Source organism: Nymphaea colorata, chromosome 8 (genome assembly GCF_008831285.2).
Source record: "Nymphaea colorata isolate Beijing-Zhang1983 chromosome 8, ASM883128v2, whole genome shotgun sequence".
In the NCBI taxonomy this organism is placed as follows: Eukaryota; Viridiplantae; Streptophyta; class Magnoliopsida; order Nymphaeales; family Nymphaeaceae; genus Nymphaea; species Nymphaea colorata.
In genome coordinates, this window is record NC_045145.1 from 15,196,786 (window position 1) to 15,451,098 (window position 254,313).

At 39.5% G+C, this 254,313-nt stretch overlaps 23 protein-coding genes and 1 long non-coding RNA gene across 40 annotated transcripts in view; 13 read left to right on the plus strand and 11 right to left on the minus strand.

Moving 5' to 3' along the window:
• Positions 1 to 635, plus strand: part of LOC116259738 (phragmoplastin DRP1C-like) — an 8,210-nt gene extending 7,575 nt beyond the window's left edge. Inside the window, exon 16 of the mRNA XM_031637659.2 lies at positions 252 to 635. Within this exon, the coding sequence (XP_031493519.1) occupies positions 252 to 377 (126 nt within the window). The 3' untranslated portion in view covers positions 378 to 635. The remainder of the gene's footprint in view (positions 1 to 251) is intronic.
• A 577-nt stretch (positions 636 to 1,212) lies between these two features.
• LOC116259196 (uncharacterized) lies at positions 1,213 to 3,112 on the plus strand. The gene is made up of 2 exons (XM_031636883.2): positions 1,213 to 1,699; positions 2,689 to 3,112. Exons 1-2 carry the CDS (start codon positions 1,385 to 1,387, stop codon positions 2,875 to 2,877), a joined length of 504 nt encoding a protein of 167 aa, XP_031492743.1. The 5' UTR covers positions 1,213 to 1,384; the 3' UTR covers positions 2,878 to 3,112.
• Positions 3,113 to 19,289: 16,177 nt separating this feature from the next.
• LOC116258784 (two-component response regulator ORR21) lies at positions 19,290 to 25,377 on the plus strand. Its single transcript, XM_031636172.2, has 6 exons — positions 19,290 to 20,370; positions 21,481 to 21,633; positions 21,735 to 22,136; positions 22,253 to 22,329; positions 22,970 to 24,160; positions 25,012 to 25,377. The coding sequence occupies exons 1-5, from the start codon at positions 20,199 to 20,201 to the stop codon at positions 24,158 to 24,160; spliced, it is 1,995 nt and encodes a 664-aa protein (XP_031492032.1). The 5' UTR covers positions 19,290 to 20,198; the 3' UTR covers positions 25,012 to 25,377.
• A 5,837-nt stretch (positions 25,378 to 31,214) lies between these two features.
• On the plus strand, positions 31,215 to 34,421 carry LOC116258411 (sec14 cytosolic factor-like). The gene is made up of 6 exons (XM_031635548.1): positions 31,215 to 31,528; positions 31,606 to 31,861; positions 32,276 to 32,312; positions 33,186 to 33,303; positions 33,629 to 33,739; positions 34,075 to 34,421. Exons 1-6 carry the CDS (start codon positions 31,454 to 31,456, stop codon positions 34,219 to 34,221), a joined length of 744 nt encoding a protein of 247 aa, XP_031491408.1. The 5' UTR covers positions 31,215 to 31,453; the 3' UTR covers positions 34,222 to 34,421.
• A 1,119-nt stretch (positions 34,422 to 35,540) lies between these two features.
• LOC116258360 (SEC14 cytosolic factor-like) lies at positions 35,541 to 40,289 on the plus strand. The gene is made up of 6 exons (XM_031635480.2): positions 35,541 to 35,896; positions 36,535 to 36,790; positions 37,846 to 37,882; positions 38,281 to 38,398; positions 39,530 to 39,640; positions 39,971 to 40,289. Exons 1-6 carry the CDS (start codon positions 35,825 to 35,827, stop codon positions 40,112 to 40,114), a joined length of 738 nt encoding a protein of 245 aa, XP_031491340.1. The 5' UTR covers positions 35,541 to 35,824; the 3' UTR covers positions 40,115 to 40,289.
• Positions 40,290 to 42,037: 1,748 nt separating this feature from the next.
• LOC116258491 (SEC14 cytosolic factor-like) lies at positions 42,038 to 45,589 on the plus strand. Its single transcript, XM_031635657.2, has 6 exons — positions 42,038 to 42,420; positions 43,427 to 43,682; positions 44,332 to 44,368; positions 44,695 to 44,812; positions 44,916 to 45,026; positions 45,287 to 45,589. The coding sequence occupies exons 1-6, from the start codon at positions 42,349 to 42,351 to the stop codon at positions 45,413 to 45,415; spliced, it is 723 nt and encodes a 240-aa protein (XP_031491517.1). The 5' UTR covers positions 42,038 to 42,348; the 3' UTR covers positions 45,416 to 45,589.
• Positions 45,590 to 47,136: 1,547 nt separating this feature from the next.
• On the plus strand, positions 47,137 to 59,365 carry LOC116258401 (probable RNA-dependent RNA polymerase 1). Of its 2 annotated transcripts, none has more exons than XM_031635530.2 (5): positions 47,137 to 47,400; positions 48,537 to 49,065; positions 54,919 to 56,804; positions 57,676 to 57,826; positions 58,225 to 59,365. In XM_031635530.2, exons 2-5 carry the CDS (start codon positions 48,538 to 48,540, stop codon positions 59,119 to 59,121), a joined length of 3,462 nt encoding a protein of 1,153 aa, XP_031491390.1. In that variant the 5' UTR covers positions 47,137 to 47,400; position 48,537; the 3' UTR covers positions 59,122 to 59,365. The 2 variants fall into 2 exon arrangements, with proteins under 2 accessions (XP_031491390.1, XP_031491392.1); XM_031635532.2 differs by having other exon boundaries at positions 58,264 to 59,365.
• A 1,471-nt stretch (positions 59,366 to 60,836) lies between these two features.
• Positions 60,837 to 67,669, plus strand: LOC116258796 (probable RNA-dependent RNA polymerase 1). Of its 4 annotated transcripts, none has more exons than XM_031636189.2 (5): positions 60,837 to 61,124; positions 61,801 to 62,344; positions 63,188 to 65,166; positions 65,970 to 66,120; positions 66,592 to 67,669. In XM_031636189.2, the coding sequence occupies exons 2-5, from the start codon at positions 61,820 to 61,822 to the stop codon at positions 67,423 to 67,425; spliced, it is 3,489 nt and encodes a 1,162-aa protein (XP_031492049.1). In that variant the 5' UTR covers positions 60,837 to 61,124; positions 61,801 to 61,819; the 3' UTR covers positions 67,426 to 67,669. The 4 variants fall into 4 exon arrangements, with proteins under 4 accessions (XP_031492049.1, XP_031492051.1, XP_031492052.1 ...); XM_031636191.2 differs by having other exon boundaries at positions 60,837 to 61,090; XM_031636192.2 differs by lacking the exon at positions 60,837 to 61,124 and adding an exon at positions 61,136 to 61,502.
• Positions 67,670 to 72,142: 4,473 nt separating this feature from the next.
• Positions 72,143 to 77,049, minus strand: LOC116258653 (alpha,alpha-trehalose-phosphate synthase [UDP-forming] 6-like). 4 transcript variants are annotated; one of them, XM_031635930.2, is made up of 5 exons: positions 76,912 to 77,013; positions 76,735 to 76,748; positions 73,546 to 75,916; positions 73,092 to 73,365; positions 72,143 to 72,921 (listed from the first exon to the last, which is right to left on the minus strand). In XM_031635930.2, exons 3-5 carry the CDS (start codon positions 75,531 to 75,533, stop codon positions 72,625 to 72,627), a joined length of 2,559 nt encoding a protein of 852 aa, XP_031491790.1. In that variant the 5' UTR covers positions 75,534 to 75,916; positions 76,735 to 76,748; positions 76,912 to 77,013; the 3' UTR covers positions 72,143 to 72,624. The 4 variants fall into 4 exon arrangements, with proteins under 4 accessions (XP_031491790.1, XP_031491788.1, XP_031491789.1 ...); XM_031635928.2 differs by lacking the exon at positions 76,735 to 76,748 and having other exon boundaries at positions 76,912 to 77,049; XM_031635929.2 differs by lacking the exon at positions 76,912 to 77,013 and having other exon boundaries at positions 76,735 to 76,881.
• Positions 77,050 to 88,496: 11,447 nt separating this feature from the next.
• Positions 88,497 to 97,427, minus strand: LOC116258902 (NADH dehydrogenase [ubiquinone] iron-sulfur protein 1, mitochondrial). Its single transcript, XM_031636350.2, has 5 exons — positions 96,855 to 97,427; positions 96,049 to 96,295; positions 93,326 to 93,620; positions 90,834 to 91,208; positions 88,497 to 89,694 (listed from the first exon to the last, which is right to left on the minus strand). Exons 1-5 carry the CDS (start codon positions 97,306 to 97,308, stop codon positions 88,780 to 88,782), a joined length of 2,286 nt encoding a protein of 761 aa, XP_031492210.1. The 5' UTR covers positions 97,309 to 97,427; the 3' UTR covers positions 88,497 to 88,779.
• Positions 97,428 to 99,206: 1,779 nt separating this feature from the next.
• Positions 99,207 to 102,254, minus strand: LOC116258539 (vacuolar iron transporter 1-like). The gene is made up of 4 exons (XM_031635718.2): positions 101,910 to 102,254; positions 100,437 to 100,522; positions 100,077 to 100,191; positions 99,207 to 99,702 (listed from the first exon to the last, which is right to left on the minus strand). Exons 1-4 carry the CDS (start codon positions 102,152 to 102,154, stop codon positions 99,405 to 99,407), a joined length of 744 nt encoding a protein of 247 aa, XP_031491578.1. The 5' UTR covers positions 102,155 to 102,254; the 3' UTR covers positions 99,207 to 99,404.
• A 1,523-nt stretch (positions 102,255 to 103,777) lies between these two features.
• Positions 103,778 to 108,768, minus strand: LOC116258575 (vacuolar iron transporter 1-like). Its single transcript, XM_031635771.2, has 4 exons — positions 108,397 to 108,768; positions 105,810 to 105,895; positions 105,601 to 105,715; positions 103,778 to 104,371 (listed from the first exon to the last, which is right to left on the minus strand). Exons 1-4 carry the CDS (start codon positions 108,654 to 108,656, stop codon positions 104,071 to 104,073), a joined length of 762 nt encoding a protein of 253 aa, XP_031491631.1. The 5' UTR covers positions 108,657 to 108,768; the 3' UTR covers positions 103,778 to 104,070.
• Positions 108,769 to 112,062: 3,294 nt separating this feature from the next.
• On the minus strand, positions 112,063 to 122,892 carry LOC116258574 (nicastrin). Its single transcript, XM_031635770.2, has 16 exons — positions 122,726 to 122,892; positions 121,288 to 121,404; positions 121,014 to 121,131; positions 119,728 to 119,810; positions 119,141 to 119,217; positions 118,934 to 119,011; positions 118,710 to 118,781; positions 118,529 to 118,602; positions 118,022 to 118,151; positions 117,832 to 117,903; positions 116,748 to 116,867; positions 116,577 to 116,648; positions 114,870 to 115,010; positions 114,004 to 114,088; positions 113,454 to 113,892; positions 112,063 to 112,708 (listed from the first exon to the last, which is right to left on the minus strand). Exons 1-16 carry the CDS (start codon positions 122,808 to 122,810, stop codon positions 112,447 to 112,449), a joined length of 2,025 nt encoding a protein of 674 aa, XP_031491630.1. The 5' UTR covers positions 122,811 to 122,892; the 3' UTR covers positions 112,063 to 112,446.
• Positions 122,893 to 126,208: 3,316 nt separating this feature from the next.
• LOC116258303 (mitogen-activated protein kinase kinase 9-like) lies at positions 126,209 to 127,525 on the minus strand. The gene has a single exon (XM_031635387.2). It carries the CDS (start codon positions 127,453 to 127,455, stop codon positions 126,466 to 126,468), a length of 990 nt encoding a protein of 329 aa, XP_031491247.1. The 5' UTR covers positions 127,456 to 127,525; the 3' UTR covers positions 126,209 to 126,465.
• A 6,523-nt stretch (positions 127,526 to 134,048) lies between these two features.
• Positions 134,049 to 153,970, minus strand: LOC116258996 (potassium channel KOR1-like). Of its 3 annotated transcripts, none has more exons than XM_031636571.2 (14): positions 153,435 to 153,969; positions 152,395 to 152,703; positions 146,064 to 146,288; positions 145,842 to 145,905; positions 143,979 to 144,318; positions 141,897 to 142,192; positions 140,104 to 140,184; positions 139,631 to 139,729; positions 138,915 to 139,136; positions 137,899 to 138,087; positions 137,013 to 137,088; positions 136,578 to 136,872; positions 135,486 to 135,607; positions 134,049 to 134,371 (listed from the first exon to the last, which is right to left on the minus strand). In XM_031636571.2, exons 2-14 carry the CDS (start codon positions 152,601 to 152,603, stop codon positions 134,112 to 134,114), a joined length of 2,478 nt encoding a protein of 825 aa, XP_031492431.1. In that variant the 5' UTR covers positions 152,604 to 152,703; positions 153,435 to 153,969; the 3' UTR covers positions 134,049 to 134,111. The 3 variants fall into 3 exon arrangements, with proteins under 3 accessions (XP_031492431.1, XP_031492430.1, XP_031492432.1); XM_031636570.2 differs by having other exon boundaries at positions 134,049 to 134,374; positions 153,435 to 153,966; XM_031636572.2 differs by lacking the exons at positions 134,049 to 134,371; positions 135,486 to 135,607; positions 136,578 to 136,872; positions 137,013 to 137,088 and adding an exon at positions 137,096 to 137,779 and having other exon boundaries at positions 153,435 to 153,970.
• Positions 153,971 to 170,462: 16,492 nt separating this feature from the next.
• LOC116259548 (protein RGF1 INDUCIBLE TRANSCRIPTION FACTOR 1) lies at positions 170,463 to 172,459 on the plus strand. The gene is made up of 5 exons (XM_050079354.1): positions 170,463 to 170,483; positions 170,880 to 170,921; positions 171,440 to 171,703; positions 171,890 to 172,030; positions 172,430 to 172,459. Exons 1-5 carry the CDS (start codon positions 170,481 to 170,483, stop codon positions 172,457 to 172,459), a joined length of 480 nt encoding a protein of 159 aa, XP_049935311.1. The 5' UTR covers positions 170,463 to 170,480.
• Positions 172,460 to 185,233: 12,774 nt separating this feature from the next.
• Positions 185,234 to 189,679, plus strand: LOC116259484 (probable methyltransferase At1g29790). 4 transcript variants are annotated; one of them, XM_031637333.2, is made up of 3 exons: positions 185,234 to 187,971; positions 188,062 to 188,114; positions 188,204 to 189,679. In XM_031637333.2, exons 1-3 carry the CDS (start codon positions 187,957 to 187,959, stop codon positions 189,381 to 189,383), a joined length of 1,248 nt encoding a protein of 415 aa, XP_031493193.1. In that variant the 5' UTR covers positions 185,234 to 187,956; the 3' UTR covers positions 189,384 to 189,679. The 4 variants fall into 4 exon arrangements, with proteins under 4 accessions (XP_031493193.1, XP_031493188.1, XP_031493190.1 ...); XM_031637328.2 differs by having other exon boundaries at positions 185,234 to 185,500; positions 185,603 to 187,971; positions 188,062 to 189,679; XM_031637330.2 differs by having other exon boundaries at positions 185,234 to 185,500; positions 187,136 to 187,971; positions 188,062 to 189,679.
• Positions 189,680 to 191,369: 1,690 nt separating this feature from the next.
• On the minus strand, positions 191,370 to 193,097 carry LOC116258530 (pentatricopeptide repeat-containing protein At2g20540-like). Its single transcript, XM_031635705.2, has one exon. It carries the CDS (start codon positions 193,095 to 193,097, stop codon positions 191,370 to 191,372), a length of 1,728 nt encoding a protein of 575 aa, XP_031491565.1.
• A 1,479-nt stretch (positions 193,098 to 194,576) lies between these two features.
• Positions 194,577 to 200,641, plus strand: LOC116259274 (RNA-binding protein Y14A). The gene is made up of 4 exons (XM_031637007.2): positions 194,577 to 194,908; positions 198,628 to 198,764; positions 200,024 to 200,169; positions 200,281 to 200,641. Exons 1-4 carry the CDS (start codon positions 194,641 to 194,643, stop codon positions 200,327 to 200,329), a joined length of 600 nt encoding a protein of 199 aa, XP_031492867.1. The 5' UTR covers positions 194,577 to 194,640; the 3' UTR covers positions 200,330 to 200,641.
• Positions 200,642 to 201,829: 1,188 nt separating this feature from the next.
• LOC126410315 (uncharacterized) lies at positions 201,830 to 202,502 on the minus strand. The gene is made up of 2 exons (XR_007574113.1): positions 202,219 to 202,502; positions 201,830 to 202,138 (listed from the first exon to the last, which is right to left on the minus strand). It is a non-coding gene; the product is annotated as an uncharacterized LOC126410315 (long non-coding RNA).
• A 653-nt stretch (positions 202,503 to 203,155) lies between these two features.
• LOC116258869 (G-type lectin S-receptor-like serine/threonine-protein kinase At5g24080) lies at positions 203,156 to 206,070 on the minus strand. The gene has a single exon (XM_031636304.2). The coding sequence runs from the start codon at positions 205,850 to 205,852 to the stop codon at positions 203,456 to 203,458; it is 2,397 nt and encodes a 798-aa protein (XP_031492164.1). The 5' UTR covers positions 205,853 to 206,070; the 3' UTR covers positions 203,156 to 203,455.
• Positions 206,071 to 209,018: 2,948 nt separating this feature from the next.
• On the minus strand, positions 209,019 to 235,104 carry LOC116258868 (THO complex subunit 2). 4 transcript variants are annotated; one of them, XM_031636301.2, is made up of 33 exons: positions 234,610 to 235,104; positions 234,385 to 234,510; positions 232,416 to 232,457; positions 231,310 to 231,369; positions 231,097 to 231,159; positions 229,860 to 229,940; positions 229,221 to 229,295; positions 229,084 to 229,131; positions 228,824 to 228,892; positions 228,577 to 228,710; positions 225,284 to 225,359; positions 224,684 to 224,877; positions 223,177 to 223,257; positions 222,153 to 222,366; positions 221,790 to 222,026; positions 221,589 to 221,669; positions 221,334 to 221,453; positions 221,178 to 221,237; positions 220,970 to 221,097; positions 220,387 to 220,483; positions 220,173 to 220,301; positions 218,061 to 218,164; positions 217,786 to 217,966; positions 217,392 to 217,564; positions 216,625 to 217,234; positions 216,313 to 216,417; positions 214,996 to 215,151; positions 214,352 to 214,432; positions 213,737 to 214,213; positions 211,135 to 212,307; positions 210,001 to 210,290; positions 209,713 to 209,791; positions 209,019 to 209,615 (listed from the first exon to the last, which is right to left on the minus strand). In XM_031636301.2, exons 1-32 carry the CDS (start codon positions 234,748 to 234,750, stop codon positions 209,722 to 209,724), a joined length of 5,676 nt encoding a protein of 1,891 aa, XP_031492161.1. In that variant the 5' UTR covers positions 234,751 to 235,104; the 3' UTR covers positions 209,019 to 209,615; positions 209,713 to 209,721. The 4 variants fall into 4 exon arrangements, with proteins under 4 accessions (XP_031492161.1, XP_031492162.1, XP_031492160.1 ...); XM_031636302.2 differs by having other exon boundaries at positions 209,019 to 209,791; positions 216,625 to 217,231; XM_031636300.2 differs by having other exon boundaries at positions 209,019 to 209,791.
• Positions 235,105 to 237,331: 2,227 nt separating this feature from the next.
• LOC116259676 (uncharacterized) lies at positions 237,332 to 241,838 on the plus strand. 2 transcript variants are annotated; one of them, XM_031637552.2, is made up of 5 exons: positions 237,332 to 237,598; positions 237,775 to 237,857; positions 241,134 to 241,189; positions 241,270 to 241,365; positions 241,585 to 241,838. In XM_031637552.2, exons 1-4 carry the CDS (start codon positions 237,427 to 237,429, stop codon positions 241,346 to 241,348), a joined length of 390 nt encoding a protein of 129 aa, XP_031493412.1. In that variant the 5' UTR covers positions 237,332 to 237,426; the 3' UTR covers positions 241,349 to 241,365; positions 241,585 to 241,838. The 2 variants fall into 2 exon arrangements, with proteins under 2 accessions (XP_031493412.1, XP_031493411.1); XM_031637551.2 differs by having other exon boundaries at positions 237,333 to 237,598; positions 241,581 to 241,838.
• Positions 241,839 to 247,908: 6,070 nt separating this feature from the next.
• On the plus strand, positions 247,909 to 249,530 carry LOC116258391 (U-box domain-containing protein 21-like). Its single transcript, XM_031635522.2, has one exon. The coding sequence runs from the start codon at positions 247,949 to 247,951 to the stop codon at positions 249,230 to 249,232; it is 1,284 nt and encodes a 427-aa protein (XP_031491382.2). The 5' UTR covers positions 247,909 to 247,948; the 3' UTR covers positions 249,233 to 249,530.
• The last annotated feature ends 4,783 nt before the right edge of the window (positions 249,531 to 254,313 follow it).

The window sequence follows — 254,313 nt, forward strand, 5'->3', positions numbered from 1 at the left end:
TGCCATAAGCATGGGAAGCTCCACTTCGTTCGAGTGCGAGTTTGAATACAAAGACGCGATGCCAGAAGCGGCACCACGTTTCCTGTTTAATGTCATTTTACATCATTCATTTTCTCGCCATCGTCACTCTAGGATTCGTCGCCAAGAAGTGTATGGGAGCCGTCTGGCGCTGACTTATCCGCGTGGGTGTGTATGCATTTTGCCATGAAAATTACGCGTAAATAGTTGACCGTGTTTGCTTGAATCTGCAGAAGCAGCAGCTAGGACAGATGTTGGATGAGGACCCAACACTGATGGAGAAGAGACAAGCGATCGCTAAGAGGCTTGAGCTATACAAGGCAGCTAGGGATGAGATTGATGCAGTGGCATGGAAATAGAGGAGTGATTGTGTGTTCAGTATACTAATCGTTACAGGGACGAGGCGATGCTCATATCAATTTGCACAGTTTCAGCACTCAGCAAGGTGCATAAGCGTAGAAAGAACTTTCGATGTTCAATGTTATTTTCCCTGCAGCCTTATTAATTTTTTGTTTTTCAATGTGTATTTTTTTTGGGGTTAGTTAATAAGCCAAGCTAATTTATTGGGCATCTGATAACGTTTTCTTCATTTTATCCATAGCAATGATTTTGCTTTAGGCTTGATTGCATCTTGCTGAGCTTTCCCGTGGCTAATGTCGAGGAAACATGCCATTTTGGCCTGAGGTTACTGGTGAGGCGATCGGGCAAGACGTGCATGCCCTACAAAAAAGTTTCCAAACCCACCCAAGTCTTTGTTTCCGTTGCTAGCGCAGTTGTTTCTACAAAGAACCTCGACCCATAGCCCGATATGGACCGTTCATTCTTTTCTTAAGCCTTCCAGACATCAGCAGTAAAGCGCTGGCGAAACCTCCCTAACCCTGAGGCCTGAGGAATGCACCGTCGCACCTTACTTCAGCTTGCAGGCCCATGAAAATCAAAATGCAACTGCTCACCGGACAGCCACCGGCTGACCCCACCATGAGAGCCCCTTTTGGGTCCAGGCGACTCACTTAGTTCTCACTAGGGTACACAGGATTCATGGAAGAAGTTGCGTGGGTGGCCCATAGTATGCTGTACGCTTGTTCTTGGAAACAGAATTAAGGCGGCACCAAGAGGCGAAGCAGTTGGGCTAACGAACACTGAACCTCCTTTCACTGGAAGGCCTTAGTTCTGAACCCCTTGCGAAGTGGAGGAAGCCTTTTGGTGGCCCGAAGTGATTCTCTTATCCAAGTGTTCGGATCATTTTATCCGAATGTGAAGCCGATGGGCCTTTCTGAGGCTGTCCCTTTCCTTACGGCTCCTTTTGGACATATCTCAAAAGCACCAACCACATCCTTCCGCCAAAGCACCTTATCTTTTCACCACCATGCTGAAGAGTGTGGAACTTGCAGCCGTTCCTGCGCTGCCTTCGCCTTGCTGGAAGCCTGACGCTGTAATACCAAGAGTGAGCATCTCCACGGTGCCAAGAGGAAGTCCCAAGGTGGGCATAAAAGTAGCCGGAATAATTTGTCACGCTAGACGCCGGGTCTTATACGAGGACAATGAAGAAAGTGGTGATGATCAATATGGACATAATGAACAAATTTCCATGCTTGAAACTTACACACAATCTGCTAGGAATGAAGTCCTCTTGGTTCAGGCACTGGTAGATGACCAAGAAGAGGAAATTCTGATATTCAAGGTACCTTATTATTCCCTTCTTACCTTTCCTCGTTTTATTTGAGAATTTGCACAAATTCCATTTTGATGTGCACGCTACCACGTTCCTCCAGAACTCAGTCAAGGAATATGATTTGTGGGTATAATAAGAAAGGAATAAGAGGTATCTACATCAAGATCAAAACTTATAAAAGTAGACGGTATTGGCCCAGTTTGATTCGAGGATAACCAAATATGAGAGACCGATCTGGGCTTGTGCCAAATATTGGTTACCCATTTGATGCTACGACAGCCCAAGTTTCTCTAGAAGAAGTTGTTGATAGCTTTTCTTAGGTTGTATACCACCCACAAGCACAGAACTGATGGTGCATTAGAGTCGCATGGCTCCGATATATTTTCTCAGCCCGATCTTGAACAATGGGTCAACTAGGGCGAAACTGGGCCTCGGAACCTAATCCGTGTATTAACCTTACTTTTCGAGACAGCAGGAAGCAAGCAACAGGTTTCAAGTGAACTGAGAGGGTTTGCAGAAAGTTTTTCAAATCTAAGTTGGAATTTGTATGCAAGGATTATCTTTGTCAGCTTTAGATAGGATAGAATCTTTCAAAGTACTTCTGGAGATTCTTGCTTTAGATGAAAATGAATCAATCCTCTCCCTCTCTCTTCCACACCAAATGATACCACATGATGGGTAGGGTAGTACAACTGGTCAAGCAAGGGTGGCATGTAAACCTGTCTCATTGATTCGATTATTGGAGTGTGTTGTTCTCATGGTATTGAGAAATATTGAGTTAGGGTTGCTAGTTTGAATGGGTCTTATGCCCCCCCCCCCTCTTTCTCTCTCCTCATGTTTAATGAAAATGAACTGGATAATCCAACACACCCAAATGCTTGTGCTTTGGTAGGGGAAGTACTATTATCCGTTCACATCCACCTAAATTCACTATTGGTTGGGAATTAATGATGGTGAGTTTGTTGATGTGTGGTTTGGATTGATTGTTGGCTTGTCAGGGATTCTCGTCTTCCCTGTCATACGGAACGTCACCAGACCCCTCGAAAAGCATTCTACCGGCAAGGGCTGTTATAAAGACCATCCAGAGGATCAAGGGACCCTTCGACCCATCGAAAGTGGAATACATTGAGAAAGACTTGACCTGGCCAGATTTCAAAGACCGTTTTCTCCACAACAACAAAAGCTAGCTCTCTTGTACTCTGTATTATGTTTGTCTACTTTCTTTTCTTTGCCGTCCAATTCTTCACCGCCCTGGCTTATAGTCACAGATTTTTCATTTCGTCCGCTCCCACTTTGAGAGCATAGTATAGCTGGTCGGACTGACAAGCTAGTGAAAGTTCAATCGTCAGATTTGATATCCATGGATATTATTCTTTTAAACTGCAAACAATGAATAGAGTATCTCACTTATTCCTCCATTCACCCATTCACCCACTCCCTCAATTTTATCTGCTCTATCTCTCTCTCTCTTTTTATGTCTAGAGGAATCATAAGTTTGGTGTTTACGATTCAAAAAAGTTCAAACTACTCGGGCTCCCACTAATGAATTTTATTGAGTATTCAAGCTCTGTGCTTCACGGAAATGCATCGAGAACACTTTTCATAAGATTCAGAATTGGTGCATTTTTTATGTTTTTTTTTTCCAGCTAAAGTCACCCTTTCCCTAAATTTCACGAGTTTTAGTGTTGGACCCTTTTTCTCCTTCTCGATAACAAAATAGGATGCAGAAGAAAAAGAACAAAAAGTTGGACTTTCGATCACGTTGTTAAGGATCAGACTGTTATTGATGGAATTGACATGTGTTAACTGGGACTGCAACTTGCAGCGTGAACCTGATCATATTGGGCTTGATACACAATTAACGTTCGCCTGATGTCTATCACTAGTGTCTTCACTATTCTTCCTGCAAATGAATAATCATTTGTATATTAATCACAAGTTTTATATAAACAAGGGTCCAAAGTTTAAGTGGGAGCAGACTCATCCGATGTCCTACCTTGAATTTAGTTCAGCAGAACTAGAATTTTCCATGTTGAACTCCAGTTTCAGTAGATTAAATTGGAATCGCGAAAACTTGATGTTTGTGCATACATTAACGGCCAAGCATGAAATTTCACATTCTGCATATAGAACTAGCGAAAATTTTGATCGGTGGACGTCAATGTTTGGCAGAACGACCGAGTGGATGAGTAGAATCTGGCTTAAAATGAAATAAGGTTCTCGTTTTGGTTTTGACTTCCGCAAATGAACCAAAAATCCAGATTTATTTTGGGTCCCCATCGGATTACATGACTCTTAGCGCCTTTATTAGTTTGCTTACAAGAAACTTCTTGACAAAGGAATAATTTTATCTCCTTTTAATAACAGTACTGCAGGAGTCTCGGACATCGATGTCTAAGAAAAGAGGGTTATTAAAGATTGGATTCCAGAGGAGATATTCAATGAGAAAAAATATAGGCACCACCAATCACAAAACGTTAGGCGGGATATTGTTTTAGATATCTAAAGAGATCTCAAAAATGAAACACAACATCTAGAGGAGATTGGGTGCAATAAAAATATCATTACTGAGTGATCAATCTTGATTACATACTAGACATGAAAAATCAGCACCAGTATCGATTTGAAAGATGGATAATATATGATTTCTTCTACAACTTGCAATTCCTATGGTTTAGTATAATATGTGATGAGGCTTTTGGTGGCTTGCGGGGGCTCCAAATTCCAACTAGGTTGATCAGAGTAGGCCTTCAAGTTGAATTGGAGTCGAGAGCAAAATGCCCACGAAAACTTTACAAGGTAATGAGATGGCACCGGAGCTCTACACCGCCCTAGTCGGGGAAAATTGTTCACTTCTAACGAACAATTGATTGATTTCGCTCTCAAAGGATGAGAAATTAAATGAGAAGAAGGCCTTTATGTCTCTATAAGCAATCATCTAACAGTGCGAAATTATCCACCAATGAACCCGAATCTACTACCGCCTCCGTGAAATTTGTATACATATATATATATATATATATATATATATATATATATATATATATATATATGGTTTTAATTTATTTTATTAAAAGAGAGGCTGCTATATGATAAATCGGCCAGTTCAAGCTGCTTTGAACGAATTGGTGTCAAACCAACTCAACTCAGTGGCATATATAGGATCATAAGGTCACAAATTTTTATCTCTAAATATTTTAAAAGTTTTTTTTCTTATTTTTTGATTATTTTATCTATTTTCCACTTGTTAAAATAAGTCTATTAATAGTTTTTCCAATTTCACAACCCGACCGATCCGATTCAAAACCCAATTTTGCAACAGTACCGCGACAGACAACCGCTTGTTTGGCTTTGTGTGTGTGTTTTCTAAGCATTTAGAAAGGTGGTAGTCTAAAAGTAGTATTTTTTTCCCTTTTATTGATTAGGTGTTACTCATAGGGTTTAGGGTTAATCGGAAAAGGGATCAGTTTTAGAAGGTTCTTGCCGGCCAGGAAAAGAGCAGGTCTGGTGTGGAGTCGTTCCTTGGAGACAGGGGGACAAGCCGAAAGTGAGTCAGGTCGGCCATGGACCCACGCCCACGCCCCTGCACCAAAGTAGGCAAAACCCACCGTACCCTATATGTAGAGCGGTTGGTATGAGACCTCCAGGTTTAATTAGGGTTTTAGTCATAGGCATGAGACTCCATTGCTTAACTTCATAGGCAGGCACGAGGCTTGACGTGACTCGGTATGGGGTCAAGTTGCAGAAGATGGATACTACGATACCAGTGGTAGAGCTAGGTGTGGGCATGTGCGGGCAGTTGTCACATGGACCCACTTAATCCGCCACGGGCCGCAAATTTCTGGCTTCGTCACTGTTCAATACCCAGTTTAATAAGGCACCTTTGCAAGGATTTACCTTTAGTTGGTATCACCTAATCATAGTCAAACCCACAAATAATGTGTCATTCATGCAGATGAAGTTAGGGGCCCGGTGTTTGATTCGACAGACATATTCAGAAAGATGATTTGAGATCTACACTCCATTCAAAGTTTTTGACAAAGAGAGGGGTTCAGAGATCGGACTATAGAGAGACCAGAACCTATCATAGTCTAAGACTTTTCAGACTCACGATCTTATAAGGGCCCCTGCAAGTTCCCACAATGCATTAACCACATGCAAGATCTGAGCAGAATAAATGCTTGTTGCTTTGATCCTGAAAAGCTATCAAGATCTGAATGCAGATGTGAATACATTTGCAAGTTGTCGAGTTTGACTAAACACTCCAAGGGCATTGCGTATCAAGAAAGAAAGAATGCAGTAGTGTTCTATGAATCTCTCCTAATCAAAGTGCAGTGAGAGTCTAATGAGGGAGCTAATTCTATTCTCAAGTCGATAAGAAAAGGAGCAAACAGCTGGTTTCTTCTTTGAACTTTTTAATAAAAAAGGAATATATAGTAAAATTAATTAAATAATGAATGTTTTCTCTTCTTCTTCTTTTTTCATTGTTTTCACTAGACAATGAAAAATCAAGTTAAGTGGGAAAAAAGTTCCTCTAAGCCACGTTGGATTTCTTGGACAACCTTTGCTTCAAGTTAAGTGGGAAAAAAGAAGGAAAAAAAAAAAAATCAAAGGGGAGAACCCCAACTTTTCTCACCAGACTTTAGGGTAAAAGTACACCTGAGAGCGCAGTCCGGCCGGCAGTCAGAAAACATCATGGGTTGGTTCATATATTTATATATATATATTCAACCCATTCCTTTGCTTTTATGGTCCAAAAGTAGAAAGTTTCCTTGAAAAACAGGAAACTAAGAGATGGGCATAGTTGTAACAATTTTTTCTTAACCGAGAAAATTTCGCCGGGAAAATACAACGCGCTGCAGAGTCACCGGCGGATTCTAATTTGTCACGGCCCTTCAACTTGATCGTTTTGTTTTGTCCTGCAAGCTCCAAAATTTCCTTTGGATCATTTCATATGTAACAGGAATGCAAAATCTTGAGTGGTACTCTTGCTTTTGACTCCATGCATGCACACAGACAAAGAGTGAGGGAGAGAGTAATAATTGAATGAAACTAATAATTGATTAATGAAAGTTGACGGTGGGACATGACCTACGAATGTGGTTCATGACCGGGAGATGATCTGAACTGGTAAAAGTTTTACCACTTTAGAAAAATATGTGCCCCTAACGCAGGTAAACATGAAGAGGGTTCCACCACTTTACCCAGCACCGCCCTAGCCGCTTGGGAACCCCTCTTGTCGGCCTACCAACACCTCCTTCCTTTAACTTGTAGTCCCAACAGTCAACAATTAGATGCTGCAAAAATTCATGCATCTTTGTCCTTATACCAAGGCAAAACCATATAAAATTCACACATCTTTTGTTTTATATGTCAAAGTAACTATACGATACGTCTTTTCATGTGGGTCATGTTGGTTTAAGTCATTAAACTAGAGCGTCAAAATCGAACAGAATTTTGCTCAATCGAAGGGTGCAATGAACCTTGCTTGCTTGTTAAGGACTTTCATCCCCTTATCCACCTTATTGGGTGCCTCCCTTTGCCCAAACTTCTCCTTGGTAATGGGTTCTCATACAGAACAGATCGTGCGAGATCCTTAAAGGCTGAACTAAAGGGGACTCGGCCAAGATCAAATTAAATAATTGAAGTCGCAGATCTTTTCAACTTAACATGATGGACATCTGATTCGAGTGGATACCCGAGCCCACTTCTAAGTTTCTTAATTTCGATGGTGACGATTTCTTCTGAGTTATTGAAGGTTGGTATTGCACTTCTTCTTCATCCGAATCCGAATACGAGGTCTGATTAGTCAGCATAATTAGCTAGGACTGGGTCATTAACTAGCTAAACGACTGTAAATATGTGAAAAATGTGTATGTGTGTGCGTGCACCTGCATTGAGGATGCTTGTCTTTGTAAAGAAGGAAGAGATAGAGATGGAAGTGAGGGCAAAGTGGCACAGGCTGGTTGTATACTTTCTACGAATGGAGATAAAAGTTTGGCCAACTCTTTATCTATCGAATGTGGGTTTGGAGATAAAAGAGGAAGTAACTTTGTTTTTTGGCTTTAGCCAATGAAGAAGAGGTCGTATAAAGTTCACCGGGTGGGTGGCCCAGTCCTCCGGAAGCATTTCTCAATTGGATGAGGCAAAAGGCGATGGTCCCCTTCTCTTTTGCTCCTTATACTTTGTTACTTTCCCCACTTCATGCATTGATAATGCGCAAACAGCTACCTCCTATGGCTGTAACACATCTGCCAATTTGGTATATCTTGTGAATCCGAATTGCCTCCGTTTCCGTTTGGCAACAATGACAGTATGTTGTTGTTTGAGTATCTACTCTAAAGAAGGATTGAATCATGTTCGTGAACTACTTTAAAAGAAAGTGTTCAAATTCGGAGATTATTATTAACTTTTTACAGAGTTTTACAGGCTACGTGAAACATCCCCAACACCCAACTAAGGGAATTTTGGACAACAAAATTTTAATAGCTAATGTTTTCAAAAATTTTACAAAAGTTTTGAAAAATACAACAAACGTCACGATAAAAAAAAATTTTAAAAAAGAAAAAAATCTTCTTCCTCCATCCCTCCAATTCTAACTCTGTCGCTTGTGCCTTGGATTCTCATATTCGTCCATTTCCAAATTTTGTTCTTTTTCTGTCGTTTAATTTTAATTTGCCTCCCGAACTGCAGGCCAAGACGAAAGGGGCCCGCTCCTTTTATAAGTCGTCGGCCGAAATGAATCGGATTAGATGGAGTTTGAATATTCTTAATTAAAAACCAGGGCAAAACACAATCTCCGGTAAAAACCAAGAACCCTCATATATGCTATACTTGGGATAATTTATTTTCCTTTGTTAAATACATATAAAAGAAAATTTTTATTCCTAACCTTTGGTGGCATAAGATAAGCACGCTTTAGGTCCAAATTTCTTTCATTTAGCGGCCTCTTTAAGGGTGCCCTTTCAAAAATTGAAATAATTTTTCGAAAGAATTCATAAAACTAATTCACCCGTGCTTAGGCATTCGCTTTAGGTGCTTAGAAAGTTTTCGCCATTACAAATATAAATGTGGTGAGTTCTTAGACCCTAAACCACGTTATCACCTCACCTGGATAATATTAACGCAAGCAAACATAGCTATATTTTGTTCTTAAAGCATAAGTAAGGTCATCACTTTTGCATAGCAAATGCCCTTTTTTAATGATCAGCTTATATTTCTATAACTGGTTTACATATTTTTCGTTCATCTCTTTTGTCGTTGTTTTGTTTATGCACCAGCTAGAGCCCAGACCTTACTGAAAAAACCTTGATCTGCTTCACGTGCCATGGAAGGTTCTTGCCGGCCATAAAAAAGGCTAAGCCCCACCTCACTTGCAGCCAAACAAACACGTCTATATCTAGGGTCGTCGACGGCTGAGGGTTTGCGCTTAGCCACTTTAAAACTTAAGAATCCCAATTAGACAATTTAAGACGTGAATCCAAATACTCGTGTAGAATCATAAACAATACGTTTGATAACAAGAATCCTGTGTTCTACGGAACACAATGTTCCATGAATCCCATCCACTTTTTTGAAACACGTTCATGAAGTTTGCAAAGAAATCAAAATTCCTGTTACCAAACGCCTTATTACTTGCTATCTTTTGGCATCTTCATTTTGACGAGCAATACATAATTATTATTTGGGTCCACAACCTTTTTTTTTTTTTAATATGATGAGGAACTTTTCAACATTGCACATCAATTTAAGGGAGCTGGAGCTGGAGCTGGAGCTGGCCCCTTCCAAAAGTAAGCTCTAGGTGGAGTCACCACCAACGCCGAGCTCAGCTCATGTGGAACCTTACATGAAAAAGGCACCCACACATCTGATCGCCTTTGCAGCATTATAAAGCCATCTTCTACTTAATTTGTAGGTCCCAACTGGGTCAAGCAATAAAGCATATGAGGCTCACTAGTAGTGGTGCAAACACGTACAACTCAGGCCAGATTTGGATACCCACGGCGTCTCCCTCAATCAATTTCATTGGGCCTCAGATTCGAAATTCGATTTAATTTTTAAAACTTGTTCCAGGGCATCTGATCTGGGTTTGTTTTCACATGCATCGGCTCACGATCTTTAATACATCCACAGATTTCGATGCAAAATCACGAGATACCCACATTGGGAACTAAGTTTGCATTCCCAATTATCTAAAACAAACCAAGCAATTCAGTTTAGATTTGAGGGAATGGCCCAAGTGTGAGATCCGCGTGTAACTTTGGGTCTAGATCTGGACCTTGTGCGCCAAAGGAGGCATCTAATGTCACATGCACCTTCAAACTGAAACGCGGCACTGCTGTGAACCTTTTCTGAGAAATAAGACGAGAAGGACACTGATTTCTTCAAGTTTCGATCAATAAAAATATTTTTGTTTTCTACTCTATGAGTTATGCCTAATATCCGTCCCTTCCTTCCCTGTCATTGAAGGTATATCTATAGCTAGAAGCTGTTGACGGCATTCCTTCCAGAGATACATATGTAGACATAGTGCTTGCTTTTCTCTACGTTTTGGTGTCTTAATTACAAATTATGTTCCTATAGCACCATCCATGACATAAAAAAACGGTACCAACATTTCCTCTACTTAGGAAATTCATAGATTTATGGTTCTCTCTCTCTCTCTCTCTCTCTCTCTCTCTCTCTCTCTCTCTCTCTCTCTCTGTGTGTGTGTATGCACGTGTGTGTGTGTGTGTGATGATGATGGTGATGATATGTGTGAGAGAAAGGTGGTATAATAATTGATACGAACTAATAATTGAATCCTCGTAGTCTTTTGCCAGCATCTGTGAAGACGATTGATCGGCAGATCATCCAAACTGGCGTGTGTGTGTGTGTGCGAGAGAGAGAGAGAGAGAGAGAGAGAGAGATGATGCAGGAGAATATTAGAATTATATGAGTTGTGTACTTGCAGTTGCAAGATAAAGCCAAGAAAATAAAACCAGGGTCCCGTGGCGGTCCACTGGGTTTTGTTTTATAGAAGCACAAATATTGAGCATGACTCTGTGAGGAATCTGCCGTAGGCCTACCAACTAGCTAAGCTTCAGGCCAACAGCCTCCCGAGAAGCAATCATGCATCTGCCGCAACCAGGACAGTAGGGCCTCCAAGTTAGGCTTCACACATAAATAGGCACCAACTCTGCCTTCAAACACTTTTTTCTCCCAACCACAATTTCTTTTGTATCTATATATACACTTTTAGTTTTTAACATTGTTTACTTTTTTACATTTTACGTTAGGGCTATGTTCTTCATCTCTAAAAGATTATGCATTTGCCAAAAACAGAGATGCTTCTCGAAATGTGCAAATGGAATTTTGTAACTTGCATGTTCACAAGTAATAGTTTTAACTATTGTGATTACCAAGATCGCCATCCTGCCCAAGTAACGGAAACGTTTGCTTTCGTTATGAATTGCAATCTAATGGAAGTCACGTACATTTCGTCTCTTTAGCACACTTGACTAAGTAATATACTAGTTTTATGCAGCCAATGCGCCATTAAATTAATGCATCCAAGTAATCGTATGAAATTTCTTCGAATGTCAGTGTGCAATGAATGTGTTCGATAATAAGGATATGTCCATGCATTGCCCCACATTGGTGTGGTTTATTGTGTCGTCTTGCCAAACGAAAGAGAAACCGTGGCTTGATCTTTATTAATAAATGGTGCAAGTGGGCTTCCAAGTGCTGCATTTCTTGAGAGATACGTACGCGGCTCTAAAGATGACATATTTTTTTACCTCTTTTTGCTTGAGTTGAGGACAAGGAGAAGGACCTGCAAGTGGGGCGACATGGGCCAGGCTTCGAGTCGTTGAAACCTCACAGGCTCACAGGTCCTTCCCACCCGTCGAAGTGCGTGCTTCCGGTAACAGATGTCTCTCATTGCCTTTTGAACCTGTGACATCCTGTTCATTTGTCCACATTGATAACTCGATCTTGCGTGATGACAGGGGCCTTTGTTTTTGCTTTCCGTGTTTGTTTTTGGTCTTTTCTAACGTTTTTTGGATATAATATCACACAAGAGACTAGTAACTTGATAAAAAGTCTCGAAGCAACTTATGATTTTGGAAGCATAAGAGTATGATTTTAAGGGTTTTACACGGCAAACAGTTTATTCTATATATATATAACATATATACTAAGTGAGTTGGCCTACTTGCATGTGCATAAGCGTGGGCATGCATGGATGTGTACGTGACTTTTGTTGTTATATGTGGAACCCAACATGCATAATAATGTACCCTGAAGGAGTGAAGGCCAAACGGTAGGTCTAGGCAAAGGCGTAATCGATATATAAACTTTGGCCACTATCATATACAATAACGAATCATATAGTCCAATCGACAACTTGCACAATCAGGTGCTCTTGTCATAGAATAAGGACAGGTGAAAGAGAGAGAAACTGTACCTGATGCCCTTGTTCAAGCTGTTCACTTTCCAGATAAAAGTGCCAAATGAACTGGATTTGATGTCTCTCTCTCTCTCTATCTCTCTCTTATATATATATATATATATATATATATAGATATATATATATATATATATATAGATATATATAAGAGAGAGAGAGAGAGAGAGAGAGAGAGAGAGATTTTACACTCTATTATATGTGAGGACTATTAACAACCAGACTCTTTTTTCTTCTCCCTTTCATTCATTGTTCATCAATGAGCATTCAGTATATAGAGAAATAAAGGAAGTTGCGTGCATTACTAGAGGTAGAGATGTTATTGAGCACGGGTGCAATCAAATTGCAAAGTGCGGAAAAAGTTATAGTTTCTTGGTTGAAGTTTGAAGAAAATTTTAAACGAACAAAACAGTTTTTACTTCATATCGTATACGAAAAACCTATGAGTATCAGAATTTCACAAATGTTTCAAACATGGTATTGAGAAGTTGTCATATTTATCTGCATAGCCTTAGTACTTTGTCATGTATTTCTATTTCTCAACGCTTTACGAAAATTTTCTTGAAAAGTATTGAAATAACATATGATTTATCACTAGGAAATTTTTCTTATAATGAGATTCAGAAAAAACAACTTCTATTTTGTCGGGGACTCAAATAGTAACCTATTATATTTTTAGTGATGATAAAATATGAAACAAACGCAACTTTCCTTCTTGCAAAGCTTAAGCTGCATAATTTGTTGAGCGCCGAAAATGTGAAAGCTTATGTGTGTGAAGCGACTCACATTTATGTGCCAATCTTGAAATCTACCGGTTCATAATTAAGCACATCATTAATTGTAGCTAATTTAAGTCACAAACTTACACGTCACCACTCATAAATTGAACAAGTTTTATATATAGGACGTCATGATTATGTGGGAGGAAGGGTTAGATATACTGTGGCAGATGATGCTGTGCATCAGAAGCTGACCCTGGCCGTCCAAATGAATGCAGATGGACGGCAGGGGATTAATAGACTGTATCTCCTTTCGTACCAAATATCACATCTTGAGGGCTTTAATTATGTGAACTATTCCTAGATTCTTTGCTCGTTTGGGCTTTCCATTCACCGAGATAGTCCGTGTATTTTCTCCGTAAAGACTAATCAGGACTCTTGCGTTTGCGAAATTAAAACAAGTGCACTCTTTGAGGGACGAGACGAAGCTCACAAGGTTCGTTAATCCAAAGCCTGTCAGTGTCGGCCGGTGATTTAATTTAATTAGTTTTCACGTGGCCAACCCTAAAAGGGAAAATTTTCCATCATGACTTTGAATCTGCCGCGAGATAAGAAAATTTTCCACTGGTTTCGGCCGAGTCAGAAATTTTTTTCCTCTAATTGTTCTCGATTCATTATTAAAAATAATGAATTGCTAAAAAAAATACACAAAAGGAAGTGCTAATATGATTCAAAGCGCCATTAAAGATATCATCACTAACACATGGAGAACTTTTGTATCAACATATGATAAATATGTTTTCTGCTCTTGATTGGTAAGTAGTGTGTACCGGTTGAGAGTCATCGCTTCTCATCTGCCAACTTGAATACCATATATATAAAATAGCAACATGACATGTCCTTTTCATTTATAGTCCTTTTTCTGCGTAAATTCCCTTCTTTTATATCGTAAATCATTTTCATTGAAATTTACGATAAAAATGATCGACGTCATCGATGAAGAATTTTAAAAGTTATGCATGATAGTAAATATTCAGAAATCAATATTCGAGGTTTCTCTTTCCTTTCGTTTCAAATTTTTAAATAAAGGGCAGGCAAGTGGCTAGGTTTGAAAGGAACCGTAGAGAGGAAACCAAACCCTAGAAAGATTTTCCACCGGATGCTCTCGCCCGTTTTTAATTTTCTTTCGATCTAAAATGCGGGTCAATAAATTCGGAGCCAGGACGGCTGGGCCCCACTCCCCACCCTTTAATACGCTCACGTCCCCGCGTAGTGAGTGAGAGACAGCCGGGAGCGGGCCCCACGCCTCACACGTGTGGCGTGATCCACGCAACGCTAACAGTAAAACTGCAGCGTGGGACCCGCACCCCGCCACGTCAGCCCTCCGCACGAACGGAACGATGTCGATCAGCAAGCAAGCAAGTCCGCATTGTTTGGCGGGACCCACCGGGAGGCTCAAACAGAACTGGCCGATTCGGGTGATGCGCGACTCGGGTGCGTTCGATGTCCGTATCGGGTCCTTGCGCGGTGGCTCGGCCGGTGGGTGGGCTCAGGCCGACCTGCATTTATTCGTGGGTAGAGTATCAAAAATGCTTTGACATTGATAATGTGCTTCTTTTGTTGTGCTTCCCTTGGCTAAGGGAACCTCCCGAACAGAAATTCCATACTGTTGCCTCCCTATCAACGATTGGTAAAAGCGATTTATCATGTGGACCAAAAGTTTGATCGCGATGGATCATAGCTCCTTGCCAACTTCCGCATCTACGTTATTTTTTCTTAATTTGGTAGCGTTTACAAGTAGCCCATAATCAATCAATATATTGTGTAGGAAAAAATAAATCTCTTGTATTGAATACCTTCATCACCATATTTACGCTTTCACCAACTCTCTCTCTCTCTCTCTCTTCCTCTTTCTCATCCACGTGTATGTACAGGGTTGTCGAATGAACATGAAATGATAAATTAAAAAAACTTATAATGTTGGTATAACAAGGCAGGCAGGCACATTGATTTTTGTGGGTGCTATTTCTCTTAATTGTAAAAAAGTAAAAAAACAAGCTTAATTTTATACAAAAAAAAAAAAAGCCAAATATATTGTCCTTGGGACAAGAAGAAACGAATAAACGAAATAGCGGAGGAAGGCGCGCCGCCCTAAACGGAGAGGTGCGTTCCGAACAAAGTGAATGCAGTTAATGAAGGGAGCGAGCCGTGGCCTGGGGCTGGCTGGGCCTCGGCGCGCATGACCTCGTCTCTTGTGATTCAATGCCAATAATGGCCCATTAAAGCCCGCTCACTCCTATCTCCACTTCTCATTGGAGCTTTTATTTCAGTTATATGCTTTTTTTAGTCTATACTCTATTATTATTTCAAAATCTTGCACTCGTTTCTTCTGAATAGATTTATAGATAATAGTACTTATAGTGCTTGCCAAAAGGTGGTAATAGGCAAAATGGATTTGAAAATGATAATTGATTGCCCCTATATACAGAAAGGGCCAACAAAGAAAAATCGAATGGAGCTCTCCTAGTTTTGGTGTGTCTTCATGTGTGTTAAACAATTTGTCAATGTCCTTACATAATATGAATTATGATGGTAGGATTGAACGTATTATTTTGTTATATGTTTCCAAGGGAATTGATGCGAAAATAGGAGCAGGGACTGGTAGGGTCAGTTCCCATTTCAAACCCACGGGGCGTCACCTACTTCTCTTGTGTTATCAAAAGGAGGCCACTGATGTATAAGTTGAAGTGCGGTGGAGGCGGCATTCCGACGTTTCGAAAGAAAGCCTTGTACCCTATGGGGATAAAGGATTGGTAGGAAGTTTCGGCTTTCTTCTAGATGGCATGATGAAAGACTCCTCCTAATCATCCAAAACGTGTTACACGTGGTTATTTGGATCATATTTTTTAGAAATAAAATTGAGTTAATGACTAATTAAATTTTGATGTTTTGTGGCTTTGTAACCTCTAATGCCCTTGATTTTATTTGTTGCAAAATCCCATATGTTAAATAAGTATCTTGGACATTTAATCCATTAAATGATTTTAAGTTGATAATCAAGGGGGCATAAAAAACACTATATATATATACATGCACACACACGCACACAAACAATGAGGAGCACATGATACATCGTCATTTATCAATGCCAGCATAAAGAGTAACAAGCTTCATCAGTTGAAGATTTAGCAGTGAAAGTACTCAGCTGTGACCATGAAAGAAGCCTAAGTTCAAACTGGGCACCCACCTCATCAATATAGTGATGATATATTACACATAAAAATATTTAACATTATATTCAGTAACAAATTATAAGAATAATGTATTCTTGAAACACATGTTATCGTCAAAGCCAAATCAGACAAGTTGTTTTTGCATAAAAATATATGAGGTATTTATTTGCATCATTAAGTAAAATCCATTTAGATAATGGACATGAGGATTAGTATCCTAATGAAACCGGTCCGCTTACTGGAATAAAAGAAAAAGAGGATCCAGAAGGGCCTGTTTCGGTGGGCTTCATTCATGGTGAAAAGTACACAGATTAAGTTCCCTCGAGTGCTCCGGCAATTAAAGAATAGTTGTCAACCCCGCCGGTATCACGTGAATTATGAGGCCATTTCTTCGTGTTCTTTGGAAATCGAAACAAAAAAAAGAAAAACATTATTTTAAAATTCTAAACAACTTGCCTGCAAATTATAACGTAGATCATGAACTAGATATGAACCATCCTCTCTAAAATTGATATAATCTAAAATCTAGAGTTATTTTGAGACTTAAGTAAGAAGCGGTACACCTATTAAAGCGTCATGCATCTATCATTCATGCTATGAAAATTGAACTAATAACCAGACTTTCATCCATCTATCAATCCAACCAACTATGCTATGTTCATTAACGTACTGTAATTGATAAAAAGATGATCAATTAAACTGGATTGAACTGAGATAAATTTGTCTCAAACGAAGCCAAATTCCAGCAAATGCAAACAAGACTTCTCGAATAATGCATGATGAATATTCTCTTTACTTTGGCGTGCGGATTTGGATCAGATATTCGAACATATCCGTTCGCGGGTCCACCATTCGGCCTGTTGGATTCAACCCAAACGCGATCGTCTCCGGGGAAATCACCATTTTTCCCACGAAAACGAACGCGCCACTTACGGAGACGAGGAAGTAATTTTCGTGAATGTGGAGGGGCATGAAGGGGGCGGTAATATGCTCGCCTTTCCCGGTAATGACAAAGCATATTCTTCTCGAGGTTTTCTGAGATATAATTTTTTTGTTTTTCCCTTACCTTTTAAGATTGGCGTGCGCCTTTTGAGAGTCGCCCCTTTCTTTTTAGTCCTTGCCTCATCCTTCTTCGCTTTCTTTATTTTTTTTTTTTCTGCCCTCCATTTTTTCCTTCCTTTTTAATTCAATAGCACGCGGATCAGAGACGGCGGTGGTTCGGGTCCGAACGTAAACGGTTTGGATATGAACAATTTGATTCAGTCTTAAATACAAAATTTTCGTGAAATGCAATCCAACTGAAGAGTATATCGAAATTCGTACTTTGACTATTTTATATTTTGCCTTGAAGATGTTTGCATCTTTTTTTTTTTTAATATCAAATTTGAAACAAAAATTAAAGGAAATTTTTTCTAACCAACATGAACAATTCAAGTATCTTTTATCTGTCTTCGATACTATCGAGTGACGAAATCATAACAATAATAATAATAAGGGTATCCATAGATTAAACGTTATAAGATTGAGTAATTGAAAGGGAGATTTAGTCAAGGGACGCAGATACTCAGGTATGGACTTGAGATATTGTTACATTCATCTTTGAGTTAACAATGTTTAAGTCCACGGTAGCTTAAAGATACAACATGAGCCTTGCGCATGCCCAGTAAAATAGCATGTGTCATGCTTTTTTTTAGATTGAAAAACTTCGCTGCACCTTAATATCGGGTCGGATATAAATAAATAAATTCCAGTACCATACCACCGTCGTCTTGGTAATAAAAAATTACAGGTCTCCACTGAATTGTTAATTGGACCTCTTTCCTCCATACCAAATTCGGATCCCGGGTTGGGGTCCAGTCGTATTTCAAAAAGGCTTTTCTTGATATCTTTTTTAAAGAACATGCCATGTCGAGTTTTGAATCTATATCAGATATAGATCACGTAAAAACTATGGGAATATAATAAAATAATTAAAACTAAGACGGCTTATTATTGGAATATAAAAACCTTGAGATCTATGATAAAAAAAACTCTATTATTAGAACACCTTTTAAAAGTTTTGATGGTTTTAATAATAAGATATTGTCACGTTGAGAAAGTTTTAATGACCTCTAATCATGGTTTAATATAAAGTCATTTTCATGTCCATGCCTCTGCGACACGGATAGTAACCTTTGGGTGCAACGAGCCTTGAACGAAGTCGGGGGACAATGTAGTTGACACCTTTGGGTGCAATGAGCCTTGAACGAAGTCGGGGGACAATGTAGTTGACACCTACTTTTTAGTATTTTCCATTTCTTCGGATGATTCAGGTCAGACAAATCGTTCAAAGTGTTGGTGACCTGATGAAATCCATCATTGTTGGTTTAATTTAGTAACAACTTTGGATCTATGCCATAAATCAATACTACTTTGAACCCTTTGTTTTTTTTTTTTTTTTTTTAAGTGGGTGTTAGTTTTGCTTTTGGTTTTTTTAGAACTATGAATGAAATACTCCTCCCACTCACCCGATTGAAACTTGAACTAATGTCTACACTGAAGGAAACAAATCGATGGGGTGCTATTGGTCAATGTCATGTGACAACTTCCACTAATGTTGCAAACAAGTGAGATTTGGTATGATAGTTTTTGTCATTTTTTTGTCGTTGTAGAATTGATTCCAACGAAATCACTAGTGTATTTAGCTGTCCCAATACATACCAAGCTATTTTTTATTTTTTTTTTCTCTACCTCCCATTGGCCAGGGTGGTGTTTGCGAGTTAAATTATAAAACATCATATCTGTCTACGTTTATTTTAATTGTTTTTTTTTTTTGGTGTGAAAATGTTCGGAACTGGAACCAACTTCAGGGTGATGAGCACAATCCATGTGCTCCAATGAATGAATTGGTAACTCATCATGTGATTTTTGCATTACTTAATGCAAGTTGTTGCTCTACAGCGTTCCCTAGTTTGGGAAACTAAGAAGGCTCCAAAACACAGGTCCTTTTTTGGTTATATTCAGAAAAGGAAGGGAGCTTACCTGAAAAGTTATGCTCCGAGAGAGTAGGAGAGACATTCCAGTCCCACCCAAAAAAGCGTTAGGACAAAAATGTCATTTCCGTGGATCGGAGTTACCTCATCACTCATTTAAAAAAAAAAGAAATTACTTATTTATTTAATTTTTCGAGTGTGAATTTTTATAGGGGGGAGAGACAGGCGGAGGCGTATACGCGTGGGTCGGGGGCCGCTGGATCCGTTGGGTGGTGGTGGTGGCGCAGTTCGAGAAGGGAAGCGAAGGCAGAAAGAAAAAGGGGGAAGATAGAGAGAGAAAGAGTGAGAGTGTGTGCGTCTGTGACGAATTCCGAGTCCGTAGGGTGGAAGAGAGAAACCCTAGTCCTTCCTTTCTTATCTCCCTCACTCCCCTACTCTTTATGCGCGGAGTTGATCGGAAGTAGTTAAAATTTCCGTCGCTCTAGCGGGGATCTAGCCGGATATCTGCAGGTTTTTTTTTTTTTTTCCCGGCTGAGAGAGGGTATAGGAAGGAGCTTATCGGGAAGAGTTGATTGTTGTCGGTCGTGCAGTTGCCGGAGGTCCAGCCGGAGAACTCTACGGAGTTCTAGGAAACCGGTTCTGCAGGGAGTCAAAGGGTCATAAGGCGGCTGTTCTTGGTTTATTCTTTTTCTGTGTCTCTCTGCTTCGATCGTTTCGATTGCGTCCCCCTGGATCGGCTCGGCGTTGACTCAGGGAGTCAGGAGACCAGATCTTGGAGGTTTCCGGCGGTGATGTAGCACACGCCGAGTTCTGAAGGGGTGCTTGGTTGGGGGTTCTTGTGGTACGGATTTGGGGGGGGGGGGGGTTTTAGCCGAGGGTTTTGCCTGAGTGGATGGAGCGATCGGGCTGGGGAATGGAGTTGAGATCGTGGGAGTGCGGTGCGCGGTGTCCGATGGAAGGGGTCTAAGGGGGGAAATTAGGGTTTGGAGGGTCGATTGCAGTGGTAGCGCGTTGATTTTTGGCATGGAAGTTAGGGTCTTGTCTAGCAGTGTTCGTTTTGACCGAAGATTTGATTAGTTCACTTCTTTTCTTCATTTGATCCAAGTTCTTCCTTTTAGCCTCTGGCCGTTAGCGACCATGCAGCGGCTGCAGCATTCGAATCCAAGCACGGCCAGCAATTATGGCTCGTGCCAGACTGAAGTAGGTGTGCCTGATCAGTTTCCGGCAGGCATGAGAGTTTTGGTCGTCGACGATGACACTACGTGCTTGAAGATACTCGAACAGATGCTCAAGAAATGCATGTATACGGGTGAGCGTTTTTCTTATAAATTTGTCCTTATATCTGTTTTTTCATTTTCCTTCTTTAACTAACTTTATCACAGTATCTCTGGTTTGTTATGAAGGTTAGATAGTGTTTTTTCTTCTTCTTTTTTTTTAAGCTTTTACTATGTTTCCTACTTGCCTTTACTTGCATTTAGTTTGTTGATGGCAGCAGAAGTTTTCTAGATCTTCCGATAAAAGCACAGTCAGATTTCTTATTTTCTCTTTATCATTGGAAATTTGGAAGGAGCACAATTTGGTGGTTTATAATAAGTACTTTATTATGCATAGATTTTCTTTTTTCCCGTAATTCAGGTCATTCTGTTTTCTTTCCACCTATGATTGCGAGCCTTCAATCTCTCCTGACGTGAAGAAAATGCTAATCGGATACTATATCGGTATTTCATGATGTTATTAGCAGTCCGCGTGCCCGATGTTTTTGGGCAGTCCAGATCTCTTGATATTTGAACCATGGGAACCACGGTGCTGACACGGACTTGATACTGCAAAGTAGTTTATACCTCATCGACAAGCGGCCATCTGCGTCATAGGAAAATTTGCTTGTGGGTGATCCATCGGTAAACCGTATTTTGTTCCGATAAACCCATCGCTTCCGTACAACTGGTAAAGTTTTTAAAACTCTGGTAGTTTCTGAGAATCTGAAAGTGTGCTTTCTAGTATGAGAGGTTAGGGTGGTATTACTCTTTATCCTGTAAGGAGGCTTTTTATTTCGCAATCTAACTTTCACTGGATGACAAAATTTGGATAGGCTTCCATTGCTAGCGTCTCTGAGCCTTATGCTTGTTGTAGAGACAAAGCAGAATTGAAGCCAGCGTATGACAGTAAAGTATGAACAAAATCTTCCGGATGTAAAAAATCTTTTGTCGAGTTTGAATTTGAGCTGGACGAACTATACTGTTCTTTTTGCTTCCATTTCCAGTCACAAACTTTTCTTTTCTTTCCTTTTTTTTTTTTTTAAATTTCTCTTTGGCAGCCAGCAAGTGGCTATCTAAATGTGGGGTTTTTCTGTATTATTGTTATTTTCTTTAAGAAAGGTCATCCTTAATGGTTATTAAAACATTGTTGTCATGCTTTGCAGTCACAACATGTAACCGAGCTACAGTCGCACTTTCTCTGCTGCGGGAAAAGAAAGGAGGATTTGATGTGGTCATAAGTGATGTTCATATGCCAGACATGGACGGTTTTAAACTGCTTGAACTTGTTGGGTTGGAAATGGATTTACCTGTAATCAGTAAGTACATCTGCCTTCCCTCTCTTTCTTTTCCTTTTCTCTTTTCGTGACTTTTCAGCTATCTGCTGTTATTGTTCCACTAACCTAGTTGATATACTTAGTGATGTCTGCTGATGGGAGGACCAGTGCTGTGATGAGAGGGGTGAAACATGGTGCCTGTGATTATTTAATAAAGCCTGTGCGCATAGAGGAACTGAAGAACATATGGCAGCATGTTATTAGAAAGAAGTGCATCGAAAACAAAGATCACGAGCAATCTGGTAGTTTTGATGAAACTGAGAAACATAAAAGAATATGCGATGATTCAGAATATGCATCATCTGTTAATGAAGGTTCAGATGCCAACTGGAAGGTTCACAAAAGGAGAAAGGAATCAAAAGAGGAAGAAGACGATGGTGAGCAAGAAAATGAGGATCCCTCTGCATCAAAGAAACCTCGGGTAGTTTGGTCAGTAGAGCTGCATCAACAATTTGTGAATGCAGTGAACCAGCTTGGCATTGAGAGTGAGTCTTGAATGCCATCTTCGTTTTCCTACTCATGTTTTCTGGGGATAATTGGTAATTCATTGACTAGCCTGTGAATTCAGTTATTTGACTTCATGTTGCTTGATTATATGCAGAAGCTGTTCCCAAGAGAATCCTAGAGTTGATGAATGTTCCAGGTCTAACAAGGGAGAATGTTGCAAGTCACTTACAGGTTTGTTTGTTGCCGTCCTTTATGTTATGTTCCTTGGAGTACTGGATGAGTATTCAAAGTTGTCTTGGAATTTGTTGAGGATTACCTGTGTCAGTTTTGGTCGAGTGAAGACATAGATCTGGTTGATAATTCAAGCTGTGGATGAACATACATATCTGCTGTGGATGAACATACATATCTCATCACATGAAAAGCATTTACCTAATATCTCTGCTGCAAAATGTTAGATAAAAACATATATCATCATATAGAAAACAGCTTATGTAATTTCTGCTAGAAAATGACAAGTCAGACTCTTTTGAGTGTAGAATTATGCTGTTATGCTCTTTTGGTATAGATTGCTATAAACTCGTTTGAGTGTGAAAGGTGACTATGCGGAAAATATGCTTAATTCTTGGCACAGCCTTTGGTTCTGCATAGTGGCCTCGCTTTATTAAGGTTTGAGGTGACTTTACTAAAAGTTCATGGATACCACGAATCTGTTTATGATTCTTGCTTTTTGAGTGCTCACTACCTTGGGCGTTCTGATTGAGGCAGTAAAGAACAGCAAGCGAATTAGTTATCTTTCAGATTGAATTTGCCTGCTAGAACTTAGTGAATGGTAGGTTTTATCTAATACAGCTGTGTTTTTTGTTTGCAGAAATTCAGGCTTTACTTGAAGAGGCTGAGTGGTGCTCAGAGTCAGGGTGCAATTTGTAGTTCTTTTGGTGGTCCTGTAGAACCAAATAGCAAGTTGGGCCCAATGGCAAATGTCAATATCCAAGCATTAGCTGCTTCTGGTCAAATTGCTCCTCAGACTTTTGCTGCTTTGCATGCAGAGATTCTGGGTCGTCACCCGGGAAGTTTTGTAATGCCACCAATTGACCAGTCTACACTTTTACAAGGCGCCCTGCATGGATCCAAGGGCAATCCGGTTGAAAGGGGTTCCACGTTTGCTCAGCCTTTAATGAAGCCCCAGTCTAACTTGCCAAAACCCTATGCACAAACAAACATTTCTGTTGATGATATCCCGTCTGGCTACTCAACATGGCAACAACCTCTTGGGACAGCTACCCCTTCCAATAACATAGGTGGATTAAATTCCCATGGAAGTAATGTGTTAGTGCAACTACATCAGCATCAACAACAACAGCAACCTCTTCAATTGGACTCTGCTCTTATGCTTAATGTGCAGCCATCATGCCTTGTGGTACCTAATTCTTCAAGTAATTTCTCCGGTCGAAATAACTCAGTTGCTGTTTCTTCATCCGGCCATCATAATCTGGGTAACCAAAGTTTCACTGGTAACTCAATTGTTGACTATAGCATGATTTCTTCTGCAAGCAACGGAACAGTTGGAATGGGGCAGGTATCAGATGGTGACTTAAAGGGTACTGGTTTGCTTAGTTGCTATCCATTGCCTACTACTATGTCAACTGCAGTGTCATCTTGCTCGGTCTTGGCTGAGAACAGCACTGGCTTGCAGAGCTGGCAGGTTCAGAACCCTGTTCCTGTGATGAATATCAGTTCAGCTAGTCAAGTATCTGGACTTCCACCAAATGCTTGTGAGGCCTCATATAGCATTAAAGGGGGTGAATTGTTCGACCAGGGAACGTCTAGAAGTATTGGATTTGCAAATAAGGGATCTAGCGTCCTGAGCAGATTTGGTGTTGACAGTGGATCTCCGCAGGCTTTTGCTGGCGAACTGAGCCAAGGCATAGTATGTCTAGGTGACGAAGATGATGTGGTGAAACAAGAGATTAATCTAGACTTTGTGGATGGTGTGAAAGTTGGCATGCCCGTTATGCAACATTTCTCCCCCAATGATCTCATGAGTGTTTTCTCCAAATAGGTAATATTTTATCTTAAATACAACATAGGAATCGTTAAGTACCTTTAATTTATTTTATTTTTTGTGTATACAGTGGACAGTGTACCTTGCTTTTATTTTATGACAGGTTGATTTGATTAATATATTCATATGCATGTAAATTTTTTTTGTGGTAGCTGTATATGTATCTATTTACGTGATCCATGAGTGGGCAGATTGTGAGATCAGTTCATTTCTTTTGCCTTCCTTGATATCTGGAAGTGATGTTTTTAAGTGATGTTTTTATTGCCTTTTGAGACAGGCATATTTTTATTTGAACTGATGTCTTTGCTCTAAAATACATTTCTTCTTTTTAATTTTTTTCTGTGTGAAGTGTTTGTACTTACAATAGTATTTTCTTGCATCCGTTCATTTGCCTTTGTCTCCAACAACGTGCTGCTTAAACATTTGCACTGGCCTCTGTGTATATGGCTGAATCCGAACCTGTGGTTACGTATGGCTTAATTCAAACCTTCGGGCTGAACCCGTTCATTGATTATCCATTAAATATATGCTTAAATTTCAAATCGATTTGAAAAATTGGTCCCCTTTTGGTTTTACTTTTGTTGATTATGATCTGGTGAATCTTATCGCCCTAAAACTATTTCTTTTGGAAACATTTGGAAAGTTATAATTATGCGCACAAGCATGCATGCACAATGTTCATGGCAGACTATTACACGGAGCTTGGTGTGGGCTGTTTCTCTAATGAGGTCTGTTTCTTTGCTGAAATGACGATAAATGTCTATCTAGTCTCTGGACCTCACTGGATGTAGTCGTCTCACCTATTTTTCTGGTGTAGAAATTGTTGGACTAAGTTGTTCGTTAAACAGATGAAGAAGAAGGTTTCTGGTTTTGGGACTTTGGTGGAGATGGGGGCATGCGGTACACATGGAAGAGGAGCAGTTCGATATTTATGGTCCAATCATCATTTTAGATCACAGAGTGACCGGTCAATTATACCTGCATAACGCATCAAGCATACTTGGCCGTTTGGCAAGAACGAATGAAATTTCTTTGTATTCATGCTTTAACTTTGTGATGATGTCTTCACGAGTCCTGATCTTTGTTTCTTTGGCTCCTTGAAGAATTGTAATCATGGAAAATAAAATTCACGCTTATTCCTTTTGAGTTTTCAATGAATTGGCCCTGTTTCTCTGTACATACAATATGTAATAAGATAAACATGAATTCTGAAAGTTGTGCATACCCTCTTATGCCTTAAAACGTCAAAGCTATTGAGTAGGGTTTCGGGAAAAGTGGGCAGGCGGGCTCACCGTATGGCTTTCTGGGGTTCCTTGACAGTTTCTTCGAACTGGGTAAATGGGCCTCGTTTGGCAGAACGTAGATGCCACTTGGGTTAATAAAAGTAGGCTTATCCATAGATATACTTCTTGTGGATCTGTTTGTATATGTAGATGCTCAAGTTTTTACATGCGTTCATGATTCTAGAACTTGGATCTTTCTATGTTATCCTTAAGGACAATCTAATTGTATTTTATTTTTAAGGGCAATCTAATTGTCCTTGAGATCGAACAAAATAGTATCACTATTCTATAAATTAGTCCAGTTTGTCTTGAAGTTGTTAGAGCCTTGAGAAAATTTTATCTGTTTTCCTGTTTTGTTTGGAAGACCAAGCGAAACCAATCATCGATCTAAAAAAGAGCCGAACTTAATTTTCCTTCGGCTTATTTATCAGCGGGTTCTTTTTGTTGCCTGCGTCCCATCATTTTCGTGGCTGTGTGCACTTACATGCATCTTCCGATTTTGCCATGGATGGCGTGTGAATCGCGTCTCTCTGTCTGGCTTTTATTTATTTCTTGGTACGCATGTCTCAGGGGGGGAAGGGTGTCTGCATTCTCTGGATTCTGTAACCTTGAAGGAAGCAGCTTTGTGCACGCCTCGCTTTCTTGGATAAGCAGCAGAAAGTGTGGCCATGAGATGCATTGTTATGAATGAGCACGATAGTATGTTGCTGGCTTATTATAATCCCCTTTCTGCCACGCTGTTTCATTTCCGACGAAATTGTTTATTCTTACCCAAGTACGCTTTAAGAAAAGGTTGGCGAGAGAAAGGTAAAAGGAGGAAAGAGAGGAAATAAATAAAAAAAGGGGGGGGGGGGGGATTGGAAATCGATTATCTCAAAAGTGTCCGGCGATGATGGTGCGACGTGACAAATTATAAATTAAATGAAAAAAAAAATCAATCGCGAGGTCAAACTGTTCGACGGCCACACAAATTGTAGGGTGCTTTTTGTTACCACCTTACATGAATGGGAAGGAAGTGTGGCGAACGTGACATCAAAGTGCTGCCAATGGTCTTTGGTGAGATGGTGAACTGAGGTGTTCCTCTCTGCCTACTTTCTCTGGGTTGTAAGGTGGGGTCGAGCACATTTCTGCCACATTATGTACCTTCCAGATACTGCCAGTAAAGACAGGCCTTAGGTACCAAACGTTTCGAGCCTTCGTCTTTTTCCAGCTACAAGGTTTTAAGACTAATTCCACTTGCTTTGTTCCGTGTAGGTAGCGTGGTTCAGCATCATCCTCCATTTGGTTAAGAGAATTAGAAAACGACACTTGAAGGCATGTAAAAGAGAAATGTAGCCTCGACTGCGGCCAGTATGGGCTCACAGAAATCATTGATTTTTTCAATACAACGGGACATAAAATGATGGTTTCACGGTTCATGGGTATGGGAAGTGAAATTTTCATGAATGGAAAACTGCAATTCTCTCGGCTGCAGTGAATTCCATATGCATGGGATTCCAGATTCCCCAAAAATTCGTATTTCACTTTTGGGTATTATATTTCCTTTAAATGCTACAGTCTGTAGAATCAAGATTGGCTGTGCTTAAGATGGAGAATCTTGCTCTTTTGCAATTTAGGTATACCACTAGCGGAATCCTTTGAAATTTGAAATGATCACTTGATGATATTGATTCTTGTACTGCCTTTGGATTCTGATTCCTCTTTGGGCAATCACAGTGTCACCTTATTTCCAGATATGCACAAATCTCCCACCAGCTGGTTCCCAAACTAAGGTGCGAAACTTCCACCACAACTACAATTTCGTTTCACACAGGCAGCACGGACGCCGTTCCTCGGCGTTCTGTGGGAGCCCACGTCCTGCATTTGCATTGGTCACGGTGAAGAAAGTTGCTTGCTACAGTGCAGAGACACCAGTTATGAAAGTTTCTGTAGGTTGCAGATCACGCCAATCTTTGGTCTCTCATTTCAGCTAGTTTGGTTGCCGAAGTGTTAAAATAAAGCCGAAAATTTTGAAAGGTCGTCGGTAGGACAAGGTGTACGAGTTCTACATACAATGGAATGAGGCAAATCTAGTAGCCTTGCCAATTTTCGTTCAACCTTGCCATTCGGATGAGCAGCATCTTCCTTTGCCTTCATCAACAGGAAGACTTGTGTACCGCGGAATCAAACACGCCCTAACCACTGGACTTTAGTCTGGAGTACACCTGGAGCAGGCACGATTGTTGGAGGTAACAGATGAGGGAACCACTCCCATCCATCTTTGGGCGACCCCATCAAAGCAAACTACGTGACCTGGCCTGCATCATCCCACCACTTTCTTGAAGAAACCTTTTTCCCATGGTCAACCCACTGAATCACTCTCTCTTTAAAATGATGGGTAGAGCAACCTATCTCTCTTTCTCACCAAATGATGAGTAGCGCAATCGGTCGGGTTAGATGTCTCTTCAAATGATGATGAGTAGTGCAATTGGTTTCTCTCTTTTTCTCACCAAATGATGGGTAAGGCAATCGGTCGAGCTGAATGGTGTGTAGTCCCATATCCTCATGTTGGCTTTGGTTGAGGATTGCCAGCTGATGGCTAATGTGGTAGAGTTTTCTCATGCATCTCTCTCTCTCTCTCTCTAATCTCTAATAGAAAGGGCAATACATGGTAATGCTGGTTTAATCTGGTAGTCACAGTGTAAATTCTAAGCTGAAAGCTCCAAAAGCCTAAAATCATCTACCGGATAAGCACAGTAGCTAGGACTCAGAGCTGCAGCAAGGTTTCAACATGCAACTATCCTCACAGGGTCCTTCACACTTGTGCTAATTCCTTGGGTTCCCATCTCTCTCTCTCTCTCTAGTTTTAGATATTTATTTGAAAATAAAAGTATGATGGTGTTCGTACATATTAAACTTTACGCCAAGTGAGGAAGATCGATACTAACCTATATCACCAAAGTGTAGAGTGTGGATGCTGATGCGAATGCAGATGTTGTAATGTTTCAAAAAAAAAATTAAGTGTGGGTGTGGCGAGGATATATATATATATATATGTGTGTGTACATAAACAATTTGTTACATAGTTATTTAACTGCTTAGTAGTCTTAATTATTTATATTTATATATAAGATTTTTATATTAAAGATTATTTAATTACATGCAGATTTAAGATAATCAGTTTTGACCCAGTTAGGATGATCGCACCTAATGTGCTGTATCAAAAAAGTACGAGCAAAAGCACCAGCGTCTAAGACAGCCATCTAAAAGCACCCATGTGAGATAGATACTTACACTGTATTTCACATTATGTTAGTCTTCCTATAACTGAACGCAACATTTAAGTAGGACTCAATCTAGGTAAACCAAGCGGAGGAACAGCAGGGGCCATTATCACCTGCTTTCCATTATATCTGCTTGTCTGGCTTGATAAGCATGCGTGGACCAATGCTGCAATTTTGACAACTCGTCGTGATATTTTGCACTGCCAATGTGTTGGATCCTCATTGATCTTGGAGAACATGACCACGCGATTCAGATTTTATATATTGAATCCGTTCGATTGCAAACACGAGCTGTTGTAATTCGAGATTCCAGACTTGTGAATAATCATCCCCTTCACCAAATGCCGGCTTCAAATGGTGGCACATTTGCGATGCCTGAAAATCAAGAGTCAAATCCTTTTGTTTCTTTTTCAATGGAGTCCGACGGTTGCCTAGCAGGGGTCTCCGGGGCCTCAGCGCTCATTAGCATCAATCATAGATTACAGTACTTTAAATTGAAGTGTAAGTTAAACAGGTTCGAAAAAAAGTGAGACTCAGGTAGATTTCTCATGTAATCAATCAAAATCCAGGTGTCCTGGACGTCAAATTCTCGCCATTAATGCCGGCCAACGGCCTTAAAGGTGGCCTCGGATGAGTACCAGTGCGGTGCTGCTGTTGGTTGGCTGTGAGGCCGCCACTCCATGAACCTTGCACCAGAGTCTTCTCCTCGGGCAGCTGCATACGGCGAACCCCATAAATTTTTTGCTCTCGCTATTAATCATCCTTGTATGATTATTCCCTTCTCGCCATCATCATCTGCCCGAAGATAGCATCAATCCAACCTCATCTTTATGAGGTGGGATCCATTGATGATTGAGATTTTGAACAACGTTGGTTGCATGTGTATGGTTGAAAAAATGAAGTAGACGAATCTGAAAATTTGGTTTCTAATTGAAAATATATCATCTAAATGCTGATTATTATGGTCATTTTTTCTTTTGCTTTCTGAAAGAGATTTTTTTAAAACAATGGGGTTTCTCTCTCTCTCTTTTGTTTTAATTTATTTATTTGACAACAGTTTAAAGTAATTTAAATTGATTAGAAAAAATGAAAATCTATAAGCCAATTACAATCCATGTCAACATATATATATTCAGGCCAACTTCTAGGTGATAAATTATGGTCCAAATTTGAAGGCGTGCTCAACTTTGGTAGACTGCCTGCAGTTTCTTTCATTGTATGCAAAAGCTACATTAAGAACATAATATTTAAAATGGGTCTATCGCCTTTGAGTTTGATGTCATGTCAATAGGTCCGGTGGAAAAGTAGATGGTTATTGTTGCCTGTAATGGTAACTATGAACCATCATCCATCATAAAAATTGAGTGGAGAGAAATTACCTGATCATTTCCCCCTTTTCTTGTTTTTAATTGAAATAATAATAAGGAAAATCAATTTTCCCACAGCGGACCTGATTTTACAACACAAATTAAAGTGGGATTTTTAGTGCTTGTGGTAGGTATCCTGTCAACCGGAATGCCCTTCACCAGCCGTTCCAGCAAACAAGGTCGGCTTCTTTTGCAAGAAATGTATAGGAAAAAATTATTGAGGAAACCATTCGTGTCAAGTGATGATAAAAAAAACATGGAGGTGGGAAATGTTGAGGAAACGTTTGGATGATTCATTGAGAAAATGATTTTTTAGAAAAAATTGGTTTTGTAAAAATGATTTTCTATAATGGGTTTTAAAAAAAATGGTTTTTATGTTTAGGTGGGCAAGCAAAAACTGGTTCTGGATAAATAACCTAATATTTATATATTATTTTATATTAAACATATATGTATTTTAATGACAATCAAGCCAGGGCTCGAGCTGCAGTTATAGACTCCGGCCTAGCATAAGTCCAATAATTTATATTTAATATTATATTATTATATATATATATAATTATATTTATAAATTATATTTATATTTAAAAAATAATTTTTAAATATTAATTGAATCAAGCCACAATTATAGGCTGCAGCTCTGCCCGATGCCAATACTTACATGCTACACAAACAAATCAAAAAAGGAGTTTCGAAAGTTTTGCCTTCACAACCCTTTTTTTTTTTCATGCATCTAAACAGGCTCTAAGTTTTGTCTTTGAGAAAAGCTCCTTTCTTATCAGTAAATGATTAGACCAATTTCTCAAAATGAGAAAACCAAGCTGTAAACGTGAGTTGAGAGATTAATAATTTAATTGCTCAAAAAGGAAGCCCAAAAACCCCTATTCCTACAACTTAAAGATACAAAATATTACACCCACAGTTTCATTACCTGTTTATAGGCACTTTAGATGGCCCTTGAGGCAAGGGCACTGTCACTATCGAGAAGAAAAAACGTACAGCAGAAAAAGGAAAAGAATAAATGTGTGGTTTTTAGTACTGCCGAAGAACGACGGTAGGATGTTTTACAGGTTGGTCCTTGGACGTGAAAATTTTTAAAGTCATTTATCCGGAAATTAATTCAGAAAAGCGACTTTGAAATCTAAGGTAGTCTCTTCTCATCTTAGTTAGACCATCAACAAAATCGATGGAAGAGAAGACGAATGTGCCTAAAGATTCAAATAGATGAAGATAGATTCGATAAAAGCTCAAAAGGGCAACCATGAATACGAAAAATAGCTGACAAAGTGGGAACTGCATATTAGATCAACTACAGGTTTAAGTTTCTGCTCGCTATAAATCTTTCTTTGGGCTCTGTTTCATTCAGAAAGTACTCAAATGGCTGAAGTGGCCCCAGAAAGCGCCATGGAGCAAATGAAAGCTGCAGTTGAGAAGTTGGGGTCTTCAACAGAGGTATCCATTTTCCTTGGAATCTTACAAACCGTTTGTTGGATCACATCGTTCTTACGGTGCATGCTTCCTGTACGCAGGGGGAGACAGAAGGCGACCTAACGAGGTTCCTGGTCGCTAGATCGATGGACCCAAAGAAAGCCGCTCGGATGTTCGTCCAGTGGAAGACATGGAGGGCGGAGATCGCTCCTCTTGGGTACATCCCCGAGGATGAGGTGCTCGACGAGCTGGGCTCCCAGAAAATCTTTCTACAAGGTCCCAGCAGGAGCGGTTTCGCGGTGTTCATCATTCTAGCACGGAAACATTTCGCTCCCAAAGATTTTCTGCAACTCAAGAGTAATAACTCAATCATGTTTCGACTCTCTGAAACTTTTCCATTCTGCAGCTTCAGCTTTTCCATGGCATCGTCGTTCTTGAAAGAAAGCTGACATTCAATTCATTTGCCGCAGAGAGCATCTGTAGTTCATTCTTGCTTTCGAGCTAAAATATACGCTAGCTATAATTAGTTGGTCCTAATTCCGTCACTCTGCCTAATTCATAAAACCAAAGATGATTCTCATATTCTTCCATGCATCGTTGCACGCTCTTCAGCGGCATGAATTTCAAGCGACAAAAACCCATTTGTTTTCTGCAAAAGTTTCCCAGGCACAATTTTCTGGCTTTCTTTTCCTGAGAAAATTAGGAGAACGAATCGGTTTCCCTTTTTGGCTGCTAATGTATTTTTCTTCTTGTTTACTAATAATTATGCAGGGTTCGTGGTTCACATTTTGGACAAAACGCTTATGAGGTACCGCATTCTCTGATAGTCAAAAGTCATTTTTTTTTGGGGGGTGTTAGTGTTATTATCCAAGCGACTGGCAAAAGTCTTCATTGTGAGCATGTAATTAAAATTCAAATGCAATACATATGGAGAAAAATGTTGATGAATACAGAAAATTTGTAAAGCTCCCGAAAACATTTGGGTAGCAGAGACATTTTGGTGGCATTTTAGCCATTTCCGAAATATAAATGGATACATTAATGATTTTTGGTTTTTTTTTTCCTTGCTACCTTCCATTCTTTTCATCCCTGCAGGGGCATCCAGGTCATTTCACATGCCATACATGAAAACTGAAATGACCAAAATGCCCTTGAATATATAATGGAACGATTTTCCATTTAAAGGCAACTGTAACTTAAGGCAAATGACATTTGAATAGGTGGTGTTAAAATGGCTGACAATTAGTATCGGGCATTTGTCTGTTGAAATAAAAGTTCCAGGTTCTACCTACCATACCACATCTTGTGTGATGACTTCAAACCTTTTGTTCTACTTGCTTAGGTGGAACTCTGATGATCATGTATCTCTTTCTTAAAAGTTTCACTTGTTTAAATGGAACTATAATGTTGAAACAAAAGTAACAAGATTGAGTAAAAACACCCAGCGTTAATGTTGTTTGACCATGAAACTTTCTTGGACTTTTGAGTCCCGGTTCTACTTTTACAGTAAAATATCACATATTCAAACACGGCTTAGAGGAGTTAAAATAATGGGCACTTATTAATTTTGACTCATTTGCAAATCAAATTAAAACACGAAAGAAAGTAGATTGGAAGTCTTGATTTTATGCTTATTCAAATACGTCTTCATTTTGTCCGTGATATTTGCTTCTCCACGTAGCTGTGAAGGTCATGCAGAGAAAGGAAAAGAGAAGATCGTAGCGATTCTCGATCTGCAGAAGATATCATTGGCGAACATCGACGTCCGAAGTTTAATAGCAGGGTTTCAGACTTTGCAGGTATGCTAGTTAGCTCTTTTAATTTTTCCCTTCTTTTTGGCCAATTCAGTACACGTTGCAGTTGGGTCGGAACGACGGCTTGGCGAAGTTCCGATCGAATCTCACTGGCGCGGCCTGGGGTTTAATCACTTAGTTCAAAAGCTTCTTAATTTGTCAACCTGAGTCATTTACTGATACAGATTACAGAGGTTGTTGAGTCGGCTTCACGAGCCAGCCGCCCGATGTTCACAAATGCATTTAATTGCCTTTCTTTCCATGCTTTAACTTATTTGTATATATATATATATATATGTTTAAAGACTGGAAGTCTATTTGGGTACTGTAGGATTATTATCCAGAGCGACTGGCAAAAGTCTTTATTGTGAGCATGCCTCTCATTTTTGTTGGTGCTTGGAAGATTGTTTCGGCTTTCTTGAGCAAGACAACTTTAGACAAGGTCTCTTTCTTTCCCTTCTCTCTCTCTCTCTACATACATACATAAATGCATACATATATATATACATACAAACATGCATATATGTGTGTATGTATAATTAGTTTAGACAATTTTGATATTTACTGTATATACAGTTTGAATAATGTACTCAACATGATTGAAAGCTTAAAGCTGACTATTTTTGAGATGTACATTATTGACGAGTATGGAATCGCAAATGTAAATATAGTTCCTAGGGCATGCATGTGGTATGAAACTCCAAGTGACTTGGCTCATCACTCCAATTCATCCACATGTAAGTCTTTGACATAAAATTAGACACTGATGATGTGCAGGTTCAAATTGTGAAGTCGGAAGAAGGGAGGGCGGCAATGTTGAAGGAGATAGGCGAGGAGACGCTTCCAGTGGAGTATGGAGGCAGTGCCAAATTGGTGCCTCTCCAAGATGTGAAGCTTAATTATTTGCCTGCAACAACCGGCTAGCTGAAAATGCAGACACCCATACACCAAAAATGATATGTAAAATAAATGGGCCGGCTTGGCCCTTTGGACCTACCAGCTCCACTCATGTTACCATGGCTACACTGCCTAAGAATCTTTGTGATAAGTTGTTATTATGCTCCAGGACTTTCTTTAATGATATTCCCTTACATGAGAAAAGAAAACGCTTATATATTATTGAACATGGATGTCTACAACGTCAAAAGCTCATGTTATAAGTCCAGGTTCCTACTAATTGAATATTCCACCAGAGAAGTGGCCTTTGTAACATGTGTATGTTCAACCCAAAACTTTTGACGTTTAATTAATTTGGTGTTTTGGTTAACAATCTAATAAAGTTCAGTTGATCCTTTATTACGTCAACGACCTAGACGTGTTGTTTTCATTGTCACGATTTAAGTTCTTAGAGCGTCTTCTTGGGAATTTCACCTTCACATTTAAGATGATCCCTCTGTCACACAGATTATACAAGTGAGGGACAAAATGTTCAGGGTTCTCAGGGGTAATAGCTGTCCTTGTCCCAAATTAATGGCAGCCAACTTCCACATGCATCGTGGACGATGTCACGAACATGGTTTCAAAACATTAATTTGAGTACTAATCTGGTGCTAGGCAATCAATTTCTTCCACCAGGTCCTGTAATTTTATTTAGCAGGTTTCATTTGTCACCTTAACTAGCATTGTCAGGGTGAGTGAGAGAGTAATATTGCATCTCTGCCTACCATCTTAAATGAAACCAGAAGCAATCCCACGGTGCAATGGTGATTGATGTGAACCCAGCCAATGTATGAAAATTAAACCAGCTATAATATACTATACTGTACCGCTCGAATTGAACTTCTTGATAACAATTTTTTCATCGCACGGTGACAGTCCAAAAGCTGGGCGGAGCATGTGCATCACTTTCTTCTACAAATATGAGAAAAACATCGGTGCCACCATTAACTATAGGACACTGTTTTGTGTTAGCAATTCGCCACATGTGTTCATCGCCCAGCAGGTCCGCGAGAATTGACAGTATAGAAAGGAATCAAAGAGAGCACACCCTCAACCTTGACGAAAAGCCAAGAAAGCGAAACGGCGGGGCCACCTTTGGCTGTATTTATCGACTCTGCTTCACCTGCGAACTAACTTGGCCTGCCTAATAACTTCGAATACCGAGCGAATTTCGATCAGCATGCCACTGTCTTAAAGGCTCCAGTCCTTATTTATCTGCCGACATCCACCGCATGGGGCGCCAGTAGAGTAGCCTAATTGGCACTATTAATGGGCCGATATACCTTCTATTTAAATGTTTTTTAATTCTTTTTTTTTTTTAAATTAAAAAAATAATAAAAAAACAAGCTGATATGGCCATCTACATGTATGTGGCTGTTTACATATGCTGTATAACGGGCATGCGTGGTGCCCATTCTGATATTGACAACGCGCGGTTCAGGACCGCTGCAGATTAATGACGTCACTTCGTCGAGGAATCGAATGAATTTTGTTCTTAACTATCTATCTGCTAATTGAAACAACCAAAGGATCTCTCTTCTCTATAGCTCAGAAATTTCAGAGATTCGCTTTCTCGACTGATATCCAGATGGAGAAGACGCAAGAAGTTGCTGTGGAACAGATGAGGGCAGCAATAGAAAAGTTGGGTTCTTCAGCAGAGGTATTGTTTTCTTCTTTTAATTTGGTTCCTTTGATAGTTGGCGCATACATATCATCTCCTATGTTCACAAGCTTTCAGGATCTCTAAGTCGACAAAGCTCGACATGATGGGCTTCAGGATATATATGGCTTAGGGAAATGCTGTCTAGGAAGTTAGGGGCCTGTCTCATGCTTTCCGAATTCCTACCATCTACTGCGAATTGGTAAAACAGAGCTAGAAGATTCAATTCGATTTTCAAGGCAGTACTTCATGAAGAACTTATATGAGTTACGAAGAGTCGAGAGATGTCGTTTCAGCATAGAATTAAACCGGAAACTGTTTCTTCCAAGCACATGTTGTTAAGGTTGAAAACTAGTTGTTCACTCTCATGAAATCGAGATTGATACAGTTTTGAGTTTTGAAAATAACGTAAAGGACAGCAGTAAAGCTCGCCGCAGAACTATAACTTCCTGCTGCACGGAAAACTGGTGGAAAACCAGGAAATAGAAAACATGGGGTTCATTTTTTGTAAGGACTATTCTCAAAAGATGCCAGGAAATTTTAAAGGAAAAAAACGATGCCCCTCTCTCTGTTCTCGCATTCTTCTAAATTTTTTCGAAATGATGAATTGGTCTTCTTGTTGTTTGCTTTCTTTACAGGGGGAGGCCGATGGCAAGCTCATGATGTTTCTGGTAGCTAGATCCATGGACACGGAGAAAGCAGCTGAGATGTACTTGCAGTGGAAGAGATGGAGGGCTGAGATTGCTCCTCGAGGATTCGTCCCGGACGACGAGGTCGTTGACGAGTTGAATGCCCGGAAAAGCTTTCTACAAGGTGTTAACAAGGCTGGTCATGCAACGGTGGTCATTCTGGGGAGAAATCATTTCGCGTCCAAGGATTTTCTGCAATTTAAGAGTAATAATTCATTGTCAACTATAGGGTCCAATAGCAGTAGTTCATGAAGAAGTATCTACATTTTCAAGAATTGCCAGCATGAATATGCCATTCAGGCGCGATTTTTTTGTGAAAGGAAATGCTACAGATTAGATTAAAACACAGTAAGGTGCGCAACTGAAAATAATTATTAGACAAAAGTAATTGAAATAGTATAGCTCCTTTCGTCAAATTTGTGGGGTGGAAAAAGATCTTTATATGTCATTTACATTAATAATTAGCATGTAGGTAACATTTAGAGAATACTGGGTAATACCAAGTTTCTAAGACTTCAATTCATGAAAATTATGCTCAATCATTATAAAACTGATCATTTTGTATTATCTGCAAAGAAAAACTTTAGAAAAAAAAATTAGGTAACATATTTGAAATTAAAATATTTGAGAAACTTCACCACCAAGATGGTTAATTGTAAACACGAGAGAGGGTTCTTGCTGATTTATGTCAAATCTGCTCCATTTATCACCACAGGTTTCTGCATTTATATACTCAATCACAAAATATTAAGACACAATCACACTTGAAAACATTCACGGACATACATATAATGTCGTCTTCTTCACATGCACCCTGCAGGGAGCTACATTCTTATATTTAAATTTCTTGAAGTTGCATGTACATCCATTTGCAAAGAAGGTTGTAGGAAGAGTGCAGGTGTTTGCAGTAGACTACTGCATTTTAGGGATTACAGCACCTTTTGCAATGGCTCATTGCATAGTGAAAAAACTCCTGCTCTGCGGTGACGGACGGAGGAAGATATTTTGTCTCAAATCGCTGTATTCTTGTGCATCTGTGTCTTTGACTTCCGTTATTCTTTTCAATCTTAAAGGTCGTGGCAGGGGATTGTTTCTCTAAGTACAAAGTTTTCTTCAACTTAGTTATCATATCAAAATAAAGAGATAGGTAAGGCACCTGTCTCACCCAGTAAAAAATGACCAGCTAACGCTTGCCTATGTACAGAAGATGTTTTAACATCGATCCCTATTCAGTCTTTAATTCCTTCTTTTGGGTTGCAGAATTTGTAGCTTACATGATGGACAAAGGACTTGCAAGGTACAAACTGCTCTTATAAGATGAGACTTGTGAATTGTATGGGGTACTTGTAAACAGGAACATAGAAACAGTATTCTATGAATCTGTTGTAGATATTGGAGCATGCATGCATGTTCATGGAACACTAAAATACAGTATTTCATGAATCCGCTTCAATTCATAGAACAGTTTGTTAGTATTTCTATTATCAAACACCTCCCGTGGCCGTAGCGTATATGATCGGTTCTGGTTGAGCATTCCGGCCAAACACGTCATGTTTTCCCCAAACATGTGTTCGGCCGGAATACATGACAACAAGAATCCTGGAGAAAGAAAGTTCCAATTTGTAATAGTTGGTCTTCCTGACTTTAAGTTTCCTAATTTTAGCCCTCCACTGTTTCCTGTCTCTTCCTACGTAGTTGTGATGGAATTGTTGAGGAAGGGAAAGAGAGGGTGGCATGTGTTCTTGACCTGCAGCAACTCTCAATGGCCAACCTTGACGTTAGAGGTGGAATTGAGGGATTTCAGATTCTGCAGGTATGCTTTCTCTTATTAGATAGTTAGCCTTGCTATTATAAATTAAGCACTACTTTTCCGTCAAAAAGAATCAAAAGATCGATCTGCTTTCAATCGTTTCTAAAACGACCACCCATCAAAAAGATGTATTCGTTAGCAGTCAACAACCAAAGTAACTGTAGATTCGGACTACGCTTCAGGAAATTCATTGATATCACCAAGCACGGGTCACAGGCAGTCAATTATATGTCCATTATATATATCCACGAAACCCACTAAATTAGGAAAGTGCATGCATTAATCATGCCTCTGCTCTTATTTATAACTTGCACAGAAGAATCGGGATTGAATCGATTAGACAGTAGAATCAACAAATTGATTTTGAAACGCGACCTGCCCCCGGGCCAGCCCTACCACAAATGTGCTCTTGATGGTGGTCTCGGGCTAGTGTCATCAGAACTAATGCCCTGAATCGGCAAATTTGAATCGAATCAATGGCTCCCCAATTCGAATATTATATGGCCCGATTCAAGAGTGGCACACTTCAACCATTAATTATTTTTATAATTGTTTAGGAATTTTTTATTGTTACTGAATTTTGTATAAAATTTTTCATTTATTTTTTAGAAAAAAACTTTTAATTATTTTGTTACCAATTCACAATGAATTTAGCTAAATCGATGTGTCCACCAATTCTTCTAATTAATTGCGTCACAAACTGATTTTAAAAAATTGTTCTTGACCGTGTCACAAACACAGAAAGAGATAAAGTTTTCTTTAGAAAATTTTCATAAATTTTAAAAAAGTTAAAAACAAAAAACGAAATGTGAAAATAAAAATTTGATAACTAAAAAAATACAAAATACAAAAAACATAAAACTGAACAAACGAAAAAAAAAAACATGAATAAAATGCATTTTTCGTGTTTTTTTTCCATTTCACTGTTTTTTAAAAAATACGTTTTTTTTTTTTCACTTTTTTGGTTGACATGTTTTTAATGTTTTTCGAATAAAATACGTTTCTTATGAAGCTGGTCGTAACCCATGATGATAGAAATACGTGACCACGGTGGCCTGAGTTGTTTAAAATTTAATATACTTATTTATTAATATTCATGAATGTGTGTGTGTGCATGCATGAACATTTATGCAGGAGTACTATCCAGGACGACTAACAAAGTTTTTTATTATCAACGTCCCCTTCATTTTCGCCGCTGCTTGGAAGATCATCTCGCGCTTCCTCGACAAGGCAACAGCAGAGAAGGTATCTTTCTCTCTCTCTCTAACGAAGAAGAGCGACTCCGAAACAGCAGTGGTGTGAGCCACTGCCCACCCCAACCGCTGAAATCATGCATTGTCGACTGAGCTCGACCTCTGTTCAGCTAGTTCCATGGTGCTCACACCAGACCTAAGTCAGTGCTCCTCAACCAAATTTTTTTTTGGCTCTGCAAGCACCATCTTCCTAAACGAGAGATCTGTTGCCAAGCATGAACTCTCAGATGGATAGTACCTTGAAATATAGCTATCATTTGCAACCTATCGATTCGTTTGATATTTTTTCACATAATTAGTGACTGTTGTGGCGCAAAAACAGGTTCAGATCGTGAAAACGGAACGGCAAAGAAAGGAAATGCTGAAAGAGATGGGAGAGGAACTGTTGCCGGCTGAGTACGGCGGCAGTGCCAAGCTGGTGCCCCTGCAAAACGTGAAGCTCAAAAATCGGCCTCCAACTAACTGAAAGAAGAGAGCGAGATGACGCTCGTTTCATCTAGCAAGCTTAATAACTGGCTGCCACTTCGGAGAATCATGCTTTACTCGATCCAGCAAAGTTCAGCTTGAATAAAGCAAGATGTTTACGTTCTCGATGCCTTGTTTCTGGCAGCCTGAATAAAATCAATATATTATTTCGTCTACATATATGACATCACGTGGCCCACTTTGGCTTTTGAGGTATTTTATTTGTTACTAAGATTTGTTTGGGTGGTGGGTACAAGACTTGTTGATCTAGACGGTAGATCTGGGTCTGGTTTGGATTCAGATCTTGATCTAACAATACACATTCAGTTTAGGGTCCTTAATCGGAGAGAGTCGTGAGCCCTCGACATCGCAGGCTTACTCAACAAAACAAAAAGAGTATTTCATAGTACAACAAGAATGCACAAGCCCACACCCTATTACTATAAACAAGAATGCACAAACCCACACCCTTTTACCTATGGTAACAGTATCGGGATGTATTGAAATTAAAGAATCAAAGTCTCTCTAGTTCCTTTCCCCTTGCTCCAGAGTCTACAGCTCATAAAATAAGGGATTGATCTGTAGGGGTGAACACGGTTCTTCGAGTTGAGCCTGAGTTCAATCAGCTCGAGCTCGGCTTGAGCTCGAGAATAGCTCGATGGATGCAGCTCGACTCGACAGTTACGTGTTGAGTTTGAGCTCGAGCTCGATTAAGACTCTACTAATTCGTTTGAATAGACTTGATATTCATCGTTACCTGTTGAGCTCGAGCTCGACAAACTCGTAAACTTGGTTGAATATATCAACTTGATTAAGGCTTGAAATAATTATGTGTTGAGCTCGAATTCAACTCAATTATTTGAACAAGTCAACTTATGAATTCGAACTCGACTCGTTGAGAAAATGACTCTTCTCGAACTCGCTCAAAAGCTAAACTTTAAAGAATCAAGCTTGGGTAGCTTGACTCATTGTTCACCCTTATTGTTTTGACCTTCTACGAGTCAATGATCCAATCAACTACATCAAAACCCTCGAATTAAGTTGACGAAAGTTGAAAGTTCAATGCCAAAATTGTAGGCTGTAGAAATTTTATGGGATTGAGGGTATTGATGTAGCGGAGCGGGCATCGATCATTAATTAGATATGGGGATTGGCAATTTGAACTCCATACGCGTATTAGTAGTCATTGTTGCAAGTGGAAGCATTAATAAGGTGGCCTTGGCGCACTCATGAGATCAGTACTGGCCGTAGGTGCGACTAGTTATTGGTTCAAGTCAGGGTGTTGTCCTTTCCTCTGAAATGGAGAAGCAGCAGTACACTAGTGTTATGCCAAAGCCAATATCATTGCTACCATTCTTGGGCAGCGGCCGACACCCTTTCTTACCGGGAATGGTAGATTGTTACTTGGTCTAGCGGTTCCATTTATCACCTGTGTGGTTAAGCCGAACAGTTTAATTTTTGGATCTGGATAGATCAAACTGAATTCGAATTTACATAACACAATTATAAATTTTTAATTTTTTCAATGTAATTTTTTTTATTTAAATTGATTGGGTTGGGGCCATGGCCTAGGTGGCTCTCTCCGCCCTCCGCCCCTGCCCGTATGCCTGGAATTCGCTTTGAAGCAGAATGTATTGATTCATATCCAAAGATTCAAACTACAGGTATTTTCAACTGCAATTAAGGAACCTTCTTATAATTGCAAAACATGTGGGTAGGTGGACACCACGCAGCTTTGGGTCCCTGTCTAGGTGCGGCACTGTTATAAATTCTCCAAGTTAATGGCAGAGGAGACTGCTGAAGAATAATAAATGAGATGATGTGTGTGCATATCCAGCACGGTTAAGATTATCGATTCACAGATTACATGCGCTGTAATTTTACAGATTTATATAGAATCCCACCTTAATTTCTTCTTCTTCTTCTTCCTCCTTCCCCTCTTCTTCGTACGACAGCCATCAATCGCCATCATTTCTGCTGTGCGTCGACATCTGGTTTCCCTGGAAAAAGTTGAACTCATCCATTACAGGAAGAAATATCTGTCGCGCTTAAAGATCTGAAAGCCATGCCCAACTAAAAGACACTCGTCGGCAGCTTCCCAGCTAGCTCGTTATTCTGCCTCTCCTCCTTTTGAGACTATTTTCCCACTGTAGGTAGTCCCTTCCCAATAGCTTCTTTACGTGAGCGGCTGGGGATTACATTGATCTCCCACGCTCTCTCCCAAAGAAGAACCAAATGGAAGAAGCACAACTGAAGGCTGTAAGGGAGATGAGAGCGGCAGTAGAGAGGCTAAATTCTTCAACCCAGGTAATTCTCCTTCGTTATATATCCTCCTTGGGGGCACACTTGCATTACAGTATCTTTACGGCTCACATGTTTCTACCTGGTTAAGGTGGAGGGGTGGATGCCTAAGGCTTCCTCTGTTCTCTTTTTCTTGAAGGGGCGTTTGAATAGGAATACTCTCAATCTCTATTCTAAATTAATTAGATTGAGTTAGATTTTTCATGAATTTGCCCCAATCAGATTTATTAAATTTAATGCCCTGTTGTTATTTAGTGTTCGGAAATGCCCACTAAGGTTTAGAGTTATGTCGACTTGCCCAAGAAATTGGTTTTTGAAAGAACTAACCCAATGACTGATTGCCTACCAGCCGCTTGTCCGACCGGCTACGCTAAACCCTCGGGTTTTACAGAACTAGGATATATTAAAAAACGGACACAAACAGAGAGAATAGGGCTGTTGAAATTATGGAGATCATAGACCAAGGACTTATCCTCTTTTTTGGTGGAGGCCTGGTAGCCTTGAGGTTGAGGGTTTCAACCTTTTTGTTGGGCATTGGATGAAATACTTCTCATACTCATCCTATCACATCACATGCACACAACACAAATTAATAATGGACGTCCATGGTCCCCATACATTTTGATGTTTGATTCAAATCCAAATTCAAGTAATTGAATTTGTTTTAAAATTTCATTGTCGATCGGTGATTAGTTGGATTCAGATTCGGTGTGTCTCACTGAATCCAATGCACGGTTATTTGAATTTTGGCAGATTTTCAGATCTGATTACATGCACAAGATCAATCGGATACAGTTTCATACATAGTTTTTGTATTCAAATTTATATCTTTGGATTAAACGGTGTGTAATTATTTGGGCATAGTAATAGCTAGATATCCGATCCATTGGCTTCCTTATGCATGAAGTGTTAATAATACAGATATATACCTTTTTCACAAGTACGTCAACAAACTTTTTAAGCATTCTCTTGGCTTCATTTATTGATAATTATTTTTTAATTTCCCTTTTAGGGTGAGGAAGAAGCCAACCTTGTGAGGTTTCTGGTAGCTAGATCCATGGATCCAGAGAAAGCAGCTAAGATGTTTGTACAATGGAGGAAATGGAGGGCTGAGATTGCTCCACTTGGGCACATCCTGGATGACGAGGTCGCTGATCAACTAAATGCTCGAAAAATTAATCTACAAGGCGTCACAAAGAGCGGTCACTCTATGATAGTCTTTCTAGCCAGACTGCATTTTCCCTCGAAAGACCGCCTGCAATATAAGAGTAAATTACTCATCACTAAACCTTTTTCCCGAATAGATCTCAAAAACTTTTGATATGTTGTCACAAGCATCAGTATTTTCTTTCACATAATGAGAAAACTACTAAGAACGGGACCATTTTTATTGGGTTTTGCTTTCTTCTCAATCCATTGAATGTGTTTGGTTTTCATAGTGGTAGTGAATATTTTACTTGTCAACGTCGCAACGCAACTCTATGTATGGTCTATTGTTAGTCCTTATTAGCCCGGTCGGCCAAATGTGCTTTTAAAAAAAGGGGGAGTTGAAAAAGATGAGAAACAATGAGGGAAAAGGAGGGTTGAGAAAAGTGTACCCTAGATCGAATCCTATTGACGCACGAATCCTTACCTATAACCTTTAGGCATGATGGTCAGGCTATGGCGTAGCCACATGGTGATCGGTGCGGCCAGTTGTTCACACGAGTTTCTTAAAAGTTTTTTTTATTTTTAAACATGAATCTTAAATATTTTTCTTTATACAAGTGCCCCTCCAGTTAATTTTTCTAACTCCGCCATTATGGTCAAGACGGGTGTTTCTGGTTTTCACATATAATGAACATTATATTTGCTCAACAAAACGTAAATCGTCCATCTTGCTTTTCTGATTTTCCATTTTATTCTTTTGAAGCGCAGAATTCGTCGCTCACGTCCTGGACAAAGCAGTTGCAAGGTACACTTGAACTGAAGAAGTAGATATCTTTCTAAAGTGTTGAGTAATCAATCATTCGACGTCCATTTGATTATAGAGATTCAATTTAAGATACACTAATCCAATTTTAATTACTGAATAAGCTGTAGACGGAGGAGGCATAAGAAAAGTGGGGCGAGGAGATTCTCCTTCTTCTAAATAAAAAAGAGAACTTATGTTTTCTTCTGCTTTTTTAACTTCCCGTTTAATTTCTACTTATTCTCATTTTCCAAATTGGTATTTGAGTCCCTTCGTGAAAAAAAAAAAAAAATTCTCTTTCTTTTTTAATTAAATGGATTCTTGTACAGTGCCAGTGAGCATGCAGAGAAAGGGAAAGAAAGGATAGTGTGCGTCGTTGATCTTCAGCAATTCTCGATAGCCAACATAGACGTTCTTTCGATCAGGGCAGCCTTCCAGATTTTGCAGGTCCTTAACTGATCTCCTTGCATTATTATCTTCTCAGTTTCTTTGTATTGTGTTATTTTATGATCTTCTCTGCGCCTTGCACTCATGCTTACAGTACTTGCAGGACTATTATCCAGAGCGACTAGCAAAGTTGTACATTATGAACATGCCCCGGATTTTGATTGGTATCTGGAGGATGCTCTCCAAGTTCCTGGACAAAGCAACCCTAGAGAAGGTCTCTCCATCTCCATCTCTTTCTCTTTCACACACACACACATACACCCCACAACTTGTTGCTAAAACTACCATAAATGTCTCCACACCATAAACAGTGGCTAATGCCAATTCAGTGATAGTTTTTTAGCAACATTTTTTATAAAATTTTAGCCATCCAACAATATGGGGCATGATTAAACTCTCCCCACATAATAAGTCACAGATTTCCATCTATGGTGACCAAGATAAGAAGATGACAGACGCTTATGGATGGCACAGATTGTGATGGTGAACAGCAAAGAAGAGAAGATGGACATGCTGAAGGAGATTGGAGAGGAGATCCTGCCGGTCGAATACGGGGGCAGTGCCAAGTTGGTGCCTTTGCAGGACGTGAAGCTCAAAGATTGAGAACCATACGTGCTTTTGATCGTGGATGAATATCAATATTTGGTCTTCGCTTGGATAATCATGTTAGTCATATATGTTAACTCTTATAAAATTGTCCATATGCGATCTTGACAGAATGATCATATACTAAATCAGGATCCATTCTATTTATTGGATCCAAGCATTCTTATCAAATCCCGCCAAGTGAATTCAGATATCGATTCGATGTTAGACTGTATGATCCATTCACCGGGAAACTTAACCATTAAGATACGTTCTCTTGAGGAAGGAAAGAATCTTTGATGAACTCATCTGCACGTCTATCATTGTACGATGCGAGGAAAAAACGAGTGATGACAATTTGACGTGGGTCCCCCTTTCCACTTCCTGAGAAACTTCATACGCATCGCGCCAAGGGCGGCTGCTTCCCTTTTTTTCTGGTCTTGCTTGCCTTGTGAATATTTACAAGTCCGTACCTATCCTTTTCAGAAGCAGTCCAATTATTTTACACCAAGTAGAAACCGCCGCATGACGACTTTAAGTATTGCGGGCAGCCGTGGCCCAAGGCCACCGCCCGTTAGGAACTTTCTTATATTTCATATCATGATAAATCTCATGTTACAAACAAGATTAATAAGAGATCTTTAATTTTAAGATGAAAAAACTACGCATTCATGGTGCAATGAATGTATCGTTTCATTTTTTTTAAAAAAAAAATCTAAAATAAGAATTCAAATTTTCTCAAATCGCCTGCACCCGAACTCGCATCATCAATCGACTGCAGTGGAACGCTTTTCCGTTGGATACGGATTCTAGGGGAAAAGGCAAAACATGAGAGAGAAAATGCCAAGAACCTGAAAAATCAAAAGGGGAGTGTGGGAAATTTTATAAAAGAAAAACACCCTACACTCGGTGAACTATACTCAGAAGAAGAGGAGGTTTGGAAAGAAATTGAAAAGCCCGCGTCGTTTCAGCAATAATCCTCGAAGTTAAGGACTTATACGGAAAATCTTGGATTTGAGTCCGTGGCCGACAAGAAAAGTGCCGCGCATGACGCCAACGACCGCAGTGGCGGTCCGTTGACTGAGTACGGACTCTTGATAATTTCCGTCCGTAAACCAGTCATGATCAAGCTCTTCTCAAAAAGATGAAAAGCCGATGGTGGTTTACACAAAATTACAGAACCGCAATTCCGGCTCCCACCGGCACCGCGAACAGTTTACCGGCGATCCCTTGGCCAGCAAGTAGAGAGAGACCTTCACACTTAGGGGAGAGGAGAAAACTACTCTCTCTCTCTCTCTCTTTTAAATAGAAAGGCAAAGCCAGTTTTCGAAAATTTTATTTATTTTTTCTTTCATTTGATTCTTCACTAATTTTCGTTCTTTTCCTCTTTCTTTTCTTACACATATTTTTCATTTCGTACAAACTTCTATGTTGCTTTCTTGTTTTGCTTCCGCCGTTTTAATTATATAGTTTTTACTGGGATAAATCATATGTTATAGTCCCTTATTCCCGTATGGAGAGCATTCATTATGAGTTAGAAATGATTAAAATACTTCTGCTACTTAAATGAAAGTAACTTGAAAATGTTTTACGCCATAAAATTACTAAAATATTCTTCTGTTAAAAACGCAATGCTGGTATTTTGATTATTATCAAAAGGTATTTTGAATATTATCAAAAGGTGGTGCCCAAATGAAATATTTTTCTTGTTCCGCGAGCAGGTCCCTCTATGTTCTCACTCACTCAAACACTCTCTATCTTTTGCACAGTTCGTAAGTTCAGCCTCTTCAGCCAGCAACCGGGAGAGACCTCCTCTTCTGAGTGATTTGATTGGCCACTGATCGACGTTAAAACCCTCCTCGCTTCGCAGAGCGGGTGACAACACCAGTGAGCAGTTCTCAAACTCTGGCGCTTGATGCGGGGTTCTAACTTCTAACTGTTGTTAGTGGTGTTCTTCTGCTTCGTCTTCGACTTCTTCGCCTTATAGTGCTACTCGTTTCGGAGTTAAGTTTGGTTCCCTTTGTTTAGTTGGTGAATCTTTGTAGATGCATACTGCGTATCTCGTAACTCCTTATCGAACTCTTGTTGACGTTCGTGAACTTGATGATCATGATTGGTGTCTTCTTTTTTTAGCCCTGTTTCGTTTTAGTGACATTTTACGACACTTTGCATTTGTTTTGGGAACTAAGTTATATGCTAATTTTCAGAAGTATATGAAAAATTGAAAAGTTTTCAGCAATCTAGCGGATTATTTTGCATATAATCTGCAAATCTTGATCATTGATTTCTTTCGCGGGTTTTGAACACGGATAACGCCATTTCCTGTTTACTGTGTAAAGCTGGAAGCAGAAGTTACCCGGTTTACCAGCAACGGATAAGTTTTAGTTTTGCTCTTAAACCTTCATGTCATCTTTTGCGTTGGTAGTGTTGGTTGACGAGATCCGTTCAATCCCCCGTCCGCTCTTGCTACATTTTATTCTCTTGCTTTCCCTTTTCTCAACTTGGCTCCAAGCATAAGAAGATGAATCTTGTCTAAAAAGTTGCTCCGACTAGGCGAACAGGAAAACTTTTCTCGTTCAAGGCATTATAGCTTTGATTTTTCTGTCGCGCCCAAGAACTTATACATTGCCGAGGAAAGTTACGCGTTTTCATTTTAACACATCAAGAACATTGAAAACTGACGTACAAGTGAACTACATGATCTTGGTTGAAAAAAGCAATTCATCTCCTCTTAAAATTAAAAGAAAAGGAAATTCACTGAACTGCCTAAAATTCATGGTAAGACAAGCCTTGCACTAGAATCTATAAAGGTCATACTTCTCCTGACCCTATCTAGTAGATTGAGATGGTTGGTGCAGAAGGAGGGACTGGGAAAAAGTTTATTTGGTCGGGTGGGAAACTCCCTTCTTTTCTTGAGGAGAATTATTTCTTTTTTTATATTATTTACTTTTTGTATTTCTTGCCTTTGTTTTATAACAATTTCTGTTCCTGCAAAGAACAGTGGGGAAACAACCTACCACTTGTCTCCATCTAATGACGAAACCTGATGGTCGAGAGACTACTGGATCTTTTCCCACTAACACATTCGATATTCATCATGGAGTTGTAATTCACTTGTTAGATTTCTCTGTCTTGACAGTATGGGAGGGCGGTCCGTTCAAGTTTCTGGTTTCCCTGCTGGTACTAACGCTGAGAAAGTTAAGGACTTCCTTGAATCACTTACAGGACATGGAACAGTTTACGCATGTAAAGTCAGAAATCCAAAGGATGTGCAGAAAAAATCGAGAGTTTTCGCAGTGGTTCAATTCACAACACCCAAATCTGCTGAACTTATTAGCTGTCTTGCGCAACCTCGTTCTCTATATTATGAGAAATCCTGGCTTAATGTTCGATATTTGGATAGAGATGTTATTCCGCAGCCAAGGACTCCATTGTTCGTTCTGGAGCAAGTGGTTTTGCACTTTGGATGCCTCGTTTCTAAGGAAACATATTATAGTCTGCATCTGATACCAAATGTCAATGTGCAATTTGGATTTGGTATGCGGAGAATATACTTCTTTCTGACATGTGGACGTGTGGAATATAAGCTTGATCTCTATTATGAGAATGTTTGGCAAATTCAGCTGCGGCATCAGAAAGGCATGGAGAAGAAGTACTTGCTGTTTCAGGTTTTGACACTCAATGACTTTTTAACTAATCTGTAGTCTATGCCTTTCCACTTGTTCGCGTCTCTTTCTTTGCAGCAAGTGTTTGGCTTCCTGTGCTCTTGTTTGTAGTATCTACATTCTTAGAACTGTTCTAAGTTGAACAAACTTGGGTTATGATCTTTAACTTTGTGATGCCTGCTTATAATATTTATCTAGCGGCCTTTATCCAAGCTATCCTTTTTCTTTATCGCATTGCCTTCCGTTTTGTGACTGGAAGGTTTGAAACATGAATCTTAGTTAGAAATAGTATATGAAATTTATTGCAAATAACTGCATTCATATTTGAAGTTACCATTGCTATAAAGGCGTTTATAGCAGCACTCTTTTAACTAGCCATATGCAATGAAATTGGTTGTTATCTGTCTTTAGGAATGTGTCCCCAAACTTGTAATCGTTTGCAGTTGAGGATAACTGCTTCTATATATATATATATATATATATATATATATATATATATATATATATTGTTATTGCACCTGTAGCTCAATTTCTGTGTACTTGGGCGTCTTGCTGTCAATTAGCGTACGAAGTTTTGCATTTAATACTGTAGAAACACGAACAAGAAGAGGAAGAGAAACAACGATCACGATGTAACGTGGAAAAACCCTCAACAAGAGGAAAAAAACCACGAATGAGGAGGAGCCGGTGCCCACTAGCCGCCAGACTCTCTCTCTCCTTTGTCTTTCATTTACTCAATAAGGATTAGGGTTACACAACTTAAATAATGCCCAACAAGGGCTACAAGTTGGATCGGATACGGATCCGGACCCGGTCCCGAGACCCATCTAACATACTTCAACACTCCCCCTCAAGTTGGGCATACATATCAAACATGCCCAACTTGGATACATTTCTCTCAAATGAGGTCGAAGATAAAGCCTTCGTCAGAACATCAGCCGTTTGGTCTTCAGATCTCATGTAAGGAAGTATAAGTTCTTTAGCATCAATTCTCTCTCGAATGAAATGTCGGTCAATCTCAACATGCTTTGTTCTGTCATGAAGCACAGGGTTGTTGGCCAAGTTAATTGCAGACTTGTTATCGCAATACATCTTCATTGGTTCTTCAACTTTTATACCAATATCAGTCAACAATACTTTCAGCCACAAAAGCTCAGAAACTCCCATAGCAACAGCTCTGTATTCTGCTTCAGCACTGGAACGCGAACAAACATCTTGCCTTTTACTTCTCCACACTATGAGATTCCCTCCCAAATAAATACAATAGCCAGAGGTGGACCTCCTAGTGTCAATACAGCCTGTCTGCATCTGAATAACCTTCAATTCCAAGAGTGTCTTGCTTGACATATAAGAGACCTTTGCCAGGATTCCTCTTCAAGTAGCACAAGATCCTGTCAACAGCCTTCAAGTGGGCATCCGTGGGAGCATGCATGAACTGGCTCATCACATTCACAGCAAAGGTAATATCAGGTCTAGTGAGAGTAAGGTAAATTAACTTCCCTACAAGACATTGATATCTTCTTTTTGCCTCTTCACAGAGTAGCTCCCCGTCTCTCAGACTTAGCTTATGGCCAGCATCTAGAGGAGTAGAAGCTGGTCTACACCCTAGTTTCCCAGTCTCCTTTAACAAGTCTAGAGTGTACTTCCGTTGATTTAGCACAAGGCTAGTCCCAGACCTAGCAATTTCTATGCCAAGGAAGTATTTCAACTTACCAAGGTCCTTAAGATCAAACTCGATCGCCAACAGTTTCTTTAACTTCATTATTTCATCTTCATCATCACCTGTGACAATCATATCATCAACATATACCAACAGAATAGTAACCTTTTGCTTATTTCTCTTCACAAAAAGTGTATGATCTCCATTCCCTTGATGGTATCCACATTGTCTCATGACAAGTCTGAGTCGTTCAAACCATGCTCGAGGAGATTGCTTGAGCCCATATAAAGCCTTCCTTAGCTTGCAACATTTTCCAGGTTCCTCATATCCTAGAGACATACACATATATACTTCCTCTTCAAGGTCTCCATTGAGAAAAGCGTTCTTGACATCAAGTTGGTACATCTTCCACTCCTTCATCACAGCTAAAGAGATAATGACTCTGACCGTCTTCATCTTCGCAACAGGAGCAAAGGTCTCCAAATAATCAATCCCATATTTCTGACTAAACCCCTTGGCCACAAGGCGAGCTTTGTATCTTTCAACACTCCCATCTGGTTTGTACTTGATGGTGTAGACCCACTTAGATCCAACCAAGTGAGCCGCCTCAGGAATCTTTACAACTTCCCATGTCATGTTTCTTCGCAAGGCTTCCATCTCTTCTTGCATAGCATAGGTCCACTTAGGATCACCCTGAGCCTCAGCAACATTCCTGGGAATCATAGTCAAAGAAAGAGAAGATACAAAGCATTTGTAGTCCTTGCTCAGTCTAGAATATGAAACAAAGTTACCAATAGGATGTTGAGTACATGACCTGACACCCTTTCGCAGGGCGATGGGAAGCTCTTCACTAGCAGCAACAGTCTGAATCTCTTCTTCAACAGGTTGCTTCTGCGCACGACTTGGGTCATCCAGGGAAGGACTAATTGGATTGGGAGTAGAATTCTCACCACCTGTCATCTCATCTGTACAAACTCTTCGCCTAGAGTAAACTTGCCCAAATAAACGATTGCACTTCTCTTCTGCCTCAGTGGAACACTCTCCATTTTTCTCCTGTTCATGCACCTCACTAGATGGACCATTTTTCTCTTGTTCATGCACCTCACTAGATGGACCAACGGAGTCACGCCTGTAGTCCAAAAAATCTGTAAACTGAATTTCCTGACTCGGAGAATACTCTTCCCGTGACATAGAGTACTCCCCCTGAAGAGGATTCTCATCAAAATAGGAAACATGTTCAAGGAAAGTGACATCTTTGGTAACATAGGCCCGACCAGTGGAAGGGTCTCGACACTTGTACCCTTTTTGAGTGGGAGAATACCCTAAAAAAATGCCCTTAATAGATCTTGGATCAAGCTTTTTAATGTGAGGACTATGGTTGTGAATAAAGCAAACACAACCAAAAACTCTGAGTGGAAGAGAGAAAGGTTCACGAGTCCCCGGTAACAGAGAGTGAGGCGTCTTCCCATTCAACACGCGACTAGGCAACCGGTTTATAAGATACGCACTGGTCAACACAGCATCCCCCAATACTTTTTTGGAACATGACGTTGAAAAAGAAGAGCCCGAGTCATATTCAATAACTGACGATTTTTTCGTTCAGCAACTCCATTTTGAGGAGGGGTATAACTACATGAAGTCTCATGAACAATTCCCTTTTTTCGAAAGAAGCTATCAACAGACTGGCACATATACTCTCGAGCATTGTCAGATCGAAATGTCTTAACAGATGCTCCATATTGAGTTTCCACATAGGCAATGAAAGTCTCTATGACAGTAGGAACTTCACTACGGTCTTTTAGCAAGTAGACAATAGTGTTACGAGAATAATCATCGATAAAGGTGATAAAATATTGAAAACCATGACAAGAAGGAATCCCTGCAGGCCCCCACACATCAGAATGAATCATGGCAAATACCTCATTAGACCGATGGCTAGACAATGGGTACGAAGCCCTAACATGTTTGGCCAGGTGACAGACATCACAAGACACCATAGTCATATCTAACCTGGAACATATATCAGGAAACAACTGTCTAAGAAGGCCAAAAGGCAAGTGTCCAAGGCGCTCATGCCACCGTAGAAGCAACTGAAGGGAGTCCTCTCTATTCTTCGTGGCTTGGCTGACTGCCGTCATGAGAGCCTGAGCAGCACACATAGGTAAACGATAGAGCCCGTCAGAAGCTAGGCCAATCCCAATCCTCTTCCCTGTCACCAAGTCCTGCATAACACAGCGATCAGCGGAAAATATAAGTTCGCAATTTAACTCCTTCGTGATCTTGCTAACCGACAAGAGATTCAAGGGAATATGAGGAACATGTAGAGCATTGTGGACTAAGAACTTGTTTAAAAGTGGGAGACTCCCTTTTCCAGCCACAGAGATAGATGAACCATCGGCAAGGGAAACACGATCCTTTCCTGATGAAAGCTTATACCCATGAAAGACCTTAGGATCGCCGGTCATGTGGTGAGTAGCGCCACTATCAATGATCCACTCTCCCATACGGCAATCCGCCATAACGTCTATAGATGAAGAAGCTGCCATAATCAGAGATAGTCCAACAGGAGGCAACAAGAGAGGCACCGATGACAACAGAGAGCACCAACGGGCAGTAATATCCGGATTCCCAATCAGCCCCAAGAGTGAACAGAACGTCGATTGGGGGAAACGATCGTCGGAGCGCCGGCAGACGTTGAGGCAATCCTCAAGTTACGCTCCTCTCCTCCTATATGTCCTCTACCAAGTCACGGACCAGCCACCTCTTCTTGCACGGTGGGCGCCAAACAAAAACAAGAAGATGGAATCAAAGATCAACCAAGCAATATATTGCAGGTAAGAGGCGGATGCACTTCACCGGATTTGCAAAAGACCCCTAGGAAGTGACATGAATAGGGGGAGGCAAGCTTAGGAAGCGCCTAAGCACGCATATCTTCTTTCTTCTTCGGGAAGCAAGACTACGGCACAAAAGGTAGTGGCGCAAGGGACAACGGTGACGGCGACGGTCAACAACACAAGAGCGACGGCGCAAGAGCGACGCCGCAAGAGTGGCTGCGATGGCGATGGCGCAAAGAGTGACACCGGCGGCGGCGGAAACAGCGACAGTGGTATTGGGTACACCGGCGGCGGTGGCTGCTGCAGCAACGGTGGCGGCAGCGGCGGTGGCGGCGGCGGCGGCAGTGGCAGCAGCGGCGGCGGCGGCGGCGGCGGTGGTGGCAGCGGCAGAGGCGGCGGTGACTGCAGTGGTGGCGATGGTAGCGGTGAGAGATATTAGGGTTGGAACTTCACAAACCCTAAAAATTTCCCAAACTCGTCGGCTCTGATACCATGTAGAAACACGAACAAGAAGAGGAAGAGAAACAACGATCACGATGTAACGTGGAAAAACCCTCAACAAGAGGAAAAAAACCACGAATGAGGAGGAGCCGGTGCCCACTAGCCGCCAGACTCTCTCTCTCCTTTGTCTTTCATTTACTCAATAAGGATTAGGGTTACACAACTTAAATAATGCCCAACAAGGGCTACAAGTTGGATCGGATACGGATCCGGACCCGGTCCCGAGACCCATCTAACATACTTCAACAAATACATAATTTTTTATGTACTCGTACATTAACATTCCCTTTATAGGGAGCTTCAGCGTAATGCATTTTCGCACGCTTATGATGATTGAAAATCCTCAGTTATGTTGACTGTGGCAGAGTCAGAAATTTTGGTTTTAGGGGCAATATTCCAAAAGTTTTTGGGGCTGGTTTGGGAAACTGCTCTTACCAATCCACATTTGGCTTCACTACTGATTATGTATATGTAGTAGCTGTACCTAATGTATAGAACTGGCTTGGTTTCTAAATCTTAATTAATTTAGCAAAACTTCTGTAAACACAGATCAAATTTGAGGCTTATTAACATTGCGAGATTTTCAAAAATCCCATAATTTTTATGAGAAAATCAAATAAAAAGAAAAAGTTGCGAGATTTTGAAAATCTCACCAAAACGAAAATCTTGCGATTTTATCTCGATGAAATTTTGTAGGTTTTTTACGATTTTTTAATTTTCTAAACATTGTTGTGATTTTATCGAGATTTTCTTGAGAAGAACAACTTTGCCCAAAAACATCTAACAAAACCTTAGCTGATATTTTTCTGTGACTAATGATAGGCATACTGTAGAATAACAATGCCCATTTGTGATCTGCAGCTGCAAGGTGCACCACGGATATTTCAGAAGCCTCCATGCAGCTTATCGGTAGTTTATGGAGATACGTTTTTTGACTATTTCAAAGATCTCCCGGATGATCAGTGGGTTAGGACAACTGATTTTACGCCACTGTGTTCCATAGGGCAGTCATCAACACTCTGCCTGGAACTTCTGAGTGGGTCCTCTTTACCAAATATCGGTGAAAATTTTGCTCACTACAAGTGTGTGGAAGATAAATTCACAATAAAGCACGGTTTCTCATACTCACATGATCTGCAATTGGTTCCTATTGTCAAACCTCCACCTTCGATAACGTTACCATTCAAGATACTGTTTAAGATAAATTCCTTGGTTCACCTTGGATATCTTGTGGGTCCAACTTTGACGGAGGAATTTTATAATTTGCTGAGTCCTTCTGTCACGCCTCTTCATCACACAGAACTGGCCCTGGAAAAACTCTCTCGGTTAACAGATTGCTGCTTTGAACCTGAAAAGTGGTTAAAAGGACAGTTGAAAAGATTTGATGCAGCTCGCCATGTCTCAAAATCTGCAGCCATTTCTCCAGAATCTGGTTTAGTTCATATTCACAGGGTTCAAGTTACCCCTTCAAGGGTATACTTCTGCGGACCAGAGGTTAATGTCTCTAATCGTGTGACACGCCAATACCCCAATGAGATGGATAATTTTCTGCGTGTATCATTTATTGATGAAGACTCGGAGAAGATAAGATCAACCGACTTGTCTCAACGAGCAACAGTCGTAGACGGTCAGAGTTCAACTTTGTCTCATAAAGCAGTGACTCCAGATGATCAAAATCTGACACCTATATACAAAAGAGTGTTGTCTACTTTGACAGATGGCATAGGGATTGGCGATAAGAGGTTTGAATTCCTTGCTTACTCATCCAGCCAGCTTAGAGAGAATTCTTTGTGGATGTTTGCATCACACCCTGAACTTAGTGCAGATGACATTAGACGGTGGATGGGTGATTTTAGTTCCATTAGAAATGTTGCAAAATATGCCGCCAGATTGGGGCAGTCATTCAGCTCATCAACTGAAACACTGAATGTTGATGCACATGAAACTGAAAATATTCCTGATGTAGTAAATGATAAGTATAACTTTTCTGATGGAATAGGAAAGATCTCTCCTTCATTTGCTAAAGAAGTGGCAAAAAAATGTGGCTGTAAAGTAACACCTTCTGCTTTCCAGATAAGATATGGGGGTTGCAAGGGTGTTGTTGCTATTGATCCTACATCAAATTGTGATCTGTCATTGAGAAAAAGCATGTGCAAGTACAAATCGGACAACACCCAGGTGGATGTTTTAGCTTGGAGCAAGTACCAGCCATGTTTCCTGAATCGCCAGATAATAAATCTCTTGTCAACATTGGGGGTTAAAGATAACGTTTTTGAAATGAAACAAAATGAAGTTGTTGTTCAGCTAGATAAAATTTTGACAGATGCAGAAATTGCGTTGAAAGCTCTCGAACTCATGCCTTCAAGTGAAAACACATATGTCCTTTCAGAGATGCTGCACTGTGGTTACCTGCAGGATTCAGAACCATTTCTTTCGATGATGCTGCAAACATTGCAGGCAACTAAATTGTTTGACCTTAGGAAGAAAACAAAGATATTCATTCCTGAGGGAAGAACTATGATGGGTTGCATGGATGAAACTAGAACGCTGGAATATGGCCAGATTTTTGTACAATATTCTGGAGTTGGGAAAGCAGAGAGGCGTCACTCTTCCATTGTTAAGGGATCAGTTGTAGTTGCCAAAAACCCTTGCCTGCACCCTGGTGACGTTCGTGTTTTGCAGGCTGTCGATGTTCCAGCTCTGCATCATATGGTTGACTGTGTTGTCTTCCCACAGAAGGGAAAAAGGTACGATGGTCTATATGCAGTACTGTGATATATTTCTTATACAAACTGAGCCATATAGTTCTCAAGCTGTCTAATGTATGAAGTTACAATTTTAAGTTTAAGAGGCATGCACAAATGCAAAGCTGGTTCAAAGATTTTCATTAGATAAGCGTTCTTTCCTTAGGAACATGGTAATGGAAGGTCCGTATGCTTCTCAAAGAAGATTCTCCAATGCATTCATTTCTAATATGACAAAAGTAACTGGGTCAGGTGGATTGTTGGGGTGTCTGATCCGAGGATTGTAAATGTCATGGATGCCTCTTGTTGTTGTACATGAAGTGTCATTTACTGCTTTGTTAGGGATCATCGCTTCAAAGTATTTTGTTTGGGGATGGATAGCAAGTCAACTGACTTTGACAACTAATAGATTCTCAAGGCCAATCCATGTAATTTTATTTGTTGATCATGGTAGATTCAACATTTAGGTCTAGTAGGAAACAAAGGCAATAGTTGAGGGGAGCAAAGAGATACGTTTCATTCAAAATATGGTGGGCATAAGATGTCAAACATGCATGTATAAGAAAACATGAAATTCATACTGATTTATACACAAGAAAACTTATTTTCTGCATAATCCCTGCTTCCTTGTATCATTCACCATAAATAACATCGTGAAAGATGTATATGTTGGAGGCAACCATGGTGCTACTTCATTTTGTTATTTTCCGTTTAACATGCATCCGGTGTCCACCGGTCTCTTCTTTTTATCTGAATAGAATTTACCATTTCTTTGAAAAAAGAACATTATGATCTTTAATCGAGAAGGCTTTTTTTTTTGTGGACGTCAGTGGTCGAACCATTCTGTTACTAACTTTGACATTATGATTTCAAGGCCGCATCCAAATGAATGTTCTGGGAGTGATTTGGATGGGGATTTGTATTTTGTGAGTTGGGATCCTGCCCTTATTCCACCACGGCAAATTGATCCCATGGATTATGATCCTGCACCACCAAAACTTCTTGATCATGATGTCTCAATTCAGGTATTTGTCTTGTAAACCAGCTGTGCTAATTGGTCACCGTTGTTCAATTGATATGGGCACGGTGAAACTGAAATTTCTTCTGATAGCGCACAAGTTACCAGCATTGAGAATTGTTATGTTTTTGTCACCTATTGAAGCCTTAATTGGTCTAGGTAAACATTAATTAGTAAAGAAATGTAGTAGTTTGCTTTAATAATTTTCAAGAATGCTGCAAGTAGGTAGCAACTGGGATCATGTTGGCCAACTTACCTCACGCTTGAGATAAACAAGTTACCTGTTCCAGTGTCTCAGAATTTGGTTTATTCAATGCTTGGTCGTCTTCCTGGAATAACATTTTTTTTTTCTCTGAAAAGGTTTTGCCATGTTTCTTTCCTTGTCTTGTTTTCTGAATTAGCTAGCCATTAATCTGGTCCCCTACGAAACACACTCACTGGCAGGATATCCAAGAGTACTTTGCGAACTATATGATCAATGATAGCATGGGCATGATTTCAAATGCCCACACTGTATTTGCTGATAAGGAACCTGAGAAGGCGGAGAGTAAGCCATGCATAGAACTTGCCAAGCTGTTCTCAGCTGCAGTCGACTTCCCCAAGACTGGCATTCCTGCTTTGTTGCCGCCCCATCTCCGAGTCCGAGAATACCCCGATTTCATGGAAAAACCTGATAAGCCCACATATGAGTCCAAAGGCATAATTGGGAAACTTTTCAGGGAGATAAAGGATAAGCCACAGGAAGTTCCTGTTTCATCATTCACGAAGAGGGTTGCCTGGCAAGCATATGATCATGACTTGGAGGTTGATGGATATGAGGCCTACCTGGATGATGCTTACTATTTCAAAAGCAAATACGATCACAAGATAGCCAGCCTCATGCACCATTATAGAATTAAAACAGAAGCTGAGTTACTCTGGGGCAGGGTGGTCTCCCTGTCTGGATCTTCCAAGAGGAGCAGAGATGCTGAAGGTGTGCCCTTGGCTGTGAAGACTCTTAGGAAGGAAGCAAGAGACTGGTTTTCTAAAAAGTCTGGCAAGCCTGGGAAGCATGGTGATGGTCATGAGGACCAGTCTTCTGCAAAAGCTTCTGCTTGGTATCACGTCACGTATCACCCGGATTACTGGGGAGCCTACAGTGAGGAGAATCAACCACATTTCATCAGCTTCCCCTGGTGTGTCTACGACAGGCTTATAGCCATAAAGAAAGATAAGATCAAAGCTGCTAATGCCAGGGGCAGGTCTGAGAAGGGCAAGGATGCCCAATTGAGGCACATCCTGAACTCACTGAGGTTCAAGTGAATGCCGCTGGGGACTCGTCTGGCTCATCAGTAGTTCTGCTGGGGGCTCGTTTGGCTGATCAATGGTTTAGTATATAGTCCATGGGTTGCTTCTCTGTGTTAGTGTTTTACATTTGTTGAAAAACAGACCTCATGATGTGTGGGTGTGGAGGAAAATGATGTGTTGATGTGTGGTTTGTAATTGCTTTTACTTTCTAATGTACAGTTTGCGATAGTTATCAGGAAGAATCTCGCTTCTTTCTTTACGTAGTCTCCGTATCCCAACAAAGTGATCATACATCAGCTTCTTTGGACTAGCCGGCAAGAAAATGCATGGACTCGAAGAGAGCAGTGATTGCGTCTTCCTCTTATCTAAGTTGAAACACTTTTTAATCTCTCTCTCTCTCTCTCTCTCTCTCTATGAGCTTTTCTGATCGTTCTTTTCTACAGTCAGATTGAGAAAGGAGTTGTTCATGTTTTATAAAATAGCAGCATAGTAACAAGAAACACATTTAAAAAAAAAAATGTTACTATGAATAGTAAACACTCTCTCTAGGCTTACAAACGAGACGATTTTCCTACCCCACCAAATCATCCCCGACGCCGACTCCCTCCGTACGTGACTGATTGGTTGCTGCCCACTGAAACTTTCAAAGGTGCCACCCGGCCATTCCTTTTCCTTGGGAGCGAAGTAACCGCCTGAGATTCTCGAGCCTTTTCTTTTTCTCTTTTTCACCTCAATAACTTTTTTTATTAATTATAATATATATATATATATATATATATATATATAATATTGGTGGGACGGGTGAGTTTCATCTATCAACTCTTAACAGATTTGAGACTGAAAAATGCGCCCAAGACTCCCGGTGCATTCTCCATCGTTATTATTCGCTATATCCATCTTTTGGTTACTATAATCATACTTAGCATAGTTTTCGGTAAACCTTTACGTGTTTAATTTATATATTTAAAAATATTCGGTTTCACCAACTTAATTTTTTTAGAATTTGCGTAGCTTTTATAAAGGAGAATGATCTTAAATAACGGATTTAATGTTGATTACTAGTTTCGAAAATGCAGTTTGGTATTAGTCAAAGCCAATTTTCTAAAACCCCTTTTTCCAAGGCTTGCCATCTGATTGCATTAGTATTTTTTAATGTTTATTTAGAAAAACTCAAAGGTCTTGATTATGACCTTTTGCAATTCAAAAGAACAATACAATTGAAATTAGATAATAACAACGAGATCCAAACCTCGAACCAAGAGGTCTTGCCACAATTGCACCATGCCCTTTAAGGTTTGTGTTAACACCTTTTACCAACATTTCACTTTATGTTTCAATTAAGGTCGTTAAAATTTAATTTATTCTCTCTTGAAAAATTGTATAAAAATAATTTTTTTTGTAAATTCATAAGAAATTACAATTCTGCTTATTAGATTCAATTTCTAAATTGAATATATCACTGACTTAACGGGGTTCAATCGTAAGGCTCATGTGAAATGATTTTTCCTAGTGAATGTTGTTCTGGAATCTTTTTCTGTAAAAGGTGTTCCTGTTTTTACGGCCGTCCATCTTTAAATAAAAAGAAAAATTGGGCAGTTAACTTTTAGTCTTCAAATAACTAACCCTATGTTTGGATGGTGAAGGGAAAGGGAGGAAAAAAAAAATGGATGAAAGGGGAAAAGGAGCCACTTTTTCTTCTTTTCTTTTCTTCAATATTAATTAGTCACCTTTCCTTCCATTCTTTTCCCTCCACCCCCGTCCCCAACGGAGAGAGTCGACAGAAGTTCAAGCTCTCTCTCTCTCTCTTTTCTGTGCATGGCAACATGTCATGGCCTTCTTAGCGGGCAACCATGAGGTCTTCTTTCTGAGCGGCTTGATCACAGACAGATTTTAGCTTATCCGATCGACGTAAAACCTCCCGTCTCTTTTCGCCTTCAGGGTAGAGAACGAGTGACCGCCAGTAAGCAGTTTCGAGATTCTGGTGGTAATTCTTCTTGTTCTTGTTCTTCTTCTTCAAGGTACGTGTTCGAGAGTTTACGAGAAGACGCCCGATCTGGCCCTGGTTTTCGAGAGAAAGATAAAAAATACTTCGGATTTTTTTTTCTTTTTTGGGGAGGAATGCCGTTTGGGTTTGGTTAGTTCTCCTTAGGCCGTATTTAGTGAAAGAATGAGTTCGACAAGTGAATGGATGGAACGAACTGCTCAATGTTTGCGAGGACGAGAGACGCCGATTGTTGTTAGAAGTAGGTGACAGTGAGAAAGACGAAAAGGCAACAGGATCGGTTAAACTTCCCTTCCTAGTTCAGTTACTTTTTTCAGCCTAGGTAAGAGGAGTAAGCAAGATTCTGTCTCTTGAAGGTAAACTCTTAATGAAGTTCTAAAGACGCATGGCGCAGGTTTTCTGCTCTTTCCCTCTCTCTCTTTTCGCTTTTTCTGGTGTCTCGTGGGAAGGTCGCTCGCGTCAAATCATTTCCCCTGTTTTTCACGCTTCTACTCAGCTTGAAGCTTATTAAAATTTCCATATCTTGTGCCTTGATTTCAAGATTTGAATGACAATGGCTTGCGATTCCTTCTCTTATCGGTTTCCAAAACGTCGACCAATGGCTACGGGGTCTTGATTATACTTACTGAGCGCATCATTTGATTGAATTAGCTAAACATGACCGGGATTAATGTCTGAGCTCTTTGGTGTAGATTTAAATGTCCTGATACCATGGGAGGACGGAGCATTCAGGTTTCTGGTTTTCCTGCCGGTGTTGATGCTGATACTGTTAAGAACTTTCTGGAATCGTATACAGGATCGGGGACCGTTTATGCATGCAAAGTCAGGGAACCAAAGCAAGGCCGGAGCAAAAGAGTTTTTGCGATGGTTCAGTTCACCACTAAGAGAGATGCTGAACTTATTACTTCTCTAGCACAGCCTCGTGCTTTGTACTATGGGTCATCCTATCTTACTGCTCGGAATTTGGAGAGAGATGTTGTTCCACAACCAAGAACCCCATTTTTTTCTCTGGAAAAAGTAGTGTTACACTTCGGATGCCTTATTTCAAAACAAACATATTACATTCTATATACGAAGTCAATTGTGAAGGTGGAGTTCGGCTTCGGTTTGCGGAGAATATACTTCTTTCTTGCTTGTGGAGACGTTGAATACAAGCTTGACCTCTATTATGAGAATGTGTGGCAAGTTCAGCTGCGACACCAGAGAGGGGTGAACAAAAGATATTTGCTTTTTCAGGTTTGATCCTTGATGACTGCTGTTACCGATCTGCGCTTTTTATGATTCTTCACTTTATTTTGTTGCTGTTCCTGTTCCTGTTCCTTTGCAGCAAAATTTCGGTTCCTCCGGCTTTACTTGCAATACTTACTTCTCCTTGCTCTTTTAGTTCCCATTCATGTGTAAGTTTGGCCTTGTCCTGCCTACTTACCCATCCTCAGATAGATGTGTTCCTTCTTTGATGTCTCAGCTTGTCAGCATGCATAACTGCCAGTTGTACGTCATACAGACGCGACTTGCATCTAATGTGCATTTTATCTGCAAAACCAATTTAGAGCAGTGAAAAAATGAATAATGTGGTAGCCGTTATATACCAGATTGATCATGTTTATATATGATCTATCCAATCAGTTCTTGCCTAGTTGCCTTGATAACTCTACTTTGTTCTGAGACATTTAGCACGCGTATACAGATTGATTCGATAATTGGAATTCCATAGTCATGATTTTATGCTTTATGTCATGTCATTGATGGTAACATATATATTCCTAATCTGCTCTAAATGGGTTTCATACTTTACATCATAATAATAAAGTTATCCCTGCATAATTGGAAAGCTTGTGAAAGTTATAGACTACATGAAACCTTTGGATGAGATGAAAGTCTGTAAGATAGCTTAAAGCAACACACACATTGCTCCAATTAGATCTCTCATAACTATGTTGTTACTTGTCAGGCATACTGCGACTACGAGATATGCTCAATAAACCAGTGCGAGAACGCTGGCGATTAACATTTTGAACCCTTTTTTATGATATTATCCATTAGAAAAAATCACAATCTAATCTGCATGCCTTATCGCAGCTGCAAGGTGCACCACGCATATTTGTTAAGCCTGTATGCATTACGTCAGCAATCTCTCGGATGCCAATTCTTGACTTTTTTAAGGATCTTCCAGATGATCAGTGGATTCGAACAACAGATTTTACGCCTTTGTGTTCTATAGGGCAATCGTCAGCAGTCTGCCTGGAAATCCCAGATGGGTCTTCTTTACCAGATATCCGTGAGTACTTTGCACACTATAAAGACGTAGAGGGTGAATTCACACTACAACAAGGCTTTTCTTATTCTTGTGGTTTAAGTTTGGTTCCCGTTGTCAAACCACCAAACAGAATCAGGTTACCGTTCAAGATACTGTTCAAGATAAATTATTTGGTTCACTTTGGATATCTTGTCGGTCCGACACTTACAGATGAGTTCTATCATTTGCTGAATCCATCAGTCACACCTCTTAACTACATTGAACTGGCCCTGGAGAAACTCTCTCAATTAACAGATTGCTCCTTTGAACCTGAGAAGTGGTTGAAAGCACAGTTCAGGAAATTTAGTAGAGCTCGATATCTTCCAAAGTCTGCAGTGATTTCACTCGAACCTGGTTTGGTTTACGTTCACAGAGTTCAAGTGACCCCTTCAAAAGTATATTTCTATGGACCAGAGATCAATGTCTCTAATCATGTGATTCGCCAATACCCTGATGAAATAGAAAATTTTCTACGTTTATCATTTATTGATGAAGATTTGGAAAAGATTCGTTCTTTTGACCTATCTCGGAGAACAACACTACCGGATGACCAAAAATCTACTTTTCTATTGGAAACGATGTTGTCTAGTTTGGAAATAACCTTAGGTATTGGTGATAACAAGAATGAATTTCCTGCTTTCTCATCAAGCCACGTTTCTCAGAGAACCACATTTCTAGATGACCAAAATCATACTCCCATATACAGAAGGGTGCTGTCTACTTTGGAAGAAGGCATAGTTATTGGTGATAAGAAATTTGAATTTCTTGCTTTCTCATCAAGCCAGCTAAGAGATAATTCTTTGTGGATGTTTGCATCACATCCTGAACTTACTGCAGCTGACATCAGACGAAAGATGGGTGATTTTAGTTCCATTAGAAATATCGCTAAATATGCAGCGAGGGTGGGGCAGTCATTGAGCTCGTCGACTGAAACTTTGAAAGTGCCTCCATCTGAAGTTGAAAATATTCCAGATGTAAAAAGTGGTCAATATGTTTTTTCTGATGGGATAGGAAAGATTTCTTCAGCATTTGCGCGCAAGGTGGCAGAAAAATGTAGTTGCAATCGAAGGATACCTTCTGCCTTCCAAATTAGATACGGGGGCTACAAAGGTGTTGTTGCTGTCGACCCCACATCAAATTTTAAGTTGTCCTTGAGAAAGAGCATGTGCAAGTACATGTCAAATGACACTCATCTGAATGTTTTAGCTTGGACTAAGTACCAGCCCTGTTTCTTGAATCGTCAAATAATAAACCTCTTGTCAACTCTGGGGGTTGAAGATCGCATCTTTGAAATTAAGCAAAAGGAAGCACTAGATCAGCTGGATAAAATTTTAATAGATGCAAAGGTTGCACTGGAGGCCATTGAGCTCATGGCTCCAAGTGAAAATATGAAGGTTCTTACGGAAATGCTACATTGTGGATACATGCCAAATTCTGAGCCATTTCTTTCGATGATGCTGGAAACATTTCGAGCAACCAAGTTACTAGAGCTTAGGAGAAAAGCAAGAGTATTTGTCCCTGAAGGAAGATCCATGATGGGTTGCATGGACGAAACTAGATCCTTAGACTATGGTCAGGTTTTTGTTCAGTATTCTGGTGCTGGAGATGCAGAGTGTCAATGCACTCGTGTTGTTGAGGGATTAGTTGTTGTTGCTAAAAATCCTTGCCTACACCCTGGTGATGTGCGTGTCTTGTGGGCTACCAATATTCCAGCCTTGCACCATATGGTTGACTGTATTGTCTTTCCTCAGAAAGGGAGAAGGTACAATAATCTATATGCACCCCTCCCACGCTACCGTCTCTTTATCATTGCTGTTATTATGCAAAGTAGACATGTTGCTCCTTATTTGTCTATTAGGAAGGTCACTTAATACATTGTTTGGAATGACTTATAAATTCTACAAAATGACAAATGGACGCCTAACGGAGTCTAAAACTGTTGTGCATGATTGAGGACCATGGCAATGAAAACATTGAAAACCCCGCTTGCTCTCAGGAGGGTGGGAGTTCATCCTGCAAAGTGGAATAGTCCAATCATTTATACGTTACAGACCACACAATGAATAGCTGTCTTACATACTATCGTTTTGCTCTTTTTTTGTTTTGTGTGACCGACAACTTCGTTGCAATAATTCCCTCGTGATTTCTTGTACCGTCAAATCAATGAAGTAACAATTTTAGTAAAAGCCAATCCGCAATGTCGCGAAAAGTGGTTAATCATCTACTTTAAATTGTCTTAAGATTGGTACCAAAGCTTAGTTCAAAATATATGACATCCTGAGATGTCGCGCATGCATAAATAAGAAAAGTGGAAGTTATAAAAACACAAAAGTAGCATATTAGCTAATAATATACATCAATTGTTGGTTTGAAATTTTGAATATACGGCTGCATAAGATGTGGCACAGTCATGAATAAGAAAAAGTGATGAAAACACAAAAAAGGTGTATTTTGACTAATATGCATTAAGCCTTGGTAGGCATCCTTCTTATTTGTTCATCATAATTAGCATATTATCTTTGTTCTTTCCATGTACTAATAACAACGTTGTTGTTGCAAGAGAAGGCCACACCCCAATGAATGTTCAGGGAGTGATTTGGATGGAGATGTTTACTTCGTTAGTTGGGATCCTGCACTTATTCCACCTAGGCAAATCCCCCCTATGGACTATGATCCTGCGCCGCCAGAAGATCTGGGTCGTGATGTCTTAATCAAGGTACTCTGTTATAATAAATTACACAAAAAGGTCCTTTGCTTTTATTGAGTTCATAGAAGAAGTATTTGTGATCCCTCTCTTATTAGGATGGTGTGAGTTGTGGGCATTGAAAAGAATTACATTCTATATCAACTTCTAAAGCAGTAGAAATTGGGAAAGCATACCTACAATTGAGATTAGCAAAAGAGATTAAATTCAAAAGTGATTGGATCTTGATCGCATAATGGAAAGTTGCGTCCTGGTCAATATGTGGCATCAAGATAAACTTTTCAAGGGAAAAGATGATTCTTGGGGAAAACTCGTGGCACATGTGATGTTATTCTTTTATTCTGATAATAAGTATGTCAACAAAATTACTATCAAATAAAGTTTTTGTTGTCTTTGCTTTGGAACTAGGTAACCATTTTAATCTGTTGCCTACTCTAATTTGCGTGCCACTAAGCATTCTTCTTGGCCTGGCCGTGATGACAGGACGTGCAAGAGTACTTTGCAAATTATATGATCAACGACAGCTTAGGTATAATTTCAAATGCCCACACAGTGTTTGCTGACAAGGAACCAATGAAGGCACAGAGTCTGCCATGCATAGAGCTTGCCAAGCTTTTCTCAGTTGCAGTTGATTTTCCCAAGACTGGTGTCCCAGCTGTTATCCCATCTCATCTCCGGGTCCAAGAATATCCGGACTTCATGGAAAAACCAGACAAGCCCACATATGAGTCCAGGGGAATAATTGGAAAACTTTTCAGGGCTGTCAAGGGTAGATCACAGGTTGCTTCAATTGCATCTTTTACAAAGAGTGTTGCCTGCAAAGCATATGATCGAGACTTGGAAGTAGATGGATATGAGGACTACTTGGATGATGCCTATTACTACAAAAGCGAATATGACCTCAAGTTGTGGAATCTCATGCAGCATTATGGGTTCAAAACAGAGGCTGAGATCATGTGTGGTAACGTGATGTTCCTCTCTGGATCTTTTAGAAGAAACAGAGATTCGGAAGCCATCCTACTGGCTGTGAGGTCTCTTAGGAAGGAAGCTAGAGCCTGGTTTGCAAAAGAGTCCAACAGGTCAGAGCAGTATGGTGATGACTATGAGGATGATCCTCTTGCAAAGGCGTCTGCTTGGTATCACGTCACGTATCACCCAGATTACTGGGGAGCCTACAGTGAGGAGAACCAACCACATTTCATCAGCTTTCCTTGGTGTGTCTATGATAAGCTCATAACCATCAAGAAAGAGAAGCTCAGGTCTCGAAAAACCAGGGCTGCTCAGTTGAAGCACCACGTGAACTCACTAATGCTGTAAAGAATCATCTGCCTAATTAGAAGCGCATCCATGCTTTGCTTCCTTCTTGTTGACTTGCGTTTCCCTGTCCATAATCCCTACATATAGGTCGTAGGATTAGGCCATAATTGGTTGTACACAGGTTGGTGTTTCTTCTGTATCTCTTCCTTTTGTGGTCTTTGTTTCACCATGTTTGTCTACGTTGTGCTGTCATGTTAAACAGGCAAGGGATTTTCAGTAATTTCAATGTTTATTTGGTGTGACATCCTGAACTTCTTCATGGTTGGTCTCATGAAAGACTATCTGGTGCAGTAGACTCGTGAAATCACCCAGTCGTCATCACTCGGTGTTCTTCCACATTGTATAAGGTAATAACAAGAAAATTTTAAGCACGACTCGCAAAATTTCTTTTTTCTTTTTTAATTAAAAAAAATCACCCCTGCTTTAAACGGTTAACAAAAGAAACTATTCCGGAAACTTAAGGCGTGTTTACATCATACTACCGAAAGCTGAATATATATTTGCAATATTTTTTTCCTTTCGTTGTAATTGCCCGTTCGCGGGCGTCATCAGTCTCCTCAATTACGTTACGCCACTTCGCAGGGCCAGAACCGGGCGCAGAGTGATGCGGCTCCCCTCTGAAATTCTCAAAGACTCGACCGAATTTATATATTAAACTAAATGCTCAATGCCTACCCCAAAGCCCAGATGCTCCCTTTGAAATATCGGTAAAAGATCAATCGGCCCTACCTAAAATTTCTGGATCCACTTCACTTCCGAGTTGACGATCTTTTTCTTCTAAAATCGAACTCAAATGCAGCTTCTGGCTCTCAATTCTGACACAACAGTGGGATTTGCATTGAAGAACTATTTCCTGTCCCAAGATTTAATATTGGAGAGCTTACTTGACTGTGTATGAAATATTTAGTCATCCTATGGTCCCTCTTCTGCTCAAACAAATCTTTTAGGCAGATAAATTTCGCCATCTTTGCTTTTGAACCAGGCTGTCGTTTCAGCGACAGTTGTTCACTCTAATTGGGCAGTCCCTAATCTTCCTCCTTGGGCTGCACTCGGTGGCGGGATGGACGATAATAGTTTTCATAGTATATGACCAATTACAGCTTGGGCATAATCTCCCACAGTGCAGACTTGCTTAGAGAAATGGCCAAGCTGTTCTTAGTTGCAGTTGGTTTTCCCAATACTTGTGTTCGGCAGTGGACCTACTTATAAGCTGCCCGTCAAAAATTGCATTGTGAAATCATCAAAGCCCGGAGTCCATACTTAGACCGAGCCGGTGATTGAAAGTGCTTCTCAGCCAAAAAAAATCCTGAGTCTGCTACTAAATGTTCTGATGCGGTCATCTGATGCAGTCATTTCACTGAAGCTCCGATGTGAGCCAGAGAGTTGACATGGACAGGCAGTAAACGTAGCTCCTGTTGAACCTTTGATGGCTGTGAGGTCTCCTAGAAATTAAGGAAGCAACCCCCTGGTCTGCTAAGAAGCCTAGCAGGTCCGACCAGCGTGGTGATGAATAGAGTCACTTAATTGGCTCACTCGGCCATTAAGTTGGTCTGAATGCTCATCACGCTAGTTATCAACAGGCCTGTCTGCCCATGCTTTCCTTCCTTTCTAATTCATGACTTGCTCCTGGTTGTACCCATATTCTATATGATAAGGCTAGGACTTATAAATTGCTTGTGAATAGGTTGGTGGGTTTCTGCAACCTTTTTCTATTTACTTCCTGTTAAATTTGATCTCTACTGCTAGTAATTTTCATTATTTAGCTGGCGAGCCCATCTTAAATTTCTAGCTGACAATCGTTTCAGGTTGGCGTTCCGCCTGGTAGAAATCTGTATTCTTTTTATTACTACATAACAAAAAAGAATGTCAAGAAAGCTTGATCAGTCGATCAATGGCTGAAGGTACTGCTGAATCGTGATCACCGTGCTTGTGGTTCAGATTCGGCTAAACTCGACAGGTTGCTTCTGCGCTTTCACCATTCACACGCCCTACCAATCCGAATAGATCCAGCTGATTACACGTTGGACTGCCAACAGTTCGATTGCTCCTCAGAAAGACTTAAAGGCTCAAAAATGGCGCACTATAAAACCAAAAGGAAACGGCAAAAAATTTGAAAAAAAATCAACCATTGATGACAAAATGGAAAGGAACCAAACAAAAAAAGAGGTATGAAGTGTGTGTTCGACCAGAAATGCAGAGCGTCATCCCCAAGTCCATCATAACGATTCAGGTTTTGTTTTTAGGGGGGACTGAACATTCCAGAAACTATATAGAAAAGTCAATGCTTCCATGGCGGATAATTGTGAGATGGTTAAATTCAAAAATTCATCACTAAAAAAATAATAAATCATCAATAAATTCATCATAAACTGTTTTTGCACCTTAAACCATTACTAATGTCAATGTACTCAACTATTATTTAGCTATAAATTTAATGTTTGGTAAGATTGAAATCTTGTATTATATATATATATATATATATATATATATATATATATATATATATATATTGAAAACGAAAACATCAACGTGCAAGTTTTACTTTTTAAAATTTTAGAGGATAAAGGGCCATGTCCACTCCCAGCCCACCACGTTCTATCCTTGTGCAGATGTGCTTATGTGTCACGGTTACACGTCTGTGCACTCATATATATACTTGCAAACTGACGCTGAGAAGAACGCAATTTAACAAAGCACATTTATATTGCAAAGCTAACATCATTGAAAAAGAAAAAAGAAATTTCTTTCGGATTTTCATACTTCCACTAAGGAATATGAACGTGTTTGGGATTTGGATCATTTAAATATATTAAGAGTTTTTTGATAGCCTTAAATTTGAAATCTTCTTTTGCCCTCTCTGATCTTAAATCCAATCTTTTCTTAATGCAAAGAAGTAAAATAAGGATCTTAAATATAATACTTTGATGAATCATGAACCTTTTGTCACATCAATAAAAACATACCACGCCATATTCACATCAGATCTGGATTTCAAATCCAGAGTAATCAAGCACCCCTTCAGAAACTTGGTCTTAACTCATCATCTTAACTTCTCATCACCACTACTTTCATATTCGCATGTGCATTACTTTCGTATTCGTATGTGCATTCTTATAAAAGTGGAATTCTTTTTCCGAAATGTCCCCGAGAAAAACACTCAGACGGAATATATTTTCGGACTTTCTTTCCATAAAGTTTTTGACGAAACCGGAATTTAACGAAGAGATTCTCATTGGCCAACATTTTTATTGAAAACGAGATCCGTCGCTATTGATCAGGCCAGAAAAGGAAAAAGAACGTCCTTATCTCCAAAAAGAAGATGGGGTCACGAAGCTTTTCCGCCAAATCAAATGTGTCGTGACTTATCCTTTTCGATGAGTACGACTGACATGAAAGCACAATAAAGATGAGCTCGAATGAATTTAAGAGAGGGAAAGAGAGAGAGAAAGTGCAGATGCAGAGAGAGAAAGAGATGAGAAGTCAGGATACAGTTTCACCGTGCATACTATAGCAACATTATGTGAAGCGTGACGTAGACTAACTTTCAAAATGCCCCAACTCTTCCTGTTGCGTCATCTCTATCCCCAAAGGGTAGAGCTAATTCAGTTAAGAGAATTGCCAACTAGAAAGATACAGGAAAACATGGGTAACTCTTGGAAATTAAACTCCAATCGAACAGAGGTCTCAAGTCAGGATGCTGCACATCGCTGCAGATAAAAGGATAGCGAGGAGGTGGCGAGCTTCTGTCCACGCCCGTAGAAGAACAGAACAAACCGGCCATCAACAAGAGAGTTGGACCCCTTTCACTAAGAGCGGCACCAAGCCATGTAGAAACAGAACCTGATTTCTGAAACAAATCCAACTTGAAAATAACTTGGACCAAAGTTACTGGAAGTTCCTGAGACACCGAACCCACGCGCTGACAAAACCAAACAAGTGAGATGTGACTTGTTGCACTTGGCATAGGCTCAGGCTCCTCTTGCAGACTTGCGCCTTAAAAAGAACTCAGAAGCAGCCCTAAGATGCTTGAAGAGCCACATGGAGTTGGGACAGGCAACTGACGATGTTGTGACCTGTGAGAAGTTCATAGAATTAACACCTGTAGGATGAGATAATGGGCAGATGGAGAACCCCCAAGAAAAAAAAAAATCAGAGATAGAATCCACTCTGACCCACCACCAACAGATTATTCCAAATACGGCGTCAGACAGACAAAGTTCAACGAATTGTAGCCGCTCTTCGCATCACCAAAACAGTTCAAGATTGAATTAACTCCGATAATCGAATGTTGAATTTACCATGAAGAACCCGGCAGATTCACCTTGGGAAAATACTCACCTCCTCACTGGATCAAAAATATTCCAGTCAAAAGCCAGTCAAGATCTCCCTGTACAACGCCAAACCACTGAAGGGATGGCTTCCAGGGGATCTGAACATTAAAGTCCAAGAGAAAAAAAAAATGCAACGTGCTGGAGAAGGTAGTAACGCAGAAGAACCATTAAAAACGATTAGCGAGACAGAAAGGGACTCGAAGATACAAAATACAAAGTAATGTGGCGAAAACGCCGTGTCAAACCCAATTACGACACAATCACTCACAAACAGATTAGTCTATAATGGAAATGGAAGCAATAGCATCCAAATGTACGACTCAGAAAACAGCAGTGACGCCATTCATGACAAATCACAAGAGTAGCGGCTCAAATTTCCCCTCGTATAAAGCTGTAATAAAGTCCATGTCAACATCCAATATAAGGGAAGTTCCACTGAAACAACTATGCTTGCAAGCTTTTCTATAATACTTTTGAGAAACTGATCAAGCTACAAAAAGGAGAAAATATGTATCCGACTATCAGTAAAGTACAAAGACACCAAAACCTTCCTAGGAAAAGTACATAATTTACATCACAATAGATGTGCCGTGAGTGACATCGAGATCCTGTTTACAGCATCCAAAATGTAACTGTAAAATATCAAGGCGCACCATGCAAACCAAAATTTTCCCCGCGCAACAGCAGAGTAACCTTTGAAGCCAATTGAAGCTCATCCACGATGGCTCATCTAAACCAAATGCTTGTCAATGAAGGTAAAAGCCTAACAAGATTCTTGTGCCAATCGTCTTTCAAAATCGAAACTCCCTGGACAAGCATCAAAGATGAGGGAGTTATCCCTTCCTGCTGGCTTGTGATTAAGGGTGTGTTATGAAGGGGAAATTCTGGGCCCTTGGTCTGAAACTGAAGCAAGGCTCTGAAGCATTCTCACAATCTCTGTAGTATCATCCAAGTAATACTTGGCCTTACTAGGCTTCCGTCCAACGGTACATGCAAACACTTCTGTTGAAGGAGACAACGTCGAACCAACCATGGCTTTAGAGATCACCTCAAACATATCTTCATCAGATCTGTCATCCCCAATACATAGAACAAAATCTGGCACCATGCCCCTTTGTAGCATTGTTGAGAGAAGGCGATCAGCCACAAGCCCCTTGCTAACACCCTGCACAATAACAAGAAAAAGATTAAGTAAAAACGTGTCTAGCCTTATTCCAAGTAAACTTAGCACCTGTTCTTGCGGAGATCCTCTCAGATACAAGGGACAGTTTCAGTTTCAGGAAGCAACAACTAATGTTCTGGACAAACTATGATATAGAGGAGAATTATGCTAACCTGTGGCTTAACCTCCACTAGGTTCTGCCCACGCTTGACAGAAACTGGCTCATTAGCAAGAACACCTTCAAGGTGATCCAGAAGTTCCTTAGCTTGGCATGATCCAAAATCTGGATCAGCATCCTCATAGTGCCAAACCACAGCACTTTCTTTGGTTTCTATAGTTGAACCATCAGTTGTCTCAGTGTACAACTTCATCACAGGTTCTGCAATCTGCTTCCAGTCAAAATCTGTAACAGGAACGCATGTTTCCCATTCTGATTCACGTTTCAACCTATGCACAAGTACAACAAATATATCAGTCCAGTTCACATTATATGCACAAAAGGTTCAGACGATGTACTAACCAATATTCAGATTGACATTACACGCTTAAAACAGAGATGCTGCAACCTAGGTAAAATGATGAAAAAAAACCTAATCAAAAGGAAGACAGCCATTAAAATCTAGGCACCTTAGAAAATATCCATGTTCTGCAGCAATTCCAAGCTTTTCACAGGGAGAAAACCATTCACCAAGAGTAGTCCTGTCCTTGGCACTGACAAGAAATACTAAATTGCTCAGGTCTCTACATAAGCTGTTTAGGATATCTATTGAATTAGGGCTGGGAGTCTTATTAATTGATGCCTGTGGCATCATGGTGCCATCATAATCAAGAAGAATTGCTCTGTTCTTCGTTCGCTTATAAGCAGATACTATGTGCTCTACTGAAAGCTTCCGGAAATTTGGATCAAGTGCAACAACCCTGAAACCCAACCCAAAACCAATACCCCAACACCTGCGGCGTGCATGTTCTCCACAATTTCTTTGCAAATCTTGGAGGAAACTGTGAGCCCAATAACCAACATCATGAGTGCTTACATATCTATAATGTTTCTCATGCCTCAACTGCTTCTCTGCTTCAGCCATAACAAGAGCAGAATCCATTGCATCAGCTACTGCATCTATGTTCCAGGGGTTCACTCGAATGGCACCACTTAACGAAGGAGAACATCCAATGAACTCAGAAACAACAAGCATGCTCTTTTTGGGGGTTGATGGACTTGACCTTAAGATCTTATCCAGCCTTTCATTACTTTGCCTACAGATGATATACTCGTAAGGAATGAGATTCATTCCATCCCTGACTGCTGTTACAAGACAACATTCAGCAACTACATAGTATGCAAGTCTCTCATAGAACTGAAGAGGTTTATCAATCAGCACCACAGGCTCATATCCAGGCCTTCCAAAGTTCTCGTTGATTCTCTTTGCCGTTGTGAAAGTCTCTGTCTGCACTTCCTTTACATCCTTCCCTCGGCCCCTAGCAGGATTAGCAATCTGTACCAAGACCACCTTGCCTCTGCACTCTGGATGCTGGATAAGCAACTGCTCCATTGCCAGAAGCTTGAGGCTTATGCCCTTAAATATATCCATGTCATCCACACCAAGTAACATGGTTCTGTGGCGGAACTGTTCCACAAGCTCAGACACTTTAGCTTCAGTCTCTGGAAGACTAAGCACCGATTGAAGCTGGCCCATGTGAATGCCCACTGGGAGAATCTTGATGCTCACAGTGCGTCCATAGTATTCAAGTCCAATATAGCCCCGCTTTGACTCATAAGAAAGGCCAAGCATTCTTCCACAACAAGAAAGGAAATGCCTAGCATAATCAAACGTGTGAAATCCAATCAAATCAGAATTTAGGAGGGCTCTGAGAATCTCTTCCCGAACAGGCAGAGTTCTATAAATTTCTGAAGATGGAAAAGGGCTGTGGAGAAAGAAACCAAGTTTTACACGGTTGAATCTCTTCCTTAGAAATGTGGGCAACACCATCAAATGATAATCATGCACCCAGACAAAATCATCCTCTGGATTTATGACTTCCAGAATTTTATCTGCAAATATCTTATTAACAGAGACATACGCCTGCCACAAAGAGCGATCAAATCGACCCCCAAGATCAGGTGAAAGAGGAAGCATGTAGTGAAACAGAGGCCAAAGTTGTTGCTTGCAGAAACCATGATAGAACCTGCTGAAAAGATCAGGTGAAATGAAAGCAGCAACACATTTAAAAGTCTCCAGCAGGTACTGAGAGACCTCATCTTGTTCACTGATAGGAATATCCTCCTTAAGACAACCAACATAAATGACCTCAGCATCCTCCCCCAGGCCATCTTTCAGCTGCAAAAGAAGGGAATCTTTATCCAAACTAAAATTCCATCCTTTGTTGTCCAGTGCTCTTCGTGCTCGTATGGGCAGCATATTTGCAACAATGATTATACGTTCCTGGACTATGGATGAAGGAGGATCAGAACTCACGCTATTGCATGCATCATCATCTATGTCAGACATAATTCCAGCAACTGTCATTACTCTGGGAATTCTTCTACCCACACGGCCAAATGATGGAGAATCCCCAGAAGCAAGTTCCAAAAGGTTTGAATATGATCTAGATACCATGTTCAACTGGATAATAGGAATGATCACCAATCACAATAAATTCCAATAGGATACTTCGATAAAAAATTGGATCTCCTCTAACAAATTGTAGAACAAATTATCCGCTGTGATCTTCAAGGCATCCACAACGTGATGGCACAAGCACACCCCAAAGTTAAATTATCACAAAAATCGACATACGTTCTCACATGTTGAAGAAGCACAAGTGCTCCATAAAGCTCAGACCCACTGTCAACTTGTAAACCTCGATGTGCAGCGTAGCAAGAAGGATTCTCAAATCTGGTTGCCTCCACTGACTTCCTCTTGGGATAAAGCAACTCAAATTCCATTAACTGGAACTCCAGGCTGAGTGAGGCACCACCGATTGGATTAATTTATGTACCCTAGAATTAAGTAGCATAGAAACATGGATAACATTAAATGATCTCCAGATATGATCTGAATCCTCAAGAATGAAAGTTTGAAAATTTAAAACACAAGTGAAAAGCGATATCTCTATGACTCTGTGTCTCGTGGTATTAGAAAACGACGAAATTTCGCAAAAAAAAAAAAAAAAAAACACCGGATTGAGAATATATATTCTCATAAAGGTTAGGAAAGCAATGATAGTCGATATGAACCAGTAAATCACCATCTTCAGAAATTAGGAAGACGGCAAAATCCCAACTCAGAGACGGCAACGCACGAAATATGTCCGCAGATCCACCAGAGGTAACTGGAAAAGCAAAAGGACTAACAGGTTCCCTACTGTACAGGCAAAACAAAGATCCTCAATACTCTGAATATTGTGAAGTACTCAACACAAACAAAACAAGACGATGACTCATAACGAACGTACGAACCGTTATCTCAAAGGTAGACGATCTGCTGGTCATAACGCAAAAGAAAGCTTTACATCTATGATGAGGGCGTTCCAGTTCCATCTCATTCAGAGATGAAAAAAAACTGAAGAAAAAACTAATGGGTCACGCAATCTCATTTATTAACTGAAACAGTAAAACACCTGAACCAGATTCCCCCACAGAAAGGCATACCAGGAGCCCATTAAGAACAAAATCCGAATCAAAAACTCAGGAGGAGTCGCAGCGACCAATCCCGACCAACGGAATCATTCGGCAGCCGAAAAAAACAGAGAAAGCAAAAATGGTTCCACTACCCTTCTTATATAAGAAGAAGGCACGAAAAGAGTGATCTGGCACACCTGATTCAAACCAGCTTCAGAGAGAAAGAGGGATGGATAATCCAACCCCCACAGACACCAAGCCGGAACCAACGAGAGAAGAAGAGGAAGGAAACAAGAAATGGAAATCACAAACTGAAAGCAATCTCACAACTGAAGATGAAAGAAAGAAGAAAAAGCCAACTAGAAACCATTTACCTTTCCAGACAACGATATCTCCGACTCCAGACGAAAATCAGGTCAACACCCAACTCTCTCTCCCTCAACTCGACACCGGAAAACCCTACTTTTTTCTTGACTCCTTTTACTTTCTTCACTTTCATATTTATACCTAGCCTTCATTAAAATAACAATTATCCAGATAATTTTTAAGTTATTTTTAATTCTTTTCCGCTGTTTTTAAAAAACTTTTTCCGAAGGCAACGTTTATGTTTATCCCCCACCCCACCCGACCGAGGGCCAGAGAAAAGCAAGCAGACGCGCCCCCAGCCGGAAGCGTCATGGCCGTCGGAAGAAGGCGGCAATGAATGCTGCGCCGTTTGTGGGCCCCCACTGCCACTGACTTCACCGAGCTCAGCTGGCCACCATATGCTTCCGATGACGTGTTTCCCTCCTACTGGCCGACCCGAAAAGCTCAATGCCCCGCGACCCGTTTCTACTATCCGTTCCGTACTCCACGCTCGGCCTCATCCGAATGCTTCCCCCATCTCAACCCTTTCTTCCTCCTTTAATTACAGGATTGCCTTGGCGTCGGCAATTGTGAAAAATATCGCTTCCATTCGTCAATCTCGTGCTGTTCTTGGAAATAAATATCGTTTAATTTGACCATGTTAAGCGAGATGCCTTTAAATACAGAATTAGCCACTTAACTTTTTAAATCGAAGGTTTTAATCCACCTGTTAAGTTAACGCGTCTGTTGGTCGGGGTGATAGGATCGCCGGAAAAGACCTAAAGTTTCAATTCCTTTGCCATATCGCGCTCTTTGAAATGGAAGCATTAAGTTTTCCAAAATCGTGCAAGAATATGGTAAGGCAGCCCAAGAAGAACGAACACTGTCTGCATATGATGAGTTTGTACTTTTTCTTTCACGTCTTAAATGGAAGATGGCGATGAGATATTGAATGGTTATCGAGTTGTGTAAATATCACAATAAAAGTCAAGGATTTGTACAAATATATATATATATATATATATATCCTGGTTTGAATTATACGAAATATAAAAAATACGAGATGGAAAACGTCTGAGAAGATTATAAAAATTGTGCCAACAAGTACATTGTATTCAACTCATTTTCGTCACCACAAACTCAAGTAATAATGAAATACAAAATGTTTCAACTGTATTGAGGAAGCAAAGTCAGGGCTGACCACTCGATTCGAATCTAAGGCCCACTGGCGACGACTCAATGGGCCTTTCGCCAGTTAATTTTTTCTTATGACGAGGAATCTTTCATTAAAGACAAGGACCACTTAATGGGCCAGATCGAGCGTACTGAAGAAGAGAAAGCCAAGACCCTTAGCTCACTCAGCCTTGTTGAAATGCATAGAATTTGTTCAAACCAGTTGCTTTCAATCAATGCTATTGGGACAGATGCTGTGTTAGAGTCCAAGACTACTTCCGAACCCACGTGATCACGCGGCCTGGGCACCCTTTAATTTGGGTGTTTCGCACCTTTTGCTGAGCGAAACTTGGGGTTCGAACGGGAGACAGGTTACTTATGGGCCACCTTTTAATTTCCTTTTTTTTTTTTTTGAAAAAATAACCATATTCAATTGAAACACTCTACCAACCCAGCTTGTCAACTCACAAAAGGGATCGGAAACTTATATCATTTGTTTTGAAGCTACTTATTTTTATGAACAAGCTGGAGTTAGGCATACCTCCCTACTATATTAATATGACAACTAAGATGGTACGTCGAGTTTTTATTCATAATCAACTTCAACTTGAAGGCATTGCCAGTTTATGCACAACGAAGAAAAAAAGACTGACACAGAAATTTAAGATAAAAAACAGGAGTTGGATGAAAAAAGAATTAGTAACTTAAATGGTGCTGCGTATCAAGTTCATAAACGTATGTTTTTTTTTTTTTTATAATTTTATTGCAAGATTTCACATTCAATCATATTCATTTGACGCAATGGATTTCCTTGAGTGACTTCATACGTGACAACAGTTTTTTTGGATTTATACAAGCGCGAAACGTTCATGGCGTGGCAGCAAGGATTCGCGACCAGGGTTCGGGCTCTTTCGGTTAAAAGGGAAAAGTGTGGGGGCACGTTGGTAAATTGCGCAGGAGGACGACCCCCGTAGAGACAGCTCAGCACAGGTAGATTTTTTTTGTTTTGAGCGATGACGTGTGAGGGTTATGCCACGCTGGACATCGAGTGGGGCCCCGAGGGTGCCATCGGTGGTTGGTGCCTTTCATCCTCCCGTCAGTCTGTGGGGCCCACCAAACCGGTGAAAAGCGGGAGGGTCGCGGATTTTGACACGTCACGCAAAAATCTCGCGACGCCGTAAGATGCGCCAACTAAGCTACTGAGATCGGGACGCGTGTCGAGCAAACCGAGCGGGACGAGTCAGTCAACTCGTGCCGAGGCGAGGGTGGAAAGATATCCTTTTCATTGGAAATGACTTTTTTACCCTCTGGGCGATGCCACGCTTTGTATTTCCTGTGCTCGTGTATATCTATGTCCCCCCTCAACAAATCAGATTGGAATTAGACGTATATCAGTTTTTTCAGATGTTTATTTATTTACATTTAAATTTAGTTAAAAAATTATATACAATACGATATTTATTGAAAACCACATTCAATCTGAATTTCAACCCAAATCTGAACTTGAATCCATATCCGAATTCAATCTATATTCTTATCGGATAACAAATTCTTTTTTTCTGGAGAATCTAAATAAGGTATATTGACATCCCCAGGTTTTAACATGACTAATACCTCCACTTTCACTGCCTACATTTGTTTTGTTTGTAGGAAGTTGATGCATATGAGAATCGAACTAGGGACTAGCTTTCTACCATCATCAAGATTTTGATAACTCAATCGATTAGGAGGGACATAATTACCAGCGTATTAAGAAGCATTATTGCATGCAACCAGAGAAGAGAAAGCCAACCGTGCTAAGATGGGCAAGAGGACTATCTTGTAATTAATTCATATGACAATGTCTTATTATGTCCACCTTGTTTAAGCATTGACAGAATTAAGAGAATTGAGTTTCCATTTCTTTGTCTCCCCAAATGCAAAAAAAGATAAAAGATGAGAAGATAAGAAAAGGACAGGAAGCATGCACCTTCACACTGAGGTGAAAACGAAGCATTTGAGAAAAAATAAAAATAAAAAAATTTGCATAGGGAATTGAAAGATGGGGGTGTGTGGTCAACTGCATTATATTAAACCCCACACCCCACCACACCATTCACTGCACCATGCAGAAGAAAAAAAAAAAAAAAAAAAACTTTTGATAATGTAATTGGCACTATTCATATTCGATGGAGATTAATTATATCACAGGCAGGCATGATAAACTAATAATAAAATATGAAAGTTGTGGATAAGGAGGACCATATGGGGGAGAGAAAGAGGAGCCCACAATGAGGGCTCACATGATCATTGTGAATCCAATAAAATATTATGTTGATTTTTAATGCCACAATGATGGTTCTTAAGCATTCCCATGTTTTTTATTTTTCTTTTAATGGCGGATTAGGGTTAGGTGAACCAAATTGCCAGATTATGCTAAGGAGAGGCGCCCCCTGTATTGATCTAAATACTAAAGCATGAAGGCTTGGCTATGCGTAAGATGGATTAGTTTGTTGGTATTTTAATGAAGTGGGATTTAGATTGGACATCCTGCTGAATTGCATCAAAAAGGTTGGAATCCGAGTAACAATTGGATTGTATACAAATTTAGATTGAATTCAGACTTAGATTCAAATTTAATTTTGAATAAATATCAGACCGGTATCCAAGAACCACATATCATAACTTTTTTTGGTATCTAATGCATATTTAAAAGTCAGATTTGAATTGGGATATGAAAATAAAAGTTGGTTTCGGTTTTTATTTGGATTGTGAATATGAAAAGCTGATTTGAGTTATTGTATGAGATTTTCTTTCATTCGCATCGCCAAATTGAATATTGTAGAAAGGGGATCAGATTCAAAGTCTAATTTCGATCGGTTGACGTATGGTATCCTTCTTTTTATCCGTTTATGAATGAGCTGATGATATTCTTACTCTACAATGTTGTTGTTGTTGCGTGTTGCAACTCTACCGTTGAATCAACATACGTTCAATGTTGAGTTTCTAAACTAAACGCAAAACACTTTAACACATGGCATGAAAGCAGGGCGATATACACGAAGCAAGTTTAATTAATGGGGAGGGATAAGATTAAATATGGAAAATCTCCTCCACCGATAACTTTTTAGAAGTGGTCCATTCTTAGACCATAGACCATGTTCAAATTGGTCTGTATCTTATTTTTTTTCTTTTTTTCTTTTTTCCTTTTTGTGTGTGCGCAATGTTGGTAGTTCTATAAAAAAAAAAAAAAAAAAAAAAAATTCAAACGAAAACTTTCTGCCATCGTGGTTAAATTATGTCCTTGGCATAAAACCTAGAAAAAAATGGTACCAAAAACTTTTTCTAAATAATTTTTTATGTTTTCCAAAAATTTAATTGGCATACCAGTGATTATGAGTTCACTTTGGCATTACTTTTCATAAAGTATTTCATTCTAGCGTTCAGTTGAAAGTGAAAGTACGATACTAGGTCTGCTTTTGGTACACCAAAATGATACACTGTTTTTAACCAGTCTTACCTTAATTTCCTCAAAATGAACGAAAGTAATCAGTTTTAACATATTTTTCATTAAATAAATTTAAATGGTTAAATGAATTAAAGAAACAAAACTTTTGTAGGTTCTGCCCAAGGTACACCTGTTCAGGCTCTTATATACACACAAACATACATTATATATATTTGTGTGTATGTGTCAGAACTGGAGAACAAAGTGCAGTAAGAGTCGTTCACAATTATAAGAAGGAGCCTCCCGAGGTGATTGAAGAGCATATGAAATTAAACTTTTTGTAAAGAAATGGGCGTGCCTAAATACCTGAGAAAACTGTAGTTTCTATATTACCACCACCGTAGTTGCCATATTTTTAATAGAATAAACAAAAAACTTCATATGCCACCATTGTTTAAAATTTTCAATTCACTTTGTAAATGCTTTCCAGTTAACTTCTTAGTACCTGCCCATATGTCATTGGCCCTGCTCCAACTTTGTTGATTCTCAATTTTGAATATTCTTGTTTTCTCTCTCTCTCTCTCTCTCTCTCTCTCTCTCTCTATATATATATATATATATATATATATATATATATATATATATATATATATATATATATATATAGGAACAGAGCCACTTTCACTCCTGCAGCAAGTTCCTGTTTTTTTCTTTAGGAGATTGGGGTAAACATGGTGGCTCATACGGGGGAGTCAAGACATGGGACTTTAAAGAGTCCCCAACTCTCTCCTCTTTCTCTTCCAAATTCAGGTTCGATCCAGATTGATCGGCTTCATGACTCGAATAATACCAGCATGTGTTATGAATTCCATAAATTATGTATCAATCTCCTTCTTTGTAATGGTTCCTATCAAGATGATGGCCAATTAGAGGGGCAAGAGCCAGTGGGGGCGCAGGGGCCAAGGTGCCCCACCACTACCCACCCACCCCCCTTTCCCCCTCCACCAAAAAAAAAAAAAAAAAATCATTTAACGTATATAATTTTTTGAAAAATTGTATTTTAGCCCTTGTTAAAATTTTGAAACTGTATTCCAGCCCTTCTCGTAAAAAATATCTGGTTCCATCCCTTGCCCATTATAAATTGATCTGGCAACATTAAAACCCTGTGAATTGTTTTATGGATTCTCTGATCAATTTTGGTAATGATTCACAAGCTGATAAAATCTCGAGTTAGTTTTTCTAGAATTGATTGACACATACATATACACATACGTACATACATGAAAGTCGAGGAGATAATGAACTCCAATTTGAAGGTATAGACTCATTCGTTTGCTTCTCATGTGAATTTGAAAAGTGATTTCTGTAGCAAAGTGACAGATGGCCAAATATAATAATTGTTGCATTACGGCCCAACCGTAGAACAGGTGGATTCTTAAGTTGGGTTAGGTGGATCTCCAACCAAGTGAAGCAGTTTGGGTATGAAAGCCTCTGCTTTCTTTTACCTTTGTTGACGTCCTAAGACTTATCCACATACAAGTGGATAAATCTCTTCTCTTCTCAGACAACCAACATCTGTTCTTTTTCATAAATTTTACCCTAAACTTTGTAGCAGAAGCATGGAACAGTAACAAACTGTTACTCTTAATGTATAATAAACGTGTAAAATATTTGTTGAAACTTGTAAAATGCTTTCCCTCGTGCTAAAAAGATGAGCCATTGACCTCCGCAGTGTAATGATTTAAAATGTGAAACAACTCTTCTTGCCAAGCAAAACGCCTCCCCTAGGAGAGACGACACCACCATTATGCACCTGACCACACCAAAAAATTATGGCTTTTTCGTGCATCTAATTAAGGCCGGACATGTGTTCATGCCGAATGTTATCAGGGCCAGGCTGACTATATATATATATATATATATATATATAAGAGAGAGAGAGAGAGCGAGAGAGAGAGCATTATTTGTGAAGCCAATAAAAAATAGACGATGACGTTATGCCGCCAATCGGAAAAAAGAAAGATCTTCACACTGTGAAGGGAACGAATTTATTGGTTCCATATTGTGGAGCAATGAAAATTAATTCAATGCTTATCTGAGGAATATGTACCTAAAGCTCCCAAAAGGCTATTGGCTTTTTGACATTATATGGGATTAGATTTTAGAACGGGTGATGTGTGTTATTGGCGTGAGAAGAGAAGATAGGATTATGCCCCTGCATTTTTATGCTGTGTGCTAAAAGAAAAGGAATATTACAATGTGATAATGTGAGATTATTATCATTCCCCACCCTGTTTCTTCCAGCACAACGCTTGTGTCGTCCCCTCCACCAAAATCTCACCCCAAGCAAAGGAATGAACAAATTCCTTTGAGAAATGTTGAAGGTTCCTCCCATGAATGGATGCTAATGTGTTTGATCTGATCTGGCTCCGATCCTATTAGATCAGATAAGATCCCCACATTTTTCAATAATTGAGAGACTGAGAGATCTACAAGTACCTTGAGAAAGTCGGGGTTTCTAATCAGTTTTTAAAACCTAGTTCGTCTGTTCGGGTGGCAAGCGCGAAACAACATTTTCTAATGAAAAATTTAAGGGGTGCCAAGTTATACATAAAAATTTTGGAAGTAAAAAATGGTTTTGTATAAATCCGGCTTTGATCGTTAAACGTCATTTTGAAGGCAAAACCAATCTCACAGTTCACCAGAGGCAGAGCATAATAGGAATTGCAACTAGTGTCTATCTTCTTCTGTTAATGTGCTTGTCCGTTTGGAACATTCTTATAATGAAAAATCCATCGTTATCTCTTCTATTTGTGCTGATTGTGACTCTCTCTTTTCTCTCTTGTACGTCTTCCCACTTTTAGGAATGCATATGGCATTTTGGGATATGAAGAAAAGCTAATCATCAAATTGGTGCTTCTTTTCTCTTCTCACATTTTCAACATTTATTTCATCAACTACATGTTGGTGTGCTGACAGTGACATTAAAGAAGTAACTTTTTCAAAAGGTTTCATCACTACCCAATAACTGCAAGTGCTCCATTCACGCCTCGACAGAGTGATGCATTTAAGATCTTCAACTTGAGAAGGTTAAGATTTCAATTCCGATTGTGGCTACCTAATCACAGCTTAAGCATCGAAAGAAATCGTCAATAATTTCAACTTGTTGGCGACTGATTGGTCATTGGGTAGTTAATTTTTTCTTTTTAAATGAAATTTTATAGCTTAATTGTAAAATTGTGGGATAGGCACTAGCCTTTTCCTCCCTTCATGCATTATCTTTTTCATCGACAGTTGTTTCCACTGCTTTTCACATGTAAAGTAATGCGTTACATCGAAGGAGGGTTTTATTTTTGGTACAACAACCTTTTGTAATTCTTTTGTAGAAAGTGAGATGGGCATTAGCCTTTTATCTTCACGCAATACTTTGCCGTTGGATGCTTCTTCTTGAAGCATTCTAACGTAAATTAGCTGCCCGAAGAGTTTGACCTAACTGGTTGGGCCAGCGGCTGTTATAAGGTCAGCTGCGGGTTCGAATCTTGCGGCATCGACCTTGATAGGCCTTAAGGTTGGTGCCACTAACCTTGGGATTATAGGCTGTTCCATGGGTGACAAAGTCTCTTGGCCGAATGCAGTTTTCTTGGGATCTAAACCCAAAAAAAAAATTGCAAATTAGCCGATTTTAGCCGATTTTTTACATGAACAAGATTTTATTTGTTATATGGTGTGGATGCTGTCTGTATATGTTGCAATTACTTCTATCCAAGAAATGTTGTATGCAAATAGTATGAAGGCCTAGTCATACTTAAGAAAAGCCTAACTCTATAAGGAAATTTATATGTGGAAGAGTGTTTGAGGGCATTGGCCTGATCCGAAGATTGTTGCAAGAGTGTTTTAGGGCATCGGATGTTCACTCCTTTCAAATATATGAAATATTGGTAGATATATGATATTGCACTACTGAGTGGAGATCATGTAAGAGTGGATATCTAAGTACTGCTGTATGTCACCAGTTAATGGAGATGAGGTCTGGTCTCCATGTAGGAATGTGCCACAAACTTTGGAAGGGTGCATCTTCCACTAAGATATTTGGTGGTAGAAAGGAATCCGGATCACTTATGATGCCCTATAAATCTTCGCATGAAATCTTATGAGGTGGAGTAATGGGGGCACCTGAATGTGCATACAGTTTGAAGCTTGGCTTGGCATGGCTTGCATATATATATGTGGAATGAAATTTCAAAAGCATGATTTTTTCATAAATTTCTATGACTTGCATGTCCTACCATGTTTTTCTGTAATAAATACATACACCTATTAAGATTGCATAGCGCTAACCTAAACATAACTTCTTAGTTTATGAATCGTAAGTCATTTAGTTTGTTCATCATTCCAAAAAAAAGGTATTTAGTTTATTGATTATGTTATGTATGAAGTACCCATATTCTATTGTACCAACTCTTGTTTTCTCTTGCCAAATGAACCCTTTCTGACGCAATACTACTTTAAAATCGATTGATATTTTAGCTCCCACGTTTTACCTATGACAATTTGGCTTAGGTTAAAATTTTGCTTAATTTCCTTGCAAATTTATTTCTTTAAAAATTTAGAAAAAACAACATAAGAAAAGGAGAGCTTAACTTTTTCTCTTACCATCCCCAAACGGCCGCTTCTAAAGAAAGTGTGCTAAATATTAAATTATCTGATGCTTTAAATGAAAGGAATGCGATGGCTTGTGCTGCAGGCGGTAAAGATTTTTTATGATTATTTTGTTTTATTGTTTTCTGGGGTGGGTCGGATGGACGATGTCGCTTTGTTCAAAGGTTTGCAGAGCGCCTGGTTTCATGAAACTGGTTGCTGGAATACGAAGAGCTGCCATTACCGCCATCGCTAGCTGCGTCACATGGTACACGAAAAGAAGGGATACTTCTCCACGAATGCAACGCTCACATTGATGATGACCAAAAGAAGAAAACTCTTCAGGCGAGGGCCAGAAGTAGGAGTCTGTGCCCGTGTTGACGATGGTGGTTTTGGCCTCACCTCACCTCCTCCAAACGCCTACCGGCCTTCGCGTCCCTACCGGCCACCTTGAAATCTGAGCTTCTTCCCCTCGGTTCCCCGTGACGGTGCCTCGACTTTTCTCCCGCAACCGGCTTGGATGGTGTGTAAACTCACGTCCTCAGAGTTGCTTGGGTTTGAGGTTGCTGGCCAGAAGCTGCTTCCTCCTCTTTCATGGTTTCTTGTTTTTTCCCTTTCCCTTCTTCTCGAGGGCGGCTATGTGTACAAAAAAATTATGTACAACCAAAATACTTTTATTAAAATGACAAAGAAAGACTTTTTAAAAAGATTTAAAAAATTTAAGGTACCCATTTTTTGTAAAACATTTTAAAAATACTCTCCAACCGCACCCCTTTTGGTGCATACTTTTATGCACTCAACTCGATCTCCCCTCTTTCCCCTTCTTCCCTTTTCTCTCATGCCGAAAAAAATTGCGAAGCTGAAGCACTGAAAGTAAAAGCAGCTAATCTTCCAAATTATTCCCGCCTTTGACACAGCAGGTTGTTGTAGCCTCAAAGGAAAATAGGACGAAGGAGATCCACCTCTTTTTAGGGCGGAGAACTCCACAAATACAGAAACGTCTACACCCTATAGAGGGCATTTGGTAACATGAATACTAACTAAGCATTACCAAGACTCCCATGCACGTCTACATCCTATAAAGGGCATTAGGTAACATGAACACTAATGAAACATTACCAAGAATCTGTCATGAAGATTAGGGGAAATTAGTGAAATACTGTGTTGTAGTGTTTCATAAATCCATTTCAGTATTTAGGACATATTCATAAAATAATGTGTTGTCAAATGCCTCCCAACAGCAGCACTATCACCACCTTTAATTTCAATTTGAAATTAAGAAAAAAGTAGAAACCTTTTACACTAGCATCGAATTTGAGATGTGCCAGACCTTAGACCAAGGTTTTGTTAAATAGGGACATGAGATCCCCGGACTTCAGAGCAGCAATGATGGCAAAATCAACGGATCTCACATCCACGGTGTGAGACTCCTTGCGCTGCATCTCAAATCCACACGGAAAGCTATATTGCGACTTGTAGTGCCATAGTCACATGACTTCACCTGATAATCTCTTTCATGCTAAGGGTTAGAGAGAGAGAGAGAGAGAGAGAGAGAATGAGAAGAAATATTCTTGATGTATATACCAAGGGCTTGAGAGATCGAGAGAGAGAGAGATAAAGCATGGCTGAAGGCTTGACAGAGTAAGAAACTCTCGGCCCATGGCAGCCAAGAGAGAGAAAGAGGGAGAGCAACTCACCAAACTTTTTGTGACAAACTCGACTCCCGTCATGAGGCAGCTGCCACTGGTGGGTAGCCATAGCAGAGACACACACAGAGAGAAAGAGAGAGAGAGAGATCCCAGCTTGTGAAGGCCTAGAGGTCCTCAAACATGCCCCTCGTTTTTGGGTCGGATCCGAGATCCCCAGGTCTAACCCGTCGGATGAGGTTCTCAAAACATGCCAATCGTTTCTGGGTCGGATCCGAGATCCTCAGGTCTAACCCGTCGGATGAGGTTCTCAAAACATGCCCCTCGTTTCTGGGTCGGATCCGAGATCCTCAGGTCTAACCCGTCGGATAGGGTTTCAAACATAGCCTTAGGTTAGGAACAGAAGCAGTCTGACCTCAGACGCAAGGGATCCCAGATCGGACCAAGCCTGAGGCTGTCTTGTAGATAAGCAGTACCAGCAAAATTGCCATAAGCATATATCACATACTAATACTGCGATCTTTTAATTCTAAGCAAAGAAGCAAACCATCTTGGGCAATACAAACTCATAACCTCCAAATACCTGTCTCGTCAAGATCCTCCTCCTCTTCAGGTACTTGCACAAATCTGCAGCCAGCAGCCCACCCTAGCCAGGTTCATCCTAGTGGCTTCATGGACCTTAAATTCCTAGCATTGCACGCAGAAGCATGACAATTTAGATACATGACAGTTCAGATAAGAAACACTTATTTTTAGGCACTTGCAATGCCAAAGCAATATAACACATGCATATTTAACATTGTTAATAATTAGCGAGCAGGTTAGCCATGGGCTCCACCAAAATCTCATGTCGAACATTACGCATGAAGTACTATAAATTCTTACAGCAAAAAATGGAAAAGTAAAAACAGGATGCACGCAGAGTGGTTGTTTCTCCAGATCCGCAAACCCTGAACTGGAACTGTCACCCACTCCAGCAGCTTGCTCTTATTCCAGCACGACAGCCAATGTTCTCAATACTGCTTCAAAAGCTGTGTGCTGCACTGCGCCATTATCTTTGACGCTCTGGTGATAGAATCCGTCATATAGAAGTTCTCCACAGCCTTATGGAATGGAGTCATGCTCAATTTCTGGGTGAATCCTGGCCTTAGCTTGTCTGGTGTTATTGGTGTAGTCGGCTCCCTCTCATCAACGTGGAACAGGTTAGGCGCTACTGTTTGCATACGAGCACGGAGGGCTGAAACACTGTCATATGGCAGCCTCAGACCTGCAACTTCAGACAGTGCCCTTATGATCTTCCAGTCATCCCTTGCATCCCCTACCGTTGGAACTGCTGGTGTAGTAAGTTGAGTACATCCTTCGGTGTTCTCATAGGTTCCTTCCTTCTCACTAAAGGCTGTGGCTGGAAGAATGACATTAGCCCGGTACACACTTCTGTCACCATGGTGACCCTGATACACAACAAATGCATCTCCAGGGATTTCATCCAAGTTTATGTCATCAGCACCAAGCAAATATACAAGCTTTGCAGACTTCATTCCCTTAGCTGAGTCGGGTCCAGGGACAAGGCCAAGATCAAGTGCAGCTGCCTGGGCAGCACTGAGAAGCAGGACATTGAATCCATTCCATTCAGGACGAATAACTTTCCCAAGATTGCAGACAGTTTCTAGGGAAGCAAATATAGCATCCTTGTCCTTGCGCTGGAAAACACCAGCACCCACAATTATTGCAGGTTTTTTAGCAGATAACAAGGTAGAGCAGAAAGGATGGCGACCCTCTGCAATTTGAAGGAGAGTTTCAGGGCTCGTGCCTAGGTGAGTATGATCATAGTTGAAGTCTGTAGCTGGGCCAATGTATGCAACCTTGGCCTGCACTGATGAAACAGCTTTTCTGATCCTTGCATTCACCATGGGAGCTTCAACTCTTGGCTGTCAATTTGAAATAGAAATGATAAGACAAGCATTGAAACTAACAATAAGCAACTCCTAACCAGTCCAATAGTTCCATCGATATGATTTTCATGGTAGGTTGTGGCAGTGAAAGCATGTGATAACTTATTTAACACTATTGCAGTGTTCAAAACAAGAGTACGCTTACACTTTTAGCTATCACACTGGATCTGGATCAAGATCAGATCCAGATCCTACCCATTTCTAAAAATCACTCTTAAAAATCTTTCCTAAATCCTAAACAGTGAACACCCAAGAATCTCCCATTTGTCCTCCCCCCTAAACCCTCCCTCTCCCCCTCCCCCATGATATAGTATGATCACCTAGCCATAGCAGTGCTCATATGCCCCTCCTCCACCTGTACTAGCTCTCTGCTCCAGCCTATGACGACCAGCAACTAACTCTGGCAACAGGCTTTAGCTGTCTGAGAGTAGGCAGCGACCTTCCATAATGCATTTTGCTTTTTTGTTTCGTTTTTGTTTTTCTTTACCTTCAACCATTACTTTGAGTTTCTTGTCCAATCAAACAAGGATTTGAATGACCTTTCCTGTTGTTTTCTGTACGTTTTAGGATTTGGGCAAGCAAGTTTTGCCTTTTTTTGTTTCAAAGCCTACTCTTCATTTTTTCATCGAGTTTTTGCTGTAACTTTTCCTTTATTCTTTTGCACTGTCACTCTTCTATTTTTCTGTACTTTACTTTGCTATGTCGTTTATCTTCTGTTTTACTGTTTACCTTTATCATTTCTTCATTTTCTGTATATTATCCATTTTGCACAACATTAGCCTGTTTATTGCATGATTTTATTTTTCAGTGTTCACCGCTCTGTTTTCGGTTAACTATTAAAAGAACATGTTTGCACCACGTGAATGTTCAGTATATTAAAACATTTTGCACATCATTAGCCTGTTTATTGCATGATTTTGTTTTTCAGTGTTCACAGATCTGTTTTCTGTTAACTATTAAAAGAATCATGTTTGGACCATATACCAATAGTAATAAGGCAATAGCAATAGAAGTGATAAAGTCTACCAGGGGAACTATTAGTCTATTAATGGTATTAAGTAGCACAGCTGCAAATATCAAAAGACAAAAAGGAGAAAAAGGTTGTAGTTCATTACCTGGGTACCAACCAAGAGGAAGACGTCTGCCTTCTCAAGGCCACTAATACTGGTATTCAAAAGGAATCCTGAGCGCAAATCAGCACAAGGATGTGTCCCATTTCCTTCACACCATACACTGTTGGAACCCATCCTATTCAATAGATCTTTTAGTGCCATCATTGATTCAGCATCAGACAGTTGACCAGCAATTCCCACAATTTCTTCAGGCTTGACTTGGTGGGCTACCTCTGCAACAACTGCAAGGGCATCTCGCCAATTCACAGGCTTAAATCGCCCATCAGGCCCACGAATCATGGGATCATTTAACCTTTGTCTCTTAAGACCATCATAACAAAATCGAGTTTTATCTGATAACCACTCCTCATTAATATCCTACAGATCAATCAAGGCGTTAAGAAAGTAAAGGATAAACCATGCATGCAGAAATAGGATTAATGAATTACTATACATGATTCCCGCCATTGATGTAAGATTCCCAATGGTAAAGGAACCGTTTGACAGACAGACAACTTCTTTTAACAAATTACATCAAAATTGTTGCCTTTACAAAATGAAACATGAGCACATAACCAACTTAGGATAACACATAACACTTGAGAAGCAAGACTCCGGGTATTTTCCTCAACAATTTCCATCTAAGGTGACATTGCATTATTGCAATGATGCCAAAGAATATTAAAACAAGATATTTCAAAGTTCACCACACTCCAAGGTGAAAGAAAACTCATGCTAAGTGGAAACTATTATTATCTTCAATAAAAGCTATTACCACCTGAAAAGCTCAGCATGTTCCTGTGTTTGAGTCAATTTTCCAAGATGGATCAAAAGTGCTCCCAACATAATTAAGAATGGGGGTCGATTAGCATGCTACAGGTGTTGTACCCATCCAGAGCACAGAACCTACAGTCTGTCCTGGGTTCCCAAAAAAAGAGAAAGCATAAGACTTAGCAAAGTTTCCTCACTATGGCACAATCTGAAAATTATTTTTTTGACCAATAAAAGTGTGGTATGAACAACGTAAACAGGTGACTAGTCAGGAAATTCTCTTTTACTGTATTGGAGCATTGAGATAATCAAGTAACTGGATGAATAAAAAGGTCTTGAGTCTCCAGACAGTGAATCAGACCTCCATGTTGAATGAATCATCCATAAGCAAATCAAGTACTTCCTATATCTCCACATTACTAGCAAATTTAGTAATAATGGACCAAGATATAGCCATATAGGAGACCAGTGCTGTACATAATGTTGTGCACCATGCAAGACATTACATTATGCAAGTAACATAGTGTACGCTATGATATCGTACACGCTTAAAACTGGTTTCATGGGTGTAATTATACTGGACTAGGTGAAACTATAGAGACCAGGTGTGACATAGAGATTTTCTATATTAACAGTGGTAGTGCACCAAGATATAGGACACACCACTGATGTACATAATGTGGAATATCACATGATACATTACATTGTGTACGTAACAACTGCCTAATAGCATATTTGTGGTCATCTAACAAACCTAACACCAGAACCAAAAGAAGGGACAAAATAAATGACAGGGTGCACCTCTTGAGTCAGCATGCCTAATACATCTAAAAGAAAAGAGAGGGGGCACACACAAACACACACACTCTTTTTCACTGCCTTTTATCTCTCTCTCACCTATCTTTCCTACTTTTTCCCTCAACCTCCCCCCCCAACCTTCTTTTGTCTCCTTTTCTCTCCGTAACCATCCTTACCAACTGTAAGATTGGTGGGATGCATCACACCCCTATGCCAAAAAAGCCAAAAACAAATAATAAGCGCATGAATCTCTTTGAGTCAGCAGGCCTGACACATTATAGAAGGGAGGGTGGCCTAGGAGGGACAAGTTAAGCAACACTGGACCATCACATACCTAGTTGCAGTTCCTGCCTATGTTCCATTAGAAAATGACATGGATAGGGAAAACATTACGGTTCCTTTATTAAGACATGTTAGCAACTCGAAAAGTAGAGACAAGGGTAAATAGATAAATACACATACACACACACACACACACACATATATATACCACATGAACACTGTCTCAAATACAAAACTCGAGTTACAGTTCTCATCATAATTAATTTATATTGTGATTGAGTTAATGGGATTGATGAAATTCAAAATAAAGAAAATTACTACTGAACAACAATCTAGGTGCATATAGGGCTTTTAAGTCCTTTTAACACAATATCATGTTGACACAGGACAGGGATGCCAGGAAGGATGATCACAAAGATCCAGCTTTTCATTAGTATGTTACCATATAGATAGCAGGCTAGCAACAGTAGGGAGCAGAAACAACAGTTGCAGTACCAATCAAGAAATGAGAACAGTATTGAAACCAAAAAGTTTCTACAATTATGTAAATTTAAGTTTTAAAAACAGTAAGAAACAACTGACTGGAAAGAAATGTATGAGCACAATATACAAGAAAAGTAGTAGAAAAGAGAGTCAAGTTGAACCTCATTCAATCGAGGAAGGATGCGCATAACTTCTGGGCCTCTACTATCAATCCTTATGTTTGAACCGACTGCATCTGTAACATCAATGCTCTCTGTACCCTTCAGTTCCCAGTTTCGAGCTTTAAAAGCAAAAGGTTTGGAGGTAAGGGCACCCACAGGGCAGATATCAATGACATTCCCAGAAAGTTCGCTGGTCATAAGCTTTTCCACATATGTTCCTATTTCTTCACCACTACCACGACCTAACATGCCAAGATCCTGAACTCCAGCAACTTCAGTTGCAAACCTTACACACCTGAGAAGGGTACATATTATTAATGGAATGGAGCTAAATGGTTATAAAAAGAGAGAGAATTATTCAGGGGAAAACGTAGAGGGATGTGGAAACTATTAGCTTCAAGATAAATCATAGAAAGAAACTACCAATCTCAACAAATCCAGTGACGTAAGAGAGTAGTTCCTGTCATAAATCTGCTTGCCTGATTTTTATAATTCTTCACAATACCCATCCTAAGTCAAGCTAATTATTTTCTGAACAACATGATAAGCATCAAATATTCAACTTCCATGAATGAAATAATAACTTAGATTTGTAACCAATAGTTTTTGTAACCTACATATAAAAAATAATTGGTGATGCTTGTACATTCTAAGGTTTGGATAAAATGGTGATATGACAATAATGTTGCTGTTGTTGTTGCTGCTTGTGAGTTGATAACAGCAACATGATCTTCCTCCTGGTCTTCTGCAGGTGTATCATTGTGTTCTAATGGTAGTTATCGACATGACACAAATAGCCTCAGACCAAAATCTCAGCAAGGTTCACCAATTTTTCATTACCGTTCAATATAGTCAACAAAAACATTTCTATAATGGGCAAAGATTTCACAAGACAAACAAGATCGGCGCTCCATATTCAAGCATGAGTACTTTCTTTAGAGCTCTTGAAGTTGGGCATGGAGAGAGTTCCCATTGACTGCTTTCGCGCTCTTGAATTACTAGATGAGAGAGCTCCCACAATGTACCCATTTGGTGACAACTGTCACCGTGTCACGGACCCTACATGATTTTGACAGAACAGTGTTGGGCATGGGAGAGGATCAGAGATCCATTCCTGCACAAGATATGCACAGGTTATACATGAAGGCCAGAACCCTAGTAGAAAGACCTTGTAGTATCTGCTGCTTGTCAAACTCCAAATGGTCCCAAAACAATTGAATAGTTTTACAGTTTATCATCCTCATTGTAATGACTTGGTCAAAACTTAACAAAGTGCCTTGTACAGAACATTCCAATGTGTAATGTAGCCAACTTCAGTTTGCACCTAAAAAGGTTATAAATGAGGACAACTAATGGTATCACAGATATGTCTATAAACCCTTGAAGCTTTCTGGAAATCTTTGATATAAAACTATACTTAAGTACTTCATACTTATGAGGTGTTATCCCCCCCCACCCCCCCCCCCCCCCCCACCCCATTTTTCTTAAGAAAGATGTACCATTGTGTGTTGAGCCCTAGCTTTGATAGCTGACATGGCTCTGACACCCAATATAATGACCTAGTTGGTCCAAACTGACCCAAATGCCTTGTATACCAGATCATGACCATCTGTTAATCAGCTTCAATTTGAACCTAACATATTACGAACAATGACAATCTATAGTAGAGCACCCAGCCTTATAAAGTATAAACCCCTAAAAATTTCTCAAAATCTTTGATATAAGACTATCCTCAAAAACTTTCGACAAGCACAATCTACCACTCTTAAAAATCAGGCATCCTGGACATGTTTGTTAGGCCCTATGTCCAAGTACTGAACCTAAGTTTTGAAACCAATTATAACGACCCAATCCAAAACTGACTCAAGTATCTGGTAGACAAGCACACAAGTCTACAAACTCCTGAAGATTTCTTAAAATCCTTGATACAGGAGTTACTCTTTAAGTCATTTGATACGTATGAGGTATCACACTCATCATGAAAAAGGTAAAATTGCATGAATTAGGTATCAAACAAATGAATATTGAACTTATGTGAATAAGATCTAAAAACATGACTAAACTAGCTTAGCAGAGTTCATGAAGTTGACATCTGCAGACTGTGGAGTTAGCCAAATTTAGAATACTAAAATGTATGCCATAGGATTAATCTAGTGTAATAGCATCCCCATCCAGCCCAGGTAATACATTTGAGCATGCCAATAGTATCTCGTAACAACCTAGTGCCACTTCAAGAAAATTTGGACTCCTAAACATGGAGCATACGGGTCAAATTGAAGTTATTATGCAAAAACGTAGACTGCCATGAAGAGGAAGCTATAAGAAAGAAAGCATCTCAACTTCGATGTCAACGATAGCAACTTAGAACAAATTTCAGTCAACTATAAAGTCAAAAAAGTATGCTTATGATGACTTGACAGTTGTAAGATATTAATAAAAGACGATTATCATTTCAGGCAAACTTCTATTGCTATTATTTAGTTGCCCTTGAGAATAAATAACTTGCAAATGCAACAAAATTGGAGTCAAACTTGAGGCAATAACTGAAGAAAAAAACAGCTTCCCCACATAAGAGCATTGCAACTGCTTGTTATCAACATTTGTACACAAGCATAAAAGATGAAAAAACGGTTGCCACACTAAACAGAGTACAACCCACCATCAAGAAATCAGAAACACGACAAAAAGAACGTCCAGTTTGCAGAAGTAAAGAGACCACATACCTTGTGCACTGGATACACCGAGTCATTACCGTCTTCACCAGAGGACCGAGATTCTTATCAACGACTGATCTCTTCATTTCTGTGAAACGGCCCCGATCGGATCCAAAGGCCATAGACTGATCCTGAAGATCACATTCCCCACCTTGATCGCAGATGGGACAATCCAAAGGATGGTTCATCAAGAGGAACTCCATAACCCCTTCCCTTGCCTTCTTCGCCACAGGAGTATTCGTCTTAATCTTCATCCCTGAATCCAACAAGAGAAAACAAAGTGACCCCACATGAGTACCAATTGTACCTGGCCCAATAGATATCTACGAGAAACAGAGAAAAAAAAAAGACATGCACCTCTTCAATCACTTGCTGTTATGCATGTAAAAATTCACCCTATAGAATCAACCACAACCACATCAAATTGACTAGTGCATATACGAGTAACCTCAAGAAACCCTAAAAGTCCCGGAACTTACTTCAGCAAATAACTCGTAGAAACATCCTTTTCTTTTTTTCTCATTCATCACTAGATTGCTATCCTTCAACGAACTACAGGCGACGGCAAATAAGACGATCGAAATCTTTGCTAAAAAATTCTATCCACCCGTCAGCGTTATCATACAATGAATAACCAATTGGGCACAACAAGGAATATGGATGGGGAAATGCGCTAAACAGCAAAATGTTTCTATAACTATCACTCTCGAAATTGTTATGGCTTCAACTACGGCGCATGGTGGAAAAGAAAAAAAAGAAAAAGAAAAAGAATTCCAAATTTTTCGCAGGATGGATCTCTGAAGAGTCGAACTCACCGGGTAGCGCAGGCATAGCACAAGAAGCGACCGGTTTCGGCGACTTCTCCACCTCGACCAAGCACATCCTGCAGTTCCCCGCGATCGAGAGACGGCTGTGGTAGCAGAACCGGGGGATGTCGACTCCGGCCACCTCGCACGCCTGCAAGACCGTCATCCCCTTGGGGATCTTCACGGGGTAACCATCGACGAACACCTCGATCGCGTCCTCCGGCTTCGCGAACTCAACCCTAGCGCCTCCGACCGGATTCCTCGGGGGAGGCGGCGGGGGAGCCGGCTCCTCGGCCGCTGTTGCCGCTGCCTCCGGCTTCTGAAGGGCCGGCCTCGAGTGGACGCGGCGAACCCCGGCGGCATTCTCTGTCAAAAGGGCCCTAGAAATGGGAGTCGGGAAGGACGAGAATCGGGAGAAGAGGAGGTTCCTGGAACGCTGGATCGCTCGAATGCCCACGCCCATCTCTCTACCGATCGGGATAATTCAACCCTTTTCCCGGTCAGTGCAAAAGAGTGCTCCAGTTTATATAGTAGGGGCGACTTGTTTACTTCTGGAAACCGGGAAAACGCCGGAATCTGACGTCCGGTGGCCATTCCAGAGAAGTAGGTTTCGGCGACCTAAAATTACCACATTGCACACGTACTTATCCAAAATGGACAGAGGAGCATCCCTCGCTTCAGGGACGTTTGAATCGGTGGAACCATCGAAACAGGAACGCCCCTGTTTCAGCCAGGAACTCAGGAAGCGCCTGAAACAAAGGACGTCGGAATGCAGGAACAAACCTGTCCGTGCGTTTGGTATTTGTTGGATCTGGCTAATGGAACAATAGATCTACTACCAATTCAAAAACTTTATTAATTGAGTTCGTTCAGTTGAAAGAGGCGATTGATGAACATGGGAATTCGTTGGAGATCTCCATATCTTCTAAGAATTAAGCAATTCAAATTTAAAGCTCATACACAATCATCACTGTCTTAAAGGTGGTTGGAGCAGCTCACTCACCATCAATGGTAGCTCTGGAACAATGTGAAATTGGCATCAGAGAAAGAGAGGTACAAGCAGAGATACAAGGAGTTCACAAGCAATATAATAAGTAGGGATCATATGAAAGCCTATTTCCCATAGAGGTCGAACTACTATGGATAGCAAATGTGAATTGTTGTTTGTTCTAATCGTCGCACAGAACACATTGTTCCAAGAAAAAACAATAGTAGACTTTGAGTTTGAGGCGTATTAATCCAATCCCAAATTAATTCTTCTGAAGTAAAATTTCGATCTAAAACTGATTACTTGCAAACAAAGGCTAAGAAGTTGTTTTGCATCGTCTACATAATGAAATGTGCTTAAGGTATACCAATTACCCAGTAGATCAGGTTCAGCTTGCGGAGCTCATTCTTGCGAGTTCGAACAATCTCTTTCATACAAGTCCCAACTCTGCATGCTTACTGAACAATCTCTTTCATAATTAGTGTTCCATACTTCACTCAAAATCTACTATCAGCTGATCATGAGGGCGATAAGATCGGCTCATTTGGATGTAAAAGTAGGTTTTGCAAGGAGAAGTGTTCACTGGTATTTAAGCTCAAAATATACTATCAGCTTATGGCCATAATGCCAGCTCATTTGGATCTGGAAGTGGGTTTTGCAAGGAGAAGGGTTCTCTGATTTCAAACCATTCAAGCAAGAAAAACATTTTCTATGTTCATGTATGTCCATACAAGAATAAAATCTCTCTTTCTATGAGTATGTTTTTTATAGCGATATTTTATTTTTGAAGGGACATTGAATTTCTTGTCTTCTATTGCCTTAAATATTTGCAACATTTTTTTGGTGTTGAAGATTGTTCAGTTTCACTTTCCTTTTAGAGTTTAGAATTTTTTCATTTGCCTTGTGCTTTGGGGAAAGGTTTGTAGTTTTGCTGGCCTTATTAATTTGTTTTCTTTTTCGGTGTGAGATTTTTTTTTTTTTTATGGTCAAGGGTTCAAAAAAGATATTGTTTTTTTGTGTTCTTACTTGAATTGAGCAAGGAAATGTTTGTCAGTGGTGATCAAAGAGGGACTCTCGTTGCCTTCATTGCGGGGGAAAACCTTATGCAATCTGCTGTAGATGAGAGAGTTAGGGACAATAGCAAACGAGGTATTTTCATTCCCTCATTTAAAAGTTGTTATAATTGAAGAGGTCAAGGGTACTGCATACATTCTACTAGAAGAGATGGTTGGATTGGTTATTTTGCATATAAGCAAAAAAGGGCTTCAATGCAATGCATGTGTTGGAAGACTTGGAACCCAACCCATATGTAACTGGTTTTGCTTCTGCGGATTTCGGGAGTTGGAGAACGAATTCAAGAATCTATAAGCTCCTTTGAGTGAATGGAGGTGGTCTTATTCTCGAATTCGAATTGTTGGTGATACACCAGAAGTGATGCTTCAAGCCTTCAACTGTAGCGCATAGTAAGAAGAAAAAAAAAAAGAATTCCAAACGGAAATACCGGAAGACTTCTCCATTAGAAGACTCCACAGATACAGGCCTTTCAATTTGATCAGTTGAGGGAGAGAGGGTCAGGCTGCGACGACCTTGGCCATGCCGTAGGCAGCAGCGGAAGCGATGGCTCCAATAATGGCCGTTTGGAGGGCACTCTTGATGGGCTGGCTCCCCGTGAGACGCCCCTTCACGTACCCGAACAAGAGCAACGCGACCAGGGTGACGGCCACCGACACCACCATGGCCCTCGACGACTCATGAATGAACATATACGGGCTGAGCGGCACCAATCCCCCCACCGCGTAAGCTATGGAAATCGTCAGCGCACTCTGTATTGCCCTCTTCGGCTCTGGCTTCTCGAGGCCCAGCTCAAACCTGCAGCACCAACACCACCATATGTTAAGAAGAAAATATAAAGGCCTTGTTGGATCAAGTCCCAACTCTACCATTTTTTCTCCTCCTAGTTTTCTAGACCCAGCAGTTCGACCTAACCTGTGTTTCAATCTATTAGAGACGGGCTGAACTTGATTCCTATTTTCTTGGCAGGAACCAGCAGCATGGTTCAGTGATCAGTCTTTAATTCGTGTTTTACTGGACGGAGCTTGGTTTTTATATTTTCTCAATGAAATCAGGATATAGTTTAACAACGCAAATGGAACGCATTTCTGGATCATTTATGAAACTTTTCGAGTCATGAACTTCTGGCTATGCCTTTCAGTAATAAAATGGTAGTAGTTCTTAGTTCTTACTTCATCATGAAATCAACCCAAGCTTGAGGTCTTTTCCGAAGGCCTGCCACCACCAAAGCGTACTCATGCGGTTCCAATCCATACTGCGCAAAGATCTCTCCGATCTCCGCAGCCTCTGCAACGAAACATGGAGATTTCATGATGTGTCATGTTCTAGTAAATTGGCTGCATTAAATCGGCTATAATGAAATCTAAATTTCCTAGGCCAAGGCCATGAAGCCAACCTAGGCTAAGAAAGAGTACCACAATTTCAAATTTAAGCAGTTGAAGAGCAAATGTGTGTCTGCCAAGCTTAAAATTGTGAACGCTCAGGAAAAAAAAAGATTCAGTAACTTAGATTTATAGAGAATGCCAACTTGCCTGTGTCTGGAAGTTTTATGACCTCGTCCTGCTCCCTTTCCAATTCACGGTTGTAATGATCTTCTTCACTTTTAGCCGCCAGAAATCTGCGAGAGATGAAACCATGGCTTTGTTTACTTAAGAATGTTAACTACTTGAATGGACTGCTTGAGTTACGGTAAGTCGCAGCTACGAACTAAATTATCTAAAACGTTTAAGAAGAGAATAATAGGGGAAAACTAAAACTCTCGACCCAATAATACATGCCATTTTCGTTCTAGCAAGAGACGCAGTCGATCATGCATCCTATCCATTCACAGAATTAGATGACCCAGATTCCTTTGAATCAACTTGCGACTCGAATCGGCAAGTTTGCCAAATATCTCTGTCTCGTCTGAAGCTTAGCCAAGCAGATAACAAATAATTTTCAGTCAGCAACAATCCTAATAACATTAATGTAAAAAACTAAACGCGTCAAACATTCAAAAACTTGGAACTAGGATCCGAACCCCTCTAATATGGATGATTAGGCTCCCTTGAGGATACCAGAGGCTAGGTACCAGATCCTTACGTGCTAGGGCCGTAAGTAATTATCTTGGTCCTTCATCTTTTTGAGATGGTGGTTGACGGAAGAAGAAGAAGACGAAGAAGAAATAGTGAGTAATTATTGCTAGATCAATAAAAGGCCCTATGTTTTTTTTTTTTTTCCTCCTCTCAACCAACCACCAAGAAAAGATTAATAGTGACAAACATTTCTTACAGGCCTACCACATACCTATCATTTTTTCTCTCTCTCTTCATATATAATATATATCATACAAATGAAAAAATATTTTTAAACTGTCGCTAAAACTACCATGCAAAGCACCGACATTGGTCTATGGTATGGTGATAGTTTATAGTGTTCTTAGAGACAACTTATGTTGTATCAACTTTTAAACATTTAGTCATTTAGCAATATATATATATATATATATATATATATATATATATATATATATATATATATATATATATGAAGAGAGAGAAAATAATCATTTAACTTCTATGGCCAATATTTCAGCAGCACAGCACAAAAAACACGTCAATGTGTGACTTTATTATTTCCTTTAGCCAATTAAGTTTTCGTGCGGCCAACGATGTCATCATGGCATAGCGCACGAACTATCCAATTGCAAGATAGACGGTCAAGAAAACATATTGCATTAACTGCGGATGACTTGAATAGTGTTTGATAGCGGCATGAACTCATGAAGGTTTGTCTTGTAAAGTCATTATGTGTTCCATATAAAAAAACAGGGGAGGGTGTCCGACCTGACCAATAATTGGCGGTAAAACAAACACCACATTAACTGCCATTCATAACATCAAATGAGCGGTCAGCCTGTGCCGCTCATCTTGAGATGGACGGCTTCCCCTAAATGAAATAACAGCAAGCACGAAATCCTGAAAAGAGGCAAGCGAAGATGAGATTCAAGTGTGAAAGAAAAGTACCCTCCGAGGCCCATGGAGATTGCTCCGGCGACGACCTCCGCGATCCCGGCGGTGAGAACAGTCGAAGAGGAGGAATTGGTGCCAGAGAGGCCCGCGGCGAGGGCGAACGGGACGGTAAGTCCGTCGGAGACGCCGATGATGGCGTCCCTGACCATCTCCCCTGCGGTGAAGTGCTTCTCCTTGTGCTGCTGCAACAACGACTCTCCGGCGCTGCCTCTTCCGTCACCTTGGCTCCCCGTTGCCATTGCCTCTCTCTCACGCCCTCTCTCGTTTACCGTTCAACGAAGTCTGTGAGGCGATCCGGCTAAGCCTTGACTAACTAGTCCACTATTTACACGGCGAGCGAGCCGGAAAATGAGAGAGAGTGATGGATCGGATGCATCTCCTACCAAATCTGATCTGAAAAACAGATCCAAATTTGCCGAGCTGAAATCCAAATTTGATGGTAGACCCGATAGATGAGCTAAGGACCGGAGGAACCAACGGGAATTCAAGAGCTCGTGTAAACTAGCACGGCAAAATGGATCCGATAAAGTGAACCAAAAGCTTACCCCTTACAGCTGAAATTAAACGTATAAAAGGAATGGATCCAATTAGATCTAAAACCAATAGCGGATCAGGTAACGGTTAAGAATATGGATAGGGACCCTGCGGTTCAGCAGCTTGTGCCAAGCACGTGGTCGCCACGTGCTACCATGAGTGCATGTGGGCTGGAGTGGACAGTCACCTATTCCAACACTTATAGATTTGTTTATTCATATATTAATAACTCACGCCCATTTAATTATTTAAACATAAGTTGACCCTTAAAAATTAGATTTTAATATACTACCTCTCGAACAAAAAGGTTTGGATCTAAAAAAATAATTCTAATGCCAAACTTTTGATCTAGAACTGCTCAGTATACATGGAAGGTCTGTCCAGAATCGGATCCGATGTACTTAAAAATAAGGGTGATACTTCTTATCGAATCAGGGCCATCTGTGTCCCTAGATCTAGAACTGACTTTGCTATTTTCATGATTAATTGAAGCTTATGCATGTCAAATTACATTCTTTGATATATAATATATTCATCCGCTTTTTTTTTTTTTTTTTAACAAACCACCCTATATCAAGTGGGGCACAAAATGATCACACCAAGCTAATGCTATAAGAAATTTTTAGAAGATCCACATGCTCTCTTAAAAAAGAAAACCCAACAAAACTTGGTTCTTTCAGTATGAATGTCGCTTGGTGTATGGTCCTCTAATATTCAGATTTGAGATCTCTATTTCCCCTTAAAGACTAAACAAAATCCAGATTTGATACTACTGTTACAACTGCTTCAAAGTTTGCGTTTGAACTGAGCTTGAGCTGCTGTTGCAGCCCATGGATCCTTGATAAAGGCGAAAAATGTGATTTTATCTCGAGACTTGAACTCGTTGGCACGCCTTCAAATGCTTATAATTATCGTTTTGCGCCCACACTTGATAAAATATCTGACAAGGGAAAGCAAAATAAAATTGAATTGTGGGCGGCCGGGCCTTGCTGTAGCTTGGCCTTTATCATGACTGGGGCCGACATGTTTTAGCATCTATGCTTCGTAAATCAAGCGCAACTCTGTGGATTTTTTTTTTTCAGCTAGTTTTCAAATAATCTGACAGTAGATATCTAAAATAGGATTTTATACATATTTTAACATTTATGGTCTTAGTTTTTTCAGGTTGGTGCTCCTGAAACGAATAAAAAAAGAGCAGCTGAATTCAGTAGCCACTGAATCATTATGAAGCAACTTCGAGATTGATGAAAGGAGAAGCTGAAGCTCTACAGACATCCATGGATCCGTCTCCTGCTTTATAACCAATGCAAAAATGACATACTACGAGATTGAACGAATAACATGAAATTCTGCATTAAAAACTACTCCAAATATTTATATCAATAACTAGAACTGAATACAAATAGGAAGGCCTGCTGATAAATAAGTTACAGATGTAAAAATTCTCCACGCCTTAAACTGCTAACTAGCGAACGATTGATAAACCAAATTATAAAATATTGATCTTCGTTGTTGGACTCTTTGATTTCAAAGGCTGTACTTGCAAAGCTTCATCTTTTCTTGGACAATCACCTGTTGATCGGTCTCCCTCTTACCGCATAAACGCATAAAGGAGTTGGCTTTAAGAGGATTGTACTGCCCTGGCCATGCCGAAGGCAGCAGCTGATGCTATGGCGCCAATCAATGTGGTCTCTAAGGCACTCCTGAAGGGCTTGTTCCCTGTGAATCGGCCCTTCACATAGCCAAAGAAGAGCAAGGCAAGGAGGGTGACTCCCACTGATGTTACGACGGCCTCTGATGCCTTGGGGATGAACATGTAAGGGATGAGAGGAACCAGACCGCCTGCTATGTACGATGCTGCAATTGTTACTGCACTCTGCAATGCTCTCTTCGGATCTGGTTTCTCAAGACCGAGTTCAAACCTGTTATTGCCAGTAAGAAGTTTTCGGTTATGCCCATTCCAAAATAAAAGACTTTTGCTAGTTTCACAGAAGACATAATACAAGAAAAATCCTGCCAAATAGATTACTTTATCACGTTGGTCTCAGCAATTTTCTGTTTTTCTTTTTCTTCTGAATTTTTCTTCCTCAAATTCACCTGTGACTTCGCATCAGGACTGCAAATGGGTTGATCCGAGGCAGCTGAACCCCTTTAACATATTTGTTCGATGCATTCATCCTTGTTTTATTGTGATTTATTATTGTAGTACCTCTAGGACCAGTTCATCCCTTTTGACGATTTGATCATAGTTAACAGTTTACAGTAGTTCAAAATACAGCAAAAGGTATAAGGCTTTTCCCCCTTGAAAAATACGTTTCTTTTATTCTATGGACATATTTCTTTCATAAATGAGTTGCTTTGCTATGGAAATGAAAGATCGTTGTTGAACTTGATGGAAAGGAAAGATTGTTGTTGAACTTGAAAGATGATATATGGATAAATAAAGGTTCATGGATCACGCATCCCATAAAAATATTCTTCTGGTCCTTGCCCTCTTGATATACAAGCGTCCAAATTACTGTCATCGGTAGCTTGAATTGACAGAGTAGGTGGTAGGCACATATCCGCATGCATTTATTTGATTAACTTGTTCTTTCAAATCCATCCATAAATTATAGTCAATTGACAAATGTCCGCCTGCCTTTCACTAGAATCTATCATCTTTGAAATTGGATCTGTCAATTAGAACTTTTTAAAACAAAACGAGACAGATATCCTTAGAAGAAAGGAACAAAATAAGTAAATAGATTGATGTTTGAACACATTTGAAGACGGCACAAACTTAAATATCCTAAGCACATGACTATGGCAAGCTGTTAACATGCTAAAGAAATGAAAGAAGGAGGATGGATTTGTCAACCACGTTCAGCGAGGCTTGATGCATAAATTGTCTGTAAGAAGAGGATGAAATTGGAGAAGCCCTTAAGTATTTATTACTAAATTTTTTGTCGTTTTCTTTCATAGTTTTGCTCTAACTTTCGCATGGAAGCAACTTTAAAAGGAAACGGTAATCACAAAATTTGCAACTTTTGTCCCAATCGTATATTGTTGTTTGCCAAATATAAAAATTCTGCAGAAATGATGCCTATTGCCACACTTAAGTGTTTCAGGAAAAGAAAAAAAAAAAAGTTAATCTGAACGCAAAGCTTACTTCATCATAAAGTCCAGCCACGCTTGAGGCTTTCGGCGAAGCGCGCTCACCACAGGATCATACTCCTCGGGTTCGAGCCCATACTCAGACAGGATTTCTGCAACTTCAGCAGCCTCTGCAAATAATTGAAAGAGCTTCAGACACACTCACATGAAGAAGGATAGCAAGTTGGGATCGTGGTTGTGGGGCGAATGAGCAGTTGCAGTTACCTGTTTCAGGAACATTGATGATCTCTTCTTGCTCTCGTTTCAGTTCGCGGTAGTAGTGATCCGCTTCGCTCTTTGCAGCAAGGAATCTGAAAGAAAGATGACGGGCAACCATTAAACTACTGAAACCAGAGGAGATTAATTATTGCTGTATGGTTTGTCAGAGACTATGTTTCCAAACACTCGATAAAGATGAACCTATATGAATTCGTAATGGCTGCTTGATTATTTCCTAAATCAAGAAGACTGATGATCCCCTAGTTTTCGGAGTTGTTTTTATCATCAGCCATCTCAAAAGTCGAAATGTCTTCCTTTTCAAGGAGTGTCTACATTCATGTTTGTAAAGCCATGAGAAAAAGGATACTGTCAACGGTCCCCTATGGCAGAGGTGGAGAGGGAAGCAACTTAAATAGAACTGTCCACTTTTTCTCTACCCTTTTCATTCTTGTCCCAAAAAGTGGCTGCCTCAGCAGTAGAATCCGTGGCTTCCCAGCTCGTAGCCTGTGTAGTTTAGCAAAGAGGGCATCTTTCCGTGCAGCAGCGGTCTGCTACCACAGCACCGCTGCATTTTATTGCATATAATAAAACTCTAGTATGCAACAACAGTATTTTATCACATAAATTCAGACGAGTACATTTTTTTCAAGGGTGTCCTTTCCAACCTAAATGAAGGACATCTGATCACATGAAAGGCCACCCATTTGCTGTCGCACAAGTATCTTGGCATCATTATCTTAATGGTTAATGACCAAACTTTTGTTTTCAGACTTTGACAGACTGGTTAACATAAATTACCATATAGACGACCACCGCTTTTTACAGGGAGACATCAGGATCTTCTGTAAGACCTTTTTCCCTTTGTATTTTTCCAGTGAAGGGATGATGCGCCCCTTGCTTGGTTGGTTATTTCAAATTGATTTTTTCACTTGTCATCACTGAGGAGAGATTCGTCTCCTTTATTTAACATTGCAGTCGACAAATCATTGCACAACCGAAAATGGGATGCACGCCGTTGCCTTGGCTTCTTGGAGATCTGTATCGATCGTACGTGCATTTGGATCTCATCTCTATAATACTTTTAAATAAGAGAAAAGTACTCGCTACTCATTCAATTATCATATCCTCTCTCCCCACCTTTATAATCTCTGGTTCACCTATGATTTAACAAATCACACGATCTGCCCACTTACAAACGTATAAGTGCCGGTGTTATCTTTAATGAACTATGAGAGTATTCGTTTTAACATGTGGTCATACTCCAGTAAAATAAAGGAAATTATGCGTGAGATCCAAGGAGTATTTTATTATGAGATGGCATTTCACCAGCCAATTCTGTTGAAAGTCAGATCCAGCACTGTGGCATGCAGGCAAGTGGGGCCGATTGTGGCCGTGGGTGATTTATCAACTCTTTGATTCTGATCGGACTTCTATGAATTTTATTATGTCAGATCCAAAGCCGATTACATCGGTCTTCACAGTGGCGCATGTTTTATGAAATCGATAGTTTTTTTGGGAGTCTCCGGGGTGAAGTGGGTTCCACAGTCCTAAGCAGGCCACATGGTGTTTTATGGAGGTCAGCCACTCACAGTCTTCCTTACGATGGCAGAGCTAAAAATTTAAGTAAATTTGTTGAATAAAGTCTAAGTATGTAAACTAGTAGTTGAAAAAGGCCACATGAGTGTAAATATATGTACTTTTACATAAAAATAGGGGGACATGTGGCTCCCTTGTCCTATTTGTTGCTCACACAGATTACATATTAGTGCCCTTCAGCCAAAAATTTTGGCTTTGCTATTCTTTAGCGAAGAGCATCCTGATCTGGTTTCGGGCTCGATAAAACGGTGCAGCCTTGGTTCGACCACCAGTTTATTCAAAAAGAGAAACCTAAAAAGTTCAGTAACTTGTTTAATGATAAATACTTTCCAAGGAGTATATCATGGAAAACGCCACGACCACCTGCCTTTTAAGACAACACCATGAAAAAAACTAGACAGGAAGGTTGAACAAGTTGTTCAGGCATAGTTTTATAAAATCAACAAGAAGACAAGCATGTTTGTTAGTTTCATGCCATATGGTACTAAACTTTAAAATGTAAACGTGGCTAAGACCTGATCAAACACGTGCCTAGGAAGCTCAACTCAAGGTTGGTGCAGAAAAAGGTCCACGGTTCAACACTTCGAACTAAACCAATTCTTACTTCAAGGAGAAAGCCATGTTAAAAAAGTTCTACCAGAGAGTTTATATTGTTCTTCTACCAGTGATGGTGATGGTGAGCTTCAATCACCACCAAGGGTTCAAGCTTAACTAAAAGAACACCATGAATAAACTCAGACCATATAATCACAACACTAATCTAAGAAAACAAAAGCTCAAGCAAAGAAATGACAAAGTCAAGTTAATCTAATCTTAAGAAAACTAGAGAAAAGCGGGTGTATCCATGCGTGCACGCAAGTGTGTCTGTGAACCCAAACGGTTCTGCGTGAGGAACGGACCCCGACATGCATGTCCGGAAGCATGAAATGGATCACAAAGAGTAGAAGAGGCCGGGGGTGGCCGCGATGATGGTATAAGAAGTTGGGTTTAGGTTTACCCTCCGAGACCCATGGAAATGGCGCCGGCGGCCACTTCGGCGAGCCCGGCGGTTAGAACGATGGAGGACGGGGCGTTGGCTCCAGAGAGTCCGGCGGCGAGGGCGAACGGAACGGTTAGACCATCGGAAACGCCGATTATGATGTCCCTCACGATCTCCCCCGACGTGAAGTGCTTCTCCGTGTGGGCCGGCTCGATCAGCTTCTCCATCACACCATTGCTGCTACCGTTCTCCAAGTCGGGCGCAGACCTCACCGCCATTACTCCTCAAGAACGAAAGGATTCAAGAAAAAGAAAGAGCGATGAGAAAGAGGGTAGGACTTGACCACCTTGTGAGTCCAAGAGTGACAAAGGAATGGCAATATAAAGAGAGAAAAGGAAACGGTGGTCGCCAATAGACAATTAAAAAAAGGAGAAACGGCCAAGGGGAAGACGCAGCCCCTTCGGCCTTCACCTTTTGTCATCCTTGTTCATTATTAGTCATAAAGTCCCGCTACCTTCTGGGACGGAACGTGGCCTTCACACTCCCCAAAAGCTCACTTAATATCGTATTATCGATAAACAATGAATCAATAATGATCGAGGAAAAGGCATCAAAGATTTCACCTCTGTAATTTAAGAAATTAAACGAAAATCGTACCGTTATAGCTGTTGAAATTATTCTCTATGAAGTTTTCTTTGGGTTTTGGAGCAAGATCATCACGTTGGCATCACCATAAGTTTGAAAAAAAAAAAAAAAAACTAAATTCACGACTTTCACGCGGCTTTCACACTGCCCAGAATCTTTTTATAAGCCACCGAGGGCAGGTGATAAGAGATGAATCGCGTAAACTATAAGGTGTTTAGTTGAAGATGATCAAATTTAAAATCAGCCATTTTTTGGACTCCACAATCGTCGGTCAGTCTGCACCCTGAAGATTCTTGATTGAAAAATTAGAGCTTCCTAATTAAGAAATTTATAATAATAATAATAATAGTGATAATTAAATCTTGATTATGCAGTAGGTGGGTGTCCCCATGAAGGCCCCCACAAGAAGAAGAAGAAGAGCGTCGTTTCTTTGTGTTTGAACATCTATTGTTCAATTATTGTTGTGGGGGACGCAGAAGAAAAAGGGAGGCGAGGACGGATAGAGGGCGCGTGGTGGGCGTGTGGCCGTCAGCCTACTCTGGCCGCTTCCGGCTGACGAACGTGGAAAGTGGGCGTCGGTGGGCTCCCACTCTTGTTGTTCTGTCCCCATCAATTGTACAGAAAAGCACAACAGGACACGCAGATTGGCAGAGGCAAGAGCACTTGGCTGATCTGTTTTTCTTTCTTTCCTTTCCTCCATGGCCAAACTTGGACGACTCTTGCACCTAGCTGTTGAAGTTATTTCTGGTGGAGAATGCGCCTGCCGAAATCTAATCGAATAAGATTTATGTAATAGTACTTGAAAACAGAAAAATCAAGTCTGTTTCAAAATTTTCAACCGAGATGTGATCTCTTGAGCCCGAAACTTTCAAATTTATTCCTAAACATTTACATCTGCAAATTGATGGCAAGAACAGGCAATCTCATTTTTCTCAAGTTTCATGAGGTCTTATCTGAAACATTCAATAGATCTTATCCACGAATATGATTGTGAGTTTTTACGTTTTCCTAAGCATACTGATTACCTCCACATGGTCGAAATTTGGAACAAAAAGATTGAGAGCTTAGTTTGTATTATTGTAAAATTTAATTTAGGTTCTTTCATGTAACAAAGGTGTAAGTTTCCTGGCAGATAACAAAAACGAAGTAAACCCACAATGGGACTTTGGGCTTCTTATCAATGCAGAGCCACCATGATTCAATGAATATGCTTTCTTGTCTGCTCTGTTCATGTTAGAGAGTTTCACAAAGCAAAGATTTGTCAAGCTGCCGTCGGAAAAAAGGTCTGGTTCCTTGATCTGTAGGTAAAAACGAACTGAACCCAAGACTCAGTCTCTCATTTTCCCACTGAAGAGACGCCATGGATCGATGAGCAGGCTATCTCATCTCGTGACTTTTGCTCGAAAGCTTCACCGCAACCAGAGGTTTGTCAAGGTGCAGTTCAGAAAAGGGTCTGTTCCTTGATTTATAGAAAAGAACGAACTGAGCAAGAAGCTCAGATTTTAGTCTCTTTTCCTTAGAGAGAGACGTCATAAGTTGCTGAAGGCCATTGCTGGACAAAATTTCCACCGGCAAGGCTGCAACTGAGAAGGCCAGGCCTTTTTTTTTTTTGCCCTTTTCAGAAAAGCCAAATTAAATGTGGGCTATTTGAAAGTACTGTTGGCGCAGTAAGGTACTAGATCATATAGGTAGGTAATTTGCTCGGAGCCCGTCTCATTATTGAAGATTATGTGATTCAAATCTGTACACGCATGTTATCGCAATAAACTATTGTTTTTTTAATTACTACTTATCAGAAGGCACGGGTCACTGAAACCTACTCCTGTCTTTCTCTCATTATCATCAAATATTTAACGCTGTCTTTGTCTCTCCTTCGGCCCCAGCCACGAGACTGACCCACCTCTCTCTGTGTCTCTCTTTCATATTAATGTTAGAAGGACCAAGCTTAATCAATGTTAGTTTCAATGAGCAACAGTGTAGCTGGTTGGTGAGAGTCGTATCATTAGTTCAGTTCTTGTATCTGCTATTCCTTTAGACTCTAAAGGTAGCACACATTACTTTTGAGGTAAAAAAGAGAATAATTGTAAGTTCACTCAAGTCCTGACATAGTTTGAGAGGGTAAAAGAGAGTGTAATTGTAAGTTCACTCAAATCTTGTATCTGCTATTCCTTTAGCAGACATTACTTTTGAAGTAAAAGAGAGAATAATTGTAAGTTCACTCAAGTTCTGACATAGTTTGTAAAAGAGTATAATTGTAAGTTTACTCAATTCCTGTATCTGCTATTCCTTTAGCAGACATTACTTTTGAGGTAAAAGAGAGCATAATTGTAAGTTCACTCAAGTCCTAACATAGTTTCAGATGAGAAAGGAGAAAGACGGGTGGCTTCTGCCTCTAGGGGATTACCCGTGGCTAAAAAAAATCAGTCCTAACATAGTTCACTCGTCTGGAACAACAATTTTTTTTTATGGGGGGGGGGGGAGAGAGAGAGAGAGAGAGAGAGAGAGAGAGAGAGGAATCCAACACGATACCTCCAGTTTGCATAACATCAGCATCTTGCCTATGTGCCCATGTAGCTCCGGTTTGCATCACATCAGCATCTTGCCCTGACTGGAAGGCCCAACTATTCAAAACTTGACCGATACGACGACAACTCTACCAATATCAAGTCATATCTACCAATGCGTCCCGGCCGGGCAGATCCATTATTTTTAAAAATAATTTATATTTTTATCATTTTTTTTAAAGCAGGCGTATCTTTTAGGGTTCCAACGGGAAAGGAAGTTTGATCTTTACAACACTGACTCCAGTTGGAAAAGTCTTTAAAACACTAGCACTTCGGCAGTACGCCAGGGAAAGGAAAGGGTCACGAAGTTTTACGCACGCACCTCTGAGTGTAAATTTTTTTGTTAAAGGAATGGAAAGCAACTCCACTGAACTTGTCATTTCATCTTAATGATCAGGGATCGCGAAGGCAACTTTATACAATTCAGATTTATCATCAACGTTATTTATTTTCAGCTATCCTCTGCTAAAAAAAGGGATAAAGATAACGTTTTGAATTTCTCAATAAGAACTAATACCAAATTGTGCCCAATTCAAAATATACAGTAGCAAATTTTTGCCTTTTCCAAGATCCCCGTCTTCAAACGAGAATCTATGAATCATTTCCGAGACAAACATATGGTACTTTTCCCATTTCTGCCAGCCCAAGCCAATCTCTGGCTCCCAGACTGCAATTCTCGGTTGCCACACTCAAGTGAAACAGAAGAGAAGGTAAAGCCTGAAAACACTGTATAAGGAGCTTGTAAATTCTGCAATCATCTGAGCGAGGCTTGTTTGTGCGTCCATGGATGACAGTGCCATGATCCCTCCGTTCTCGATTGGAAGCCTGATTTCAAGGACTAGAACTGACACAACCTTCTCTAGTCACGCTTGAGGGATTTTCTCAAAGCTGCTTTGGCTGCAAGTATAGCCACATATGAACTGATGGTCAATGCAATTCCAACCCAGAGGATCAGTTGATCATATGTCTGGCTCTGAACTTTGTAGGCACGCAGGCCTATGCTGTTCCAAAAGCTCTCCGTCCATACAGGATCTACTTCTCCCAAAGGATCCTCTGCATTTGTTGCAACCAATCTCCATCCATTTTCAAATTTCAATCTAGTTGAGTATGCAGGGACATACCTGAACTTAGTGTACAAGATCAACAAAGCATCAGAAACGCTGGAATAGTGCTCTAAGTAGTAAGAGGAAAAGCAAAAAGAAAGTCATATTTTCTATGATAACTGAAACATGCATACTCAAATGTGCCTAGTGAAATTTATGGCAATTTGCATATTTCCTGTCAAGGCAACCAAACAATGAAATCTATATGATTGTTCCCATAAGAATCGAAAGTTACCTTCTTTGGTTGCATGATACAAGTTTTCCATAAAATTATTAAACCAATGGCCAGAAAGTTTTCATAATCATTTTAACCTCGAAAGCCATATTCTTCACCAAACAACATGGTTCAAGTGTTTACTCCTAGGAAATGAACAATAAAAAGATGTGTTTATGAGTATATGGTGCCAGTTTCGGAAAAAAAAAAGTTGGAAATTTCATATAATTTCAGCAGGCATTATATGTATCTATATACATTTCTTCGTGTATATATATATATATATACACACACACACACGCGCGCGCGCGCACGCATACACATATAAACTTCTTCCAGATCTGCATTTTGAAGAAGCAGGAGAAACCAAATTCATGTTACAGATAAATTTTTACCATGCCTGAAAGCATATATACCTGTACACAATCATTCTCTTCTCATAACTATCGATTTTTTACCATGCTTGAAAGCATGTGTACATGTGAACCAACATTTAGTTTCCATAACACATGGATGTGTTCTTGTACAGGAATAAAAAAAGTAGCTAACCTTGTGGTGGATATGACACAAACACCCTTCCCTGTTTCTGCACCAACACACACTTCAGTTGGACTTGTACAACCTTGTGAGCATGATGAATTACTGCTAGCCTTGCGAATAGAATTCCGTTCAGCCAGAAAGTTCCAAATAAATCGAGATGTATCACCAACATTCTCTAAAGATGGCACAGCAACAGGAGAACCAAGCATAACACCAACATAGTGATTTGGGCAAGCCCCATTTGAAATTATGAAATTCCTTGCAAGCTTACAGGAGAATCCTGGCTCACAGGTCAGTAGGCAAGCAACTAATTCCTCAACCAATGATGCATTGATATTTATTGAAGAAAGAATCGAGCTGCTAAAACCTGATCCACTGCTAGCCAGGATATACAATGCACGTGCAACCACAGCAGCAGCTGACACTATTGAGGTGGTGTTAATATTAGCTGCACAAAGAACCAAAAAATAGGTTTTCAGTAGCCAAAACAATCAGATACTGGAAGCATAAAGCTTGCAAATCCAGCCATCCATGTATTTGGAAAGGCAAAAAGGCATACAAGAATCGTCTGGGTGGCTATAGTAGAACTTATTGGAGAAGACACTGTCAAACTCTTCAAGAACAACCCCAGCAGTTGAAGGATTCTGCAATTTTAAGAACGGATACTTGTAAACAACAAATAAAGATGACTGGAAAAGCTTGAAACAGATCAATGCAAAGCAAGAAACAGCCGGTTGAGAACTAAGTTGTTATAACATTAATTAAAAAGAAAATGGTTTTCTAACGAGCATCAAACTGCATAGACTTTCTAAATGAAAAGTGAACCAATATTGCCAAAATCCTGTTTGACAAGGACGTGTAGACAAAAACATCTTGTGGCAGTGTTTAACTTGTAAATCTAATTTCTTTTCAAGGTCCAACACAAAGAAATAACTTCGCCTGGTCATTCATGACTCAGTCAGATCCTCTTCTATTAAATTTTTTGACCAGGTTGAGGGCCAAGTCGCCAAGTGAGGCAAATGAACTTGGGAGTTTTAAAACACTAAGTTGAACAGATGGTGATGCCATTGCGGAAGTGAAAAACATTTTTCAGTTTAGGACAATATTTTGGCAAACATGAAGTTTCACAGTTTCAAGTTGACATGGTTTGAGGCCCCTACTTGAAAGTTGTTCTCAAATGAGGCATATATCAGAGAAATCAGAAATTTGAGGTCCATAATTGGAATTATGTATAGGTGAATCCTCAAATTAATAAAACAGTAAAATAAGCTCCACAAGTTCAGTCCATGTCATCCTCAAGCCTTGAATTTTCTCCTTATACGCTCATTTGCAAGAGAAAATAGTCAGAAAACATGTGCACAAACCCATTCAGAAAATGCCAGTCATGCATAGGCACTGGTTAAAACTGAGCATCATTAAACTTACCTTTCTAAAAAAGGGCATTAAAGATGATGGAGGAATGCCAGGATTTGAAGAGCTTGCATTTTGAATCACTATTTCGTCTGGTTTAAGTGAGGCAGCAGCTTTCTCCAATGCACTCAAGATCTCCTTAGAACCAGATGATTCCTGCAGTAAGATGACAAAGGAAAAACTATTGCATTTATGACATAAAAGGACACTAGCAGCTAGGCATTTTTGTCTAAAGAAAGACAGGCTTTATGGATTCCGGTGTTTCCTGCATGAAAATTTGCAGAAGTACATTATATTTCATCTAACATCATAGTATCACTCACTAGATAGATGACGGCCAAACAATTTGCTATGCAATAGTTGAAAACTGAAAAGCACTCACAAAAAGAGCTCCCTGTGAAAAAAAAAAATGCTGTCGAGTAGGTTGACTCTTTAAGCTGACAACATAAAGTGCACATTTTTAAATTTTTGACACATTCAAAATGGCAAAAGTTGGAACTTGGAAACAAAGAAGAAGATAAGCATGTAAATGACATAGGTAAACTGGTTGTGCTGATAATTAAGATTTATAAAAGCAGCCTAAAAGAAATTATGGCTGCATGAAGAATTAGCAAGATATGTTGTCCAAAGCATCAAGAACAAGGGTGTCAAAAAGAAACTGAGATGGCTGTTCAAAGCATACGGAAATTACCAAATCCATTAGGTAGCGTAGGTACTTAATGGTTGATGTCCATGAAGGGGTCTAAATTTGAATGACCACTAACAGGAAAAAATTGCTTTACATTTGACACTGGTACAGGTACGCTGCTGTTGATGGTTCAAAAGCAACACAATGATAGACAAAAATGGAGAGCAGCCTCCTCCAGTAATGGCAGAGCCAAGGCTAGGGAGACTGGAATCAAAGACGCCATATCAACACACTTAATAACTTTGTTCACATAGGTTTGACCAACTATATGCCTCCACAAGCTGCTTACCACTAAATCCGCAGAAGTGTGTAACCATGAACCAACAAGAAAAGCTATCATTGCTGGGTCAAATAACATAGCTGGACCAATCAGGAAGCACTACCCCTACTGGTGGATCCCAGACCCCAAATCTATTGGGCACAACCCCAAGGTTAAGGGGAAGAAAGAAGAGAACATCTTTTCCCAAACAAAGGCATGAGCATAATGACCTCAATTGTAAGAAGCCCACCACTGAACCAGCTAAATTCAACCTTAAATGCTTAGACCAGGCTGGACCTCACCAACAAATTTCTAAATACAACCAAAACAAACCTAGATTGTGCCTAAACCATATGAGCAAACAAATCAGGCACAGCTCAACTAGTATTCAGCATAAACAAATTAATATAATGCATGTTCTGGAACATTACCAACCAATCAAGGGATAAGAGAAATCTCCTAACACACTAAGAACCTGCCTTAACAAAATAAATTGGACAAATTCCAACCCTAACCTGGCTAATCCAATTGAAGCATGAGGCAACTTAATCTCAACTTGCTCAAAGGACTGTAATCAAACTGCAGTAACTGCAGTAACTGCTGTATGTCTGACCTGAACAGATGTAGAATGGACTACCCTAACCATAACTAGGTACCCCTTGACCAAAAGAAAAAGTAAAAGTAAAAACTATAATGTCGTCATGCAAATCTGTGAACAAAACAACAGGGTTAGCATCTCATTCTAATTAGTAGCTAAAGCAAAGGAGAGTCATACCTCTTCAACATGACTAAAGAAAGTTGCCTTCCCTTCACTAAAACCTTTTCCAACGGATCCAACATCCAGGACCTAATCCAATATAGGTGTAGAGAACATAATCACATGTCACATAAGGGATAGTCTGTTCAGAAATCCAAATGAAGGATGTTGATGTAAAAAGAAACGTACCTTTTCAATTAGTGAACTTTTCAAGCCGACAACACTTTCAGATCCTAAATCTAATTCATGTAAAAACCTTCTACTGCCAAGGTATCCCCAGGCTTCACCTGTAAAAAATATAAAAACCAGCTGCATAAAGATAGGACGGATTAGTAGAAGATCAGAAACTAGTCTATAGAAGAAAAATCTTTCCAGATCAAACAATAAACTGCTGTGACATATATTAACTGCAATTTAGCAGCTTAATGAAAATTATTTTGCCATACAATTATGACAAAACCTGTTTTGGCTACAATGTTAACTTAATTTCCCTACATTTTTGGGCTAAAGGTGATAACAAGGTAAGAAACAGACAGATTTTTAGTCTATCAGCTTTTATCCTATCTTCTTCTGCTATAGACAAAGTGTCACAATGAACCAACATATAACTTTTCATAAATTTTACCTATCCCATTTTCCTGATGCTTCCTGTTCCTTTATCTCTTTGTGCATGTGCACGAGAGAGAGGGAGAGAGAAAGATCATTATCTTTCCTTCATATGATCTGCTAGGAAGATAATGGTCGAAGGAATGAGAAGGAGAAAATGGATGAGAAGAGACAACAGCCTAGGAACACTGAAGGCAGAGGAGTCAATATGAAAAGAATCTACATTTGACAATCTTTACAGGAATATACTTGACCCTGGTATTATATGCATAGAGCTGCTGTACAATGTGCATTTGAGAAATTGTTATGTGGCACGCACAGGGATAGCTACAAGTTAAAACTAAAAACTATACTATGACTTAGCACCTCTCCTCATCCCATCATCCCTACAGTTTCCAATTAAATTGGATAAGCTCATACACAAGAGTAACATCAATCTCAGGGTCGTCATGATACTGAAAGAAAACCATTATAGCATATAAGCACATAACCATCCCTTGGTTGCATGGATAGACAACATACTATATGCCTACATAATTTTGGCTATGCTTATGATTATGATGAAACTCATGGCAAACTCGAAAATTCTAGTGGCAGAACCACCATTGACATCAGACAAATGAAATGAAATAAAGTAATTCCTTGTAACAATTTATATCTGACGCACCTGTTTTCCAAACTCATTTACATTGTCCACATGAGAGAGAGCATCAATTGCTGCCAATAAAGCAATCATTCCCTGAATAACATAGTCAAATCAAGTTAACAAACCATTAGTAAATTGACCTAACATCCTGAAAGACCAACAAGACAAAAAAATTGCAAGGTGACAAAATTTAGTATCTAGTAGTACTCACAGATAAATGGGAATCAGCTCCAAACGTTCTGTCACGAAAGAATGATGCAGAATCTTGGGATGCCATTGCAAGTATAATAGGTTTTTCCATTTGAGATGAGACATTAATAGGTGGTAGTGAGGACCAAACACTGTCCTTCACAAGAAAAGAAAAAAATGCAACTCAATTTCACAAAGACGAGCTCAACTTGTAACAGCTAAGATAATTTTGCACAAAAAACTGCAGCACCATCACAAGCTTTTCTTAATGATGAAGGCAAGTAAATAAGCAAATTGCAAGAGTAACCATTACAGAACACAATCCAAGGCAGCGTTATAAAAAGATTACTACCCTAGCCTTAGCCATGAAATAAACAATAAACTACTTTAACAAAATCATATAAGATATAATGTCTCAAGATGTACAGATCCACTTTATCTATTGAAGAGAATAAATATGAAGATGACTATTCACAGAGACATAGAAAAACAAGATAAAGCAAGAGATGACACACCGTGAAGATTTTACCTGTATCCCCCTAATGGAAGACAGGACTGATCTTTAAGACAAGTTTCTGAATTATGATTCCCAACTTTGGTTGTCTAAATCAAGAACAATGAAACTAGAAATTAGAAGAGGTACAGAACTGTAAACATGAGTGTGTAAGTGCAACAATTCAAAGCCTGCAACATTAGCAACAGAAGCGCACCTGCATTACAACATCAAACTCTGCAACATCTACATGGAATTTGTCATTATGTACCTCAGCGCTTTCTACAATCTGAGGAGCGATGCTCAACCAACACCAGTATATATAGGTCATGACAAAAAAAAATGCACGTAACATCAGGTAAGCTTTTGAGACAGTCCTCTTCTCTACCAGTATAAATATAGGAATTTGACTTTATACACATAATTTAACTCAAAAAGTACCTCTTCAAGTTTTAAGGTGCTATTTTGGGAGAGAAGGAACACAGGAAAATCATAGCGGTTCCACATTACACCAGATCCCTGGGATGAATATATACAAGTGATAATGCAAATTAAGTTTAATTAACATGTAAAAGATAGCGAACGCTACTAAGCTATAGGAGATGCATCATGAATTCAACAGACCACAAGGAATCATACGACACTTACAGCTGGGTTCCAATTATATTTGGTATTCCTGTATGGAGCAAACTCAGCCTGTGGAAATTTTCCTACTGGTGAGAACCCTGTGATGTCAAAGAAATTTCCACAGATCATAAACTTTTAATTGTGCGCATAGGTTTATGAACTCAATGTTTCCATAGTAAAAGTAATGAACCGTAGTAGGCAGGAATAAGCGAAAGACTGATGGTTCTTCACATCAATGTTGAATTAAGAAAGCAAAAAGGCGGGGATTCAAAGTTCACATGCAGCCCCCTAGTTTTAGTTTAATGAAAAACCATCATCCCAAATATGGTACTCGACCTCTATAACCCAACCAACTAGGAAGATTAAATTCCTACAGAATTGCACACAGACCTTTTAAATTTTAACTTAAGATACCATACAATAACTATCTCATGATCTGACATTAAGCATTCTTAAGTTTGTAAGATCAGATTTACATAGTTTCAGTATGCACACAACATAGATAATTTAAAACCGTGAAATTCACATAACTCCAACGAAATTATTTCAATCAAATGGAGAAGCAACTCAATAATTTTAATTCTAATTATATTAAGAAGACAACTAACCAAATATTTCATTCGAATATCCAATATTAGACTTAATCAGCACGCCGGCTATCTTTCGTGCTGACTCCTTATCGGAATGTAACCTAAACACAAAAAGATAAATAAGAGTCCACTATAAATGTTTCATCTTCCTCAAAGACAATAATTGATGTAAACAACAACGGTAAAAATGAATGGAGAGTAAGAGACAGAGAAAGAAACAGAAACAAAACCACGACAAAAAAAATCAACAAGGTAAGAGATACAAGGGGATGAGCGTGTTATTGATTTATGCATGTGCTCTCTGCAAAAAAAAAGGAAAAAGGACATGCAGATAAATGAAACGTTTTCACAAATATAGTACCATGTATGATGGCATCAATCATGTTGAAAGTACCATGTATGATGACATCAATCATGTGAACATGATGTTTAAACAAGATCCTGGACTTGATGAATGTTACCTAAGGTCTTAATTTTTGCCCCTACACCTTGCCCACTATGCCTACATAACATACTGTCTTCAATTATATTTGTAACAACTAACTTCCTTTCCTTGAGTAAAAGAACAAAGTTAATCAACTACCCAAAAATAATAATAATAATTACGCCAAAAGATAAAAGATGACATGCATCTCCGTGTCAAAACAAGCAAACAAGCACCCTATGAGACAAAAATAGTTCAAAGATGGCTGCAGTGACAAAAACTAACATTTTTATCAATATAATGGCATGTGCATGCATGGTTATGTACATATATATAAGGCATAATGCGAGACCTTGATGGATAGGAAGGTGTTCTGCAAGGTTATTTCACTTCCTCCAGCCAAAACAAACGAGTGTACAGAATGCCTGCTGTGCTGATGTAGGACATCTATGTCACCAACATCACAAATTAATTTCCTTGCCTTATTTCAGTGAAAGAGATAGACTTTAATTTACAGGAGACAGTTTATATATAAGTGCTTGCATCTTTTCAACTAGGGGTACAGAAATTGACCTAAAAGGATGAGATTTCTGGGTCACAGCTCCTATATGTTTCCAGCTGATGGTTTAGCATTAAGCATGATAACCAGATTAGTTTAATCTCCCGAAAATAATAATTAATAAATCAGTGAAGAAATTTACACGACATTGCACAGTAAACCCATGAAAAAGAAATGGGTTAAGCTAGCAAGCTTGGAAAAGATGCATTTGAAGACATGGCATAAAGCATAATACGGAAGAACCATGAGCACCAGGTACATCAGGAACATGCTTTCTCAACATGAAAAAAATGGTTTACAATCACCAGTAAAAAGCAGTACTTGTTAAAAAAGTCTTCCATTTTGTCTGGTGGAACCAAAACGGCAGAAGGTGAAACGAGCTTAAACATGTCATTTGTGAACCTCACGATGGGTGCAACAACCTTCACACGACCAGGATCTGTACAAGCAGAAGCATTCTTACTTATAAAAGGCATCAACGGCCCTCTGTCCTTATGAAAGATTATCGTGCTCACATTCCCTTTTAGCCTAAGTGACTTGAAAAATATAGCAGAAGAAAAAATGAAAAATATCATGAGAGTTGTTGAAGACTTACTTGCACAACCAATTTCACCAGAAATGTTTAGAAGTCGAACACAAGGATAGCCATCAACAACCATGTACATCTTGTTCTGAAGATCAGGCACTGATTCTAGGAAACTCTCTTCTACTCCTATAGATGGTCCAAAACAAAATCATCAGCTACCCCAACACGTAGAGTATACATACCCCAATACACATATATCTTATATATAGCCTGTGCCTTAAATGTGATTTTCCCATAAATGTGTGTGTGTAAGAAAACCGGTAGCTATCAGACTCTCATATGCCGACTTGTTGGAAATTACCCAGGTTGTTGATTTTAAGATTGGGTGGTAGAGATTAAGTTGAAAAAAAATGAAAACCCAATTGCATTTACAAGAGACTTAAATACCCCTCAAAAGAGGAAACAAATTGAAATTAGTTTTCTTCATTGAGACCTCTTGTCTCCTTTGAGGAGTTTCGGTCTCTTGAAAATACTATTAGGTTTTCAGTTTCTTCAACTTAAGCTCACCATGTGGATTCCTTAAAATCAACAGGCCAAATAGTTCCCATAAAGCCCGGGTGTGAGGGTCTGGCAGCTACCGGTTTTCCTTTATACATATTCTGTATTTCCAGTTAATTTTTCAATACCACCTGCATGTACCTACATCAAATCACGTGGACTGAATAGCACCATAACTTGATGATGCAGTTTTACTACGAACAGTTTTAATTAACTTCTTACAGAGAAGGCATTCAAGGATGCTGCTCATTTCCAGGTCCTTTTTGTTTTATAGTTTTCTTAATTTGACCATGCTGATAACTCGTAATACTCGAAACTACCATACCGCTTATATGGAATCAAGCTGCTACGACGCACCGATATACATGAATACGTAAACTAGAAATATTGAATTCAAACAAGAACGTGTTTGGAAGAAAAAACCTCCCTAAGCATCTAAAATTTGGGATTCTTTTGCCTAACTGGGGAAGTTTCGTCGCTGAACTACTTGAACAAGGTTGACTACAAAGAGATGCAAGCAACACGTATTTTATCAAGTTCCATTCTCTGCGGCAAAAATCAGACACTGCCCTCAATGAAAGTGGAATAAGAAGAATACTCTTACCGTCCCCCTAAGCATCTTGAATTTGGGCACGTAAATTCTTGCATTTAACACCATCCAAAACGAGTTCCAAAAGGAACTCAAAACCAGTGAAACTACATAAGTGACCAAAAGAAATGGGCAGAAGGAAGGAAAAAATGCAGAATCCAGCGCCACGAACAGATTAAGCGAAAGAAACTCGAGGGCATTCTACTGCGAACAATCATTCCCGCAGGCATCATAACAGCACGAAACCACATCAAAGAATACGATCGGGAGCACATCCATCAAAACAGCAACCATCCAGACTAAAACTAAGCAAAAGGAGAAACATAAAAAGTGAGGCGGCAGCAAGAAGAGGGAAAGTACCGGCCGATGAACGATGGACGGAGAAGAGGAGAAGGATGAGGAGGACGAGGGAGAGTAGACGATGGTAATGGAGCTTGAGAGCCATGCTGTGTGGGCGTAAGCCTCTCCCTCTCCCTCCGATTGTCCCCCCACGCGTCTGCGCTATCGGATTCAAGAAGACGAAGACGCGACCCAGATTGGGGCCGAAGTCTCCTCTTTTGTACCGAACAGTCTCCCGAGCGAATCAACTCGCTTCCACTGCCTATTCGGAACGTATCGCTCTCGTCGCGGATTCGTTCGATACGTTACCGGCGTTTGAGACCCGGGAACTAGGAAATATTCACTTAAAGACCACCCTTTCTTATGGGAAGCACAAAAAGGGCATAAAGATTCCGAATTTTATTATAATGGTCTAGCTTTTGTTAAAATCAAAAAAGGGGTCCAAATTAAAAGGTCGCCAGATTTTTGCGGTGCTTGTTGAAATTATTTTTGTCTTGATATAGTAAAGAAATTTTAAACTTGTTTAGCAATTGGATCTTTTTTACATTATTCAGACCTTATATCTGGCTTCTTTTATAAAAAAATAAATAAATAATTTTTTTTATGAATATTTCTAAGGAAAACTAGATCTATTTATCAAATGTTGACTACTCTAGCTTTCAGGAATGGGGATCGTATACTTAAACAATCAGTAGATATTCAATTCCGCAACTTAAAACAAGTTTTGGTCGAGCTAAGTAAGCTGCACAATGAGTACAGGATACGATAAAGCATATAGGTAAAAATATATATGTTATATATATAATAATATACAAAATTCTCAAAATTAAAGAAACGTGAGAGGTAAATAAGGACAAAACTTCAAAATTAAAGTAAAAATTAGGTTTGAAAATATAAATTTTAAAGTTTTAAAATACGGCCATACCAACGGACCCAATGTTTAAATGTCATTTTACTTTTCTAACATTTGTTGTTGTTTTGTTCTGGTACAAAGTAATGTTATCAATCTTCATGCCTTCAAGTTTTCGATGTACTTAATTTTCTTATACTTTTCTCATAATTCTAGCTGTGCTAGTAATAGATTCTCAGGATATGACATTAGTTATGTCAATACATCGTATTTGGACCGAATATTCAACTGAACAATTCCAAAAAAAAGTGTGAGAAAGAAACTTTAATATTGGATTAAGAAATTAGACTGGATTCGGATTTCATTCCATCGTACTCAGAACGGATTTAGTTTTTAAATAAGTATTAGACATTAAATGCTCTTACATTTTAAAAATCGATTAGGTTCAAAGTTTGAATTCAGATTCTAATATAAATCTAAAAAACGTATTTGGATCGAATCTGGATTGTGAAATCAGATTTAAGATTCAGATTTGAATATGAATTTTTCATTCATATTTGAATCCAAATTTTGATTCTGAATACATGAATATCTGAAAAAAATTGATACGATTAAGAGTATACCGGATTTGAATATGAAAGAAAGAACTGTAGAACAATTTTGCTGAACTCTCATTTGTTTACACACTTTCTTGTCAAAATATGTCATTCTCGAGACTTTTTTTTTGCTGAACTCTCATTTGTTTCACACACTTTCTTATCAAAACATGTCATTCTTGACACGTAACGTTGGACTGATCATCTACATGAGTAGCTCATGAGGAAGGCAATTCGATCTTTGATGGCTACCATCAAGATTATGGAGCTTGGCAATCTAAAATTCTATTTCGACCCGACATCTAATGTATTTTACATGCTCCAGATTGGACTCACTTGCAGCCCTCGCCTTAAGGGGTCGTATGGCACGGTAAGAGGCAGATTCATGGAACAATAAAACTAGTGAGCAGTGTGACAAAACGGTTTCCTTCTTTTCCCGCCCGGAAGAAGTGTAAATGGGTCGGATCCAGCGTTAGATTTCCTAAGTTTTAGCAATACAAAAATGCAATCGATGCTCCATGTATTTAGCTGATCCCAGTCCAATTATTGGCACCACTGACTGTTACCCTAATATATCTATTCTTTTGAAGATCTTGGCCAATAGCGGCCAAGATTAGCCACACCCTGCGCCAAATCAACATCTTACAGTGAAAAGATATTCCTCACATAATTGAGGGCATGTTAGATTGAAACTTTTGGTAGGCAAGGTGCCTCTTACACATGGTTGAGTAGTTCTACATTGTTATCACTATTGTGAATACGTTAGCACATTTCGTATTCAAAATTTGTTTCGGGGTTCTTGTGGTACAGACATTTGCCATGTAAATTTGATAATTAAAAACTAGGAAGTTCTCAAATCCAGGAAATTAATATCTAGATTTTCCCAGTTTTCAGCGAACTTTTTTTTCTAATGGCATTAATGGAGCAGCTTTTGTTTAAAGTTTAAACACAGAATATGGCCAACATGCTTTCTGCAAAGTTTGCATGACGAGGAATTGCATGTTATTGCGTGACACTTATTGAGTGTGCAGGCGAACCTTCTCCATCTTTCTTTCTTTCTTTCTCCCGAAATTGTCGGACAACGATGAATATTCACAGAATTAATTGTGCTCCCGAATTCTCTCACGAAGAACAGTGATGCTAACGAGTTTGAAAATCAAGGAAATCTGGATTTTGTACGTCTCCCAAACGTGAACCAACGTAATTTGCTGACTGAGAAGCTTCCTGGAAAAAGATGGATCCCATTAGTGCGATCCATGCACTCGAAGCAGCTTCGAGGAGTCCAAAAGCCACCCACGTGTTGTTTGTCGCTTTGGATGCGATGTAGTTGGACAAGAAACCAAACATCAATATTCGTATCAGCGCCATCCCCTTCGTTCTTGCACGATTGAATTCCTGAGGGAGGAATTCGATGTACCCAAAAAAGCAACTCAATTTCAACGTCTACACGTGCACGTTTCACTTTCTGGTGCCTTATTCTGGCCGCCCACTCCCCAAGGAAGATCTACCTTTTAGCTAATGAGCATCTCGTGATTTTCAGCTTGAGCCAATTTAAAGCAGGGGATCTGATTCTTGCAAATCTGTGACTCTGATCTCAAATATTCTTCTAAGAATTAGCAAAAGAAAGATTTGAATATCCGGGAGAATGAGATTCGGATTTGTTGTCGATTCCGATCTGCAGAAAATACTCTGCACCCCAATCGGACGGAATTCTTCTATAAATCTTCTTTATGGACAAAGCATGTTGCCCTCCAGATTTCGTCTGATCCCTCATGGCTGCATATAATATTCTTCTATAAACCGACGAACTCTCGATCCCCTTCATTAATAGATTCGGATCCTGATCTAGCTAAATAGGCTATTGTATCGGATCCGTTGTAGCCACGCTGGGCCCGCAATTGGCCGGGCTACAGCGGCTCGCAGCTTCCTCGCCATATCACGAAAGGATATGGCCTGAGCGTCACCAACAAACAAGGCGGCCGCCGGCCAGCAGTCGCCGACAGCCGGTCGCCCTCATCGCTTCAAAAACATTCAGAAAAATAAAAGAAGGCGAAGTCGTTAAGCGAAATGTTTCTCATTTGCTTAAAGAGATGTGGTAATACTGGAATTTACAAAAAGACAAAATTCTCCGCGATTTTTACCATCAGCGTCTTGCTGTGGGAAAAAAAAAAAAAAAAAAGCTCCGTTTCACCGGCGAGGGGAAGCCGTCGGGAACTCGTGGATCCGTCGCTCTATGTACATGATTAGGAGATCCCGGTTCCCGTCCAACAAAAAGGCGGGGGAGCGCTGGCTCGGCACGTGAGACGGGAGGCTGATCAGGAGACGGAGAGCTTCTCGAGAGCGGAGGAAAGGAAGGAGGAGGAGCTCTTCTTCTTGGTGACAAAGGGGTGGCCGAGCAGCTGCGACACCGTCCACCGCCTCGCGGAGTCCTTCTGCAGGCAGCACTCGATGAAGCTTCTGAACTCGCGGGAGGCGGAGGGCGGGAGGGACGGCGGGTCGCCGAAGCAGATGGCACACATGAGCGTGGGCCAGTCGGGGCGCTGGCCGGGCTCTAGGAAGGGGAAGTGGCCGAGGTAGAGCTCCAGGAGGGTGAGGCCGAGGCTCCAGACATCGCCGGCGTATCCGTCGTAGTTCCCCCCGTAGCTGTCCGGGTCGAACCGCTCGGGGCTCATGTAAGCGCAGGTGCCGACGTAGGAGTCGCAGGGGTCGAGCGTGCGAGACATGATCTTGCTCACCCCGAAGTCGGCGATCTTGACCTCGTTCTTGCGATTGATCAAGAGATTGGAGGGCTTGATGTCTCGGTGCACGATCCGTTGGCCGTGGAGGTAGCTGAGGCCCTCGAGCACCTGACGGGTGATTCCGGCGATCGATCTTTCGGAGAAGGTTCTCTTCGATTGGAGGAGCCCCTCGAGCGCGCCGCCGTCCATGTACTCCAGGACGAGGCTCACGTCCCCCGCGGGGTTCTCGAAGATGCCGTGGCATTTCACGACGTACGGCGAGTCGGTCTTCTTCAGGATCTCCATCTCGCGGATCGTCTGCCGCCGGGTCGGCGTGTCGCAGTCGCCGTGCACGACCTTCAGCGCGTACACCGCGCCGGTCCGGCGGTGGCGCGCCTTGTAGACGGTGCCGCCGTTGCCGCGGCCGAGCACCTGCTGCGTCTCGAGGTCGGAGAGGCGCTCTACCTCCCGCTCGCGCGCCATGAAGTAAGCCGGTGGGAGCGGCAGAGGGAAGCGCGGCCGGCGATCGGCGAGCTCGGGCAACGGAAGCTTCAGGTTGAGTGGGCGACGTTCTCTAACCACAGCCATCCCAATCTCCCCTTTTCTCTCTGTGGTGGGCGTTCTGGGTGGCAGTCAGTAGACGCCCGGGGCGACTGAGGGGGGTTTTAAAAGGGGAAGCGGCCAGCGACGGCTGGGAAGCAGCGCGGATGGAGCACGAGAGCACCCCCACTATCCCCAATGATTCAGTGGGAAGTGAAAGTTCCATTGTACCCTTGCTTTTCTCCATTGTTATGGGAGCACCCCTCAGGCCCCAGTGCTTTTTAATGATGGATCAATTTTCGAATTGGATCCGATGTCTGTAAATCAACTTTTCTCTTCTTTTTTCAGCCTTTTCTTCTTTTCTTTGTTATTCTTTTTATAATCTTGTTAGTCTTACCATATTATGCCATTACAAACCTAACCACCATAAGTTTTGAACTCTTGACCTTCCTGAGCTTGAATGTAATCTGGCATCCTAACCAGGTGAAGGGAGCCCATGGCTGTAGTTGGCACTGGGCTACTTGTTTGATGCCCAAGAAATGTCCCTCTCCTGACAGTCTGGCCGGTACGGGGATAAGTATCTGCATTGAATTTTGCCTTGTTGGGTAAGGGATTCATTCATAGATTAGCAGTTATTGTTCCTTTTAAATTTGATATATGAATGGTAACGTCATAGCTGCTCCAGCAAGTTGTTGGTTTTTTTTGTTTTCTTGTTTTGATAAATCCATCAGGAAGTTGCCTCACTACCGGTGTCCATGGAGAACGAGGAGAGCCAACAATACATACATACATATATATATATATATATATATATATATATATGAACCACAGTTGGATCGCATATTTTATAGCACCATGCTTTTAATAACAGTTTTGATTTCTCAATTCCTTAATTATTCGTGCAAACCAATTCTTTGGATGAGTAGGTGCAGAAGGAGGTTAACCGCCCAAATGAAGATGTTTTCGAGAGGGAGTATAATTTGCCAGATACTCGATCTTGTTAAAGAGCAATATTCATCGTAAATTTCTCTTTGGAATGATTAGAGAGAGGAAGAGATTATGAAATGAGGCACAGGCCTTCAGTCCACATCATTTGTCTCCTTCTCATAATTTATATAGAGAAGAGAATACTCTGTCCGTTTTTGTTTCTGCCTTTGGAGTCCGGAACAAGTTGGATAAGCACAAGGGCCGCCCACCGAGTTTCAAGCTTGTAGATGAGGATATCTCTTCTCTTCACCTCCCAAATTCAGGTTCCCCCATCTGCAAGGCAACGTAGCGATCGAGACGCTGCTGAGTGAGCTTGTTTTAATGCACCAAGACATTTTGTCCCTTTTGGAAGGTCAATCTTAATTGAAGGGATGCCTTGGGATCCATTTTTTCTATGCAATTCTCTTTTCCAATCAACAAAGATCAGGGGTTCTACCCCAACCATATTGTTATCATCGAAAAAAAGTTGCACATGGCTTTAGGGATGTCAACGGATCATATTTGAATTGGATATATCTTTAATTGTATCTCTTTTTTTTTATATTTACATATTCAAATTTAAAATCTGAATTTTCAATTTGAATCTGATCCGAATCTAATTTTTAAATTCTTTTTCTGAATCCAAATCAGAATTTTGAACTGGATCTAGCTGATTTTCAAAATGTAAACTCATTTGATATAGGATATTCATTTAAAACTGGGTCCAATCTAAATCCAAATCTGACAAGATAATTTGCACATATCTGAATCTGAACCTGATCAGATGTCGTTTCTTACATTTAAATTCGATTTAATTTCTTAAACAAGATATTAATCCTTATATATATATATATATATATTCAATCGAATCAGATTGAAATTGGATATATGAACATCCCTTGTCCCTCTTGCCAGCAATGCAATATATTGTTGATCCAACCTCGAACCTGTTTACTGGGATAATATGGATCTGCCATGAACCGGATTCAGACTAGGTACGTAGTTTCAGAACCAAACCTGAAATCGAGTCCGATAATTGATTGTGAACCGATTCGGGTTTTTATCCCAAATTAATTAAGTTGGATAAGTACCCGCCGCCTGCAGCTCCGGACCCAAGCGCCGGGGCTGTGGCAGGGTGGAAAATACGGCAGAAATTAGGTGCAATTATTGAAGAGGGGCTGCTTGGGGGGAGTGACGTCTCCTGTGACGCGGGGCGGAGCGCATGGGGCTGACGCCGGCGGCTTGTCGCTTGTCGCTTATCGTGTGATGCATCATATCAACCCCTTAGTTGGGCTGCCTTCCGTTTTTAGTCTCTTGTACCGAAACTTCTTTTTCCCATTTTATTAGTTATTACTATGCTCTACTTTTATTTTTAATTTCAGAAAAAGAAATCGTTTTTTTAATAATTTTTATAACAAGAGTTACACTTTTCACAAAAAAACTGTCGACTAAAACTTTGCCTTTTTAAGTTTAAGTAATTCGATCCGACCTTCATTATATTTAGACGATCCAAATGGAACTGTCTGTTAAATCTAATACTCATTTACAAGTAAAAAAAAAACTGGCAAATATCACAAACCATATCCAACTAAGATTGGTACAAAGAGCCCCCACCCCCCCCCCCCCCAAAAAAAAAAAAGTACGGTCGATTGTAAATAAAGTAAAAATAATGGTAGTAAATTGAATAACATGAATTTTCAACTTTTTTTCCCGTCTTATCTCATCTTGAAAGGCTGGCCTTCACACGAAAAAGGTGAAGATGGGGAAAGGCCGACGGAAGGAGCGTTTTGGTGGTGGAAGATCTCATTCTCATCCGTCCAAATCCCCGTCGCCTTCCGACGGCCTTCCTAAACGCCACCCGGATTGGAATTGCCTCCCTGAATGGGGCTCATCCTCTCCATACAGGTGGCGCCATGTCGGGTCGGAGGCCGCCGGCCGATCCGTGGGTCGTCGGTTTCTGAACGGCCCGAACAGACCACTTGGTGACTCGGATTTCTTGTTGTTGTGGTGATTTAAATGTGTAAATATTTGGAGACAAGTTTTTTGTAGTGTAATAACAGAACCATTTAGGTCTATGATTTATTAGATGCGACGATTATTTATTTATCTATTATTGTTGTTGTAAGTTTCCTAATGCAAGGAGCGTTTGGTTGAAAAAATTGATGCAGGTCAATTAGGGCTACGCACGAGCCAGCTCGAGCTCACCTCGGGTCAAAAAACTCGAGTTCTTTATTATAAACTCGAGCTCGATTGGACTACACAAAATCGAGCTCAAACTCGACTTGTTTAACCACTCGTTTAGGCGTGAACTTGTGTGAGTATTAACTCGTGCAAGCGTTAACTCATGTAACTTGTATACCTTGTAAAAATTTGTTTTTACCTTACAAGTTAAAACAGATGAACTCCTTTTAACAATATTATATGGAGTATTGGTTTGCGAATCGAGTAAATACAAACGAGTCAAGTTCTTAAAATTTGAAACTCAATGATCATTTCTCAAGTATCTTTGGAAGTTCGAACTCATTGTGCCCGAAACACCAGAAACCACAACGTTTATCAATCTGGACAGTTTCTCCAAAATTAAATACTAGAAAAATGACCACCTAACAACGAGGCTTCTTCCCTTTGTAACAATCAATTGTTTTCTTGAGGCGTTTGATTCACTTGACACCAGTGGAAATTTAGAATTATTATTGTGAAGTTGAATTATCGAAGACCCGGTCAATTCCGACGGGCTCTTTTTCCTTTTCTTTTCTTTGTTTTTTACCTTTAACATTTAGATAGAGAGGGGCATGTTTATCCATTTGAAACCCCTTGTATGACATGACATCTCGGTGTCATCAACTGATAACTTTATACGTGTGAATGGAATCATTTTCATTCAATAATTTATGTTACCTACAGCACGTGCAGAACATGAAATGGGAACTGGTTTCAAGCCATCTATGGTTATCAATTAGAAGGGATGGGCCTGTTAATGACGTTTAAAATTTTCTGGGTTTTTTTTTTATTTAATTTTTGCCAGGAACAGTCTGAGATCCTCGGATCTTGTGATCCTAAAGGCTGGAAAGCTTCCCAATTCATCAGGGCTAAAGATCAATCTGTTGGGAGAAAATACTGAATCTGGCAAACAAATAACAGTTGGATCGGGAAAATACAGATTGGATTTTTCAAAATCGTAGGGATCTAATGGATCATGAAGTGGAACAGCTAAAAAAAAGATTTTTGGCGTGGAATCTGAATAAGCTGCTAGAATGAAGAAGATGGTGGCAATGAACCAGAGGAGTAAATCCTTAATCAATTTCTTTTTTTTTTTAAAAAAAAATCTCTCTCCAAAAATCATAACCAAATTATATGATTAAAAACATGTGAAAAAGCTGAAAGTTCATGTGAAGATTTGTCTCTTCGACGATAAGATGTCGATCTTCCTTTTTCCTACCACCAAGTGTTTGAGAAGTGACAATGGTTTAAGGGACCCATTATATGATGGAAAAAGCACGATAGAATCCTAGCCTTAGCCTTAAATTTTAGTTGTTTCTTCTAAAACTACTTTTAATGCGAAAATCGGATTTCTAGTTTTTTGAAACTCATTCTAATGTGAGGACAACATTTTTTCACCACATAGGGTTGCTGGATATCTTAAAATTTTCCAACAGCAGCATCTGACTATGTAAAGAGCGTAGAACAATTCAATAGTCGGAACACCTTTGGATCCGACCTTTTATCCAGAATTAAGTGGTAACACCTGATAGATTTCACCCCGTTTGATTGACAGTTCATCCCTTCTTTTCTTCCCCGTCTTTTCGGTATTTGAGCGTTAAAAGTCTTTTCTTCCATGCGTGAGATGCCTTTTATGTAAAGACGCAAAGCGTAAACGAACATCCGATTCTACCTCTAAAAGAAAACCTGAGATTTGAGGCCTGATGTAAAAGGGTCTACCGACCTGAGTTTCTCAATGAGCTCAAATCCCCCAACGTCGGCAGCTGAGCCATAAAGTTAGATATAACTGCAAAAAAGGCAATCCCCACGTGAAATCAATGGCCAAAGTGATAGCGCCAGAACACGTCCCCGTGATTTTTTGCACGGCGACAAAGCCAGAGAGCAGTTCACCTTTTGTGTGGTTCAGAAGATCATGTGCACCTTTTTCACGATTTAGCGCAAGTGGGGCGTTCAGATCTAAGAACCATTATTTGATTTCACATAATAGAAGTGGAAAAGGAACAAAAAATGCAGCTGCCGACTGCCCTGCCCCACACTGAGTTGTGTCCTCTGATTTCTTTCTCCAAACGGAACACCAACTTTAGCGCCTTATCCAGCCCTTTTGAGCAAGTTGGTGGATGATCCAAACCTCCATAATAGCTGGGCATGGCTACATTTTAAAAAATTAGGAAAAAAGAAAAGAAAAGATGCTTTTTTGTGTTTCCAAAAGCCCACTTTTTTATAACCTCAGTTGCAAAACACGCGTTTCTGAATTTCTTTTTTCACATGTACCTCATACCCAATAATTTCCAAAAGGGCTAATGTGAAAAATATGTCTTCCCACATTATTCATGCTCTGCTTTTTATAAGTAACTATAATGGAGACCAACTCACCCGAGAGTAACTCACGCGAGAGTAAGGGTGGACGTCATGTCGGGTCGGGTACCAGTACTCGATCTGATTCAGGCCCAAAAAAAAGGGCACTGGGTCGGCTGGATTAATTATCAAGCCGGCGCAAGTGGGTCTGATTAAACACGATTCAGTTCAATAATTTTTTTAATATATATCTTATAAATTTTTGTAAATAATTATAATATTTTATTACAATTAATTATGTTTATATATTATTTTATATTTAAAAATATATTTTTTAATTTAATCATGTCGAGCTCGAACTCAAGTTTTAAGTGTCAAAATGAGTTAAAGCCCGTGTTTAGAGTGACAGGCCAGCTCTAGCTCGACTGGTTGGGCCAACCCGAAAAGAAAAAAAAAAGAGAAAGAAGGAGCTGATGCTTAACCCGTGCTTATTCATACAATTTTGCTAAGAAAATTTCAATAGTGACTCCAAAATATCTCTTATTTTAAAAAACATCAAATTTTAGCATGATATTCCCAAAGGACAACCATAGTTACTATTCAATAAAGATAGGGAATGTGAAAATATAACACCTTAAAATAGTATGATTGTGATATCATCTTTTGAAAATATGATAAAAAGATTTTTTGTCATCGATACGTGTATTGTAATGTCACCTCAATGGCCGATATGTTTTCTGTGATATCATCCTATAAAAACATGTCATGACATTCCGAAAGGCCGACATGCTTTTAATCATACTATCTTAAAAGATTATGACAAACTCTTGCAAGGTTGGAACGTTGTGACTGTTACCAGGGTGGAGGTTCCTGGGGTTCAAGGGATCTTCTTCATCTTGGAGATTTACACTATTGGAAAGGCAATAGTCAGCACGACAGGTAACGCCAGGGCCTTCCACCCAAACAGTAGTTTTCTTTAGTATAAGGGAAAGGAAAAATCTCGCTAGATAGGAGCTTCCTTTCTATCCGATTCATCCTGATTATTAATTCTTTAAATATCATGCTCGAGAAATTCTGCTCGTGATCTTCATTCGTCTGAAAAATAGTAATAATGTACACATACACATACTAATCGACAAGCCCAGCAAATACAGATTGCTTATCCCTCCCTCCCACCCCCCGAAAAAAAGTACAAGCCTGTGCTGCCGTGATGCTTGTGATACTTACGTTTCCCGCAGACCCTCATCACCATTACTAACTAAATATAACCTCTGACCATCGGAAATCATTTCCAGATCGAGAATTCTACCTGCGTCCTCTGATAAGAGACGTGAAGATGAAAAATTGAACTTCTCTTCAGATGATTTGATCAGTTCATCAAGCGTATCTGGAATCCACATCACGATTCCTTCCCTTCTCTTCTCCTCTGGATCCCATGGATGGAAGGGCAGTACAGTGCATTTCTTCCGTTGACGCTTCTCTACTACTGAAAAGCAGTGCAAGTGTCAGAAAACAGGGCACCAAGTAGAATTTTCTGTTGACGTGGATGACCATGAAATGGAAGTAAACAGAACTTAAGAAAACCAAGGAGATTATTCAATAGAACCTACAAAGGAAAAAAGTCTCAGCCCTAAGGCTCCATCTTCGAAGAACTATAAAGAAAGAAACCATTCAGACTGACTAATGATAGCCTCCGGCAATTTTAGGTAATTGAAGAGCGATTTCATAATTTGTCGGTTTGAAAAAGATTAATTTGGCTGAAGCGAAAAGTCACAAGCAGTCCATCCACAAGACTTAAGGTACAAGCCATTAATATCCTTGGTTATGCATATACTACCAATCCCAACGTCAACAGGCTATTAGTAACAGGTGAAGAATTGGTCATAACTACAGACAAAGTGACAACTACAGGGACAAACAGCTTTGTCCCAAGAACGAAAGTGAGGAAAAAGGAAAAAAGTTAATTGCAATAGAATACCGATGACCAATCACACTTTTGCAAGTAGACATCCCTTGGAATGTAACGTAGTGTAAATGAAGAGGTGGATCCATGTTTGGCAAGAAGGGGTTCTTATACTAGATTCATCAGCATAGGATAATTTATTCCATCATTCCAGCAACAGCGAGAGAAAATATTAGACCTAAACACTGAAGGACTTCTTTGACAAATCAAATAATTCCATATTTGAGCAAAATTAGGCTTTCTTTATTTGATCTTGCAAGGATTTCGGAACTGGCCTTGTGCAGTTTGTACATTGTACTTTTAGAATAAATGGACTTTAGGCCAGTTGTCCATGACGTTCAACCTCAAAAAAGATCACAGAATCAACTGCCATACACACAACTTATTGATCATGGAGTTATGCAATGATCAGCCAGCTTAAGAAAAGCACAGTCTGTGTAAGCGGAGGAACTGACCAGTTTAAACCCACCTCTAGAAAGATTATATTGAAGGAATGCAACTATTATCCTTACCCTAGGGGCAAGAGGAAGGCCACATGTGGTTTAAGGCACCTGGCCAACAATGGTCTCTCTCGATCCAGGTTGTGGTTTCCGCATGTCAAATGAAAAAACAACGCACTTATTGCAAAATTTACCTTGTATTTCTTCATAGAAGTCATGGAATTTCAATGACTGTGATGCCATAGCAGATTCAAGTAAATCCACCATTGGTCTACTTCCCGATCTACGGCCTTCATCAAGAGGAGTTTTACCCCATCTGGCAAAATACATTCATAAGCAGACAAAACAACCCTCAAAAGCAATAAAATATACGAAATGACAACTCTCTCTCTCTCTGAAATGGTTACCAAAAGTAAGCAAGCAATACCTGCCCTTTAGGACAGAAAGAGATTTGATGGTCAACCTTCTCATAAATTTGCACAAAAAATAATGAATATGTTTGTATTGCCTTCTAGATCAAATGGGAATACATGTGAATATTGCACAATCATTTGTTATCGATAAAACACAAATATTAAAGCAAATCCGTCTCATTATTCAGATGTTAGATCATATAATGAAACCACTAAAGAATGCAAATTCAAAAACCCACAAACCTTCGAACGAAGAATAAAAGGCAGGGTAAAAATATAATTCCAGAATACAATGTCACATGTATATAGGACAATGTCCCGTAGCGTACGCTGGTATCGCAAGAGGGGCACGGGGCTCACTTCCCGACACGTCTTAAGGGGGGAGGGGAGGCAGAGAGAAGGGGAGCGAGGTAGAGGGGAAAAAGGGGGAGGAGCTTACCTTGGCACCGCCCCTTTCTTTTTTCGGCTTTTTAACTTTTTTACTTAGTCCACTAAGTTTCTTCATATTATAAAAAGTGATAATCATATTATAAAAACATAATTATTTAAAACTTACAAAGTAATACAACAATTTGTTATAAGTTCAACAAAGTTTTACTTTTTATATATATATATATATATATAAACTTTCCCCTTCCCCCTACCTATGTTTTTTTTAATAATGTGGTGTCTTTACCGTATTTTTATATCCATACCCAAACCCATACCAGTACCCATGATTGAGTTTATATTTGAAAACGGTCTTCCAGTATTTGAAAAAATGAAGATGCAAAATATTTTCTGAGTGGCAGAGTAAATCAATAAAAAAGTGAATCTAGACTTTTCAGCCTTACTCCAGACTCAGATGTGAAGCTTAAGTAAGTCACATGGTACCTGTCCTTTAGAAACACATTCGCTCCAGCATCCAATAGAATTTTCACCAATAAATACATCCCCTGCGCTGCAGCAATGTGAAGTGGTGTTCTATTATCATAATCTTTGGAATTTGGGTCGACACCATGTGCTAAAAGGCGCCTCACGAAATCCGAATTCCCTTTAGCAACAGCTTTACAAAGACAGCTTCCTGCATCATCAATGTCTAAACATGCACCATGCTGAATGAGCAAAGATGCAACATGATCATGTCCATTCTTGATAGCTTCAAGCAGTGGTGAGTTTCCAAATTTATCTGAAAAAAGTATCCAACAATTAATATAGTAAATACTCTTGGCAGCATCTATGCCCATAGACGAGACATGCCTATGTAAAATTCCTAAACGAAAAATAGGAAACTAAAAAAAATGACATGAATTAAAAAAATAGAAATACCCTTTAAGTTAATGTCAACTCCTTCATTAATGAGGAAAGCAGTGATGTCAGTATAGCCTTTTGATGCCGATAAATGCTGTAAAACAGAAGAGCAGGTGAGGACTCAAGATACTAATCTCCGTGATATTGACAACCAATATAACAATGAAAGATGGATGAGACATCAGAAAACAGAAACACACAGTATAAAACAACAGTTCTTTGACCGTTGCCCAAGCTTTTATAACTAAGATTATGTCTTACAGACCTATGATCAGGAGGGCTATTCACGGTTTTCTGAAATGTTCTCATGGATAATAATAAATTTGAACTGGATTACAATATATTTAGCAATAAATTCTGAAGAATTATGAAAATAATAGCATAAAAAGACTCGATACTGTTCGAAATAGGATTTGGATCCACCCAGGATGGGAAAAGGGATCCGATTTGTTTTCTTCCAGATTCAAAATGTGAACTCCTCCTAAATATCGAAGTTTGAACAGGAAGAAGGCGCGGCTTCGAAAACCACTCCTCCCCTTTTTCTAACGATGGTAATTGTGAAACCCTATAAATAGGGGTAGATGTACACTGAAACAGAAGCCGTGAGAGTTAGCTACGTTTTCGATAAAGTAATATGAGAAAAGAGTATGCATGGTCTCCCTTTTGCAAGTAGGTTTGTGATAGTATACGCTTCTCTGGTCTTGTGAGAAACATCACCCTGTCATATCGATCCTTGCGCGACAATCTTAGGCAAATTTCTTCTACATTCAGGCATAATTCTTGACCTGAATTATATAAAAATTTTCTTTCAGATACATTACTTACAATTTAAGAGTTAATATCTACACATGCAAAAAAGAAAGCTGATTAAATGATGATATAGTCAAAGTTAAGGTTCAAGTACCAGAGCAGATCGTCCATCATAGTCAGTCTTTTTCGGGTCTGCTCCAGCTCGAACAAAACCCTTCAGGTGATACAGGTCTCCATGATGAGCAGCACTATTTACTCGAAGAGCAAGTTCAGCTTCTTTCTTCCCAATGTGAAATGTGATATCAGACTCCAGTTGCTTGATACGATTATTTGACTCTTTAACCTGTTAGAATGTAAACAAAGTCTTTTGGCCTATTTCACATTTCACACATAAATATCACGGAAAAGAAGAAAAAAAAAATCCAGCATGTCCAAAGTAAACAAGGAAAACATGTAAGAAACAAAGAAGAGAAACAACATGAATTAACAGAACATATGGCCTGAATCTCGAAAACAGATATTTCTTTGCACGGGGGTGAGAGGATAAACACTTGTAAAATCTCTTAAGACATATAAAAGTTAGGTAACAGGATTAGCAGCACTGCTCACACAATTAGTCACCTAAAATTCAACTGATCCAATATTTCTGCTGCATATATGAATTTATTACATGTCTATGCTTGCATTTCTGGTGCATATTGAGTAATACCTCTGCTATGAAGCAGTATATGTTCAATCGAATCAGATTATAAAATTTTCCACATCCGATATTACTTAAACACAAGTCATTATATTGAAAAAATTGTACTAGTAAGTACATGTGCACAGTGCACAGGGAAAAACATAGGCAAATTAAAAGAAGCTGGCAAGTTTGTGGAGGACATACACTTAGAAAATAGAGTTGCATAATCAATGACAATAGATAAAGAAAAAGAATCACCAAACAACTCAATGGTTCTGAAATCTAGTTAAAGCCTTAAACTGGAAGATATATCAAATGTGCAGGTATCAAACCCAAAAAGGTAACTCAGTTCATTTCCTCATGTATGTGTGAACCTTCAGAATATTTCTGAATGCATGTCAAGCTGTTGCTCAGACAAAGTAGTTATAGTTTGTTGTCAGGCTATTTCGTGATCATTTTTCTACAGTGTAGCAGCAAAAGATATCTACCTCAAGGAGGTTACTCAGGATTGTCCGCCCATCTATGAAATAAATTTGCAGGACATTGGTGAAAGACTGTTTGTCAAGCCGCAAAAGTCTACATAATTCACAAACACGGACAGTATGAGGCTGAGGGATATTGCAGAGGATGGCAGTTTCACCAAATGATGAATTAGGTTCAAGCAGTGAAACTGTTTCCTCTGACCCATCTTCTCCGATGCCCACTTCTTCCTGTAAAAAAAGATGTGATTACATTAACAAAATAAGAAAACTATGCATCTAACTTAAATTTATATATATTGTATGTAAAGGGACTTCCGGGAACAAAAAAATAACTATTGCGAGACCAATGCAGCTTGCCTGAAGCAATACAAGACCATCTGAACTAACTACATGATACAGAACTCTGGCTACATTTCGAGAAGAAAAAGAGGAAAACTGTACACATGTAAATTTGATGCATGCATACAAGGACACCAATGAACTTGCCTAATAACTTCTAAATGCTGTCTGTGTTTCTCCATCAGCTTTGTTGCACACTATCCACAATGGATGAATTAAAACAAAAAGTTCAGGTTGCAAAATACTTGCATGTCCTAGAACCAGCCTAGATCCAAGACAACATTTCAAACATATAGAGGAGAATCTGACCACAGGATTTCAGTTTCTAAGGGCATTATATGCATCAGGAAAAAGAAATGAAAATGAAAATTTGAAATTTTTACCAGCATCCCATGACAAACAAAATAAATCTGGTCAACAGCATTTCCTTGTTCCAAAATCACTTCCCCAGGCAGAAAGAATTCTTCATGCAGGTTTATTACCTGAAAGGATAGAAAAACCAATATAAGAAAACTCTAAAGAGATCCCCAATAATTTGATAATTGGTATACCATAGGACATGTAAGACATGTACTTTGATACGGTAGTGTTGGTGAAAGCATGTCAGAAGCTTTCAAGAGAGAAAGAGGTTTAAGTTAATGCCTCACCAAGGCATTTTAACATTTTAAACCCCATCCTAAAAGAAGATAAAAGTAGAACATTATAGGATTAGTTTTCAGTTTTCAGTAGCTTATATGTACCACATATGACATACTTACATGTGTTCATGCATGTATAGGGCAGATACATAGGCAATAATCACAAAAAATAGACTAACGTACTTGATTGAAACATATGAAACACAAATGCTACTTACCATTTGATTAATAAACTCAGAACTGCATCCTCTAAAGAGTGGAATATGTTCAATTAGTGGCTTGTACAGTGTTTGTGAGATCTGCAAAAAGAATATAAAATAAGCACAACCTTAAGAGCGACAAACAAAACAAGATCTAAAAGCAATCGACAGGAAGCCAGTAAATAAAAATACTAATTCAACACTTAAAAATTCCAGAAAATAATTGTAAGTTGATAGCTGTGAGACTGTTTATTCGACAACAATTTAGATTTGACAGACAAGGTGTTCCTTGTAACGAGACTGTTTATTCGACAACAATTTAGATTTGACAGACAAGGTGTTCCTTGTAACTACTTTGTACAGTTGTGTCATTATAGTATGTTGCTTGTGTTGAATTTAGTGAATGTTTTTCTTTTCGGCTCACACTTCTTAAAGTGCTTCAAACATGAACTATGTTGATGTAACTTTTTGTACAGGTCAGCATACAGTGTTAAAATCTACTTGAAATGAGGTAAATTCACCGAGCCACAACTCAAGACTTGGAAAAGCCCAATAAAGGGTTGAATAAATGCACCAAGGCCAAGATCACAATATTCAAGTGTGAGAAAAATATACATTTAAATCAAGGAATTACAATAGAGAAAACATAAAAAATGAGGAGTGGGAATGTCCCACTATATATACAAGAGAGGAGAAAATCCCTGTTGGAGGTTTCTCCAACAGCTCAAGATAGAGCAGCTGGAGAACCTCAGCATCCATACTGAACAGAAACAAAAAGATAAAATAAAAAGAAAAAAAATAAAGAAAAATAGAACAAAAAAATACATACACAACCTGTATACTTTATATGGTTTATGGTATACATGCATAACATGCAAATACACATGCATGTACATATACCTAAAGATATATAAAGTGTGCAAATTACTCACTACCAATTTAACATACAGGTCCATAAGACACCTATAGGAATGGACAGGATGGCTTATACCTTATATACACTCTGGTGAAAAGGTTATATTATTGTAACATTAACCTTGAAAAAACATTTACCTGCTTTTTGGCAAGAAAGAATGCAATATTTTCAAATTATCACCAACATTTATGGTTATAAAGACAAACGTGATATACAAGGATAGAAAACAAGAAAAGCATATGAATTCAAGATCCATGCAACTTCATCAAATACTCAATCCAGGACAGGCTTCTTCAGCTGCAGCTGTTATAGATTCAAATGGAAAATTGTTCTTTTCTTTTATAGGCCAAGGAGAAAAACTTGCCACCACTGACTGTATATTGGCAGGCCTCTGGTTGGTAAAAGCTTTTGAAATCCACCCTCCAATCAAGGACTACCCAACTCTAGCATTGTAGCAACTAGCAACATTTAGCATAGGTTTCAACAACCTCTCTTAATGAGATTGTGGGAAAACCAGCAGAGATTTACTGCATGATGTTGATTGACAAGCTCTTTTATTGAGACATTGGAAGTAAGTCGGCCAATTAATTATAGAACATTAGCCCTTGACCGAGCTCCAGCAAAAATAACGATAGGCATAACTCAACGGATAAAAACTTAAAACAACAAAAACTGAGTGTAGGTGTGCATGTCATACAGCCAACAGCAAAATCCAGCTGCTGCCACATTCTCAAATCAAACTTTAAAACTGAAGTTATAAAACATGGTCTTATTGTCTTAATGCAAAATTATCAGATTATGAGTCAAAAGGCAAAAACAAGCAGTCTATGAAAAGATACTTATTTTGACAATAGAATTTTCTGTCTGCAAGTTACGGTCGTTTAACTTCAAGTACCTTAGCGCGGATAGACACTGGAATATCCTGAAGAATAGCAGCCTCAGTGTAACTACTCTCATACTGCAAACGCAGGTGTCCTTTGATCTGGTCCCGAATCTCTTTTCCAAGTCTATTTCTATTCATGTATTTAATCAAGTCTGTCATTTTGTCCCTAAACTTTTCAGTCTTCGATCCTTTCACAATTAAGGCAGTCATGTTACCAATTAGATAAGCACCAAGAATCATATCAAAAGAAACAAATATCATGACGAATATCATTTCTCTGGTATTGACTGCATGTATATCTCCATACCCTACATCACAAGTGACAGGAACATGTTAGAGATGCATTTTTTTAATAATTGATCATATTTGGCAACAGAAAAATGAAAGCCATATATGACTAGGACAAGCTCTGTAAAGAAGTTTAGATCCACTATAGCAGGCTCAACACATTCAAACATCCATACTAATATCTGTGGATGTCTATACTATTAACGAATGAAATAATGACCCATCCAAGTATTTGAAAGCTGTGTTTTAAAAACTCACCAAGTCAACAAGAGGTTGACTCAGCTTCACCCGGCCCTCTACCGGGTCAACCCAAGAGGTAGACAAGTTTCTGTTGAAGATCGGCAAGACTTGGCCATGACTTACCCTGACCGGCCGTGACTGAGCTTCAGTCAGCCTGACACAGCCAAAACTCGTTTGACTCGGTACAGACGTACAGTCTAGTGATAAACTTTGTATTTTGTAATCAGCATGTACGATGTATTTATTTAAATTTTTTAGGACATTGGACTCTTTACTTTCGGATTTTTAGTTTTACATAACATTAATATACATGTTGAGTTTGTTAACCATTGGATAGTTGTAAATGTTGAATATATTGATCTTATTGTTTGATTTTTATTAACTTGTTTTTCATTGATATACTGATTGTTGCTACACGGATGAAATGTGCGATTATAGAGAAGGAGCAATAGCTTAATCATCTAATTACTTGTTATCAAATGAGAAAATATTACTTAGTTATTACTTGATGTTAGGAGGGCTTACTTCTGAGTGATACCTGTATTAAGTCATTCTGTAACATTTTTTTGTTTAAATGATAAATTACATATTGTTTTTCTTTCAAAAATAATAATTAACAAAACCAGTCCCGAGTCACTAGTCGACCCGCCAAGTCATGAGTCAGGAACGGACAAGTTGAGTCTCGAGTCACCAGGTTTTAAAACATTGCTGGAAAGACATAATTAGGAATGTCCCATGATAAAGTACTTTAAAACATGGCTTCAAATTTTATACTACTACGTCAAGCAATAACAGTGAATTACTGAAAACCAATTTCCTTTCTCACTAGGTAAGATGGTATACAGAAACCTGATACTCTTTGAACAAGGAAGTGAAGTTATTGATCCAATTTGGCATCCTATGCAACATTATCATGTATACTAGGCCTTTTCCTGCTTCATACGTGATACAGTATTGCGAATATAGCATTCGGTAGTAAATATGGGTCCACTAAATTTTTGACCTAAATCCGTCTAATTCATCTTATGATCTGGTCACCTTCTTGTTATCATGTAGAATCAGCACTGAGTGTGCATCTTTTTCACATTTACGTTTTAGTTCATGAGTCAAGACTATGCACACTTCATATGAATTTTAGCATATTTCTGAATTTTCAGTTTTTCAACGTTATTATGCACTTTATATGTGTTAATGCTCATTCAAGCACGTGCAAATTCATGTTCACAAGCGTTAGAAATTTTCATGTGATATCTTCATACTAATCTTCAAAGTTTCAAACCAAACACCTGATATTGTACCCGACCTTTATCAAAGGCATTTGTTTGAAAAAGTCATCAGAATAAGTGGTACCAAGAAATGGTTGGCAATACCGGTGCAACATGGAACTTTTGGATGCAGCAACACATAGGCAAATTAATATTTGGCTTTCATGTAATGGACAATGAATTGTTAGAAAACTCATCAAAATAGCAACTACTTCGAACTGAGCAGAAGCACTATAAGAATAAAATAAAACGACAGATTCTCAGCTACTATATCTAGAAGTAGAGGCAAGAGAACAATTACCAACTGTTGCCATGGTGACTATGGCAAAATAAAGTGATGTCACGTAGCGTCTTACTATAGATATTTCTCGAAAATTGTTATAGCTATAATCGCCCAACTGTAAACTCCCTATCCATGTATAACCCTCTTGTGATTCTGGCAGAGTTGTGGCAAGATAATAAAAGATGCAAGCAGCTGTATGTGTGCAATAAAGCTCAACAGCGATAAGTTTCACAATCCTTGTGAACAAATAGTTGATCTGAATGTTCTTCTCTAGCCTTTGGAAGAAATCTGCCACTTTACGAGCTCGACTTAGCCGAAGCCATAAGAGATATCTCACTTCTTCTTTTCTCCCACAGATCTGGATAAAAGACAAAAAGCACAATTATCAGTATTTACAATTTAACCGCAAAAATCTTCGAAAAGGCACGGTAGAAGAAATTAAGAATGTTTCAGATGAAGCAAGAATCTGTGTGGTCATTGGAGGATGACAGACACTAGATAGTCCGAAAATTTTTTATCTAAAGGAGCACGACCTACTTATTCACAGCCACATTTATGAACTCATCTTTATTGCTCACAAGGCTTTCACAGCTTTTGCTGCATACGGTTGCTGCTGTGCAAGTAACTCTGTCTAAATATGTCGGCAGTCAAAAAATCACTTAGTTGTCAAGACTTATCATCCAAGAATCCTGTAATCAAAATGGGAAGTTGGAAACAAGTCGATGAAGACCCCTTGAATAAAATCGACGGCAAATGGATTCGATTGCATGGCCAAGAGTGAACATGTCAAATTTACATTAAATTTAATATATTTTATTTTTAACTAATTTTATACATTTGTTCCCTTTATTTTTTCTAAATGCCTTTCTAATATTTTTGGCCTGTGGCCTGTGAATTGACTGATTCACTGAATCTTCAGCGTCGCCAATTCGGTTCACAAACCGGTTCCTATAATACTGCTAAAAAGACCGATCAGGACTAGATGGGGCCAGTCGGCCTGACTTGGTCCACGTTAATTTACTAAGATAAATAAATACATATATTTATATGGAAATAATTACAGAAACATACGTATATCTATATCAAGTCCGCACATATGCATTTATAGTCAGGGATTAGTCAGCTGCCCGCCAATGTGACTAACTGACTAGTCTGACCAACTTGCCACCGGTTTAAAACTAACTAGTCGGGATTTTGACAACTAACCCCAAGAGATCAATAGTGCACAAAACCTTCATCTGAGAAGCAAGCACAAATTTGTGTCATTACATTTCCTTTTCAGAGGTTTCCGAATATGCAGCACACATCCTTTTTGTGGTTCTACTAATAGCGCATAGCGACATGTACAGGTTCCATCAGAGAAGTAACAAGGCGAAATAACAAAACCATAAGCAAGCTAAAGATGAAAAAAACTGCATCAAATTTAGAGATCAAAACATGCTGGGCCTTTTCCTAATCCCCATCTTTAGATTGGTTTTCTATATCCAAATCATATGGAATTAAGTACTAATGCTAGAGAACGCAATGGAAAAAACAGCATATAGCACAGAAGTTCGCAATAGTCCAAAAGGCGTAGCCCGTATGAGCATGTTCATTCTAGTGGCGACTACCAAGTTCAACGAATCAAATTCAATGACACACAGCAGAAACGCAAGTTGCAGTATGCTATGCCACAAAAAATAAAGCATAACTGAAGTACTCGAAAACAGGAAAAATATCACAGAGGATCAACAGCACAAGTTCCTCTTCACAGTCTAATTTCCCCTTAATAAATAGCAGGCATGCCATAAAGAAACATCCCAAGGGTAACATCGGTCGTCAAGTCACAGTTCAGAAGATATATTTAAAAGAACAAAACAAACAGTCGGCTGGCAAGATTACCCTATAGATATAGTCCCATGGTAAGCAACTAAGAATGTCCACAATGAATCCGGATTTAAGGTACCTGATTTGTACAATTCAAACAGAAAAAACAAGAAATCAGCACTATTCTCGCAACCAATTCTCGCAATTCACTACGTAGTGGGAATGCTAGTTTAGAATAAAAGAAAAGTTGACCATTAATGAACGTAGCAAAAAGGTAAAGGGAAATAAAATACTAACCTTAGAGCTATACTATGGCGATTATACACCATCTTATAAGTGTGGTCGTCTCTGTAAGCCACGAAAAATTGCATGACGATGTCGACGAGGAACGCTAACTGCCCAGCAATATCGAGCAAAAACAAGTTCTTGGGCAGCCCCCTGAAGAACCCAAACTCCAGAGGCGTAAAGAATGACGAGTAGATAGCCCACACGAGTATGAACTTCATCCATAGTCCATACAACCTGCTCATTCAAAAACCAAACCATAATAAGACAACCGATTCCCGAATTCACGGTCGTTGGCACAGTGCGCCGTGGGGCAAAATAGGAGGGAAAGAAAACTACGTTGGGCGTGCACCACATGCTTCACTAAATTCATGGAACTGCACTAGTTAAATTGCCATGTTTATGGTCGCTTACAAGGCTTATGAGTACTTGCCCACCTTGGCTAACTTCAACAAGAAAGCGCGAGTCTTAAAAATTTTAGAGGATTTGAACATGCAGTTGGACTACTGTTCTCCCCGTATAAAAACCAAAGCCATGGGCATGCGAATCCCATTAGATACTGTAGGACCCTTCAAAATGCTGTGTTTTTTGTAAAATAACTTCCTCCGAAGCTGAATTCCGAATTTGGAACACTAAGAAAAGGACATATCATTCTTAGGGTTCCAAAAATGGTGCGCAGTACATGCTATTTTCATTTTGTGTTTGCTCGAAGAGAAGTGAAGGTGTTCATTCTGCCATTTGGTGAAACACGAACACCAAATCACGTCCTTACGGGAAAGCGCCGTGCTGAACGCCGTGCTCCCAGAGCTACAGCGAGCTTCCAGTGCATTCAAACTCTTCTAGACTCACTTGAGCGGTGGACTTGATGAGACTGTACTGTGTGTTCGGGCCTAAACGCAAAGTCGGCGCCCCAACACGCAGCTGTATGTTTAGTTTCACAGCAGATCATGTTGTCAGCACAAGCAGTCAGTTCTACTCTCAGCCCCGCCGGATTACCCACTTTCCGTACGAAGGCCTTTATCAGTGTTCTCATCAACTATTCTACTTACTCTTTTGTATCATAGGGGCATTTCTTAAACTTTTTGGGGCACAAGACACATGCTCAATATCCCGAACGAATAACCAGCATCATTCCAATTTGTGATCTTCAACGTAGTGGACAAAAGATACGAGCGTACTATCCTATTCCTATCCGTCTCTTTTCTTACTTCATACACCATATCTGAGCCTAGTCACTCTGAGAATCCCATTGTCTTCAAATTCCTTGCTTTAAGTTTGCACCCGTGTAAAACATATTCTTGCTTATTATTCGACCTAATCAGATCATATGGACTGCATCCTAAGGCCCATCTAGTAAAGACCACTAGTCGGATCAGTGATCAATAAAATTCAGTTCATACCTACAATTTCAAATAATTGAAACCAGATGTCTTTCCGTAAATAAGCATCTGGATATACTCCTTGGTAAAGAAATAAAACCTCGAGGGTCATTATTATTGGAGGAGGTCGGACCACTCTGTGTTCCATACAACATGCACTCCAATGTCTTGGCCATGCACTAATTGAGTAAAACCAACCACAGCCAACACCAGCCCCAAAGCGACCAGTCTTAGAAACCAAGCCAGAAAAGAAATTCACCGGACGTTTGCATCGTCAACGGATTCTCAAATTTTCTCCACATCACGGGACTACAAATTGCACTTAAAACGTCCTTCGAAGCTGCACGAATCTCGTGACCTCGCAATTATTTGCGGTTACTTGTGATTTTCACTTTAACAATATTGCTCACTCTTGACCTTTCTACTTGCAACTAAACTCTACTCGATCAACCATAGCGTTACTTTCTATAGCTTCCCCGTCAAATCCATGCCACACCATGCGGCTTCTCCCACCCGTGATGAGAACCTCTTTTCTCGTTTTTGTTATCTGAATTTTCTAACTGTAGGTCATCACGATGCCACGTGACAGCTTACAAAATGAAGTGGCAGATAAAAAAGGGTACAGTCTCATTTCTTCACGGCATTCCAAATCAGGCTCTTGCGATGGTTGGAGTTAAAAAATAAGATGACAAAAGAGAACCGTATGACGGCTGTGCAGTCATCGCCTATATTTGTTTCGTATTGTCAACGGGTTTGAAAGTATTTTGTGGTAAACTAAAAACCCGCTGAAATTTTAACAAATTGTTGACGGCTGTAAAGCTCACAATCAATGTTTCAGGCGATCACGTTCCTTCGTTGATTCTTTTTTCTTTTCCTCTTAAGCATCACCATGAACGGAACACGGAACATCGTGTCATCTCGCCGTACCAGAGCCGATGTTCCCATCAGCCGTCCGTCCTTTTTTCAGCAGCTCCAGCTATCGCCTTCCCGAGTGAACCGAAACTGAGGACACACGTCGAGTAGACGTCGCTTTCCATTTTAGAAGACAAGATCACCTCACCTTCTTATGTAACGCAACTAATTATAAAGCATCTAGAAAAATAATATTTACAATTATCGGTTTGTCTTTATCATCGTAAGTTCATAGGCTTAACCGCCAGCATTGCCTTGGATGACTTTCCAGTAAATTGACATATAAAAATAGGAGAACAATAATGAAGTTCAAGCGTACAATTAAGGGCTATATATATATATATATATATATATATATATATATATATATATATATATATATATATATATATATATATATATATGGTTAATCTGCATTCTATCCAAGAAAGATAAGCATTCGTTTATAGTAGCCTGTATCGAATCGTATTGACGATAAAAAGTTAATTTGAATAAAAATTAACTATTATGTTATTCAAAATATCAGTCAATGCAGGAGTGGAACGACTGAAAGAGGCTTCTTATTGGCCGCTTGACCATTACAGTGAGAGGCCGATGCCATGTATATCCATCAAATAACGCTGACTGATTTGCTTATAAACTCAAATTTGTCAAGAGATGCCCATTGGAATTACCACATTCCTTTTAATTTTTTTTAACAACAAGGTACCTAACTGCTGCAATCAATATTGCTTGGCAAGAACCAACCTTACATAATTTTATTTCTTAAATTTGATACAAATCTAATAACGCACAAGTACTTACAAAGATTTTTGAAAAAAAGGAATACAATTCCCATGAATATTTAGATCCAAAAAGTGATTTTTTTCACCAGGAAAACATAGTTCAAATGCCTACTCCTGACTAATGGACCCCAAAACATTTGTTTGTGTGTGTGTGTGTGTGTGTGTGCAACTATTTAGAAGTTCAATTGCCGTACATTCAATTGGCCCCCTCTTACCTGTTTATCTATGGCATGTTATAGAACATATCCACAGGTCATGCCATGATGTTATGAACTACGTAATCCTATCCGATAAAGGCAGCCCAGACCCTTAGGACAATGCATTTTCCTAAGAAGAACGCCCAGGTTTTAACTGGAGTGCAAGACCGAATTTAAGTCATTATAGAGAAAGCGACAGCGATCATAGCCAAAAAGAAAACAAAGGGCCAGCCACAACTTCAGATTTTATGGACTTCCGACCAGCTGTTGATCAGATCTCTTTCGACAGCTAGCATTGATTCTTAACCCAGCTTCACTTCGTTAACTTTATTATCTGGGAGGTCAATCAGACAGTAAATAGCTTGCTCTTGACCAACCAAGGACATGAGACAGAAAAAGTATATAATCACGCAGTAAGCCGTTTCTCGGTCGCTTGAAAGCGACGAATAGGACAGCTCACAGACACAAAGTTAATCTTGGTTTATAGATTGCAAAACTTTCCTTCCAATCAATTATTTCAAGTCAATCCATCGGTAAACAGATCATGTGCATGACCAAGTGATATGCCAAATCACCTGATTAAAATGCTTTAGTGTCCCTGTAATGTAAAAATGGTGATTTACTATCTCTATTGCTGACAACAGCCCGATACACCTGTCCAGGGATCTGACTTCATGGCCATGAAGAAAGTTCACAAAAATGCATCTGTACAGGTGGAGAACAACGTTCACCATCAAGAGCATATTATTGACCTTTATTTTGAACCCAACCACTTCTTTTGAGAATCGTTAAACAGCAGATTACTAGAACTTCTCTCAGTCTATTTTGGCAATCCGCAACCTTGGTGACTAACCATCATATACATCAGAAAGACAAAGTGGTATTTGAGAAATGTCTGACTGTGAAGAACGGGAACGACAATAATAGCAGATTCTTAATGGTGCTTCTGCATGAGAAAAAGAGAAGCAACTAGAAGGAACCGTGCAAGTGCAACAAACACGAATGAGGAAAACAGAAAGTAGATCAGAGATGCAAAAGAAGAAGTTTCTGCGAGAAATTGAATGATTAGTGAGACCTCAAAGCAGGAAGGAGGTTGGTCAATTAATCTAATAAAGCCAGCGTTATGTGATTGGGAATGAGGTTTGATGATGGTAATAACGATGATAGCAGCTAAGCCGTTGACCAGATGTTATGCCTCCATACAACGAAGTTTGAAAAGGAATGAAGCAAATGTCAGACCTTGCTAGCTCATTTAATGACCACATTATAACGGTGTCAAAAACATGTTAGATATGTAAGTGATGATATGAGCTGACATCTCAGGGAACCGTGACATAGTCCATTAGTCTTATCTTTCCCATCCTTTACTTCTTTGTCTCCTTCCCCTTAATGCCTAAGTTCTTATGCCTCTATTCAAAAGGCCAGCGGAATCCGCTCCATCATCGTCATTATAATAAAAAACGTAGAAGGTTGACTATGTAGCAGTGTTACGTCCAGGCTGCCGAAATGAGCCGCATAATTTCCACACCAACCATCGTGAAACGTACATGGATGATAACACAAAAGGGACTCACCTGTGGTCCGGCACCTAAATCTGAACAACGTGTAGCCTTCAGCATACGCGCTGAGAATATGCAACTCACCAGAGTGAAAGGGAAAGGGAGTAAGGGATGCGCTTACGTGTGCATAGAATATTTTAATAAAAAGTATTCCTTTAGAGCGTTTGAAATGTAAAACTATTTGGATGGCACCGTAACAATGACGTGCTTTGGGCTCAGGACGCCAAGTGGTGGGCCAAAAAGGGCGTCCCAGTGAGTCCATGCCATGTGACCCCGCGCCCTCGGTGTTAGACGATCCGAAATATGGACAGGACAGCTTTGGCATTTGAAAGACCGGAAAGCAGCAGCATCACGTGAGACGGGCCACGGCTCCGGTTGGATGACAAAGTTTTCGCCCTCTCTCTACTGACAGTCTCGCCCGGTTGTTGCTACCCACAGCGCTCAGAAAACATCCCCAGATCCGGTCGATACAGAGAACTGGGCCTTCTATAACATAATTACGTTAGTTAGTTCCACCGGCCATGTTACTCTCGCAAGCAAGAGCAAGTCCTGACAGGTTAAGTCCGGTAAGAATAGCTCGGTCAAGCCTAGTAAGGCCTATTTCCATATATAGTTCCGGCAATGAAGAAGAGGTTTGTTGTTTGATACCACCAGGTCCAGGCTTCCAGCACGCCAAGGCAGTTGAGCGCGCCAGACCCGGAATGGGAAAAACTGAAGACGTGCACCGCCTTACGCTTCGAGTACTATATGAAATACAAACCAGAAACCACACGTCCGGCTCGGGGAAGCGAAGGACTTTACGGAACCCAAAGTCAACCACCTCGACCTAGCCCCGACCACGGCACACGCGTAAGAAACCCACCCAAGAAGCACCCACGCCGTCCTCATTAAAAGGAACAGACACTATAATCACAAGGAGACACAAAATCGGTTTATGCCACAAACGTGATATTGTACAAATTTATCTTCTAAATTTGTACTGGTTTATATGTATATATATATATATATATATATATTTTTTTTTTTTTATTCATTCATTTATTTATTTATCTGGAAAATCTTATGATATTGCAATTGACATAACTATAAGAATATAAAATCGTAGGCAAAAATTAAGAAACGGCTAGAAATTTGTTCAAAACGTTATATCATGGAACTTGCGCAAACGACAGGAAGGATCATTATATAGCCATTCAAACAAAAAGTTCTAAAAAAAACTACAGCATGTTACCTTATATTATCTGTTTTAAATTTTAACATTTTTTCTTGCCACATCCATGAGGATGAGATCAACCGGGAGTCTTCGTCCCTGAATCGATACTGCAGGTATCGACGAGCAGAAAGGAACCGAATACTCTTGATGGAGAGCCTACTCACCAGGCTGAACCTAGGATCTCTACAGGGTTTTTATGGTGCTACAGATCGTCCACGAACGCATACGGGTGCGGGGTCCACATGATCAAAAGAGTGTGTGTGTGTGTGTGTGTGAAAGAGAGAGAGAGAGAGCTAACCGGCCGTCCGGCAGGATGATGAAACCCTTCGAGAAGCCTCTGAAGCCGTTGGAGACGCCATTCTTGGCCCCGTACCGCTGACGCCCGTCTAATCCCAACTCGCTCGACAGAAACGCGAACTGGTTTGCACGAGACGACGTGATCCTTTCTCTCACGTCTTCCACCTCCAGCTCCTCAGGCGACGAGTCATCGCCTTTGCGCCAAGGCATGATGATCGACGCCCCTTTTTTATCGTCTGCGTATATCAGACACTCTGCTCTAAATCCAAGTCTCCACTTCTAGGGCGGCCAGTCTTTGCCTGCAATGCACCTGAGAACGAAAGGATCGAAATCTAGAGCCCGTTAGCGATGCCGTTTTTTGCCGTCGCGGAGAAAAAAAAATTACGGGGCCCAGACAACGAAAAAACGTAACATATCAAATTGCCGAACGAAGAATTAAATCACGGCCTTTTGAAAAGATTTGCCAAATGGCTTGGGAACACCCGGAATCCGATGGTAAACTGTCATTAACATAATGCATTTTTACTTTTTTTAACTCCTTCGAGACAGAACTCTTACTAAGTGAGGGAGAGCAATGAGCAAACTTTCTTTAAAGACAAAGTAACGCAGGATTTCCCTCTTGGAATCAAGTTCCGACCTACAAAATCATGCAAATGTCATTATTCAGGAGCCCTTTACCTATTTCTTCCTAAACTTGTAAAATTGAACAAGACGAAAAGCCACCGGTGGATACGAAAACTTGCATCACCTCGATCTCTAAAGGAAGTTCGAAATATATGGATATAAATTGGTAAAATCGGATAATCGGCTTCCGGAGACTCAATTCCATCGCAATAAGTATAAATAAGGCGAAATTACCTAAAACGATCACCGTCTCCAAATCTGCACAGCAGGAAAACAGAAGGAGGAAAAGAAAACAAAAATGCAGTAGAGACAGACCGTGAATCTATGAGCACTAACCAAAAATTTCACTCTCTTCCATCAGCGATTGGGAACAAAACTACACACAAAAAAAAAAAAAAACGATCTATCGTCGCTCACCGGAGAAACGCCTGGTCCGCCCCAATCCGAACAGAGGAACTCACGGTCACGGGTGCCCTTCTTCTTCCGCTCCTTATCTTTCTTTCCCTTTCCTCCCTCTCCCTTTCCGGTCTGTTGAGAGTTCACGATCGCCTTGTTGCAATGACGCCGAAAGCACCCCTTGTGGCCACTCAGTGGCGAAACACCGGTAGGAAGCCACGGTTGCTCCACTTTTCCCCTCCTATTGGCTCTCCGCCACCAATATATGATGAGCGAAAGGGTTTTAAGCAATAAATAAAGAAAGAGGCGGGTGACCGGAGGCAGTGTGCCACTCCCGCACGGGAACGAATGTTTGCAAGTAGAGTTGGAGGGAAAGTGGGCGGGCCACTAAAATTTTGAGGGCAGCGGCGTGTGCTGGGTAACAGTGCGGCCCCTGGCGAGAAACGTGGCTCTTTTGGGCGGAGGAGCCATCGTTGGCGCCAACCTTGCCCACCGGGCCCGCTGTTTCCAGTTCCCGGCGGTGAGCGCGCTACGGCCCGAGCTGGTAAACGGACCCAGCAACACCATGGCCCCATGCAAAGGCTTGAGTCGTTACTAAGCTAATAGGTCATTTCCTTCCTGAAATTGATGCTACGAATGACTTGTTAAATCCTTAAAATAGTTTTATCATGTGATGAAATTTTTATTTTTCTTTCTTCAAAAGACAAGAAGCTGAATGATTACTTTGAATGGTAAACATCCTTTGTTCGAAAATGGAGAATTAAACCAAAGAATTTAAGTCATTGAGGATAAAAGTGTCACTTACGGTTTTCTTTCCTGAATAAGATAAAGGGTTACGCACAACGCAAACCTTTTTAAAAACTCATCTTTTAAGAAAGGCAACTCATTGAATCGTAGACTTGGGTTCTCTTCGTCATAACTTTGCAAGCAATCCACAGAGTCGGACCGCCAAACTAAGACCGGAAAAAGGGGGATTCGAGCCTTTTTGTTTGGTCTGACGCAAGAACCAGCACACCATAGTGTGATGTAACTTTTTATAAGATATATTTGATTTCACTGATAAATGGACTCAATGGCATATTCATGTACGATTTGAAAGTGAAACTTTGGGAAGTGGACATTTACTTTGGGCAAATGTTTACATAATATCTTTATAAGAGGGTGCATCAACGTTTGCTTTGCAGACTGAAAACAAATAAGAATGCAAAGAAAGTAAGGTTTTTTTTCTCTTGGAAAAACTTTTCATTCCAAAATGTATGAAAAACATTCTGCCTGACTTTTTTTTATCGTGTTGTTTGGTCACCTCCATGCAAACACACCAACCTAAACCCCCTGCCTCACTTAGTTAACAATGCACCACTTTGACAAACTCATAATGAAGCTTTGGAAAGTTATCATACTCGCACATACACACAACAAAAGCTCACCACTTCAAGCGATAAAATATAACATATTCGGTGCATATTACCCGTTCAAAAGCAATAGTGCTTTTTGGGGAAATATAACAAACGCACGTACATGCTTTAACTAACGGAGGATAGTGGTCAGTGTCATTGAGATGCAAATGCGGAAGGGGCCGAAACGACCACAATCCGAATAACAGCAGATACGTGGTCCATGCTTAATAAAATCAACCTATATATATATACAGCAGCAACATCCCGTCAGTTTGCCTGATACAGTAATAAAATAATAGCTAAAGGTAATTGTTATTTTAAGTTAATTGGTGGTTTCTCCTTCTTAATAGGAAGAAAAAGGCCTTCTAATAAAGTCTAGGCATCTAAACTAATAAGGAGTGGGGCTTGGGCCTGCTTGACACCCCAAACCTAGGCTTCGATCCGACTCAACATTTAAAACTTGAGCTTTGGTTTGATTAAATTAATATATATATAGTTATATAAAATAATATGTAAATATAATTAAATATTATAATTATATATAAAAATCAATAAAAATATATACTAAAAAAATTATGAGACCCAACTGGGCTTAGTCGGGCCGGCCCGATAACATATCGAACTGGCCCGGTGCCTTTTTTTCGAGTCAAGCAGAGGTACTCAACCCAACGTCAAGCCTTACTTCTAAAACTACATCTAGCGGACATCAACCTATATATATCTTTCCTCCACTTATTTTTTTCATTGATTTTCTGGGATCCTTCCTTATGATGCTATGCAAACGCATAGCTAGCTAGCCGAACCAGCGGCTAGAAATAAAGCAAGGGGAAAGGTACTCCCCATTAAAAATTACACCTCTATCTATCGAAGCTTAATGTAATCAAAATCACGGCACATGGACCGAGTAAGATTTGTCGACAACGATCGGGAACATTTGGAATCACCAACCCCACAAATTGGCCCCTTCCTTTTAAATTATTCAAAACCGAGTCATTGCACTGAAAAGAATGCACGCGAAAAAAAAAATAAAAAAAATCGAAATTTTCTCTCGACCATACTCATCATTTAGCCTATTTGCTTGAGTTCTGTAGCCTGTACGGAAGCATGTGTTATGGCCCAAACATGGGATTAGTGTGTTTGAAAAGACAAAAATACCCTTTACTAAGCATGTTGAAAAATGATTGTTTATTGACAAGGACAAAATGCAAATAAATAAACGTTTTTTTGTTGTTATCATTTTGTACGACAAGGTGGCTGCGAGGGTTATCGAACCGAACATTTGCTGTATTAAAGGCTTTTTGTTATTATCATTTTGTCTTTCCGACACACTCTCTATCAAAACTCAAACCGCATCATTTTTACACCTCAGTGAACATATGCATATGTATCAAACGGATTTAAGGGGCATTTTACCTATTTTTAAAAAAATATATATATATTAAAAATTTATATTTTTTGGCTTTCAATCTTATATTTTTATAGAGGTCAGCCACTTGGTCAAAAAATGTGTACGGTGGTGCATATAACCAGCTTCAATCAATCAACGCAAGCCGCTTGCTGAGGGCTACCTAATAAGCAAAAAAATGGTGGTTGACGTGGATTTCAGCGGGAACCAAATGCTAATGCAAACGTTGAGCACTGCCCACAACTACAAATTAACAATTAAGAAAGCAAGATACGTAAACTTGTTAGAGAAATTGGTGAAAGGTTTCAACGAGAAGTTTGGCAGACAAGTGGATGGACACGAAGCATCAGCCCCACGTAATTTAGCATGAACTACGGCACTTATGCCGAAATCTTTGGCATATGCTTTGAAAAAGATCAAGCATCTTGGTGACCAATTAAACATTTAAAAAGCGCTCCTACTTGTTTTCGGTCGTTCTCTCGAGAAGAAGAATAAGAAGTGGTGCTTACCCCAGCGGAGCGAAAGAGATCGACCATAATTAAGCTTTTCGTGGTCCACATATAGAATGTCATTTTGCATTGGTTAAACTACGAATATTGTTTTCCATAAAATAGTTACAACATTTTTTTTCAGGAGTTCTTTTATAAAATTGTTTTTCTCAAAAATATTAAGAAAATTTCAACAACTTTTTAAAAATTATGAAAATGCTCAATTTTTTTTTAAAAATAAAAATTACGAAGAAATGAAGAGAATTTGATTTTGACAATATTTTCAAAATCTCGCAATTTATTTGTCTTTTTTTGCTTTATTTGATTCTTTCGTAATCATCTCAAGATTTTTAAAAAGCTTCTCATATCTGTGGCAGGTTGTATCTGGTAAAAGATGTTTTGTCTTTTTTTTTTTTTTTTAACGCTTATCTCACTTACTTACAATGTATTTAACTGTTCTGAATTCAATGAGTGTGACGCGTGTTCAACTTCCATGCAATTTTTCACCGGACAGCCGGCTGATCTGCCAACGCATTGCAAGTGGCTTCTCTTATATGTTTGTGAGGCAGATTGAAACCACCTGCTGATGCGGATTTGAAAAACGAACTTCTCCGATCCTTTCTTTTTAAATGAATGGAAATCGAATCTGTCGCACATCCGTTTGCGTCATTAGTTAATATGGGTACTATGAGTCACATATTTTTTTTTATTGTTTAGAAATATTTAAAGTTTTATTTTAACTATTAAATACATTTTATTAATTTTTAAATGAACATAATAATATATTTTCACTGATTGATTGAATTGCTTGACCCACCGATTCAATGTTAGTGTACGGCGCGCTACGTCAGAATCAATAATAGCATAGTCACATGGTGATGGGTGTGGGAGTTTTACAATGTTTGTTTATTTTACAGATACATTTTATTGTATATATATATATATATATATAACTGCTCTTAAAAGCATTAAAGTTATTGAATTAATGCTTATTTCAGCCAAAATTTGCGGCTCCCTGGATTAGGCAATGGCTGCTTGGATAGCTTTGGAATACTATGAAAGGTTAGAGAAGAAATTAACTGGGAGACCGCAGATAATAGCGTGGATTTTTTGCTGCATCATATTCAATTGATGGCTTTCAAAAAACAGAAAAGTAAATGAAATAGAGATCTTTAACATTTGTTAATGTGAGCCTAACAGGACATTGAGAGACCATATGCTAGAGAAGAAACATATGAATCAATTATATGTGAATGGAAGAATTCTGCTCTGGGGTCAGCGTAGCACCTGGGAGAACAGGGAACAGTATGCTGCTGCTGATATATATATATATATACACACACAAAACAACAACAACAAAAAGAACAACAAACCATTCAATGTGATTCAAGCTATTATAAATATAATATATTCGAAGCATGTTATCCGTTCAAATACCATATATGCTTTTAAGGAAATATAACAAACTAACCAAGGATAGTGGTCGGAGTCATTAATATAGGGCTATATCAGCCGATATGCAGTACTGATAGCTAATGGGGAAGGCACCCAAACGACCCCTTTTAAATATAAGCTGATATGTGGTCCATGCTTAATTAAATCAACCTATATATATATATATATATATATATATATATTTATATTTATTTATTTATTTATTTATTTATTTATTTATTTATTTATTTATCAGCAGCAGCAATATGGCGTCAGTTTGCCTGATGTGTTAATAAAATCATAGCTAAAGGTAATTGTTATTTTAAGTTAATTGGTGGTTTTTCGGTATTAATATATGAAACGCCTATTGAGCCCAGGCATTCGGCTTTCTCCTACTGTCTTTCCATTTATTTTTTAAGATCCTTTTTTACAATGGTACTGCATAGCAGATGCTCGTGTCCCTAAGTAGATGCAATTCTACACTCTAAAAAGCAAGAGAAAAAGGAGGAGCTTTACGTAATCACGTCAAGTTTTTAGACAAAAAACAAAAAAAAGGCAAAGCGAGTCCCCACTGAGAATAACACTTCCATCGAGGCTTAATATAATCAATATCATGGCTCATGGATCAAGCAAGTTTTTTTCTCGAGAGAGAGAGCGTCCAGAATCAGTATCCGAGGGATGCACGTAAAAAAAAAAATGCAAATTATTCACCAAATCATTGCCTTTTTCTCTTAAAATGGTCGTTGTCAACAGGAGCTGCTGAGCTTTATAGACCATACGAAAGGCAAGCTAGTTATGTATCAGGGAAAAAACATGGATAGTGTGTTTGAGTGGACAAAAAGTATCATCCTTCAAACACGGTTTTGAAGATGGTCACTTCCGAGGACAAAATGGGAATACTAAACTTTTTCGCATTAACATATATCACACTAGACTGACTGTAGACACACACATATATCATAGATGCATAAATATCAACGGGATTTTGGGGGCATTTTAACTATGTAAAGAAATTGATATTTTAGGAAATTCAAAAAAATTCGCTTCCACTTTGATCATTTTGCACCCTGGTAAACAACAAATGATGTAGAAGGTTGGCTGAACCCCACGACTACAAATTAACAGAGCAAGATAAGTAAACTTGTTAGAGAAATGCATGAAAATTTTACAGATGGCGGCCATTGCTATGAGATGATGTGCGCCTTTGGAGTTTTTAAGCAATTTAGATACCTACAAAAAAAAAGTATGGCAGACAAATGGATTGACATGAGGCATCAGCCCCCACGTAATTTAGCATAAACTACGTCACTTGTGTGCCGAAATCTTTGGAATATGCTTTGAGAAAATCAAGCATCTTGATGAACTACTAAAAATTTAAAAAAAAAAGAGCAATGCATACCGCCGCGGTGTAGAGATTGACCAAAATTCGTGGGTCCGCCGGCGTTATGTCATTTTACGGTCGTTGTTACGAATATTGTTTTCGAGAAAATGGTAACAATTTTTTTTTTCGGGTATTCTCGAAAAAAAAAATGAGTCTTTAAAAATGTTTAAAAAATGAAAATAATAAAAAAAACTTAACAAAAATTAAGAACTATAGAGTGTCGGGAAAAAATCGCAATGGAATGAAGAGATTTTCATTTTGGCAATATTGTATTGAATCAAATAAGAGTGTTTTGCTTTTCTTCTTTTATCTCAATTCCAATGCATTTAACTATTCTGAATCTTATACGCGCGACCCGTGTTGTAATTTCACCTGGTAACTGGCTAGCCGGCTGCCGGCCGGAGGTGGGATATAATGGAAGAAGAAGGGCCGGCCCACATCTGCGAGCGCCTTGTTAGTGGCTTCTCATATATTTGTGACGCACATTCAAACCCCATGCTGATCCGGATTTGAAAAACGAAGTTCTCCGATATGAATAAAGTTGGCGTCTTTTGAAAACGATGAGTTTGAATCGAATCTGTCGCAGACCCATTGGTTCATCGGTTAATGTGGGTACTACGAGTCACATATTATTCTTTTATTGTTTTAAAATATTTGAAATTTTTATTTTAACTATTAAGTATAGTATATTTTTACGGATTCACTGAATTACTGACACAGCCTATTCAATCCTAGTGTACGGTCGATCCATTGAGGAGTGGAGCTTAAGTTCAGTCAGCTCGAGCTTGGCTCGACTAACGAAACCTTGAGCTCGACTCGGCTTGAGTTTGTAAATAGCTTGACCAAAGCAACTTGAACTCGACTCAGCAGTTATGTATTGAGCTCTACTCAATTAAGGCTCGACCAACTCATTTGAATAGAATTGATATTCATCATTATGTGTTGAGCTCAAGCTCAACTCGATTAAGGCTCGACAAACTCAAAAACTCGTTTGAATATATCGATTTGATTAAGGCTCAAGCTCAACTCGACAGTTACGTGTTGAGTTCGAACTCAACTCGATTATTTGATCGAGTCGACTCATGAACTCGAGTTTGACTCGTTAAGCAAATGACTTTGCTTGAAATCATTCACGAGCTAAGCTTTAACGAGTTGAGCCCAATAGCTCGACTTGTTGTTCACCCTTATTTGGTGGCGACTTGCATGGGTTTAATTCAATCTTCGAGCTTTACAAAACTGAGAAAGGTTAGAGAGAATATATTTGCGTGGATTTCTTTGCTGCATCATACACTAAACTGGAGTGGAATCAAAGTCTGCGGTTTCAGTTTCTAAATTTTAAAAACAAAATACCTCGTTTGTCCCACCTAGGGCCTCTTCTAGTTTCTGAAGAAACCTACAGTGTTCAAATTAACCGGACCTTGTGGTTGGAAGATTGCAGTCCAACAGCATCAAAACCTGGTTTTCATCCAAATTTTGGATAAGGAGGCACTACCAATGATGAAGCTTTGTTTGAAAGTGAGGCGTGAATGCAAGTCTAAACTCACATTCTTGAATTAAGTTGAACTTGAAAAGGACTAAATCTGACCTGAAATCGCCCACCGTTTTGCCAAGTTTGACTAAATTTGAGCCAGTACTCAATGCCAAGTTTGCTTTTTTGTCTAAATTTTTTTTAAAAAATATGACCACCCAAGTTTTTAGATGAATTTTCTAAAGACGCAAGTAAAAGAAAATAATAATTTTATATAAAATAATGAGAATACCCCCTACAAAGTACCACCCCTCCCTTGGGTGAAGAAAGATATTTCCGTTATCAGAAACATAACAAAAAACCATCATTTATCTTCCTTTTGCCAATCACGCATGTGGTAGCGTTTGGATAACATCCTAAAAAAAAAAGTGGTTTTTGTAAAAGATCAGGTCTTGATAAAAATTAGTTTTAGTCCTTATTCTGAGTTTGCGCTTAGAAAGATATACTGATATTGTTATTTCGTTAATGTTAAAGGAATGTATTATGGAAGCCTTTGACATAAACCGGATGTGACGTTGATTCTTTGATATCTTAAGCAACGATACCTTGGCATATTCATAATGTATACCATCTGGCTCCGTCTATCATTGGCTGTTCAAACGCCTCCCTCCCCTTTTAAAGCCACAGGTGGCCGTACTTATCATGTCCCAAATTTTCAACCATTCACTGAACACGGAGAAATTGAAGCAATCCTTCCCCATCATGGACCATATGATATGATATATAATATTAGTTATTAGCGTGACGACAATTGAACAATTGGAAAAAAACATAAAAAAAAAGATAGTTACAGCAGAAAAATGGATGGCAAATTAGTCGATTCAATCGGCGTTGAAGAAATAGGAATGGGCCGGCCGGCCCCATAATGTATCGGGCCGGTTCAGTACTTACGACTATAAGGTAAATGACAAACACCTTTACGGCCTGCTTCCGTCTGTTTACGGCCTGCTTCCGTCTGTTTTACGTTGCCAAAACTGTAAATGACAATCACCTTTACGGCCTACAGTACTTACGGCCTGCTTCCGTCTGTTTTACGTTGCCAAAACTTAAAATGACAATCACCTTTAGCTTAAAATGACCATTTATAGCAAAGAAGAAACAAAAAACCAATTTGGAGATCGGAAGAGAAAAAGTGAGACCTTGCAGAGTTGCGCAGCGAGGGAAGCGGCCTTCTTCGCGACGGAGAGCTCCTTCTCGTACGCCATGGCGAAAATGGAGGCCCTGCTCCTCGTCCGGAGCTTCTGCTTCTTCGAGAGAAAGAAGTCGAGATCAGGATTCGGGAAAGGGAGGACAGACCGGCTTAGGTGGTGATGGCGGGAAGAGAACTGGAGGCGAAAGGAGGAGGCGCTACGGGTTGGTGGAGCGTAAGGCGGCAGGACAGCCATTTGTCACAGAGACTTATACATACAAATGTAACTATTTATCATGTCGGATAATATCATGAAGCCTTCTGTCTTGATAATCAGTCACTAGTTCGAGTAACATGAGTATCAAACCCTTCAGGTCAATGGAGGAAAGCAATGTATTAGTCGACATGTAGTAGAGCAATGGAAGGGAGAGAGTCTCAACTCAGATCTCTGATAATGGTAGGATGAAATGCTCCTCACTCACCAATCTCAGTTTTGTTCCCACCTACCCTTGTAAACTAAAATTAATGCAAATACTCAAGTATAAGATTAAACAAGGTTTGATCATTGTCAAAAATAACGTAATGGCAAAGTTTTTCTCTAAAATAATACAACAAATTGGTTTTTCGAAAAAAAAGTTCAGTAAATTTTAAGAAAAGTTAAAAAAAAACGTAAAAAATGTGAAAATAAAGTTCTGGCAACTAAAAAATATCAAACAAAGCGAAAATACATAAAACCGACCAGTGGTGACTGAGATGAGAGAGAGAGAGTGGCACAGTATCCGTCACTTGTTAGGCTGAACCATTTCCAACTCTTCTGCTGTTCCATCATAACTCTCTCTCTCTCTCACTCTCTTCCTCCGCCGTTTTCCCACCATCCATTGCAGCCTGTCATCTATGTGTCTCTCTCTTTACTTGTTTCGCCTTTTTCTCTCCCCAGCATTTTTCTTCAGCAAGCACTTGGTATATCATATATCCTTAGTGGGGAAGAGTTGAATCCCTGCTACATCGTTCCCTGGTTGTGGGATGGGGAGGATGCCGACGCCGATGCCGCGAGGTGATGATCATGGTGATTCGGCTGTGGAGTCGGGGGAGATGCAGACTCACTTCTGTGAAGAATGCAGGTAAGACAAGCGTCATTTCTTCAAGATCATGACAAATGTTTCTGCTAAGCTACTCGTTAGCAACTCTTTCTCTCTCTCTTCTCTCTTACCTTTTGCAAAAATCCTGCCATACCCATTTTACAATTTGTTTTCTGTTTGAAGAGCTACAAAGTAACCTTAATAGTTTATGCAATGCTCATGGCATATTTTTTCTCTGGATTGGAGTGTTGATTGGGTAGGGGAGGTCGTGTTTGGCCTACAGAATGTATCTATTATGGTCTGGATATTTAATCTTCAAATAGATTCTTGATTTGCCGAATGTGCTGGTTGAGTACAAGTTTCATTCTCCTTTAGCAACTGCCACTTTCTTGTTTGGGACTAAAAAGCAATTGCACGCTGCAGCTGCTTGTACCTTCTGATCACTAGTTTGCAAATTTTCTCTCTACTTATTTGGCTTGGTATGTTTATCGGCCGAGATGTAAGCTTGGTTTCGCCTAACAGTGACTAAACAAGACCGGGTGGTCTTGGCTTCTCTGTGGTTGTGTCGAAGGAGTTTTCTTGTAACCCTTTTCTCGTGGACGTCTCTTTGGGGAAATGACAGATCATGCTTCGATAGAGGAGTATTCTTTTTTTTTGTTTTTGTTTCTTAGGGGGAGCACCGAGCATGCATTCCTGTGGTACTAGAACTAGATTTGGTTAGTAAAGAACTTCTGAAGTTGCTGTTATACATTTTTTCCGAAGCTTTCAAAGAGAAACGGGTACCTGAACCCTCTCGAGAGCAGTGGTACAAGTAAAACCAACCTTCTAGATGCACCTTGCTAATTTTGTAATCTTTAGCTTTGGCTTGCGCAAAAATGAGACTCTTCAAGCCCCGGTCCACCCAACTTTTTGGTCTAGATGCGTAAATGCCTAAATATGTTCTAAGAGTTCAGTCTCTTAATTTCTTCGTGATGTTATGACTTAACCATGTGATCCATCACTAATTTAGAATTTCTTAAAAATGTGTCTGAACGTTTTGTTAGGCCAAGGCACTCTCCCTTCATATTGACTAGTCTCTAGTTTAAAAACCCTTGCATGCACTCCTTTTACTTGGAATGTGCTTTGCCTTGTCCTTGTGGTAGAAAACCCCCCCTTTTGAACTCATGACAGCCCATCACTTGTCTGACATTCACAAGTTGGCTTACCAGATGAGTGGAACCCTTGTGAACAATAGTTTGGAATTTCACCATGTATATAAGCAACTCAAGCATGTTACTTTTTCCTATTTTCTTTAGTTAATTTTTTTTCTTAGGAATGTGCTTTTGTAATTGAGCTTATACATGATAGACAGTGGTCGGTGCGATTGCTAGTTGTGAGACCATCACAAAAACTAGTCTTCCCAGGGGCTGCAGTGAGGAGAAACGACCTCACACTTAGTGCATTCTCAGATGAATTCTGCAGATCCTTTCCTGAACGAGTGAAATATTTACATATTTTTGTGGTTTGGTCTTTAAGTTGTTCCACTACACATTTACTACCTTGTAGATCGTGCATATCTCATGCATGTCAAATAAGCTGATTCTGCATCAGCCGTAAAGTGTTTTGGTATGACTTCTGAAACCTGATTTTGATTATAAGCAGGCTCCAAATGTTTGCTATTTCATCACTTGTCTGATATTCACAAGTTGGCTTACCATATGAGTGGAGCCCTTGTGAGCAAGGGCTTGGAATTTCACCCTGTATGTAAGCAACTCAAACTGGTTACTTTTTCCTATTTTCTTTAGTTATTTTTTTTTTCTTAAAAAGGTGCTTTTGTTATTGAGCTCATACATGATAGATAGTGGTCAGTGCGATTGCTAGTTGTGAGACCATCACAAAAACTAGTCTACCCAAGGGCTGCAGTGAGGAGAAACGACCTCACACTTAGTGCATTCTCAGATGAATTCTGCAGATCCTTTCCTGAAAGAGTGAAATATTTACATATTTCTGTGGTTTGGTCTCTAAGTTGTTTCACTACACATTTACTACCATGTAGATCGTGCATATCTCATGCATGTCAAATAAGCTGATTCTGCATCAGCCGTAAAGTGTTTTGGTATGGCTTCTGAAACCTGATTTTGACTATAAGTAGACTCCAAATGTTTGCTATTTCATCACTTGTCTGATATTCACAAGTTGGCTTACCATATGAGTGGAGCCCTTGTGAGCAATAGTTTGGAATTTCACCATGTATGTAAGCAACTCAAACTGGTTACTTTTTCCTATTTTCTTTAGTTAATTTTTTTTTCTTAGGAATGTGCTTTTGTTATAGAGCTCATACATGATAGATAGTGGTTGGTGCGATTGCTAGTTGTGAGACCATCACAAAAACTAGTCTTTCCAGAGGCTGCAGTGAGGAGAAACGACCTCACACTTAGTGCATTCTCAGATGAATTTTGCAGATCCTTTCCTGAACGAGTGAAATTTTTACATATTTCTGTGGTTTGGTCTCTAAGTTGTTTCACTACACATTTACTACCATGTAGATCGTGCATATCTCATGCATGTCAAATAAGCTGATTCTGCATAAGCCGTAAAGTGTTTTGGTATGGCTTCCGAAACCTGATTTTGACTATAAGCAGGCTCCAAATGTTTGCTATTTCATCACTTGTCTGATATTCACAAGTTGGCTTACCAGATGAGTGAAGCCCTTGTGAGCAATAGTTTGAAATTTCACCCTATATATAAGCAATTCAAACTGGTTACTTTTTCCTATTTTCTTTAGTTAATTTTTTTTTTCTTAGGAATGTGCTTTTGTTATTGAGCTCATACATGATAGAGAACGGTTGGTGCGATTGCTAGTTGTGAGACCATCACAAAAACTAGTCTTTCCAGGGGCTGCAGTGAGGAGAAACGACCTCACACTTAGTGCATTCTCAGATGAATTCTGCAGATCCTTTCCTGAAAGAGTGAAATATTTACATATTTCTGTGGTTTGGTCTCTAAGTTGTTTCACTACACATTTACTACCATGTAGATCATGCATATCTCATGCATGTCAAATAAGCTGATTCTGCATCAGCCGTAAAGTGTTTTGGTATGGCTTTTGAAACCTGATTTTGACTATAAGCAGGCTCCAAATGTTTGTTATTTCATCACTTGTCTAATATTCACAAGTTGGCTTACCAGATGAGTGGAGCCCTTGTGAGCAATAGTTTGGAATTTTACCCTGTATATAAGCAACTCAAACTGGTTACTTTTTCCTATTTTCTTTAGTTAATTTTTTTTTTCTTTGGAAGGTGCTTTTGTTATTGAGCTCATACATGATAGATAGTGGTCGGTGCGATTGCTAGTTGTGAGACCATCACAAAAACTAGTCTGCCCAGGGGCTGCAGTGAAGAGAAACGACCTCACACTTAGTGCATTCTCAGATGAATTTTGTAGATCCTTTCATGAAAGAGTGAAATATTTACATATTTTTGTGGTTTGGTTTCTAAGTTGTTTCACTACACATTTACTACCATGTAGATCGTGCATATCTCATGCATGTCAAATAAGCTGATTCTGCATCAGCCGTAAAGTGTTTTGGTATGGCTTCTGAAACCTGATTTTGACTATAAGCAGACTCCAAATGTTTGCTATTTCATCACTTGTCTGATATTCACAAGTTGGCTTACCATATGAGTGGAGCCCTTGTGAGCAATAGTTTGGAATTTCACCCTGTATGTAAGCAACTCAAACTGGTTACTTTTTCCTATTTTCTTTAGTTAATTTTTTTTTCTTAGAAAGGTGCTTTTGTTATTGAGCTCATACATGATAGACAGTGGTCGGTGCGATTGCTAGTTGTGAGACCATCACAAAAACTAGTCTGCCCAGGGGCTGCAGTGAGGAGAAACGACCTCACACTTAGTGCATTCTTAGATGAATTCTGCAGATCCTTTCCTGAACGAGTGAAATATTTAAATATTTTTGTGGTTTGGTCTCTAAGTTGTTTCACTACACATTTACTACCTTGTAGATCGTGCATATCTCATGTATGTCAAATAAGCTGATTCTGCATCAGCCGTAAAGTGTTTTGGTATGGCTTCTGAAACCTGATTTTGATTATAAGCAGGCTCCAAATGTTTGCTATTTCATCACTGAAAGTTGCAATTACGCCTGAGAATCTCCTGTGCTTCTGCATAGATACGTATTTGATATTGTCATTTTTTAGATCTTAAAATACTGGAATTGTCCCCACCCCCAAGATGTCCATTGCAGTCAAGAAGATGCTATCCATTCTTATAATCAAACTTACCTACATGTTTCTTTTGGAAGTAATTTATGGGTTCATGTGAGGAAGTTTCATTGAATTACTGTGATTCATAAATTTGGGAACCTCCTATAACTCCATCTTTGTAACAAGAACTCTTGAAGAAAGTTTCTGCAGCTGAGTCGATGCGACTCGAGTGTAGCTTGGTTTCACAAGTTGCTTTTTTTTTTGTTGAATCATAACTTGTTAATTGTTAATTATTAATTTTGTTGTTTGTGGACAACCACATAACAAATTATTTATTGCTATATATACATGCATGTCATACGTACACACACACGCACGCACACACACACATACATATATACATACATATATATACATATGTATGTGTATATTTATATGTATTATATATGTACATACTCTCCACATGTTCGCCCCCTGTGCTTTTTGAAATATGATCCCCACCACTGCACCTTTGTGGCATAGAACTCCATTTGTACATGTGCTTCTGTTCCAGATCTTGAAGTACTGTTTTAGCCATTGGGATTTGCAGTATCCATTGCAATCAACAAATATACTAGTGTTAATGTTTGTGCAGGAAGATGTCACAAAGAGACTAGTGACTCTTGATGTTCTTCCAGGAGATGTCGTTGTGGAGATTCTAGCACGCATTGTTTCTTCGTCCCCAGCCATGTTGTCTGTTCTTGATCTTGCCAACATAAAGCTCACGTAAGTTTTCTGTCATCTCCCACAAATTCAACTTTCAAGCATTCTGCTTGATTCTCTAAAGGGTTTGATTCAAATGTGGTGCGCAGGTGCAAGATGCTGCGTGAAGCTGCAAGGGATAGACGGGTGCTCAGACGAGCCACCATTGTGGATGGATCTCGAAGGCTAGGCTGGTGGCTGTACAGACAGAGCTCATGAGCATTTTTATTCGATTGTGTAGAGACAAGAAATCAACTAGCAGCATGTGTTCTAGGCATGGTATGAATTTGTGGTTCTTTTTTTCATATTGCAGGTTTAAGCTTTTCATGCGATAATGTTCTTCTGTTATCTTCATAGGTTGCAACACACGCCAAAATTGAAACAACGATTTATAAACTATCAGCAAATACTGCAATGCATTCCTGATTAAGAAAAAGAATAATTATTTTACTAAATATTAGCAGTATATGAAACTATGCATCCCTTTTCTTCTTGTTTCTAAGGTGAAAAACTCTTTAAAAACCATATCAAATCAATTCTGCCTCTCTCTTTCCTTTTTCATAAATCTGCGGTGTATGTATAATATGTTTTAGGATTCTATATTTTCTATTGGTGGGCCTACAGGTTGAATGCTATGGTAAGGGGAGAAAGGAAAAGGGAAAGTTGCACCTAGTGGGAGCTGCAAGGAAGGCTGCATGGAAGCCATGTATTTTCTTGGAATTTTGCTTAAGAACAAGGGCCATCAACAGCTGCAGGCATGGAATGGCTGGAGGGAGCTGCTAAAGTTGGAGGTGGTGGAGGTGCCGGCCTGGTCAAGAGTAGGAACAAGGTTGTGCAAATGCTAAGAGACCTATGGTTTCCAACTGCAGCCTCAACCATGGCACTGTGCGGATGATGAGTGCGGCGCACTAGTAAAAGGTGAAGCCTTTGCCTTGAGAGGTTGGTGGTGTGAGGAAGACATAGAAAATGACAGACACTTTTGCTCATCTCTATGCAGATCGATGTACGAATTCAATAAATTTGTAAACCAACTATGATCTAATTTTGGTGATGGCCTCTTGATTCTTGTCCCTATGCGCATCTGCAGCGCTTCCCCACGTATGACACCATCAGCATCTGGAGCGCCACTTTCTTGTCATACTCGCTGACAGTCTCCACGTTCCAATGAGGACTCGACGACGAAGACTAGATTGCCAAGGGATTTAGATCGGTACAAGATCCGTTGGAATTCGGATTCGGTAAATCCAAAACAGATCCATTTGCTGAGAGAGATTGAGGAAGGGTAGAAGATGATCTACTAGCCTTTTGGCGTGTTTACTGAAATTATTGGACTGTGAGGTCTCACAATCGATTTCAAGAAGAAACACATGCATGAAGCACTATCAAATTAATTATTTCTCATGAACGATCGATTATATCCTATTATCATGCTTCTGCTAACTATCGATCAACCGGATTAGCAATGCACCTATATGGACGGGAAAGAGATAAACACAGAAAATTGAAGACTTAAAGGATCATCCAAAAGGAAAAGGAGACTAGAATTTCGGTGCCCTAAATATGGGAGGAGATTATAAATGGAATCCGGCAAATCTCCTTAAGTTTCCATCAGTACACTGAGATCATGCATGCAGTGGATTCTAAATCGTGAACATCTAGTCAGGATACCCAATTTTTGTTTGAATTTTCACGTACTTAGTTATTCCAAAATTGAAGCCATTTAAATTTCTAACGACAAACACTCCAGGAATCAAACATCGGACTTCTTTTAGCTCCACATATAAAGTCATTGCCTGTTGCCGCCAACTAATTTAAAATGCTTCCCCGCTCTATCCGCGAGAGCATATCGGCGGATCGATTCATCTCGAAATCGCAAACTTATCAAAATCTTCAATATTTACGATATTTTGGAAGTTTCATTTGTTTTGTTTTTTGAAAATACATGGAAGCACAAAGTAAGCAATGCCTTGCAAACGAAAGGTGTTTTTTTTTATCTTTGTTGATATCAAGATAACACCTTTAAGTTAAAAAGAAAATCTCAATATTTTATTGGCTTCTAAAATCTCGCAGTGAAAACTAAAGATTAACTTTCGAAACCGTCTACATTTGTTACCGTACACACAAAGAAAGAGAGAGAGTTGGCACTTACACAATTTTTTTTGCAGAAAATATAAAAAATTGAAAATGAAATTTTGAAATGGTTATGGCAATCCCAAAGTTTAAAATGGTAAGTCCGCTCTCCCTCCAAAGAAGCTACAACGGGGTGGAGGAAGGAAGGGAAGAGTAAATGGTAATCCTTCCTCTCATGTTTCTTCTAACTTCAGTTTCTTCATTTAAGAAAGCCCTTTAAGTTATGACTTCAATTGAAAAGATGAAGATTAGTGTTCCTTTCACTGGTGCATTCGCCACTTCATCTTCCACGCTGAGCAATACAGTTTCTGTCGTCTTGGATCTTGCCGATAAAGATTCAGGCGATGATACTTAATCGTTGTATTTGTTGGTCCTTCGTTTCTTGTTCAATTCGTGCGATCATACGGTCGTAATTTTGGAAGCTATCTCACGAATATGTTTGTTTTGATCATGGTGAATCCCCGTGTTGTCTTTCTCTTTAATTTCTTTTTCTTTTCTTTTTTTCTTTGTCCCCTTTTGCAACAAGATTCACAATATTTTGGTTCTTGTTCTGCAGGATCAGAATCAAAGTATTGAATGCGGAGAAGTTAAAGAGAATGTAAGTAATTTCGCCTCAATCCATCATTCAGTTTCTAATCGCATGAAGGAAGCTTCGAATTACTTAAAAGAATAAGAAATTATAACCTTTCTTTTTCTCTCGTACACGTTTAATGCAGGAACACCCTCCTGCTTTGTCATTGTTCCTTCGAGATATTGATGATTACTACAAGGAAAAAGTTTTCTTCCATGTTCTTTCATGACCATTCCTTGTTTCGTGATTGCACGCTTTTTCCTTTTGTTCTTTTATTTTTCAGCCAGGACTCTAAAATTCTCGATGCATTGTATTCACTTTAGTTTCCTTTTCTTACGCCTGTCGTTATTTCATGTTTAGCATTTGACAGTAACAGGAACTCATGTTTAATTTTCTTCTGTTATTTAATGTAGAGTATATCATGTGGTAAAATATTTTTCATAAAATTATCAACAGAAATTGATACGATTTCATCTGGCAATAATTGCGCCCTTCATTTTTTTTTCGTTGTTTGTGATATTTTGTCTGCTTCTTTTCCTGTTTAGGAGGTGAATTCGAGAAAGCGGGCGCACAAACCAAATTGGTTGGAGGAGTTACTGAACGTCAAGTTCTTCAAGTCTTGTGTGGCCCATCGAGAGCTACGAAAGAACGAGACCAACATGTTCTGCACGGAATGTGTTAGAAGAATTTGCCACCATTGCCTTCCTCGCCACACTCTTCACGACACTTTACAGGTCCGGAAGTATGTCTATCAGGATGTGGTCCGTCTTCGCGACATTCAGAAGCACTTAGATTGTTCTCAAGTTCAGGTAACCAGAAATGCCATTAATTCTTACCAGATATATATGCATAATCTATTAATCGAAAGATGGTTTTCATAAAGGAGTATTGACAAGATCATGCATGATTTCTAATCTTAAATTAAGTGATAATTAATTGCTTCTCAGTTGCTAATGAATATGCGTCTTTTTCTTTGTTATTGTTTTCTGTTGCAGTCTTACTCTATAAATAGTTCTAAAGCAGTATTCCTGAACCCACGGCCTCAGACAAAACCCCCCAAACCACTTGGAAGTGAATGCGTCACTTGCGGCAGAAGCTTGCAGGCGCCATACCGTTACTGCTCCATTGCATGCAAGGTAATTAAGTATGATATTACATCAAAAATTTGTGCCAATATATATATATATATATAAACCTAGTTTGATTTTTTTCTAGGTTTCAAGCTCCACACCCTCTCCTCCACCGGAAAAGGAGGATCCAGAGGTCAAATGTGAAGAAGCTACACGAAGCGAGGTTGATGTGAGGGTGAGTGAAGAAGTTACGAGGAGCGAGGTTGAGGTGAGGCCGAGAGAAGAAGCTACAACGAACGAAGTTCCTGTGAGGGTGGTGAGGAAATCACGAAGAAAGGGCTTCCCTTGTAGATCACCTCTTAGGTAGCTAGGGGTATCAAAGAATAATACCTTCCTTTTATTGGAAAATTATGTGTCACAATGTCATGCGGTACAAAGTACTTCTCTTTTTTCTTCTCTTTTTAGGTGTTATCGTTGAAGCTTGTTGATGCGTGAATCTCAGTTTTGGCCCTATATATGAAGATTGTAAGCTCACCTGTGAGCAGATAGATATTTTCTTTTTATATGCACATATAAAGGTTGCCTTTTTCCCTCCTCCTTAGTCCTTCCCTCCTGAATCGAGCGGCGAGTTGGACTGTTTTTCTGATTATTCCGGGCGATCATGACAACATTGTCCGGGAACGAAGAGGATGACAGCTTGCCGTCCAAGCGTCATTGTCCATTTTCATTGCATGCTATGTTTATTTCTGGAGCGGAGGCAAATGTACTCATTGTGTGGGCAATTGCCCTCACTGACAAAAAAAAAAAATCTTATTTTTATATTGATATTTTCAAACATTTTCCCTCATTTATACATTAGTGCAACCTAAAAATTTAACATTTTCTGACTCTGCTCTTGGTTTAGTCAGGTACACCTATGCTAAAGAAACCCAGATCAGATTACTAATTGTGTTCAGAGAATTGAATCAGAATTTGAGCATGTTATTCAATTGTGGTTTGATAAGCATCCAATCTTATTATGTTTCTAAATTATAGAGTCCAAACACGAGTTTAAATCAAATTTGCTAAATTTTGGATCCTACCTCATGAATCTGAACCATTTACATGGATCGCTATTGAGCTTTCTCTTGAGTTAAGCCAGCTTGTGCATGCATGCCGTAGTGTGGACTTAGTTGGGGAGGCCTATGAGGATAGAATATGTAGTAGAGACCCTCAAAAATATCAACGGCTCTCAGCCTCGAGGGGCAGACCCTTTGATTATAGCAAGCACCGACTTAACCGGATTTGACGATACTTGCACCCCACTCAAATCCAAGACCTTTATAATTATTTTGATGAGGCTGTGCAAGTATCGTCAAATCCAACAAAGAATTATGGAATTAAACATGAACTTTAATTTTAAAATTCCACAATTCCAACCTCGTTAAAAAAAAAATAAAATCGAATCCATGTTTAAATGTGATTTCCGATCCAATTTTGGGTTCGGATCCATCGAAGTTAGAGTTGAGGATGCTAGATCCATGTTTAAACGTGTATGTTCACCTTGCAAAATCACCCAAAATCCTCATCGTCGCGCTGTTTGAGCTTGACATTAAAAGGGTCACCCACCCACGGCATGATCCAATCCAATCCAATCTGTAAAATGTTGGGGCTCTTCTCTTCTTCGGCAAAAAGGATGATCAATATATAAATATCGAAAACCATGAGCCTCATTTTAGAAATATAGAGAAAAACTGGAATACTGAGCGTATAAAAAAAGGGGCGGGTCGAGGGGCTGGAGGTTAGAAGCTCCTTTCCCTCCCTTTCTGTTTTTGTAATCAATAACCATCCGATCGCTCTGTGGGACTGGGAGGCTCTCCTCCTTTGATCGGAGGCTGATGTTTTTCAGTGTGGAGTTCCAAGAGGATCCAACAGATATCAGGGACTGTTTGGATGCTTTTCTCAAAAAGAATCTTGTACAACTTGTTGGAGAAGAATTGCTTCCTCAATCTGAAGCTGATAAAATTGTTGGTAAGCTTCGAGAATTAAGGGTACCCACCATCCATCTTTGTTTTTCTTAATATTATGAATTTTTATGTGTGACATAGGCTTTATGATAATCATTTGGAAAAAGTTGTAGTTTGCAATCAGTTGCTTTTCTTGCCTGTACTATCTTGCTACAATTTTTTTCTGATTTTAGATATCTTGCATGAGTCACCCCCCGAGTTTCATAAGAGGTCATTCAAACATGCTGTTGACTCCATTCACTTGATGGCTGCTGGTCATCTTTGGTAGGTGGGGGATGCTAGCAATTTAATCACACACACACACATGGGAAAAGGGTTGGTTGAGGTTGGCTGAAAATCAGGTGAACTTTACATGCACACACACACACATGTGAATCGTTTCTATATTTTGTTTTTGTCACTTATGCAATCTCTCTTAGATTTTTGCTATACTGATACCATTGATGCCCTTTTCAATTTGTTTAAGCAATCTAGTTCAGTGTTTTATGGGTAGAACATGATTGTTATGACCATTATCCACCACACAACCATCTTAACCAAAAAGGAAATCTACTAGGTATAAGGCTGGCCCAGGTAGTATATTATGGTGTTGCACAAGGTCTGGCTAAGTTAGGCAGGCCAAGCAAAGAGAGCGGTTGGAAGAGTAAGTTGAGCATGGCAACCTTAGTAGGACTAGCATGGATGAGGTATTATTTCCACCAAAAATTTTTCAACAATTAAGTCTTCCTCCCTCTTTTCTTAATGGTTTTGTCTTTATTGTGAGGACGAAGCATTGAAGATGAAGAAAGTGAGAGAGAACACATGCGATAAAATGAGACGTAAAACGGAAGAAAATGAAATAAATATTCATAAAATTACCTATTCATTTTTGCTTGAGTCGAATCAAGCTTAAAAATTTGAGTCAATGAACTTGAACTCAGCTCGACTAAAAAAAGTAGTTGAAAAATGAGCTCAAGCTTGGCTTGTTTATTAAAATAACCGGCTTGAACTCTATGTTTTCAAGCTGAGCTTTAACGAGTGGAGCTCAGAAGATAATTTCTTTTGTTCAGTACTCATCTTTAAAGCTGATTGAGGCTAAGTATAGGAGTTGATCAAGGCTAAAAACCTCCTTGAATGGAAGATTCCTAGTAGGACGTTGATGGTGAAAACTGTGACACCGGTCAAATTGGACGAAGCCAATTGCATGTAGTCAAAGTGTCTTGAGATGCACATCAAAGGAAGACACCTTTGGGGCTACATTAAAGGTACTACTCTTCAACCATGTATCCTAAATTCACTAAAATTGGAAGTGGAGAAGAAAGAATTGTAGAAGGGGATAAAGGAGAACGAATTTTAAATGATTATTGTAAGTTTGAATGATTGGGAAGCTAAGAATGCAAGAACTAGGAAATGAATATGGAGATTAGGATAACTCAAAATCTCATTCACAATGAAGAGGCTAATGAACCTTGGGAATACCTCAAGTGTGTGCTCGTCCAAAAAGATATGGTTTGAAAGTGTCGGTTTACTTTATGGAAATATCAGTTGTTTGGATGAAATTGGTCAACCTAATGCTAATCTTGTGATTGATTATGATTGCCATGAAAATAGATGATCTAAATTTTAAGAACTGAGTTTCTTTCGATGCCTCAAGGTTTAAATACACAAATTTGAACAAGTTAGGGCTGTTATTTTAATTGTTCGTCTCATCTTCTAGTTTATGAAATCATTACGAAATTAAGCGGGTTGGAGACAATATTAAGTGTGTGCAAAATTGAATATAGAGTTCCTATGACCAAAGAACAAGAGAAAATACTTGCAGCATTTAGACATGGGACAATATTAAAATTTACCCGCTTCCACATTTCAATAATCAAAATAAGGGAGGACATAAGTTGTATTACTTTTGCCAAGGACTGAGGCATATTAGGGCCCAATGTTCCATATTCAAGGCATCCAACCCACTTGAAGGATCATCAGTATGATGTTCTCTCCATGTCAAATAAATTTTGGGTATAGGATCGCCAGTTTGAGAAATTAATTGGTGACGGTTTTAGAAAAGGGTGTGTACAATTTTTTTATCTCCAATTATTTGTGTTTTAGTGTTGTCGAAAAGATGAAGACCTAATGTTAGAAACTTGACTTTGATATCCCCATCAAAATATTTTGGATTGAAGATCTCATATCAAATAAATGTGTATACATGAAAAGTTGAAATCTTTATTTTTTGGACAAAGATATATTTTCACTACAATATCCATCGAGCTTGTTTTTTGGGATGTTTGGTTGCCCATCCACATCCACATTATCATGAGGGATGGATTAGGGATCTACATTAACACCTAATTTAAGACCAACATTTAAGCTAGATCAGGTCAGACCTCTGATCCAGATTCTCGATCGAAAGTCGAAATCCAACACTTATAACGTATCAAATTAGATTTGTGATCCAAACCATATATCATATGTCAAAACCCAACATTTTTACCAAACAAGATTAGACCCCTCATCTATACTAGAGATGCATAAGTGAAATTCAACCCAAATTGAACAAATAAACCAAATCAGATTTGACCTATGATCTAAACCTCAATTCTCAAAACGAAATTCAACACCAAATTCGGGTCAGATGAGACCTCTGATCCAACCCCATTTGAAGGATCATCGCATGATTTTGTTTTCTCATCAAATAAATGTTGGGTGTAGGATCGCCTTTTCGAGAGGTTTATTGGGGTAAGTTTTAGAAATGAATGTGTATATTATGTCTCATTTTTTTTATTTCCAACTATTTTTTATCTAGTGTTGTCGAAAAGATTATTATCAATATTTGCATAAAAGATAATGTTAGAAATTTTACCCTTCCAAAGATTTTGTATTGAAGATTTGATTGTTAATAAATTTATAAGTGGAAAACACTTGGGTATGCCCTTCCAAAGATTTTGTATTGAAGATTTGATTGTTAATAAATTTATATGTGGAAAACTGAACTCTTTTTCTTTTGGGAAAAGTCCCACAAACTTGTTTATTTAGATGTTTGAAAGTCACCCTACATTATGTCAAGGGGTGGATTACATACCTAAATTTTACCCCAGGTTTAAATCCAACGTTTATATCGGATCAGGTCAGACTTCTGATCCATACCCTAGATCGAAAATTGAAAATGCAACACCTAAAACTGATTAGATTAGATCTTTGATCCATATCCTATATCCTAATTCCAAATCCAACATTTAAACCAGATCAAATGAGACATCTGATCTCTATTGAGATACAAATATCAAAATCAACATTAAAACTAGATGCAAGGTTCAAAGCTCAAATCCAACATCTAAACCGGATCAGGTTAGACCTCTGATCTAGATCCAATGTTCAAAATTGAAACAAAAAAATTAAAGTGGAACAAATTAGGCCAATGATCCTTGTCTCAGGTCTAAAACCCAAATTCAATAAATAAACCAGATCAGGAGAGACATTTGATCTAAATTTTGGATCTCAAATCGGAATGCAACACCAAATCCGGGTCAGATCAGACCTCTGATCCAACTCACTTGAAGGATCATCCCAAGGATGTTGTTTCCTTGTCAAATAAAATGTTGGGTGTATGATCGCCGGTCCGGGAAATTGTTTAGGGATGATTTTAGAAAAGGATGTGTATATTATATGTACAACCTTTTATCTTCAATTATTTTTGATTTAGTGTTGTCGAATTAGACCTTTGATCTAAACCCCATATCTCAAAACGAAATTCAACACCAAATTCGGGTCAGATCAGACCTCCTATCCAACCCATTTGATAGATCATCGCTATGATTTTGTTTTGTCATCAAATAAATGTTGGGCGTAGGATTGTTAGTCCGAGAGGTTTATTGGGGTGGGTTTGAGAAATGGATGTGTATATTATGTCTCAATTTTTTTTAATTTCCAACTATTTTTTATCTAGTGTTGTCGAAAAGATTATTATCAATATTTGCATAAAAGATTATGACATAATGTTAGAATTTTGCTTTGATATGCCCTTCAAAAGATTTTGTATTGGACATTTGATTGTTAACAAATTTATAAGTGGAAAATTGAAATCTTATCTTTTGGGAAAAGCCCTTCAAACTTGTTTATTTAGATGTTTGAATGTCAACCCACATTATGTCAAGGGGTGTATTATGGATCTAAATTTTACCCCAGATTTAAATCCAACATTTAAACTGGATCAGGTGAGACTTTTGATCAATACCCTAGATCAAAAGTTGAAAATCCAACACTTAAAACTGATCAGATTAGACCTTTGATCCAAGTCCTATATCCTAATTCCAAATCCAACATTTAAACCGGATTAGATTAGACCTCTGATCTCTACTTGAGATACAAAAATCAAATTCAACATTGAAACCAGATCAGATTAGACCCTTGATGTAGATGCAAGGTTCAAAGTTCAAATCCAACATCTAAACCGGATCAGATTGGACCTTTGATCTAAATCCCATGTTTAAAATCGAAATCCAAAAATTATGGATTGGGCCCATGATCTATATCTCATGTCTAAAACACAAATTCAACAACTAAACCAGATCAGGTGAGACCTCTGATCTAAATTGTGGATCTAAAATCGGAATTCAACACCAAATCTGGGTCAGATCAGACCTCTGATCCTATCCACTTGAAAGATCATGGCTATGATATTTTTTTCTTGCCAAATAAATGTTGGTTGTAGGATGGTCAGTTTGTTAAATTGGTTGGGGATGGTTTTAGAAAAGGATGTGTATATTATATGTACAATTTTTTATCTCCAACTATTTGTGATTTAGTGTTTTTGAAAAGATTAATATCAATATTTGCAGCAAATGTCAAGACCTAATGTTAGAAATTTGACTTTGATATCCCCATCAAAAGCTTTTGTGTTGGAGATTTCATATGTGATGAATGTATACATGAAAGTTTGAAATCTGGACAAAGATATATTTTCACTACAGTATCTATAGAACTTGTTTTTTGGGATGTTTGGTAAGCTGCCTACATTATGTCGAGGGATGGATTGTGGATCTAGATTAACCTCAAATTTAAATCCAACATTTAAGTCAGATTAGATCAGACCTTTGATGCAGACCCTCGATCAGAAGTCGAAATACAACACCTATATCGATCGTATTAGACCTGTGATCCAAACTTTATATTATAAGTTCAAATCCAACATTTATACCGGATCATATTAGACCTCTGATCTATCCAAGAGATACATAAGTCAAATTCAACTTTGAGATCAGATCAAATTAGACTGATCGAGATCCTATATGAGCCCATGGTTGTGGCTGCATCTGTGATAGGCATGGTTTGCAAATACATAGGGGGGCATCTCCCCTCATTAAGGAGCTATTGATCCCCATTTGAAACTCTTTTTTTTTGTGTGGTCTACCATGTGTGAACATGGCTGGAAATGGTGGGGATTGGCCATTGGATGTTTGAAGGAAAATAGATAGCCATGGTGAGCTGTAATTTGATGAAAATTATGCAAGTGGTGATTCCATGCACTTATTTTCAGTGTTTAAGTTGATTTGTGAGTCATGTACAACGTCTATGGTGCATTTAATGTTCACTTGGTGAGCTTAGGTCTCTGCTGCAATTTCTCTTTGAATGATAAATTGCTACTTTGTGTCCTTCCTTGTGATTAGATACTGAAAGGCTTATACTGCAAGTGATTCGATCAAGTTGTGGATTATGATGCAGTTCCTTTGAGCAGGTGTGCATGATTGAGGTTTACTTAGTTTTCCATTACTGTATTAGCTCCAGCTTTTTGCCCGCTCCAAATAGAGCACAATGATAGCACAACTAGTTGCAGCTTTCTTTTGCAGATTATGACTGAACCAATAGAGCAGATGTTTATACAGGCAAAGGAAGACGTGAATGCTACAAAAATGAAGGCAATTCATGACGGTAATTTTTTTGAGCAGATGTTTCCTAGTTCTATGCCTTAAAAGGACAAATTATGTACATGATTAGGGAATACACTGTTTATACAAAAGCAATTTTTTTTCTCCTAGATGTTGCAACTTGAAGATGACACCCCTGTTAACTTATTTGACATGCCATATATGTATGCCTTTGTTATACATGTCTTCTTCCTGCATCTGTATTCTGTAGTGCTCGTCAATCTTGTTATATGTACGCTTGCAATTGTGGGACTTCTATTCTCTTGCCAGTGCTTTCTTGAGGAGAGCTACCCACTAACGCACCTTCCACCTCATTATTCAACTGCCGAACCTGACCTTATGGTTCCATTTCATTTGGTTGGTTTTTATCATGCTCTTTTAGGCTCTTCACTTCTGTCAACACGGAGCATTGCATATGATTTTTCTGCTTATGTATCTTAGTTGGAAAATTTATGTTACTTTGAGGGAATTCACTTTAAGTTGTCAGGCCATTGTTGCAAAGTTGTTAACTAATTTTAGTCTAGATAATTACATAATAACTATCAAATTTAGGAGTCACTCTGCGAAGAAGCGGCTCTTGGAGTAGGCTGCATTTTTAGCAATTTGCACGACAACATCATCTAGATGTGCTGCAATTAAGATTCTAAGTGCATGTATATTGCCTTTAGGATATCTGGTTGGCAATAACCTGATTTCATTAGCTTGTTAGTTTATCCGACGCTTCTTATGGATTTGTTGGAGCATGTCTTTCACCAGTCTAGGATATCATATATGAGAAGTTATGCAAACATTTTCAGAATTAAACATCTTTAAATTTTATTGATGTACGAAAAGGTTTTAACCATAGGTTGCATATCTTTCAAGTAATTTGAAGCAGTCAGTGTGCTAGAAAGCAGTGGCCTTCACAGCAAGTCACAATATGAAAAAATAGTGAGTGCGAGATAAGCAGTGGCTTCTCTTCTTTTTGACCCATATTTAAGGCAGAATTTAGATACCAAGTTTGTGCCAAGCCGCCTATTGCATTTAAGGCATTTAAAGTGAAACCTTAACAAGTCTATGCAATTCATGTTCACGCTATTTTTGAATTTATTCTTTCTTCTTTGTGTTTTATGTTCGTTTCTTTTTTAGAATCTTTAATACTTAGAAGTTAAATTTGCTATATCCTTATATTACGTAAGTAGCTTTGAACCCAACCGATATGGGTTTTATATTAATGAATATCAATCAAGTTTAGCTGACTGCTGCTGAACCACAGCTTGATTAGCTATCATCTGTATCCTGTGACATTCAGCTGCATTTCTTTTTACATTTTTCAATTCATGAGTCTGCATTTATACCAAGGTCTTTAATGATATATTAAATGGTTTGTTAAACATTTATTTGTTTTAATTAAGAAATCTCTTGTTTTCACATTTTCAAATTATAGATTGAATGAACGTAAACTAGCTATGTGTTAGGAGTTGGGCCCAGATCTGTTGGATCTGGAGTCATCTTAATAAGGCTTGTTTGGTCTTGGAGCCTAATGTTAAGTGTTTTCTACTTCCGCTGTATCGAGTCCTTGGTGACCCCTGTTAGTGTCCTGTAGAACTGAACCAGTAAGGTGGGTCAGGTGGTGAGTCAAAGTATGTAATAAACCCAACCCATATATAGTGCAAAGGGATTAAAGCACTAATACAGGAAATGAATTTTACTGGTTAATTCAGTGAAGCTGGGCTTCCAGAGGTGTTAGCAACAAGTATTTCACCATTGTTCGCTGGTGCTTACTCTATGCCATTTATCCTTTGCATAGGTTGTGCTTTGATTTTGGTCAACCTTTTTGTTTCATTTCCTGTACCGTATTTGCTTCTAAATTCATGTGCAACTCTGGAGAAAAAATGTGAGGCCCATATCTGATCATGCAAACGATCTGATTGTTCACAGTTTTGTGTTATTTATTGCATTGGGGAAAAATGAAGTTGGAAGGATGCATGATAATTTACCATTGATCAGGCTTGTGAATTATGTAGCCACTAAACCTTGAAGACTGTTATTTTTTAAAAAAAATTGACAATGATTTTGAAAAAATTGTCCTTGTTATACTCGCTAAATATGTGCGTGGAAGTTGGATCTTACTCATGCGAAATGTAGATTTGATTTCAAATTTCAATTCATTTCAAATTTCATTCTTATTGAGGAAAATCAATAAGAATGGCTATGTGGTACTAAGGTACTGTTCTCTTCACGCAATACGGGACTGATTCATTTGCGGCTTTTGTTTTATATAGAAGATTTTAAACTATTGATTAATCAAACTTGTTTTGAGTCAAATAAATTGACTTCGTACACAATGCAGTTTAGGTGGTTCATAAGTACCTAAGAGAGAGAAAAGCTTGTTGAGAATATGTCTTTGGTCTTTTAGAGATTCTGCTTTATTTGTGCTAATACGTTGAAGGTTCCTGAAGTACTGTATTGGCAAAATTCTGCAAGAAAAGAACTTGTCGATCGTTTATTTTCTCTTAATACCTATTAGCAACATCGCCTTTGTCATTTACCATATATTCATTTTGAAATATTTAAAAAATCTTCAAAATGCTCATTTTTTATTAGAAGTCTGTGGTGATGTAATGTTCTCGTTCATGAAGCGAAAGGTTTGAAATCGCCTCAAGCTCTTGGTTATGATAAACAAATTGAACGTATCTAATCATTTTATATTGTCTAAGTTCTTGCGTCAGAGGTGCGCACTGCGCACATGTGAATGTAATCATCAAATGGGTGATTCTTTCGTTATGTCCACTGTTTTCGGTCATCCTGCTTAATTATAATCAATGGTTTTGATAATGATGCTGAATTTTATTATCGTCAATTGCTTAAGTCTTTTACCTATATTTGAATGGAAGAAATTGCCCGGCCACAAGGTCTCGTGAAGTTCAAAATATTTACTGAAACTGGTTAGGTTTTGCATCTTAATTTATAAGTTTATTTCAGGTGGAATGCAAAATTTTGCTTCAAAGTAAACGGAAGGAGGAGAAAATCGACATAGCAACGTGACTTTATTGGCGTAACATGATAATTTTATATCAGGAAATTGTGGAGACTTCATTTGCGTTGGGTTTCTTTTTTTTTCCATTTATAATTCTGTGCACTGGTTCAAGTCAACTTCTCATGGAGCCGATCCGTGAAAGCTGAAACTGGGCCAATTTCGTTGAATCTTTTGAGGCAAAACAGGTTTGCATTATAGTTGGATTTTCTGTGATTCATGTATTCAAAACCAAATCCATGTCTGGAATCCAATAAATCTGCAATCCAATTATATGCATGGAAGTTGAATTTTACTCATGAAATGTAATTTGATTTCAAATTCTCATCTCGGTTCAAGTTTGATTCTTATTGAGGAAAGTCAATAAGAATTGCCATGCGGTACTGGAAAGGAGAGGGTTTGGCTTTGCCTCCTTTTAATGTGGGCCTTCTCTCTGACTGCTAAGAACAAGAAACCCTTAGATTTAGAACAGGAACTATCTGTACCCATCGATGCGACGTCGCATATTTGATATAGATATGGATTGATGATTAATTGATCATTTGAATCATGTGAGAAATCCAATTGTTAGGTTATTCTTTTGTTATGTTCATTGTTTTCCGTCAACCTGTTTAATTATACACTTATATTCAATCCTTTTGGTAACGATGCTGAATTTTATTATAGTCAAACACAGGAGATTTCTAGTATATGGATCAAAGAAATTACTGGCCACAAAGGTCTAGTGGAGGTAAAAAGTATTTATTATAATAGTTCTGAACGCAATCATAAATCACATCATAAACTAAGTTGTTGCTAATGCTAGGTATAGTAATTGTTCTTTTACCACAAATTTTAACTATCCAACAACATTTTTTAACTGACAAGATTAGATCATCAGATTTTTAAAATAAAATATTTCGAAAATTACTCAATCAAGCCAAAATGCATCGACCGGTGGGGCATGATTCGATATACGGTCCTTTTATTTGTGGGGTTAAAGAAAACAATAAAAGGATGCGAATGACTGCATCTGGACCTTTTATATTAAAAAGTTTACGATTTTCGTAAAAATTATTAAATACCTATTTCTTGAGTTTATCAAACTTCTTTTGAGACATTAGTCAGGGTTTGTTGGATTAAGAGCGAGGTGGTGGCCGCCTCATTGTTTTATCAATCAGGTAGCTTGTTTTAGGCATAGGATTGAGTGACAGAGAAAGAAGGAGAAAATGGCTTCAATGCGTTCATGTTGCGGCAAACAATAACGTACTCATTTAAAAGCACATTTTTACTCCGACGAGGGATGAATGTAACATGCTTGCAATCTAAAACCTAACTTATCCACTGTCCCACCAATTACGTGCAATCGGTCCCGGAGGCGCGGTGGATGTTGCCGGAAACCAAGACGATGGCCCTGTTTGTGAGCCTCTCTCTCTCTCTTGGTCATGGTGTGTGTTTGTTTAATCGATCTACGCTGCTCTTTCCTGTCTTGCCGAAAATTCGTGAAGGCAATTGTCTGCACTTATTTTTACGTGCCGGAAATATTAAATCATATGGATGCTAGGAGAAAGCTGATAATGAGTATTCTCAAGTCAAATTTATTTCTTAGAATCAACGGCGATTTTTGGGATTTTAGATGATTGGCTATATTTATGTTTTGTAATATGATACGCACTTAAAGTTTTCTTTAATATCACAAAGAAACCGTACTTTTGAATACGAAGGCCTTTATCAGTGTTCTCAACTCTTCTTCTACTTACCCTTTTGTATCGTATTAGGTGCATTTCTTAAACTTTAGATCATCAAGATGCCACTTAACGGCTTAGAAAATGAGATGGCAGATAAAAAAAGGTCCGGTCTCATGCCTTCACGCCATGTTTCGTACTGTCAACGGGTTTGGAATTATTTTTTCGCATCTAAAATTTAACAAATTGTCGACGGCTGTAAAGCTCCTAATCAAAGTTTCAGGCGGACCAAGTATCTTGGTTGATTCTTTTTTCCTTTTTTTTCTTTTCTTCATCACTTCACTATGAACGAGACGTCCAAAACTCCAATAATTTATGCATAGGAAAAACCAGCAGAGTCTAGACATCCAAAATCATTTTCAATAATAAACTTGACAATGTTGATTTAATAAAAACTCATTAACCAAGCCAACCAAATTTACAAAGTGGCCAGCACTCCTATTTATTGGGAGGCTAATCGGTGGTGGAAGAATCTATTAAGTTCTATAATATTTTTTTTTACATTTGATCATTACGCTTAAGCACCGTCTTTTAGAAAGGCGGGTCACAGCCTTTTGAATCTTCTCGTCTTTCAGGAGAGTCGGTAATGACTCTTTATAATATATATATATAAATTATCTGGCGGGCATTCTTTGAGCGTGTATTTTTTATGTACAAGACTTGGCGGTTCAGTTTGGCGTGAATTTTCTCCCCACCGACTCCGATCGAGGAAAGGTCAGCAGACGCCATGAGCTCCGATTCTTCGAAGTCCGGCAAGCGCCGCGTTGCCGCGACTCGCACTCTGGCAAGAAGCAGAAGCAGAAAACCCTAGGAATGGCGTGAGGCGCCAATTCTCCCTCGTCTTCCAAGTCGCTTGCCTTCTCCAAGAGATCTCCCTTTCCCGACTTCGGCAGGTTCTCCGTCTCTCTTCCCCCTTTTTTTCCTTTCCTATTTCCAATTTCATCCAGATGATTTTGGTTTGGAAATACATATTACCAACTCATGTGATCGTTCAGATACATGGATGAGAAGAATCGGAAGCTCAGATTGCAATTCGATGTCGATACTTTAAGTCATCCCCAGGGTTATCTCAGAATATATTTATTTCCTCTTCCCGTCGGTACTTAGTGCATTATTTTTTCTGGTTTGATTTATTTGTGGCCTGCTTCTTGATAACGCGATTCTTTGATTCATCAATGATTTTTTTCATGTCCACAAAGCGGGTATCTGATTTGTTGGTGACGTGTTTTATAATCATGCCCTAGCTGTTCATTGGCTTCTTGATCGTCCTTAGTGATGATATACCGATCACTTGTTTCTCAATCGTCGCCTACCGATTCCTTAATTTCTTGACGTATTGTTTGTATTCTTTGATTTCTTGATGACTTGTTTCTTAGTCGTTGCCTTATGATTATTTGATTTCTTAATGTCCTGCATTCGAAACAGTACTTTATTATTTCCTTATTGGTCATCCCCACAGGGATTCCACCGCGAAGAAGGGCCTCTTTCACAGCATCTCTTTCACTGGAATACTTGAATTGATGAATTCTTTGCTAAAGGCTAAAATACAAATGAACACCATTCCTTGTGACTATGGAATGTCGAAAGACATTTTATTTCAAGAATGTCTTTAAGCATCTTCTACGGCCTGACGCGAGTCTTGCTAATTTCAGTATTTCTCTTTTCTTTTAACTAAATTAAATTATTTTGACATTTATTTATTTATTAATAAATGTTTTCCGTAAAGTTGCCATTTTAAAAAATTTGCTTTGCTGCTACTATGCTAGCAAGAATTTGCTTCCTCTGTTGTCCTACATGCCAAATTACCTGCACATGTAGTTACATACACTGCCCACTCGTAAACTTGAATGATAGATGTGGCATTAGTCCTGCCTGGAGTTTGCCACCTGAAATTGCTGTAATAAGTCTGCACGAGCCGTGTATCAAAACTAAAGAAGAAAATTTAAGGCCATTTTGTTGTTAGACCTTGTTATCATTTGTGGTGGCTGGATTTAAATTTTGATTTTTAGTATTGCTGGGATTAAATTCTTTCTTTAATTTTCTTGATATAGAGTTGCTATTGCCCTCTATTTGAAGTTTATATTAATGCTGTGATACTCCATTGTAGATGGCAGCTTCTTCTGCTATTAAGTTTTACATCTCCTCACTACTAAGATGCAAGCTTTTTCAGATCATTAGATGAATAGAAACTTACTATAGATGTTTTTGAATTGTTTTTTCTTTAGTGTAAATTGTGTGGCTTGCTCAAACCAATTTTACAGTTCTTTTACCTCTGTTTCATTGACTTCTTAAGGAAGTCCAGGCTATATTGTCCATTAAACGTAATATTGAAAAAAAAAAAATTGTTTTCTCTAAGCATCAAAACCTTTGATGGTGATTGTTTCTGAACAAACTCGTTCTTAAGATGGGCCATGACATTGAAACAGATTTGCTCTCTGATATTGTTCAAGCACATGTACCTTTGTAATATTTTTCTGTTCTACTTTATGCCTACTTGACACGTACATCATGGGTTGTTTGCTTCATAGTGCAGGATATGCCACCAGAATATATCAATATGTGGGTGTCTGAATCCATACTTTTCTTTGGGAAAACAATAAGGGTTCTATGGAACCCTAGTCCTGCTTCCAGGTGTGAGGCTGATGCTTTTCATTATGGAGTTCCAAGAGGATCCAACAAATATCATGGACTGTTTGGATGCTTTTCTCAAAAAGAAACTTGTATTGACATTCAACTTGTTGGAGAAGAATTGATGCCTCAATCTGAAGTTAAGGTGATAAAATTGTTGGTATGCTTCAAGAATTAAGGGAACCCACCATCCATCTTTGTTTTTCTTCATATTGTGAATTTTATGTGTGACTTAGTCCTTATGGTAATTGTTTGAAAAAAGTTATAGTTTGCAATCAATTGCTTTTCTTGTCTGTACCATCTTGCTACAATTTTTTTCTGACTTTAGATATCTTGCATGAGTTCCCCGAGGTTCATAAGAGGTCATTGGAACGTGCCGTTGACTCCTTTCGCATGATGGCTGCCATCTAGGTAGGTGGGGCGTTAGCAATATAATCGTATTGCTGACTCCAAGGGGAAAAAACAATCAAAACAATCGGGATTCGGATTATTTATCCAGAAAACATGCAATCTCCATAAATGAAAAGGGTTGCTTTCAAAACTTCTTTTCTTGCTGTCAAATGCCTTTTAAGTAATCGTCGCCAAGTTGTTGTTGACGTGAAGTTACCAATAACAACAAAGTGAACGTGAATTTGTAATGTCTGTAAGATAGGGATGAATTTGAAAATATTTGCAAGTGGAGTTCCGAGTTCCTACGCGCCGTGTGGACTTGTGGAGTATTATGCGACGACAAAAGGTGAAAAACTATAAAGAAAATTGTTCGCCATGAATACCATTTAAACCAACCAGGCAACCATCAAGCCCTCCGCTCTCTTTTCCCTCACAGGTAGAAGGAAGAAAGAGAGCGCAAGGGAGGGAAGTGATCGGATGGAAGTCAAGGCACGTTCCTTCTTCAGCAACGCCTGTTTCCTGCTACTCTGCATCCTCCTCACCAACCTCATCACCCTCTCCCTCTTCTCTTCTGACAGTCCTTTCGGTCAAAATGCGTCCTCTCTCACTACCTCCCTCTCCCGTGCTGAGGACGAGATTGCCCGTCTCCGTTCCGAGCTCCGTGCCGCCATTTCCGCCTCGGAGAAGCTCCTTGGGGAGCTGGGTGCCTTTGCTTCCCACCTCCACGATGCCGCCATCGTCCCATCCCGTCTGGCCGTTCTCGACGACAGCCCCGACCTTCCAAAGGAGTACCTCGAGTTCGTTTCCGCCCAAAAGCTCCCTCTCGGCCATAACGCCAACTTCGGCTCCGACCACATTCTACCTCCGGTCGGCCGCGCTTGCGACCGCCTAACCGACGACCTCGCCCACTACATGAACTACACCGTCGGCGGGCCTTGCCCGGAAGACGAGATCCTAGCTCAGAAGCTCCTCCTCAAGGGCTGCGAGCCCCTACCCCGCCGCCGCTGCCTCTCGCCCGGCCGCCTCCCCTCTCGCTTTGTAGAACCGGCCCCGTTCCCCGACTCTCTGTGGTCGATCCCTGACGATTCCTCCGTGGTCTGGACCGCCTACGTCTGCAAGAACTACACCTGTCTCGTCAACCGAAAGCACCAAAAGGGGTTCGACGACTGCAAAGACTGCTTCGACCTCGCCGGCCGGGAGAAGTACCGGTGGGTCGGACCTCCTGCCGCCGGCGGAAACAGCCTCGACTACTCAATCGACGAGGTGCTCGCCTACAAGAAGGGGACCATCCGCATCGGGCTCGACATCGGAGGCGGGACGGGCACGTTCGCGGTGCGGATGCGCGAGCGGAATGTGACGATAGTGACCACGTCCATGAACTTCAACGCGCCATTCAATGGGTTCATCGCGTCGCGAGGGGTGGTGCCTCTCTATATCTCCATATCTCAGCGGCTTCCCTTCTTCGATGGAACGCTCGATCTGGTTCACTCCATGCACGTCCTCAGCAACTGGATCCCGCCCAAGTTGCTGCAGTTCGTCTTCTTTGACATATACAGGGTGCTCCGGCCGGGTGGGATCTTCTGGCTCGACCATTTCTTCTGCGTTGAGGACCAGATGCACGATCTCTACGTGCCCATGATAGAAGGAGTTGGGTTCAAGAAGGTCAGATGGACCGTCGGCCGGAAGATGGACAGGGGGCCGGAGATGAAGGAGATGTACATTTCTGCTTTGTTGGAGAAACCCATGATTTCAGGATGATCATGGACATCCTTCCTTTTAATTTTGGAGCTGAACAGTGGAATTGAACGGTGGGAGAGGGCTGCATCTCGGTATATTCTACAGTCAATCTTTCGATGGTTTGTGGATTTTTCTGTGTTCCTTAAGTTGGTAATTTGACATTGGGAGCTTTGTTAGGGATAGATTTTTGTCCTGTCGTGAAGTTGGTCTGGCTGTAAGCGGCTATGAGTGAAAGAAGTTTGAAACTTGTGAAAGAAATGCTGCAGACATTTTAAAGTGCTTATGTAAATCTAGCCATCGCATGCTCTTGAATGAATCTACGGTTTGGATAAATGGCGGTGTATATGTCATTTTCCATGAAATAGATCCGCCGTAATGCCATTACCACAAAGAATATATAACCACGGTATATTTTTTTTAAATTTTTTATTGGTAAAAGGGATGTCATTACATGTTTGCCAGGATAGCAGTTTGAGATGCCCAAGTACTTTACAATGGGGCCGTTTAATTGCTCACGTTTTATCTGATAGCCTTATGTTTGAAATCCTTGATCGTATGACCTCTTAATTGGACAACACAACTCAGTCCACCCAGCAGTGGCTTGATGGAGGTCAAAATTTCAACACCAGGGGTCTGGGTGTCTCCAATGTAAGCATGTCTATGGATGGTATCCAAATTGCATGTTTGACTGATTTAAATAAGGTGGATATGACAAAAATATAACATCCGAACAAGAAATCAAATTGGATTAGATTTTAGGAAAGGTCATCCGGTCAAATATGGATTCCAATTTGATTTTAAATGAAAATTCGATCGGATAATAAGCATATCGTAGCACTCCCCCATATATTGAAGGCTCCACTCCTTTCCGTTGTTTAGTTGCGTGTTAGAGAAGGAGGAGTTACGAAAGAAGATGAAGGTGACGCTAAAATCTTATAAAAAAGACTCCAAACCCTTTGTTTGGGTTGTTGGTTTTTAATATCCAAATTAAATTTGGATTGAATTTAGTTGTGGTTCTAAAAATAGATTTTGGATTGGATTTGGCAACAAATTTACAAGTGGGATTCGCATATGGTATCATATTTCGCATTCGAATTGGAAGCTGAATGTCAATATGAGAACATCCAATACATCAAATATGGTAAAGGGCATATCCTATTTGAATTCGATCTATTGGCATGCCTGCTTTGATGATATGTTAAAGTTTGAAGAAGGTCTTCATATTGCAATATCTAGATGACTAAATAAATATCATTTTCGAATTAGTTTGCCAAATTTTCTCTTTCTCCCTTCCATGTTGTATTGGGTGACTACGATTTATATGCTAATATGCAACGTATAGAGAACGGTGACAATCTTATTTTAGATACCTACTGGATCCAGTTAATCTGATGTAATTATCTTAATTGTTAGGAAGGCACAAGTTTGAAACTAATAAGGTATTTGTAAATTGTTTATGAATTTGTGTTTGTAACAAAGTTTATGATAAGAATGTTATCTTGTCTATCGACATATATCTTCAATTATATTAAAGAAATGTTTTTTTGTCTATCGACATATATCTTCAATTATATTAAAGAACAGAATTATAAAAAGACTGTCAATAGAAAAATTGTTATGACAATCTTTTTTCTTCATAACGTTTTGTGAAACGATTTGGCCTGTAAGCTCCAAGATATTGATATATGACTTCATTCTTACAAGAAAATACAGTCGACCACACCCAACAAGATGGACAATAGTATAAAAATGTACACAGACACATTCATTCTTTCAAGAAAATATTACAGTCGTCCACACCCAACAAGATAGACAGTAGTATAAAAATGTACAGACACATTATTCGCCCAACATCTTTTTGAATGTAGCGAGCGAGAGAGAGAGAGAGAGATCTGGTTGGCTTCGCAAAAATTAAATGCCAACATGTTTTTCAATAGATTCATCCAAGTAACATTCGAGATTATTTTTTTTAGAAACCAGCAAATAAATTTTGTTGCCAGCAATCAATTAGATCTCCTCAGCTATATCATACAACAGTAAAGAAGGATCAGGCAGGTAACCCTCCTCCTCTAAATGGATATTAAGCTCATCCAGCAGTTCAATGATTTGCTCCCACTGCGGATGCGATTGATCATGCACAACAAACTCATGGACAACACTGTTAACCTCAATGCAGCTACATCCAGGAGTCTTCTCAACCCCCATTTCTCTCATAGCCTTTCTCATTTTTGCAGCTTCATCCCACCTCCTTCCAGCAGCATATATGTTTGACACCAGCACATAGCACCCGCCTTCACTCGGCGCCAGCTCCATTAGATGTTTCACCACAGCAGCACCAACCTTCATGTTGCCATGGATCTTGCAGGCAGCAAGCAATGCCCCCCACACCACAATGTTCGGCTGCATTGGCATCTCTTCTATTACCTCCTTGGCCATATCTATCAGGCCTGCTCTACCAAGAACATCAACCATACAGCCGTAGTGCTCAATCGTCGGATCAATGTCAAAATGTTCAGTCATGCATCGGAACTGTCTCCGCGCCTCTTCCACGCATCCTACATGACAACAAGCACAAAGGACACCCACAAATGTGATCTGGTTCGGCATAATGCATGACTTCCCCATGTGACCGAAGAATTCCAATGCTTCATGGCCCATGCCATGCATTGCCAACCCACAAATCAAGGCGTTCCAGGAGTAAAGGTTTCTGTGCTGCATTGTATTGAAGACTTGAAGGGCCATGTCTATTAAACCACATTTGGCGTACATGTCGATCAGTGATGTACTGAGAACAACATCGTGCCTTAGTTTCTTCCTCTCGACATAGGCGTGAACCCATTTGCCAGTGTCCAATGCACCAATTTGAGCACAAGCTGAGAGCACACTGGCCATGGTAACGGCATCCGGGCCGACACCAGCAAGCTGCATCTTGTGAAAGAGCTCCAACGCCTCAGATGCCTGCCCGCTTTGGATATAGCCGGAGATCATTGTGCTCCACGAAAGCAAATCCTTTTTGGGCATGACTTCAAAAAGAGACCTGGCAAGGTCGAGCATCCCCGACCTCGAATATCCACCAAGCATGGTATTCCATGAGACCACGTTTCGCTCAGGCATTTCGTCAAACAATTTCTGCGCAACCTTTACGTCTCCATATATGAAATATCCATTCAACATGGCGTTCCAAGTGGCTAAATTTCTTTGAGGCATTTCCTCAAACAATTTCTGTGCGGACTCCAATTCACCACACTTCGCATATAAACTGACAAGGGCATTGTGCAAATAATCGTCGCAGTCAAGCCCGTTTCTGAAGATCTTCCCGTGAATAATTCTTCCCTCATGGCAACTACCCATAAAGGAGTACGTCTTCAGCATAAAGAGGAAGGTGAAGTTGTTCGGCGGAACGCCGACGGACCTCATTCTGTAATACAACTCGACGGCTTTCCCGTAGCATTTAGCCTCGACGAAGCCCCGGATCATGGTCGTCCATGTATAGGCATTAGGTAATTCGATGCAGTCGAAAAGCCGGTGACCATAGTCCAAGTGTCCGGCCACCACGACGGACTCCAAGAGCTTGGTGGCGACGAACACGTCCCGGTCGGCTTCCTGGCGGACGACATGCGCGTGGATTTGCTTCAATTCGCCAATGGACTTGGACGCCTGAAGCCGAGAAAGAGTTTCCCGGCGGACGTTGGTAGTCAGGTTCCTGCGGGGACATGGCGGGAAAACGGAAGGCATCAAATGGCAGCCATCTCTGCAACAGACGCTGATCTTGATGGTTGGTGAACGGTTTGAGTTCGGATCGGAGGCCCATTACCACATCCTTTCAATCGGCGCTGACCATGATAAAGAAATTACACCCTCCCATTAAATCCGTATGTTCTCATCGAAACCGGATATCCATCTCATTGAAACGCAGAATATACATCTGATAGTAAACCAGTTTCACCAGACATCCCAAGATCTCATTTCCTGCAGTGGGATGAAATTGAAGTATCAAGATTCTAAGTTCATGACGATTTTCAAGTCTGTAATTTGATAAAACTATGGATTTAAAATTTGCCATGTTAAATCGGATTCTCAAGTCTTATACCAGGTAATAAATGGCTCCTGAGCAAAATTCCACGAACATCTCCTCGCAGTGCAATCGTATCTGGTTTTAATTTTCCTTTGTGTTTGATAATCTGGAAGTTTACCGTAGAATTGAAAATTATTTGTTTGATAAAACAATAATTAAAATTCTATAATTGATGAATTAAAACCTTTTTGACATGTGCCTTAAAGAGAAACGAAAAAATTTTAAAATTCTAAAATTATAACTCCACCCCTACGGTGGTATCAAACTTGTAAAATTTTGATTAAGAATGAACTTATAATATTGAAATCAAAATTATTGGTTTGATAACATAATTCTCATTTCATCGAATGAGAATTTTAATTTTAAAATTTCGGAAATTTGGCCATATGTAAATTTAAGGTTTAGGCCGTAATGGATTACCAACCAAGCCAAAAAACACACAGTGCGCTGAGTATCGCTTAGGCCTTAACTGGCCGACGAAGTATTTATCTGATAATCATATCCTAGAACTTATAATTACCTGATAATCATATCCTAGAACATATAATTACCTCATAAGTCTATTAGACATATAACATACGCGAAAGCTTGGTGGGCTTTATTGGTCTAATCAAGAGCCCGCACCCAACCCAGGCAGAGATGGATCAAGCCAGGTTCAATTTTAATGAATTATGACATATTAAACTCATAAAAGAAGACCTTGTTTTTCCTCATCTTTTGCAGAAAAATTTGCTTCCCCACTATTATTTAGTTTTTTTATTATCCATTTAAATACAATAATTTCAGTAAAATATAAACGATTCAACTATCTTAATAAACTACTCTACCGTAACAGCAACTCCCATTTCCTTGAACATTATAGTGAGTATTAATGAATTGTGCACAACCAACCTTGCTAGTCGCCTTAAGATTTTTCTTTTTAATGTTTAAATTATTCGTAAGTTAGGCCCAGAGAGGGCTTGTGATCGGGTCAAGACACCAGGGTTTTAAAGGGCCCGAGGTCCAACTACAAAGCCCTGCGGACGGTAATCATATCGGATATGGACCTGCCAAAATTTGTTATGGGATTAATCGACCCGTTTGCATCCCCGGCCTACTCCTGCTGGGTGTGAGGTAATAAAGGAGCGGCAAAAAGCCAAGAGGCATTTTCTTTCTTCGCATCGCTGGGAGGGAAGCAGAAGGTAGACGTGAGGAGGAGGAGGAATGGCAGGAGCGGAGGCTGAGGCGGTGGACTTCGAGCCGGAGGAGGATGACCTCATGGACGAGGACGGCGCCATGGACGCCGATCCCTCTCCCGTCCCCCAGCCTAGGCTGCGTTCCACAGTCTACGCCTCGGGCGGCAGCGGCGGGGGCGGCCCCAAAAAAACCAAGGGCAGGGGTTTCCGCGAGGCCGATGCCGAGAGGAACAATCGCCTCGCTGCCCGAGACTTCGACTCCCTTGACTCCGACGGCGGCCCCGGTCCCCAGAGATGTTCGTTTCTTTCTCCCTCTATATTTTCTCTCGTTTGCCCAGTTCCTTTTATTGTGCTTTTTCCGTTGTAGTTTTTTTTTTTTTAATTTCGTCTGCTTGGTGTTCGATCCTTCCTTTAATGAATTTGGGTATTCCTTTCCGTGGAGGTGGAATGGGGTTCTTGCGTTTTGGTTGTGCTTCTTGAACTGTGTTTGCAGGAGTTGATAGGATTTTCCGGTGGAAAACCACTTGTCATTCCATGAGGTGCTGTTTAATATGAATAAGTTTACTCCTCCTTTACTCGTTTAGCTACTTTGGGTGATTCATGCAACTGGATGGTTCCGGCGGAATGAATGCTGGATTTGTTGCCCCGTGAAGGAATGGAGACTAGTTTCGGGTTTTCTTCCTGTTTTTTTCCTACTCTGGTCATCCTAGAGTTCTTCTTTTTTCTTTTCCATTTCATTCTTCTTGATGTTGCTGTTGTTATTTTTCTCCTCTGGAACTAGTTGCTTTAGTCACTGTGAGTGTGAATTTGCGCATGCTCGCATGATTTTGGTAAAACATGGAGATGCGTGTGCATATAAGTGCTGATTGATTCCGGGGGATGAACAAATTGATTATAAGGATTTAGTTGCATGGAAGGATGTACATGGATCATTGCTTCATGGTTTCGTGGTTGGTTGCTGTTGATGTATAATTTTTCTCGAGTCCTGTTTCAAGTTCAGGTTCTTGTGTTAATTTATGATTTCTTCTTTGTTCTGATATGATGTCTTGGGCAGTGGAGTCTCGTCTCTACACTTAATATTGCATTATAATTTTTCATGAAAACTTCCCAGCTGCTTATTTTACTAGCTTTGTAAGCTTTTGGTCGTGGTAGACGCTTTATTTAAGGTTTTTTCATTACCATGTTTCTTCAACCACAGCGGCATGCTTCAGGAGAGCAAAGAAAAAATTTGGATAGACTAAAATGCCTAATAGATAAATCTGGACAGAGCTGTTAATTTCTTCTTTTGAAAAACGATGAGAGGTGGAATTAGTATTGAGTTTTATATGATTAGTTTTATTAGTCAGATTTATGACTTGAGTCATCTAGCAAGTCTGCTAATGGGACAATTGAATCTGTGTTTCCACTTTATCAATTTTCATTTTCCCTTTTCAGTGAATCCTTCCTTTTATTGTCTTCTTCTTCTTCTAACAAAGGTTAGCAAGATATTTCCTCCATTGATATTTTTGAAGTGAGAACTGGGAATCCTAGTCTGGTTAAACGTTTTTACCTTGGAGGGTGCACAACCTTGCACATTTTACTCTCATCAGTTTGGTAGTCCAAATTCCAACTAGTCCGATTAGTCGGTTGTCTACTGATCTAATTCTTAAACTGGTGATTGGTTTAACTAGTCAACTATCTAGTGTAAGCGTTCTTCAGCTGCCAAATTGTTGATCTTTGACCTTGACATCTGAAGCAGGGATCAAAGTGCAGTATGACTGTAAGATTGTTCAATCTCTTATTATTTCTCTGCAACATGGTCCTGGTAAGGAATATAGGAATGTAGCCTTTGCATGACTAACATATAGTGTCACATCATGTGCATGTGGAGAAAGAGAGGTCAGCTGTTCTTTGTCCTGAGGAATTATCAAACACTTATTCGGTGTCAAACCTCATGCAGTTCGCTTTTCAATTTTAATTTGTTATAAAGCAGGTTGGAGATGCTGCTCTCTTCTATCCTTCCTGTCTGCATGAAGGAAACAGTCCTTACACTCTCTTTTTCTGTATATATGGAACATTCAGCTATAGGAGAAATATGTATCATTAGATATTCTAGGCTTCTAGCAACAGTGTTAATTTTTTTGTGGTGTGGAATTAATCCAGGCCATTTTCTTGAATACTTTCTGTTTTCTTTCAGTTTTTATATACTTTGCATTAGTCATATATTAGAAGATCTTCACAAATATCGTTTATGGGTTTTAAATGGCAAGGTTTTTCTTGGGTATAATATGATAAAGTTATTAAATTTTGAAACAATTAAAAAAATGAGATCCTAAAAAATAGAACACAGAAAATGTGAAAATAAAAAAAAGTGTAAAAGAATGAGAGAAAACAAAAAATGAAAAAAAAAACACGTTTTGTGCATTTTTTATTCATTTTAGTGTCTTTTAAAAAGAAGTGTTTTATCTCCTTTTTTTGGCTGACTTGTTTTTTATGTTTTTAATGCTTTTTTTTAAAAAAAATATATGCTTTTTTCCATTCTTGTTTCTTAGTTGATTGATGCAACCACTTTGTTACATTCATCTTTCTTGTCCTTTTTTTTTTCTTGAATCATCAATACACTTTGTTCTTATGCCATTTAGAGTGGTGGTGTTCTATGCTCATTAGTTTTTTCAACTGTATATATAAGGTTCATTTTCTGCTTGCTTTCTCAATTAGGCTTGGGTAGGCTTGTTTTATGGAAGAGGGAAGGGAAACTTCGGGTTCCTGTAGAACCCAGCTTTAGCAATTGCATAGAATTAATTTCTGGTAAAACTGGTTTTGCCAGAAGCCTGGTTTTACCTTGTTTTGTTGAGTAGAAGTAAATTTTCTTGGAGTTCTGCATACGCTCGAAAAAAATGTGCCCAAATTTTGGTTTCCACTGGCCGGTCATGGTTGATCATTCAGAACGTCACAAAAAGCAAAGATAATTTCACCATTTTTTGGGCTAGCCCTGTACATCCCTGTGACAACTTAACTCCTGCGTATTCTCCTGGTGAACTAGCCATGCATGGCTAGGTTTTATCCAAATCTTGATTTGTGAGCACTGAACCATTAAGAATAAAACCTGGTACTTGGGTTTATGCCTAAGCCCTTGTCTTTATTCAGGTTGGGGTTATTATCTCCATGAAGACTAGCAAATTATTTATCATCAGTTGTTTTTTAGGTGTAATATTTTCCTTTATGAATTTGTGTCTTCCCCTATGAAATAGGAACTTGTTTCTGCTGATTTTGCCAAAGCTAATAGGCAGAGCAGGTTTGATAGGAATTTTTTAAGTCTTTTGGCTTTTTTACATTTTTAACTTGTTACCACTTTGCTCCAATGTACGATGGAACTTCACATTTTTCTTTTTGTGTATGTGTGTTGGGAAGCAAGAGAGGGAGAGCAGGTTTTATTCATCTTGTGCTTGTTGCAATGTTCTGACGTTGAAACTCTCAAATATTTATCTGGGGCCATAGTTTTGGGTTGTGCTTTTGGCACCAGTTGGTTGGTTGTTCAATGACTCATCCAGAGACTCTTATTGCCCTCAAGTTATAATGGTCGTTTCTATTTTTAGTTGTTTTCTTGGGTTTATGGAGCAAGGTTAGTTCAAAGTTAACGATATTGTGCACTATGAGTTAAATTTGTCATCCCACATGTTTTTGGTCTCGATTGTGAAGATAGGTTATTTTCCTGCTGCTCTGGTTTATTTTGACTTTTTTCTTTCTATTCAATGCTAGTTTTCTTCTACACTGTCAGTTATTTTTACCCTTTAATGACACTCATAGGCTACACCATGTATGGGGATTTTATTGCATATAACTTGAGGTTTAGGTTATGTTTGGTAGCTTTTGCCTGCATAACCTGTCTTCTGTTTTGAGGTTGAAATTAATCTTCTGATTTTTTTTTTTTTTTTGGGTGGGGGTTGGTTGTGGTGGAGTGACGGGGACTGTAAATTTTTCACTTATGTCTTGATGTATGATTAACCGTATGAATCCTTCTTTTCACAACTTGTAGCTGTGGAGGGGTGGATTGTTTTGGTTACTGGAGTTCATGAAGAGGCCCAAGAAGATGACTTACATGCAAAATTTGGTGACTGTGGAGAGATCAAGAATTTGCACCTCAATCTTGATCGCCGCACTGGTTTTGTTAAGGTGACTATGATTGTTTTTCTCTTTTTCTGATGAATATGTGTATGAAACTTATTACGTGTTGTTTACAGATAATTAAATGTTTCATTGATTCTTAGTTTGTTACTTTCCTATTGTTGGCCTTGACTTTGTGGCAAGTAGGCTTCATGCGTTGATGTCTTGGGTTTTGAGACATCGACCATTCAATGTCCTGCTATAGGAAAGAGGTCCAAGGATTGGCATAGGAAAGATGATACTCGATGTTGCTGATCAAGGGTTGTCCTCGTACTCCAAAATTGCTTTTGGATAAACTTTTGTTAATTGTCTGGATTAACGTCCAAGGACAAAGAAGCATGTGTTCTGAAATCTTGTAGACGATAACTGATTCTGCCGTTCTGCTATTCTGAACGTCTGTTTTTTTCTTCAGAATTGAACTATGGCATTTGTCCATCTGGTTAGGGGATAAGTTGATGGCACATGCTTAGTTTTCAAAATCCAGACTAATTAGCCAACTAATTGATTTTTTTGAGTTGGTTATGGACCGTGACTAGTTGGTCACGGTCATGCTTAGTGTTCAAGCCAGTGACTCAAACGAAGCCTACCCAAGCCTAATTGATTGGTCATGCTTAGTATTCAAGCCAGTGACTAGTTGGTCAGAGTAGTCAATGGGTCAGTGGGCCTAGTCAATGATCAACCAGCTAATTCTTATATAAATATGTGTGTGCATTCTTTGCATAAATGTGTATGTTATTGCATCTATTTCCATGTAATTGTGTAAAACTATATATTTGTTTATTTATAGACAGTGGACTTGGGAGTCTTGGACTGAATCAGATCGATTAGTCCAAATTAGTTTTCTTTGGTCTTGAACAACTTGTGTCTGACTTTCGATTATTTAGCATATAATTTCCTTAATTTGTTCATCCTTTTTCTCTTAAAAGTACGGTTCCCTTGCTAGATATAGTGCTTATCATGTGACAATTGCCTTGAACATTGGATTACAGCCCTTTGGCCGTCTAGTCTCCATATTTCAGTAGGGACCCGTGGTTTGATCTCCAATCCCTTCTCCTCTCTCTCCCTAGGGCATCCCCTTTTCCTTTTCCCTAACAAGTTTTAGGCTGACCTGTCTTGGTGGATTCCTTTATCAGAAATGATATGGTCACAGAATTTCATTTCTTTTACCGGATGTTGACTCTTTGTACAATAACTAACTTGTATTTAAGAACAACATTTTTTCACTTGAAGGAAAATGTCACGCCAATATCCCGATTACTCTTGTGCAGGGCTATGCATTGATAGAGTATGAGAATATAGAGGAAGCACGGGCTGCTATAGAAACCTTGAATGGAACTGAGCTTCTCACGCAAACTATATCTGTTGATTGGGCTTTCAGCAATGGACCCTTCAGGCGCAGAAACATGAGGAGGAGGTTGCCGCCTAAATTAACCCCTTTTTATATTTATTATGCATTTTATTTTGTGCTGTTATAATTCGTGCAGCTACCACCATTTAAACTCTTGTGAAATTGTTTTCCCCGCAGGTCTCCACGTGGGCACCGTTCTAGGAGCCCTCCTAGGAGAAGATACTAAGCGTGTTGGTTTTCTTGGGGATCTATGGAGAACTTGGTGCTTGCGGCGTGTGCTTGTTGTAGCAACTGTTCCCTGCATGGGAATACACCCTGATATCTTGACTTTTTCAATTGTAAGGTTGCTTGCGGATGGATTTATTGGGCTTTAGTATTTTCGTGCCTCTGTTCACTTTGATTTTGTACTTTGGTTGATGTGTAATTAGCTCTTCTGGTTGTCACCATTGAAGAGACGAATGTGGTGAATTTTAGGGATCACAGTGGCTTGAGAAGGGAATTATGAGTGGCTAAGTTCAATTTCATGGTTAATTTTTTCTGTTGAATGTCATGGTTGACAAGTTGTCGGTTTGTCACGGAGTGGTGGGATGGTTGTACACGATTTGAAAGCTGCTTCTACGGGAAAGTTTCATATGCCCTGCATATATGTCAAAAGGGATTTGTGAGTGGGATTCGCATTTGGAATCTGGTAAATGGAAAACGAGGGGACGCACTGGTCCTGTGGTGTCTATATTCTGTCGACCCTTTGTGTTGGCCTTCTTTCGGACGAGAGGCAAGTTAGCTGGGTAGTACTATCATTGACTGTTGCAGAGTTGCGGCGGAACCTCTCTCCCTCCCTCTCGTGCACGTGCACGTTCTTTCGGACGCGAGGCAACTTAGCTGGTAGGATAAATTTTCCATGGGCTGCACTTCTCTCATTGAATTTGCGAGTCTCCTTCTCTCCTGGATGTATGGTATGTTATCGGGAGTTTGCCGGACCCCCTTGTATTCATTGTTTGGATTAAGAATAGAAACAATAGAATGAAGTTAATGTGGTGTCAAGTCCAGCAGAGGAGAGCAACTGTTCATTAATTTTGAGTGAATAAAAGTGGACAAAACATGATAATGATCAATGGATCATTGCTCATGCTTTTGCAGACAAGGTCAAAGGGTTAAAAGTCCATTCTTTACTTTTAGTTTCATTATCCGGCTCGAATCTTCCGAGTTTAGAATTTGTCTTTACCGGTTTATTAACTGCCCCAGCATTTCATTCGGCGTGCTTGCTTGCATAGAAAAAAACAAAATCCAAGCAAATATCGCACTTGAGAATTTTACCTTGAAAATTTGGTTCTTTACCTTTTGATAGGAAAAATAGTCTCTACCGCGGTACGGATGTGGGTAGGTCGTTTTTACAAATCTTCATACAGTGGTACGGTAATAATATTATTTTTTAATTAAAAAATTTGTAAATTAAAAAAATGATAATATCGTCACATAAATAAGATAAAATCCCTTTCATAGTTCATTGTATGAAGATAGAGAAAACATATAATGTTTCTTTCATAGTTCATACATATAATCTCATAAAAATAAGGAAATCAGATACGAAGCAGTGAACATACCGAACTACAAAAACAAAATTTGACACCTAAATAAATGTGAGCTCAAGAAATGCTTATAGCTTTAACCAAAAGGGTTTTAACCCAAAATTAAATGACTTCATTCTACACACATCTGATAAGATTCCTAAACCACTATAATAAGAAGATCAATTAACCAACAAACAAGCTCGACACCTCCTTACTCAAGAGGTCTGCAGTTCTTATTCTAGGAAATCAAAATTGTTGTAAAGACAATTACAGAGAGCTATGAGGCAAAAATCTTTTTAATTAACCAACAAACAAGAAACTCAGAATAACAAAGAAAACTAAAATGAGAATAAATTACACCTTTTTGCATCCACTAGGGCGAATTCGTTCAAGATTGGGGAAAACGCCTAAATTGGATAGTTCTCTCCTTGATGGTTCTGCAGTCGGTAGGGAAATCCAACCGAATCCTATGGGTATTGGCCAAAAAATCAGAGATGAGGTGTATCACTGTATCGGTGGAAACAGAAAAGATTAAAACAAGACCTACCTGGAACTTGATTGCTGATGGTGGAGGGGAAAAACAGGCAGCGTATCTTCTCGTCGCCGGAAAACAGCCGCCGGTTGCTATCTTGTAAAATGCGATGGAAGAGGAACCCTAACAACGAAGGGAGAAACCGAACGCCTCCGTCGCCCACTCACCGTCCGTCGCCGGTCGCCGTCCGCCGCCGCTGCCCAACAAATCGCAACCTCCAAAAAGCCGCCGTTGGAACGCTCGAGAGGCGGAGAGGGAGAACGGAGAAGACGATGAGGTCGGCTGCGTCGAGTAACTCGAGTTCGTTTTTTTCATTATGATATGGTTTGGATCTGGTTCAGATCCAAACGTATCACAGCGTACCGACGTACCGGTACCGGTACGCGAGCCGACCTGGCGTACCGCGGTGACATACTCGAGATAAATCGTCCTAAAGAAAGAAAATAAATCAACCTTGCCTAGTTCATTGTGCCAACCCCTTTAGAGATAAATCGTCGTAAAGAAGAAACAACCAAAAACAAAAGTTAAACGGGCATTGGTTGGACCAATCGTCGTAAAGAAGAAACAACCAAAAACAAAAGTTAAACGGGCATTTGTTGGACCTGCATTTATCTGGTCGTATCTAAGTCTTGCCTCTGCTACAAAGTAATCAGACTTTACCTCTTCCGCAAAAGCATGTGATTGGAGTAATCAAAATGTTGAAAAGCAAAAACCAGAGACTTTTAAGAAGCCAAAGTTTTTATTGTTATCTAGTGAAAATCAGTCGTTCGTCAGGGAATAGTGAAAAATTGTTAGCACCCACCCCCTTGCGAACAAATCATGATGTCCTGGTCGACCTAGCTGTTATTCAGTAGAGGTTTTCGAACTTATTTGCACAAATTACTGGCATGACAAGTCCTTCACTCGGAGTTACTGTATTTGATCTTCTGATAACATCTTAGTTCATTACCAAAACGAGAAAAGGAACAACTTGTAATGAAAGGTCCTCACTAGCATCACATTATACAGCAGAATATTACAAGAAAATACAAACCTAAAGGTAACTAACTTAGCAGCTTATGCATAAAGTAGCAGTCCAGGTGTTGGAGATTAACAATGTGAAGCATCACTAGGAGTGCACTTCTGTTTAGAAACAGCACAGATGCGGCAATGCTGACAGGTGACAAACCTTGGGCCTGACACTGTAAAGTACCGTTCAACATCTGAACTGTCTGAACTCGAATTTGGTGCTTAAGGATAATCGACAAACTTATTATGCATCTGCCGTCTTGGGAGCACTATTCTTCTGGCCGGGGAGGGGCGACAGGGAGGGAGAAGGTCCCAAGAAGAAGATGGTGGCCTGGGGTGGCTCCACGATATCAACAGTCCCTTCCAGCATCTTGGCGACCTTCCCCATGGAGGGCCGCATCTCAGGCCGATCCTGGAGGCACCAAATTGCCGTCTTCACCATCCTGTCCACTATCTTAGAATGCTGACGGCAGTCGTATGACTGAAGCAGCCTGGGGTCTAAGATGTCTTCCACCTTCTTCTCGACACAAGCCTTCTCATAGGCCCATTTGGGCAGATACCACTCACAACTCTCCATGGAAGATTGCTGAAACTCCATATTTCGAATGCCACAGACGATCTCAAGCAGTACCATCCCGAAGCTGTACACATCCGCCTTTGCCGTGATCGTTGGGTTGATGCCGGCCCATTCCGGTGCCAAGTACCCACGAGTTCCCCGTATTCCTGACATGCTCACCATGTCTGCCTTCGTGGCCAGCTTAGCTAAACCGAAATCTGAGACTTTGGGGCAGAAATCATTCTCTAGAAGGATGTTCTCTGGCTTAATATCACAGTGAAGCACCCACTCGCGGCACTCTTCGTGAAGGTAAGCGATGGCCCTCGCCACGCCTATGGCGATGCGATAGCGTGTGCTCCAGTCAAGCATGGGAGCCTCTGCAACGCCTTGCTCTCTGACTGCAGCCGGGAAGAGGAACTTGTTAAGGGAGCCGTTGGGAACGTACTCATAGACAAGAAGCCTCTGCCCCTTCTCGGCGCAGAAACCCCATAGGCGCACCAAGTTGAGGTGGTGCAATCGAGCAATGATGGCCGCTTCGGCCCAGAACTCAGCGTCGCTGCTGCAGCGGGAAGAGAACTTGAGCCGCTTCACGGCGACGACCCGGTGGTCAGGTAGCTCGCCTTTGTACACCGTGCCGAATCCACCAGAGCCTATCTCGTGGCTGAAGTCGTCGGTGGCAGCCGTGAGCTCGGCAAGGGTGAAGCGCCTAAGAGGCAGCTGATCCAGACCGAGGTTTCCTGCCGACTCCCTGTAGTGGGTGTGCCTCCGAATGAAGGTCCAGAAGAAAGCCATTGCTCCAAGGAGCTCAAGAGCGAAGAAGCAGCAGACGATGGCGAGGTTTCTGTTCCTCGGATTGGACATATCGGGGGCTTCCGGCAGCAGGAGGCGAACAGGGCACGTCGTGTTCACCAGTTCCGTCAGGCCGGTGAAGTTGGTGATCGCGTTCTCGCGCTTCGACACGCGGATGTACGCCGCTGTCAGCGTTCCAGGCGACCAGCGCCCCTCGAGCAATTGTTCGAGGTGCGCACAGTATCCGCTGCCGTCAAATTGGTAGACGAAGCCGCGACAGGATGGTTGGTCCAAGCAGCCCGTCTCACAGTTGGACAGAGTTGGAGCCGAGGTAACGTTCGGGTTGAGACCCTTTGTGAAGTTGACAAAGTCTAGTTGCAGGAACCTGGTTTCAGCAGGGGCAGTGATATTGATTATGGGCTCGCATCTACTTCCCGCCGTGCGACGGAAACCAGGCGGGCAGACGCAGGAGACTTGGTCATCAACGTCGCTCATGCAAATGGAGTTGAGACCACAGAGGCCGGGAACGCGACAAAGGTTGGGAATCAACCGCCAGACGATGAACCAGCGCCCGTTGGCTGGATTCATGCTATAGACCCTCAGATTGCCGTCTGGATCAAGAGTCAGCCGGCGCAACGTGTCGTTTTCCCCGAAATCGGCAAGATAATAGTCCCCGGTTTTCGCTTTCAGAAGGCCGTCGCTTGTCAGATTCGTTAGAGGCCCCTTGTCGATGTTTCCGTACTTCTCATCGTAGAAGCTCAGTGAGGTCCAGTTCACGAGATTATAGAAGCCAGATCTGTAGTCAGCGAGGCTCCTTCTGGCGACGAGATTGATGGATGGAAGCGTCTGGCCGGGGAGAATGGTGTCCATCGGATCGTCGAAGCTGGTCCAACTATCAAACTGGAGGCCGCCGGTCTCCTCTAGCACCAATTTTGTTGAGTTGGAACTGGCAGTAGCGTTGACCGAGATCGTCGTCGGGCTGAGGATGAGCTTCCCATCTTTGGAGAAGACTAGCGAGGACGAGTTGCTCACAGGGGAGTCACGGTTCATGGCCCAAACGATAGTTTCGTTGGATTGTCGGTACCAGACGGCAAAGAGGAAGAGATGGGGAGATGTCGGGAGGGGCCGGAACCCGGCGGCGAAGCTGCCGCCTGGGGAGACTAGCACTCTGTTCTGGTCTACTCGCCAGGGTGAGTCTTGGATGGAGAAAGAGGTGAAGTTTACATACTGGTCGGATATTGCAGCGGCAGAGAAGATGGGGAGGAAGAGAAGAACGGTAACGGCGAAGGCGGCCATGAAAGGAAGGTGCTCAAGGGAGGATCCGAGTTCTCGACCTGCCGGACTGCGGAGAACCTTACCGTGAATATGTATGTCTTCAATGGACAACGTGGTGGTGCAAAACTTCAATGCCGGGACGAATTTACAAAGGGAAGACTTTATCAGGTCAATCTATCAGGTAGCCTGGCGACATCATCACCATTGGAAGACTTGAACGACCTTGATTAAAAAATCAGACTTACTCCGCCATGAAGAAATTACGAGCTGGACTAGAGCAGCTTTAATAATGATAGCTAAATCAGTCCAAAAAGTTTCCCCATCGTTACCTCATTTTCTCCTTAGCAACAGCAACGTTTTCACTCCCCACCATTGTTATTCTGATATTCTTAAGACAACTTACCCTCTTGGTTGCAGTTAATTTATTCAAAACATCATAACCTTTATTTATTTTTGTCGTTCTTGGCTCGCCTATATGAAGAAGCAAATTTTCAGATGAATTCCAGTTTACCAAATATTCCAGTTTCCCCCAAAACCCCTTCACAGGTTACTCAGTTGGGCAGATCTACTGTATCATAGTGGTCCATAGTTGCACCTCTGAAGTGACAAGTCAAGTCATCTTTTGATAAACGCCATTGTTCTACGTGAGGACAAAATGGACTTTGAATTAAAACCCTGCACCATACTGCCTCAGATCTATACTTCGTTTTCAGAAAGACTTGAGCTGTTGGCCATTGACTTGTCAATAACCTACCAAGGCTTCCGAAACCTTTCACTTACCAAGACTTATTTACTGACTGACCAATGGGGCAGTCTTGGTAGGCCCATCAAAACTCAGGCCTGGTCAAGTACGGGCCTTTGATGGGGAAAAATCTTCAAATGACTAACAAAGCTGATTATGTACCATTCCTTTATTCTCGTTGTATTATTCAACAAATATGTGGTGGGTCAATGTATTTCATTACGACCGTCAAATACATTGTGGTTTTTGAATAAGATTGTTAGATTTAAAAGAACAATGACAAATTAAACGATGCAAAGAGGAAATTAAATTTTGGTTCAAAACTTAATAAAACACAAAGTTTTTGTGATCAGTCAAGACCTGATTCAATCCATTTAGTTTGAATCGAGTAGGAACTGGATTGATTATCCAATCCGATCCCCCATAGTCCCGAGCCCCGTAGGCCTGTCGGTTACGAAGCTAACTGGCAGGATTTATTCAGGCTCTTAAAGCATGCATTTTAGTTATACCACCAAAACTAAGAAGTTCAAAAATAAAGTCTTCGGAAAAATGGCAAACCAAAAGATTTATTCTTTTCAAAATAAATCAGAACTAAAAAAAAAATTACTTAAAAAAATTCTTTTCGGATTCAATTTGAGACAAAATGCCCCATATGTTGGTATCTCGATTTTGTTTTATATAACTGAAAAATATGTCTGTTTATTTGCTATTATATAACTGAGAAATATGGCTGCTTATTCTCTTTCGAAAATTATAAGCTCATTTGTAATGCAATACTCGCAGGTAGGCCGTTTCTTTTTGAGAACTTGTTTCTCTCGTCATATTTTGCATTATCTCATGTTTAGCGCGACCATGGTTACCCCTTTTTTCCTTCGGAAACCAGATGTCATTCAATTGAGAGAATGGATTTCCCATTCGCTTCTTAAATCAGTTGGACGTCGATCAGATTCTTCAGTTGCTTCTTTAATCATTCGGATTCTAGTGGTAAAAGCTTCATTATATTATTGATCTTCAGCAAAGTATTTCTAATGGTACGAACTGGTATCTTTCCGGACAACGAAGGATTCCAACATCGGCGGTTAGGCTCGCGAGAAGCCTTTGTGAATGTTCGAGTACATCATTCTGAAATTGGAATCGGTTCAGAAGCGGGTAGTTTCTCGAGGTGTAATCGGCAGAAACTTGATCGGCAAAGGGAGGAATCCGGTAGCGAAAAATGTCGTCAGTGGAAACAAGCTACCGTTCTTGTCCTGTGAGCCGTGGGGAGTCGTAGATGGAGAAAGATGAGGACTTATGAGTGCATGAAAGGAGGAAAAAGAGGTAGTATGAGAGGAACGGCAACGGGATGCGGCCTGGGGGGGAGAAAATGAGTTCCTTGCTCTTTTGGCTTGGCGAAGGTGGTGATCCAACTTTGGAGTCAACCCTAACACTTGAGACTGGTACTTCTCAAATAATCTTTCCAGAAAAACTTATCCGGGGTTAGCTGAGGGGGATGACCGAAAGATTCGTTGCGTGTTGACTGGGAAATGTCTGAGACGAACCCCGCTGGTTGAAAGGACTCCATTTTCGCGTTTACGACACGTTCGTGATTTCATCGTGGATGGCAGATTCCGCTCATGCTGTCATCCGAAATTGAGGATGCTGAACGAACGATGGAGGTGACTGATATTTGAGCATTGTCATCTGTTGCGTGTAATTGGGGCGCATCACCATCGAATTGATCAAAAGTAGACCGTTTCAATGCAGTTTCTGTCGCGTCTATTCTCTCAGCGTCAGGTGATTGACCTACTAACGATGTCCCGTTATCCATGTCATATGGCCTCATCATTTATATTCCCTTTTTCACTGTAAATATGTACAGGCAACAGGGGTCTTATTAGTGAAACGTGTTGTCCACAATCAGCTTCGCGAAACATGCTTTCCTGTCTAGACGAAAAGCGAAAAATGTCGTGTATATGAATATTATTCATGGTTGTTATTATAGTTACGAGAACGAAAAAAAGAGCTTCGCGAAACATGCTTTCCTGTCTAGACGAAAAGCGAAAAATGTCGTGTATATGAATATTATTCATGGTTGTTATTATAGTTACGAGAACGAAAAAAAGAAACAAAGAGGAGACAGAGTTGAATGTTCGAGAGAAAAAACAGAACTTAGGAAACCCATCCCCCACATATATCAGTTAGACAGGAATTTAAAAGAATTCTACTAGCACCCCTTTACAATTTACATAGCTCTGGTTCCTAAAACAAGACGCAGCATGACATGCGCATGTCGCAGATGGCCAGGTCAACACTCATAAATTTACATCTTTAAGTTTCGCGTCATGCAAGTTAGAACAGTCAAAACACAGCAAAGGAAAATCTCACATTTGGTTGAGGGTAAGAACAAAGAAACCAAGGGAATATGCAATTGATTTAGAGAGAGAGAGAGAGAGAGAGAGAGAGAGAGAGAGCGAAACCTTTATGCAACTGATTTATCTAGTCATGTAACAGTGTAGTTCGGTTGAGGACCCCGCACCTTTCCCGATCATCAACAATTTATAACCACCGAATAGAATGCCGGCCATCACAGGCATGCAAGTTACAAAAAGAATACTCAATCTAAGAAAAGGGAGACGGATGAGGTCAGTCGTGAGACGGAACAGGAGCATAGGGTACAATAAGAACGGGCATGCGTCCCCACCCGGATGGAAAATAGGACTAGAGACTCTTGGCAGCCACCACCAGGCAGAAAGCTTTCAAGAGGCAGACATTAGCAATCATGCATCCATGCTGCCGCTAGCCCTAAGGGCACAATGATATATACAATAATGAGAAAAAAACCCAGTTGGCTGGCAAAGCACCAGACCTCGTAAATTTAGCATCACAAAGTACATCAAAATTTTGATCCATTCAAAACTTCGTCCTGCTCGATGATTAATTTTGATCAAGTCAGAAGTCCATGCTGCCCGATGACATCAGATAGTGTGCTCGATCTGCCCATTTGGGGCTTGTCGGGATTAGAGCTTCTTCTGATTGATCTTCACCAAGAGGGACGACAGGCAACTGACATAATAACCACAAGGACATGAGCTTTGCATCTGCCAAGTGTTGGTTTCTGTAGTACAAATAGTTTCAGCAAATCTGGAAAAACATCACCCACCGGTAGACATTATTTTCGATGCCTACGTTTTGGTTCAGCTCTCTGCCGTTTCTCATCCTCCCAGTCACGATCATATGTTCTGAGTCAAACTCGTTAAGGCCTTTATTAAGCATTATGGAGAAACTTTACAAACTGAGTTAGACAGTAATTAATGCACGCTTCGGCCATTCCAGGAAGTACCGTGGAACTAACTTTTCTTATTCCTTTTAGAAGTACCATCTGGAGATATTAATTTGATTTGGAAGGAGAAAACAACTGCAAAGATAAGAGAGTAATTTTCAAGGATACGGTTCATTGTCACGCCGGCCAACCTTGCCTGCAGCTTCTTTAGTGTGCATCCTTGGCATCTGATCCTCGAGGCCGTATGGTGCCCGTTGCAATATGGCTCCCTTGCGGTCATTTCTACTGTCATATGATTGTGACATCCCTGATGCAAGTGGAGGAGCAGTAGCCAGTAAATAATCACCACCAGCCTCTGAAGGAAGGTGTTCTCTTTTGAGCCGACGCCTTTTCGAAGCCACTGCAGCATCAATATCCTCTTTCATCATGCTGCCTTTGTCCCTCTCTCTGTCCTCCGCCTGAATGTATAACAATGCATGTAACACAAACTTAGACAGTTGAATAAATACAAAACTAGTAGAGATACATCCTGACACTGAATGAAAGAGAGAAGTGGTCGAGACTGATCATAACCACCTCTAAAAGCAACAAACTTTTGGCATCAACAGATTGCAAGACCAAATAAAGAATGTGGATGGTCATTCATTATCTTCCACAAGCATTTTAAGCTTCCTAGATTAATCTTCTCAGTTCCAAACCTACATAGTCTACCCACTAACGGTTGCTTTAGAAATATAACCTCCTGTAGTTTCAAGGAAAAATATGTCAACTGAACAAGGCTCCAAGATCAGGTCCTATACGTGTTACAACCACCTGATCAAGCCATAAAGTACTAATACAATATCAACAATGGACCAAAATAATATCATAATTTCTTAAGTTATCATAAGTACCATAGTTCTGGAAGAAGGAGAATACATTTGAAGTCCAATAAGAAACATGACATTTTGGGAGGAACTTGAATGAATAAGACCAAATATGTGAAAGATAGTAACTATATCTAAAGTCATACGTCAATAGACAAACTGCAGTCATGAAAAAAAAAGCCACATATCGGCAGCAAGCAGTTTGATTCAAGAAAGGGAGTATAAACAAAGGATGAACAGTGGGATGTCATTTGTTTAGCAATAAAGTCCCAACAGTTTGAAGATCCAACACACTTCCAATAACAACCTTAACCAAACGGATAGAAAAAAATTATTTACAATTCTATAGCTAGCTGGCTATGTAACGCACTTTATTTGTCCAGATTTTTTTTCTGTTGCCGATCAATATAATGTACAATTATTTAAAATGGCATACCTTTACTGAGAGAATGTCTCGGTCGTCACGCTTCCGCTCTTTCATATCCTCCTCCCTTCTGCGCTTAGCATCATCCAATGAAGCAATCAAGTTCTCCTCTGAACGTCTCCTTTCTTTGTCTTCATGTCTTGGGGACAGCCTCTGCATGTATCTAGCATTTCCAGCCCTCCTGTCAGACTCCTCCTCCCTTCTACTAATGGAAACTGACTGTGGAACAACATTTGGAGGTAGTGGTGGGGGTGGTGGCAAGCTTTGCCCATGATAACGATCTTCAGCATGAGATTTTTCAGCAGATGTTTCCACATACCGTAGTTTATTGCGATCATCTTTGCTGTGCTCATCTTTAATTTTGTCAAACGTGCGATCAACACTTCTTTCAGCTCCTCTCTCCTGTATTCTATCAACTGACTTTTCCCGTCCATACCTTTCAGTAGATCTGTCCTTAGAATCACCACGAGATTTATCAGGGCGTTCACGGTGGTCTCTATCTAATCTATCATTAACTTTCTCTTTTGGTCTATCAATAAGTTTCTCCATCGCTCTATTTGCATTGTGCTCATCATTACTTATTTTTTCATGGTCTCCAGTGTGTAGTTTGTCAGCTAATCTCTGGTCCACAGATCTTTCCCTGTCAGAGTGTCGAACATCCAGGTTCTCTCCATCCTTCACTTCACTCTCTCCCTTTCTTCGTTTATTCAACCTTTCAGCTTCTTCTACAGAAGTAGGTCGTCTCTGTTGCTTATCTACATTTCTTGTAGCAGAACCACTCTCATAACGAAGTGGGGAAACTGAGGATCTGGTAGAAGACCTTGACGGGTCATGAATGTCAGCTTCATTAACCTCACTTCCAACTGAATTTCTCAGTTCTGTAGATCTGATTACAGCTGGAATATTAGCATGTATATCTGAACTCGTTCTACTTGATATAGTTGAAGTTTTAGTAGCTATAGTTCCAGGGATATTGCCACCATTAGTAGCAGCTGCTACAGATGCATGAATCGCCCCACCCTGTATAACCTCTGATGTGAAACCTGAGGGCTCCCTTTCACCAGCTGAAGACAATGGAGTGGCCACCCGACTGGCAGATCTTCCAGATTTTGTATCATCTTTCACTGAGTCTTGCTTTGCCTGCTTTGTGACACCTTGAGCCATACGCTTCATCTGAGATCTCGACTGGAAAGCAAGCAAGAAAAGGTTAAAAGCAAAATGTAACCCAGAAAAGAATATTTCTGTTGCATGCCAATGTAGCAACTGAAGCAAAAGTAACCCAGAAAAGAATATTCTGTTGCATGCCAATGCAGCAACTGAAGCAAAACGGCAATGTAGCAACTGAAGCAAAACGGCAATGTAGCAACTGAAGCAGAATGGCTCATGCCTAATGAGCTCGACTTCTGTTCCATTATTTTATATAAGTGACTCTAGTATCTCTGAATATTCCTATACACAACCGAATTTTGCACCATTGACATGAAACAAAAATTAAAAGATGTACATTCAGCAAATCATACTATCAACTCATGTAAAAATAAATCATAACCGTTAACCTCAAATAAAATAATATGCTGTACTTTACTCATTCGTTGTATAAATCACACACAGATTTGACACATTAAACAATCAGCAAGAATGTCCAAATAGTTCACTTTGTAACCATTAGATGCCCCAGCTATAATATTTCCTCAAGAACACTGAAAAGATAATGAGCAATTATGTATTACCAAGAAAATTAATGGCCCCCACGTGCTTATTTCATGTATTTACTTACCGCATGGTAAGCTACACATTCAGGGTCAAAGGCTTCTCCTATAATGTCATCTCCATACTCCAACCTTATTTAAATTCAGACTGTCTTTTCCTATTCCTTTTCAAAAATGGACCAGAAGGCCTCTTATCTTTAAAGCCTAAGAGCTGTTTGCTTACTAATAGTTCATCATGTATAAAGACATGCAATAATTATTTAAAATTCACAAAAAAAAAAGAGCTCAGAGAGGGGGTTGAAACATGTTTCTTATATAGTAGAAATGTATCCTAGGGCAAGGATCAGATGACCATTGTGAAAAATGTAAACATAATTCAATATGTTAGCATGTGGACTAAAATAAGTCATAACTCATTAAATGTACAAAGAAGACCCGTTTAAACTTTAAACTTACAGGATGCACAGGAAATACTAGTTTTAACCTTGTATTAGTTCTCCATCAAGTGCGCAGGCTGTATCCAAAAATACCTAGTGAAGAGCACACAATAGTTTCTTTTAGTTATGTTAACTTATTTTTCCTTGCAATTTTGATAGGTTCAACCTTTTGAATCAATACTGCTGATGCTGCAGGCATCACTTTTTTTATTTTATATAATTTTGTGCACATCAAGGTACTCTGAACTTATTTTCTTTATCGTTTAAGAAATAAGAAATATCTGTCATCCTCCACTCATCAAACTAGACATGTTAAAACTTATTTTATTCCAACAGACATCATAGTTTTCTGCCGCAGCAACTAGCTGCCTGAAACAGAATTCTGCATAGTTAAAAAGGGAATTGCGAAGAATGTGAATCCAGACTTTCCAAAGGAACAAGGTAAAATTCAGGGAATAGGAGGACCACCTCAAACTCCACAGGAGCTTTTGATAAGACTTTTCCCGTAGATTCGTCCAACATGGGGCCTTTAGCAATATCTTCTGAATTCTTCAGCAAACTAGATGCTTTGTGTGCTGTAGTTTGTGAAGCAGTAGACGAAGCAGTAACTCGAGGATCCACATTACTTGTGTTCCCCATCAAAGCGTTGCTTCTTGTTTTAATTTGTGCAACGTCATGCTTTGCCAGTGTGACACTTTCAGACCTTTCAAGCTTGCCATCCACAGGTTTCAGAAGTAGCACCTGCTCCTTGGAAGGATTTGATATATCAGGGGCTTGAGATGCAGAGGAAATATTTCTGGCCCCAGCAGTTTCATTCTGAGAGCTTAAAAGGACAGATGTGCTCCCAGCAGGTAATGCATTGGTAACCAAATGTTTAGCTGGTGATGCTGCAGGCTTCAGATCAACAAATCCCATCCCAAATTCTTCTTCTGAAACCCACGAGGTCTGCACGCACCATGAAAAAATCAGTAATTTGACAGAATAAATTCATGCTGCATGGGAAGACTAAAATAATAGATTAAATAAGAAAAGAAGTCAAATGAACTTCCTATTCTTACAACAGAAATGCCCCAATAAAATCACCTTTCTTGCAGCCAAAGCTGCAGCTACACCTGTAGCCAAGACCTTGAGGTCTTCCCGTTCATCCCCTTTAATTTTTGCCACCTGCAACAACAACATGACTAGGATCATACTGGGAATCACGTTTCATGCAAGCTATACAAGATATATATATATATATATATATATATATATATATATATATATATATATATATATATATATATATATAAACACAACGTATGAAAGGTCCATATCAAACTAAAATAAAGATTCTCATCGAAATTATTCAGGCTAAGGAATTCATTTTGGATAATAAGTGACAAACACAGTTATGGATGCGCACTAAGCAAAAAATAAAATCTCGGCAAGCAAGCTTCTTAAGATGGTGTACAACAAAAGTTATTCAGCAACGTGCCATGGATGAACCAAATAGCCAGGAATACGAACATTTTTTGGTTATATATTTAGTGTTCAATCACTAAAACATGTGGTTTAGACAGACACATTATGAAGACAATCTGACCTTTAACAAGTTTATTTTGACTCCACAACTTCCAAGGCCGTTCACAAGGAGATGGTTGCTATATGTGTATGTGCATGCATGTTTGTATATGTGCATGTAAGAGAGAGGAAGAGACAGAAAGAGAGATGATTATCAATCTCACCCGCTTTTCAAGATTGATTCCACTTTTTTTTGTAACAGGGAATACACTTGATATTTTTGTCAAAATTATCAAAGCATTACGGATCTCCATATATTCAGTTGACTCCAAGCACTGGATGAGAAGCCGTGTGATTCTTCCACTCCACTTCCAATGTACCTGATATGAAAATAGGATACTTGAAATCAAGATGCTTAAAATGATCTTACATGGAGTTTCCAACGAAACGTGTCAGGCAGGGGAAAACATTTACATCAGGAAAAAAAAAAAAACAAAAAATTTCCAATGGATCTGAGGGACCCGGTAATATCATCATTGGAATGATAACAGAAATGCGAAGGGTGCCCAAAAAAAAACATAGAATATAATCTACAATTTCCATGAATGCAATAGTAGTAACAAAAATAACCTTTGCCTGAATTGAATTGTAATATCATGAAAAAATTTTCATCAAAGTGAAATTTTCCACAATGTTGCTTCCCTTTTGTTTCTTTTGGTTTCTGTCTTATATTATATTGCAATTATTGCCACAAAAGAAAGAAGAATAATAGGTATATTGTCTCTGATCATTATTAAGTCTTGCAGGAATGATCCAATAAGAGGTTAAGCTAGTGGAATACAAAACTAAGCTAACCTTGCTGCATAATGCATACTTTAACCTACTGACTCTGAATTAGTCATATCCTACCACACAATGTGGTTTATCCAGGTTTTGGTCGGTGTGACCAGAGAAGACTCTATTCTGGGAAAAAGAAAAGGAAAGAATGTTAATTCTCAACCATGACTGACACAATCTAGTTCCTCGATTTCATCCTTCTAGAATCTAAACTTTCCAGGCATCTAATAACACCCCAAAACCTCGAAAAAGCACAATACTTCAAGGTTCTTAATCATGGTTATCAACATCCACAACTATGACAGAACATTTGAAAGGATCCATCACAATAACAAAGTTCTATACAGTAAGCAACCTGCATCTTCTCTCAGAAGTCCTTTCCCTTTGTGGGATTATATATGTAAAGTTCCTTTAACAATTCATAAAGTCAAGAAAATGTCACTGCTCAGCATATATTTACTTGCCTATATGTGAATAGTGCTGAACAGAGATGTACCTTATCTTCACACCCTACCACAAAATTTTTATTCTTTTTTTATTTGTCCACATGGTTGTCTAGAGCTCTCTTTCCCTCTTGATTAACAAAACCAACAAACAATAGAGACAGGAACAACAGTGAATAGTATTTTAAACATAATAGACTTGTGTATGAACAGTATACAGTACATTAAATTCCTCAATAACTAACCCAAGGTAAACTGTACCCGAATAAATTGGCTATATGTGACACGCTGACTATTTGGATCTCTGTAATAGACAGCAAAACCTGGCATATTTCCACACTCCCTTTCATAAATGATGTCACTGCTCTGTAAAAAAAAAAAAACCAAAAAAACTGAAAATGAGCAAGAGATTTTACAATGAACCAATACTGGAAACAAATGTTTGAGCAACCTGAAAACAACCAGGAAAAGGAAAATGAAAAGCCTACGAAACAATTCACAACGACACCAGTATCAGAAATAAATGCTGAAGCAAGAGCACAAGTGCCAGCAAAAACAAATAAGAACCATTACCTTCCAATAATAGGCCATCTTTAGTGTTTCGTACAAAAATCTACCCAACCTGCCGGCCTCATACTCAGTGCAGCAACAGATCATTGGTTGCAGTGTTTTGCATATGAGAACATCAATGTGATTAACAGTGTTAAAGAATGGGGTACCAAGAGAGTGCAGCTCACGCACAAAGAAGGCGCAGTAGACAGCATCAGGCATGCTGAAAGTACAACGAGGGAATATACAGCGCTGAAGAAACTCCATGTTAATCTTCAAAGTATCAGGACATGAAGTAAGCCATATATCCTTCTCATGGGAGAGTCGCCTATGCACAGATGCTACATGTTCCTCATGCTTACGGTATTCATTAGTCAATCTATCTAATATCTCTTGGACTCGTTCCTTTTCTTTCTTTCTCTTTGTGATAGCTGAACTTGAATTGTCAGCAAGTTCCTCAAGAGCCTTCAAAGAAGCATGCTGCTTGGCAATCTCAGACTCATAACGATGCTTCGGAACATACAGATCATAAAGTGTAAGACCCCAGAAGGTCACATATAAATCTGGTGACAAGCTATTCCATGCTTTTACAGGCAACATAGATCGAACGGTATTGAGCAAGTCAGTCCACCTGCTTTAAAAAGGAATACAAAGCAATTCAGAATTAGAATACTCGTGAATCGAGATTTGATGATTCTTAGACATGGAAAATATCGGAAACACTGACAATCATAATGCCATAGAATATGATCATGGAGTAATAATAAAAAACATCTTCTTAAGAACATTACGTTAGACACTTGTGAGATGATCCAAGATCCAGCACCATGTCATCAGAAGTTGCAGATACTTCTGAATCCTTGTCTGAAATTGTTTCTTTGATGACATCACAAGGCCAAAAGATGTCGGAACCCCTCCAATACTTGAAGAGCCTCATCACAGGCCGGTATATCAAAAAAGCGACCTACAAAGTGCAGGCCAGAAGTTAGAATACACCTATCAAGAGGGTGTAAGCATGGGGAGGACAAGAACACAAACATAGAAAGACAAAGTTCACCAGAAGTTGTTAGCGATTGCAGTGGGTGGAGCAACCTCAATACATCATAACATGATTAGACGGTAAAGGGCTGACAAATAAGAGATAGCATTCATGTAGAGTTGTAAATGAAACAGACAAAAAAATACCTCAGGGTCCAAGTGATATTTATGAACAAGATCATCTAATGTGGGAATCAGCTGAGCATAAGCTGTACTTGGTGTTACAGCACTTGAAAGAAACTCTACATACTGGAGAAGTGACCCATGGCATCTATCAAACTGCTCACTAAGCATCTTAATGTACTGTGCATCTGCATTAATAACAACCCTGAAGAACGCATGTTGCTATAGCTATTAGTTATTTAATAAAAAATAAAAAATAAAACAAACTGCACCAAATATAACACTGGTTAGCATATTACATGGATCGATGTTGCGCTATGAGCAATAAAAGAGGGATTGCCAACTTCGGCTCATCCTTGGGCAATAAGGCATCTCTTAGCCTGTTTGTTGAACGAGTCAACACCTAGAGAAAGACAAAGAGATTACGCTGTTATGTTCACCATTAAAAGCAGATGCAATGTCAGGATAGCAGGTGTCCTCATTTAAATTCCATAGCGAGTATTTTGTAAAAGCAGAGAATGTCAAAGCGGCTTTTCCCCTTCCAGCTGTATATTGAAGAACAAGGCATGACATATACATATATATGAATGTAAACTCACACACCTGCAGGCGTATATATGGAACCCAGAGCCACTTTGACTCATGCAGACATGCTCCTGATTTTTTAAAGAGTCGTGCAGATAAGAAGTTAACCAACAATTTCCATCATTGGAATTCATGCAGTAAGGGAGCCCCCAATCTTTTTCCTACTTCTCTCAATGAGTGCAGGTTCAAATGCAAACGCCAAAGCCAAAAAAGATTTGAGATTTAATTGCAAAATGCAGGCATATCTGTACGGCATCATTTGAGAAATCAAGTAGCCAAAAGGAATATGTTATTGAAATGCAACATGGCTTTGGTTTGTCTCCAGCTTCTGACAGGAACTTGAGGAAAATCTAATGGATTGCTAATGCCAGTGCAATGAAGGGAACCAATTCTATCAACAGTATAGGAGAAGCAATTTCACATAACAATTTCCGATAAAGAGAAATAAAAAAAAATATGAACACCTAGGAACCCATGGGTTGAATAATTACAAAATCAAAGCAATTTTCATTATTCTATTATATTCTGAGAAAAAAGCGAGCCTATGCCTAGGATGATGCGCAATTGCACATAAAAAAGGAGCTAGCCAATAGCCAGTGTCCAGAAAGGAACTACAGAGGAAATCAACGCAATCTTCAAATCACAAGACAAGAATTGATATCTAAAAGTTCCACGAACTATCTAATGTCTACACAGTTAAAAGGTCTCGTCAGGCCTGGAAGGTAGAGCTTATAAATGGACTACGTGACGTGCAGTTGGTACATAGTTAAAATCAAGGCCTATGTGGTATCTAGCTGGTATATAGTTACAACTTAAAAGTGCTAGGGAGGCCAAGAAGGTAGAGACCGAAAAATGGCCTAGGTGGTGCCCATCGGTGCCTACTGCCTAGGCAGTCCATTCAACAGAAAAGAAGAAATGGGGGAAGTTAAAAGGGGAGAAAATGTCAACAAGGAGGTCTCTTGAAAATTTCGCCTCAATCAATATACTAGAGGATAGAAGAAGAAAAAAGGAAAAAGTTAATTTTTTTTTTTAGGGGGTGGATGGGGGACCACCTCGGTGCCTCAGCCTTGGCATTTAGGCTACCAATGGAACCTGGAGGAGTTTACGTGTGCTTTTAACTACAATATACTACATGCTTCCAGTCATTTTCTGAACAAAAATATACCAGAAAAAATATTTGAATCATTAGGATTTGGGACCAACTGGTTGTTAACAATTGTAACCTACGAACTATAAATAATTTGGATGCAATTGATTGTCAGGAATTAGCATGGAATTTTTTGAAAAGAAGTGGTCCCGATATAGTTATATACACAAATACATTAGCAGGACCGTCAATGCAACACATAACAAAGAAGTAAAAAATCTACTCAAACGCATGAAAAGCATCAAAGAAGAATATAGCATTCCACACCCATGAATAGCAAACCGTGGAACTTCATCGTCTGCATTCAAGTTATACTTATACCAACCAAGGTAAACAAAAAAGGCTAGTTGAGACCTAGCAGCTAGGAATACTGGCCTAGGCATCATCCAGGGCCTAGCCAGAGAAAAAATATATTCATAAAATGTAGTTATAAAACTCAACCCCAAAAATAGAATCACTGGAACGAATTTGCATCACTAGAATGCAAAATTCAAAAAGGCCTGCACATTATAACTTATAACCTTTGAGGAGAAAAGCCCCAAAGGAAAAGTCTGGATGTCACCAACTTGGAAGCTTCTCAGAAAAAATTGTTAATGTAGACAATAATACACACCAAGAGACATATTTAAAGTTTTAAACTAGAAAGCAAAGCAACAGAAGAGAGAGAGAGACAGAAGACCTTGTTGTTCCGTGTGATGCCAAAGGAAGTAGCCTGAAATCGAAGAGTTTCACCTCCACCCATAGCATCTAATTGCTCCTCAGTCATGTTTTCCGTATATTGCACATTTGCCATTTGTTGAATCAATTCCTGAGTAGTTATTTGTGTTCAAAATCCCTTTTTTAAGTATTAAAATGAAAAGAATGCAACACTTTCGTTAAAACTCCAAAAGCACCTGCAAGAGGATAAGCTCAATGCCATTGCCTTTCTTTAATTGATTGACAAGATACTGAAAAAGTCCTCGCAATTCCATTGAGGGATATTTCTTACATCTGCATATCATATGCATGACAGTTGCATAGTCACCTAAAGAAAGATCCAAGAGAACTATGGTGCCAAAAATTCAATCATTTAGGAAGCAGACTAATCTTAAGACTGTGTGTATGGGTTTTTTTTTTTTTTTTTTTTTTTGGGTGGGTGGGGGGGGGAGAGAGAGAGAACAAATAGAGCTATAAAGAATACTATCTTCTTTGATCTTGTGTGAATCTCTCTACTTATCAGCCACATATTATATCACAAATAAAATATTCAAAAACGTATATCCACATCAATAAGTTGAGGCAGCTTTTTTTTTTTTGTTTAATATAGTATGCACTACAAATAAAAACAAAAAACGTTCCTTATGATTTATTAATAAAGGCTGGAAAATTAAGTTAATAGACAGACAGAAGGCACAATTTGTTTTCTTTCCCTTCTATGTGGATGCACATGCAGATGAGCATGCATAAATGAGTCATACTGGGAGGAAGAGTACATACAGATGACCCCAAAATGATGCTAGTGATTGAAGCCAATCTGACAAATTAAGCCCATCGTCCTTTATCTTCTCACGCCCCCCTTGTGCCAAACGTTCAATGACAACATATTCCAACATATCATATTCGAGCTGCAAAACACAATCATGTTTCACAAATGCTTGTAAGAATGAACTAAGCATAATAGTCACAGTTTATATTAAAGGTTCACCTGTGTTAAATACTTGAAAGCATCGACGACAGGTGCAATCATATCTCTGTAGGCTTCAATCTGTAGAAGTAATTATATCTACAAAGGTTAGTTCAAAATGAAGAAGCAACTGCGATCAAACACATCAAGCATCCTGCTGTATAATGAAGAAAGCACCTGATGAACAATCGTCCGAAGTACAGTCATTGGATTAGCATGAGCTAGCTTGGCAACCATACGACCAAGCTGCTTTAGGTTTTCCTTTGCAAGTCGTTTCAAGATCCTCCGGGTGTCCAGCTGCATAATTAAAGGAAGGCACCAAACACCACTTTCAGACAAGATGACACGTATTAGGAAAGCTTGGGATGATAGAAACAAAACAAAACAAAAATCTGATCGTGATAGGCAATATGAAGGCATATGCTAGCAAACCTTTGCAGTTTGCCTTGCTGCAAAAACCATAGGATTTTTTTCATCATCTCTTTCCCACTCTCCATATAAACGGTAGCGGACCTAATCAAAATATTATTTAACTTGTTAGCATTCTGCAGTACATGGAAACCATGCACATGCACTCACACACACACAAGGTAGAGGAGGAGATAGAGAGAGAGAGAGAGAAAGAGCAACCACCTCATAAGGAAGAAGACTCATCAGTTCCCAAATTTCTTGTCCAACAGCAGGATTTGCGGGTATTAACTGCAAAGAAGGAAGCAAGCATGTCCCCAGTGACTCCTCAACCCTCAGTCCAGCTTCTTTTAGCTGCAAGCGAGGGTCACGTTCACCACCATTGATCTCCATAGCCCCTCCAGCACTAATATCGTGAAGTTCCTGGGCAGACTGATAATATCTTCTCAAAACTCTACACACCTGCCATTTAAAGATAAACATGTCAACTGCTCCACAGTGAACAACGAAGCCAACATAAATCTTATGCAGATGCAGTGTGAGGTAATGGTAAGAGCGATGCAGTATAAACATAAAAAACAGCTCTACCTTCTGCAGAAGTAAAGTGTCCCGGTAGAGATACGGTCCCACACAATAAAGCATCTGAAAGACTTCTCTTGGAAATTCAAGACAAAAATTCTTATGCATGGAGAAAGTAGATGTTTCCTTTGTATCAGTAACAGCAGCACATGGTTGCCCAAGGCTTTGAAGATGTGCTTGGCGGATGAGATCATAAGCAGAAGAGATAGACTTCTCAATAGTTCTAGTCAAAACAAGAGATGGAGGGATATTCATTAGAAGACAGAAAATAATGACATCAACGACAATTATACAACATGAAATAACATTGCTATTCAATTTTCAGTTGCATCATCATCACCATCATGCCTTATCCTTGGCTTCAGTTACTTTACCCTTGACATCACCACTCCTTACTTCCTTCCACATCCTCAATAGGCTTTCCTTTTTTCTCATACCTTCTAACTGCATCATGTTAACATCTATCATTGTTGCAGTAGTAGGCCTCTGCACAATACGCCTAAACCATCTTAAGGAATATTGTATAATATTTATCTTCATCGATTGCCCCAGATTAGTCCTTAGATGTATATTCCTGATTTTCTCTATTCCAAATTTCCTCTTATCCCATAACTTTCAGGTGTCCATCTTAACCACATGCATTGTCTCCATGTTACTTCTTAATTTGAATGGTCCAATGTTGCAAAATTTAAATAGGATATCACCCTGATAAGACAACCAACAGGGCTTTTGACCAATATATATTGGAGTGTGAGCCATTTTTAAACTATTCTTATTATTAAAAAATAAGAAAATGAATATTCTATCTGCACAACAGTCTACACAGACCCCATAATGGCCATTTATTCTAAGGAGGTCATGTCACGAACCTTACAGTTTTTCGTAACATTATGACATTTACCATCAGGAAGACATTCCCACCACCAGGTAAACTCACAACCATCAGAAGAAAGTGAAGAAAAAGACTAAAGGATAATGAAGTTAAACCAGTGCTCAAGGTAAGCTCAAACACTTTAAGCTTGTACAGTTGTACCTGAGTAAGCCATCACAAATCTGGGGATGAGCAACAGGATTGATAGCAGCAAGACGATCGAAGAGTATTTTTGCATGATACCTGCAGAAGACAAAGAGAGTGATTATCTAAAATGGAAAGTGAGTCATGGCAAAAAACAAAAATTAGTTTTTATGGACGAATAAGACATATCCAGACTTAACAACGAAGGAATGAATGACAGACTACAAAGAATATGTACAAAAAGTAGCATTATGTAAAACAACCCTGTGAACCCTCTCACAGAGAGAGCCTTATATCTTAGTCAACATTGGGCAACGAATCAAAATTCGTGAATAATATTTGAACATAGACTCACACAGAATACTTGGATAAGTGAAGGGTGCAAAGCTAGCTGCAAAGAATGTTCAATCGAGTCTTCATTGGGTACAGAAGATTTGAAATCAAGAAACAAGGAATTGTATTATGGCTTCCAGTTTCAAGGTATGCATTCTACACTGGTCATAGTGCATCAAGCATTAAGAATGTTAAACAAAATGTTTCAGGAACATGGACCAAGTCATGCTAGACAGCAATGCACATATATAGATGCTAACGAAGTAAAGACTTTGTCTCACTATAAAAAGGACACTGTTCAACTTTGTAAAGCCCATATAGTCAATGCTTGAGCCTATTAATCCAGTGCCAAAGCATCCTCAGGACACAATGAGATTTTCTCTGTAGTAATTGTAAATGTGTAGGTTTGGGAACAAGGAAATTGTAAATGCTCATCGAACCGTTTTGTAACTCCCAATGGACCGATCAATAGATGGCCCTACTCAACTAATCAATGTATCATCAGACTTTTTTGGAAAAAGGAAGAGCTTCCTTGATGACAGTGATTGTTAAGTTCCATGACATTTATGGCACCTTTTGAGGGCTCAAATCATCTATTTCCAACCCCATATTATAATCAAATGCTTGAAAGTTGAAACTAATATATGGTACTTAAATCAATACATTATGCATGTGTACACAAGAGCACATAACAAGAGAGACACCAACCAAGCAGTGTTAACCACCTCTTTTTTTGCTCTGCCTGGTAACTCGAAGAGTCTTATATGAGAATGAACAAGCTCCTAAGCTGAGTCAAAAAAAGCAAATCTTATTTCTCGGCCTTAAACTCTCATACAGAAATTTCTCTTATCAATTACATGAGATGAGCTATGGTTACTTTTTCATGCGCAAGGATGTTTATGTACTGAAAATGATAATTCTGCAGCATCACAAACAGTCTGCTTCTTAGAACTAGACAACATAAACTATGGAACAAACATCTGTCTAGATTCATTTGATTTGATGACAATCACTTGTGCATGAACTCAAATCAATGAGTATAGGTTCCACAATAAAGGCTGTCATTTGTAAGATTTACAGGCTTTTTATGCAACAGCAGAAAAGAAAACTACTTTTGATTATCCTCCATTATATGAACCAAGCTGCGGTTATCATTCACAAAATGAGAAGTATTCAAGCAAAAAAGGCATACCAATCATCCACCGAAAGAAACCCGTTAAGCAGACCCAGGCTCTGGTTTTTCACAAGCTCAGAAGAACGCTCTTCAACAGATTCATTTTCCATATCAAGGGCAGAATAAAGGTCTATTGACACGTCCCCTTGTTTCTCATCTTCCATCAAGTCCTTTCCAATGGCAGCAAGATTAATTTTTCCAATTTTATTTGCCTGCAAATTTCAAAAGAACGGGTAATAGTGAAACAAAAATTACCAAGAAAGCCATGTGGAAATATATATAGAAAAAAATAATTTATAAAGAATAACAATTCCAAAGGAGTACATTCCATGATTAAGCAAGATACCCAAAGCCACAACATTCCCACGCATAGCCCATTCATTCATTGCATTTGGGGCTGCATTGTGTTCAATAAATAAAATAACTGTGCTAGAGTATATGTGGAATGGATGTGGCAGTTGGTCCTCACACTGAGAAGGGTACTCTTGGTGTCAAATTCAACAATGGGAGGAAGAATTGAAGTTACAGAACTCTGAAGTGCAAACTTGGGAGCAAGAGCTAATATTTTAATACTCCAGACTTCCATATTCAATAAGGAGATTCTTGAAGATCCTATACCTCTTCAAACCTTTTTGCTGAGAAGGCCTCATAAAGCTCAAATGCTTCCTCGTCCTTTGGCAACAAATGAGCATATCTGAAAATAAGAACTCCCTTTTTGAGATGCTACAAATTCACAACCTAAAAAAAAGAGACTAAAACTTTGACACATATGTGGAGTAAATTCATCCAATAGGCAATAACACAAAAGCTTCCAAACTGCATGCTGTCTATTACATGAACCTTGTAATAACCACCAAATAACAAATCAGCATGGTACAATAGAAAGTGATAACCTGGCCAAGCCCTTCTTCCAGTTGCAACCAAAGGTACACTCTCTGGCCTGTTTTTGGTAAAGAAGTTTCATAAAGCTAAAGATTTTAAAAATCCCAGAAAATCACTACCACATTTATAACTTGAACATCAAAGGAAGAAAACAAACAGGGAGACACAATGCTACACAAAAAGAAGAAACAATAGGGAGTACAGTGATATTTTTTCCCTCGTATCCCTAGTCTAACTGCCTAAAATCATAGATTCTTATGACCACCAACCAGCCTATAATATCATAAAATCACAATTGCATTGATGACTGCCATCACAGTTAAGCCACAGGAGGTCTAAGCCACCTTCCTCAGTTGCTAGCAAGCCAAGCACACAAGGTTCACCAACAAAAAAATGTAGTAAAGATAGGTTTGGTATATGGCCCTGGCCCATGTCAATGAAAATACCTCCAGGAGAAGATTGCCACTCAAAGAAAATGTATCCAGCTTGCAGATATGTGCTTCTCATTCCCAAAAGCCAAGCAAGAATGTCTTTAATGGTCTTGAGAAATAACCAGCAATTAATTTTTCACCATCCCAGAATTAACTTTATCTTTGACATAATAAAACTTTCTAATGAAGAAAACAAAAATGTGAAATATACCCACATGATTGATCTAACATTAGGTCCTTAGATCCAACAAACAAGATAATGTCCACCCCAATGGTCTCAGACTTTCAGTACAATAAGTCAGTAAGGTAAATGCAGGTAAGAGCATGAAGCACCATAGGGCCTCACAGTTAGATTGGTTACAATCCCACAACCTTATAGCTCTGAGAGTCTAAAGGCTACCATCTTGTACATTGCTTAATTTCAAGGAATTTTCTTATGTCTTCTCTATATATCATCCATATCAAATCAAGGTGCAACTCTACCCAGCAGACTACAGCAATTACCTAAACATCCACCATGCACTATGGTAATGATAAGACTGCTTAGCAGGTCCAGTTCAGCCTGTGCTACCAAGAAGCCACATTACACAATCCCAAGATTCCAATATTCTGAAGAAAGATATACGATAACAACAATGAAACCGCAATGCACACTACATAATTTATACTCAGAGAAATATATAAAGGTTTCAACTTGACCTTTTGAACACCGAAACTAATAGCAAACAGAAAAGGGACTGTCAGACTATGATACTAAGAAGCATGGCATCACAATATTGAAAATAAGGGAAGTTTCAAAGAAGAAGAGACATAAACAGAAGACAGGAGGACACCATTTTTAAACATAAGGATCACATTCTTGAGATTTTTTGCATGACCAAGGTATGCTTATTGCCGAATAAAGTTCACCACTTCTTCAAGCAAGTTATAACTCCCATGCAGAAGAGTAGATTTTAGGAATAACTAAATTCTCAGACCCTTTCACTAAGTTTCAATATTCTCTACCAATAAACCCTTCGATCACATGAGAATCCCAAGATAGTGTTACAGCTGGCACCAGTCTGTTCGATGAACAGTGTACAATTAGAGAAGAGCACAAGATAGGTAACAATGCTTATGGATCCACAAAGCCAAAGACAAATCCATAGGAAGAACATATCACTTGCCTTCATTTCCAGGAACATATTGAAAAGCGCTGAAATTGAAAATTCTGTAAAGCTCCATGACTTTGCCCTACTTTAAGCTAGAATCACGAATTTGATTGCGACAATGGTGCAGATCTAATCCTTCCAGCTTAACAACTGATTATGATGAAAAGCTTCTACAAGGACTGCAATTATGCTCCAACCCTTATACAATATTATTGAAGGTATGACAAGCCACAGGAAGGACCAATAACCCCTCATATACCATAATGTCCATGATAGCATACCCAAAAGGAAGGGGACATAGAAGGGGGAACACAGAGAAACTGCCCAAGAAGGCTTCAACTCATAAGCCCAAACGGAAGTGTGCTCTCAAACATATGGCCAAGAAAAAGCCAGTCCCTTCTTCCCCCAAAAAGCTATTTGCTATCATATGCAAAATCAGTAGGCACTTGCCAACATAATTTTCTGTATATTTGTTATTTCCAATAAATGGTCCAATGCCGAAGAAGGAATCCATTCACCAAAGCGTGATTGACCCGGCCATTAAGCACTTAAAGTTCTATCTTCTGACTTCTCAACCAGGTAGTCAAGATAAGCATCAACTATCAAGCACTAACGTCCAAGCAGATGGCCTCATCAAACATTCACAAAATTATGCAGAACCATTCCCAACGCCCATTCATAGTGAAATTCCAGTACAGACTCTAAACAATTATCTGCAATCCAGATATATACATTATCCAAAGTTATGGATGCCTTTCACATTTGAGTCAGCAAAGCGATGGTAGTCCATCAGGATTATGTACCCCCAAGAGTGTTAAAAGCTTCAAAACTTTAACTCCCACACATCAAAATACATGTGGAGTGCAGACCTAAATACTCCAGTACCAAATTCACAAGCCAAATGTATTTAAGAACCCTTCGCACCATGCAGTAACAGCATGTTCTCAAATCAACAGCTCTACAGCAAGTATAGATGAAACAGATGAGGGCCAACTTCATTCATTGCACTGTCACTTCTACAATGTGAAAATATTTGGCAAAGGCTGGGAACTAAACGATAAGAACTGCCTGGTGGATTACAGCTTGATTGTGGACATCCAACATGAACCCAAAGAAGCATTACCATAGCCAATGTGATAGTCATAAGTTAGACTGCTGCTGTGCATGATATGGATTGACTTCCTAGGACAAGTCTTGTGTGAAACTCCAAATGAGAGGAAACATTAAAAGAAGCTAAAATAAGGAAAGGAAAGTTAGGACATGCACAAGAAGAGTTCAATAATATAAGCAAACTGAAAAAAAAAATATGAAATTATTATACAAAATTAGACACGCACACGAGACATTAACATGCATCATAGAATTGAAAAACCAGATAAAAATATAGTAATAGCAGCAAAAGAAACAAAACAAAAAAACATTACAAAAAAATTGAAGCAATACTCACATGCTATCAAGATCAATAAAATTGGACTTGACCAGCAACGCAGTCAGCCTGTAAAGTCCATGAGGCACATTATGACCAACTTCCATCCGCTGATAGTATTGGAATTTAAACCCCAGGATTTGAGAAGCATGCGACTGGACAGCAAAAAACATGGAGTTCGTAAAGCGCCTCAACCATCCAAACCATAGTTGAAACAAACAGATCATGCTGATAAGGTGACATCACAAGCATGTATAAGGTATACCACCTTGGGAAAAATAGGTATTAGATGAAAGAAAATATCATTGTCTGGTTGAAGCTCGAAACACTCTAATACCTGTTGCCATACAAGGGCCACATCAATAGTAATCTCAAATTAGGCGATAAAAACAGAGAAAACAACCTATAAAATAAACTGAAAAAGCATCTGCAAATTGAAGATATAACATCAAGAATAACAGAATATAACACAAATTTAGAAACAAAAAACACTAGGAAACAATTCATAAAAAATTAAGTGGTACTTACTATATCAAACACACGATTTGGATCCAGATCAAAATGTCCAATCAGTGACTGCAGTAAATAAGATAGAGATCAATCACCAACTTCAACATGCATAAAGGATATCAATCTTTAGGATAAAACCAAGGGCAAGACAAAACCTTGATAATGCTGATCACTGTATTAGATGTATTCTGTGTACAAGCTTTGGGGTCAACCTGAGACAGAAGAGTAACCTACAAAAACATGCAACTAAATGATGAGTGACAGGCATGAATCTAAAAGAAACAAAATAAATCCAAAACATTAAAATCAAAATAAATATGTGCAACCAGGCAACAAAGGAAAATGAAAGTATTCTCCTAAGCAAGGAAGTCATAGCAGCACAATCTAAGAGTTTATGACAACCTCTTATCCTTGTATTACATACAGTCTCAACCAGCCATGACTCAGTTGATCTTCAGTGAGGAAGAGAAAAGGATAAAGAATGTAAATTTGGAAAATATGAAACAGCAAAGAATTTAAGATGAAAGACTAGAGTGCTTCGTGCAAAGAGTTTGAATTACCTTCTGTAGTTCCCCAGAATAGGTTAGCACAAAAAAATTGCATATGTGTGTGTGTTGTGTGGATTCTTAGGAACTAACAAAGCTAGAAAACTATTTAACACCTCAAGTTGTGAACCCAAAAAAAAGGCATGATAATGGACTGTGGATTACATGTTTAACAGTTCATGCTATGGATCTAGCTTTTACAGAAAAATGAACAAGCATGAAAAAAGCCATCGAAATTTAGAGGATTACCAGCTTGGCATATCCTTCACTTTCTTCCCTAAGAAGGTTGAACTTTGTTTGCTGATAAAGAAGACGAGTATTTACCCTAACCTGCACGAAAAAGTAAGATAAAAGAATGAATAAGAGTAAGAAATAAATGCAATCAAAATTTCTTGGACTCTAAACAAACGTTGAAGCAGAATAATAAATGTGTGAACAAAGTCACAAGCACAAGGATAGCTATTTACACAGCATTTTACCAACGGTTAACACCCTAGACAGCAAAACAGCCACACAGAGCCCCAACAGTAAATTGTTGGTGAAGACGTACACCTCATAACTATAATTTTCTATATTAGTTTTATTCCTTTTTTTTCTTCCTCTTATCACGCAGATTAATCTGCACCTTCCTTTCTCCATCAGTCATGACACGTGTTTAGTACTTTCAATCTACATTTCTGTGCTTGATAAGCAACCTGCTACCAAGGAAGGGTTCAATCAGGAATCCATCAGGATCATCCAGTCAAATACATTATTATGATGCTCCTGAGAGAGACAACAACTGAAAACGAACCCAGAATCGCATGTGTAGAACAGCTCCAATTTGATCTGTTTGCAGATCAAGCAGTCTAGCAAAAATCAGCTCATCAAGATGAGTTCAGCTCAGAAAGATTAGTACATGGAATTGTGTATATACTGCCTAAATTTTAAGAATAGAATAACTTGTTCATGCAACTCTGCAACAAATCTGTTCTTCTTGTCTACATCTTCTCGACAGAAAAAGTTTCCCAAATAAGCCACAAATTTGTTCTGCAATTACAAACTACTGCTTGAGTTACTTGAGAACAAAGCCCGAGCAAACAGGCCTATCCTGCCAAGAAAAATATATATATATAATACATAGGTTCATTTAACACATTTACATTGACTGATGTTGGATATTCCTTCCTTTAGCATCACGAAGTTAACTAGCCCAACAAATTGAATAGCTTTGGACATGCAAGACCTACCAATCAAAAACAAGCTATCTGAAGCAACAGACAAGCAAATGGAGCAAGCTATCAACCAAAAATGTGCACTTCAGGGATATGCAGGGTATTTTTACAAAATGATTAGAGTATGCAGAAGGTTATAGACTTTTACTGATACAAATATGTCTTTAACCATGGTCCATCATTTTGATGCTTGCTTGCTCTTCAAAATAGCCACTAAGAATAATGAAATCCCATAGTAACATAATGAAAATGAGACTCTATAGTCTATATACCTCTTTAGACTTGAGATCCTGTGCCTTGATCTTAATCATTTCAGACTCCCACAAGAATTCTTCCTGCAGCATAGGAGATTTGCCAAGCCACCAATCACCATAGAAACAAGTGGGTATCAGTGAAAGAGATGACAATGAATATTGACCATGATAAAGTGTCCACATATTCCAAAATCACATGGTAAATTGGTAATCCAAGCATATTATGAGCACCTCACAGCGTTCTTGGAAAAGTCTTAAAGGAACAGTAGCCGATTCCACCAGCCATTTTGCCTGTCAATCAGGAAAATGAATGTGATGAACATTGAAAAATTAAAAAAAGAAGCTAACAAGAATGGACCAGACATGAAATATTTTATACTAGATACTGAATCCTGATATTCATGGACTATGAAGATAAGCCATCTTAAATATCTCTAATACCTCAACATAATTTTTCCCTACTACATAAGCATCCATGAAATATCAACATAGGCTCTTGTTAAACATGTCTAATAATCTCAACCATCTTCCCCATGTCACAAAGGACCTTTGCATCACCAAGAAACCAATATAAAAAACTTCCAACATCAAGATAAATATAAATAGACCAGTGTTTTGTTAAGCATTCAAGTAAAAATTTGTATCATGTTCAAAACAGTTACTGTTTCATTCTATAAAGTGTGCAGATATAGAAAACTAAAAGAAGTGTTTGTACCAGAAAAAAAAATTGCATGTAAGTGTATCATGGAACCATGCCAAATAAATCGCCTAAGTTCTGCTTTCACATTCGACATTCATCATGATAAGTTTAAAAATTAAAACCTATAACTATAATCAGATCCACATTCTTTACATCCTTGGATTCATGTCCTATTGACCATGGAAAGGATGATGCTACACCCCCATAGCCATTATTGCTTGATTGAGCAATTGGATATGATACAAAGAACTAAACATCGAGTAACATTTGGGTATCTAACAGAGACTACAGACAGCAAGATGATTCATCACAAACTAGGTATTTAAGAGAAACAAGTCATGAACTAAGAGAAAATTGCTATGGCGGGTTTACTATTAAAATATCTTAACCTTGCAAAGCACACTGATACACCAATGAAGCAAATCCCAATAATAAAAGGAGTCATGTTCAAATTTCAACCACTGAAACAACAATTTACAACTTAATGACATCCTCTCAATGGGAGAAAGAAAATGCTCCCTACAACCAACGACATTGAAATAATGCACCAAACCAAAATTTTATAAAATAGGATACAAAAGAAATGAGAGTCAAACTCTACAGAAGTTAAGAAGTAAAGCAAATGCAAGAGATTTACCATCTTGACAAGTCGAACACGGTACTCTCCCAGCATTGTAAGCTGCAATGTTTACTTCAAACATGAGCAAGATAGTTCACAAATAACGGAAACAATTGTCCTCCTATATCCAGCCAATGCAGAAATTCATGCACTATGTTGAAGCCAAAAGAACCTAACGCTGAAAGTTATCTCACTTACTATGTTGGAGGAAAAAAGCAAAAACATCAAGGAGACTAAAAATAAAATTAATAAAAGGAATGGTACAAATAAGCAAACATGACATCTTTTGAATCCCAAAATTGCATGATATACAGTACCCATCTTTGCTTAAAGTGAAAACCTTTTTCTTTTATATCACGTACTTGTAAAATAATTCTACATGCACAAGATTATCCTCAAATTTGCTCTAGTTTGTAGAGGTTATTTCTATCTATTTTTAATGTTTCCTCTAAATTTCATGCCTGTTAAGCATAAATCTCATACTCCATCGAGACAAAAAGGATATGAAGGGGCTTTTTGGAAGGAAATGCAAGCACCTTTTTGGAAGTTGAGCTTTCCAGGCAAAGACATGGATGTTTGTCATATAAATCAATTGATACGTAATAATTTGTAAATCCAGATCAGCTAATTGTTCTGTGATAGCAGTAGCTCTGGTAGATATTTCTTTTCTAAATGTATTGAAGTCTTGGGTAGTAAAAAAAAAAAAAAAAAAAAAGTGGGCTGCTCTATTTCTGGGATTGGATTTCATATTAGAATGAAACTTGTAACTGTAATTTGTAATAAAGTATGTTTCTTAGCTATGGGCCTAGCAAAAGAAAATTTGAGATAGGGTCCTATAAGATCCTCCCCGCCCCCTCCAACAAAGAAAAAATGGTTCCTCTTTATACCAATTAAGGGAAACTTCTAACTTTTGTTCTAGGAAATCCCACAAGGATCTACTCCTTACTCAATTTCCTAGTAGGACCAAACCTCATTGATTTCATTCTATTCTTTACTTCCTCGTAATCCATGAATATGGTGTTAACTGTTAAGGTATCAATGTCCATGACTTTCCCATATTTATCACCATAGTTACCAGAAAATTTGATTTCCTGGCATCCAATTTGCTTCATAATTCACACCCCATCCCTGATGCAATATATAATATTTTTCAAATGCTAAACTTGCTTTCTGCCATTCTCATATCCTTCTCAGTTACTGGTGATTGCGGTCATGGCAGCATAAATAGGCTATATGATATTCCAAGACGATTTGTTTAAAAGACTGGCCGTAACAATTTTGCCAACAAAACCATATGAGCAAGCATAGGAGCTATAAATAGAGAAGGAAGAAATAGATTTTTCAGGTAGGATTTCTTCAGATAACAAATTCATGTAAGGATAAGCGCCAAGTTATTGCTAATGGATAATACCATTAAAAGCTCTTAGAATATACAAAGATGATTTCAAGCCAAACCATGCATACGCTCAGGTTTGATGACTATGGCTAATCAAAATGGTTCATATAAATCATAAATACTTTTTGCATTACTTAGGGACATGATGACCAAGGAGAGTTTCATTAACTATTTACTGCATTAATAAGTTGCCCTTCATAATAGGTTAAGATATTTCCTTTCAAGTGCCTACTCATCTGTTGCTTCCAGTAAAAGTCCCTTGATTGTTCGAACAGAGAAATCAGATTGCATGAAAAGGTGCAAGTTTTCCGAAACCATGAAAGCTCTTGTTTCCAGGCATTACAAAGCCATCAGACAGACAGATGCATGATGAATTCAACCGATGCGTCAAGAACACTCGGTCGGCTCCCGACCCCAGCAAACACCAGCTTGATACTGATTAAACCAATACATACGACCAAGCATGTTAAATAGTGAAGTAACACAATAAGCTGAACCTGAACGGAGTGAATGAGATCAAATTTAACATAACGCGGAACTATCGCCGAGAGAATCAATGACTAACAAAGGAATGCAGAAGGACGCACTTACATCTTGGCCCATGTGGGCTACGATATCTGCAAAAATAGAGCCCACTTCCTCTTTCGATGTCTTCTCCAAAAACTCGACCGAGTCAAGAACCGGCTTACACCTCTGCATCGGCAAGTCCCCGCGGACCTACAATCACCCAAAACCAATTAGCAAACATACAGAACCATAATCACATGTAAAAAGCCGAAATGACAATAAAAGAGACATAAAAAATGAGGTTCGCACCATGGCCCAGCAGAGCTCGTAGATGAACCTGGTGGCGGGGACGGGGCCCGCCAATCGGAACCCATTACTGCCCACCTTCCACTCGCGTATGCAGTCCTCGGTTACGAATTTGCACTCGACAGAGAGTGAAGACATTCCCATGACACAAAGAAAACCTTGAGGCGTTCAAAACCCTAGCCCCTCATGAGCAAGTATCAAAAATGGGGAGAAAGAAGAAAAGCAGAGGAAACGAAGAAACCGAGGAAGCCGGATTCCCTCTAGAGGAAGCAACGAGACGAAACCCAAGCGTCCGCTGCCTCAGAAATTTTAGACCAAACGGAGATTGCAGTGATCGGATTCCGGTCCCCGCCGGAAGAGAAGCGTTAGATTGCCGCGGTTCGGTCTGGAGCGGGAAAGAGGAAGCGCCCTGGGGGGAAATGACACCGTCCTAGTTGAGGCAAAGATTGGGATTGCAAATCGACTTGGTTAATCGAGGAATTACGCAAATACCATCTATCCAAACGGTGCCATCATCTTACCAAACCCTGTTTCCTGCTGCGCTGCGTATAAATACTTTGGGTTTTCCATTTGGATCCGGATCGGGTCATGCATTTGGGTTTTAACCAAATCCAACTTAGCTTATTCCGATTGAACGAAAGGATTACGACTCCCTGCTAAAATACACACCCGGCTCCACTTGTTGTACCTTTTTAGGTCTCTACTAAAATAATGTATAACTAAATTTTTTATACACATTTTCTATGTTGCAAGAGTGAAATTATCAAAGGCGGAACCAAGGTAAGGCTCGCATGAGTTTTAGCCCCACTTTTAATAAGTTACATGTAAAATTTAAAAAAGTTCACTTATTTTATATAAAAGTTTTGAAAAATGATATTTCAGCTTTAGTTAAAATTTAAAAACTTTAATTTGATCAGCTTAGGATTGGTGATCATTAATTAAAATTTTTGAAACCTTTTATAATTTCTAACCAATCTCTTTTCAAAAGTTTTACAAAGGTGGAACCACAAATTTTAAAAGTTTTAAAAAGGTAAAATTTTAAATTTTAAAAATTTAACGAGGGACCGAGGCCCCATGTTATGTCGTACAACAAATCTCTCTCTCTCTCTCTCTCTCTCTCTTTTGTTTTTTGACAAATATTTGCCATAGCAAATATTGGTGAAAGACGACGTCTCAAATGTTGTGTTGGAAATGCATCCTGCCATCAAACGCACTTTTAGGTCCCGACTTCTTGACTCACCTTGAAAGTGCATTTCTTGTTTGCGAAGTAAACGTTCTTCATAACTTGATTTATATCCAACTTTGTTCGCTTAATTAGCAAAGACACTTTGTACCCAATTTTTAGTATTTAAATTAACAAGACACCGCAGGTCAAATTGAATGCGTATAAGAGCACTGGTTCATAGGTGCCTTTTCTTTTTTTTTTGCTAACAAGGATAAGTGACAGAAAATGAGTTTGGTTTCTAGGCTTCTTGCCATCACCTTTTCCACCTTCTATCTCTCTCTATATATATATATGTGTCATATATAGTCATTTTATAATAATTTAGTCATCTAATCAAGACCATTCAATCAATTATTTTTGTGATATAACGTTAACTTTTTTTTGTTCTTTGTTTTTATCTCAATCATTCATTCGATTAGAAGGAACTGCAGACTGCCGTAATTATACCAGATGCACCATCCACTCAATATATATATATATATATATATTGCCTCTTACATGTATAGTTTAAGGGGTGGCATGCTTGAAAGTTGAAAAGCAAGATGGACAGATTGCTTGAAGAATTCAATAATAAAAACTGAAATCCTACAGCCATCTTGACTTCTATTCGATCACAACCATCCAATAAGTTGCATTTGACGGTGTGCTTTGAAGGGCCAATGGATTTCTCCGGTGGGAGAATCTACAAATCCTACGCATATATATATGCACTATTTTATTTCGTTTTTTTCTACAAAACCAGTAGAATACTATGAAACCGTGGACCATAAATAATTTTACAAAATGCGATCATTTTATAATTTATAACAAATTAGTATAAATTCGATCATACCAACAGACGCAATATATCTCCTAAACTAAATGCGTAAAAGAGTCACGTTAGCCCATTGCATACCTCACATTCCATTAAACATTTAACCAAATCCACAGACACATACATCTAATTCCCAAACGGCTCATTATATACCTATTCATGTCCCGATGGCGAGTCCCATTCGGGCCTTCCAAGCAGAAGATGGCAAAAATTAATGTTGTAACATACAGTAAATGGAAAAAATCAATAGAAATCATTTGTTAATATATTTGGATAAATAATTATTATACTTACCATAAAATTATTCTTTATTTATTGTTTAGTATCGAGATTTTGAACACGCAAAGAATACAAATAGATCAAAATTTGTGTAGCATATACTTTATGCCTAATACAAAATATTTGAATAACATATTATAATACGTGAATAGAAACACGAAAATGATTTTTTAATATCTATTTTATGTGCAATACAACATTGTGTATATATCTCTATATCTATATTGGCATTAATATGAGTCTACATGCAACTATATGAATATGCAGAGATATATATTGATTTTGAGCCAAGATTTGTCAGGTCATACGTGAACCTTCTTCCGAACGTCGGTGGGGTTTCTAAATTTTTAAGGTTCCCGTTTTCAGTGAAAATAGGCAAAGATGGATGTCTATAAAGATGTCCATTCATGTTATTGTTACCCATAGAAGAAGGTACCTGTGGGGAACCGAGAGAGAGAGAGAGAGAGAGAGGAGAGAGAAAGGGAGAGACCTGGTGGTGGGAATGGCTCTGCAATGGGTAGTGCTCGGCTACGTGGTGGCGGTGGAAGCTGTGCTTGCCATCCTTGTGACGCTGCCTTCACCCAAGGGCATTAGGACCCACATCGTCTCCTTGACCTCGCGGTTGCTGCAACCATCAATGGGCATTGTCCCCTTCGCGCTCTTCCAACTCATGGGTTCGCACTCTCCCCGAACAACCCATTTCATTTCCTTCCTCACTTTCGCGTATTTAAATGGAATTTGCGGATTCGCTTTCCCTTTGAGCTTGTTTTGAGCATTGGATCAAGTGATCTAATTGACCATGTTCTTATCAATAAGTTTATTTTGTGGCTGATGTTTGCGATGTTTTCAGATATCTACTGGAAGAACGAGCACCGTCTTTCTTGTTCTTCAGAAGTTTGCACTGCGGCGGAGAGGGATCGATACGAAAGGGCGGTGAGAATTTTGTTATGATCTCGGCTTTTTCTAGAGTGATAATTGAAGAGTAATGGTTTGAGCGGTTTTATTTTTTCTGTTCGGAATAAAAATTTCATTAACTTTATGTTTTTGAATGATCCGTAAGTCCGATCAATGCAAGAGCCGGATGGTGTTCTTCGATTTTGGAGAAGTACTGTAGATTGTCAACTGAGCGCTAGCTTGTTTGGTGACAAGAACGGATCCTCTGTGGTCCCAGAGGACGTAGTTTTCACTCTTATTGTAGGTTACAAATGTCTATATTTATTCCCGATTATGTGCATCCTTCAACTGGAATTTTAGGGAGGAACCTACAGTTTCATTAAATGGTTAAAGCTAAATTATACAGATTGGTGCGGACGATACAACACTCGAAGGTAACGATGTACCAATTTATAACATATTCACGCTGTGTGAAAAGACGAATGGCAGTTAAATGGATGTTTTGGAAAGCATGGTTCTGGTTTAGTGCCTCAGAAGTCTGAAACTTATGATCAGATGAAGCAATAAATTAAGGATTCAAGAGAAGGAAAGAGACGAAGAGAATATATATGAGTCTTAAGTAATAAGGTAGACTGGCGCACTAGATAAAATGCAATCTATCTTACTTGACTTGTAGGTTTGCTGAATTAGCTTGGATAAAACTTGGATCTACTCGATGACCTCATGGAGTGAAGAGAAGCTATCTATGTTTTCATGGTACATGCTTTGTGTAAAGGTGAAAATTGATTGGATTCATGATGGGTTTGCAATGCTTTTGGCAGTTATAAACCTCATTCAAATACAGTTGCCTATGTATTTATGTGATCTGGGTCCAATCTGTTTGCATTGCTATTTTTCTGTCCTTAAATGAAAACAGATGTATTTGAGCAGTTGACGTGGCCAAAAGCAATTGCCGTCCATGATTCATCTATTATTTTCATTAATTTGCAGGGTTAGTTTAGATTTTTCTTTTCGGCTTTAGTTTCCGTGAATTGGTGATTCAACCTTTACAGTCCTGAATCTCAGTGCAAATCTTATTGATGAGGCATGCTGGCAAAATGCAAGTATTTTGAATATATAGCTTCCATGCTTTGTAACTTCTGAGAAGTCAGGACCTGGAACCTCCGGTTCAGTCATTCTATTTGTTTTTGGGTGGTTAACTTTGTTTATGCTTCTTCATACAATCTCAATTTGACGACTAGTTGGTATGTTTTTAGAGCAAATGAAGGATGAAGCATCAAATGCTGCTTTGTTCAGTTAGTAGTCATGTTATACAGAATATATGTGGTTGTTCTACTACTTCCCCTTTATTTGTCCCTATGCCTTTTGGAATAAATTGAGGGTTAATCAAGGTAACATAAGCATAACCTTTTTTTTGTTTGGTGTTGCGGGGCTTTTTTGGAGGGGTGGGGGGTTGATGGGAGAGTGGGGAGGAGGAAAGATCTGCATACAAATACAGCTGGTGAAAGATTTCAGTTGAAGAAAATAAAATCTATTCTACAGTTTGCTTTATATGGTGACATGTGAAATAAATCATGCTTTTGTTTTGCATTATTAGCTGCAAAAATCAAATGTATCACAATAGCAGTAAGCCGGCTCAGGGTTTAGTCGACATCGACATTCTATGGCTCAAACGATGCTTGAGCTGGAATTGAGCTTTGTAACCAATGCTTGAGCTAGCTCTATGAAATATTTGAAAGTTTGTGTGCTCAGCTCACCAACGAAAGCTAACCGACCTTCAGCTCGACAAAAACAAGCTTGAGTTTAAGAGACAAAATGAGTTCAGGTCATGCTCTGCACAAAATATACCTGCAGCTACAACAAAGAGAAAAGACGCAACGCTCAATGATAAGTAAACAGAGTCCACACCAGAAAGACAAGATCAGAATCAAACTTCTGGAACTTCACCATTTCTATGCTTTACAATTTGCAACCGTCATTGGTGATAGTTATCTTCTTTTTTGCCTCAGCAACCAAACCTTGATTTTTTTATCATTACTACAATTTCATATTAAAGAAAAAAAAAGCACATGGATGGAATCTAAGCACACTATGATTACAAAATCCTTCTCAAAGTTCTAGTTGAGCTCATTGAGGAAACAACTTCAACCTACAGGTTGGAGGTGGATTATTTAGCAAATGAATAGAGCTTGAGCTAAGTCCTTGTATCTGCACTCACTATATACTTTATTTGCAACATTGTAGATAGATGGGAAGCATAGCAAGGTAATGATGCCAAAAATGTGTTTGTCTTGAACTCCAGCACTTTGATCTGTGTTGTAAAGAATGCTAGTCCTTATGGTAGGGAATTGCTTGTGATTAAGATGGACCTGGGTTCCAGGTGTGAAAAGGTGTTTTATTTGAGCAAGCATGACCCAAGAATGGTGGCAGCTTCTTAATTAGAATGAGGTTGACTAGTATGTACACCCAAGGATATGTGGGAAGTGATGAGTGCTATTGTTGAGATCAGATTCTCCTCGTCTCACATATTGAAGTCTGTATTCTGATTTTTTATTTCCTTGGCGAAGATAAGATGTTGGTTTTTATTTATTTCCTGAGCTTTTTTCCTTGAGGAATAGGACATGTATGCCTGCATAGTCTTTAATTGTTGTAGACTCTTTGACACTGGTGAATGATCCACATGCACAGCATATCCGTATATTCTTTTGCAGACGCGAGTAGCTAAATATGACCGTCATGATGGAGAATTCTATCAACGAGCAATTTTGTGAAATACATGTATGGTCACCATGAAATTGCCATAATTATTTTTTTGTTCATTGTCAATTTGTTTATTCCAGTAAACATCATTACTTTGATTAGTAAGGTAGTCGATCATGCTCATGCAAGGTTTGTGCTTTTAATGCTTAATATTTACAATCTCATCCCAAATGCAATGAACAACATCACCTTGAACTTGGGAGACTGTGCATTTTGTTGATAACCTTCTGTAAGAGAAGGAAAGGGTCATGCTTGTTTTTTGTTTTTCCATATTTGCATTCTCAAAGAAAATCTCCCTCAAAATTGCCTGCTATATCGCCATAACATTTAATAGATTTTCAGTCCTTTTGTGTTGGGTGGCTGGTTCTGGCTACTTCAAATGGAAAAAGTATCGGGGTTGCTTCTGGAAGCTTCACTTGTTGTTGATTAAAAGGAACCTTGCCCTCCTTTGTTTTTCTGCCTTATATTTGGGACGGACGAATTACCTTCATTTACTGGGCTCAGATGATGGACTCTTTTAATGTTGGCATAATTGTAGCGTTCATTGTAATGCAGATATTCAAAGCACAAAGGAATGCTGTTCTCTGCGTAGCTGCTTGCTTTCTTTACTGGTAGGAAGACATCTTACATATGGGGAATCATAGCTAATGGACAATGTCAGTAAATATAAGCTCTGTGGTTGTTGCTGCAGGTGCATCTACTCTGTCTGTAAATACCAGAAGGAAATACAGAAAGTGGAAGAAGCTGAGAAGCGGCTCAAGGAATCATAGACTCATAGTCCACCCAAGTATGTTCCATCTTGTCAAAAGCTTATAATAATTAAACATGACGACCATATGCTCATTTCAAAATTATTCTTAGACTTAGATCTGTAAGAGAGATGCAAAATATATATTCTCCTGATTCTTTTTGGCTTAAACCGTTAATCTCATAGTTGTACTGAATGCCTTCTGATTTTTATTTTTTTCCCCTTCGAAACTTGACATACTGTTTTGTGGACAGAGAGCTGAGAAATAACATCGTGAGGTGAAGATGGTTGTTGATTACAAGCAGGACTGGCGAGTTACAGTGAGGTCGACTTGTTTGGGCCTGTGATTTCTTCTTTTTCCTACTTTATGTGTCTGTTTTTGTATTACTTAGAACGTTAGCCCGTAGCTTTTAACTGGATAGTCTAAAGGACGATGCAGACAATGAAAAATGGAATTGCAAGAACCAGTGAATCACATTACGAATCATGAAGCCTTTTTTGCTGTGGTTTTCCTTCTTTTGGTTTGGGTCGGCCACTCTTGCCGGCAGCGTAAAACTGCGAGAGGCTAGTTGAGCTCATCACTAATCAAAATTATCAAACTATGTTGCTGTTTTCTTATTCATGTAAAATTGTATTCTTCCTTCTGTGCATGTATACGTTCGTGCTTCTAAAGCTATTTGATAGCTGTATCAGACTCATCCTCTGCAATTTGAAATTAAATGCATTTCCTGTTCCTGGCAACCTTGAGGACTTGATAACGAGTTGAGTTTCAGCTTGATTTGCTTAGTTATTCGACCGGTTCATGGGCCGAGCTCGAAGCCTTGAACAAGCTCTACTTGTCACTTAAATGAGACGGGCAAAGTTTGAGCTGCTCTAATGAATAATCAGACCAAGCGTAAAGGATGTTCCGTTCGATCCATTTGGACGCACACCATAGACTTTCCTCTTACCACTTGCTTGCTTAACAAGTAAATGACAATATGGAAATGGAGGCGTATGTATGGCCATAATAAATTTAATATTTATCTCTCAAGTCTTCTTGTGGTTACTCTATCTTAGTCTTATTCCAATCACGGTGACGAACGTGTCCACTTCGTGGCGGTTGCTGGCCGGTGGAATAAGTCTTGATGAAGATGATAGATGATTCATAATTGTTTATGTAATATAGGTGCCATATTCACATCTCACAAATGGAGCTCGGAAAGCATTAAAATATCGATTCCTTTATGACGAGGAAACTCCAAAGTCCTTTTGTCCACACTTTTATTTCCGACCTAAAAGGTGCATGTCGATGATTCTCTCTTGCTAAGTTACCCATGCGTATTAAAATAGCGGCTGCTGTTCCTTGTCTATGAAGAAAAGTTTTAATTGCCAAAGAAGAAATATTTTATTTGCCAAAGAACCAGGTCCCTTTCAAGTCAAGCTAATGTGCTTTTAACTTGACATATTCAAGAATCAAAACTTAGTCTTGAGGAGTGTAGCGTAGTTGATAAGGTTGGTAGGCTAGTGAAAGTCTAGTCATCAGTTGTTCTAGGCGCTATTTCTCTATTTTGCAAATGAAAGATGCACTGCATTCTCGGTGTCTAGTTGATGGGTGTCCTACTTCTTCCCAAATCCCAAAAGCAACTTTAGATTCCAACCTCTCACTGAATTGCCAAGAATCAAAACATATGTTCCTATTCCTTTTAACTCAAAAGGCTTTAAATTGACGTTTTTTCTTCCAGTGCGAGCTCCTATATCTGCCGTTGATTTCAATATACTTGTGTGCATGCATGTACACGCATATAAGTTTGTGGTGCATGCACACCAAGTAAGTGCATATGTGAGCTTATGAGCATTGACAAAGGGAGGCACTATATAGACCAACACGATTGCTGCATGCCATTAACATGGAGCAGTCACTCGCATCACAGTTTTCGTATCCTCAACCACTACATGATCTCTTTCACACTTGTGGATTCCCTTCACATGAAGGGGGAGACCACTCTCCTGTTTTCCACTACGTGGGACAATGAATCTCATCTCCCCCAGCGGACCTCTCTCCGCCATGTTCCCACTTCAAAATCCATGGCCCTGGCCATTGAAATACACAGTGGGCTGACAGGGATCCGGAAAAAAAAAAGTATTTTAAGAAAACTAATTACCTAAAAAGACTTTTAATACATTTTTGAAAGCAAGAAAACATGAAAAAAGGGATCACCAGAATCAACATTCAGAAACGATAAGTAAATTAGATCTCGATTTCCCGTTGCATGGAACTATCTTGAAATGGAGAACCAAGAGAATCCTTGACTGAGTGTTCAGACGCTTGGTGTTGCATTTGTCCGTGTTTGCTTGCCGCCGCAAACTACGGCTAGCTAGCAAAGTTATCGCAAAATGAGACATGGTTTGCGACTCGGTGAAATTTAGGGTCATTCAAACTTAGCCAAATTTGAAAAATTTCACAATTATTGGTCCAAAAGGAGCTTATTATATAGAGAAATACAATTCAGCGGTTACAGTCAACGTGAGTATCTAGACTTGGGATAATAATGGGGGAAGCGGCCGTGAATGTCCCCACTAAAAGATGTCAACAGGTCGGTCAAGGCACTCGTGCTCTATTGTCAATGTTTAATAAATATAAAAGCAACAGTTGAACATGGAGCATGGTTTCCATAACTTCTTTTGAATAGTTTTTGTGATGAAAGGTTTAACGAAAAGCCCATTTCAGTTAAGCCGGGCTCGAGGATCGGCTAGGTGGGGCTCGATTCCTGCGATGCCCAGCTACATGTGGTGCTCAGACCAGACTCGGATCGATGGTTCAAATGCCCTTCAGCTAAAAAAATTCTAGCTCTGCCCGCCATGCGGATTAACCCATCACAACATGTAAATGGACCCGCGTGAAAGCATGTTTGGTCTTACTCATCTAGAAGACGTGACAAGAAATGCAGTGCTCTTTGATGAGAATTGAAATTTGGACATTAATTCCAGTTTGAGCTGGGGTCAAGCTGGCCTTTGAAAACACGGCCCACTAAGGGTCCCGTCCCCTTGGAGAACGCGCCCTGCTGTTGGTGCTGTAACTCAAACACGCCTAAGACTAACTTTCTTTCACATCAATTCAAACTTCAGGCCGAAAGTGCTGCCGGGTTTCACATGATCAGTTCAAACTTGAGTCTGCTTTTTTGTTAGGATTTTCCGTTCCATAATTTGATCACAAGTTCATTGATTCATCTTGGATTTTCTCAAAAATACCAAAAGCCTCCTCTAAGAGCCTTATAAAATATTAAGACCCGGATAAATTTTTCTTAAAGCCAAAAGATCTCTGATGAGAAGAGAATGCCTTCCCTCCCCTAGAAAGTTTGAACTGAATCGGTTAATATTAAAATATTATGTTTGAAAGAAAAAATAAATTAAAATAAAAAAGTTTAAAATATTTTTAAAAAGTTAGATGGCTCCTTAAGTCCGGCATCAAATGGATTTGCCACTAATTTGATTCAAATCGGGCCGACTTTGACAAGCTTGTTTGTGCATGTGGAGCTTATGTTGATAAGTGGATGAGGGTGATGATGCTCAGTGAACGCTCGCCATGGCTCCCTCTTCCTGCGGGTTTGACCGCATGGCTGGTTTGCTGCCTTGCATGCCACGGTTGACCACAGAGCTGGTAGCCAAGTCAAACCATGCCCTCTTGAGTTAGCGATCAGTCTAACCTTGTGCCAAACGTGCGACCAAGAGTTCCGCGACTAAGAGTTCCTCAATGTTCACTAGATTGAGATCTATTTAGGAGGCCAGCCCTTAGACAAGTTTAAAAAAAAGAGAAAAAATACTCCGATTTACATATAGGTTGGTGTAGGCAGTTGCTTCATAGCAGCTCCTTAATATATATATATATATTTTTTGTATTTTCACATGAACATCTTTAAATATTTGTTTTATTATATATATGAGTGCTCTTTTCGATATGAAAATTTTTGAACGACTGCCTCTTTACAATTTTTTTTCTTTTTAAGAAAACCATAATTGAAAAAAAAAGAAGCAGCCCTGAGAATGTTTGATGTACTAGCTCAGGCTAGTGATTGGTGGGTGCCTGGTCATGTTCAAAGTGGCATGAACATCAATTTTCTTATTACCACACCATGTACTATAAGAAAACACTAAAATCCTCATGCACATGCACTCACTTAAAAGTGAGAGCAAAAATGTTGTTGACAAATGTTACAATGATGCACGAGAGAGGACAAGCAAACTTGGAAAATATGTGAGAACCAGTGAACGAAGAGAGTCAAGGTCAAATAAATGAGGATAGTCGGGATTGAATGGGCTCCTTTAAAAAAAAGATAAAATAAAAAATTGGTATTTAAAAATTAATTAATAAATGTTTTATAATACTTAATAAAAAATGCATAGCCTTTGAATGGCCACATTGTTTCAATTGTAGACTTCCCTAGACCATCGATTAACCGGCGCCGACGTCGCCGTTCCAACGCGACTCATCCATTCCACGGTCACTATCAACCTTGAGCACTTGCATCATTTTTTTTTAGAGGGACACATGTTTACATTATTTGTTGAAATGGTCCACCTAAAAAAGTTAAAAAAAAAAGAAGTTTAAAAACAACTGAAAGTAGCAGAATCTATTGTTAGCATAATTGGTTGGACTGGTAGCGCAGGCTAATCGCATGTAGCTCATTCACTTATTGCCGACACTGTGCCGATAATAGAGCTATAAATTTTAGATTGGGGGTGCCTATGTAAAAAAATTTTACATGTTCAAGAATACCAATATATATAAATAATCAAATAATTAGAGACAAATAATATGTGAAAATAAAGATAATTTTTAGGAATGGTTTCGGCTCCATAACACATATACAAAAGAAATCAAATGCATGCACACAATTTTTGAGAGCTGAGAGATGATGGTTCAAGTGTGAACTCTTAAACGCCCAGTCAAGTATGAACCCCTAATAACTCCTTTGAAACCTAGCCTTTTGTTTCCAACTGTTTACTTTACCATTTTTTTTTTTCTTTCTAGTTCGTATTATTATCCACCACACGCTTATGAAACGCAAAGGTGGAAAAGAAGGGAATCAAGTTAATAACATGTCTAAATGATCCACTAATATGACCAAATAAAACATAATACAAAATAATATAAGAATCAGTGAAAGCGTTGTTAAAATTGGTCTAAGATTCAATTGGATTATTATCAGTAAAAAAATAATAATAAACCATTTAAAAAAAATAAACGGAAAAACAATTAGAAATAAATGAAAGTCTTAAAGTTGTGCCTTTGGCTGTTTCTAGTTCTACCCAATGGGAAACTATTAAAAAGGTTCTTCCAGCAGCAGCCCGGAATATCGGATCTTAGGGTTATTTATTTATTAAGGGCAGGAATAACGGAACCCAAATAATGAAAAATACATATATCGGGTTATGAACAGGGTCCGGTTCATTAACTCGATATGGGATTTGGGAATGCACTTAGCAGAAACGGACCTCAACGTCTACCTGAATAGTCGATTCGAGGTCCAGGTAACCGTGCGGACCACTCTTCTGGACCACCATGACCGTGATGGATCTGGATCCATCTCCCGATCCAAATCAAACACAACTAGAACTAGGGAAGGACGCGACCGGCTTTTCTTTTACCGGGTCAAACCTTGTGCTGGTCCAAATTCTTAAAACTTCTCGAGGCGGTGTTCCGGTGACCGCAGCTAACCGTTACTTTTGGCAAAACGCCACCGACGCGTTCAAAATTTCAACGGTCAAAGTTCAAGCCGCAGGACCCCCATTCATTTAGCATTGTTTGCGCCATTTACTCAAAATCAAAGACCACAAAAATTGCCTCCCGGCTCTTCCTTTGACCCACGAATGGTCTTATTTTTCCTCACCAGATTACCTAATCACCCCTCATTGAATATAAAAATTGTCCCCAAGTAAAAATAGTTGTTGCAATCAACGGTAGTAGGTTTGGTTTCTCGCTGCGCTTCTTCAGTTTAATAAAAATCCTGCTTGTGGGTTTTCTTTCTTTTTTTTTTTAAAAAAATAAAGAATAACTGTTGTCTTAAAAACTGAAAATGGAAAAAGTGTTGGGTGTAAACTTGGCTATTATGGTAAAGTCTATGATTTATCAAACTAAGAATTGTAGGTTTGAAATTCTTATTTTAACGTTTTGTATTAAAAAAATCGAATTTAGAATAAAAAAAGATGGTTTTCAAATTCTGAATATTTTATATTAGAGGCAATTAAACACCCCCTCAAATTCAAGGTTGGTCCGCAAAGAAGAGAGATGGTCAGGAGCATTGGGTTGACTGCACCAGTAATAGTTTGTGGTAGGAGGGTATTTTGGTCTTGTAAATTAAGCGGGTCATCGGATGAGAGGATTTTTGACTGGCATTTTTGTAAAGTTCATGGGTGTTTAGGTAATCTAGCGGTCCCATGCTTTGTGACCCGCGTTCTGCTGAGATATATAAAGAGGGAGAAGTGGCCCAAATTCGTTCATCGGGGAAATCAAGAGAATTCAGACTCAAGGTCGAAGCTTGGAGCGCGTTTATTGAAACAACTAGCTACGATGATCTCTTCTTTGAGATTGAGGATGGAGTCGCGAAGGAGGAAATCCGGCGACAAGTCCGGCGGAAAGATCATGCCTGCGGCATTAGAGGGCTCGGAGATCGTGATACCGGCCGGATTCCGTTGCCCGATCTCGCTGGACCTCATGAAGGACCCTGTGATTCTCTCTACCGGGATTACCTACGATAGGCAGAGCATTGAGACTTGGCTCGAAGGCGGAAGCTTCACCTGTCCCGTCACGAAACAGCTGTTGCAGAGCGCCGACCTCATTCCGAACCATGCACTCCGGCGGATGATCCAAAGCTGGTGCGTCGAGAACAGGGACGCAGGTATCGAGCGTATCCCGACGCCACGAATTCCAGTGACCCGCTCGCAGGTGGCCGAGATCCTCTCTCAGATCGAGTCCGCGAGCCGAAGGGGCAGCCCGGGGTCGTGCGTGGCCGTCGCGGACAGGATCCGGCTACTGGCAAAGGAGAGCGACCGGAGCCGGCGGTGCGTTGCCGGAGCCGGGGCGGGGGCAGCGCTCGCGGCGGCGTTTGCAGCCGTTTGCGACCGGTTCGCTGACTCCGAGAAGGAGTCCGCACCGGCTGCCGCTGCGGAGGCGATTCTCGCGGCCATGAACGCGGTAGCGACGATCGACTCGGAGGCGTGGTCTCATGTGTGGACACGATCGTGCATGCGCCGGCTGGCCTGGTTGATCTCCGGAGGAAGCTTGGAAGGGGTGGGGAACGCGGTCTGGGCGCTGAGAGAGGTTCTGAGAGACGACGAAAAGATTCTGGAGGGTGACAACCGGAAGATTCTGGAATCGACGCCGGGGCTGGTGGAAGGACTCGTGAGAGTCGTCCGAGAGCCGATCTGCCCGGCCACGACGAAGGCGTCGCTGGAGGCGATAGTCGAAATGGCGTCCGCGAGCGATCGTATGGTGTGCCGGGTCGCGGAAGCGGGTCTGGTGCCAGTGCTCCTGGAGATCCTACCCGGCTGCGAGAGGGGCATGTGCGAGAAGGCACTGGCCGCGCTCGACCTCGCGTGCAGCAGGCGCGAAGGGAGGGAGCAGGCGTACGGCCACGCGCTGGCAGTGCCTGTGCTGGTGAAGAAGATGCTGAGGGTGTCGAGCATGGCCACAGACCTGGCGATGTCGGTGTTGTGGAGGCTGTCCAAGGGGGCGAACGGCGAGGCTGTGGTGCTGGAAGCGTTGTCAGTGGGGCTGTTCCAGAAGCTGCTGGTGCTGCTGCAGGTGGGGTGCGATGATGGTGCCAAGGAAAAGGCCAAGGACCTGCTGAAGATGTCGAACAAGTACAAGGACAGGTTAGAGTGCGTGGACTCGGGCGACTTCAAGAACATCAAGCGGCCGGCTTGAGGTTGCATTCCAACCTGAGGATTCTCCTCGTCTCGTTTAATGGCGGGACTTGATGATGCCTGGAGCATTTGTTACCTTCAACTCATATCCGTCTTCCTAATATGTGCATGAGAGTGTGATAGCTGTAATTCGGAAACATCGTAATGATCGTTTTTCTTTTTCTTTTCGAGGGACTGTACAGAGAGAATTGCGTCACATGTGAATATACGTTTGGGACCCCGTTGAAAGGGTTTCAGGTTTTGAATTATTTTGGAAACTGAAATACAATTAACGCCCCCTTCTTAGGGGTTTCCTTGTACAGATTTTGGCTGCACCGCTTCCGATTTTTCTCCAAAAGAATAATATTAAGTATGAAGCCATATACAGCCTTACGCTTTATATACTCCATAGAATTCATTCGAAAGAGAGAAATACTAAAGTAAAAGAAAAGAAAGAAGCAGCAATGAAATTTGAAATGATGCGACTTCCGACATGGCAATCCAAAAACATCCACGACAAATGATGCTTTAGCAGTTCTTTGCTATTTTTTTTTTCTTTCGTTGGAAAGATCTTATGCGTTTGTTCCTCAATTTCTCTTGGTGATCAATATTCGGGTCATGGTATTTGATCATTTATGCACATTTTCCAGAGCATGAAAGATCAAAGAGCATCCAATGCACCAACATAGGCTATTATTTTGTTAGAGAAAACGTGGTTAAACGATTAATTTTGTAACTAGTAGCGAGTTTGAGACCAAGCGAGGCATGCTCCCTTATCAGAAACAGATTGATCGATGTGAAGGAAAAACCAAAATTAATCAAATCTCCAGAGGTGCCTTTGCCTGATCAGTATCTTTGAGGGCTCGCGCCATTTCCATTTGTCGTCTTCCTCCATTGGAGAATGTGAGCATCGAGACGGCCCCCCACCCTCCTGCCACAGACGTTACAGCTCGAAGAGGAACAAAGCCAGAGGCGTCACTCCATGGCGTCCCAAGCGAAACTCGAAGCAAAAGGACCACCCGCGCAAAGAAGCTGCCTTCTTCTTCGTCTTCTTCTTGCACGTTTTCTGCGACGATTTCTTTGTGGGGCGCCGGTCAAACCTGGTGTGGCGAACAAAGGTGGAGGCCATCAAAAGGAAACTCACTGCTTCCCAAATATGATCGTTGCTCGAACCGACGTTCTTTCTGAAATTTTACAGAAACCATAACTCAGATACAAGACTTGATCTGATATCATCCATGCAATTAAACTGAATAAGAACATGAATTCACTTAGATCTCATTCTATTATAGGGAATTCCATCTGATTTTCGATTTGGGTTGCGATTTTGAGCCCATATTTGACTGATATTAAATGTCCCGGTTGGACATCCGATCCCAACCTTAAACTCGAAAGTCCAGTGTCCATTAACCCTACCCATTAATTTGCACGAACCTCGCTTCGATCTCAATCCTGTGTGCAATGCGCATCACCAAGTCTGTCACTTGTTCTCCCCTTTCTTCCTTCTCTCAATCTTGTCAAGTTTATCCTTTTCTGCCACCATTGTAGAAGACAGAGGGTTGTCTGACTTGCCACGCTTAATTAAGTTAACGTTCATTATTAGCAGTTGCAGACCCAGTCAAGTTTGCTTCTTCTTCTTCTTCTTTGGCATAATTTAACACGTCAAGAGCAGACTATCAAGATAATTTTCTCAGTCTCTGGCTTGAGGACCACGCCATCTGTCAGCATTACCAATAGACACCAACCAAGGCCACCCCAGCTCCAAAGCCTGCAGCCAGGAAAAGCTTGGCAGAAAATAGAAATTAAAGGAGTTTCTTCGTTCCCATGAAGACCGTGAAAATTCTCACAGGAAATTTGCGTACCTTGCGTGTACGTAAAATGAATAGAAAAAGATGTGCAACGAAAAACCGGAAAACGGAAGACGAAGCGACCGGCCGGGTTGACTTATTGGAATGAGGCTTCTTCCGGCAGACGACTGACTAATGGTTACAGTTTTCAATCTTGCTGTGCCTTCTAGATGCAGAGCCTTTTCTTGCTTAGACGGCCGTAAAATTTTCGGGGTTGAAGGATCAATCTCTCTCTCATATATATATATATATATACACACACACACAACTTGCTTAGATTCTTGAATCTGAGATTGCAACTAAACTCCAATTCCCTATCTCTCACCCTCCACTCCGTGGCACACATCAAATGAATAATTCTAAACTCATGCAATTAGATGATTCCATTTTAGTACCCTCGGGTCAAATTAAAATAATTCAACCGGAATCCTCTTGTTGGTGATCGAGCAGTCAGCAGAATCGATCTTTTGGGCTTCGTTTTTGGGGGTGCTCAAAAACAGCATGCCAGCCTTTTATGGGCGCTCCACTGCAGATCGTCAATAAAGCTATTCCAGCTAGCTAGCTCAGAGATATGTTGCAGCAGGCGTCATTGACGATTTCCTTTTCATGCGTTACTTTCTTTCTTTTCTTTTTATCCCTTTGGGAACTCCATTGCAAGCAATTCTTGGTCTTCGAATTGAAAAGAAGAGATCCTCTCTTTCACAGCAGGAGACCGTGACGAGTCCCAGAAGGCTCGATGCAGGCCTCAGCTATCATGTCTGCCAAATGGGCAGTCGTAATTTTGAATTTGATCATGGGCATCACTCCTTCGGTAGACCGGAAACAGGCAGATTTTTTGAAGTTGAAGAAGACGGGCTTTATCGTTACTCCCATGAAAATCGAGGTCAAGTTTCGTCCTTTCATTATCCAATGGTTCACATGTTTGCTCAAAGCATGAATGGACCACAAAATGCTCTGTTTTTCCCTTCTTTTGCATACATAAAAAGCAGAACGACATTGAGATAAAACAAAAAAGAGTTGCGGATACTTCTGTCATTGTATTCCAATAATCTGTTTCGTGAAATTTTACTTTAGTTGATCATATAAGTCATTGTGGGGTGGTGCAGTTTACGAAGTCGGGAGCCTGAAAATGCGTGCCTCAGTCATCGTTCTTTTTGAATGCAACAGGTTAAATCCAAATTCTCATTGGCTCTCAACTCTCATTCTATGCGGCCATAATTACTGGGTTCAACTTCTGATACAAAGAGTGAACTTCGAAAATCAGGGCAATCCGTGGGAGACTTTAGTTTCGGCTTCTTCAGAAAGATACTTCATCGCCTTTCTTTTTTGCCGATTTGGTTAACAGCCAACCGTCTTAGATCTAATAATCCAAGACGGAACGAAGCAACCCACCAAAATGTATAGTTCATCAAACTAGCCATGTCAAGTATGACCTAAACAACACATAGATCGCTGTTTCATGAAAGATCTGACATTAAAAGCTTAGGATTTTAAACTCTAAGGATCCAAGATCAGACAAGTGAAGTGGTAACCACGATTTGAAAGACATGGACCTGACATGGCGTGCTTTTATTGACGTGACAAAAAGTCATGGTAAATCCATGGCTCATCAAACTAAAGATTTTATATCAAACTTATGATCCATACTTAAAATCCTTGTTTCACCTTTTGCTTATAAAAAAAGGTGATCAAATGGAAAAAGGGTCTGTTCTTAAATCCATGGTTCTCTAGTCCTAAGCATTCCAGATCAACGGCCATCAAACACACCCTTTTTTTCAACTGTCTTAAATTGTTGGTCCACTGGATGCAGTTTCCCATATCCTGGCCATCGAGAAATTTTCTCCATTGCTTCAGTTTCGTAGCAAGGAATGCACACAAAGTCTCAGTATCAGAGGCATCTATGCCTTCTAGAGCTTGAAGTCTGTAGTCAGACCAACTTAGACACTTGCTGATGCTGCTGAGGCCATTTCTAACACAACTTATGATAAAGCTAGCATTCAATTTGCACCAATAAGGCGCGACACTGACTTGAGATCAATTCTCTTCTTCTGTGAAACAACCAACAAGATTTTAACATCCATGTCAGTGTACTAATAATGGTATCTTGATGGACAAATGGGTAACTGAAGTGGTGCATCATCTTGTAAGTAGAATCAACGTGTGACCTAATTTGTACTCGTTCGCAACGCCAGAATCAACAGTAGACATCACAAGGGATGGGAATTTATTTTGCGTAAAAACTCAAGCAATAAAGGAATTACTAATTTCTGATCTCCGACATGCATAAATCCAATCCGGCTGAACTTCTTAAGTCTGATATTTGAAAAACAAAATTTAACATCTACTAAGAAATTGGGCTGGATTCATATAAATATTTGATTAGATTCGGATTTGGTTTTAAGTAAATGTCCAATATTCATACATTTTTGAAAGTCAGGTCTGAATATAACAATACACACTTTGTATTTGGATGTGAATTTGCACGTCGGGTTCATGTATGATATGGAGTTTTCTGAACTGGCATTCGAATCCAAATCTGAATATAAAAGTGAACATCCAATAATCATATAAGTAAAATGCATATCTGATTAAAATCAAATTCGTTGATAATGAGCGCATCATATCTAGCTTGGGCTTTGCTAAGAACAAGCAGAATCCAGACATGTTGTTTGAGTTGCTAATTTAGTAACCAAGCCGCGATTAAGTATCAAGGTATCTCTATCCTCACGCCTGTAGGAATGAGTAAACCAAAGGATATCATATTCGACGACCTTGCATCTCAAATTAAAGATACGAGGTGATGGTGTATTGATGATCTGACACCAACCTTAAATACACCACCAATCTCTAAATCCCAAATTCATGGATTGCTCAGAGATCCACATATAATTGCATCAGATATAAGAAGGAGACGGCAGCGGAGGTTTGAAAAGAAATCTTGAATTTCGAATCCGACCAAAGCATGAAAACAACGTCAAGTAGACTTATCTAAAGAAATTTTCTTAGGGTAAGCAAGTCTGTATTAGATACATTCTTACTGGATTAATAATGTTAGACTCTGTTGTCAATTCGAGGGTGTTGAATCCCATTCTTTAGTGCATTAGTTCTAAACGTGTATGAACACCAACTAACTCCAATTTGTCCGCCAAAAAAAGGAAAGAAAAAAAAAAAACAAAGGAAAGGTTGGTCTGGTTTCATTTTTCAAGAGCGCCACTCTTTCCATGAGTCCAAACAGGAGGCACAGATTGAGAAGGAA

What these genes read in the sequence shown, in the direction of transcription:
- LOC116259196 (XM_031636883.2), top strand. Translation starts at nt 1,385, where the DNA reads ATGCTGAAGAGTGTGGAACTTGCAGCCGTTCCTGCGCTGCCTTCGCCT. An exon ending in AGGAAATTCTGATATTCAAG is followed by an intron (nt 1,700 to 2,688) that starts GTACCTTATTAT and finishes TTGGCTTGTCAG; the next exon opens with GGATTCTCGTCTTCCCTGTC.
- LOC116258784 (XM_031636172.2), top strand. Translation starts at nt 20,199, where the DNA reads ATGCAGCGGCTGCAGCATTCGAATCCAAGCACGGCCAGCAATTATGGC. An exon ending in AATGGATTTACCTGTAATCA is followed by an intron (nt 21,634 to 21,734) that starts GTAAGTACATCT and finishes TGATATACTTAG; the next exon opens with TGATGTCTGCTGATGGGAGG. An exon ending in GAACCAGCTTGGCATTGAGA is followed by an intron (nt 22,137 to 22,252) that starts GTGAGTCTTGAA and finishes GATTATATGCAG; the next exon opens with AAGCTGTTCCCAAGAGAATC.
- LOC116258411 (XM_031635548.1), top strand. Translation starts at nt 31,454, where the DNA reads ATGGCTGAAGTGGCCCCAGAAAGCGCCATGGAGCAAATGAAAGCTGCA. An exon ending in AGATTTTCTGCAACTCAAGA is followed by an intron (nt 31,862 to 32,275) that starts GTAATAACTCAA and finishes ATAATTATGCAG; the next exon opens with GGTTCGTGGTTCACATTTTG. An exon ending in TTGGACAAAACGCTTATGAG is followed by an intron (nt 32,313 to 33,185) that starts GTACCGCATTCT and finishes TTCTCCACGTAG; the next exon opens with CTGTGAAGGTCATGCAGAGA.
- LOC116258360 (XM_031635480.2), top strand. Translation starts at nt 35,825, where the DNA reads ATGGAGAAGACGCAAGAAGTTGCTGTGGAACAGATGAGGGCAGCAATA. An exon ending in AGTTGGGTTCTTCAGCAGAG is followed by an intron (nt 35,897 to 36,534) that starts GTATTGTTTTCT and finishes CTTTCTTTACAG; the next exon opens with GGGGAGGCCGATGGCAAGCT. An exon ending in AGGGATTTCAGATTCTGCAG is followed by an intron (nt 38,399 to 39,529) that starts GTATGCTTTCTC and finishes ACATTTATGCAG; the next exon opens with GAGTACTATCCAGGACGACT.
- LOC116258491 (XM_031635657.2), top strand. Translation starts at nt 42,349, where the DNA reads ATGGAAGAAGCACAACTGAAGGCTGTAAGGGAGATGAGAGCGGCAGTA. An exon ending in AGACCGCCTGCAATATAAGA is followed by an intron (nt 43,683 to 44,331) that starts GTAAATTACTCA and finishes TTTGAAGCGCAG; the next exon opens with AATTCGTCGCTCACGTCCTG. An exon ending in ACAAAGCAACCCTAGAGAAG is followed by an intron (nt 45,027 to 45,286) that starts GTCTCTCCATCT and finishes TGGATGGCACAG; the next exon opens with ATTGTGATGGTGAACAGCAA.
- LOC116258401 (XM_031635530.2), top strand. Translation starts at nt 48,538, where the DNA reads ATGGGAGGGCGGTCCGTTCAAGTTTCTGGTTTCCCTGCTGGTACTAAC. An exon ending in TTCCCACAGAAGGGAAAAAG is followed by an intron (nt 56,805 to 57,675) that starts GTACGATGGTCT and finishes TATGATTTCAAG; the next exon opens with GCCGCATCCAAATGAATGTT. An exon ending in ATCATGATGTCTCAATTCAG is followed by an intron (nt 57,827 to 58,224) that starts GTATTTGTCTTG and finishes TGAATTAGCTAG; the next exon opens with CCATTAATCTGGTCCCCTAC.
- LOC116258796 (XM_031636189.2), top strand. Translation starts at nt 61,820, where the DNA reads ATGGGAGGACGGAGCATTCAGGTTTCTGGTTTTCCTGCCGGTGTTGAT. An exon ending in AAAGATATTTGCTTTTTCAG is followed by an intron (nt 62,345 to 63,187) that starts GTTTGATCCTTG and finishes GCCTTATCGCAG; the next exon opens with CTGCAAGGTGCACCACGCAT. An exon ending in TTTCCTCAGAAAGGGAGAAG is followed by an intron (nt 65,167 to 65,969) that starts GTACAATAATCT and finishes TTGCAAGAGAAG; the next exon opens with GCCACACCCCAATGAATGTT.
- LOC116258653 (XM_031635928.2), bottom strand. Translation starts at nt 75,533, where the DNA reads ATGGTATCTAGATCATATTCAAACCTTTTGGAACTTGCTTCTGGGGAT. An exon ending in GAACATGGATATTTTCTAAG is followed by an intron (nt 73,366 to 73,545) that starts GTGCCTAGATTT and finishes ACTTGTGCATAG; the next exon opens with GTTGAAACGTGAATCAGAAT. An exon ending in TAGTGGAGGTTAAGCCACAG is followed by an intron (nt 72,922 to 73,091) that starts GTTAGCATAATT and finishes GTTATTGTGCAG; the next exon opens with GGTGTTAGCAAGGGGCTTGT.
- LOC116258902 (XM_031636350.2), bottom strand. Translation starts at nt 97,308, where the DNA reads ATGGGCGTGGGCATTCGAGCGATCCAGCGTTCCAGGAACCTCCTCTTC. An exon ending in TCCTTCCTCGATTGAATGAG is followed by an intron (nt 91,209 to 93,325) that starts GTTCAACTTGAC and finishes ATTGATCTGTAG; the next exon opens with GATATTAATGAGGAGTGGTT. An exon ending in TCCTCTTGGTTGGTACCCAG is followed by an intron (nt 89,695 to 90,833) that starts GTAATGAACTAC and finishes TCAAATTGACAG; the next exon opens with CCAAGAGTTGAAGCTCCCAT.
- LOC116258539 (XM_031635718.2), bottom strand. Translation starts at nt 102,154, where the DNA reads ATGGCAACGGGGAGCCAAGGTGACGGAAGAGGCAGCGCCGGAGAGTCG. An exon ending in ATCTCCATGGGCCTCGGAGG is followed by an intron (nt 100,523 to 101,909) that starts GTACTTTTCTTT and finishes CATCTCTCGCAG; the next exon opens with ATTTCTGGCGGCTAAAAGTG. An exon ending in CATAAAACTTCCAGACACAG is followed by an intron (nt 100,192 to 100,436) that starts GCAAGTTGGCAT and finishes GTTTCGTTGCAG; the next exon opens with AGGCTGCGGAGATCGGAGAG.
- LOC116258575 (XM_031635771.2), bottom strand. Translation starts at nt 108,656, where the DNA reads ATGGCGGTGAGGTCTGCGCCCGACTTGGAGAACGGTAGCAGCAATGGT. An exon ending in ATTTCCATGGGTCTCGGAGG is followed by an intron (nt 105,896 to 108,396) that starts GTAAACCTAAAC and finishes TCTTTCTTTCAG; the next exon opens with ATTCCTTGCTGCAAAGAGCG. An exon ending in TGGCTGGACTTTATGATGAA is followed by an intron (nt 104,372 to 105,600) that starts GTAAGCTTTGCG and finishes TGGCAATAACAG; the next exon opens with GTTTGAACTCGGTCTTGAGA.
- LOC116258574 (XM_031635770.2), bottom strand. Translation starts at nt 122,810, where the DNA reads ATGGCTCTCAAGCTCCATTACCATCGTCTACTCTCCCTCGTCCTCCTC. An exon ending in TAATGCCCTTTTTTAGAAAG is followed by an intron (nt 114,089 to 114,869) that starts GTAAGTTTAATG and finishes TTAAAATTGCAG; the next exon opens with AATCCTTCAACTGCTGGGGT. An exon ending in TGTGTCATATCCACCACAAG is followed by an intron (nt 112,709 to 113,453) that starts GTTAGCTACTTT and finishes CACTAAGTTCAG; the next exon opens with GTATGTCCCTGCATACTCAA.
- LOC116258303 (XM_031635387.2), bottom strand. Translation starts at nt 127,455, where the DNA reads ATGGCTGTGGTTAGAGAACGTCGCCCACTCAACCTGAAGCTTCCGTTG.
- LOC116258996 (XM_031636570.2), bottom strand. Translation starts at nt 152,603, where the DNA reads ATGCCTTGGCGCAAAGGCGATGACTCGTCGCCTGAGGAGCTGGAGGTG. An exon ending in ATCATCCTGCCGGACGGCCG is followed by an intron (nt 146,289 to 152,394) that starts GTTAGCTCTCTC and finishes TTGAATGAGCAG; the next exon opens with GTTGTATGGACTATGGATGA. An exon ending in AGTCACCATGGCAACAGTTG is followed by an intron (nt 142,193 to 143,978) that starts GTAATTGTTCTC and finishes CTTGTGATGTAG; the next exon opens with GGTATGGAGATATACATGCA.
- LOC116259548 (XM_050079354.1), top strand. An exon ending in GCGGAGAAGTTAAAGAGAAT is followed by an intron (nt 170,922 to 171,439) that starts GTAAGTAATTTC and finishes TTTCCTGTTTAG; the next exon opens with GAGGTGAATTCGAGAAAGCG. An exon ending in TAGATTGTTCTCAAGTTCAG is followed by an intron (nt 171,704 to 171,889) that starts GTAACCAGAAAT and finishes TTTCTGTTGCAG; the next exon opens with TCTTACTCTATAAATAGTTC.
- LOC116259484 (XM_031637328.2), top strand. Translation starts at nt 187,890, where the DNA reads ATGAATTTGAAAATATTTGCAAGTGGAGTTCCGAGTTCCTACGCGCCG. An exon ending in GTATTATGCGACGACAAAAG is followed by an intron (nt 187,972 to 188,061) that starts GTGAAAAACTAT and finishes TTTCCCTCACAG; the next exon opens with GTAGAAGGAAGAAAGAGAGC.
- LOC116258530 (XM_031635705.2), bottom strand. Translation starts at nt 193,097, where the DNA reads ATGCCTTCCGTTTTCCCGCCATGTCCCCGCAGGAACCTGACTACCAAC.
- LOC116259274 (XM_031637007.2), top strand. Translation starts at nt 194,641, where the DNA reads ATGGCAGGAGCGGAGGCTGAGGCGGTGGACTTCGAGCCGGAGGAGGAT. An exon ending in CGGCCCCGGTCCCCAGAGAT is followed by an intron (nt 194,909 to 198,627) that starts GTTCGTTTCTTT and finishes CACAACTTGTAG; the next exon opens with CTGTGGAGGGGTGGATTGTT. An exon ending in CGCAGAAACATGAGGAGGAG is followed by an intron (nt 200,170 to 200,280) that starts GTTGCCGCCTAA and finishes TTTTCCCCGCAG; the next exon opens with GTCTCCACGTGGGCACCGTT.
- LOC116258869 (XM_031636304.2), bottom strand. Translation starts at nt 205,852, where the DNA reads ATGGCCGCCTTCGCCGTTACCGTTCTTCTCTTCCTCCCCATCTTCTCT.
- LOC116258868 (XM_031636301.2), bottom strand. Translation starts at nt 234,750, where the DNA reads ATGGGAATGTCTTCACTCTCTGTCGAGTGCAAATTCGTAACCGAGGAC. An exon ending in TAATACCTATTTTTCCCAAG is followed by an intron (nt 228,711 to 228,823) that starts GTGGTATACCTT and finishes TTTGCTGTCCAG; the next exon opens with TCGCATGCTTCTCAAATCCT. An exon ending in TTTCTTTCGGTGGATGATTG is followed by an intron (nt 223,258 to 224,683) that starts GTATGCCTTTTT and finishes TGTCTTCTGCAG; the next exon opens with GTATCATGCAAAAATACTCT.
- LOC116259676 (XM_031637552.2), top strand. Translation starts at nt 237,427, where the DNA reads ATGGCTCTGCAATGGGTAGTGCTCGGCTACGTGGTGGCGGTGGAAGCT. An exon ending in GGGATCGATACGAAAGGGCG is followed by an intron (nt 237,858 to 241,133) that starts GTGAGAATTTTG and finishes ATTGTAATGCAG; the next exon opens with ATATTCAAAGCACAAAGGAA. An exon ending in GCTGCTTGCTTTCTTTACTG is followed by an intron (nt 241,190 to 241,269) that starts GTAGGAAGACAT and finishes TTGTTGCTGCAG; the next exon opens with GTGCATCTACTCTGTCTGTA.
- LOC116258391 (XM_031635522.2), top strand. Translation starts at nt 247,949, where the DNA reads ATGCCTGCGGCATTAGAGGGCTCGGAGATCGTGATACCGGCCGGATTC.